At 40.7% G+C, this 283,399-nt stretch overlaps 3 protein-coding genes across 14 annotated transcripts; 1 reads left to right on the forward strand and 2 right to left on the reverse strand.

Moving 5' to 3' along the window:
* Window positions 1–4,672: 4,672 nt before the first annotated feature.
* Window positions 4,673–33,852, reverse strand: TNFRSF11A (TNF receptor superfamily member 11a). Its single transcript, XM_032992017.2, has 10 exons — window positions 33,118–33,852; window positions 20,447–20,528; window positions 19,866–19,991; window positions 19,181–19,324; window positions 17,972–18,065; window positions 17,512–17,606; window positions 16,547–16,654; window positions 14,610–14,662; window positions 12,104–12,947; window positions 4,673–7,893 (listed from the first exon to the last, which is right to left on the reverse strand). Exons 1-10 carry the CDS (start codon window positions 33,175–33,177, stop codon window positions 7,514–7,516), a joined length of 1,986 nt encoding a protein of 661 aa, XP_032847908.2. The 5' UTR covers window positions 33,178–33,852; the 3' UTR covers window positions 4,673–7,513.
* A 7,372-nt stretch (window positions 33,853–41,224) lies between these two features.
* On the reverse strand, window positions 41,225–122,136 carry RELCH (RAB11 binding and LisH domain, coiled-coil and HEAT repeat containing). 8 transcript variants are annotated; one of them, XM_042806759.1, is made up of 30 exons: window positions 121,437–122,136; window positions 106,365–106,454; window positions 98,086–98,157; window positions 97,922–97,977; window positions 97,697–97,810; window positions 95,609–95,812; window positions 95,426–95,517; window positions 94,146–94,454; window positions 90,060–90,135; window positions 89,542–89,637; window positions 89,380–89,403; window positions 80,577–80,689; window positions 75,785–75,875; window positions 72,490–72,561; window positions 71,566–71,706; window positions 70,720–70,884; window positions 69,666–69,813; window positions 66,118–66,274; window positions 65,429–65,552; window positions 64,212–64,260; window positions 63,704–63,783; window positions 62,733–62,839; window positions 62,012–62,111; window positions 57,339–57,421; window positions 57,085–57,148; window positions 55,450–55,588; window positions 54,361–54,477; window positions 53,257–53,345; window positions 48,500–48,570; window positions 41,225–43,028 (listed from the first exon to the last, which is right to left on the reverse strand). In XM_042806759.1, exons 1-30 carry the CDS (start codon window positions 121,945–121,947, stop codon window positions 42,908–42,910), a joined length of 3,675 nt encoding a protein of 1,224 aa, XP_042662693.1. In that variant the 5' UTR covers window positions 121,948–122,136; the 3' UTR covers window positions 41,225–42,907. The 8 variants fall into 8 exon arrangements, with proteins under 8 accessions (XP_042662693.1, XP_032847853.2, XP_042662696.1 ...); XM_032991962.2 differs by lacking the exon at window positions 57,339–57,421 and adding an exon at window positions 58,084–58,166; XM_042806762.1 differs by lacking the exons at window positions 57,339–57,421; window positions 98,086–98,157 and adding an exon at window positions 58,084–58,166.
* A 194-nt stretch (window positions 122,137–122,330) lies between these two features.
* PIGN (phosphatidylinositol glycan anchor biosynthesis class N) lies at window positions 122,331–232,196 on the forward strand. 5 transcript variants are annotated; one of them, XM_032992010.2, is made up of 30 exons: window positions 122,375–122,390; window positions 131,863–132,127; window positions 137,006–137,265; window positions 141,450–141,571; window positions 142,710–142,808; window positions 151,152–151,258; window positions 157,301–157,425; window positions 158,669–158,799; window positions 162,490–162,606; window positions 169,391–169,431; window positions 171,256–171,315; window positions 172,416–172,508; window positions 174,341–174,396; window positions 188,635–188,713; window positions 190,894–191,076; window positions 194,359–194,495; window positions 195,536–195,635; window positions 195,763–195,855; window positions 197,249–197,340; window positions 201,758–201,869; window positions 206,521–206,629; window positions 210,265–210,367; window positions 212,767–212,869; window positions 215,012–215,098; window positions 217,817–217,872; window positions 218,328–218,403; window positions 219,724–219,797; window positions 222,613–222,655; window positions 224,359–224,411; window positions 231,806–232,196. In XM_032992010.2, the coding sequence occupies exons 2-30, from the start codon at window positions 132,101–132,103 to the stop codon at window positions 231,927–231,929; spliced, it is 2,862 nt and encodes a 953-aa protein (XP_032847901.2). In that variant the 5' UTR covers window positions 122,375–122,390; window positions 131,863–132,100; the 3' UTR covers window positions 231,930–232,196. The 5 variants fall into 5 exon arrangements, with proteins under 5 accessions (XP_032847902.2, XP_032847901.2, XP_032847904.2 ...); XM_032992011.2 differs by lacking the exon at window positions 131,863–132,127 and having other exon boundaries at window positions 122,331–122,390; XM_032992014.2 differs by lacking the exons at window positions 122,375–122,390; window positions 131,863–132,127 and adding an exon at window positions 122,480–122,686.
* The last annotated feature ends 51,203 nt before the right edge of the window (window positions 232,197–283,399 follow it).

Here is a 283,399-nt window from a genome sequence, read left to right on the forward strand (position 1 = left end):
TATGTTATTTGTTGCAGCTGTTTATCCTCGTCGGCTAAGGATTTCTAAGCAGCTTCCGGGATTTAGACACATTTTTTGGTTTATGTCCATATTCTTTACATTTCCGTGAAGAATCTCATTTATAGAGCTCTGTTAAGCTCCCTGATAGCGACCTCCTGGGCTTTTGGCACAAAATTTCCACATTTCACTTCAAGATTGATCAACGGGTGAAGCAGATTAAAAAGACGTATTTGGAGAGCGGAGGAATAATGTGCTCTCCGCCTACTGGGGCCTGAAGAGGAACAGGCGGGAGAGAGCGGCGGCAGCAGGGGCTGCGCGCAGCCGTGAGGCGGGCTCGCCCCGCTCTGCCGGGGGGCGCCGCCGCCATTTCCCCCCTCACGTCGCTGGGGAGGGCGGGCGCGGTCACGCGGTGCCTCTCGCGCGGCGCCGCTGCCCCTCAGGCGCGTCCCCGCGCGCCCCCTGCGGCGGCGGCGGCGGCGGCGGCGGCGGCGGCGGGGCGGGGGGGGATATGTGAGCGGTTGGGCCCGGCTGCCTGGGCGGCGCCGCGCCTCGCCCCGCTCCCCGTCGGGGCAGCCACCCCGCCTGCCGAGGCGCTGCTCCGCGGCACGGGAGCGCCGCGCCGGGCCGGCTCCGGAGGAAGGACTTGCCCCCCGCTCCGCCCCCCCCCCCCCCCACCGCCCCCGGGTGGGTACCGGCCGCCGCGCAGTCCCGCCGCGGGGGCGCCCCCTAGCGGGGCGGGAGGCGGGCGGGGCGCTGCGGGGGTGGGAAGGCGGCGGGAGCGGGGGGGGGCGCTGCGTGGTCGTCACGCGGCAGCCGCGCGTGGGACCCTCGCGGCTGCGCAACGGAGGCTGTGTGTTGTGTTGACGTCAGAGCCGATGGGGTTTTCCCGTGGTTTTGGATTTTTTTTTTTTTTTTTTTTTTTTTTTTTGTGGCCAGAGCTAGCGAGCCGTGGCAGGCTGGACCCGGCGCCTCCGGTGTCAGCGGGGGCTCCGGGTTGAGGTCGTTTGCAAATGGCGGGTTCCCGGGCGGACAGAGTGAGGTCGTAAAGCCTGGGGCACGGTGAGCCGATGGCGAGGTGCTGCCTGGCCTGCCTGCGCGCCTCGGGGGTCACCGCTGGCACCTTCGTACGCTGCCAGGCCAGCTGAAGCAACAGGTATCACCACAGCGCTTAAGGAGGGATTGCTTGGTTCGGCCCAACCAAGTACTGGGCACAGGCTGATCCCCCCTGTGTGAACCTGTACGTGGCTGCTAAAGGTGTTACATCCATCTACCCAGTGGCAAAAAGCAATCTGCTTATTTCTGTACAGCGCTGTCAGGTTAAAAGCATTTTGTTTGATCTTGCGCACGGTCAGAAGTCCACAAGCAATCGTACAGGATAGGGCCACATACTCGTTATGACCACTGCTCAGGAGAGCTAGCATCCACAGAGGCATGTTTCATGGGTGCTGGCTGCAGGGAATACATACCACACTGGGACTTCTAAGTTTCCTTTTCGATCACATTGCTCAAACATGAGAATTAGTCACCCACCATACTGAAAACCATGACCTTTGTATTTACACAAAAAAAGGAATGACAAGCTCAGGAGAAGGAAAGAAAACTAGAGAGAACAAAAAATAAAGAACCCCAAACCCAGGAATGTCTTTGCTTTTTGAAACTGTCAGCTGCTGTTATTCAGATGGGAGCTAACAAAGTTGTTGCTGTGATTGGGTTTGTTTAGTGTATCTATCTGCATGAACTCCAAGGGACTCATCTCAGCAGCACTGCAGGCCCTGCAGCAGGCATATTCTGGTCACAATAAAGGAGGGCAAAGCTTTGTGTGTCTGCCCATCCAGTAAAGGAACCATCTGCACATTTATTTTAGAAATACACACCATCTTATCTTTAGAGCAATCCTGCCCTTCGACCATTTCCAGCAAAAAAATTGTGCTGTAAGGGAACAAAATGGTGGCATGGAAGAGTACTTATCTCAAAGTAACTGCTCAGCAGAACATGGAGATCCAAAAGCAAACAAGTCTTCAAAAAAAATGGCTAACAGGACAGAATTCTCGAGTCTGATTTTCCTCATGTTCGGTCTCTTCCTAAAGAAGAACAAAAATACCTAACTGTTTTCTAGTATTTTTCATCAACAAAGCACCAGCTGCAAAATTTACTATAGAGCAGATAAAAGTATATAGTGTGGTAGACCTGAATGGGACCTGACAAAGAACATGACTTTGAAGAGAACAGACTTAACGTGCATCAACATTTAAACATAGCAGGCTGGCCTGACTGACAAAACCTAAACATTGAAGTGGATTTATTTTTATGCGCCTCTCTTTATCGTACTGATATCATCCTTTCAGACAAAGGGGACAAACCTCTTGCAATGATTATTTGTGTAAGTGAAGATGATGAACTGGACAGGCTTCTAACATACCTGCGAAGTGTTGCCCATCCAGCAGACAAGTTGGATCCACGGGGTAAGGATGTAAAGAACAGAGGTTGCAGGAGACATTTATGAGCAGCCTGCTGACACGGTCATTAGAGCCACTTGCATCCATCCCGTTCTCTGATGTATTCAAAGGGTGTTCTCAGTAGGAAATTTGGCCGTGTACCAGCAGGCAGCTACATTTTTAAGTGGACACCCCTGTTAAAGAAACATTTTCTGTGTTACAGCGTGAGCTGTACCATCTGTTGTCTAGCTCATTTATCGCCGGCTAAGCTTGCAGAGAAACATGATGAGGAACTGAAATGATGCAAAAAGCCAATGTCCTTGGGGAAACGGTTTTGTATTTTTTCCCACAGGGAGCAAGAACTTCTGCGTTTTAGAAGTGCCTACAACACTAAATGAGAGAGACATAAATGTTAGAACTGATCAAAACCAAGGAGAAGAAAGAAAGAAAGAAAGTTGATCCACAGAGGCTAAGTAATTGAGATCTGTAACAGCAGGCCTGCATGCTGAAAAACATCTAAATCCTTGTTTAATGCGCTTCAAATAATTGAGACTTCATTTAAATAGCCTGTCATTAAAATCCAGTGAAGATCAATAGGAGCAGCCTATTAGGGCAGCGGTTTCTGTGTTTGAAATGGTTGGTTCTTATGTGCTGCCTTCTGATTTGTCTCTTTCATGGCTGCCTGCTCCTAATTTCACTTCATTTTGTATACACTGATTTTTTGTTTTTGAGAGACACACAGAGGGCTGATTCACTCTTTGTTCTGGAAATTACGATAGCAGCAGGGAGGAGGAAGAGAGGAGAAAGATGTTTCCCAACACTTCTGGGGTCTGAAATGGGACTTGTTCCCATCAGCACCTGGGCTCGCATGCCCCTTGCTTCGGCAGCAACTCTAACTCCCACACTATTACCGGTTTGATTTTTCTGGAGATGCCACAGCAACTCAGGCAAGGTGAATGTGAATCGTTGGCGTTTAGCATGGTGGGGAGCAGGGGGTGGGAATCCTCACATGCTGCCAGGCAGAGGGCTCTGGTGCCCGCCTCTCCAAGCAGGAGTGCTGTAGAGCAGCGCTGTGGGCAGGCTGCCCTCGGATGTGCCTTTCAGGTCAGTATCAAAGTATTTCTGATGGACTGAAAAGGGTAGCAGACATTTGGAAGGAGGTTTGAAAAACTAGCTTATAAGGTTTGGAGTGGTTCAGAACTTCTTGCAAGAAACCTCAGGCAGCTTGGTCAGATACGCTTCAATTTTCCAGTGACTATTATTGTCTATTAATAATGTATATTACATACTCTGGAAATAACTTTTCCACATGAAGAAATTGCAGCCATTTGACTGCATCCAAGATCACATGCTGGCAGAAGTGAATTCTCAAATCATTGTAGATGGTTTTTAAGGGTGGTGGCGGGGGGGGGTACTGCTGCCTAATTTGAGTGGAGGTATATCTCATAAAAATATAGCTCCGTTAAATACCTGATTAGCGCAAAGACATTCTTCAGCAAGGTTCTGTTTTATAATAGACACAGGGGTGTAATTGCTCAGATACCAACAATATGATGAAAGGAAGGGAACCTGAATGGACAAGTAGAAATTACAACATCTTTGTGATGCTACTCCCAGGTATGCTGTAAGCCTTGCAGAGTGATTTCCAATCTCTGTGTGAACATGTAGCAAAGTACACGGCTTAACAGCCGTTATTGTTTATATTAATCTTTAATGCCATATTGGTTTCTGTGGGCATAAGAAGGGCTGCTCCAGGGCCCCTGAGCAAAAAATTGCTCCTTGTTTTCCCATCGTTATATGCAGAATTACTGCTGCCTTTCCATGCCTGAAGTGGCCGAGTTTCAAGAGCACCTAGTATATTCGTCATGGATAATTCATGTTATGACTCCTCAAACTGAAAGACTAGTAAAAATGCATGCTGTGCAGGAAGAGACTTCAAGAATGAATTGGAATCAGTGCCCAGTCCTCAGCAGTAAAGCATTACCACACCATATCTACGAGAGCTCCTGTTCAGTTCCACGTGTGCGTGGATGCGCTGGTGCATTATTGCAGCACATACCGGGGAAGGAAAGCACTTTTTGTTAAAACAATTCTACATACAAAAAATGTTACAAAAGCCTAACCAGGAATGCTTTTATATTCACATTTGATTATTTTTTTCGGTCAAAATAAGCATAGGCATATAATAATGTATTTGATTTTCTCCATTAATTCAAAGAAAATCTTCACTTCTGAAGTAGATTTTTAAGATTTTTATTATCATTAATTATGTGTATAACAATAGCAGCCAGAAGCCTCCAAATTAGTGCCCAATGCATAGGGCCCCATTGTACAAACTGATGTTAAAAAAACAGCTCCAGCTTCAAACTGACGACAAATGAAATCGTGAGGATAAAGAAGTCCCTTTGGGGTCCATGTCTAAGCAGCCAGGCAGAGACCCAGGGAACACACAGCATGCTAATGAGTGTGATATAGTTTCTTCACTTTTGGGTAGACTCTGGAGGAGGCAAAAAGAATCAGATCTGTTGGAGCACTGTTTCCCATGAGGGCGTGGCCACAGCAATGAGATCACTATGACTCATTTCTTCATGCTTGCTGAGGATCCTAGTTTCAATCCTTGCTCAGTAGGATCCTGAAATTCAGCAAGTGAAAAAACGTGTCCTCACTGAGGACACGTAGTAAACTTCCCATTGTCTTCTCTGAAATTGGGATTTTGAGCCTGCTCTGTGGTGACGGGTACAAACCATGGGAAGAAAGAAGCTGCAGAAGGAGGAGGAGGAGACAGACCTGCAGACAAGTAGTTTACCCAGACCGAGCACAACAATTCAGTCCATCATGCCCTGCAAGCGAGGCCAACTGAATGCTTTCCAGTGGGGCTGATGTCCTGGATGAGTGCTTTCCAGGAAAATATGACTGAAAAAATGGAGTGGGAAAATATCTGCACTACCTTGCATGAAGGTGATGGTGGCTCTGCTTCCTTGTCCCTATTGCACCAATGCCTAGGGAATACAGAATTAGTCCAGAAGAAGCTAGAAAGAGGTTATAAAGGATCCAGCAGGAAAGACAAAAGAATACCACAGATAAGAGAGCCCCAGTTACGCACCTTCAGAGAGGCAGAGGTAGCTTGGGCCATCACTGAACAGGACAACCTACCTGCCTGGCCGAGTCTAGTTCTCCAAAGGCCATGCAGAGGTGAAAGGGAGACTGGTTGTTCATGCGCCCTTTTTGCCAGCCACACAAGAGTGAGTCTTGCACATCTGTACTGAACTTTACATCCCAGATATATAAATAATGAAGAATTATTCTCCTGGGAGGTGAAGGCCACTAAGCCCATCCTTTTGGTCTATGGATGAGAACCTCATCATGACACAGGGGTCACCTTGTCAGCTTTATAGGTGCTCTTCACCCACTGAGCAGTACTACTGGAAACAGAACAGCTATGCAGTGAACCCCTCAGCTTTAAAACCTTGCTGGGAAGGTGCCCTCCCTACCAGAGGTCATTTCTGTTAAGGCAGATGAGATCCCACTAGATAAGAGATCTCTTTGCTGTCTGGTAGGAAACACGGTGCTGACTCTCCTGAGGACTCAGACTGAAGATAGGCTCCTGCAGCGCTCACCTGTGCAGGACAATGTCAGAAAATTACCCCTTGTCAGGCAATCATTAAAAACATTATCTTTTCCTCTTGGGATTTCCTCGAGACTCTGTTCCCTTCACCTTTCTCTCCACAGTGACTGCTGGAGGAGGCTGGAGGACACAGGACCTGAACCGAAGCCAACTGAGTAGCTGAAACTCCCTTCTAACTAAAGCTACCATTACCGTTTAAATCCAACCCCTTGGTCCCGTTGCTTATCAGCTCTCAGTGTGACAGCAGCTACACTCTGATTTCAGCTCAGACAGGGTGAGGTCTGGAAATAGCTTCATGCTGCCTAAGTAAAGCTCTGCTTACTAATGAAAATATCAGAGGGAATGACAAAATTGTTTGGGCAGGTGAAGGAAAGTATGTTTGACCCTGACTAAATTCTCCATCTTTGGGTAATCCCTCCCTTTCCTGACACTCAGGAAATGTCCACAGATGGTTATTGTAGACCCTTCCTCCACCTGCTAGCAGCTCTGTGTCTTAAAACTTCAGTGACATTATTCATGCAGCAGTGTGCTGGGCACACATCACTCTCATCTTCAGGAGTTTGAATTCCTCTGGCGAGGTGCAATAAGACAGATATGAATCAGGGTCCAAAACTATAAACGTTATTTGCTCAGGATTAGTCGGATATGCTTGTAAGGCATACCAGCGCTACTTTGCCTGTTGTTGTGCACTTGGGGCAGCGTTATACCTATTCATACCCACAAGTTAATGAGACCAGGATCTTGGCTCTGGTGCTGGTTTGAGACTGGAGCCTCTGCTCCCTTGGGGAAAGATGGGAAGGGCTGATGCCACCTGCCCGATCCCCATGGGAAGGTGAAGGTCAGCAGCGGCGGCAGGCTCAGCAGCAGCTGTGGCCGCCACTTCCACCACCAGAGGCATCGAGGAGGCCCAAACGCCAGCAAAATGGGTGCAGCTTAGCTGACAAAAGAAAACCCCAAGGTGGAGCTCAGGGGCCCCTTTCAGCGCGGTCCCCCGCCATGTCATCCCCTCTCCGGGGGTGCCTCACGCACCCAGCCAGCGGCGCTGCTCCCCACCTCGCAAAGTCCCCAGCCCGAAGGATCTCCTCGACTCTCCTTCACTGCTTGCCGGGGAGAGGTGCCAGGGAGCTGGGGGCAGGCAGGGAGCCCGCTGCCCTGTGAGGGAGAGGAGGGAGCCCTGTCGCTGCTTCTGCAATGGAGGCCGCACGCCTGGCTTCACGCGCGCCCCTCTCCCCACCGGTAACCTCCTCAGCCAGAGCACCACCACCACCACCACCACCACCACCGGCACGTGTGCCATAAGGGTCCTTTCCAGCTGTAAAATTCCCCAGGAGGCACCGGGGGCAGCAACCGTCTCTGAATCTGTGGCGACACCCCGGATTTCGGCAGCCCCGCGGCAGCCCCGCGCCCCTTGGCCCGCCAGCACTCCGGCCCGCAGCAAGGACACCAGCTCGCCTCAGTTCAACACCTTCTCCGAGAAGTGTCCCAGCTTCCCCTCCTCCTGCACGGGCTGCAAGGCCTGGCCGCGGCAGGACGGGCCCCGCTCCTGGGCCAGGGGCCCGGGGGGCCGCCGCAGCCCCCCGCTCCCCGCCGCCGGGCAGGCGCCCTGCAGCTCGGCACACTTCTCCTTGTAGTGCTGGGCATTGCCGGCAAAAGTCTCACAGCGGCTGAGGTTTTCCTCCTGCACGGGGCTGCCCACGTTCTCCTCGCTCGGCCCCGAGGCCGTGGGCCCCTCCTGGGAGTTTTGACTAAGGTAGACAACAATGATGTCGCCCTTGAAATTCATTACTTGTCCACTTGAGATAAAGGTGGAGTTACTGTTTCCAGTCACATTTCCTGGGGAAGGAGGAGGGAAGAAAAGAAGACACAGGTGATTAATACTTTCCCCTCACGAGACGGATGCTTAGCGCAGTGAACTTAATCTGCTGTGGTGGCTTTACTCTTGTTCCATTATTTTTTCCCCGTGACATGAGGATGATATTATAATCAATGCCTTCCACTGGACCTTTTCACTATTTCCATTTTTGCCTCAGGACGAAGCCTGTCATCCACAGGGAGCCTGTCTGGAAGGCGTGGAAACATTTTTCTCTCTTGGTTGCGCACTGGGAAGGAAGAGAGAGCACGACAATCCCGTGCTCCCCATGCTACCCAATGCACAGGCTGCGTCCAAACTGCTTCTGCCTGCAGTTTGTGGGAAAACAGCCATTATTTCTAATTATGACTTTTTTTTTTTTTTTAGATTCCCAGGCATCACATCGGGGTTTTTTTTTTCCCCTTTGGTAAACAATCAGTTCTACTGCGTGGACTAGGTAGTGGGCTTAGTGAATAAATACTGAAAGATTTAATGTCAGACCATACAGTCATATGGTGTCCAAATGACACCGAAGCCCATACAATTATCTTACATTGTCCTGATCCTCCATGTAGGTACACTCCGGTACTCACCTAGTGCCCCATGGATTTACCTCGATATACACTGACCCCAGTAAAGAGACAGAGTCCATACTACAACAACCTAATGGAGTTATAGTTTCAGTCGATCTGCCTGCGGTTAGAGCTTTTCCAGTATAAATTCAATATTTCTGCTCTTCAAGGACTGGGTTGCTGAGTCATTGACAGCAGGGCCAGGCTCTGGGAATTAATAAACTTCCCTCAGAGCAGAAAGAAAATAACTGAGAGCAAACTTTCAAGAACAAACTAACAAACTTGCTAAAGTTTGAAAACTAAACAAACTGAACCAACCAAGTAAAAAAAAAAGCAAAACTTCCTAGCAACCAAGTTAAAAAAAAAAAAATCTTCCTAGCCTGTGAACACTTCTCCTATGAAATGTTTTTGCTGCTGTCCTTCACTTAATCATTATTTGTGGACTGATCTGACCCTTTTAGACATTTTGTGCTTTTCCTCATTACGTTCCTCAACACATGAGACATTCCCATTTTCACTGCAGTTAGGCTTGGCCCAGCCCAGAGAAATGCTGTTTTTCTAGTGGCCATGGGTGACGTTTTCACATCAGGAATGGACTCTAAGCATCCAGCTCTGCTGAGTTAGGACCTTTGCTTGCTTATAACTGAGTCTGGGTAGCACTCGAGAATCTCCCTAATGCCCCCCTCAAACAATCCTTTTTATTTTAGCTAAACCACTGCATTTCAAGCTCTTTGCTTTCTTTCCAAGTGTTGTTGACTAACAAGGTGTCAGTGAGAGCTTTTTCTGTGGCAGTTTTTTCCCTGCCAGTTGCTTCCTCTGAGTTTGATTTTGTTCAGCTGTTTGCCATCAACAAAACTGTTTGGCATAATAGGAGTACAAAAATAACTGTTTGCTTTTATGCAGATTGCCTGTCACTCACAAAAGGTACTGTGGAAAAGTTTACCAGTGCTCAGTACGAGATCAAGAATTTAGAAATATATGTGACAGTGTGGAGGGGAACAAAAATTTAAAAAGGCAGATGAACACATTTATAATATTTAGTTGAATGTGGCTGGCAAATCTTTACTGCTTAGACACTGGACTGCACTAAGCAATATGCTTCCAACCTGGAAGGTATAAGGGACACTTTCAGAGGATAAGTGAAGGTATGTTCTCTGCAGTGTTTCAGCCTTTTGATCTCTTCAGACTACCTGATGGTATTAGTTACAACAACAGATTAATTTTTGTGGTAATTATTCACTAAGAACTGGAACAACGCACACAATTAATTTTCTCTGAGCCATCTAAGGCCTCTAGGTGGTAAGAACTGTTTGTCGCTGCCAAACCGTGCTGGTTTGGGATCTGGAAGTGAAGGGCTCTGCAAAACCATTCCTAATCGCGAATCACGTAAGTCTTCCTGCACTAATGCTTCATGCTATAGCCCTGCACATGACTTGAGGTGGCCATGAACCGACGCTTCATGTTCTGACTGCCTCCAGGCTTGGGCAGTTTGAAAGAGTGCTTGAAGGGTTACCACCATCTCTGGTGGTGACACCTGTAAGTGGCACTCATCCAGAGGTTTACTTTGATCCTCTAGAGTTGTTTCACAGGAGGGACAGAGTGTGCAATTTCTGTTATCATTCTGAGTGTTATGGAACTAAAACCAAAACTTCATGGAATTACCCATGGCTTTTTTCTTCCCATTTTTTCATCTACCCTGTTTCGTACCATTCTGTCTTAGCATGACTGTGTGTAAAGCCTGGTGGCTTCAGCTGCTCTGAGAAGCTGTACAGAAAGTTATTTTGCATGCACATTTATTCCACCTGGGTGTTTCGCAAGGCCCAGAAAAATGACCGAGGCTATTGCAGCTCCACGTGCAGCCCCAGCGTGGCCGGGGTGCTTCAGTGTGGAACCTATGGCTAAACCCTGTCCCACTCATCGTGCAACCAGATGCTGCCATTGGTGCATGGCCATTCTGTGGGCAGAAAAAAACCTCTGCCAGCAAGCCACATTACCTACAGATTAACTAACCCACACTCTTACACTGCCCACAGCTCTGTCAGTACCTTCTGGCAGTCGTGCTTAAAAAATGGCAAATTAGGAACACAGTTTCTATGCTCAGGTTTCACCAGATGGCACTACAGTATGTACACACCCGAAGGCACAGACAGAATTAAAATCCTGTATAAAGAATTATGCTGCAGATCTAAGATGGCACTTTCTAGCACATCACTTACATCCAAGCTCTCCTGTTAGCCCTACTGTTCCTTAATATTTTCTCTTCCTCTTCGTGTCAGATTTAGAAAGAAAAGCAGTACTCCTGCAGTGCCAAATATGACTTGACTTTCAGTTGTACTTTAGAGTCACCTTCCAACAAAAAACAAAAAAAGATAAACTGTGTTCTCTTTACTACTGCTGAATTTTGTACAGACCAGACAGTGAAACTATGTCAGGATTTCAGGAAACGGAAGCAGCAGAAAAACTGTCTGCTCCTAGAAAGATGAATGCTACACACTTTTGGATTCCCACATTGTGCGCATATTGAGAGAGGGAGGGCCTTCAGAAGTGTAGCTTTTGAGCTTTGGCAGACTGACAAGAATGTCTCTGTAAGAAACTTTAAGGCACGACATGGTTTTAAAGGAGGGCAACTGCTTATGACTGCTGTGTATATTACAGTAATACTTAGATGTCGCAGTCAAAACTAAGGTGTCATTATGCTTGGCAGTGCATTGACATAAATAAAAGTAGAGTATCGGACTTTAAGAGATTATAATCCACAGTGACTAATAACACATGACAGGCAGATTGCAGACTTTTATGCTGAAAAAAAGTCTGAGGGCAGAAGGTTGCATCCAGAAAAGGCTCATAACTTCCCTTCTGCTAGTTTTGCCTCAGTGATCTTTTTTTCCCTTCTTTCATTTGACAATGTTGATGTATTTACTCAAATAGTATATTGGTGGTCAATTAGTAAATTGGCAACACTGTTTCAGAGTTGTTTAGAGGACAGAGCACTTGTGTCTGGAGAAACTATGTCTGTATGAAATTATTTTTAGGTGAATGCTTATATCCTAGCAAATTAAAACAAAGAGAAAAAGCTAAAAGCAGAAAATTGAACATAATCTCTCAGACCCAGTTGTGGGCATCAGGTTACAGCTCCAGGTGGAGTTTCACTGCCCGCCATGTAAATGGAACTGGACTTAAACCTAATGGCAAATACATGCGTGCAGACTGTTGAATGAAAATTTGTCTGTCTGAGCATTATGCATCCTTTCTTGACTCGCCCTCTAGGTCCCTATACTTTCCTCCTTCTAAGTTTTCTCCAATACACACACCTGCTGTCACCAAAATACTTCACTAACAGAATTGCTCAGCCTCTGCAGTGACTGATGGGTTCTGCATTGCTGGTTAGATCAGGGCAGGACAGTGATCCCTCGCAGCGATCATACTATTTGCAGAATTCACTATAAACCAAATGGCCTTACTATTTCAGTTTTGTTTTTCACATTAGCTTCAGGGCAATTAAGTGAAAAGGCATCAATTTGATCTTCTGGCCTTGTCCTAAATCACAGCCTCTGAATAATACTGAGCTAGGACAGAGAATAATCCTATGCAACTGTGTTTGAGTCAAGCCTAATGGGCTTACCAGATGCTGGAGGGAGATCTGAAGTGCTGCTGTTGTTTGTCCCTGAAGTGCTTCTGTTTGTGTTCTGGTAGTTCATGTTGGTACTATCTGAAGATGCATCTTCCATACCATGGTCACTTGTTAGAGTGCTCTGACCAGCAGAGAGGAAATTCAAGCCACAGGTGCACGGTGCATAGGATCCAGTTTCTGGGGAGGTGGAGGCACTGTCAGCCGCAGCACAAGGTTTGCTCCACTTTCTGGGAGATTCCCTGTACAGAATTCCACACCTCACACAGATCTTCTCTGAGTCATAGTTTGTTGTAAAACCATCTGTGTCTTTGTTGTCTGTTTCCTTCAGGCAACTGTGGGCATGTTGGCAAGATTTCTGAAGAAGTTTGTCCGTGGCAATGTGTGCCCCATCTATGTCAGAGAAAGGGCGAGTGCCTTGAGAGGCTGATATGTCCTCTGTGCTCCCAATCCCTGAAAAGTACTGATTTAAGCTGTCATTCTCCCCTGCCTCCATTGGTTCTGAAAATGATGAGATGGTTTTACTGGCAGTCCGACTCAGTAAAGATAAATAATCAACGGTATTGAGGTCCTTATCCGTGTATTCATCTTCCGTGGGAACTGGTGGGAAATGGTCATCATCAGTCTCAGTTACCACAGAGAAATTTTGGAGGCTCCCTCCCGCCTTGCACGGCGCCGTGGTGGGGCTCCCATTCCTGCAGGGAGCTTGGCCGCTGGTGCAGCATGAGTTTCCAGGGGCAGGAGGGCCAGTGGGGCCCAGGAGACACATTCCTTCAGAGGTCTGGAGGACAGCAGCATTCGTGTTGTTCATGGTAACAAATGCATCTCTGGGGGGCTCCTGAAAGAAATTCAGAATAAAGAAGTGTTTAATAAAGAGATCGGCAGAAGGTTATTTTCTAGACAAAAAAGGAACGGGCAGATCTCAGTTCTTCCTCGGCGTGGAGCTGCTGAGGTTGAGCAGCACCACTGTATTTGAGTCTTGAAGTGTAATTCTGTTCTGCTGTGAAACTGTGACCGGTGATGCTGGGCTCAGCAGTTGTTCCGAAAAAAATCTGGTGACTTGGGGAGAAATAATGTTTAATTTAAGGATTAAAAAATCCCAAAACAACAATCCAGCAGAGTTGCTGGGTTCTGCTGTTCCTTATGGACCATCAGTAAGACCTACCTAACTACTTATAAGGGTTTGGGAACCCCCACTGTCTCTGAAAGGCTGTTGACCTGGGAAGGCCTTACTGGGAGCAGAATCCTCATTATCAGTAATGATTGTAGAAAGAAACTGTGTTGATTCAGAAGGCCCAAGACAAGATAAAAAAATCCCAAGAAACCACATGGGCAAGGTTGCTTTAACTTGGAAAATGTTAGGACAACAAATGCAAAGGCCCATGACATTGTGTTGCTAGTACCTGTGAAAGTAAAGCTGTATTTTTGGTTGCAGTTCCAAAAAAAAAAAAAAAGGGTTGGGAAATACTTCCAGGGATCCCTTCAGTTCATGCAAGTTGCGCTGTGAAGATGGGTATTTGGGAACCTCTACCTCTCATTTCTAGTGTTTGTTCAGATCTTCCAGGATAGAAGAGAGAGTGTAAACGCTGCCAGCCACTAATTGCTGTTGATTCACTCCTCTGTCCCAGAGGATCTCAGCAGCTGCCAACGCAGGAGGTTGCATGAACTCTTACACGACAAAAGAGGAACTGCCTGCTCACAGAGGTGGGTTTGCTTGGTACGGGGTTTTTTGTAGCAATGGCATTTGAGTCTTTCAATAGCTAAGCTAGACAGAGCTCCTAGATAGTGTGGTGGGGAAAGCAAGCACCTGGGGCACCTCAGTCCACATCTGTGGTGTGAAGCAGGCAGTGCACACGAACTTGAACCTGTACCCCTACCTGAGCGTTTCAAGCATGGGATCTGGTGTTCTTCCAGAGAAAAACCTCTTGTAAGGTCTTTTTTTTTTTTTTTTTTCACATCTGAATGGACAAGAAGGATTTCTTCGAGCACTAGAATTAAGATGTCTCACAGCCAGTTTCTTTAGCTGATGGCACTGGGCTCAATGCCTTGCATGTCTGGCATTCTTGGCATTGCCCCAAATCCAGGTTTCTCCCCTGCAAGCACTCTGGTATGTAAAAAGGTGCAAAGTCAACTGAAGCTTTTCCTGTTCTTAGGATTTAGAAAGCCTCTCTCCTAGGCAGAGTCTCAGGTGCTCAGTAACCAATGGGCTCATGTTTAACTTCCTTCTCATAAATACTTAATCATCCCAGAGACTTTTACCACTGTTAAAACTGGCTGAAACCAGAGAGCAGGTTCAGAAGCTATTTGAGAATGGTGATTTCATACGCCTCATATTTACAGAAAACCAGACTGAAAAAGCCAAAGCTGCGAGCATTTTTTGAGGAACTCCAAACTTGTTTTCTAGCCAAACATTAACGTGGAGTCTGCTTCAGGAGGAGTGTCAGGAATGCCATGAGTAAAGCGTAAAACAAAGAGAAAATGCTAGTGTCCTTGACTTTACCTTTGTTCCTTTTATTTGGCTGCACACTTCGTTAGCCCAGTTCTGTAGGTCTGCTGTAGGGAAAACAAAAAGAGTAGCTGTAACATATGGCAGGCACTGAAGTTAGCCACAGACCTAAACACCCACAGTCATTCACAATCCGCAATATCATATTAAATAAAAACCAGCGAGACTGTTTTTACTGACTGTTGAAGTGTCCCAGTGTCGGTCTAGCTGAGGATTCATTGTAACTGGAACAGGAATGTATTTCTGTGGAACAAATGTTTCCAAGCTCCTAAAATAGACCACAGTTAAACTGTGTTCCACATCAAATGGGGTTTCTTTCCTGGTCATATGTCACACCAAGCTATGACTGGCTCAATACCGACCCGCTTGCAGCCGTACAGTCTATTTCAAGAGCTGTCACATGGATGGCCCAAAGGCCATTCTCAGCCAGGAGTGAAGAACCTGGAGAGAGGAGGGTAAGCCATGGGATAGCAGGCTCAAATATAGCGTATTCCACTTAATCATGGTATACTTAATGGGGAAATTCACTGATTTGGAGTATCTCCCAAGGAAGGGCATTAAGTCTGACAATGCTCTATGGTAAAGCCTGCCACTTTATAGAGTTAGCAATTCTTGTTTCCTGTTTATGCTGTCCGGAGATTTTGTAGGGCTCAGTTCTCATGTACATTTGAAGCTTATGCTGGTTTTGTATGTCTGAAGATAGATCAGCAGGGTAGCCACTGCCAGTTCCCAGCAATGATTTTGCACATTTACCATCAGTCCCCCCCCAAGCAGGCAGAGCTTCTTCCTGAGCCTGCAAGTCCCTGGGGCTCTGGTTAGCAGGATTTGCCACGCAAAGGCAATGAAGGACTGTCGCTGCAGAGCAGCAGGGCAATAGAAACGTCAAATAAAAGAACATAATTTGTTCTAACCTGCTTTGTTCTTAACCCTAACCTGCTTTGCATTGTAAGTATTTGGTTTGCAAGGAGAGTCACAATTTCCTCCAGCCCATCCCAGGAATTCCAGATTTAGCACAACCCATGTTTAGTGTGGCAGAGGCAGCCTATTTCTAAAACACACGTTGAAATACACTTTACAGGAGAGGGTTGCTGTCTTCCCTTCCACTGCTCCTAAAACATTTCATAAATTGCTAGGGCTTGGGAAAGGAGATGATGGAAAAACTACACCATGAAAAGCTTTCCATGCTTAGGGAGAGAAAATAAAAAATGAAAATAACAATATGGGTATGTCCTTAACTAAGGTGATCCAGGGCTTAATACAGAGTTGAGTAACTGCTGAAGATATTTCTGTTGTATTAATAATATATTCAGTACACCACTCATCCAGTATGCCTTAGCTAGAATTTTTCTGGTTTTCTACTTTTAATGTTTATTCTATTCCTTTCTAGTATTTCTTCCATACCTCATCAAAACTTTGGCACTCAGCTAAAAACATTGCCTCCATCATGTTTTCAGATACACACCAGGCCTTTGTCTTGAGATCCATATTTTAACCTGTCCAGATGTAGGTTTCAGGGGAGGGGGAAAGTGGGAGGAAGGAGACAGGAGGTGGCGAAAGCCCCCCATGTCTGTCCCTGCTTCCCTTCGGCCCGGGGGTCTGCTGCACCACCTGGTGCGGGGCAGCCGTGCTGCGGTGAAAGCCCCCAGCACCAGCCCCCCTGCATCCACCCTGAGGGCGGTCACCCCGTGTCCAGGGCTGCAGGATACCACGGGGTGTGCACTCTGCCTAAGTGTAATATGCTGCCTGCCTAGAGGAAAGGAATTTGAAGCCCGGCTTTGAGCTAAAGCATGTCCATAGGGACAAATACAGGGGTAGCACAGAACTTCCAAAATAACTCCTGAGTTTCTTGACCTGGTGGTTACCCAGGAAATCAGAGTGCACAGAGCGTCATGCAGTTGTCACATTCACGAATATCATTAGCTATCACATACCTGTCAGCTTTTTGCCCTTATTCTTGTAGTAGATGATGAAGATGACAATGCCAATTAATGCCACAAAAAACAAGATGACAATCAACACATATAAGATCCTGTTTGTTCCTGCAAGATGTAAGAAAGATAGTGCCATCAACACGCGGCTTGCACTCAGCAGTACTTGCTCATTTTACCTGCTTTTCCACAGAAGAGGGTTTCTTTTCCTTTCTATTTGCTTTTCAGTTTCCGTAACAAGGCCAACAGCTCTAACACTCATCTAGTTCTGCAACAAGCAGCCTTACTGAAGGTACCTGGTACTGAGCAATCTCCATAAAACCAGAGTCTTGTTCAGAGAGGTGTGATCCAGTCATGCTCCTCTGGAAGTCCCCTTACAGGCTGCCAGCAGCCCACGGGCTGTGCTTGCTCTTCCTCAGGGGACAGAGGACATACATCTCATGGAGACTATAGAATTCAGATGGTAAAATTTGTCCTTTATCTCAGGTTATGAAGGATCAGTGCACGCCAGGCAAGCAGCCTCCCTGGTATCCACACTGGAGAAGGACATGGGCAGTGAGCAGGAAGGGAGAGCTACGTTCAGCGGTGACTGTATCCACTGCTGTAAAATGAGCATGGAAAGAAGCTGCTAGCCTTTACACAGATAACGTGTGTATGGAAATCAGCAGGCGGAAAAAAATGAAAGAGCTGTAAATGTGATGGAGGACATGGGTATAACAGCAATGCTGCTTGCCATGCAGTTTCAGTGGGAGGTGTAAAGCTCTGCTGAGCAGTGGACATGGGCCCTCAAGCCTCCAGACTTAAAGTAATCTTTAATGGTGGGATTTTCCAAGAATGCTGTCTTGGTCTACAGCTGTTGTCCCTAGAGTCACCCACAACGGGAATGGAGTTAAGCCAGCCAAGAACCTTAGTAACACATCCCTCCTCCTCCCTGCTACTTTCTAACAGATAACCTAACAGACACAAACCGTCTTCCGATGGCTCAGGCAGCTTCCGTTCCACACAAACTGCATCTGACTTGTCAGTCCCAGGCACAATTTCTGCCATTCCTAGAGCTGTACAGCTAAAAAAAAAACAAAGAGGCTAAGTTCTCAAAGAGGAAGCTTGTCATGGCTCCTACACTTGTGCAGAGTAGTACTTTCTGTTGTAACGTATAACATTTCTTCTGCATTTTTCCACCCTTAAGAACCTCAGATACCTTTATTTTCAACTGTGTCAGCTCAGCAGTTCTGTTGCTACTGCTCTCTCTTGCTCCCCCCCAAGGAGAACTCAAGGTTCAGGGTGAGAATGCCTTTATGGCTGCACAGCCAACAGAGATGCTCTGTGTGCTCTGCAGACAGCCTGAAACACCCCACTGGAAAATGCTTTTGTCCGAGCGTCTCCCTGCCTCTGGCTGTTGTGATCCTTTTACAAGACACAGGGACTTACTTGGTCCAGGATTTACACTCTTCGGTGGATGAAGCAACCTTTGAGAAGTAGCCTCTGGCACATGGTATACACATTGTGTCCTTGTCTTGTTCCACTGTGTGTAGTAAAGGAAGAAAAACTTCATAGCTGAGTTTCCGTGGGTTCCTTTCAGGTGAGGAAAAGGTGACTATGCTCCCCACCCCCCTGGTCCACCCTGTCCCCCCAGGCCCCTTGGAAAGGTTCTCTGAAGAGAGAAGGATCTTAGATTATATTAGAGCAGCAATGACAGTCACAGGTAAGCAAAAAAAAGTATGATAGTCTCACCTGAGCACCTCTTCACATGATCAAAATGAGAAATGAGAAGGAGTCATTTGAAGTTATTGTAAAATAACACACAGCTATTATATCCTTCCCCTTCCATTAACTTCCTCGGGTCAATGGTATGCCACAGACAGCAATGCTAACTGGTGGTGTCACTTCTATGAAGCCACAGTAAACAAAATGCTGTGTCAGGATTTGCTAGACTGGAGAAGAAACTTCACCACTGCGCTCCAGGGCCATGCAGCATTTCATCTGCCATTACTCTCTTATATGCCGCTTTTTTGGGGTTCCTCATGCTTGGCACATCTGTTCCCAGTGTTCGCTACAACTCTGAACTTGACTGTCTCTATTTTCTACCCACAAAGCAACTGTATTTTGTTTTTGATCAGACTTAAGACTACGCTAAACATCTGTAATAAATCACTGCATTGCAAGTCATCTAAAACAAAATACTTGCGCTACCTGAAAGATGTTAATCACTTTTAACTTGCTTATAACATTATAAAATGGCAAAGCAAAGTAGTTGGACAAAAACCTATTTCAAACCCAGCATCAGGAGCAATCCCCACTGGACTGCTTCTCCGAATACTGGAGCAATGCATGATCCAGTGACTCACAGTCAGACACCTCAGCAAACATCAGAAATGCACTGAGCACCTTGCCATGTCCATGTGCTATCTTGCAAAAATCACTTGATCCAAGATACTATTTGAACCACAGAGGTAGACGCCTTCAAAATGCAAATAGTCTAGGAGGGTTATACGCAGCAGTAATGATAACCCCGATACACACCTTCTGTTAACAGTCATCTGAGAGTCCTCTGTAACGTCACAACCCACGCCACGCTGGCCTCATCCTGTAGGCCTCAGCTGGACATTTCAGTTCATACATTCCCTTCCTGTATCTTACCAGGATGCTCGACTCCGAATCCTGGAGCACATATGGTATTTCGCTGACAGCAGTCGCAGTCTTCATTCCAGTGGTAGCCCATCGTACAAGCACACTGCCGCTGGAACGTGCTGTTCCCTGGGTTCACTTCTCTCAAAGCTTTCCCTAAAAGAGAAAGCAGATGGGAGTAAAAATCTCTCTGATAATAAGCCTCGAGTTTATGAACCTCCTGATCTACCTATCTGCTTTGCATTGCCTATTTGTTTTGCCAGATGCAAAACCATTCAATGTTAGAGGAAATGTGATATTTCAAGAAGCATGGGAGATGCTTGATCAGCACAGGGCTCCTCATTGATTGCATGCCTAAGCAGTACTTTTTTTTGTAGAGCTTTTGCAAGGGTAGAGACAAATATCTTAGGAGAAGTGCATGCACAGTATGCTGGGCAAAAGGACAACTTTAAGAGCCAACTCCCAGGGTTGAATGGCCCCAGTGAAGATAATCATTATCAGCAGCATGGAGGCTACGGACGTGGTGCTCAGCACAGCACAGAATCTGCTCTCTGGGGACCTCCCTCTCCACCAGACTCTTCTGTAAGCCCAACCACCAGCATCAGGTACCTGAACAAAGCGACTTCCCTAGATCCGCTTTCTCATCTTTGTGCTTCACTAATTTGGATTAAAAGGTTCTTCAGTATGAACAGCTCACCTTGATCGCATATTTTATGTAGTAAGCATTTATCTTCTTCATTCCAGACATCCATATACTCGTTTGGGCCACATGGCTGACACATGCTATCAGAAGTACCAGTGCATCTAGCAGACATATACTTTCCTATGAATGAGAGAAGGACAAGTAGATTGTAAGCTACACGCCAGCTGCCTAAGGAGCTTCGGGAAAATCACAGGTTGGGCTAACACTGCTGTGGATGATCCTTTCTGCCTGCCACCTTTTCAGTTCCTCCGTTTGGCCCTCGTTCAGCGTGGCACTGAAACATCCATGAAGCCCGTGGCCCGGGAGCCGCCTATCTACACGCATGAGAATCAGGCTGCTTTCTGTCTCCCGCGGACGGCCAAGTGCTATCCCAGCGAAACAGCTGCCAAGGCTTTTGCTGAGGTCAGCAGGACCACTCCTGCACTCGAAGGCGCTCGCAGGCCTGAAGGCACCCACGTGCGAGGGTGCGTGCCAAGAGAGCAGCAGTCCCCAGAGCGGGCTGCCTCCCTGACCCACACAGCTGTTTCTAAGGAGCTTTCCAGTTAGGAAGCCAGTGCCGCCCAGTGCTCACGTACCTGGCTCACACTTTGTGCAGCACCGTCCAGAGTATTCATAGTGTTGTTCGCTTTCACACGGCAGAGTGATCTGTAGTGACAACTGGAGCAGAGAAGGAGAGAGAGAGGATGTGAGAACCGACAGACCTGGAAAGCAGAGAGGAGGAAACTTTCCTTCTACGTAGCGTTTCAGATAGCTAAGCGGTAAAAATTACCCAACATTTATGACTTCAAAGGAGCTTTGTAGACATGCAAAGAATATGTACTTGATGCTGTATGCACAGGGACTTGTAATACAGCCAGGTGATAAATAACAGAATCTTGTAATTTGTCATGAACTTTTGGCCTGCTATACCACCTGTTCTTACAGTACTCCATTATTTGAAATCTATGACTTTAAAACAATTGTAAAGAAAAAAATTGGCATAGAGATACTTCTGTAGTCTCTTCCATGGATATGACCTCAGACCAACACCTGGGCAATTGACAGCTTTAATGTATAGCATTAAGCAAACAACTAGGGTGAATGATTTATACGCCTGAAAAAGAAGAAGTTCCCAGCTTCCCACTGGGATACACAATACTTCTGACTAGCCCCAGAAAATACCGGACTTGAATTTTGCAGCTTTTTATGACTCCCACTGTGTCCTGCAGAGACGACCTCATGGAACTGAGGCGGCCATCCAGAGAGATGATGCAATTAAGCCAACAGCTTTTTGCTTCTCAAAAACCAAACCAAAAACCAACGGAAAGCGTGCCCCCAAACCACCTGACACATATACGCGGGAGGGCACTTGCAGAGCAGGCGGCAGTGTTGCCCCTGGCTCTTAGAGGCCTCCGCGTCCCCTTGCTGCTCTTGGCGGTCCTACCCGCAGCCCAGCACACGCGGCTCCCTCGGCCAGGCCTCGGGGCTCGGCTTGTGCTGGGGATCCCGGCCAGCCAAGCACCCTGCCCAGCCCCTCGCTGGCCCTGCTCTGGCTGCCCGCGACTCTCCCGGCAGCCACTCTCCAGGCAACTCAACGCCTCACAAACAGTTGTTGATCTTGCAGTAGATACGGTGATTCAAAATCTAGCCCCTAGTAAGGAATCCTTCGTTACTGAATACAGTTGTTAAAAATCTCATTTACTTGGAGAAAGCTACTCTAAAGCTTCTGCTGCTGGTTAAAGGGAGCTTTTGCCATCTAATAGCATATGACAGCCCCGTGCCTACTGATCCTGGTTTCCATTCCTCTGCTTAGCGTTCGGCCCTTGTTTCCTCCAAGTCTTTACTTCTCCTCTTTCCTCCTTTTCTAGTTTCAGCAGTCGCAATCTCTTTAAATAGAAAATATTTTTCCTTGAGCGCCTTGTCCTCTTCTAATGCTGGGAGGGGTCATGCAACTTAAAGATGACCAAAAAGGTTGAAATTTTTCTTTAAAATGCTGCCTTTTGGCCTGGAGTTTGAGCCATGGGTTGGTGCATGACTTGTGTTTATCAAAACTGCACTAGCTGTGTCTGGAACAGAATAACTACCTCAAGTCAGAGGTCTTGAGTTTCTGTACTTTTGCAGGTTATAAACGATTTCTGGCCATTTTTTTATCATTACAACAATCCCAGGTCAAACTAAGAGCCCAGTCTTGCAAGAAATCTTGTGTTGTCTCATATGTTTCCTTGTGTCTTTCTTTACATTCATTAGCAGTACCTTTCTTGTGATTATATGTTTTTTTGGAACAAACATTGCATTTCATGTTTGAGCAGCACCTCCCAGGATAACGATCAGTGCTGGCGAGGTGAGAGGCCATCTAGGAAACAGAAAGCTGGGCCAGCCTGGCAGCTGAACAGTGACACCACTCAGTGTCCCAGGGGAAAGGCTGAAAACACTCCCGTAATTGAAGGAGCTAATTTTCTGTAATGCACTTCAGGCAGCGTCTGCTAAATCACTAAGCTGGCCAGCACGGGGTTGAGGCGATGTTGCAGGACTGAGCAAGCAGAGAGAAGGTCTTGAGCGACTGATTCCCTATTCCCAGCCTTCTGAAAAGGCAACAAAAGTAACGAGGAGACCAACAACAGGTCCAGTCACTTGCTTCTTGTCACAGAACATCCTCTTCTTCCTTGTTTGCCCCAGTTTGATAGTTCCTCTTTAGAAGAAAAGACTAAAAAATTACTGAAGTGTCAAACAAGGGCAAAGTCATCCTTTTTAAGGAAGGATATGCAAATCTGCTGAAGGGCATTCAGTAAAGGGTTTGGAATAATTTCTGAGAATCACAGCTCAGCCTGAGAAGCAGCAATTCCCTGGCACCGAGGCTACAGGCCATTTGCTCGGCCACCTTTTGGGAACTGTTTCATACCTCCCTGCTTTACTGTAGAAAGGGGGCTATTGGTGCCATGTAACTCACAGCTGCAGCTGCATACATCTATGCTCCGTACATAGTCTCTTCTGTGACTGTGTCCTCCCCCCACCTTTTCACAGAAGCCAATGCATTCACAGAGCTGCGCTACTCCCTCCTTTGATTTATGCTCGGCAATGTAAAGACAAGGTTCTTGGTGCCCATGTGCTCACATGAGCCCAGCCTCCTCGTGAAGGTGAGGGATTTTGGCCTGGTATGGGCTGACTGGACCCGCCAAGCATGAAAGGTGTGGGGACAAGAAGTGAAACACAAGCAACTTGGGGTTTTGTTAGGGTGGGAGCCAAACTCGGGCTCCTTTACTAACACAGCCCTGTTGAAGTCAGGTTATCCCTTGTTTAACCCTCTGCCAGGGGATCGCATGTGCCACGCTGTCAAACTGGACATCAGCTTCACCTCAGGGGCTGGGAAGTACTCGTGCTGCTGGCAGCACGATGACCGGAGCATCGCCACCACCAGCGCATTCCCGCCACCGTGTCCTTCAGAGACGGGGAAGTGCAATTCATTTTGCAGATGAGGAACTCGCACCCCGAGGCCGGCTGGTTTTATGGAGGTGACAGGAAACCAAACCAAGTCTTAAGTTTGCCCTGTAACCCCTGGAACATCCTTCCTCTCATCGGGTGCTGGCCTGTGGGTCAGAGCGACTTGGACATCGCAGAGCTCTTATCCAGAGAGAGAAGGGGTCTCAATGAATGAGAAGGTATCTGCATCCTCTGAAGTGATTAAATAAGACAAAGCCCACTCCTTTGACGGTCTCACTATTGATGAAGCTGCCCATTGAATACCACCACCATGTGCAAATGAGTGCTTCAAAGAGCTCTAGGTATCCTGTGTACATTTAATTTGTCACTTCTAAAGTGTGCAAAGCACATGAATTTGCACCAGTTCCTAAAAAAATAAAGTCAACTTTCCCGCCTGATTAACATTACCTTAGAACAAGTATATCTGACAGGAGAAGAGCCCAGGGGAAAAAAGACAAACCTCCTCTGGGCTTGGTGGATCCAGTTCGGTAGAGCATGCCAACACCTGCACATAAGTAGCACCAGTGACTTCTTTGGAAAAACAGGTATGCTCATGTCAAGGTTTGCAGGAGAACTGTGTTCTCGTGTTGAGCTGCAGGCAGCCTTTTCAGATGCTTTTTGTTTTGTTTTGTTTTTTTTTCCTATTTGTTGAAAAGGACGCTAAGCAAGAGTGTGCTTGTACAGTCGGAGAGCTTCGATGACTCAGAGCTACAAGGCACCACTGTGTTACTCAGACCTTGAAAAAACACACACACAGGTGCTTCTGAAGGGGGAACCAGCAGCATTCAGATTCCTGTCCTCAGGCTTAAGGAAATATTTATTCTTGGTACCATTGAGCAATCGGATGGCAGCAGAAGCTGTGTGTCATGGATGCTAAAATTACTTTCTTGCTCAGATGAATATTCAGACAGACATTTCAGAGAAGATAGAGTTGCATGGGCCTCTTTCCTTTAAAAGAAAAAAATCTGGAAGAACAAGCTCGGGGGTTTCCACAGTCTTTTTCCCATGTCACTTCTGAACAAGAACCTGAGGCCTCAGTGAGGTTTGCTCATTACATCTCGATCTTTGCAAGACTAAGATTATCACTAAAGGGACACGTTAAGGGGCAACTATCTTGAGATGACACCTTCCTGCCTAGTGTTATTGTTTCTGGACAGTATTCAAGTCATCTGTCATCATTTCACTGAGAAAAGCACCTCTTTTTCTCCATGTACTATTATAGAACCAAAGTACCTATGATACATACAGCTGTGTTCTGTCCTGCCTTGCACACCACTTGTTCTTTATGCTTTGGAACCTGAGTTTATTCAGATCACTTGCTTTTGGGGACCTTAGACTTGCATGCTGTAGAACTATAATATTTCTGTGGATTTTGGGCTTTATTTGCCTTCATCAAGAGGGCTGAGCTGTTACCAACATTTCCTGATCTGAAGTAACCCCTGCAAGCACATCACCCAGGTATCCAGCTAGGATGACCTCTGCAGTCATCTGCTGGTTTTTCTCCTTCAAAAAGGAGCCGCTTCCTCTCCTCTCACAGGTACCGACTGTGCAGCCATAGCCTTCCAGCTCCCTATCTGATTTGGGTCAGCAGTATTGCTAAACAAAATCCAGATTTCTTCAGCTTGTTGCCCCTTTCAGAGATTTACCTAAAAAATTATCTAAGAATAAAAATGGAATATGGCTCTTGATGGGTGCTGCTCTGTGGCTGGTGCTCACAGGCACTCTATTGAGGCGTGTAATAGTACTGTGCACAATGAACAACTCTGGAAATTTTTACAATTGTGCATTTATACGGTGAAAGAAGAGTCTTATGTTAAAAACTTAATCATAATCACATGGATGCTGAATGCAACAGTTGTCTCATAGACAGTCTCCACTGTTGATAAAAATTAAATCAAAGCAGCACACAAGTCACATATTTCCAATTCCAGTTATTCGCTTGCAGGTCTATAATTCACGATGAAAATCTTAGATTGTGAATGAAATGCTTTTGGTGATGTCAACTTTCCAGTGACCAGTGAACCACATCACAGAACTACCACCACGTGGTAAAATACAGCCGGGAAACGGCTAAAAACTAAATATTATTTCACTCTTAAAAATAGGTCCTTGAAACCCTGCTAGAGCCTGAATACCTAAAGAAGCCAGAAAGAACACGAGGGACAAAACTGATAATAAGGAGATAATCAGGATAATAATCAGGAGATAATAACTGATAATCAGGAGAACACTGCAGCTTGCAGCCAGGAAGCGGGCAAACAGCGGTAAAAGCCCCCTCCTGACTATTCCCCTCGCTCCTCTGTTTTAGCGCGCAGCAAAAGGCAAATACCTAAGCAGCCGGCGCTGCTCCACCGACGGGAAGGACCATCCATCAATCTCAAACCCACCAGAGTTATTTCTAGCTGGCAGGCTACGTGAAGGAGAAGTGCCGCACTGACCGCTCCTGCAGCGGGGCAGTGGGGGTAAGGCAGAGAGGAACCTCAGGTATATCAGATGGGAGATGGCGGAGGTGATAGGTGGCAGGGCTGAAACGGCTTCCGACCCAACCTGTGGATCAGCCAGCTTTCTCCTGCGGACTGAAGACTCGCCATGGCGTGCCCAGCGTTCGTCATTCAGAGACGGAGTCATCTTCATGCAACAGCCAGGAGGGTGCACCTAACATTCCCATCGACTGGGCGGTCGGTAGCCTCTGCGCGTTGCGGGCACTTTGGTGCAAAGCCTCACGTTTGAACCTACATGCCCTCGCTGACACAGCAATTCAAAGCCTAATAGCTACTAGGTAAAATGTATTTTAAAGGTGAATCAGAGAGTAAAAACCCAAAAGCTAACCAAACCAAAATATTTAACAAAAAGGTCTGACAGTAAGACAACAGTCTATAGCAAGCAGAAATAAAAACTGCAAGATAATGACGTTACTGAAGCTAATACCCAGACATGCTTGTGAAAAGGCCTGCAAAGGCAAATCTCTTCTAGATTAAACAGGTGCAACAGCAGCACTCAATCAGGAAGCTTAGCCACCTCACTGCTCCAGGTACACTCTCAGTGACTCAACATGAGTCACTCTACACCCATTCATGCTTAAACTACTAATAATAAGGGCACTAAAGACACAATCATTTATGGGGACCACACTCCTCTTGCATTTTAGATCAGCAGATTATTTTTCTATGCTTTATCAACTGAAGTTGAGTCTTAATGAAGAAATGACTATGAGAGATTTGTTGGGCTGGGCTATTTCTGCATGTCAGATTAAGATTTCATGGGGACTTTCTGGGCTTAAAAATCTGTATGTTTATGTACCCTTTCCTTTTATCAGGCCCCGAGAGTGGAACATAATGCATGTTACACTCTTATGGTGTGAGGTGAAATCCTGCAATCCTAACTGAGCTGCCAGGGAGAACGAAAAAGCTTGTAGAGAAGAGGGAAAGCCTGCTTTCACCACCTGATGCTTTGCTTTGGCTTCCTTCTTCTAGGTTTTAACACCGTACATGGAACAAATGTTGAACATTCTGCAGGCAAAATATGAAGGGCAGTGGCAGGACTGTAGCCCTTACTGTGGATGATAGCTGTACAGAGGGGATGCGTGTAACACCCACAGACCGTTCAGCCTCGGTGTGAGTTATAGTCAGAACTGCATGATCAGATGTGCACCTTCTCCATCATAAGGGAATTTCTGCCGTTATCAAAGGGCTCAGGACTGGGGTGAGAATTGGTTCATTTACTCTTTAGGTGTCGCCCCAAGGAACCAGCTCTGCTGGGGACCATGGGCCAGTCAGGTCGGTGGAAATATTCCTCCCTGATTTGAACAGGCTTTGGCTCACTTCTGTAAGCAGCCTGCTTTACTACATGTGGTACTGCAGGGGAGAATTTTTCTTCCTTCTGAGAGCAGAGTCAAGGAATCATCTCATCCTTGCTACAGAACAATGAAAAGTTACTGAAGAACATGATGCTCATAAGGCAAAACTATTCGCTGCAGCAAAATAACATGCTCAAAATAGATTCCCTTGCATGCTATGTAAGCAATTTTTAGGACTTCATATGAACCTAGTAGCACATTTTTCCCTATATGTATTCCAGATTAATGGGTTGCCTAACAAAACTTCACAGTATTTTTTTTTCCATAAAACATTTTTTTTCTTTTCCCTCCACTTTGACCACTGACTAAATATATTCTGCACCCATCTGCAGTCACAAGTGTTGTTCTTTGTCATTCTTGAACAGATCCTATATACTTTTTTTTTCTTTTGGAGTAGCCACAAAGTGGTGAGGGTGAATGACCTCATTTTTTTTTTTTTTCCCCCTCCTTGGCTAATTGGCTCTTGCAGGGTGGATTAAACCAGCCAGCTTGGCTCTTTTACTGAACACAGCCTTTCCTGGTCTCTTTTATCTAGATTTTAAGAGGGGAGCAGCCAGCGGGTTCTGCAGAGCCGAGAGGCAGCTCTGGGTCTCAGCTCTCTGCCTGCCCACTGCGCTGCCATCCTCTGCCGCAGCCCCTGCTCCGGCCTCTCCTTTGGGGACATCGGGGGGACGATGCAGGGAGCCACCACGGACACATCTGGCCAAGCAGTGCAGGGAATGCCACCCCACTGCGGGGATGCTGGTGGGGTCGTGGGCAGAAAAGGATCCAGAGAATAAGGGTGAGGGTTGGATGCTGCAGCCTGCGTGATGGTAGGAGGCTGGGGGGACGTATCCGCTCCCTTCCTAGGCCCATGCGAGCAGACCTCCCCGTGACTTCGGTGGGAAATGGAGGGGGGCTCTATCCCGCAGTGATTAACGACTCTTTGGCTTTGTTTGCAGCCATGACATCCTAAGCGCTGCTCAAACACCACAGAAAGCCAAGCCCTTGGCCCAGAGAACTCACGCCCTGAGAAGACAAACAAAAAAGGTAACCATGGGAAGCACTGTGAGGAGCAGCTGAGGTGGTGGCACGGGAATAAAAACCAGGATGCCCCGGAGCCTAAGTCAGCGCCGCTCCTCTGGTGCGGTGCTGAGCCCTCCGCGAGGCACCACATCACAAATATGCCCGGACGCTGTGGTGACACACGAACAAAGAAAAATCAGGAAACTTGCATTTCCCCAGAGCTGAAGCGTGTCACCAAACACTGCTGCCGCGGAGCAGGCTGCCCCGGGCGCCAGCGCAGCCTGCAGAGCAGGATTCCCTCCTGCAGCCCACCCTGCGACTTTCAGCCCTCGTTGCTCGGGGAGGGCTGACAACAGTCTCTCTTCTACTACATGAACTTTGGACCATTTTCAAAGAAGAGCAAGTCATAAAAAGGGGCAAGTTCTTGCAGGCAGGCTATTGTGCTGTACGGACCAAGGCCTTCCCAAGTCCATAGTGCAACGTGGTTAAACAGCACTTAATTTTCATATTGCACGTATGACACACAAATATTTGCCTTTACGCTTTCCATCGGTCACCACGAACCATTCTCGGAGCAGCTGCTTCTCTGTGCAGGCGACGCCAACCAATGCATCCCTGAAGCAGAGGGTGAGCAGCTGCAGCAGAAGCCAGGGCAAGTTGAGTTTCCATGGAAAGGAAGGGGGCAGCCTGTGCAAGAAGTACGGCTGCAGCTGAGGACACGATGAACCAGCCACCTCCATTTCCCTCTTCTCCCCGCTGGTTGCCTCCAATTAGCTGAACCAGCATCTGAAGCAACCACCTCCTCCAAGCATCCAGCAGCCTTCGCGCTGCAGAGCAGTCCCTTGCAGCACGGGGCACGGGATGGAAGGAGGTCTGGATTCTGTGGTTACAGCGTGTGGTGGGAGGAACCCTCCTGGCTCTGGTCACCACAAACACCTCCTGGAGACCCGGCCATACGGAGAGGAAGTTGGCAGGGAGGAGCAGGAGGAGGGCAGCCTTGCAACAGGGGTTACCTTTTTGTTGCATCTACGCCTCTACCTAGTACAGCAGGGTCGTCCGCCACTTGAACTCCAAGGGACAGATGGATAAACACAGCAAAGTGACTCAAATATGATTCCTCTAAATAGTGTTAAGGTATAAATGCCACAGGGCACCACTTTGAGGGTTTCGTGATTTCCTACTCTGTAGTCATGCACGCATCCCTTTTACCATCTGCACTGGTTCTTGCAGAGCAGTTAAATTACATTCCACTTTTCTGAGCTTGAGGTTGCTCGGGATGACAGTAACAGGCAACAGAAACAGATCCTTTGGGCCACAGTTAATCTCTCTGCTTGACCTGAGTGTTTTTTTTTTTTTTTTTTTCTTCCGGCACAGCATGAAGAAAGCCCTGGGCCATAAATGACGTTGGTCACTACCCTCGAGATGGCTGATAATCTTTGAATTCTACTGACTCGTGAAATGTGGTGAAGGTTTGTTTTGGTCCCATTTGTGGGAAAGAAGAAATTAGATCAGGAAGATGATGCTTAACATGAAAAGAGAAGCGGCAGAGGTTTCTCAAATTGTGGATTGGTTCAGTTTTATATGCGTTATATTCCTTTTATATGAGGTGCTGTAAGATTTTTCACATGTTCTGGGGAAAACTGCAAAGCCGTGAAAAACGTTTCCAGTTTCCCTTGCAGAAACCATTCCTGCAAGGCATTTTGACAAGTGAAATAATTGAATTACAGTAACTTTGAAACCCATTGCTGTTGATGACAGAATAAACCTAGGAGTTTAAATCAGATATTGCAGAAGTTTTGCTTCACTGAGAGATTCCTTTGGCCCTGATGAGAGCAGGAATACTGGACCAGGAGAGCCCATGACGTAACACAGCATGGACGTTTTTATGCTCTTTTTTAACCCCTCTCATCATAAGGACTGTGCATTTTAGAAAGTTAAAAGATAATTTTTATTTTGGCCAAAATTTTTCTACGTTACAAAGAATTCCAGATGCTTGCAGCGAGCAAACTTTCCCTATAAAGTAAATATTACGGATTAGTGTAAGAACCCATCCCACTGCCACACAAGGGAAAAAGAGTCCTTGGCATGAAACCAGGTAACTGGTTTATTGCATATTTGCAAATGCACATTCTCACAGGCTTTAACTCCTATCTGGTAGAAACATTTATGCTCGTCATCGGTGTTAAGCAAGGAAAGGGATGTGACTATTCTGTATAAAGAAGCTGAGCAGATCATGCCTCAGAGGTAAATGCTGTGTCCTTTGACAGGCGCCCAAGACGAATCACTTGGAAAGATCATCTTGTGGCTGAAGCACAAGACAAGGAGGGCTGAGCTCGGCTCCCAGCAGTTCTGCTCTACAGTCGGTGTGTGACCTAGAGCAAGTCACGAATTCTCTGTTCCCGTTTCCTCTTTGGTGAAAATGATGACGATGATCATGTCTATTCTCAGCAGAATTATGAGTACTCATTAACTTACATTTCCAAGTGCTTCTCACTCTTCGCAGGAAACACATTGCAAATATCACTGCCCTACCACTACCCCACCATATTATCAACTCTAAACTAACGCAAGTGCACCAGACTAACTTCAGCCCTACCACAGTTATTCTCACACTTTGTTCCATCAGAAAACAGCACTCTTCTAAGAAACTGCTGTTCAAATTTGTCAAGAGAATGAGAACCTGAAAGGCTGCTGGGGAGCAGCATCTCTCCAGCCTTGCCTTGCTTTCACATTCTTGGCTTGCAGGTCCTGCTCACTGTTACAGACAGGATATTAGATTAATGGTCTCTTTGTCAAAGTATGGCTCATCCTATGTAAACTTACACAACTTTACTGGAGCCCTCTACTATTTTGTACTGCTACTTATCCAAAGCATTGGCTATGGGAAGTTGCGCCCTGTGCAACCACTTACAGACTCAGAATTAAGCATGTGTTGAATGCAGTGGAAAGACTTTACACATCAGCCCCAAATAACTACAAGTTCCCTGTTTTGCATCCTCTGAAAGGCTATGCACTGAGAGGTGAGAAATAATGAGGAGCTCCTCCTGACTCCTGCATCCTACCCGAAACATGCTGGGAGCTATAGCACGGAAATCTGAATTTCCAAGATTTGGTCAAGAGTTGAGCAGGTTCCAGGCAATGAGGAAACTCCAAATGGAACAACTGCCCCAAACCCAAAAGGCTCCAAAAGGGAGCAAATACGTAATGGTTAGTGACCCGAAGCAAAAGTACAAAGAACACTGAACTCTGCTTGTCATTTGGCATTGACCAGAGTCCTGAACACTGGGGCGGAAAAAAAAAAAAAAAGACAGATGGAGAGGATATTGAGGAACGGGACAAACCACCTGAAAGCTATGGTGTAAATATCACTTTTCAAATACGCAGGCTCATTCATATACATATGGAAGACACCTGGAAAGCAGCAATTTAAGAGAAGCCTAAAGAGTGAGGGTGGACAGAATGAAACATACATTTCAGAGGAGAAAAAAGGCCTGTGTGGTTTTAGGCATCATATTTAGGACCAGAGATCCAGAGGAAAGGCTCTGAAGGACTGTGCGGTCAGACATTAAATTGTAAGCTGTAGACAGCAGAGGGTTTTTTGTTTTGGTTTGGGTTTTTTTATCTTTTCTTTTTTTTTTTTTCTTGAAGCTGCACCTTGCTCTCAGGGAACCTCGCCATGGCCCAGTTATTGCAGTACGTTGAGGGAAGCACTTAAAATGACACAACTAATCAAGAATAATGAGACACAGAGAAATACTAGAAGTTCAAATGAAGGAAATAGAAATGTTATCGAGGCTGCCAAACATTGGTTAATGGAGGAAATAAAATGCCTGTAGCATGGGATTTGCAAACAGCCTGCCAGTCGAGAAGGGACTAAATAACCTGGAGGGTGAGGAATAATTTTTACGCTGTATAATTAGATAAAAGCAAAGCGAGATTCCGCAAATTTAAACTTCTGGAGGAAACCTGATGTATGCCATTCACAAGGCTCGGCAGGAGCAAGCTGTAGATGGTCCTTCTGAAAACAAGGGAAGACCAGCAACGATCCCAAAGGTGAAACACACTGACCATTAGCCACCCGGCACTGCACGAAGCTGCCAAAAGAGCACGCTCTGTTTGCAAACAACCGCAGAGCCAAACGCCGCTCAGATCTTTCCCCTTGAGAGGAAAGGGCTGCCCCTCTGGGGCAGCTGACCCGAGATTAGGATTTGGTTCCTGGCTCTGTCGTGAGCGGCACGTGAACCTTCAAGCGAGTCACGTAGCCGGTCTGGGCCTCAGTCTTCCACCTGTAGGCCTGGTGTCCCAACATCGCCCCACCTCCTGGCGCTGCTCAGGGGTGCCCTGCGTTTGGGACGGTGGGGTGGGCAGAGCACGAGGGGGACTGCGCCCCGCCGGGGGAGGCTGAAAAGCTGTACCTGGGCTGTGAAGACCCTACATGCTCGTCCCACGTCTGAGGGACAAGTGTGCTCATGCTCCCTTGAACAAATCTGTTCAGTAGGGTGGAGTCTGCCTTATTTTTACTCTACATGCAAATTATATGCCTCAACAACCTCACTGCAAATATTTTCTGGTTTCTCACACCCTGCTCTGGGCAGGAGCAGGCTGTTTTCCCTGCAGATCCTCTGGCTTCCTTTGGAGCTTTAGGTTTGGGCTATTTTGATTTTAAAGAAGTGAGAGAAGCTTGTGAGACAGGGCAAATTGCAGGGAAAAAACAAAACAAAAACCAAACAACAGAGGGAAAAAAAAAAAAAAAGGCAGTCGAAGCTGCTCTGCTAAACCCCACTCTGCCAGTGCCAGCGGTGCAAGATGCCACAGGCTCCGACTTCGCTGCCTCCTCCGAGCGACAGGCGAAGAAACAAACCTCCCCGGGGTGAGATGCGACACCCGCCTTCCCCCTTCTCCGGCTCAGCCCTGGCAGCGCAGCCTTACCTGTTTGCCAGCGGCAGTGAGGCACAGGAGAAGGAGCCAGCAGCCTGACGGGACGGGCATGTCTGGGTGTCCGTCTCTGCCTCCTCCTGTGGCTCCTTTTCCTGCCACCGAAGAGAAACTAGATCTTTCCAGCCAAGCCCCCGTGCCCCGGCAGCAGAGCGAGGCACATTTGAGCTAGCTACTTCTCTTTCTTCCTTTCCTTCCTCTCAGCTACACGAGGGGAGAAGAGAGAAGAAGAAGAAGAGAGAAAAAAAAAAAAAAAAAAAAAATGACGCCTGGCTGTAGTTCCCACAGCATTTCCTCAGACTTGACATGCAGGTTTTTTTCTTTCCCTTCTTCTTGTCCCTCCCTTTCCTTTCTCCACCCCCTTTTACAAGAAGTTTAGTCACCATGCCCACGGCCCTCCTCCTGCAGATGGGGACTGCTTTCCCGGTCCTTCTCGGCAGGGCCATCCATCCACCTGCCTCCCACCCTCTGCACCCTCCCTTCCCACCCCAGCACCATCCCTCACCGTGCATCTGCCCCGTAATTGCCGCCTTCTCCTCACCACCCCTGGATACCGCCGTACGCTCTCAGGGGACATCTTGGGCCTGGGCCAGGCTCCCACCTCACGCTCTGCTCCGTCCCTCCTGCCGGCACCTGCCCCCGGCACCGGGGAAAGCTTCCCATCCCGTCCCATCCCTTATCCCATCTCTGCTCCCCACGCAACAGCCCTGCGGGTGCCAGCCTCACCATTTTGGCACAGCTTGAGGCCCCCCCCCCCCCCCCCCCCCCAAGTACTCTTCTTTGGCCGACGGCTGGAGCTGGCGGGTGGGATTGCTGCCAGGGGAGACAAAAGTAGATGTGCTTCGGGAGCTCTCCTAAAACACCCCACGTCGTGCACGGGGTCAGTCCCTGGGACCTGACTCGGGCCAGTGCAAAGCGGCCTCCTGACCCCCCCCCCCTCCCCCCCAAAACCAGGCTCACTTGCCAACACTCCTGACCCAGCAGCAACCGCCTTGCAAAAGATCGGCGGCATGCTGATCACACCCGGCACAGCCACGATGCCCCCGGGGTCTCACAAAGGGAGCGGGAGTCCTCTGCGGGGGGGGGCAGGACAGGGCAGTGCCGATTTATGGGGGGCTGGGGCTCTGGCAGAGCCGACTGTGTCATTACAGCACCTTCCCTGCCTCCCTGCGCTCACACGCTGCTGTGAAATAAGCTGGGAGCATGCTTCTGACTTGAGCAAATAAGGAAGTTGTTCTTTCACTTGTGTATTTAGATTTAACCCTTGACGAGGGTGGAAAAAGAAAAAAAAAATTATAAGTTGTTCTATGTTTGCAAACAAATAAACTCAGTAAGATGAAGGGGATATATATACACACACACACATATATATGTGTATATATATGTGTATGTATATGTATATATGTGTGTATATATATATATATGTATGTGTGTATATATACATATATACATGAAAAAATCCTTTACCTGTGCTGCTGTGGACTGATTTCTCCTCAGAGGAACGACCCTCAGAGCCAGGGAGCACTCAGGACGGGAATGGCTGCCAGGTTTCTCCCCTGTAGCTAACACGGAGGGCCTGCCCGTGTGGCAAAATGAAGCCGTGACCTTCGCTTCACTTCCACGTAGTTTCCAGAGGCCATAAAGCCAGATCGCTCTTATCTTGCTAAAGTTCCTATCAAGGCTTAACGCCCTCGATATCCCCTGCGAGTGCCGGGCCCTGCCCGATCCGTGCTCAGCAGGTCTCAGCGCCCGCACCCCCCGCCCGGCCTCCAGCGCGACGCGGCTGTTTGGGCGCTGGTGGCCCCCACGTGGGTTTGGTGTTGGGCTACGGGGCGAAATGGCACCAGCGGCCGGTCCTCCTGCCCGTTTGCCTCAAGAAGGGCTGGGGCAAAGGACACGCTGGTGGGTTTTAGGAAGCCACAGGGCTTGCGATTGCAGCGTCGGAGCCCGGCTGAGCTGCCAGAGGCGTCGGGGTCTCCCAGCAATGGGCCTGGACAGGCTACGGCTCCAGTACCGAACAGACACCGCGTTGGGGGTGAGGGGTGGGAGGGACGGCCATGGCACCCAGCTTGCCCGGTCGGCAAGAGGCGCAAGGCCGACTGCACCGGGGGCTTTGCCAGGCGAGGGCAGCGCACGTGCCGGGCTGCGGGCAGCGGCGCGGCTCCCCGCCGCTCCTGGGGCAGCCGGGTGAGACGGCGGAGCAGCGCCCAGCCCAGCGCCTTCTGCCAGAGACACGCCCGCCCACCGCCGAAAACACGCAGCCCTGCGCCGGCCGGGATGTTTTAAAACGTTTGTGTTGAAAAAGAAACATTTCCTTGTACCTTAAACAGAACGGTCTGTTAAGTCTCTTCCCCTTTTCACATTTAGTGCGATACCAAGGCTATAGGCTGTGTTTATTTACCAGCTGCTCATCCTAACCGCAGATTTACAGGAGCAAACTCACACTGTCATCAGCAGTTCGACATGTTACCAGCTCGCTCCGGAGGTGCTGAGTAGAGGCTTTGAAGGCATTGAGTAAAGCTAAGCCCCCTTCAGCTCAGAGGAACTCCAGACAGTTCAGTATTGCACATCAGCTCGATTACTTTTGCATTCTCACCCCTGATCCTGCCTGCAGTATTTCTTTTGCTCAGGCTGAAATTTCTCTCATTTTCTACCACTATGTGAAAAAAGCCTCTTTGTGAAAGCTCAGGCATCTTCCTCTGAGTTAAATTTTATGTTTCTGAGCCAAAACCCGCAGAAGCCACTGCTGGGTGCTTTATAGTCTTAATTATGTATTGCAGTAGATCGTTAGAAACTGAAATGTGAATGCTCGAAAATATGAACTAGGGAATGTATTAAGAGAAAGTGCTGTCAATGCTCTTACATTTATTGCAAACATCAGTCAATGTAACACAACTAAAAACTAAAAATTTACACTAAAACTGGAATGTCACCTTTTTCTTTTATAGGAAAGTTTTTGTTTTTTTTTTTTTTTTTTATTATAGAACACTAGGTTTTCCTCTACCTTCGCAAAACACCTATTTTGAATAAAACCAAAATGCTTGAAATCTGAAAGTTTTAAACTTACGGTGGCGTTCAGGTGCTTCCTGTTTCTGCTCACCTCTGTGGCATGCAAGCCTAAACTGGACTGGCCTTCAGGATGCTCTTTCTAGAGAGGAGAGATGGAAAACCATGTGCAGCCTTAGAGGTGAGATAAAATCAAAATTCTCCCCTGGATAATATCAGGATCCCTTCCCTGGTGAAGCCTGCCATCGAAAACAAACTGTGAGCACGGCTGACCGCTTCGCAGGTCTGTGGTCAGTACAGATCTCTTCTTGCCTCCTTCCTAGGAGAGAAAAGTGGAAATTACATACTAAATAGTATTTTTAAACTAGTACAGCATTCCATGTAATGCTGCCAGTTGTGTAACTATCTGAAAATGAAACCACTTCAGCATCAGCGTAAAAGCGTCTCTTTTCCAGGAGCTAGGATAAACAGCAACTAACTCCCAGGCAATCCCTGGATTCGACTCCCATCTTTCCAAAACTTTCAACCCCAAAAGCAAAACCAAGAAACGGTTTGGTGGATACAGCAGACAACTGGGCATCTGAACAGCTCCTCATTCTTTCACTTCACCCGTGCCACTGCACTCCCCTGCCCTTCTCCCGCACAAGGACCCCAACTCCCCGTGATGCCCCATTTCCTCGGGAAGGAGAACTGGGAGGCTGCGTGTTAAACCTGGGTCTCTGAAACAATGCGAAGGAAACGTGAGCAGAGAAGCAAAACTGAAAGGTACAGGGATGCTTTTTCACACCACTCAGAAAGCCTGTGAAGGTGCTTCCATTCCCCTGCCTCTCACATCATGCCAAGGGATGCGGGATGAGATGGAAGGTTTGGCTGGATCGAGATCAACGTTTTTCTTCCACTAGATATCGTAAAGGTTGGTTGGGGTTTCGGACTCTGAACTAAACACAGGCTTTGTAAATACAAGCGCCTGTGTCTCAGCAGGTGAGCGAGAAACGCAGTGCATGTGCAAAGTTAAGAGTTCTAGCAAAGATCCCTCTAAAATTGGGGGGTGCCTTGGGGGGCAGGTGGGTTGCAGTGCAGCTTATGGACTATCAGCAACCCCCCCACAGAGTCTGTCATGGGGCCAGGGAGGAAGGCTGCATCCACCTGCCTCATCACCCACCACGAGGAGAGGGCCCTGCTAGATCATCCAATATGTGGAGCTTTCTACCCTGAGCTAAAGGAAAAAAAGGTACAAAAATATCTGCACACTTCCAGTATAGGGGTCTCTAACTTCAGTTAAGGTCTCTAGCTATTAAAATTAATCAGTTAAAAAAAAAAGAATTATTGTTTACTTAAAAAAAAAAACAGACCACCACAAAACTATGCCATCAACTTTAAACTGTTTTCTTCCTGTGAAATGCAAGTTTCCATAGCAGACTTGCCCAATCCCCTTGAGATTTTCAAACACACAAATATTTTTCATGACAGAGCAATTATAATGAAGCTCCTTAGTCACACTGGTGTGGTTTACACAGCACACCTTTTGCAAGCCCACAAAAATGTACTGATAATGAATGCCTGTCAAAAACCTGAAGTTTGCAACATTCAAAACAAAAACCTCACAACTAGCCACCACTAATGTGTCAAATATTTGAAGTATGTGCAAGCACACACTGAACTGATAGGTTATCAGTGACCACTGTGGCAATAACAATGCCTACATACTTCTGGAAAGAAATACAAAGTCATGGTGAAATTTTAACTTTGAATATTTGCTCATGCTTGTAAGACAGACCAACCTGATGACCTCCAAGACTTAGGTCATATATTCATCCTTAGGACAAGAGCAATACTGGCACAAACTGGGGAGCTTACTCTATCCTGCCTGGAGACGAGTCTTTAAGGCTGGCAAACACCCACCAAGCCCTCAGCAAGAGGGCTGAGACCGTAAGTCCTTTGAAACACCACGCGACACCTCACCAGCAGGTCCAGAGTCACCCTGTCATTTTATCTAACAGCACATGCAACCATCTAGAACTTTGAAAACTCACCTGAATATTGTGATGACTCAGATCAATAGAGTGCATTCATCCCTCAGCAAAGGATCAAATCCAAGTGACACCTTATGGCTTATTAAACACTAGAGCTGCTTCTTCCCCATTCCCACTTCCCGATCCCCTTGTAGCGTATTTAAAGGGAAGGCAGCACACAGGATCCTACAAGGCACATGCTACAGCTGCTGTAACTTTAGGAGGACTCCATCATACTGCCTGCATCTCAGCTGCAACTGAAGCTGAAGAAGTTTCTCAGGGTTTGGGGAACGGGAAAAATCTCCATTAAAACGCAGAGCAAAGAGCAGAAGCACAAGACCACAGTCAAAACAATTCTGGGACACTGTGAGTAGCACGTAAAATACCAGTGCTGGGAAAGGAACCAGAGAGAGCACTGTCATGGTGTTGGCCTTTTACGCCAATTTGAGAGTCACCCTTTCAAGTCAGTGACTTGTACAGCAGAACTGCTCATGCTTCAAGTTTCTAGGAACTAGAAATCTTCAGTCTAAGGAAGCCTTTCGCTACATTAGATGTATGACGTAAGTTCAAGTTCAGCATGCAGTGCAGATGCCTCCAAAGAAGCAGGCTGTTTACCACTGACTTGCCTGTCTGTTATAAACTATACAAAAGCAGAATCATCTTTTCTTAAAGCTTAACTACAAGCACAAAACCTGACCAACCTTAAACCTCAAGGCAGAGCATTTCTGAAACAGCTTCTCTGGAAAATGATTACTCATTCATGGTTAGTCATTGAGATTAGTTAATGCATGATATATTAGCATACAGTACTAAAACCCAGGACTTGATTAGCACTCCTCACACCTTTGGTGACCAATTTAATGGTCTAAACCAAATTATCTACATGTCAGAATGTGTTTGCCAGAAATGTTAGCCAAAGGCACTCAGTAAACCACCAAACCAGTTTCCTTGAAGTCTAGTTGCCTGGCACCATACTGCAACCCTGTACTTCATCAACACTTACATCTGCTGCAAGAAATTCTGTGATTCTACCTCAGATCAATGCCATGCCAATTAGCTTGTTATATCAGCACATTAATGACTTTCTACCCCATGAAGCTTTGCTGGTACTTCGCAGTCTATCTAAATACCAACATCAGTAAGTTTCACATGGGAAATGATTGAAAATATTTTGAATGCACCATGCTCACCTTTAGAAACTGCACCAAAATGTAGAGTCACTTACTCCTGGAACAGAAAAATGCCATTAACACTGTTACAACACAGAAAACAGAAATATTCCACGCTTCTACTTTTTCTGCACCATTTCAAATCACCTTATCATCCATATGTAGCAATGAATTCCCACAATATATTACAAAAACTACTCCTTGTTCTTCACAACAGACCTTTTCAATGGATAATTTTTATCTTTCAACCTTAACATTTTAATTTGCAAACATCAGCTTCCTCATTTTCTTAATCACTACTTCATTCAAAAACTTTTAGTTCTCCTAACCAGACTATACTTTTATGCACAGCAATAGCAGCATTTTTCCTCTGCTTGGTGCAAAAGGGGGGTGTAAGAGACTGACAGAAGAAGAATGTGAAATTTTTCTTAAAGGGCTCCCTTTACTCACCTTAATTAGAAGAAAGGAAAATCATAATTTGCCTCATTTATAGTTTTAGAAAACAATTTCTTTCAGAACAGAATATATACATAGTATCAGTCAGCCCTATGTTTAGTCTACAGAAAACATACTTAGATCATGAACACTCATTCAGGCAGCCAGGTATCTTCAGCCCACTGATCATCTTTGCTTAAGAGCACAAGAATCCATCCTTTAAAGAAAGATACTAAGATTCTGAAATTACACGAGCAGCAGCATGAGACCTTCAACATATCCCCTATTTAAAGCAAACAAGTTATAGAAGTTCAGGCAGAGCTAACAAAGCCAATGTTTTGGGTTTGTTTGGTTGTTTTTATTATAACAGAACTCTTGATTCTGTTATGATTGTTCTGTTGTTGTGATTTTTTTTTTTTTAAAAATCACAAGCAACTGAAAATAACCCTTAGGGGATTAATTGCTTTCCATGCTGGATATCCAACTGTCTTCTTTTAATGAAGTATTTTCTCCCAAAAGGTTTACTTATCTTATTTTGTATAATAACAGGAGGAAAAAAGTTAACATATTCTGGTAATTACTTTCTTTAGATTTCTCTCTTCTCTTTGCCACTCCTGAATGATACAGTGCCATAGCTAGGAAGAAAAAGACAAAGCAGCCACACAGAACAACTTCCTGCCATCTTCTTGAAAATGTGTCAACGTTTGGTAAACTAATAAACATTTTAAAAAATCTCCTGCAACCAACATATACTAACAGAGACCTGAAATTTACGAAACAAACCCCTGAAGACAACCTGCATGCAGCTTGATGCCTACACAGGTGGTTTTTTTTCACTTCAGTAGTTACCATGACAGGGGAGCTGGTTATTCCTGGCATTCTCATTCAAATTCCTCCTTGGATCAATTGGTATGAAGTAAAATACTGACTAGGAAAAACTAAACTTTGTGAGGGGCTAGAGAGGCTCGACCTAGCTGGGCAAAGATACTACATTTATACTAACAAACAAGAGTCTCATCCCACAACCATCCAAAGTGAAATTGCTGTCGCAGTTTCTTGGCTTGTGCCAGTTAGCAGGTTTCCAAACACGGGCTGAAGTTCCGAGTGGGCTAGAAGCCACTCTCAGAGGCAGCTGCCCTGCTCTGGCAAGTAGCAGTTTAACCATAAAGAAATCGTTTTGGCCTTGTGACTACAGAGCTATCTCTGGCACTGCAACTACTGAGGAACAAAGAAAAGAAAAAAAAAAAATTTGACACAGGAGAGGAAAAGAACCTGCATGAAAATGGCAATAAAGCCACAAAACTAGAAGCCAGAGTGGAAGAGGCACACTGAGATGGGAAATTTAGCAAGTTCAGTGTACCATCTGCTATGCAAAAAACCATGAAGGCTAAGGACTTTCTATGCATTAGATCCCTCTCCCGGAACTGCTGTTTTGATGCAATAATCTTTTTCAGAGAAGACTAGAAGTAACACGACAAGGCAGGTATACAAAACTGTTTATTGACAACAGAACAATAGAGAGGAACGTCACCACTTCCCATTCCTCAGGAATGTCTCCATTTCACAGTCAGTCTGCTAAAAGTATACTTTCATGGCAACAAGCAACAGGAAGGCATGGAGCTGTCTGTAATCTCAAGAAAAAACGTTTCATCAGTGCAGTGTAAAGGGACCGACAACGTGCAAGTGTGCAGCAGGCCCTGTCACAACACAAACATGGCAGGCAACAGCATATGCACAGACACAGACACGAAGCAGTTAGAAGTCTCAAATTATCTCCATTATTTCTGTCTAGGGGCAATACCCGAAGTGCTACTCCATCCATATTCTGTTTCAGAAGTGAATACTTTCTTCCCTTACTCCTCTTGCTTCCCCTGTCCTCAAAGATGTTAATACTTCCAACTGAATTGGTACCGTGTCAGAGAATGCCTGAGCATTTTTATTTTGCCACCTCATACCAGTTCATGCATGCACTTGAGTTTACTTTCAGAAGCTTACATTGACATAAAGAAGGGGGGAAAAAAAGTGCTGCATAAGAATAAAAGGACTTAGTAGCTAATGCTTTCTTGCTAACAGAAATATTTGGTAGTTGTTGAAGGTACTCCTTGTAATGTCATTTTTATAAAGTATGTATGCAGTCTGCCTAACATTGTAAAGAAACCGCATGTCAAACTCTCTTAACATAATTTCAAATACTTTGAATCTCAGCTCAGATTTAATTTCAATCTAAACAACAGAATATCTTAATTTTAGCTTTCACAGTACACAACTGCACACTGAGTGCAAGATGAAAGCACTCTTTCTCCTGCATAAGTTTCCTCCGCCTGCAGAACTGTACTGGGACCCCTCTCCAGTAGCTAATGCACCTATTAACATTTATTAATTTATCATGTTTTTCCTTTACTTAGTGGATGTGCCTCTGGATGTGTAGACTGGTTGTTAAAGTGCTTTAAAACAAAACAAAAACCCCAACAAAAGAAAACATCCCTCAAAAAACCACAACAGATGTGGGAATTTTATCTGAAGGACTTTGTACAGCATTTACAATGTCAGCATAAAGCATCTGAGACATGAGCATTCCCTGCAGACTGATGCAGTGCAAGCAGTCTCAAACAACAGATACTGCAATTCCTCTAGATTCAAAGATGCACAATACTTACAAAAACAACCCTAGAAGCACAGACAAATGCTGGTGGCTCTTCCTCTTCTTTTTAGAAACATAATAAAAAAATCTGCATTACTCTTTCATAATTTAAATACGTAAGTCATCTCCACTTTTATTACTTCATGACAATGACTTCAAATTTACATTATTTTAAGTACCGTCATAATAGCTCCATGTATAATACAGATATTTGCTGATATCCTGTCAGAAAATAAAAAAAACCTTCCACTATATAAAAAAAAAAAATATGCTGGAAAGACAAGAACACAGAACAGGGACTTGGTACAGACTATGATTTCAGTTTTATATCAACCACAGTTAACCCAAAATTAACAGATACACAGCGAAATTCAAAAGCAGTGCAAATATCTTTGGAGGTTAGAATAAAATTATACTGCAAGAACATAAGACAGAAGAAATTAAAAGGCAAGTACTTCAAGTACAGGAACCAGTCTCTGTGAGGTCCATCTTAGTGTTAGCTGGGAGTTCCTTTTCCCATCTTACTTCTTCCTCTGAAACACATTAGCCAACATTGCACCTGATGTAGTCAGCTGGCCCATTTTGTTCAAAAATTTGGTCTTTGTATCTTCACTCACAAGGCTCGCTGCAATTGACATGGAGCTAGGAAAGTAAAAAATTAGTGACATAAGACTATAAAGAAAAAAGAACACTGCGCTGTTATTTAATAAACAACTGCATTGTCTTTGCACTTTCAAGGTTTCAACATCACAAAAGAGCAGCCCATCAAGAAGAACTGAAAACCCGTCACCACCAAGCCCAAATATACACTGTTAAATTGATTATCATGTCCTCACAGTCCTAGTGAAAACTGTAAAATATTTTTGTGCACACTGTCTTTTACTACCTCTGGAAGTCACCACACTAGCATTTGTTAGCTATTTGGCAACTGCTGTAGTGACAAACACCTCTGAAAGATCAGCTTTACCTTCTCACCAGAAATGTCAATCTTAAGTTTATTTAGTATAAGAACAACAGTACTAGTTCAGACCAAGGATCTATCCACCCCAAGTATCCCGCCTCTGCCAGTGACCATTAGCAGACATGTAGGGAAGAGTAACAGCAAGGTAAGTACAAAACAGTGACCTCTCTCCTTGATTTCCAACTCTCTTAATTTCCAACTATTCCCACCCGAGCAGAGTTTAGAATTGGTAGTCTGTCAACCTACTAACTCTCAACAGATCTTGATTTCACATTCCTCTTCAGCCTTCCCTTGATCCTCCTGTAAATTTCTTGCAAACCCCACCCTGGGGCACTGAGTCCTACCAGGCTCACCCCTCACTGGGTGCAGAGCTTCCTCCCTCCTCGTTGTGAATGTGACTCCAGCTACCCTCGCCTCAGTGTTCCTACTTCCTATGTACTAGAAAAGGCAATGGAGAGTCCACTGTTTTCCCCATGAGCTGGACTAGAAGAAGCAACCCAAATAATGTCTATGATGTCTGTCTGAATTCTTAGTAAAGTTTAAAATTTTGAAAATTGTTATATCTCTTTTTAGACAACATCTGATTAAAACTGATGTTATTTTAAAAATAATCATCTTTTTATTCTATTCAGCAGCCAGTGATGAAGACATATAGCTGTTTTGAAATGATTTATAAACTTTTAAAGTGAAATATTTCTTTCGGGCACAATCACATAGCCAGACTTCTTTGGCTTGATTAAACATCTACAGCCGACTAAGGAATCGGATATTTCCAGCTGATAAAACTTAGCAGGTCAGTTACTGTAAGATGGATTTCTTGTGCAATTTTGCTTGATTTCGTGATAAAGCAAGAACATATAAATTATGTGAATAACAGTTTGTACTCGCAATCAGCTGGCTAATGACAAGAAGTTACTCCAGCCTATGATGTATCCTAGAGTTGTGTGTAACTAGGGAAATGATTTGGGAAATACAGTACATTTGAAACATTAGCAACATTAGTAAAATAAAATTGCTTACTTCAGAAAAGAAAGCCTAGGAACTGGTGACAAACATGTAGTTTTAAGCAAACTGTGATGTTGTTATTCTAATGATCCTGCATAGGCTTGAGGAAACCCAGGAAATGTTCAACTGACTTTCAAAACATTTTTGGGGGAATAGCAGCCATATGGTATTAAAAACAAAAAAAAAAAAGAACTGAAGTGTCTAGGAGTTCATGTTTTCTAATATTATGTTACTGTAAATAGAAAGATAATCCACAACACTCAAAATACTTGAAAGTTTAAATGCCTCAAAAGTACTCCTATTACTATTCATATTGAACACTTAAACATAATAGTAAAAGCAGTATGAAATCAAATAATTTGAGTCTTATGTCTTGAAAAAATAGTCAGAGAACCCAACAAGGCAATAACATCTTGTTTCAAACAAGCAGTCCTATAGAAAAGTCCTTGCATTTACTCATTATTGAAAAAAAAACAAAACAGAAACCAACCCACAAACAAAAATAATGTGCAGACATCAAATTTTTCATCAGTGTCCAGATGATTTTCATGCTACACAGAGTTCTGCCTGTTTTATGGGGGAAGCTTTAGGCCAAAACAAGCATTCATGCTGGACATGTTATAAAAATCAGTTAGTAACATACCGAAAATTGAAATATCTTGTTAATTGCTAAAGAAAACATTTAGCAACAGTGGCTATCCAATATTTAAAGACAAAGTTGACTCTTTTTAAAAAAACTATTTCTATGACACCATATTATTTGACCAAACTTTTCTAACAGTAAGGGGCAAAGACAAGGTAACCAACAGTTATGACTGCTTTTGCACCCAGTTTATTTTTTGTGCATGTAGTCTCATGTTGATAACAAAACCCAGTAATTTATCTCCTAGTTGCATTTAAATTCTTTGTCAAATATATATTTAACACTGAAATTAGGAACTGAAATTGGCAAGGGTTTAGTAAGAAAAAGGAGATATTAATGTATATGAAAAAGGTCACTTTTTAAGTGGTAAAATATTTTGTGTTACTCTTGTTCAGTAAAAGATTGCAACCATAGCCTGAGTTTGTATAAGAAAGGGGAAGGCTAATAAAAGAATGAAGCAATACATTGCAAAGATTTATCTTTTTCAAATCTCAGTTTTCAGCAGCTGCATTCTAAAAGAAAACACACTGGACATCTTATCATGTTTGGATTTACTTGTTTCTGCAATGGCTCAATAGGACTAACTGTGATTTCAAAATGTTTTCATACGAGAGATTTTAAATAATACAGACCTCTTACATTTAGGTTAACACGTCTGCACTGACAGAAGCTAAAGCAAGGTAAGTCTAAACCTTACATGAAATAAAAGCTGATCACTCATACTAGCCACACAGAGAACAGCTTTGATGAGCTAAATGAGTTAAAACATTTGAGAGGCAAAAGCACACATTTCAAAAAAAAATTAAAACTAAAAATCCTGTCCAACTGAAGAGCACCACTTGAGAATTAGGAGGAGCTCAGCCAAGGAATTTTGTTTCAAAATCTTGGGTTTCACAGTTCAGTGAATACAGGTAAGATAATAAAAAAAACATTCAAGTTAACGTTAATGGTGTTCTTTAGAGAGACCAGTTTGATATTACGCACACTTGCTGTATTCTGGAAGAGGAAAAAAAAAATATTTTGGAATAGGTTTGCCTGAGAAGGAACCTATTTCATATTTTCTAATGATCTCCCCTAAAATGCTGTCAAGAAGTTGCTCAAGAGGTGATAAATTAATTTAATTCAAAAGAAGTTTATTGGACACACAAGTCTTATCTTATACATTTAGGTACATACACTGTTTTTAATTTATATAGTTGAAGCCTGAAGTGGTGGCTTTTTGTTGCACAAAGAATTAAAATGAAAATGAAATAAGAATATTGGTTAGTCTGTAAATTAAAAAAATGAGTCCCTAAAACCCAGGCAGAGAAAATATTTGCAGGGTAATAGATGCCCATGTACACAACTGATTCTAATGAATCAACTTGTTTGTCAAAATATTAAGTCATTGCTTATGGGGAGGGATGTCCTTGCACAGGTTGGTTGGTGAGAGTCTACAGCAATTACTTAGCATCAGGTGTGCAAACAGTCTGGCTGTTAACTTTGCCATATCACGAGTACTTATTGGGTATCTACATTTACTCGCAAAAAGTAGGATGGGTCTAATGGGGCAACTAGCAAGTTTCTGTCTTGCCAAGAATCATTACTGGTAGGTTGTTTTCTGAGGAAATAGCTGGATAATTGCCAACCTTTAATATAGCTGAAGGCAAGCTAAGCATTCACCATTCTTTAAAAATAAAAAGGAAATACACAGCTGCTGAAGAACCTAAATGACACGGGAAGGGGATGGGCATTCAGAGTATGGCTGCTGGGGGACACACAGGTCTGCAGGAGGGTAGAAAGAATAATGACAAAAGTACAAAGCTTGAGGAAGTAACATAGTGAAGCCCAGGGAAAAATCAGCGGTATGAGTGAATGCATTTTTTGGTTCTTGACTGACTGGCTATTTATGTTGCAAGCAAGGAATATGCCTATGGAGTGATTAAGTCAAATAAACCTGTTCTTATTCTGTAAGTAACTAATATGTCAAAGAAATAGCTGTTTCAACATGAAAATAGCCACTTAACTGGAACACACTTAGTCATTACAGTCCCTACTTCATAATATTGCCACATGAACAGGGAAGAGGAAGAAAGGTGACTGACAGTGTATTCCTCAGATCTTAAGTTTTGTATTTCTTCTCCCATAGAGAAGAAATACAAAGGACTTCTGTATGACTAGACAGAACCAATTACCTTGTTAAAACAAGTACACTACAGATTGTGACTTGTTGTAGAGCCTGGACATTCTTAGTCTTAAAATTATTTCACTTCCAAAGTCTAAAGTTCATTTCTAGTACACCTTTAAGAGTTGACCTGATGCTAATGTCTCAGATACAGTTCTTACTACACTCCATTCATTATCAACTATACCAATAAACAGGCTACTTCCCACTAGTAAAGCCTGAGATATTTTATTTGGTGCATGTGATACTGACTCTTTCTCCATACCATGTCTCTTCTGTTCAATTCTTGTACACCTTTCCTATTTCAATTATTCTCAAACTACTGGTTGCTTCCAGAATTTTGCCTGAGCTCTTTCAAAAAGTAAATTCTATCAATTTGTTACAGATATGGAAGCATGACATAAGTTTAAATGAGTTTTCCTGATTCCTATGGCAAGGTTTCAGGACTGAGGACAGATGCTCTTTTTCAGATACCTACTGTTTCTTCTTAAACTCTTCCTGAAAACACAGCTAAGGATTTAATCCATGAGAAGTTATCTGCTGGTATGCTATTCCAGGCAACAAGCAAGTGAAAGAACACATATGCCTAATCATAATGATGCTTAAATTCCCAAATCTGTGAGTCTGTTAGCTTCTTTTGTTACCAGGAGAGAGACACACACATAGGACAACCACCTCTACCACATAAGGCGAACTGATGCATATACACCGTGTGTCTGATGCCTCACTGGAGAGCTGGGTTTACTGTGCATTTCCAGAATGGGTGTTTTACTGAAGTGCAACATAGGTGGCATTTTCCCAAAGCCAGCATATTTACCAAACCATGTATTCACACAGGTAGGCTGGTCTATACACTAGAGAAACTGTTCTTGTGTGTGCTAGTCACATGCAAGCAAAGCAAGCAGCCTGAAGCAGGTCACTACCTTGACCAGAACAATTCCTTCAGCCTGCAAGCCACCCCCATGACAAAAAGTTGCAAGGTGCATGCCTTATGCGTTGCTCTAAGCACTTAGGCCAAGCACTCCCTGCCCTCTCAGATTCAGAACAGAAATTCAATTACTGCTTTAAAAAAATTCAATTACTGCTTTAAAAATTAAGAACAATGTAACATGCAAAAACAAGAACATCATTGCAGTGATACAAGTAAAAATGTGTTGTCCTGTGTTCTACAATGGAGACCGAAACAACCACAAACTGAATTAAAGTTCCTAAAATCTGCTTTCAAATACAGAATATGTCAGTGCGGGATTTCTAGTCACAAGCCTCGGACACCATTATGGAATACATTCTGCAGAACATTACTCTGGAGGCACAGAAAAAAAGAGAAGTGGAAGTCTTACCCCTGCGGTTCTTGGACGGTCTTATTTTCCACTTTCTGTTCACACTCTTTTATCATGGAGCTTAAAATAACCTGAGACACATAAGGAAGAGATAGACATGACATTTTTTCTTTTATGTTAACACTTTGTACGAAATCTGCTCTACAAATGACAGCAGAAGAACTGTTCAAAATGTTTTTCTGTTGTTTTTCATGTGCATTTAAATTCCAGCTATCTGATAGTGCCTTGCGACTAGAAAGAATAAAACAATTTAAAATACTTTAAAAAAATGTTTTTGAATTAGTTACAGAAGTTCAAGACTCCCTCCTGCTTCCCCCAACTTCATAAAAAAGAGCTAAAGCAAACTCACTTCTGTGACACACTTCCTTATCTTTTTTCAAACAGTATTTTTATTTATTAGAAATTAACTTTGACATACATTCATCTTCCCTCTGTTTTCCTTTACAGAGTTTTCAAGTACCTTTTAAAATGTATATCCTTAGCAAGATTACTGATGAAAGAAAAAGCAAGGAAAGAAGAGAAAAAAGTGTGATGGCATCCTGAGATATCTTAATGGGCAGAAAGTGCTAAAGCAGACTTCGTATCATTTCACTGGTGTCTTCCAGGATTTCTATGAATCAAGGCTTTTTGTCTTTACTTTAGAAATTGCAGTGTTAAAGGTTTCTGCAGAATATTTGAGACTAAAAAAACCCCCACACCATCATTTTACATTTCTCCAGCATACCAAAAATAAAGTTTCCCAATAACAGGCTTTGAAATACATCACACAATTCATTGGATAGGTATATAACTCCCTGCCCACAACAGTATTTTTTTTACACATTAAGACAAAAGCATTTGAAACACTTAAGCAAAACAGCAGATGCAAAGTGTATATAAACATATATATACACACATGTACCCACTGCATAAATGGAAACTTTCTCTGCTCACAGCTCAAGAGAAAGTAAACTTAAAATCTCAAAGCTACAAGCAATTAAAATTAGTAGTGTCTTAGCAAAACCTGAATATATACAAAAAAGGAAAAAAAAAAGTTTCCATCTCCAAAATATAGATCAGTTACTAATGGTTACTACCAAGCGATAACTATTTTTAATTGTATTTCTATATATAAAAAAAGCTGATTTCTGTCAAATCTCTATCAGACAGCTGCAGCACAAATTATGCTTTGAAACCATTTATTACACTGATAAGATCTGGCCCAGTCTGCAGATCTGTGCCACTGTTCACTCTATTTCTCCAAAAGTATTACTTCAACATCTGAAACAGTTTGGGTAGCAGGTGTTACCCTTGGAATGTATCAGAAAGCAGCATTCAAACCTGCATGCGAGTATAACAGGACTCAACCCTTACTGCTAAATTTGCTGTTCTTCATTTGCATAAAATATGATACAGGTACTTAAACTCAAGAGTACAGAGGTACAAGAGGAATGCGTTCGGAATTTGAGTGAAAAAGCAAGCTTTTCTTTCAGTATCAAAAGAAAACTGAAATTCATAAGCACAGCAGCTATAGTTTTTGTTACTTAGCATTTCTATCTGTGCACTGGAGTACTTCTACTATTTCGTACATCTACCTGCATTTAAATGTTCCAAATATCAACAATATGGAGTCTTTATCAAGGCAGAGAATAATTCAGCAAGAACACAGAATCCTTTGAATACTGGGATGGAGCCCCCATCCATTGCACAGCTCCTTCCAGGAAGCCTGAATAATTCTTGGATGAAGTGGAGCAATTCTTCCCTCTTCCCCAAATTAATTTGTCTTAATGTTGAGGGTAAAACAGAGGGAAGGTATAAATATAGTACCATATGGCAATTTTACTTGATGATATTGAACATACTGCTCACACTTATTTGGGTTCTCTTTATTTGGTCATAGGACTGCCTAAGAAATCATTTAGACCTCCTTTAAGAGAGATATTTTAGAGATGTAACTCTAAGTATAGAGATATTTAAGAGGCATAACATGTACTTAAATATTATAAACAATACTGCAGATGGACTAAATATTTTTATCAAGTACTTGTATCTCACTATCATGCAACTCAAAACCCAATTATTCTGAAAAGAAACAGAAGGCAAGTGGATAAGGAGGAAGAAAGGACTTTTCATGGAATTAGAGATGCTGGCAAAGTATCTGAAATGTCTGCACAAGGTGAAGTGTTTATTTTAAAGACGAGAGGGACTGGCTTAAATGGCCAACTTGCACTTTTGTTTATATGAATGAAAGGAAAGCAAGTATGAGGGATAAGCACTGCCTGACAGGATCATAAGCCAATTCCACAAATGTTACATTTCCAAGATAAGCATAAACTCTGTACTGATGTTAGAGCCACAAGAGCTAAGGCTCTGTGAATGAGAATATGGGTTTTTGTAGCTGGTATGCCATTTGAATCGCGAATAACACCACAGTGACCAAAATAATGAGAGAAAGATTAATTCTGTTAACGCAAATGTCTAACTACTTGAAACAGTAAATCACATTTACTTCAGAAAACTTAAGACAGAAGGCTTGAATGACAAAGACTAGAACTAACTGGGCCTCAGAGGTCTCTATCATGATGGCTACAAACATCCTGTTGTAGCAAGGAGCTGATTAAGCACCAGATTTCCATTCCCACAGCAAAAGCTGCAGTGAGTTTTCTAACCCACTGGAGCAGGAGTAAATATTTTTAAATTTTTGTTTCTCTCTGTCTAAAAAAAAATAAAGCATTTGGCATCATGCCTGAAGCTAATTAATCACAGTGATGCAGAATGTGGTAAAGGAAGACTGAGAGCTATCTTTACTTATTTATTTATAATCCTATTTAAGCCCTCAGTTCTCTCTGGCTACAAGACTCAAACTCAATCAAATAAGAAATAAGCTCTTTTGAACTGACTGTGGCCTTAAACCTTAGAAGTTGCACTACCTATTATACAAAAATGAAGCATAAGTATCAATTATCCCATTAGTGAATAGGAAATTAAACCCAACTTTTGCCTACTACAGCTTTTAGATTTATTCTTAGACTTCCCTCAAAACAACACATCTACCAGCAATCTTGAATACAGAGTATCACTGCCAGATCTCCTCCAGTGTTGCCTGTGGTAAGGAAGCGCAATTCTGTTGCCTCTGACTGATGCTCGGGGTCACTACTGTCCCTTCTGACTCAGCCCGCTGAAGTCAGATTCTTTCCTTTTAGGTCTGAAAGGTCCTCACATTAATTCACCTCCAGTTCCACATACTGTAAATTATATACAACAATACAATAACATACAGAAAATAAAAGAATGAGAGTATAGGCTATTAGACTGAAAATACAGCTGGAAGAAGAGACTTTGTTACAAAGTATAAGAACTTAGAACTCCTAGAGAAAACAGTAGGAAAAGTAGTTACTTTTCTCAAGTACAAAGTAATACATGAAAGTGCAGTATTAACTTTCAAAAACCAGAAATATATTCATTTGTACATTTTGATTAAATCTTTTTCTCCATCACTTGGAATGTTCATACTGTCAAGATTTTCCCAACATGTAACTAGTTTTCAGCTACTGACAATATCTATGTTTCAATATCTGTTAGTGTTCATCTTCAACTATTTACAAAACAGTGCATTGACATATGGCTAAGTTTTTCTGGTTTCTCAAGTCAGCTTCTCTTGCTAGCTCTTCTCTTCTGCTACTTTCTGTAAGTTCCTTCTACCAGAGATGATCTCGTTAGCTCCCATGTTGTCCTGTCTGCTTACTATAATCTGTTTTTTAGAACTCACAGAATGGTTGAGGTCAGCAGAGACCTCTCGAGTCTGGTCCAACTCCTTGCTCAAGCAGGGCCACGTGGAGCCAGCTGCCCAGGACCTTGTCCAGTTGGCTTTTGAATATCTTGAAGGATGGAGACTCTACAACCTCTCTGGGCAACCTGTGCCAGTGCTCAGTCACCCTCGCAGTAAAAAAGTGTTTCCTGATGCTCAGAGGGATCCCTGTGTTTCAGTTTGTGCCCGTTGTCTCCTGTCCTGTCACTGGGCACCACTGGGAAGAGTCTGGCTCCATGCCCTCTGCAGCCTCCCTTCCAGTATTTGTATACACTGGTAAGATCCCCCAAAGCCTGCTCCTCTTCAGGCTGAACAGTCCCAGCTCTCTCAGCTTCTCCTGTAAGAGATGCTCCAGTCCCTTCATGGCCCTTTGCTGGACTCTCTCCAGTAAACCCATGATTCTGTAACGGGGAGCCCAGAACTGGACACAGTACTCCAGATATGAAGTGCAGAACTATACTTTCTTCATCCTTGGCTATCATTTCTCTCCTGCACTCCACCAATTTTCACCTGCATTTAAAGCCATGTTGGACAGGGCTCTGAACAACCTGATCTAGTGGAAGGTGTCCCTGTGCATGGCAAGGGGATTGGAATTAGATGATCTTTAAGGTCCCTTCCAATCTAAGCTGTTCTATGATTCTATGACATTGTCACCGATTTTAGTGTATGCTTGTTTTGATGAAAAAACAGATGGTAAAAACATTTCCTTTTTTCTTCATTCTACAAAGATCTGTGTATCTACATGCATTTCTGAGTCTATTTCTCTGCAGAGTTCCTTGGCTTAGAAGCGTATTTTAAAAGATTTTACTGTTTTTTAAATCATGTGACCTATTCCTTAATAACAATCCCCTCAATGCTATGGTTTGATACCACTTAGGAGTAGTTCTCCTTAACTTTTGGTTTTAAATACCATTACACTTCAACTTTTGCTGCCACCAGCATCTCCTACTCAGTAAATATCGCTGCTCACCTCATGCTCTGGTGAAAGATGTTCCATGTCCGTTCGTAAACACTTAAGTCCTGGTAAAAAGTGATTGACCATTAAATCTTCTGAAATAACTAAAAAATAGGTTAAGGTATTATAAGGATTGTCTTCTGAAATGATACAATTTTGTTTCCTGTCTTCTGATAATGCTATTCTACTGAGTAGGGACTAGCAAAACCCAAGAAAATGGAACAGCATTTGGCAAAAAAAAGAAAACATATCTTAAACATACTTCATATATTTCATACATCCATACCATTCTTTTCATAATTTTTCTTAATTTACTGGATAAGATCAAGGGCTCTGTTTTTGTAGCTTTTTTTTTTTTTTGTTAAGTATCTATCAGTTCCACTGTATTTATTGGGTCTATCTGAGACGAAGTTTATTTTCCCCACAGCAGCCCTCACAGTGCTGTGCTTTCTGTTGGTAACTAGAAAGCTGTTGGTAACGCACCCGTGCTTTGGCTGCTGCTGAGCAGTGCTGGCACAGCATCCAGGCTGTCCCTCCAACATTCCTGCCTCACCTAGTAGGCTGGGGGTGGGCAAGATCTTGGGAGGGGACATAGCCAGGACAGCTGACCCAGACTGACCAAAGGGATATTCCATACCATATGATGCCTGCCCAGCAATAAAAGCTAAGAGAGAGGAGGAAGGGAAGGGGGGTGTCATCCATTATTATCACGTTTGGCTTCTGGAGCAACCACCACTCATGTACTGAAGCCCTGCTTTCCAGGAGGTGGCTGGACATTGCCTGCTGGTGGGAAGTAGAGAATAAATCTTTTGCTTTCCTTCGCTTCCACGCACAGTCTTTGCTTTATTAAACTGCCTTTATCTTGACCCACGAGTTTTTTGCCATATTATTTTCCTCTCCCTGTTCTACTGAAGAGGAGAGCGGCAGAGCGGCTTGGTGGGCACCTGTCGTCCAGCCAAGGTCAACCCACCACATCCACCTTCTGTGAAAACCTTCTTTATACTGAGCAGATCATTTTTTACATCACACATTCAAAGACAAACTTAGTTATTTCTCAAGTATTAATCTTCTCCCCCCATCAGAGAATTAACAGCTGAACTTCCCCTAAAAAAAGGATACAACAACAGGAAAGAGCACTGTAGGCTTCAAACAGGTGGGTAGCAATATCCAGTCTCTTCGAATCCACAGACTGCTGGTTGTTGACCAAGGCTAACTTGTGCAAGTGTGGAATAACAACTGCAAAATTAAATACTGGAATAAGTATTTGAAACTGCTTTCCATAGACTTGCTTAGCATTAAACAGTTGCTAAGTGGCAATCGCAGGCATCTGGAGCATCAACACATCGGTGTGGAATAAGAAGTGCAAGTAATGGCCTTCAATGGGACTGCCCACGTGGATTTAACAGAGCAACTCAAATTTGAAATAGAACTGTGGTAACATCACCTAAAATAAAAAGGTACCTCAGAGTACCTTTGAAATAGTAACTGCTTACAGAAAATAATTTTGTAATGTTGTTAACTCTCCTGCTGCTAAAGCTGTCTAAGATATGCTTGTATTTTATAAATACAGCTGATAAGCTAATGACAAGAGATATGCATGTCATGAGAAATCTTCACTGACTATAGATGAAGCCTATCTAATGGTTTAGCCTGCTAAACTAGATGCCTGCAGCTGGGAGGCATGATAGCTTCTCATGTCTTAATTACAAGCATCTTTAAGACAGTCTAACAATTGACTTTGCTCTTCTATGTGGTTTACACTTCAGGTCCACAAAAGAAAGCTGATTTGTTAATCTGGGATGCATTTACATTTAAAATGTGTGGAATACTTGAAATTTATATGCCAGCAGGGGATGAAGCAATGGGGAGGGATGGTAAGGAGTGGGATGTGGGAAAGGAAGGTGTTTTATATGTCTTTTTTAAAAAAATTACTTGACAACTCAAATTTGCTCTGCAGCAAAGTGACCCGTTCCCTCTGGCTCTGAAAATATTCATCACCATGTGCTGGTATTCTACATACACACCAATGTTAGGTAAAGTGAAAATTATATTAGCAAAGTCTTAAATACTGGGACATATCAAACTCTGAAAACATGAGTTTTCATCAAATTTTTTGTAAAGACAAAAACCACCCAACAATATAACGAGCAGACTATTAGCTTTGGGACAGAAATAGGAAGACTGCATTTTCCCACCGATGTAACTTACATTCATCTCTAAATCTGGGCTCAGCATTAGGTCCAACTCTTCCAAATGTTTTTATGATTTCTGTATGTAGAGAATGTTGGTCTTGATATTGAGGGTCCTCCAGGAAAGATGCCAGCTGCATTTTTACTCTTTCCAGAAGCTTAAATATTTCCAGAGAAATAAAAAGTACATGAACGAAGATGCTAGAAACTGTTATGGTCGGTTCAGGGCATGTCTACAGTCTCCCATATTTCAGATGATAAACCTTGTACCTTCTCTTAATTGACAATTTTTGTCTGACAGGATGTTCCAAACCCTTTGATGCACCTATACATTTTAAAGACGGTTAATGGTGTTTTAATCTGATCTTTAACTATAGATGGGTGCTTCCATATAACCAGTCTTCCTTCCTGAGGTTTCCTCAGTTTTGTTAACGTCATTTTTGACCTGCTGTTAAAATTTCCCTCTTACTATTAATATCTTTGGAGTTCTCCTGTTTAATTAGATCTGAATTCATGTTACTTTTTGGGGGAATATACCTCAATTAGTATGATGAAACATTTTCTGCAGGAGACAGAGATGCAAATGTAAACATCATAAAAGTAAACATCAATGGAATTAAAAAGATTTATTCAACTAAAGGCTAGAAAACCTGAAGATACAAATATATCTAAGATGACATAAATATTCAATTGCATTCAAAGTTGTAAAAATAACATTTTCTGATACATTTTGGAAGGCAATATCACCTCTGTACTCTAAGGCAATGGATACAGTAATTTTTGTGTGGTAACAAAACAGTATTCTTCTCAAACTGATTATAGGCATGCATTCCAAGCTACAAAATTGTAACTTATCCATCTTCCAAGTACTTGTGAGTCATCACTGACTTCTTACTCACATTTCCTCAAACACATTCTTTTAGAATATGTTGAAATTACAGGAAGAATGCAAGCTCTGCAAAAAGTTGTGAGGACTTAAAGAAATCTGATTGCACAGTTATCGTATAAAACAAAACACAGTATTTCTACTGTTCACAGCGGAATCCTGAGTGTCATCTTCAGAATTCTGATCTACTATCAAAGTTTCATCATTCAAATATCAAGGAGGAATTGCATATCTGTGTTATCCTCAATTTCCTATTATTTCAGTTATGTCACTATGTTGTCTTTTAATGCCATCTTGGACACTGTGGGCTAAACCAGCAGATATGACAGGAACTAGAAGAGACTTGTGCCCTTCTGAAGAATCTGGAAGCCAAGCAGGATATCCTAAAGCATCTAAAATGGTACAATATACTTATGTGGAGGTAACTGAATCTCACCATGGCTTTTTAGTTAGTATTTTAAAGTAAAGCTATTTTATTTGGAAATAATGGACCTGGATTTCTCAACTGTATCAGAGAATGTTTTAAAAAACATTTTGACCATGGGATTTTCTATCTTCTAGCACAGGCTTCCCCCTCTACATATCTGTTTTTCTTTGTTTTACAAAACCAGAAAGCATTTTGGATGAGGATATAACAAAGGAAGAAATTCCTAAGATGACTTCCCCCCCCCCTCCACATTCATTAATAAATTACTGCATTTCTGGACTTATTACAAACGACCCACTTCTTATGCTATAAAAAGAACAGCCTGGCAACAGGTGTCTTACCTCTCTCTGAGTAACAGTCTCCATGATGGTCCCAAAAGCAGGAATTGTTGCAATCCTTACTGAACTGCAACAGAAAAACAGTCTTTAAGATATGTTAAAAATTAAGAATAAAATCAATTAAAAATAAAGCCAAATTTTAAAATTAGTACTTTAAGTTACATTAGTTTCTAGCAATGACAAAACAGAACAAAAAAAAAAAGCAGACCAGGAAAACGACAGACAGCATTAACTCAAGGTCTCAGTCTGAAACTCACAATTCAGGATCACTGGACAAGGTAACAAGGGCCGGAGCAACCCGCTTGTCAACTAAGGCTTCACTCATGCCTCGAAGAGTCAGCTGTAAACCAGTCAACATGCAATAAAAAACGGTTTGGTAAACTTAAAGAACTGGGTTAGCTGTGACTGAGGATGGGCAGGCAGACTCTTGGGGTTTTTCTTGGTTATGTCACCCACACAAGACACTAAAACGATTAAGTCAGTATTCATGCTATAGCACTTATTAGTAACAACCTGTTAGTGAGATTAGCAAAGCATCCCTCCTCAGCTTGAAAGAAATATCGCATCATGTCCAGGAAATGAAGTACTATGGTTGTCTACCAGAAATTAGATACAGCCAAAACTATTTTGCATTTTAGTAATGCAGATGATACTTAATTTTGCAGTAGCAAAGCTGATAGCAATACAGAACACATTAATATCCAGCTTTCTGCTAAAACTGATGTAAGCAAATTTCAAAACTGAGAACATGATTAAATATAAAAACCCATAAAAATTAAATTACATTTAAGTTTTCTGTTTAACATTCATTCAGCAATTTTATCCAGTTTAGTTCTAGGTGTTGCAGTAAACCTTCTTATTTACAAATAAGAGATTTAAAAGTTACATTTGTTTGTAAGTAATTCAATTTTTGTCCAGCTAGAATAAGAAACAGAACTGATGGTTATTTCTTCCTAAGTATTATGAGGGATGCTAGGTATATAAGACAGTCAGGAAACTTACATTTCAGGGTCACTGGAGAGAGTAATGAGAGCAGGAACAACTCTCTGAGCTACCAGAGTTTCATGTACCCCCTTCACCAACAGCTGAATGGTCGGAGCAGGGGGGTATCACAGGTGATGCACGGAAAGAGCGAGCACAGTATCATGGGAAGAAGAACGGCACAACCAAGAGAGAGAAAGAAAAAAAACACAAAAAGCAAACCAAAATTAGAAGCTAAGCAAATACTGCTACACTAGTGCTTCATATATGCAACGGCATGAAGAAAGCTGAAGTGGTCTGGCAATCAGCACAAACCTAAGAAATTCAACAATATGATGATGTTTTCTCTATTTTCAGCTATTTTAAGATGAACTCTCAACAGTTTAGCAAGTAATTACATATTACTATTATAATACTAATATGTTTAATAACTATACATATAATGATGTATAATCAAATATTAAAAACGATGCCAATTTGAGTTGGACAGTTTAATTTAAATGCTGTTCCTAACTCAGTGGGATAGTATTTGTTATAGTATGTGGTTGACACATGCAAACCAGCTGTCTTCAGCTAGGACAAATGCGTGTAGTTTTTCTGCACTGAGTGATACCTTTCGGCCCTTTTACAACATGACAAACAGCACTTTCCCAGATGCCACTAAGCCTTCCTCGGAGTCATTCAGGACTATTTTAGATCTAACTGCCATCCAAGCAGCATGTACGCGAAACTTCCCAAGTTTCCCTTGCTGGTCTGGGCAGGTAGAAAATGGAGAATCCTTGGATTATCCATGAAATGTATTTCACCAAGTCTTTTTGCAAACTAAGGAAGGGATTTATTTGTTCCAATACATTCCAAATGTTAGAAACTGAGATCACAGTGAAATTTATTACCCATAAATATGTGGAAATTGTTTGAATTTAGATGTTCCCAGGCCATATTTACATCCCCTAACCAGAGAAGGTTTTACATTCTGCTATTTGTTTGAGCACTCCTGCTTTACCAACTCTGAATTAAAATCAAAGTAAATTGTGAAAGAATGGAAGGAACCTGACTTTCCAGAAGCCTTCTATACAAATCAGTAATTTTTATTAAGCAATATTTGTGTATGCATGTATGTGCCTGCATGAACTGAACATACTGTGGCCTTACCGATAGTAACGAGACGGAAGAACAGGGAGAGAATTGTTAAGCTGTGCAAGAATGTATGCCTTATTGCTGCAAAGCACCCAGAGGGGGAAAGCTGCAACTTCCTACACATTATTCAGAAAGTATTAGGAATGTTAGTTTAACTACTACATTTTAATATTAATACATTTCACCATTATTTATAGTGTCAACAATTTAAAGTGCTGATGTGTTAAGCTAATGGGCTACTCTTCAAACAGCTGTTAAGGACATAGCTCACTGTTTGACTATGGTGATCTTACTCTCATATACAGGTTTATCAATTTGCTCACTGATTAAAATAGAGAATGCTTACTGTTTTCAATTTTGAACAAATAGGGACTTGAGTTTTCTTTACTCATCTTAATTTTGAGAAAAGTCTAGAGGTAATATAGTGCTTTGAAAAATAAATGCTTGGGATTTGTATAATTAACAAACAATTTAGAATGTTCTCAGCTTCATGACTATGTGGGCTATCACAATTCTTATTATGGCAAAGCATGGTAAACAGCATCGAACTGTCCTACAGAAAATAAAACATGCTTTATAATCCAAGTGTCATTCTGCAAATAAGTGTTCCTATCCTTGAACCTAAACAGGCCAACAAAGCTTATAGCTCAACTATGCGCTCCAAATTCAAACCAGTAGCAATCAAATCTGCTTGCATTAGCACCCAAACGGGAAGCTACTGAGTGAAAACATTAACACAGAAGCAATAGGAACAGCTGGATGGGCAAAGCCACGTAGCGGTATGTAAGGCGAGACAGACAACGCCAATTTTTAACCTGTTTTGATTTCTCTAGTTCAATATGTGATCATTACTTACGCATATTACACCTTAAAAATGGCAGCACAAAGCTTCCTGCTCCCAAAGGAAAGAGGGGGGTAAAATGGCTCCAAATCACTTCTGTGTCCTTCCAAAGCTTAACAGACTGTAAAGGTTTGGTAATGCAGCCTGGCAGGGCCAAATCACAGCAGTCTGTGCTGCTGTACAGACCACTGTGCTGCTCAGAATCTTTATAGTTCTCATGTAGCTGTCCTGCAGGTAACAAACTCTTTATGCTATTATCTAATTGCTGGGCTTTGCCGTTCAGCAGCCTCTGAGATGTCAGAAATTCCTTGATTGAAGGAATCTTCTAAAAGTAAAACCAACTATTACCACCTCTTCACAGAGGTGACTTCCCAAATTTACATATTACCATGTTTTAATATGTATGCTGTGGCTATCAAGGAAGTGGCAATATGATACTATTTTCAGGTGAGAAAAGTGTCTGCAACAAAGTTGCCTATGCTTTAGTAAAAATTGAAGTATCCTAGGAGACAAGCAGTCAAATAGCATGCAGGACTGCCCAAAAATAATAAACATGCAGTTGAATTTGAAAAGAAACTGCAACCAAGACAACAGTTCATTGTAACTGAGGTCTTTCACATGCTTGGATAATACTTATTAAAAAAACAAACCAAAAAAAAAAAACCAAACAAAAAAACAAACCAACCAAACAAACAAAAAAAAAAAACAACTTGGCTTACATTTTATATTTGTAATAATAATGGTTCTGTTAGATTAAAAAACCCCCCATAAGTCAAAAATATTTTAAGGGCGACCAAAAATTGTCATATCCTTTCTAAAAAAAGAGGAGTAAAAAATCAACAACAAAAACCAAACAAAAAAACCCCCACCCATGGTTGCATGTTTTCAACTGAAGTCTCAGGATATGTCTTAAAGTGGTTGTTTAGTGCTCTATCTGCAATGACTTGCGAAGTTGCAGGAAAGAGCACTAATGATTATGTTAAGTGCTCTTTTTTCAGAGGCAGACTTGAGATTTGTTTTTGCAGATAGATACAAGATGGCAGGTTCAGTGAGGTCCACTGCAAAGCTATTCAAATGAGCCAAATGTGGAAGAAACAAAACAAAAAAAGAAATTGACTGTGATAGTGTGATTAGAAATATGTCTTTCTAGCATGCAAAAAAAAAAAAGAAAAAAAAGAAAAAATGTAATTCTTTGTTCAGCAAGTGCAGTATGTCCTGGAGTTTTTGTATATGCCTTTTTAAACTAATGCTTGATGAAACAAAAAGCATGATGTGGAAATAAAAGCGAACTTATTAGTTAAATGTAACAGTGTATCCTGAACAAATTTATAGATGTTAAGGGAAAGATGAAGCTGTCACTGTGTGTCAGGTAAAGTAATTGCAGATTATTTTAATTTTTACAAAAAAAATACATAATGGGTAAATGTATGGTTTTACCATTATCTTTGTCACCAGTGAAAACTAGTTTGAAATACAGTGCAAGTGCACAAAAATTGTTGAAAACCAGTGACTTGTGAATTAGGCTACTGATGATTTGTTGAATAGTAAAAGCAAATGTTAGAAGTCAGAGAGATGTTCGTTTATGTTTATCTACAGACCTAAGCAAACACATCTGGTAATTTATTTAATTCTGGTTTGAACACAGTTTAGCAATGAAATGCATTGTCATAAACCACAAATGTTTTTCAGCATGCAATAATCAGAATGTAACAATCACATCAGCAGCAGAACACAGAACACATACACAGTTACTACAGAAACATCTTGCAAGTGGCTAATGACAAATTGCTTAAAGATGTGTTGTTGAACAGAGAACAGATACAACTGCACAACTTCCTGCTCCATCACACAGTACACAACTTAAATACGCCATTTATAATTTTTAGGAATGCAGCAACATTATCAGAATCACCGTTTATGAAAATACACTCCAGTTTTAAAAAAGTGTAAAAATGTTTGGGTAACACTTACCTCAAACATTCTGGCAGCTGTACATCGAACAAGAGCAGAAGTATGGACAACTCCATACCATAAAACAGTTAACAGCAGCTCATGATAAGCTGGGTTTGCACTAAAAGAAAACAGTTGAGCAATCAAAAAAAAAAAAAACAAAAAAAAAAAAACCCAGCCGAAAAAAAAAAACCACCCCAAAACCTCCCAAGCCCTCAATATGTTCTTTGCCTCCAAAATGTACTCTCAGGAATCCACTGCTCAACAAATCTAAAACTCCCACATTTATCCTTTCTGAAGGATACACAATGTTTATCTCATTCTGAAGGACATGCAACAACTTGCTATCTAGAAAATAGGTTGCATTTTAAATTTAATGTAAAAAAACCCCAAACCTTTAAGGATATAATTTTCAATAAATTATGACACTGAACTGAATACAAATACACATCTAGAAGACATCATAATAGTATGGAAAATACAAAATTAATTTTCATTTTATCCTCAACTAATGATTTTCACAGTTTTTTATCTGGTTTTTAGTGTTTCTTTCTTACACTTTAGAATTTTTTTACCATTAAATTTTTAATCTAGAGATTAAAAGCTTAAATTTTGTGAAGGACCAGGGAAAAAAAGCATCACCTGAAGCATCACAGTTATTAAAATTACAGTCAGATTAGCAGCTTTTAATAAAAACTTCTAATGTATTTAGACCTAGTCAACTCCAAGGTATATTCTTTACCCCAGTTCCACAAAGGAAGCTTTCAGGCTATCAAGAGGAGCATGGGATAGTGAAAGCATGGTCATTACATCTTCTAAGAATCCAACTAACAGCTTGCGGTCTTCTTCCTGAAAGAAAAGCTTGCAATGTTGAATGTAGTAGAAATATCACTCCGGTTGTGATGACCTACAGCTATGAAGATACAAACTGTGAATGAGAACAAAATAGATTTGGCCTTTTGCAATATTCTTATGAACTTCAAAAATGTGGTTTAAGAACAAGAACCTTCCACAGCAAACACAAGAAGAGCTGTATTTCATCAAGAAAGCACATACTTGTGCATAAATTACCCAAACAGTTGTACTGATGAAACTTTTATGAAGAGTACTTAAGCACCTCCATGGCTCCTGACAGTTTGTGATTGCGCAGAGTCCACTAAACATTCGTGAGATGCTGAAGTATTTATTTTTTCCTGTAAGCTACGTATATGCCAGTCCATAACTGCTGGTTACGGGAGGATTAGGTATTAGTTACGGAGTGTTTATTTTAGTTCTAGGTAACACTAAAATTTTAAGACTCTAACTGTGCCCAAAATGGCAATTAACCTGCTTATCTGTTTCAGTAAATTCTGCAAAATTATATTTGGAGGGGTCACAATTAAATGTCCAAGAACCTGTTTATGGAATAACATTAATATTTTTGATAAAGGCACATGGCAGCTGTCAATGTCTGAGAGGCAGCAGTGGTAAAGATGCCAGATGTCATTTTAAAATTTACTGAATTCAGGTTTTAACACTGATGACTATCATCTAAATGCAGTAGAAAACCCAACTAGAAAACTTTGCTCTAAATGTGATAACAGCTGCACACTTAATTACCTATCTTCAAAGCACAAGAGCACTGTAAATTTTCAAATAAAACAGTAAGGGGTTTTGGGTACAGAAAATTTAATGTATTATTATACATTTAACAAAACAGAAAACCGAACCTACCTGAATATAACATGTAAGGACCCCTGTTGCATAGATGGGAACTGTGGCTTTTGTTAGCACTCCATTACCTGCTGTGGAATCTAATGAAACACAGTGAAGAATTTAGGTTTTCTATATACTCATACTGTATATATGTGCACATGTAGTAGATATACTATATATTTTATATATATGTGAGGTGTATCTATATGTCTGTGTTATAAGTATTACATATATTCACTTTTTCTATACACATGAAGAATCTACATACATATATATGCGTATAGACACACACGTGCTAAAATTATGCTCAAGTGGTATTTGGATTAGAGATTCTGTTTGTACTTTATACACACACAATGTACAACTTCAGTGTTCCATTCAGATTAGGATTAGATTTTCAACATTTCAGAAAGATGACAAATTTGAGAATTGCAGTCTGAAAATGTTACTTGAACAAGAGATTGAAAGTTTTCTTCCAGTTGTGGTTAAGATCCATTTTTATTCATTTGAGTAAAAAGCTACTTACCTATGTTTTCCTCAGACAATCTTAAGATTTCCTGGAACTGTGGTTTTACCTATACAAAGGATCATGAATCCCACATAAGAAAACCTATTACCAGTGTCAATTAACTTAGGAAAAAATTAAGAATTTAAAAAAACCAACCAACCAACCAAAAAACCCCAAAAAGCAACCAACCAAAAAAAAAAAACAAAACAAAACCAAAAAACACAACAACAACAAAACAACAGAAAAAGGACATTTTAACACACAGAAAGGAAAAAAAAAAAAAACTTTAAAAAGCATAGCCAGCTGTTACAAAAATTGAAAGTATGACATAAGAGAGTAAAAATTTCTACTGACTACCCAACACTGAGGTAGCGGTATTTAGCACTCCTGATACCAAAAGTTGAAGTCTCTTGGCAACATGCTTAGCTGGGCTTTAGGCTTTATGGTTTTACCAAGCTATATGTTAAACAAATAAAAAAAAAGCTTTTTATTTTATATCTTTACTGTTCATGAAGTGCTCCCTTCCAAAATACAGCTGTGATAATTAGTATCAGAACAACTTCATAGAAGCAAGGGTTCTAAAGATAATTTACAGAAGGGGCTTTCAAAGACCAGAGACTGCTTTTAATGTCTCTGGAGGCAGCACATGATGCTAGCCCTGTTTTGCAATTTTTTCTTTAGGTAATTCTCTCATGTTTTACAATTTTCCTTTAAAATATTTTTGAATTATACTCAGAAATTATTTTATTGAGAAAAATTATATATTTCATTGGTAGAAATATTTAGATACCATCTACAGAAAGTATTTTGAGCAGGGAAAGCATTAATTTTAGATTTCCAATCATGTACAGGCTGAAGTCTTCTGTACGCCACAAACAGCGAACAGTATGCTCTTCTGAAGAAAGAAAATTATTAAATTACCAGCATTAGGATTATCTCTCCCAATCTTTATGCCATTCATAAAGCAAATATGAAGAATACAGTTTAAAAAAAAAAAAAAAAACAAAACCAGAAAACAACAAACTTCCTTGTTGGGGATGATGAGAAGGCCATTACGAAAGGATGCAAATAGAGGTTTAAAGAGAGCAGATTTAAATGTACTTATGGAAAGGATCAGCGTGGCATGCAAGTATTAATGGTCACAAAAAGTGCAGGTATTCAGCCACACCGTAAACAGGGAGAATGTATATTATCACGCTATTCTTTCTGTAGAATTATTTAAGGTAGTATCTTACTTTAGTGTTTGTAAAGATTTTCCCAAAGGTCCTACAGAGTCTCCAGAAAAATCTAGAGAACTCATGGACACAGGCAGTTGATGCTACATTGATCTTGCCAACTATTTCTATAAGCTGTGGTAGCCTAAAAAATAAGGAAACAAAAGGATATTAAACACCACTCTAATCTTTTGTTTCTCTCCTGTCATACTTCTGTAGATTTACTGTTTATAACAAGAAATACACACACACACAGCGCACTACTGGTTCTAATAAAACTATCTACATGTTCTGTGTTGTTCCTGACCCTTGAAGAAGGCAACGGTTTAAGTGCCAGAAGTCTGACGTATATTTTCAAACATCTGTTACTGCAGAACAGTGTATTTCATGAGATATTCAGAATACAACAATCTTCACTTCAACAGAGAATTGACCATACTAGTGCAAAGGCGAAAGAAACAATTTTTTTGGAGCAAGTAGTTGCATACACATTCTTATAGATAGTTCATGTTTTTGGAATAAAATCAAAGTCAATTCATCATTAAAATTAAAATGCTTAAAAGATTCATTCTGTTCTTCTTTAATAATTCTTAAACACAATCATACCTAAAATTCCTAAGTTTAATGATAATGTCAGCATAATCATGCTTACATGCTATTACATTTGATACATTTTAAAATTAGGAATCATAATACACAAATTTACTCACAGCTGATTGACTACCCATAGCAAAGTCTCCCAGCCTGTGGTACCCTCATGTTCTAGCTGATAATCGTACAGTTGCAACAACACTGCTAATTGTTCGCGGCTTCCAATGATGATGGCCACATCCTGAAGAGGTGATGCGGGTCGAGGAAATCTAGTGACTGTAACAGCAGAGAACAAGTGATCACAAACCAGAGAAGATGAAAATATCTTGGAGGTGAGGTCAGTAAGATAGCTAAGAAAGTCTGAATCTCTTGGGTGCCTCCTATGTAAGGTTATCAAATTGTTTTTTAAAAATCAGTGAACTGAATCAATCTCTGAAGAGATTACATAACCTTCACTTAAAAAGAGAAAACACTGATACAGAGAGATTATGGAATTATTTTCACCAGCATGCCATCACCAAGGGCAAATCTTGCCTGACCAACCTAGTGACCTTCTACGATGGAGCGACTACAACAGTGAATAAGGCAAGAGCTATGGATGCCATCTAACTGGACTTCTGTAAGGCCTTTGACATGGTCCTTCACAACATCCTTCTCTCTAAATTGGAATGATATGGATTTGATGGATGGACCTTTTGTTGGATGAGGAATTGGCTGGATGGTCACATCCAGCGAGTAGTAGTCCATGGCTCAATGTCCAGATGGAGTCACTCAGGGGTCTCGTTTCCCTCAGGGATTTAATGTCTTCATCAGTGACAGTCAGTGGGATTGAGCGCATCCTCAGCAAAAAACTAAACTGAGCGGTGCGGTTGACACACCCAAGGAATGGGATGCCATTCAGAGGGACCTAGACAAACTCAAGAAGTGGGCCCATGTGAACTTGATGAGGTTCAACAAGGTCAAGTGCAAGGTCCTGCAACTAGGTCAGGGCAATCACCAGTATCAATACAGGCTGGGGGGATGAAGAGATTGAAAGCAGCCCAGTGGAGGAGGACTTGGAGGTAAAACTGGTGGATGGGAAAACTAGATATGAACAAGCAAATGCGCATTCACAGCCCAGAAAGCTTATTATATCCTGGGCTGCATAGAAAAAAGCATGGCCAGCAGGTTGAGGGAGGTGATTCTGCCCCTCTGCTACACACTGATGTACACCTGAAGTACAGCATCCTGCTCTGGAATCCCCTGTACAAGACACAGACCTGTTGGATCAAGACCAGGAGGGCCACAAAGATGATCAGAGGGATGGAAAACCTCTCCTGTTGAGGAAAGGCTGAGAGAGTTGGGGTTGTTCAGCCTGGAGAAGGCTCTGGGGAGACCTTATAGTAGCATTTCAATACGTAAAGGGGGCCTACAGGAAAGGTGGGGACAAACTTTTTAGCAGGGCCTGTTGCAGTAAGACAAGAGCTAATGGTTTTAAACCAAAAGAGTGTAGATTCAGACTACATAAGGAAGAAATTTTTTACAATGAGGGTGGTGAAACACTGGAACAGGTTGCCCAGAGAGATGGTAGGTGACCCAACCCTGGAAACATTCAAGGTCAGGTTGAATGGTGCTCTGAGCAACTTGATTCAGTGGAAGATGTCCCTGCTTATTGCAGGTGGGTTGGACTAGATGGCCTTTCAAAGGTCCCTTCCAACCCTAACTATTCTATGATTCTATGATCCCAAAGAACACACCACAGATTTACAGAGGAGTGACTTCCAGGCAAGGTTTCCCAACTTCTATCATTACACTTTAATCACCTAACTGCTTCAATACTTATATATGAAGTAGCTTTTGACACTCTGCACTCCATTTCCCATCTCCTTGATTATCTGAATTATCAGAGGAGAGCAATTTTCAGGTAAAAAGCAAGACCTCAAAAAAATTATAGACCATTGAAATATCTGGGGATTGAAAGCCTGCTACACCAACACTGTTTTTATTATTCTCAATTCATGTCAAGCATACTTGAAATGATTCAGCAATGAAAGTTAAGCAACAAGAACATCATCTTTCCTACTGCAAAATTCAAGAAAACAGGTTTGTGGTTCCTGCAATGCTACTGGATTAGTGAAAAATACATGAGATTTTTTCTATCCAATTTTGTGGAGGAAGAAATTGTCAGACTAGGCTGAAGCCTGACATTTTTGAATTCCTTATTTAAATAGTAGCTACTACAGGAAAAAGTGCTCATCTTCAAATGACTCAAGTCAGACAAATGAGTTTTACCATGGCATGTTTAACTTCTTCACATTAATATCGTAGAACAACATACCACTAGCTACTTTCCACATTCTCCTTTCAAGCTGTTACCCATTCTTTGCTTCTTCACACACAGCACTATTATCAGCATGTGTCAGGTATTACCAATATCTGTAAAAAGTATTTGTAACAGGAGAAAACATTCTACAGACTAGGATTGATGATTTAAGTGTAACTTCAGTATTAGGCCGTTCAGTCTCCTAAAGTATTACATAGATACATAACAGATGGTGAAGCTCTTGCACTAGCCTGCATTTTTCCCACTTCATAAAATTTTTTATTTGTAAGTATTAACTGAAACTGAGCCCACCTTCTTGAGCTATTATTGGCTGTTAGTGGAAGTCAATTCTTCAGAAACCTTTAGGAAGTCCAATTAAGGATTACTTTGCTTTCTCAAAAGTTTCTTTTAAGTAGGAAGAAATAATGAGAGATCAAATAAAAACTTTTTTTGTGATAATCAGGTCTGTTAAGTGTAGAAATGGGAGGAAAAAGGAAGCATTACTTAAGGATTTGCTGAGGGAGACCAATATGAAAAAACATTTAAGAGGCAAATCAGAAAGCAAAACTATTTTTTTTACAATTTATGTTGTGTATTAGGACAACAAAGTAGCTCATTGCAAGTCTCTCATTGGATTACATAAAGCTACGTTACTGTGCACAAACAAGCCATTTTGCCTGTTACACTGCTGAGTAAACACAGAAAAAAAATCCAAAAGGATACCATTTAGTTCTTCTTTACTGGCAATCATTTCATAAATTTTCACAACTTACATATTTCTTCTGCATCAGTAAGCTGACATTTGTAATTAGTAAAGTATCTGATAAGGGTTTATGTCAGACTGGTTTCTTTCATAGGAATGCAGTAGGAAGAGAGGGAGGAAAGGAAGTAGAAAGATGTTTTCCCAAAAAGGGAAAAACAGAACAAAGAGAAAAGTAATGACAAATCAAAACAAATCTTCCTATGCTGGAATCTGCCTTAAAAAAAAAAAATTCTCTCTGTCAACTCAGCAACATTAAAGAAAGGAAATGCACAACATGACAGAGTTTCCCTGAATTAGTTTCTCTGTACTTGCTATATATGAAAATACAACATAAAGAATAGGTGTATTAGAACAAAAAGGCTTGGGGACGTAAGTTTAAATCTTTATTGTACAGACAGTGTGCTATAAAAATGTGAAGTTTACACATAGATTCTGCAACTTATGTCTATGTAGTAACCTTAAATACACACAAATCCCAAGTAAATGTGGACTACGGACTATTTTCTGAAATTCTTCCTTTGCAGTTAATAGTGATTTGAGATTTGTCACCAAATTATACTTAAGTTTATAAAAATTCCACATATCAGAAATTAATAATTTACCTTCTATTTGGGGTACTTCTCCCTGAAGTTTAGCCTTGCTCGTGAAAGGTGCATTCTGTAGCACCAGTGCAAACAGTGAAGGAATTAATGACTGCAGAGCAGACAGATACATGTGGAGCTTATGTTCATCCAAGCCATGTTCTCCTTCCTGAAACAAATAGGACATTTACTTAAAGTTTTTGGTTTGGATGATCTGTTGCTTAGGCATGCATTCTCTGGCAAGAGATCAACACATCTGTGATGAGCGTCTACATACAGACACTAATTATACAGTAATTTATCCTAACCACAAGCTTACTTTGTGTCAGCATTCAAATCCTCTTGTCACCCTTAAGTCACTCACTTGCACTCAAAGATTCAAGCAATATAGACTTTGACATTTAGTGGTTCATATCAATGAACATACAAATATTCTGAAATAAACATTTTCAGCATATTTTGGAAATGGGATTCCTTGGTCTTAAAGACCAGTGCATCTAGAAACTGAATAAAGTAGGTGTCTGTATTCTGAAAATAAGCACCTTGGTTAAGTGTGTTAGATCATTATGAGATGTGGAAAGATCTGGAAAATAGGTTATCTACCAAATCAAGTGGGCAAAGTGGGTCGTAACTGCAAACCACTTAACCATTCAATTCTAACTTTTTTGTTTGTTTAACAGACAATGCACTCTATTAAAAACCACATTGTGTGACACTTTAAAACAACTGAAATATATGGCAAATGTACTCAGAATAACACGCAGCACCTGGTCACAGCCTCAAGCAAGTGTTTTCTGAACTGCACTTTGATTATTGGGCAATAAAGTAAAACAATATTAAAGAAGCATCTGTTTTTTTCTTTGTGGGTTTTCAAGCGTTTTGGTGGTGGTGTTTTTTCCTTTCTTCCAAGGGACAAGTAAAAGTTATGGAGTTATAACAAAAATCTCCAGAAAATTTTTTCTCCCATAAAACATTAAGTAACAATTATTTACATTTTTGTATTTTTTTTAAAAGTCTGCATAAGTAATAAAGATACAAAGAAAACTCTCCAAAGTAGAAACAGTTGAACACATACCCTGAGCAATTTTTCAATTTTATTAAGCAGTGTAGGTATAAGATGGAATTGTAAGTTTCCTAGTTCTGTTGTCCAGGCAGCGTAAGCAGGTAAAAATACCTGATGCGTTGCACTAACTACACGTTCTGAAGGGTCTCCTAAAGCCGAAAGCAGCAGTTCAAAGCCCTGGCAAAACAAAGAATATAATTACTTTTTCTACAATTCACATAGTTTTCTACACAAAACATGCAGCCTAGGAAAACATCATGATCTATTTTTAAAATTTTTACAGTAATAAAAATAAAAGAATGTAGTACATGGAGGCCTTTCAGCAGGTATTTCCAGCCCACCTACAAAGGTGAACAGGAGGCATTCCACTGACCCCGCTAGTATTTCTCTGCAGTCAAGTCATCAGAATTAACACAAACACATTTTACCACTCTGCATTCAAAAACTCAAAGACAGGCTTAGAAGTTCCTCATTTTCATTTATCTGAAACACTATTCGGCAGTATTAAGTTGAACTACAAGTACGCTTTGTTGTAGTAGATGAATCTTTGTTAGCAAGTGAAGATATCAAATTGGCTAAAAGCAGCAGGTAGCCAATGAAGTGATATGTTCTTGAAGGCAAATTATGAATTAGAGAAGCTTCTATACAAGGCCTACACCAGAGATTCTAATGATACTTGTACATATATGTATCTTTTTCAGTCTTGATGATACAATAAAATCAACATCCACATAAACCAGCAAAATTTTTAAAAGTATCTGAAAAGATTTATTAAAAGTACATGAAAATATGCATCCCCCATTCATGAAATAAATATAAAAGACATTTCATACATACAAAACCCAAACAAAACAATACCTGTTGATATTTGTCTGGATCATCAATATATCCCATAATGATGCCAAGGCTTTTGATCACAGCTTCTCGTACCAGATCTGCCTTATCTTCTGTTAGCATTTGCTGCAGCATGGAAAGTACTAACGAACTACGAATTTCTTTCTATTTGTAAACAAGAAACATACTTGTTAAATCCAATTAAACAAGAAACATGGGTATGTAGCAATTTTTGTAAATAACTTGCACTTCTATTAGTGCTTACAAACAAAATACTTTCCTCCAACCATGGATCCCATGGAATATTTTGCATTCAGTTTCCACAACAGAAGATGAATGAATATAAAATGTCAGTAGCCTCATTAGAGTGTTTTGTCCTACTAAGCAGGGAACTCAGGTCCTTCAATTCATATGGAAGCATGTAACAAAAGTAACTAAAAGCAAAAAAGCTACTATAGGCCTAAGCTTTAAAGGGAATCTTTAATCACTCCATTGCTAAATTGGAGAAGTGGGGTTTTAATTTGGGTTATTTTCACCTTTCTCTGAAGCTTGTAATTCTAGTTTGCCACTGACTTAATTTTGCTGCTTCTTTTGACTGGCAGCACTCTTCATGTAACATTCCAGTGTCTGAAGAACTCTATTATTGGGTGCCAATTATTTTTTCAGATATTATTTCCTTAATTGGTCCTAATGAACTTTACTTCATCTTTACTGAAACAAAAGACATTTTATAGCTAGATTGAGCTGTATTCCTTTATAATAAGCTATCTCATCCTTAATGTCCTTTATTGAATCTCACATGTATGATATGAAGTAGAAGACAACGTGACTGTCTATGCATAACATACACCCTCAGGAATATTTAAAATGATAAAGGTTATTTACATTATGCAACAGATTTTTACCTTCCATTCACTAGCAAAGTATTTAGTCAGTATTAATACTTACTGGAAGGTAAGGTGCTAGAGCTCCACAGGATTCTGCTACCAGTAGCCGTCTCTCTGGGTATTTGTGGTTGATCTGGTAAAGAGAAATAGAATGGCTATTTGCTTTGCAGTAATCAGTACTCAAAATGTGGTCAGAATGAGCTGCAACAGAGGAATATGTCTGCACCTCTTAGATAAACATTGACTGTGCCTGTAGAAGTTGCACATGGGTACTAAACACCCTCAAATCCTTGCACTGAGGCATAAGGACAAGGAAGATACAGCCTTTACTAGTTGTTCAATAAAACACAGTTTGTAGTAAGAGAAGAATCTGAGCAGTATGCAATGTACGTGAAATAAAAAAAAAAAAAAAAAAAGGTGGAAAGCAGTGTATGGGCTGCTGGACTCCCAAGAATATGAGTAACTTCTGAGCTGGCATGTCATGAAATATTTTCTCTTGTGTAGCCTTTCAGGAGTAAGTTCTTCTAAGAACTACGCAAGTGCCCTCTAGTGCTCTGAGACAACTAGTGTAGCACAGCTGCCCAGAACTTGCTGAGAAACTGGGGTCAAAAAAAAGGCATGTGTACTAAGTTAAGAAGTATTTGCATGCTATTGAAGTTCTGCTCTCAAGTCCAGCATAAGTATGTCATGGCTCTAAAGAGTGACTAAAAACAGCTCCTATGCCCAAGAACCTCTTTACCCTGTGCTGCCTACCTCCCCTGTCCACTCAAACGCCATTAGAAAATTGTGCCTTATAAATTTGAGATTGACAATTCTGAACCCAGTTTGCATCCTAATGGAGTCAGCTTTAATGGTCAGTGTAATGATTATACAACAAAACACATGATATGTTTCAATACACTTGGTGAACTTAAAATTTAGGGTAAAATGATGAGAGGGAAAAGTGAATAGTTTGATCCTGTCAGATAAAACAGGATACACATGTGGTGCTACTGTTTCTCTCTCTCTTGCTACGCAGTGTATAGCCCTGGTAAGACAAGGATCTGGCCATAGGAAAAGAGCAAGGTACTCACTGCCTTCTTTGTCTCAGTCTTTACTGGGAAGGCTTGCATTCAGCAAACCCACGCCCCTAGAGCTCATGGGAAAATCTACCTTTGGTAGAGAATTACCAGGTTAGCTAACAATTAAACAAAATGGATAGACACTAGTCTGTGGGCCCTGATGGGGATGCACCCATCAGTGCTGTGAGAGTTGGCTGCTGTCATTGCAAGACCACTCTTGACAATCAAAGAAATGTTGTGGCAATGGGGGAAGTTCCTGAGGACTGGAAGAAAGCAAATGTCACTACTATATTCAGAGGTCAGTCTGCCTCATAACATCATGAGCCTCAGGACTTAACTGAAGTCTCAAGCATGGGAGAACATTCTTTGAGTGCATCTATCACTACTGTGCATTCATTCATCAGTAGGGCACCTGCAACACTGCTTGGAAGTATGAAGATTTCATAGATGAGAAACACTATGTGCATGCAGCAGGCTGCTTTAATACCTATAGTATCTTTGACCTATGTGCCATCTTTCCGAATGCAAATTCCATGCGGGTAATGGTGACACACTTTGCCTTCTGGAGGAATGCCTACTTGAGGGGAACAGCAAAGACTAGTTTCAACTGGTTTAGGTGGACTGGCAATGCAATATAAATATCACCCCTGATATCACAGAGACATCCTGACACACTGGAGGAAAAAAAGACTCAAGTTTGTACAAGGTTTGTATTCATGTAAGATTATTAGCCCTTGGAAACTTAAACGTAACTGTAAACTGTTTATTACCATTTCTTTTCCTAGTTCTGAGGGAACTTTTAGCATTCACAGAGCCTCATTCTAAACACAACTGAGGCAGCTTCCAAATTCTACCTGAAAAGAACAGGTAGAAAATATCACAAAGACTATCTTGATAACTCTGTGCTCCTGAACATGTGAATGAAAATGCTGAATCTTCTGAAGGCCCAGTCCTTTGCATTTGTAAATAGATTTTGGTTGAAGATCAACTGCATGAACACTCTCATGATTGAAGCATCTACTGAGAAAAGGTAGAAAACTATGTGTATTTTTGAGTTCATTCTATAAACTCAATCTTGTGACAATGAGATTCAGCTGGTATTTTGATGGAGAAAATAATGACCTGGTTTCAGTACTGCAAACAGTCTGGCAAACTGCAGTAAATAAATGCATGATGACATATGGCTTGGCAGCCTGACATGCAGTACTGTTACAGTTGGACTTGTTTCTCTTTTGCATCAGCAATTACCAAGAAACTGCTATGATGAAGATGAGCTCCTACTGAGGTGAGAAGGACTAAGAAAACAAAGCATGGCTTATTTTGTGTTCAACTACTATTGCCGTGAGTCCTTCATTTAATCAATAGATATACATCAGTCACACATATAAGCACAAATAATATGTACTTCTACTGTCAGAAAGCATTGAGATTATTAAAGCTCAGACTTTATTGTGAAACACAGATGGATGCAACATGCAATAAACAGTAGACAATTATCAGACCAGAAAGACTGTGCCCCATCAAAGCAAGCATTATCACTCTGTAATGGCTTAGTTATTTTTTAGCTGTTTTTTTAGGCAATGATGAACTCCATCATTATTATGGTAGGAAAATAACATGCATTTTCACCTGAATTCATGTGTTCTGTTTCTATGCCTCAGATGAAACAGTAAGAGCATTTCAGTTTGGTTGTTCAGTTATTTCTGTTAACTTACAATGTCTGTGGAAAAGGTCACTGTGATTCTAGAAATCACACATAAACTTCAGCCTGATCCTACAGGTGTGAAATCACACCCATCTACAGGAGACTTATGTCTGACTATGGTCTTCAATTTTCTTTTTAAGAATTTCAACTATCTGAAGTATGGACACTGCTTCAGGGACTTCATACAACATAAAAATCATCAAATTAAATCTTTGAATGAAAACAGATTTTCAACAGTCTGGAAATTATAATACGAATTATAAAGACACTTACGTGGCAATAGGTTAGGCAACACTGATGATGAACATGTCCATATCTACATTTCAATACAACAGACATATGCAGATATATGCAGGTAACTGCAATCTCCAGTTAGTCTTTGACAAATTTTTTGCTTCTGAGTTCTTTTTAGTGTTATATAAGTATATGTAATGAGGATAAAGACTATCCAAATATCCTTCTGAAAAATACTTTGAACTGCCATTCATTGAAAACCAGAATTAGAACCACCTCCCCCTCAGAGAAATAAAACTCAACATTCATGAATTTTCAACTAATTCTCCAAGGTAAAGCACAAAATAATCAGTTACCTGTTCCCAACACTGTGGTAAAAGCTCAGCTTCTACACGTGTTGGTCCAACGTGTCGGGCAAATGCTACACACCCAGTCAGTATCATCTGTCTGAAAACATAAATTCAAAGCTTTAGTCTGTTCATAAAGTTCTATAATACATAGAATATATTCTTCACGTTAGGAAATACAGATGCTGTCAGGCAACAAGTAGCTGTCTACAGTTAAAATTTCACACCACACGCGCTGACTTAAAAGCTAAGTCTTAAACTGAAAGCCAGTATTATCCCTGCTCATTGCAGGGCGGGTTGGACTAGATGACTTCTAATGGTCCCCTGCAACCCAAGCTATTCTATGATTCTATCTTGTTTTCAATTTAATATGCCTTTTCCAGAAACTTGCAGATCCCAAATTCCATGAAGCAGAGCCTAAGAATCCCTGATTTGGGAATCTCTGATTTACTAATGTCTGAGATGAAGAATATGTGATTAAGTATCTCATTTAATTCTTATTACTGAATACTATGATTCATCATACAGTAAATTACATCATGCACTAAGTTACTTAATACTATCATGCTATGAAGTATTTTAGTCAAGTACACATACTACTTTTATTTAGAAGCATTCTTATGATTTAATGAATTTTGAACAAACAAGTAAGTTAATTCTTTTATGACATGGTTTTGCAACATTCTAACATGCAAGTTACTACTATCTCTCTCAAAACACTGGACTGCAGTCAGAAATCTTCTAAAACCTATTATAATAGGAAAGCAATTAATCAGCAGTATCTATGATCACCTTGAGTAATTTATATTTATATTCTTGCATTTTCTAACCTTCCTCAAAGTTTGTAAGAAACCACTGCTGATCCATCAATGTCATAGGCACAGAGATATATTTTAACATTTTGTTAAAATTGTACTTACCTGTCAGTTGTGATATTTTAACTTTTATTTAATGAGTGTTTATCTTGCTAAGATTTTTTACTTCTAACTATTTCTCCTGTTAATAGGATTGGAATGATGCCTACTTTGAATGCAATTTACCAGTTCTATTTAATTTTAGTGTCTACATCAACACTTAAATAACCAGTTTCAAACAATAACGTGTGGACTAAGACACTCATTTTTATCACATCCACAGTAAGATTAGGACACCACTGAGAATTAGTTCATTATTACTTTGTAGAAAGTAAGCCAGAATTAATTAAACATGACACTGAAATGGTAACAAAACTCCTAAATAATTTACTGCAGCTAATAGTATGCCCTTAAGGTTGAAAGGCAGAGAATCTGCTGGTTATTTCTTAACCAGTTACACAAGATACTGGAGAAAAATAAAACCAAAAGAAACTAAACAAAAATACCAACAAAACAAAACACACACAAAAAAAAACAACCCAGAAAAAAGACTCATTCAATTTCAGAATCTTTTCAAGGAGGAATAACCTATTAAAACTACTTTTTTCCCCAGCATTCTTTAGGCCAACAATCAGAGCAAGCTCTTTGGGATTGTGTGGTTTTGGTTTTTTTTTTTTCTTCTATATCACATACAGAGAACTTGACTTTTGATCAAGGTAAAAATACTGGGGGAAAACAAAAATGCAATGATTAGATAAGGCTCACGAAATCAACAGAGGATATGTGATAGAAATATGGAGACAAAAGTGGTGATTCTGAGTTCTACAGCAAACAACAGAGTTACGTGAATGCCTGTCTTTGCTTCTACACACTGCACCTAACTACAGAATTGGGCAACAGAACATACTTTTATAAGATATTAAAAAAGCAAATAGCAGAATACAGTAATCACTCGGAATGGTCTGTACTTGAAATGGGGAAAGCCAAAACCTTTTCTTTTCTTTTTTTTTTTTTTAATCAAACCTTCTCAAAAATGTTCCATGAAATCTCAAAATTAACTCAGATTTCCTTCTGCCTTTACTATAAATTATAGAACTTTAAGATATTGCAAAAAATACTAAAAAATAACATTTTAAATATTTTACTGTAACCATCTTAAAAGTGTATGACAACAGTATTTCAGGGGCAGGAAAGGCTGTAAGGATCTCAACAACAGGTCACTGAAACAAAAAATATTAACACTAAGCTGTTGCAAAAATTTCAGTCTAGGCTGGATATGGGAAAAACTTCTTTCTACTTATTGTCATAATCTCTTTTGTTAACAAGATGCTGGGAATGCTTTCCTCAAAATGCTCTCTCCAGCTTATGCACTTATGATCAGTTAGGCAAAAACATAAAGGCAAATCAGTATGATTCAGCAGAGCACTAGTTTGCTTCATCAGTATAGAAACCAAAGTGAAATCAGGAATCACACTAGAGGAACAAGGCAAGAGTTAGAGTTGAACAGACATAATTTAACACTTCTATACTCTTTTTAGAGGTTTTAGAAAGCGACTGCATGCACTGGTAAGCAATTCAATCTTATAGTTCAAGGTTATATTAAAAACTTTCTTACTAGAGCTTTCCTTAATATGTCAGTAAATTATGTGTGTTCTGTAAGAGGTGGTATTATATGATCAATGAAAAGCCATACTAGATACACTAAGCTTCATGTATTTTAGCTTCTTATCATTAAGAATGCTGCTTCTGGGTACACTACTTGGAAATCTTCAAGAGTTCACATTCTGAATTATGTTTTAACCTTGTCCTAGAAGACCCCAACATTATTCTGAATTCTTCATTGCTCCCTGGCTTCTAAAACCAACATAATTGTCCAGAAAGATGTTTAAGTAAAACTAACACATATTTATTCCTTTGCAGAAGAGAATTTCATAGGCATTTTTAAAAGTTGGATAGTACATTCATAAGCAAAGCCTTAAGGATATAAGTGGCCTTGTTAAATATAACGCTAATATAGAAGACTATGGTAATATGCTGTATCTTCATGCACCAAAAAACCTCCCACATGGGCAAAAAATATAATACAGGCTTTCTGCATACTTGTTAACATACTTTACAGGGTCAAATACTTCAAGTAAAATATTTACTTTAATGTGTTCATTATTAGAAATGCAATGTCACATCTCAGTCTCTTACATTTCACAAATTAAAAAAGTCACCTGGTTATCAACTGCTACTTTAATGTACAATGTAGGCCTGTACAGTATAGCAGAAGATAAGCAAATAACATCTGAGATAATTAATACCATTGTCCTGGTGACTAAACCTGAATGTCTTTGCTTACTTCATATCACACAAGGTTGCTAAAATAAACTTATTTGGATAAAAAACAAGCATGCATAAAACACTTCTATCCAAATATGTAAGTATAAAAACATAACTGAAATTCTGAATAGGTATTTTCTATCTAATTTGTGTTCAGAATCTCTTTTATTTGACCAAAGTTTACTTATTCTTCATTCAGGTGTCATAGCACCTGTTAAAGTTTGATTTTTATGAGTATTATGCATACACATTATGTTCTGGGAGTTACAGAAGAATATTATTCCCAAATTTCTGATGAACACGAGTTATTTCTAGATATAAATCTCTAACTCACAACAAAGAATGAACAACTTAAAGGAAAAAGAACCTTAGATTTTCCTCTTTCTTAGATGCTGGAAAAGACACACTTAACTGAAGCTAACCAGGCAGATAGAAAAACTTGATAGGCCACCAATCCTGTGACAAAATAACTATGAGAGGCTACAAGCAAAATGTAAATTCCATCCCCCCTGAACCACAACAAAACTTTAGCTTCTCAGTCTGCACCAAACATACAAAATATTTCAGATGATGGTAGACATTTCAGAAGCAGACTTCTAATGAATGTGACGTAGAACAAGGACTGTATCTTTCTGCAATTTCAATCTGCATAGTGCAACTGTGCTACACGTTGCTTTTATTTGTTGATGCATATTTTGTCTCCAAACCCACCTCTTCCAATTGTACCTCATATCTAAGTTTTACCATGGGAACAATTTAGAAAGACACTGGAACACTTTCATTTCAGAGAATCTTCAAAATAAATGCTTTCCAGTTATTTCATAAAGCCCATTTTGTCTGAAGACATAATAGAGCAATGGTAGATACAGATGCTTTAGGAAACATTTCTAAAAATATATAATGGAATATATACAGATCAAATATGAAAAATCTTTCCACAGTTAGAGAAGGAAATATACCAGCTAGGGTACTGTCTTTCAACCTTAAGGGTATCCTTACCAAGATGTGTACTAAGTCACATTTCCAGAGTACTAAGGAAGAACTAAATTTATAAAACAAAATAAAAAGTATACTTTGCTTCAAGTCTTAACCAAAATAAAGCAAAGCTCTTAACATTTGTCAGAACTAAATCATTGCTTCAGTCTTCTGAAATTTTTATTGCTATCATAGCACTGAACCATAAGTAGGTAGAATACTATTTTCTCATGCTATTTTCCTAAACTAAACATGATGGTTAACATAGAAACATATAGATCACTAAGATATGCTACGACAGAGGTTTAAAAATGCTGTTTTAATTTCTGTATCAACCATTGCTAAAAATTATGATCTTAAAGCCCTTTTAACAAAGCATTTCAGTTCATCTTTAAACAAAAAAGGAACTGAAATGTTACACTGCAGCTTACCAAGCATATTCTTACATTTCAGTACGAGAAATTACAGGTCATGGAAATGGGAAGTCTTGAAGTCCACATGGATATGTCAACATTATATCAGCAAAACATCAGCTTAAGTGAAACTTTGTTAAAATCATCAAATAATATCCAGTTTCTGTTAGTTCTACTTCTTTGACAAAGAAAAAAAGTTCCTTCTTGTCCCGCAACACACAAACGCAAACACACCTTTGCTCATCATCTGGTCGTTTGATCAAATTGAACAGTATGTGTAGAAGCTGATCTCTCTCTTTGGGTTCAGGATGGAGGCAGGCTGTACACAGTATGAGTGGGATCAATTCCTAAAAAGTTGTGGGTAGGGGAAAACCAAACAAAGTAAAAACGCTTTGGACATATATTTATTAATGTCAAAATAAACTAAGATGATAAATCTAGCCACATAAGAAAAACAGTTAGAGAAGATGTTTTAGAGTCTTGATCTCTTATTAAGTGACCTGAAAAAAGTGAAGGTCTACAAAAGTTAGAAATATTTTCCTGCTAGGAAAGGCCAGGGGAGAACCAGCACATAAAATAAAAAGGTCATCCAAGATTAAAATTAACATATGCAGGTCACCTGTAACCATAATTAGAGGACAATCATGGTTTAAACTGCCATCTCTACCTACTGAACTGAAGCAAGCTCCACAGACACCCATGGAACAAAGCTCCTATGGAAAAAACTATTTTGGATGCCATGGAGTTAAAGATTAAAATTTCCAATTAAACATGCACACAGTTTTGCGCATGATTTCAAATAAGCACTGAGAAACATATATTGGTAAAGGTGACTGCAGACAGATATTCTCTATTTTGTGTTGACTGAATTATATGATTGTTTTAAAGGTTTGTTGGGTTTTTTTAAATAAGGAGGCAATACCTGAAACTGAATTTTCTTTTAATTCCCCTAAGGAACAAACTATCACGAAAATACTGTGTAAAACATTAACTGAAAGAAAATATAAGGCTGTTCACAGTACCAAAGACTTGCTCCTTCCTAATTATGCCTTCAAAGCTCATGGTATTCATTCCCAGAAGAAATAAATGTTTCTAAAACATGGACTGGAAGTCCCTTTCCTTGACCTTATTGGCGTGAGCATTTACTCCAACTGAATTTTGAAGTTACACAATTTCTAGGTGATTTAATATCTTAGGGACAGAAACATCACACTGAGGGGTCTGGGGAAAAGAACAAGACAAACATACATGTCTGCAGAGAAAACACAGGCAAGTAATCTGGAGACTTTCTCTCCCACCTGCCACATACTTTTGAGCCATTTTCAGCAGACAAGCTTTTTGTGAATTACTAAGATGTGACAAACAAGCAGATGACAGTGGGAAGCACCTCTGAAGTTACTAGGAAAGATTATTGAAAGAACCTGGAAAAAAGCTATAGTTATTTGTAATAACTTTGCAGGGAGGTGCCAATTTCTTCTTGCAGACATTCAAAGTGACCTACTCATAATGTTCTTGAGAGTAAGCCTATTAAACAAGGTGGACGTGTGGAAACAACATTAAAGACACCCTCACTGCTCAACTTGTATTTCCCTAAACAGCAAGTGCTATGCTTATTTTAAACGTCTGTTTTAGAGTATTGCCTAAGCTAGTCAACTCCTAATAAGCTTTTGTTTTTATTTTACAAGAATTCTACTCAGCATGCTATTTTTCACCCCTGAAAATGTCCAAGACACAGCCTCAAATGTATTTTAACATTCTGGAAGAGACGTTGGCAATATTCAACCCAATTACAGATTAGGGAATTTATGATGAGACAGAAGAATGAATGTGGAAATATCATACCCACCGCTTAAAAAAAAAATTTCATAGCACAGAAGAAGAAATGAAAAATAAATTTGATCAATTTGGACATTTCTGTTTCTCAATATTTTGAAGTGAGCTAGTTTTTTGGTTTGTTTTTAAAGTGTAGCACAACACAAAATAATGTGAATTGAAAAGCTCTAGTAAAGAAAATTTACAATACATCACACGGAGAGCTAAGTATCTTTCTGCAACTGAAAGCTCCTTTCCCTCCAGAATTTGCATGTTAGATTTTTCTTTTTATATACTTAGCGTTCAGGAGCTTAACCTATTTAACTTTTTTTTACTTCACAGAAGCATTTTATCTACTGCAAACACTGTTTTAACTCAGAAAGATTGGAAAAAATATTATAAGAATAAAAAACCCTGCCACTCTAAATACCACTACTTATACTTTAAGCCAAGATCTTTTAAAGAAGAAATCAGATTGCAATTTGTAGATAAAAACTTCATTTCTAATTTCACCATAAAGAATATAGCTCATTGAAAAACCTTTAAATAAAAAATCCCCCTGTGTTACTTAGATGTCACTTTCTGAAGTCTGCTCTATGTTCACATTATTCAGCTGCTCTTGCAATTAGTAAGTACTCCTTATAAAGAATTTCTTTAAAAAATAATATGCCTCATGAAATGGGACATGTATATTTTTTATGATCTGGGGTTTTTATTTCGTCTGTTGAAACCATCACACTAACTTCACTTTCCTAGTATGTTTGAGTACCTAATCGAAAATCTTAACTGCTCACTCGAACTACTCCTAGATATCAAAAGAGTGCCATGAGCTTTTTTTTTTTTTTAAAGCTTCTTTTCAAATTTAAGGAAGTTAAAGTTGTCTTTTTCCAGCTGAGTCTGTACGAAAGGAACACACCTTCAAATATGCACCTAGATAATACTACCTTGTGTGTGAAAGGCTAATGAGTAACCTAACACCATTGACATGGGGCAGATACAAGGCTGGTTCTTTACCTTGCAGAAAGCTGGTTATTATAGCTGACGGAATTAGCTGTATTTTCTTGTCCATTGGTCACATTCTTTCATGCATACTATGGGAGAAGAGAGTGTTCTCTGCATCGCTGCATCAGTGCTTCTACAGTTCCTTCTATTAAGGGGAGTGGAGAAACAGTGAGAAGTCTTGAACAGTGTTTTATGTGCTCCCTATAGACTTAATGGACAGGAAGGTAAAACTAGAGGTGAAAGGGACTTTCTTTGGGACAAGAAGAATAAAACTGCTTGCATAGACGGACAAAACAGGTCAAGTCTCCCAAAGACTTAAAAAGGGACAGATTTTTCTCAGGTTAATCAAGATGATTAAGAACAAAAAGCAACCTACAGGCAGGTTCAAGCTAATTCCTTCCTGTTTGTTGCTAAGGGCCATGCCTTAGATGCAGACTTGTTTAATAAATCTCAGAGTTTTCATTCTCAAAACCAGCAGAAGTGTTGTAGGAAGTGGTAATTTTCCAATCAGACACAATAATATTAGCATTTAGCTGTTTTAATTCAAGAGAAAAGTTCATAACATTGTTATTGAGACTGTATATTTAATAATCAAGGAGAGGACTTCCAGTGCTATTTGAAACACTTTGCCTTCCTTGGGAAGGAATACCATTTGTGCTGACAGTCATAAAGCAAAACCACAATTTTTTTAAAAACCAACAAACCTTCTATATCATTTGGAATCCTTCCTAAATGTCCTGTTCATCCCCAAGTCCCTGTTTTTCATTTTGCCTCTGACTTAGGAAAACTGATTAGTCCATGTTGGTGCTAGTCAACAATACCAGGAGTGACTTTCAGAACTAAGACACTGTTTCCCCATTAGATGCCATTACAACATTATCAGCACTTGCAACTTGATGAAATAAAACATCATGTGTCAGAGGTCTCACGTCCACTACCAAGAAGGCAAGTTCGTATCTGAAGCAGCTTATATCTGTGAGCTACCCAGATGCAGAAGAGAGAAAAAAGTTATTTTGTTTTTACTGTGAGATAAGCTAAATAGAGGTGAAGGACAGACAAGGTGCTCAAGCTGACCCAACGCACTGACAGAACTTAAACAGCCTGTCTTCCCTCTGTTCTACTTCTGCATATCTGTCCATGTTGGTCTCTCCAAAGAAAAACTCACTTTTTTTTCACCATAGTACCCTTGGACAACCTCTCCCTAACTTATAACAATATGTTCTGTTATCTTTGAACAGGACTCATTATTTGACTTGATTCAAGTTCTCAATAAAGGCAACATTTACATGGGCATATGGAGCAGCTCTTCATTACACTCAAAAGAAGGTGGCTTTTTAATGGCAACTGGTATCGGCTATATGCAAAACAGTTCCTCCTACATATTGAAAGTATTGTAACAAAATATTAAAGTTTGTGGGTTTTTAAATGAACCCTGTTGCAAGCATTTGTCTATTTTGCTGACAATTTTCTTATAATGTAGTGGGGAATTTTCTGTGTTGCTGCCTTCATTCTATTTTTTTTTTTTTTGTTTAACATTCTGACAGAAGTCTTCATCTCAGTTTTTCCTCACTAACTAGTGTCTTGTGGGAGTGTTCATAAGCAAATAATTATTTCAAAGAATAAACTTTGTGTTAAGTGTCAAGACTGGTTACTTCAATAGCTTAGGATAGTAATCTTTTTTATTATTTCAAATATTAATGTAATAATATGGCAGACAGATGACAACATAATATATAAGCCAGGATGACATTACAATTTATTTTGTAAATGCATCCCTTTCAATCTTTTCTAATAGTCAATGCTTATATTGTGAACCAGTGCTATGTTAAAATTCTTCTGTAACTTAGCCTCTGATAAGCAGTAAATAAAATAATCTCATCTGCAGCAACTGAAATAGCTGCAGGTACTAACTACTGACACTGAGTCTCTTCAAATACTTTCATGTGCAAGTTCATCCTTTTAGTTTTAAAATTAAAAAGATATTTAATCATAGGATTAATACGTGACTCGGACCTTTGTGCTACTCATTAATATTAAAGTTACAACTCTACTCACGTTTCATGATATTAAACTATTATTCCAGGATTCAAATTAAGCCTCTTGTAGATCCCAAAGGGATGCTTTTACATATCAATCAGATACAGGTGTGAAAAAAGCCTTCATACTTGTTTCTTTATATTTACTGTTTATTTGGAAGCATGTATATAAGACTATTGTGATAAAACTAGGCAATTCAATTAATAAATATTTAATTCAACCACTCACATCCATGAATTATGTTATGTTTAAAGGCATGGTGTTGGAAGGCATCAGCTTTCAGACTACAGATGGAAAGAATACTCTCTGAGATCGAGCTATTTCTAAGAATACTACACAAGCCCCTCATATTCAGAGAAGGGTAAAGGACTTAAATAATGGTTATGTCTCTCATGTGTGTTGGAGGCAACCCCACCTCCAAACAAAAAAGCCCCCCAAACCGACACCAACACCCCACATAAGCCAGAAGAGAACCAGCAAACAGGCTGTGATCAACATCATCCCTGTTTTTCAGAAACACAGTTATAGAAGCCTACTGCAATTTAAGTCTTACAAAGTAACAAAGTATTTTAATTGTTCCATTTAAATTTTCCTTTTCTGCCCTCTTCTGTGAAATAGAAAGTCATTTAGAAGATACTGAGGGCTGACAATTTTCATGCCCAAGAACTCAAACTTATATATCATTATCCATATCCAACCAGAACAACGTCTGCTTGACACAGCCTCTGGAAACAGCCACTTAAACATACTGTCAAGCTCTGACACAGCCTTCTCTGACATTTTTTAACAAAGCCAATATTTTATGGCTTTTAAAGAACAAGACTGAGATCTAAGTCTGCAATAAGATATTCAACTCTCCTGTGTTTTAAGGGACAGCTACCTTCAAAGCAGCCAGAGAATGAAAGCGCCTCAGCAAAGTCTATGTGTAGTTACTACACACTAACGTGAACAACTTTGCTAGAAGAAAGTAATGCTGTAGATTTAGAGCTGAGAATGGCACCCATTCAGTTTGCAGATTCAGCATTATCTTTGTTTCAAATTTACAAAGAAATAAAACTAGTCTTAACATACTGAACACTATATAAATAACAATTTTTCAGTATAAAAATTTAGTGGTACACTTTCAGTAAACCACTGTTAACATGATTTTGCTAAGTTTGTATAACACAAATGAAAGTTATAGAAACTAACCAACCCTGGGATAATAGGTGACATGAAAAATATAAATAATTAAGGAAAAGTGATTCTTGATTAAGAACAGGAGTAATAAGATCCTCCTGTTAAGCCAGAAAGTTTACTCTGGCCCAAACTCTGCTAAAGGACTACATACTGCAGAGCTGAAATTGTACATACAAACAAGGTTACTCCTGTTACCTGACAAAATGATACTGATTTTTACATCTTATAAAAGGTGAGAAATCAGTACTGCACTGAGAAGTCATCACAAAAACTTTAAAATATTGTTTTTATCTAATTATAGTTTATATACTATAACTATAAACTATAGTTTATAGTTATAGTATAGTTATAAACTATATAACTATAGTTTAGCCAAAGGAATATTTTTATGATATACCTCTTGACAAATTGGTGATTTTTTTTTTAATTTTATATGTGTTTTATTTTTAAGTGGTAAAAAACACAATTGAAAAAGCAGATTCCAATGCACATGAAATTTTATTAACTCAAGCTGCTCATCTGCAAGAAGCATTATCACAGACTGCGTACCCAGCAAAAGAGTTGGTGATTTTTTTTTTGGAATAAAAGGTTTTCAGCATTTTGTTACTGTTTATCCCAATTACTGTGTGGCTTGCAGTAACTTCTTGGTGAGTGCGTTAACATACAAATCTAAACATTGACATACACATTTTCAAGCAGCTAGGATAACCTAGACACTTGGGATAAAAACAAAATTAAATTTATATGTTCATTCATGGAATTTTAATGACTACAAATTACTTTCAGGCAATTATCCTATATTATGCATTATTGATTTTACCCAGTTGAACCGCTCTTTTACAAACAACTAAAATGATATCCTTAGCCACCCTACTCAATACTGTATTTTTCCTTCTTTCTTATCTTCATTCAGATCCTACAGACATTGAAGAACAATTAAAGCTGTACAAATACACAAAAATAACATAAATAATTTCAGAAATGCATCAGATGTTCTGACACTAACTGGTCACTCAGGTGTCAACTGTAATATTTACTGGACCACCACCTACTACCGTGTCAGATAGGCTGCTACTGACCTGAAGAGGGCTAAAAGCATGGGTGGAATGGCTTCTGAACCTCTGGTAAAGGACAATACCTACTGAGATGTTGTCAACCTCCACAAACCCAGTTTCTCCAGAGTGAAAATGTATAGCACAGCATTTTCAGCTTAAGATTTTGCAACTAATTTCAGTATGATGGATGCTTAAAGAACAGAGATAGGTACTTTAGGGAGTCATCACAAAATGATGTGTGATTCTCACGTCTAACACACTGACATTGCAAGACCTTAAACACTACCTCTGTATCTTTCCAGAGTAGACTGGTAATCATTTTGCTTTAATAACCTGCACTTGTTACATGTCTTCCTCAAATTAGTGATCTTTTGGTATAATTTTATACCACTTCTCTGTAAAATTGTGCTGAGACTCATGGTAAAGTTGTTTTTGGACAAAATCCAAAGCTGTACCTTGTTGAAGAGAGCCTAGTTCTTAGGTTAGCTTTTTATAATACTGATATTAATAAATATACTAACAGATGGTCTACCCAAGTTTTCCTTCAAGTTCCACGACTACATCTGAAAGAACATTACAATAGTTATAGCAATGGGTGGTAACTGAGACAAGCTATTTTTAAAGCAAATTTCAATTCTCAGAATGTTAAGAATCCCATGCAATCCAGTTATACAATTCTCACTTGTGGCTTTCTCAATCAAATTGAAACAGATGATGACTTAAGGCAAAAATACACGTAATCAAATGTAACTTCAACTCTAAACCAAAATAAGTAGGAAAAAGTCTAAAAGGTCACAAAAATATTAAATGCATTACAAAGATTATGCTATAAGCTGTGAAAAGAAGCCAAGATACCACATCCTGCCAAGCAGAGGGAAGGAAAGGAATAAAGAAGAAATCAGAAATTAAGCACTGATCCAGGAACATTCACAGAATTATTCTGAAAGACTATTAACAGAACCATTTCCAGAGCACCCAGTTAACATCCCCATCCCTTCAGAAAAATACCCCACCCTTTTATATAGTTTGAGGCTTTCAGAATGTTACACCTTAAACTCACCATGTCAACTGCTGATAATTATTCATATGTTATAAAATTTTAGATTATAGGATCAGTACAAATTTCTTCAGGGTTTTTTAAAGCCTTAAAATGAATTTATGCAAAACGCACTACTAAATCTACCATACTGTAGGTCCCCTCAACAAGGACTAAAACCTACTCAGTAAGCTATGCTATTTCCAACCCTGTATTTCGGTGTCAACTGAATTTTTGTCTGATATATTTTCTTAGTGTTTTCTTTTTGTTGTTGTTTTTTTTTTGTTTGCTTGTTTGGTTTTGTTTGGGTTTGGTTTTTTTTTTTTTTTTTTTTGGTTTTTTTTTGTTTTTTTTTTTTTACACATTTGGTAATGTGCAATATTTACAACAAAGCAATACAAAACCCGTCATTTTTTTTCCATCTTCAATCAGTGTCTTCTGCCTTTTCTACACTAGATAGTATGAATGATTGTGCAAAACACCATCTTCATTTACATTCAAAATAAACATGATATTCTCATAATTTTATTTAGCTTCATTTAAATTTAAGGAAAACATATAAGCAAGATTGCTAATTTTCTTATGAAGGAGTGCTTTTGATGAATCTTATCTTGGCTGATACACGGACCTTCTAGAACAAGAAGGTAAAATAATTTTTTGTTGAATTACATAATGCTGCAAAAGAACCTGAACATTAATCTTATTTAAACAGATCAATAAAATAAACCATATTTAATGTTTGAACTTATATCCTCTCCTCTGCATAACACACATTAACCATGGTCTTCTCTAACAAAAACATTTGTGCTACCACAAACAGATGGACCTACAGTAACAGTTAGTCTTGCTGAATGCTAATGGGTGCCTTAAGCAAAGGAAAAAGTATTAGGATACCATGCAGGTTTACTGAACTCACCTGAGAGAGGTGTAAGACCATTTTCTAGGAGCAGAGATGCATGCACAAAAGTAAGAACATGATTGCAAGTAACAGACTTTCATGAAATTTGACACAATATCTTCAAAATGAACAAGAAAACATCCTGGTAAAAATAAAAAGTATGGTTTCAGGGTTCCTCACCTCTCGCTTTGCAAGCAGCACATTAGGAACAATATGAGGCAGGCAGCGTCCCAACATTAACATGACACTTTTTTCACTGTCTGCAATCCGAGATACCTAGAAAAGCAAATTGTTTGTTTTGGTTTGGGCTTTTTTTTTCTTTTTTTAAACGAAGCACAGGAACAGAAAAATATCCTTTCAAAGGAATAATAAGAATTGCAGCAGGCTGACAACTTACCAGAAAATATTTAAATTTACTCACACACATTAAGCCCTAAGTTTTTTGATCTGGAAGTAACTTCAAAAGCATGAACCCACTTGTATTGACTCAAAACTTCCCAGTAATTACATACCTATCACTAGGTTTCATATTTAAGCTAAAATCTGAAAGCATATACTATTTCTTAAGTTTCATGCACATAAATTTATCTTTCAGTATATGTTAACAAGTCTTGTTTCAAAGCAGTTATTGCTTGTTTAACTATTGCTGCCATGCGGAATAGAGGATCGTCTAAGTTTATGTCAAATAGGAAATATACCTCTGATCCCAAACGGCTGTCTGCTGACATCCGACAGAAAGACAGTAGTGCTTGATGGAAAGCTGGTGACAATTTCCTGAAATATCGTCAAAAAGGGAGGGGGGGAAAAAGCACAGATCAGAAAGGTGACTGAATAAGTCTTTTCACTTTGGTTTAACCAGCTAGGTAAAATGACATTTAGAAAGTGTATTTTAAGTGAAGCATACTGCAGAAGTTTTTGTTTAAAATTATCTTTGATTTTCTGGGTGTGTAGTTTCTAGCAAGAAAAAAAGTGGGTGTCCTAATTAAGAAGTTACTTTTAGTTCTGAGAAACGTAACATCTTTCAAACTGCTGCACAGGCAAAAATAGGACTAAAGCATGAAGAAAAGGAAGTTTTAGCAATACAAGAGGAAGCATACAATTATGCAAACTGGGTGGGGGGTGTGGAAGTCAAGAAACAGTATTTTTGCTTAATGCTCTGAATCTGCACATTGCATAAATACATCAGTCACTTACAAGCTTCAGGATTAAATAGAGATTGCTCAAGTGCCACTTTGGGATCCAAATGCTGGATTCAAATGCATAGCAAGAGCCTCAAAACTAACCTTAAATTGCTCCCTAATCCCTAGTGTGGATGTGTATCTATAGAAGCACAGCCTCATGGCCATGCACAGCACCAGTCAACACAGCCAAGCCACTCAAAGCCTTAAGCATGCACATAAAACCCTGATAAGAGCCTCAAAACAACCTTGCCTGAGGAGGGTAATTTGGCAGGAATAGACTCAGAAAACAATTACTAGACTGACCATTACATAAAATAGGCTAGTAGCAGCAGCAGCCATGTATTTTCTCCCAGTAATGACAACTCCCTCTGCCTTATCTGACACCTCTATTTAGATGCTATTCTAACAGTCTCATCCACTACACTTAAAGAGGAAAAACACTCGTCTTCCAAAACATGCATAGAAAGTATCTTACCCTATTATCATCATCTGCTGTTTAAATCTTCTAATGACACTATATGACTTCAAGGAAGGATGCAACTCCTATTCCTTACATAGAAAGTGGTATCACCTTTCAACTCTTAAAAATGCCATTTTGTGCACCTGAGCACACAAATCCCTACACACATGCAATTATGTGTATCAACAGTGTTGTAAAAGACCTCTGCTTAACAACATGTTAATTCTTATTCTGTAAAAGTATCCATGAAAGACAGATTTACAGACTTTACTCAAGGCTTTAAGGTTTATTTACAGTGGGAGAACAGGAGCAAGCATTGCAAAGCAGCAGCTTAATATTAAGAGAGTGGTAAGGCCTTGACCAGCCCTTTGCCCAGGCTGTCCCTCACCTCAGCGTTTATCCTACAGAACATCAGATCCTTCCCCACTTGAAATCTTACTTAAAATCCTACATAAGGGCAAATTTCTATCCCCATTTTGCAGAGACTGAAAACTAAGTATGACAATATGTCACTGAATTTCTCTGTGGGTTAATTAATGGTAAGCTCTAGGCAGCATGGATCCCATTACAATTGCTGGATATATTTATCATCAAGAAAGGTTCTCCTTGATGAAGCCTAATAAAATCCTTGATGGCTATGCTGGACAGAAATGATGGCAGACCTGCACACAAGTCAGTAGGAAGTCTTTTAAAGGGTCAACAGATGCCAGTAGTGAAGATGTTCAAATATAAGAAAGTATGATGAATAAAAAACCAAAAGAAGAACTATTCTATTCCACGTGATGCTGGGACAAAGGAGTAAACTTACTGTAAAAGTCAGGAGTGACTACTATATACAGAAAACACATTGTATTTGGTGCAAACTATCAAATACCTAAAATGAGTTGAATACATGTGGTGCAGTCTATTTAAACTGCTGCTAGGGCTCTCTACTGCAATCTGTTAGACAAGGCATTTTTCCAGTGATGGCCATATCCTCATTTGCGGGCATGCATGCACAGCTGCTCTGACTGCAGTCACACAAAGCAGGCTCACTTGCTCTTCTATCTTTCCATCTGGGCAAGGTCTATGCCAAGAATCCACACTCTAGCCACATTAGTAACCATCTTGCCTTTCAGGCTAGTAGTTTTTCATATCTCTTAATACATTCTGAATAAGTTGTAGTAATTGTCTTCTAAAAATAACCACGCCTGGACTGAAATAACTAAATATCTACCACTTCTATTGTGCTGCTTCTCCCACAAATCTCAAAATACTCAAATAATATAATGCTTATTGAAAAAATGTACTGTATATAGTGATATGGATCTATAAAACATTATCAAATATGGTTTGACTCTTCACTGACAGTTAAACCCAAAAATATTACACATGCAATACTTGTTGCTGCAGCGAACTGCATTTGAGGGGACTTCTGAAGTGAACTCAGTGGGGATTTCAAAGCTTTATTCAACCACTTTTCAAATGAATCTGCACACAGTTATATTTAAGAAAGCTGTGAGCAGCAAAACAAATTCTGTTTTTCTAGAGACTAATGTCATAAATCCCACTGGAGATACTCATAGTTTCTTCCTCATTCAGTGACCTCATCCTATTTTGATACCCATCCTCACTATCTCCAAACTCCGAATCTAATATTCATGTACTTAATTCCTCCCCGCACTCCCAATTACTCTGAGCAAAAAGAAGCTTGAAACAAGCCACAGATGAAAGTAGGCAGACAAGTTTATAGCAATCAGTGTACAACAGCTGTAAGTTTTTATCATTACATAGTCAAAGTATTCAGCTATGATAGGAAATAAATAAATAATAAAAAAAAAAATCATCTGGAAAACCTAAACGGATCCACTGCGAATTTTTCAGAAAAATCTAAGCCGAGTTTTATTCTCCTGTTAAGCACTAGTATATTCAACTAGAAGAAAAGAAATTTGAAATAAGACTCTAAGGTACTGTGGTCATAAATCAGAAATCTTTCCTCCTGTTCAATTCCAAAGTTAAGATATCACTGCAAAAGCATCCCTGCCTCCAGGACCCAGTACAAGAAGTTCAGGAAATCCAGAAAAAACAGGATACTTGGGGTTTGCAAGAAAAGTTCATTACTAGCAGGGGTAGCAGCTCTTTTTTTTTTTTTTTTTTCCCTTCTTCTTACCTGCTGCAGCTTGTATTGATTTTCCTTCTGCACAGAATACCACGCAGGGATTTCTAATTGGTATTTTCAGTTGGAAAATAATTCTAGAAACATATTACTGTATCAACACCAGCCAAAGGATTCTAAGGGATCTGACAAAATGCAAAGCAGAATAGCTACCTGCTCCCCTCGGAACAGCAATGGTAAGACCATAAGGTGAGCTACTTGGACATCTTTGTCCACAATGGTAATTTCAGAAGTTGTACATACCCTCATTAAGTTTGTGGTCCATGTTACTCCCGATGGCTACACAGTGGTTTATCTATTACTTAGTGAACATGTTACTTCCTCTCTTCAGTATAATGTTTAAAAAGATTGTATAGATTGGAGAGGCTTTCTCAAGAACACTCATACACACAAATTCAGTCTCCATGTAATAACACAACATGAACGCCCCATTTTAATTGAAAGAATCAGTTACCCAATGAAGACTTGCCCCAAATTCAAAACTCAAAAAGCAGAACGTAATCAAATACCCTTTCTGATTATTAAAAAAAAAATCATACAGCTCTCAGTATCTAAAAGAATGATACACATTTACAAAGGAAAAGTAAAACATTTCCCCAATGACTCTTCAAACAGAACAGAAAATATTTCATTATGAAATTAAAATTTTAAAGAGAATGGAAATATCCTGTCCTCCCATTCACCATTTTGATTTTAGCCTTTTTTTTGTTGCAAGGAACAGGACTGGTTTTAGAAACAAGTAGGAGGTGAAAAGAATCCCTTAGGTTTAATACTAAAAATGTAGGTTTGTCAAATGTACTCCTTCCTAAAAAGACTAGGAACAATACGAAAATATTAGCACTGTACCCTAAAGGTATGTTAAGTCTTTTATTTGCATTCAAAATATGAATTATCTATGAATTCTGCAGAATTCTACTGCTGCAAAAATATCTACCCACTTCACAAAAACCTTTAATTAAAGCATTCCAGTTTAAACCATATCACTAACCTATTAGGTTTATCGAAGTGGACTGCAGCTTTAGTTGATGGAGCACAAGAGGACAGTTTCTGTGTTTCTTTACAGGGCATATTATTTAGCATATCATCCTTAGAAGTCCTTGAATCCACTTCAGCTGATGAAGAAAGGCTTGTTTCCTCAGTGTTTCCGTGTTTACTGTCATTCTCAGAGCTCTTGATATCCAAGGACCGTCCATTGTCCTCTGAGACTGAGAGAGGCACTTGTTTTAAAGAAGGATGGGGAGCTACACCATAAACCGTTGACACAGCAAAATTTTCATTCTTGAGAAAATCTATTTCACTAAAAAAAGAAAAGCAAATAATGAAATATTTTCGTAGCTTTCATGGTAATGTTGTTGGACTGAAACACAGAAATAAGTACAACATACTGAAGAGCTCCCTCTTCAACTCCAGTATGTTAAAAAATTCCGTTAGTATGACACAAGCTGTTCAAATGAGCACTGGTTTAGAGTTACATAGTCAATATTTAGTAGTAATAAAAATGTTGCACTCATTTCATTGATTCACAAACTTGTGAGAGAATAACACTATTGTTATCTGCTTCTGGCTGAAATCTGAGCATTGAGACACAAGTTGTCATGCGACAGAACTCTATCTGGAATGCAAAACTTGAGATACTACAGTGGTGAATTATTATAGATTATCACACCTGGTTTTGAAATGGTAACTGTGCAAGTCAATAAAGACATTTAAAAATTATGCACTTGCACATATGTTGTATTGGTGCATCTCTTAAGAGGAATGATACCTTCCTTATAGCTTATAGAGTCACATTTTGACTAAACTTTTAAAGTCTCTTTTTTTGTTGCTGTTAAAGCTACTGGCATTTCTACTAGTCCTGCTCTGTAAAAATAAAAGCCGTGTTGAAATAAGTTATTAAAACAAACATCTAACAGTGTTTGCGATCTGTACACACTACAGTACTAAGGAGTGAAATACAGCTGACTGAACAGAAAACCTACACACAAAACACATCAGAACTGATTCTGTTTACAAATAAAGAAGTTGCATAGAAAGAACAATACTGATTACAAAATTAAATGATGTAGGCAATAAAAGGGAAATGGTCAGTTTGAAATCTCTTCCTTTTTCTAAATCAAATACCACTTATTAAAAAGGAAAGACTGCCCTGCTCTGAAGAACTCCTAGCAATTTTATGTCTAAACTGCATATTTTCATATGTATGCTAGAAAAACATTGAAAAGTTATTTCAACATTTATCAGCAGTTGAGCTGATTGAGAAGTACGTACCTCTCAAGTCTTTGTATTTGTTCCATCAAAGACCATTTTTCACTGTTTAACACACTAATTTGATCTTCTAACTTTTGCACTACTAAACATTGCTAAACACAAGAGAGAAACAGAAGAGTTTAGTACAATAAAGTTCAGTAGTACTGCAAACAGCTGAAGCATTTTCTCTGTACAGACTCTTACTTCTATTGACTGTGGTGTTGTTTCAAATACAGGGATGCTCCCAAGTATAGGAGTAGCAGCATCTAACTCATCATCTTCAACACCAACTGATACATCCACCACATCTCTCGTGGTAACATGATGGTTTCCAAAGTCACGATAGAGTTGTAACAGGTCAGGAGGTTTTGGAATGTTCAATCCTACATCATCCCAAAGTTCAAAATCCTTCAAAGAAATGAGAGAAACTAAAGCATACAAAATACTTCCTTTTATTTTTGTTTCCCTTCCTCATTTGACTGAAGGTTATATAACAGCAAAATAATCGTGTTAAGATTACATTGTAGTAAAGGAGATGAAAGCTTAAATGAGGTAGCAAGAAACACAAGTAGAAAAAAGATCCATTTCATGACCCAAAGTAGCTTCATCCTAAGGGCAGCTCTAGGTAATGTTCTCAAGACAGGACCTTCCAAAACCACATAGATCACAATTTACTTTTTTTCTAGGACATGAATACTTCAGAATCAAATATAACATTGATCAAATTCTAGCAGAAGTCAGTGCAGTTGACAGAAAGCTTTCTACTTACAGGGGCATAATTTTGTTCCCATCTCATTCACAAATACAGGTGCAATTTTCCAGAAGCAGACAGTCAAAAAGCTCTGTAGATGACTGACAGCTGGGGTGCAGATTCTCCGTGAAATTTGGACATAACTGTACTAATGGTGCAGAGGTGTAAACAATATTGGGGCCTTCTGTCTCTAACCAGTACTCTACATCCTTCCTTTATTCACTGACATGTTATCATCCTATTACAAGATTATTTCATGTCTGTATATATAAATAAGCATTTGCACTGTTATACATAAGTTGTGATGGTCTCTATAATGGACATAAGTTTCTATTTATTTTTCTATTTTTAACTATTCTACTGTTCACAATTTTCACTATATTTTTCCATAGTCTGGTTGCATACACCTATTTGAAGAAGATTATTTTCTGAAAGAATGATGTGAATAATATAGAAAAAAAATGTGCATTCTATGTGTTAACTGTAGTATGTTTACATTTACTTTTCTGAATTAAGAACTTGCCTGCATTGTTTTTTTTGCCCTTGTAAAATAAAACATTTTCAGTTGAGAACACATATAAAGTAAGGATAAATTATTCATCTTTTCTCTTTGTGAGGCTTTATCCTCACAAGTATTTACATGGAACCCAGAACTGTTAAATTAAAATCTTAAGTGGATGATCCAGAAATTTTATTAACAACCCTTTTTCTTTACAGATTAGGATATGAACTGTAGGATCAATATAGGAGGACTAGTTACAGATGCAAGTGGTTGAAATTCAGTATTTAACAGTGAATTCAATATTTAACTGTTCTGGCAATATTCCAGTTTTGTGCTGAATATATATTGGGTGTTGATGTTACTGGGTGTTTTGTTTACCCAGCAACAGTCAGAATGTAATCAGAACCTTCCAAAAATTTGAAGAAATTTTCCCCATGAAATGCAAGCCAATAGAGACATAAAACCAATCATCTTGAGAAAAATGCATCAAAGCACAGCTGTGTTTGGAAATATATAAGACAACACCTTATTATCGAGACCTTCTCCAAGACTGTATTCAATCCCACAGTATGATTAAGTATACTCATACATATATAGTTATATGCCCAGGAGGTAAGAAAGAATGAGCATACTGTATTTCTTGCAAAAATCAACTGTGTATGATTTAAGGAAAAGATTACAGTCAAAATTTTACTACATCCAGATCCTTGAGTTTAACTGAAACGGTGTCCAACAGAACCCAGGAAAGTGTAAAAGTACCTATAGCTCATGGTATTTTCTTCTTTTGCTTCCTCTCAAGGATGCAAGCACTCCATCTCCTTCCTACAAGTTTTAGGAAAATACCCCTCAAACTGCTGTGTTTTCAAACCATGCTTTATATATGAAAATGCTAACTGGCATGTTTAACTCTTAGCATATTCACATGTATGAAGTGAACTACATGCACAGGAAAACTCATTTAAGTTCAGCTGAGTTTATTACAAGATCAAAGTATGGAAAGCAGGCATGTAAAAAAAATAAACCCACAAGAATACTTTACCTGATCATGATTTTCATCTGAAAATGTTATTGATGTAAGCTTGTAACTATTCTTCAATAAAAATTCATTAACTAGGAAGTTTAGAGCTCTTTTCTCAAGAGGTCTGATTGGCTCCTGGAAAAAAAAGAAAACAATACACTACATCTTTGGTTCATCTTCCTGGCAACTACGGAAGCATATCCATCTTAAAGTCCATGCAAAGCTCAGTTATCACCAGCCACCTACCTGAATTTCAGGACTTGATTTATAATTTTTTCGTTCCTGCAAAGGAACTTCATTTTCTGGGGAGGAAAAAGAAGTAACTAAATTTTACTCTTTCACATAGGATGAGCTCAGCTACTTCTACATTGTTCAAAGTAGAGACTTAAGAAAAGGTTTATGTACACCACCTGCAGCCTGAGTCAGGTTGGCTCGGAGGGCCTGTATGGTCTCCTTGGCTTTCCGTAGTTCAAACTCCAGGACTGGACAGGGATTTGGATTAAACACACACAGGCATCCAACCAAGGCAAGGGAAACAAAAATAAAATATAAAAAGCAAGGATGGGTGTGAAAAAAAATACAGTTTGTATTAAACAGAAAGCATGCAATCTTTATGGAACTTATGAACACATGCAGCAGAGTTGGTCTGAAAGCAAACTGGTGAACATTTTCCATAGTTTCATTGGCCTTAAGTTACCTAAATCAAAATTTCAAGCTGTCTGACAAGGACTCGCTGTAGGGTTTTGGGGTTTTTTTTTCTTTTGTTTGTTTGTTTGTTTGGGTTTTTTTGTGGTTTGTTTGGGTTTTTTTGGTTTTTTTTTGCTTGCTTTTAACTTTGCATATTACTGGGAAACACTTGTTACTTGTTACCCATTCTTACAATCAGCTGAAACTGTCAGATGTTTTAACTTCTTGGGGCAAGGGGAGTATATGGGCAATCAGAGTACACATCTAAACAAAGCAAATACATGCTGGTAGCAGAGGAAGCTGTCTCCATGTAGCAAAGCTTAAACCATGAAGTGAATGTACTGTCCTATTGAGACTACAAATCTTTTTTGAAAATAAAAATATACACTGAATTTTTAATAGTTTAAATGGCAGAAATTGAAATGTACTTTATTTCTACTACTAAGAATAATCTCATTTAAAATATCTAGCTAAAAATAGTGGAGTTTCAGGAATAACCTGGAGTCGACCAAGATTGTGAATTTAGTTGAATAGATCTGAGATGCACAAGTCGTGGTGGCAGGGGGGGAAGGCAAAATATGTGGCTCTCCTGTAATACAGAGAACCCTGAAACAAAGATTTATTTGCTCCATTATTCTTAAAATTTTCTAGTGATTCTAGACTATACAACTCTTTCAATGATCTAGAGTCAGTGTTACAAACTCAAAAATACGTATTTCTAGCTGCTGTTGTCACCTGCTTCACCTCCCCACCCTCCTGGTCACTGTTAGGAGTTTCTCATGTTCCTCCAAAAAGGGCCAGCAGTGCTTTGTTTGCACTGGAATTTCATGTTTTGATGTTGAGGTCATATGCATACCATGGCTTCAGATTTCAAAACCGTGTACCTCTGCAAAACATAGTAAATGTTCTTTTTATAGCCATTTACAGTTAGAGCATCTAAGGGAACCTATTTAAGGAATTACCAGATAATTACATGCATTTCATTAATTCTCAGGTTAATCTAACCACACTTAAATATACAGTTACCAGGAAGTATTCTCGTACTTAACGAGAAGAGATGAGCACAAAACAGCTATCATACTGAAGTATTTAAACTATTCTAAATGGATTATCTAACATTTACTTAATTCCCATGCAAAACTAAAAATGTTGTAGCTGTTTTTAATAAGAAAATATTAACGAGATTTTTAATCATTGCCTGTAAACAATTTAACATGAACTTTGAAATATTTACAGAGGACAATGCATGGCAGAAACACTGCATCGGCTCTTGCTTGTAAGTAATGCGACTGAAGACTGCAAATAAAATGGTTTCCTCTCTCAAACATCTGTTAATAAGAATCTTTTGATAATTAGCATGCATGGAAAAAAAGATTCACTCAGTTTGCATTTATCCATAAAAACTGGAGTAACTACAGTACACCACATTTGCTACATGAAAGTAACTTGTTTGATGCACAGAATTTTACTGCAGCAATACAAAAGCGCAACTGAGGATACGATGAGTAAAATATGTAAAATCTCTCTAGTATTCAGCAATGCTGATCTGCAAATACTTCTGTGCAACAAAGTCAGAAAATGCTCTTGTAGTAAAGTATCTAATAATTTTCGCAATTCCTTGCATTTGGGTTACTAATTCACAGTTACAATTCTAAGTTGTACGCTACTAATTTGTTAGTTTTTGAAAATTGTAAAGAAATCAAATTAAGTAATTCTTCTGACAGAAATTACTATGTGTTAACATTTTATTCTTGTAAAATATTTTCAAAGACCAGAACAGTTGCAGATCAGGAGTGCCCTGCACTAGAATGATATAAATAATAATAAAAAAAAAGTTAGAAAAACAACACAAACTAGGAAAAACTCAGGAATCCCATTAAGGAAAATAGGAGTAAGACATGTCTGAAGGCATAGAAAGCCAAAAAACTCATGTCAGACAAACCCATGTCAGACGGCAAGAATTAATTTTTAGTGAACAGTCATGATGCTGAAAATTCTTTGAAGCCATTAGGACTTTACCCATTCAACCTTAAAAGGAGATTACTCTGCTGCATGTTTCTCTGTATACAGTGGAAAATTCTGGACATAGTATATTCAAGAAGTTGTCACCTTGCAGTATGTCACAACAGCCACATACTTCTACAACACAGCATTGTTACAGTTGTACCTCATCTCTTGGTCTCACTAATGCCACCACTGTAATTGTCATCATACAAACCTTGATGCATCTAAATAATAAATTTAGCTTTTAGTTGAAGTTTGTTTGCAGTTTTTTTTAATATAAGCATAAATATTTGTAAATAGCTAAAACATATTTTAATTCACATTTTAAATTATGATTAAAAGCTCTTTATTTTAGAAGCTATACAGAAATGCAATCTTCTACCAAAATACATAATTATTTTTAACTCAGTATGTGTACTAATGAAATTAACACTGGAAAACCCCATTTGTTGATGATATGACATTCTCTTAAATAAAAAAAAGCAATGACTAACCCCTTTCTATGTAACCATTGTCAAGTATCAACTTTTAAAATAAATGACCTGATCTCTCTCCACCGCTCCTCCTCTTGTAAAGATTATGTACCTTAGAGAAATAAAGCTTTCAAAAGCATTGATAAAGCCAACTACAGTTTAACTTCATGCTTGACTGAACTGAAAACATGTATAACATTACAGTATTTGGAGAAAGGATCTGACACTCCTTAAGAACGATGCATAAAAGATATTTGCTGCAGACAGCTTAGGAAAGCAACGAACCAAATTGATACTAACTCTTCATCAGGAAAGCAAAGAACAGAAATTTAGAGCTTGGAGGTTGGTTAATCTTCCTACAAGGAAAGGGCATTTCTGAACAATCTGTTTTGCCTTAGAGGAGGAAACCGTTATGAATTTATGTAGTTCTCTTGCTTTTTCTTTTTATAAAAGAACACAAATAACTACAGCTACCATTGTGAAAATTAAAAAAAAAAAATTAAACTTACTTAAAAGAGCTGAATCTTTCAAGCAAACAACTAAGCATTAGACCAAGATTTTCAGATTAGCAATTTTTAAATGTTTCCATTTTCACCTTAAAAGAGAAGTGCCTATCAGGAGTGGGTAGCTTGCCTGCTCAGCTTCAAAATTTAAAAACGAAGCTTTCTCAAGGATCTTACGCTATTCACTCATGTCTCTTAATAACTTCATAAATTACTGAACCACACATTGAGAAGGTAGGTATAAAGAACAATCTGTGATCTGGGATATTGAATAAGTTGAGATCTACATAAATAGCAGCCTCGTGGGGCCAAGGCCAAAATGTGGAAGAAATACACAGTACTTCTAAAAATTTTCAGTACTTGTTTATGTATAAGCAGTAATTTTTTCCAATTATACTAGAATTTAATATACTACATATTAATTATCTTGTCAGACTTTTGAGTATTTCAGTATGAAGTATTTCAGACAACAGTAGAAAGGTAGTTTTCTGTTTTGAGGCCACTAAATGGCATTCTGGCATTTTCTTTTAAACTTAGTTTTTCTCTGAAGTATCAAGGGCCCCTGTGCTTACCTAGCTTTCCTCAAATTTGGGCATACTGTTACAAGTTTTATTATTGTTGGTTTCTTAACTGTCATTTCAAGTTCTTCCTCCTTGTAAAGTAAATGTAGAACTCTAGATGTCCTAAATGATGCCCTCTAAAACATGTATGACATCTTATTACATTTGACAGATTTGTGCACACATTTTGAGTCAATCAGAAGAAATCTAAATTCTCTGACTGCAGTTAGCAGTGAAGCCACTATCACAATATACTTCAGGACCTGAGGCTTCCTAATTCCTACTTCCCTGATACAAGTCTTAAGAAGAAAAGAAGTGACCACGTTTACAGTCAGTGTAAAACACTTCAGGACCTGAACCAAAATGTTGTACGACAGCATGAGATGTGCCTGTCAAGCTACAAAAATTATGATCAGGAGTTCATGAGTAAGCTAACAGAGAACCTGTTACCATTTTAATAGTGGGAAGCCAACATTTGATTCAGCCTCATTAATGCTTTTAAGTTAATGAGACAGGACCAGCTACAAAGAAGCCATGAACTACAGAAGACTTCTCTTCAGGATCAACCCTTGGAGACTTTCAACCTGGAAGGAAATTAATTGTTTAACAGGGCTTAAGATAGGAAATGGAAAGACAAAACCAGGCCCACTTCCAGGATGAACAAATTGAACACACAATGGTAGCAAGTGATTGTGGTATCACACATGCTTTTTGTGTTTTGGGGTTTCATGGTTTTTTTTTTTTGTTTGTTTGGTTTTTTTTTTTCCCCTTAAGATTCTCCTTTAATTTTGATAGCACACAAGTAACTGTACTTGTTAAAAAACAAACAAAAAGGCTCTATAAAAAGCAGAAACTACAAATTTAAGTCTAGATAAATGAAATATACAAAAATAATCTAATGGTTTTTGAACCTCTTTCTTCCCTTCAAATCCTGACAGAGACACTATTTATTCTGCTGATCAGAGATACATAGACTAGTCAGAAATCAATGCTAACGCGTGGAGATCTGAGGACACAAATGAGAATTCATTTTATTATAATTGAAAACAGTAGTTGTCAAAGGCAGGTTAGCAATACTAATTATTTTGAATTATGCAAAGTAGGGGTTTTAGATCGCAAACTTATTTGTGCACACAGTCAATTTAACTTGTAGCAGAAGATTCAGTTCCTTAGATTGAATGTCAGATGACCTATTTACATCAAATGCTGTGGGTATTTGACTTCACTTTAGGCATACTCTTACTCCACAGGAATGGAACAGGTTTTCCATTCTCTGTTATTTTTGTGAAAATGAGTATTTGGAGGAGGTTTACTAAGCCTAATAAATCCTTCAGTCTTGACTTTATCTTAGCAACAATTGTTTCAGCACTTAATACATGAATCTAGTTTCAAGACTTATTAGCCTTAGAGAACAGGTTGTTTCCATCTAGTAAATTGCAAGCTCTGAGGATGCATATATTTTTTGAAACTCTTTGTGAATTACAAATCTATTACCCACTGTGTTATGCTGCTCTCTATATTTATGTTAAGATCAGGCAGGTAAGGAAGAAACTTACGGGTAGTTTCGTCATGCTCATCCACATCCTGACTGGCTTTTGTGATCTGCATCTTTTCAGTCAAACTGACAATTATACTATAGAAGAGACTCATTTAGCTTTCTTCAGTCTGACTTCCCAAGAGACAAGTTCACACCAACTATTCAAAAACGTTTGCTTCTCGGCCAAATTTTGATTCTAATGCCAGATGGAATGAACCAGGCTAACAGATTTGAAATACTGAAATCCATTTCAAACAACAGTCTTTGTAGTTTTTTCAGGAATTTCTGGATTGGTAAAATAAAAAAATGTGGCAGCTAAGTCTAACACCATCCATAACAACAAAAACAGAAATACAATGGCTTTGGATGGTATACATGCACATTTTTTCATTTGGTGCTTTCTAACATGGCTGTGGTATAGAAGTATTCATAACTGGGTGTGTTACAACTTCACTTTTAAAGTTCTTCTGATTCAGGACTAGTTTCTTTTAGTGACTGATGTGTATTTATTTCCCATCCTTCATTTGACATTTGACTAGGGAATTGATATGGAAATCATGAGTTCTGTGCAAACAGTAAAAAGCAAAGGTAACTGCACAAGAAACGCATTTACAAAAAGAAACTATTCAAACCTCACTTGGAGAGCTATCAAAAGAAAAATATGAACTATCAGATCATGGCCTCAAGCTTTCAAAACAGATTACAATTTTATCTCCTAAGCATCAAAGCTCTTCACTGAGAAGAAAGAATATGAGAAGAAATAAGAAGGGTGGACTTTCAGTTACGTTTCAAAGTGCATTTGCAGCTAAGAACTGCTTCAAAAGCAGAAGTTATAAGCCAGAGTTTGTTCAAAGAAGGAACTGGATATGAAAAAATTTTGAAACCTTTACTGACATAATTTTTTAATGTGCAAATTAAATATTTACCAGTTTCCTGATGTTTATTGCTCAGGTAGATGGTTTTAAAAAGAATTGAGACAAAAGATTTTAAGCATTTATTACTGAAACAGAATTTTAAGTAGAAATAGGATATTTTTGAAAACTTTGAGTCTTTACAAACATCCAGAAATAATATCTGGTCTTGCTTTGTTCAAGTTGATATGTCACTTCTCAACAACTCTTCAAAAAACCTCTCTAAAGAAACACAGAAATGTAATGTAAATATCTTGTCATATAATTTGCTTGTCTGTTACATATGACAGTGGTCAATTAATATACTGCAATCTAAAAAAAAAAAAAAAAAATCTCTATTTTAGGATGTACTTAGTTAAACTTAATATTTAATTTTAGGATGTATTAATTTTATACCGGAAGTCACTATAATGTTCTGCCAGAAAATTAACAGTTCTACTGGATGCCATTTCTGACTGATCTTGACTTTCTATAAGCATCTCTAATCCAATTCAGTTACAAAGGACAGCTCCAAGCAAAGATCAAACTAGCTCTCTCAGTAATACTATTGCCAAGAAATACTGACTAGATACAGGAAAATCCTACCAAGATGATGAAAAAACCAAAATAATTGGAATTTCCTTGTATTCCAGGGCACAATTCAGAAATACTTGGGTTCCTCAAACACATTTTGTTTAGAAGATTAACTGTGTATTTACAACTATTGCTCCTTGAAACAGACAACATATACTGAAGACGACAGTATTTAGATAGTAATAGGAATCTGGAAGTTTCCATATAAATTGTAGAACAGTAAGTGCCCATAGTTCCAGACCAGAGCACCAAAATACCTGAATTTGCTTCACATTCAATGAATTTAATCCAGTCCTTTACCTCAGAAACACTGTCTGGGTAAGAAAAATTACATTTTACCAACACTTCTGTTTCTTCTCCCCGGGTCGATACTGTTTGCCATTTCTCACTGACAGATAGAGGAAATTTCAGAATCAAGATCCTGTACAGAACTACGTTTCACGAGCCTTTTCTTTGCTTAAGAACATGACAGTGTTTCTGCTAGGGTGAAGCATGGTGGTTTTTGAACAGAGACAGTGTGGACTAGAGACATAACAGTCTGCATAATTTCAGGTTTCATAAAGCTGAACCATGTGAACAAAGGTCACAGTGTGGACAACCTTCATGTGCTCATGATATTAAACAATATTAACTAACAAGAAGTAAACAGCTCTGCAGCAGTTCCTGGAGAACTTTTCTATGTTTGTCTGTAGAGGCTGTGAATATCTATCTGAACTTAGAAAAAAGCCTGGATTAGAGAAACATGGTTCACATGCAAAACAGATTATTATACTAATTTCCACTGTAAGAGAAAAGCAGCCTCTGTGTTTGGCAAGATAATCATAAATCCTGAAATGCCACAGGCTCCTAAGTTCAGAACAAGGGCAAGAGGCAAGAAAACCCTGTCACTTTTTTGAAATAATCTTATACAATCAAGAAATCAAATGTGAGAGAAGAAAAGTATTACAAGTAAAATTTGTAGTAAAGAAGATTTACGGAACTGAGAAAATCCCAAATTTACTCTGGGTTTGGTAATGCTTGTTTGATCTATGTGTAAGCTATACTTAAAAGATGACTTGCTACAGATCTTTCCATCAGAAAGCTATTACCCATGTAGTAGTCTGTGACTACTACATAGAATATTTTAGCATATGTTTTAGCTAAACAGTAGTAGTCAGTAGGCAATATCAAGATACTGTTCTATTGTCAAAAATGGGGAACAATTTTCAAGTATACTGCTTGCTTCTACCTTGGTGATATCTGGAATCATACAGAAGTACACCTGCCTGAATATTTATAGTACAAGTGTCTAAAACATCATTATATCATTAAGTGGTGAGTTACACCACCACAATAATGTCCCGTCATCTTCAGGAATGTTAATTTAAATATACTTGTGCTAGAAACAAGTCAAACAATCAAGTTATTATTCTATGATTCCTAAACCATACAAAAAACTTACCTGCTACTCTTTCATCCGTTTCCCTATTGCCATCATCAGAGTATCTTGCAAAATCTAAGGAATCGAGAGTACTGATGCTTCCAGCACGATCTTAAGGGGAAGAAAAAAAGAAAAAAAAAAGAAAAGTCAGAAAAAATCTTAAAGAGTTGACTGGTTTTGGTAGAGAAAGTCAAAACATCTTCTAATTTCAGAATCTATAAATTAAAGGCTAAGTGTTCTGCAAGACTGAACTTTTACTGCATATGCTAAAAGTCTGTCTCTAAGTAAAGAGTATGTCAGTAAATTTGAAAACAAAACAAAACAAAACAAACATTGTTACAGCAAGTTAATGAACAGACACTGCAAGAAATTCACCCTTGCTCCCTGCAAAAGGTGTAATTTCTACCCTGTCCACAGCAGAGGAGGAACAGTTCAGTGTAGCACTTCCCTTCTTCCACAAGGGCCTGGGACCTCTGCTTGGACATGCAGGTGACCACGGACAAGAAACCAAATACAAACAGTTCTGCAACAAGTTTCAAGCAGGTCTGTTTGCATTTTACAGAAACCTGTAACTGCCCCAAATGTTTTACTTCCTTTTCCCTTTTTTAGTATTTTAAAGCATGTTAATGTGACTAAATACATTTCTACATATCTCTTAATCTAACCACTAACTTCAGGACATACCCACTTAATACAATATATACTAAGGAATGCCTTACCTAGTAAAATTAAAGCAAAGTAAGTACAGTTCATGCTACTGCAGATATATTATTCACATTCTAGAATTAAACATAATAAAAAAAAAAACCATTCAAGAAATTCAATAAGCAGCATCATGTTTTGATCTGACCTTGACATTTTTCATTTTAGGGAAAAAAAAAAAATCAATTTTAGTAATTTCGAGTCTGTTGAAGCACACATTCACCTTTTTAATAGGCAAATGTGCAAAGAAATTACTCTGTGACAGAACTCAAAATAAATAGAACATGTTCCTAACACAATTGAATGTGGAGAAATTATATTAAGGAACTTGGTATCTTCGCCTCCTTTTGAAATTAATTTCTATGTGGCACTTCAGAAATAATTTTGTTAGAGCTCTTGTCACATTAACAAAGAACAAATTCCACAGAGCTGTCAAAAAAAAACCCAAAACCTTTGTAACTGTCAGTGGAAATAGAAGCAATTTCATCACTTGTCAGTCAAATTCTGTCCTGACTAACATCATAAAAAGTATGTAGATCCCCCCCAGTTCTGCATTATGTCAAAAAAAAAATAACCCCGAACCTGATCTATTAATGAGTTTCTTTTTTGCATGTTTGAGCCTAAGTTGTCCCTTAACGTCTTGCAACACCCTATCTACATACAGGCCAGCATTAGACTGAAGTAAGAACACCTGGACTGAGACTGATTAAAGCATCTACACTTACCTGAAAAGCAATAGAGAACACTAAATTTGCCAAGTCTAGCTGAGTTACACAGTACCAAAACTAAAGTGCTCGGCAACCCTAACTGGGTTTTATGGACATAAAGTATATGATAGTACACATTTACATTTATTCACATTTTTTTTTCCCCCCATGACTATGCTTTGTCATCCAGGCAATGAAAGACTGTTGCTTCTCAATGAGTCACTATTCAGTATTTAGTTTTAAAACTCACTGTTCAGTTGCAGATTTTAGTCTTATCTATTGCATTTTTTCTAGACATGAATCTGATTTAATAATTCTCTCTAGGCTGTTCTATAGCACTTAACAGCATAGTTATTTTTACATAGTTATTTTACTCTTTCTACTGTGTATTTGCAAAACAGACTATTGTGAAAAAAATAAACCAGATTTTATATATGGGGAGTCACAGTTAGAGTGGTTAAATTCTAAAGTAAACATTAATTTTGCATGGACAGCATGAAAGCCTTCAGAGTTGACTTTTCAAAACACCTAACACTTAGTTCAGTAAATATTGCTCCAATGTATTTCACTGGGAGCTGCAAGATCATTTTTTGAAATCAAATTCTAGACTCAGGTTAAAGAGAAAGACAACATTCAAATAGAGATCATAATGAAACACTGATACTTAAGGAAAGTGACCTACTCATATATAGCATCACTATGGCAAAAGCAGAAATACAACTCTGTTTCCTCCTGCAGTCTTGACATGCTCACAGATCAATTTGCTAATTGTCTTATGAAGTAGGTAACATCACAGAAATAATGCTCAAATTTTCAGGTAGTCAACCACATCATAATTACTTAAGTGTCCAAAGCTGTAAGCAACAAAACATTTTTCATATAACTTGTGGCACACTTTCGAGGCAAAGGCTCTCCCCCTACAACTGATAAAACAAATCCAGCCATAGAAGACAAATGTATTTGCTAAAGCAGCCAGAAACTTCTTGAAGGAAACAGCTGCCCAGAAATCAACGTTTGTATTAGGATATACACAATAGAAACCATTTAAGATCATACCAGGAGCTATAAATCCAACAATTCACAACTTCCAACTAGTGAGTCTCAACCGGTTTTACAACCTTAACGGTCCTAAATAAAACCAAGGGGTTTTATGATTTTAATGCCCAGAAACTGCCTTAAGCACCACATCTGCATGGCACAGCAGAAATTTGCAGAGTTGAAACTTGTACATTCACCATTTAGATTTCTCCTTATCATTACAGTGTTCGTGATAACAGCAAACTTCTGACACACTCTTTACATAAAGCTTGGTATTATAAAGAGACATAAATATTTGGATTCAGATTGCTTAAAGTGAATTAAGATGTGCTGTGGAACACCAGCTTCATAGACAGTTTCCTGATACCATTATTTCCCTTCCCCAGTAATGCTGATCCTCCTTTCCATTACAAAAGTTCCTGCTCCAGTTATCACCATCCCCCAAGCATGTTGTCATTACTAAAACCAAGCCAATTTGGGTGCTAGAAGTCATTATGTCAGTAGCGTTCAATTTGAAGATAAGGTTTAAAATGAAAACTGTCTTCATGGATTGTATTGGTGGGACCTGAATCCACACAGAGAACTGTGTACAGCTATCCAAACAAATGCTGAAGGGAATGAAACAGTAACAGACAACTGCCTACAAATGGTATCACAAGCAGCTGAACAGTATCTGCTCAGTTGAGTATCCCACTAGATGATACATGTTGCAGAACTCCATCAAGGGGGGAAATTATAGTTTCCATCACACAACTCAAACTAAATGGTTAGCTTGAATAATGTAACAAGACTTGTACCACTACCTCACTACTGCCTTTAAATATGTGGTGTTGGCTGCTGCAGGTGGTTCCCGCTGTTAAGGGAAGGGGCGCCCAGTGCTGAAGCACTTCAGCTGAGACTTCTCCTGCCCAAACTGGCTCCACAGGCACCGGTGAATCATCAGTGCCCAGGTTACACCCTGCCAAGTCCCAGCTGTGGGGAAATCCCAGCCCCTGTTGCCCTGCCACAGCTCCCACTGCAGACGGCCTTCCAAGGAGGGGGAAGGGGAAGGGGAAGGGGAAGGGGAAGGGGAAGGGGAAGGGGAAGGGGAAGGGGAAGGGGAAGGGGAAGGGGAAGGGGAAGGGGAAGGGGAAGGGGAAGGGGAAGGGGAAGGGGAAGGGGAAGGGGAAGGGGAAGGGGAAGGGGAAGGGGAAGGGGAAGGGGAAGGGGAAGGGGAAGGGGAAGGGGAAGGGGAAGGGGAAGGGGAAGGGGAAGGGGAAGGGGAAGGGGAAGGGGAAGGGGAAGGGGAAGGGGAAGGGGAAGGGGAAGGCAGGGCTGCTCCCTCTGCCTCCAGTGCTGGTGTGGCTACTTGCCCCTGCCACCCACCTGGAAAGACAGGCTGCCACCGCAGCCAGGCTGGGTGAGGTGCAAATGGCAGCTCCACCCCCTTGCACACACAGTGTAAAGCCCTCGGCTACACCCCAGTCTCTGCCCCAAGGAGCATACAAAGACCAAGAATTCCATCTTTTTCCTTGAAATTCAAGGACAAGCAATAACGATACTATGCTTGTACAAGAAAAGTTCATTTCACTTCTACGAGTGTTCACTTGTACTGAAAAGTATCTGTAAATCTGAAACAAGGCTGTTGCCACATTTTAAACTGGTGAGCGAAACAGCTGGCTAGCCACATTTTAAACTGGTCAGAGAAATAATTGGCTACTAGAAATTTGGGGTTGATAAGCTTCCATGTGGAACAAGATGCAGTGCAAAGTGAATCTTTCCCAATCAAGATCCGAGCAGCTTTCCATTGGGTATTCCGCATACTAGGACAGAACCTTCCCCAGTGTAATCCAGACTTTACATGAACTACATGGTTATATGTAGGAAGAAACAGCTATAGGCACACAGCTCACACATACCATAGGAAGATACAACCTTTTGTGGAAATAGTGAAAGTCCAAAGTCCCCTAGGCTGGATAATAACTTACGCCTATCATGCTGTTACAGAACCATCATCTAGACTCTTAAGGAATCCATCCTCACACATCACTGTCTGGAGAAGAAAAAAGCCACTGCTTTGTATTAAAGTAATAAAACAAAAGCTACTTTTTGAAGACATTATACCTGATCATTTAATATAGTTTTACTTGTCATTTACTGTAGCCTTACAGAACAGGAACACGCAACATACCATAGGCTTGGAAAAAACTGTTATGGAACATTCTTCATGCTACTGGAAACAACAAAAGATTTATATAGAGAATTCTGAATATTTATCTAAGCAGAGATCCAGAAGCTTTGCTTGCAGAAGAACTGACTTTTTTTTTTGGGGGGGGGGGGAAGTGATAATTTTTTCTTCTTTACTTTAGAGAAAGTTTATATGTTTTAACAGTGGTGTTAGAAGCATCACACAAACAACTTGATCCTCCAGAAGCAATTTGATTTGATAATAATACACCTTCTTCACTATATTAAATAATTACTACATAGGATTTCACTAGGCAGAAACCTTAACAAGGCCTCTCAGTTCAGTCTCAAGTACAACTCTACTTAAACCATTTCAGGTTAATGCTTTTTAGCTTCTTCTGAATAAAACAGACACTGAAGGTTACATAAGCTGAATGACTGTCACCATCAAAAATTATTTCTTAGCATCGTCACCTTGATGGCTAATTCTAGAAAAGAAAAAAAAAAAACAAAAACAAACCAAAACCAAACAATAGGACCCAGGATGCAATTCTCTGCAGCAGTAGAAATAAGTTGCACTTCATTCTTGAACTGATCATTGCAAATTTTTGTAGAATAATTAAAATAGGAAATTGCTAAGGTTGAATTTTCTTATAAATTACAAAACCCATGATAATTTAACCACCAGACATGCTACAACTTATTATATGGCAGTAAATTAGACTTCAAATGTTATGAACTACCATACAATGAAAGTAGTTGAGGATCATGAATGTCAGAAAACCATGTAATTACGGCTGTGAGAAAACTCAAGCAAAATTTTCTAATTCTGAAGTACTCTTTCCAAACTAAAAAGTAAGAAGCTATGAAAGACCCCTACTGCAATATTTTTTCAACCTACAACCCATGGACTAAGACAAGCTTTAATATAATGCAAGACATAGTTCCATGTAACTTTAGAAAATGTACATAAGTCTTTCCTGATGAGTTGTGTGATTGTTATGATTTAAGTTCTCCCTCCTTCCAACATATACATACAACTCTGCTTCTGTAAAGGAATCTCTGATGGAAAATTTTCCAACCAGAAGAAGATTATGTCATAAGGGGAACAAAGCTGAAACTTTATAGGGTCTGCAAATCAAAGGTTGAAAAAACCCTTCATATACATCTAGAAAGGACAGAACTACAACATATGTTATAGGGTACAGTTTATCTTTACGTTTAGGACATCCAACCTGATTTTCAAGTTCAAAGAGATACAGGCAAACCAGCAAGTACTCTGATAGCAGCTCCTGATTGAGAAATTTCCTCAGGAACTACTCACATCTCTCTTTTTGATCTGTGCTACAGGTACAGTAAAAGAGCTGTTGAAGTTCAGTCCTAAGGAAATGCAAGTGCATACATATACATTTTAGATCTGTTTCTGTTGGCAGCAAAGAAGCCAGCAAATTAGGTACGTTGCCTATGTTAAATATTCAAGACCTAGAGTAAACTAGCCCTTACAGCCAATTTAACAGATGGCCTGCTCTCTCCTAGAGATACTGGTCTGAAAAAAATATATGCTTGAATAACTTGAATTTTCAGCTGCTCTGCACAATACCATAGGCACAAAACAGCAGAAGCCAAGTAAACTGGGGACAGACACTATCAGACAGAAAGAATACATTTTCTCTTGTATGTACTTGAACATGCTTAAGCCCTGTATTAGTACTGAACTGCACATATGTGTATGTGAATAAATGAACTTGGAAGTAGGATAGCATTCACAGAAGATGTGGAATAATGTAAAAATATGAAGAGCTTTCTGTCCTTTCTACATTAAATCAAAGAATCAGACATCGTTAACACTTTAACAAGTGATCATCAATTTACAGTTTGTATTTGTGACTGCATGATGGAGCTACTGAAATAGATATGTTGTACAATACATATGAATAAATAATTAATTAACACCCCATAAATGATACTGTAAATTTCTTTAAGCCTTACCAAATTTTGCAACTCTGGAGCAATAATACTTTGACAAATCTTAAATGGCTGCTACATTTAAAGCTTCTGACATATTTCAACTTGTTCCAAACTTACCAATGCTGGATCAGACAGCAAAGCAAACTTGATCCATGACAGAAGATATCTGACCTAGCATAAAACCGTTCATGGTAGAAACAGACTTATGCATCAATTTTTTAAACCAATTTCAACTTGCAGAGTAAATTTTACCGGATCAACGCATTCCACATTGCTATGATAACTCTGAGATGGAACTAAGAGCTTTTAAGTAATTCATTGCATCAAGCACTAAATTGTAAGCACCTAACCTATCAACCTTGTTTTGCAATTGCAAGTCTCCTTTTGCTCTTTCCCAGATGATCTTATTCAATGAGACCTGCTGAATTTTCAAAGTTGGTATGTTCTGAAAAGAAGCCCTCAGAAGCAATGCACTTACAAACTACCTAGAACAGGCATTCAAGATGATCAGATAACACTAGCCCATGATGGGCAATGCAAACTAGACTGAAAACAAATGATCAATACATTTACCTACTTCACATTACTAACAAGCTATGAAAATTCAAAGAATATGTGAGGGTAAAAACACCAAAGCTATTTGGAGAAAACTAACCTATGCTTGCTGGCCAAGAACAGCAGAAAAAAAAAGAAAAAAAAAAAATCAAAACACAGTCACAAAATGTGTAAAGCAAATACTTTGCAGATGTATTGCAGTAAAAAGATATAACCCTTACTCCTATGAGAGGCACACAGCAGAAGCTCGTGAGAAAGATTAAATTAAAAGTAGAAAATAGATAGATCTGGCACCCTAGCACAGAAACGACAAAATGACACACACTCCCTGAATTGGGTTAAGAAACAGATGCACCTGAGCTGATCTCACAGAGAGCCATACAATAGCATCCTGCTTTTGTGGGGCACTTACTGCATAGACAGTCTCAGGCAGCATCCAAATTAGTTGAGTCTGAAAGAATTGAGCCAGCCCTGCACAAAGTCATTTGAATGTTGCTGCAGTGGACACTGAGGTCCAGAGGCATATGACCTTGGGGTCATATCAAACCCAACCTGGCTCCCTCCATATGTGCTACAGTGCGCTTGAGCTACCAGAGCTTTCCAAAAGTAAAAAGCTAAGGGAGAAGCACGGCACAGAGGTACTTCTTCCAGCTCAAGACCCCAGCTGACTTCAGCAGAAATCAGAAAGCATCAACAGCATCAAATTAACTCCATATGCTCAATGTTGCAGCACTGCGTTTCTCAAAGTGTGTCAACTAACTTGCATTACAAGGACTTTTCCATTCTCCACAGTAACCCAGCTTTCTGTTACACTCTCTGCCTTCAAGCAAAATTATGTCTAGTCCTTAAATGGTTGTCTCTGCTGAGGGACTACTTAAGATTTATAGTTAAAATCCCATCTTCATCCTCAAGCATTGTAGTCTCCCAATTTTCTTCATATTTCGATTCTAATATGTTCCCCTTTCCCTGATTTCTACATTTATCTCAGGACAGTAGTAAACTTTCCAGTTCAGTTTTAACTAATCTGCATCCACATGGATTCTAGAAAGAATTAAATGTGTATTTAAAAACAAAAAATTAAAACCTAGCAACTAGAGTGTGAAGCCTCTCCTATGAGGAGAGACAGAGAGAGCTGGAGCTGTTCAGCTTGGAGAAGAGCAGGCTCAGGGAGCATCTCATGAACGTGCGCAAATACCTAAAGGGAGGGTGCAAAAGGGATGGAGCCAGGCTCTTCTCAGTGGTGTCCAGCAACGGGACTAGAATCAACAGGCACAAACTGAAACACAGGGAGATCCCTCTGAGCATCAGGAAACACTTCTACTGTGGGGCTGACTGAGCACTGGCACAGGTTGCCCAGAGGATTGGTAAAGACTCCCTCCTCGGAGGTATTTAAAAGCTGTCTGATCATGGTCCTGGGCAACTGGCTCTAGGTGGTCCTGCCTGAGCAGGGGGTTGGACCAGATGACCTCCAGAGGTCCCTTCTCACCACAACCATGCTGCAATTCTGTGATTATTTTTGCCACGATTTCCCTACTCCATTAGTTTTGTCAAATGACAAAACAGCTGATAACTCTCTCCCCCCTCCAACATCAAACCAAGATGAAAAAGTACTTGTGATATAAACAAGAAACTCTTATTCTGCGAGTTTTTATGTAAGAGTACTTCCTTCAATTCAACAGCAAAGTAATCAGTTGCATCACCATCATGCAGTGTTATATTGCAGGAAGGGAAGATGTAAATTGCCTTTCCCCTATGATGTACCAGGGGAGAGTTCAGTATTTCTGAAAGGCTTTTTCAGCTTGGTCTGTCTTAAATAAATTCAACATACTTTGTGCCATGACTCAGGAACGTGCATCATAAAAAAAAAAATACGACCTTTACTGAATCACTCAAAGTTTCAGCCTATGCTAGAGGAGAATTCAACTCAGTTTCTTGAGCCTGCATCTTTACAATACACTAGAAAACCAAATACAAATAATACATCGAAGATTGGTAGTTATAACTCTGAACACACAACCGTATATGGTTCTAGGACTTACTTTTATATACTGACAGGAAAGAGACTTCTGATGCTATATTTCAAATAGTTTCATATATATAAACTACCTAACTCAGAATTTGTAACAAATCTTACTTTAATTTGAAAGTATGAGAACTTCTTAAAAAATATTTTTTCCATATTTTCATTAATTCTGAATTTATAGAAGTCCAGTATTAACAAATTTTAAATTAACAGAGATGATCAGCTTCCAACATCACTAATAATCAATATCTACTTTATCATGATTTGCTTGCAAATACTAGACCAATCTTTTTATATCAGGTAATGAATCTTGTATAAAATTTCTACAAGTGCTTTCTCAACTGAACAGAATTTGAGTCACATTTTCCATCAAGAAAAAGTTTTCTCAGAGGAAGAAAAGCTACAGGAAACTTGGTATAACTTATACGGAATTGAAACTACCTACAGGGACCTTAAAGAAGCCTCCAGTGGTTGGTTCTGAAATGCAAAGCTCTAGCTAATCTTATTGCCGCTTCCCTTCTGCTCTTACCCCTTCCCAAAAAATCTCTCCCCAACAGCAAAACTGTCAGAAGGAAATGTGTGCTGCTTCAGCACAAAGCCTGCTCGCTTTGCTGAATCTCTCAACCAAGGCATGGTTAAACTCACACATAACTGAACTAGCTACAGTGCCTATATATAGAGGTTCACTTCTGCCTTGCCCAACAAATAAAAGTAACTCTGGCTCAGTAACAGAAGAACGTAGTCAGGGCTAAAGCAGCTAAATTCCCCACTGCATGTATGTCAACATACTAAGAGAACAAGAACACACAAATAAGTTACTACGAGGTAAAATATAATGTGGACATATGATATGCCTGCTACTCAGTGATAACTCAGTATTTGTTTGCCTAGTACTACTCGCTGCTAGTCTGTCCTCCTTTGCCTATCAATGTCATCCTTATCTCATGCTACCTTATCTTGTTATTTCTTTGTGTAGTTATACCCCTATGAGGGCTAACCTGTCTTTGGAACTCTATCATTACATCCCGAATCACCCCAACACAGGTTCTGGCCAAAGGTTAAACTATCCACTCACCCATCAGAAACAGCTTCTAGCAGACCTGGTTTCACTCATTTGACAACTCCAACAGTTGTCTTAAACAGAAGTCTTAAACTAAGAAGCTCTTAAGCTATGAAACGTATCTCACAGAAAACTTTTCAGAAATACCAGTGTCAGTAAAATGGAGGGGAATTTAAAGCAGTCACAACTGGGGAAAGTCCATGCGGTTTCTCTATCAGTAAAGCTAGCACCAGAGCACTAAGAAACCTCTCAGGTTTCATCCAGACATTACTGTTTTCTGTCAGGTCTGCAGGGAACTTGTCTCCCCTTTCCTTCAGCGTTACATACAAACCTCTTACTCCTTCAACTGTTTTCTGTACTTTTAAAGAGACAATATTCACTCTCTCCCATCTGCCGATACCAGCAGCTTTGATTACCTATTTATCTGCACTTTTCCTTCCTGTCCTTACAAGGAGGAGCACATTTGTCAAACCAGGTAGTACAACCACTGTCTCACCTGCAAGTCATCATGCCACCTCATGGCATTTGGAGAAGGTAGCCAACAAGACTAGATATTTTTTCTTACTTTCATAAAGTAACAAACAAGACTTGAGCTGACAACAACAAAATACCTAACAAAGAACTAGTCATTAGAAGTTATCTGACTTCTTCCCAATCTCCTATCTTATTTAGACTGCCATTTAAGCTGAGATATAATGAAGTAGTTTGAGGTAGCCCTGTTCTGACATATATTCATACAAAACAAAAATCTGGTGAAACGCTGATCATGACATGGGCCTGCACATAGTCACAACGTCTGTAACTCAGAATTGAGAGCTGTTACCAAGACAGCCCTTTCTCACAAAAGCATAATCAATATGCTCTTCCCACATAGCTTCTTCCAGTAGGACTCATCTGAATTTCAAAGGCTACAAGCAAAACCAGAGAGATACTTCACAATGTCAGAAACAAACAAAAAAACCCAATCCCAAATTGTAAACAAAGCCAGGAGCTTCTTATGAAGAATCCCCAATACTTTATATTTTTGTACTCATAGATTAGCTGTCCCCAGAAATTTATAAACAACTTTATTGTGGAAATAACTAAAACCAAATCATCTCCTGAAAAATGTTAAGTGTAGCATAAATGTTCAAACCCCTTCTTTATGATTTCCATTAAAGCTATTTCAAATTTTGAGAATGCTGATCTTTTGTAGCCGTAAACAAAAAATAAATTGCAGATTTTAAGACTGAAGTTAGTTCTAACAGTGTAAGCTGCATCCCTTCAGGAAAGGGCATTTGCCAAGCATAGCAATCAAAGGGCATCATGTCAATCAATTCAAAAATAAAAAAGGTTTCTCTACCCTCTATGCTCAAGCTTGAATTATGGTCAAATGTATATGTGGGAAAACATCTGAGGTTCAGGAACAGGGATGAGACATTGGAATCACAGTTTTATTTCTCAATTTCAGTTGTCTAAATTTGTACTGTACTTTCTTATGCAAAGGTAATAGGGAAGGGGACATTTAATTTTAATATGTAGGTGCTAACCAAAGCATTGTAAAAGATCTAGAATACTGTATAAAGGAGGGACTTCCAAACCATACCATTCACATGAGTAGCATTAGAAAAGCAGTAAAGAAACGGTCTAGCAGATGTGAAGCAACTGCTATTGTAACCAATGGAAGAAGCTGTTGTAGAAGATCTAGCAGAGATACAGGACATGAGGGATAACTGTACACAACTACTGTGTATCTAAAGGAACAGTGTTGACTCCTTTACAAAGTGAATTTGATTCAAACTAGAAGAGTAAGTTTGCTAAACACAATATACAATTCTGTATTTTTCATTACAGTTTATCTCTGTTTGCAGCTGTGACTACTGCTGCTGGCAAATGGGTGCTTTTTTAAAAAAACTAAGAAATCCCAGTCATCTGACTATCATCTGCTTTTATAACTAAGTGCTCTGAAGCATAGTTCAAAGACAAAAGCACTTCTAAGTCACTAGCTGACCACATGATGCTAGTTGTTTAAATCCTAAGATACTTCACCAAGAAGTCTATAAAGAGAAAGATAAGAAAAAACAAAAAAAAAAAAAATCCAACATGCACTCATAGTTTAGCTTTGCCTAAAATGACTCTGAGAAATGCCAATAAACACTTGCACTGAAATTCTCCCATTTTGTATAGGAACGCAGAGTACGAAAGCTTTCCATTGCTCTGTGGAAATCCTCAGGCAGCATTCCAAACATATTTCACATTCAAAAAGAATTGCCAGTCCTGCTTTTTCTGCATCCACTCAAATTATCAAAAATGTCAGTGTAAACCAATAGAAATTCATCGAGCTTGGGGGCAGGGAGAAGCAGGTGCAAAGCTAGTGCTGAGAAGAAATTCTGGATTTAGATATCAACAGAAATAAGGAAACTTTTTTTTTTTTTTGATCTGACCACATTAAGAATTTTTTTTTCAGTGAAGCATAAAATTCAATTGACCTTGAAATGACAATCATGCCAAATTCCTCTGCTTTCCACATCAGTACTTTCTATGAAGAGAACTATTGATTTATTCTTTTGGCATGTTAAAGAAAAAGAAGGTACCTCTGCCAGTCTCCATGGGTGAATCCACAAATGAGGATACAACAAACTAGAACTCTCAACAAAACTGAACTTTTTTACTAACTTAGGAAACTATTTAGACTTATTGTTGGACCTGACCTGTGGCTTAGCCCTCTACCTAAATCCAATAATACCAGATGTTTAAGTGAGAAGAACTCTTATAAAGACCATATAATTTTCAGCCCATCAGTCTTCTGAAACCTATTTTTTAACATTTGTACATTGGCATAAATTCAGAGGCATGAGACTATCAGCTCCTGTTGACCACAATGAGGCTGAACAGCACTGTCACAATTGCTAGCTCAGTGCTAGACTCCAGACTGCAAGAAAATCCGATGGCAGTAAATTAAAAAAAAAAAAAAAATTCTACTTGAGCTATACAAAACCACATTTTTTTTCAATTTGTTCTGTATCTGTCACTTTTCAATGTCACTCAATGTGAACTGTCTTTTCAGTCACTGCTGAGATACAGAAATCCTTTGAAAAGCATATGCTACAGGTTTCAAGACACTTACACTTAACCTCTAACACAAGGTCTAGTGTGATATTTATTTTTAGCACACCTCAATATGATTAAACTGCTCCAAAGTAAGTTTCAGCCCCTCTCCCTCTCCTCTTGTCTCCTTCCCCCACCCTTTTTAAAATAGTGATGTCCCATCACCATCTATCAATCAGCAGGCCAACACAATAATCATTAATATGTTCTCGCATAAGTGTATATTGGTCTAGGATTGCAAGAGGTCATTTTTTTGCATGCATAACACCACAGGTACAGAGGCAGGTGTTTTTATAATTCTACTGGGGTATGTCCATTAACAATAACTGGAAACAACATATCATATTAACAAAGAAAAAAGAATGTTTAATCAATCAGATGAATTGACTAGAATCCCCAAGGAAGCTGCTTTTAATGAAAGGAATTTGTATCAGTTTGAAGTCTGGAAGCATGAAGTTTTCCAACATTCACCAATCTTATCATAAAGACCACCACACTGAAGCTCTCAGCTGGACAAAGCCAAGTATGAAACTCTACGTATTCATAAACAATGTAACCCAAATATAAACAATGCAGCATGAATTTAAAAAAAAATTAAAAAACAAAACACAAAACAAAAAAAAAAAAAAAAAAAAACAAACACAAAACACCCATACCATTTTTAAAAGATATTGAAAAGCAATAACAAGTTGAAAGTTTAGATGTCTCCTATTATAGCAGACAGTATTAGTTATTTCCAAATTTTAAGTCTAACTGCATGCCTTTGCAACATTAGCAACTTTTTAAAAAATAACCAAAAATATTGGACTATTTACAAAATTACTTTAGGTGTCTTAGAATACACATAAATAAACATTTCAACTGTCTGCTAACCACAAGTTCTTTCATTTCAATACCTTCCCATGAGTTCATTAAGTCCTCAAAAGCCAGGTGGCTGGGCAGCTTCTGTCAAAGGCACTTCCACAAGCTACCTACCTTACCTCCTTTTCAGAACTCTCCACTTCTTGACAGTAACATTGAAAAGACACACAAGTAATTTTATTCTAAGCCATCTGTTCTACTATTAAAACTCAAAAGCTTTTAAGGTCAGCTACGTGATGATTTTCCAAATATCCGCACCACTTTTTCTCCCATAAGCTATACTAACCTAGTATATTTACTGCTCCCCAACTCCAAATCCCAAAATGGTTAGCCAAAGACTGCAGGCGGTTGGTAAACACACCAGCCTTAATTATAGGAAACATTGTATTAGTTGTGCATGACCTGTGAAACTCAGACCTATCCTTGGATGACTTAGCCATTCCAATGCATCAGCAGAAATAACATGCTGGCTCCTGACATCCTTTTTTTGACAATTTTTAGACTTTGAATGAAACAGCCACAGCTTAACACCCAACTCTCTCTCTTAACAGAATAAAACTTATCTCTTGACAGTAGGCACTAAAGAAGGCACAATAAACCCTGAGAAAGCTAAAAATTGAGGCTGAAATTTCCATCCCTCCCCTTCTGCATTTGGCCCATCCGTGACCTTCACGGGAAGACTGAGGCTCGACAAGGTACGTGAGCAGGGACCAAGCTATCACCTATCCTGCCGCCCCACCTTCTCAGCCCCCGGCTGCCCCGCTCCTGCAGCCTCCCCCGGTCCCACACGCGGGTTACACAGAAGGAGACACGGGGCAAAGCACCTCTGCCCCGCCGCCCAGCTTCCCGCAGCGACAGGCACCGGCAAGGGCCGCACCGCGAGGCACCCCCAGCGGCGGCTGCCCCCGCTCCCCCGGGTCACTTACTGAGCTGCCCGGAGCCGGGCTCCCTGCCGCCGGTTCCCCCGAGCACGCTGCCGCCCGGGCCGCCCAGAGCCCCGCCGGCGGGCGGTGTGCCGCTCTGCCGCTCGAAGTTCCCGGGGTTGGAGAAGAAATCGCGGAGCCGGGGCAGCTCCCGGCCGCTCTCCAGCAGCTCCGTGTGCAGCTCCAGCGCCGTCAGCAGGAACTGGTCCCGCAGAAGCTGCGCCGCTATCGCGTCCATCGGCACCCGCGGCGGCTCCCCCGCGCCGGGGCCCGCTCCGGCCCCGCCGCCCGCCCCCGCCCCGCCGCCGGCATCGCCCGGCGCCGCCGCCCGCAAACCCGGCAGCTCCTCGGGGCTCCCCGCGGCCGCCGCCTCCTGCTGCTGCTGCTGATACGCCGGCCCGCCCGGTTCGTTACTGCTGCTGCTGCCGCCGCCGGGTCTGGGCTCCTCGGGCTCGTCCTCCTCGGAGTCGCTGAGGAAGGGGTTCACGCTGCTGCCCCCGCCCGCCGCCGCCATCTTGCAGCCCCGCACAGCGCGACCACTGCCACGGCGCTCCCTCGGCAAAGCCCGCACGGAGCCGCCACCGCCGCGGCGGCCGCTTCTGGCGGAGCCGGGGCCGGGGCCGCTGCCAGACCCTCCCTCGCTGCTGCGGGCGCTGCCGACAACACCGGTACCGGTACCGATCCCCCCCCCCCCTCCCCGCCACCGCCGTTACCACCGCCCCCTCAGCCACCTCCCACCGGCCCCGCTGCCGCTTCCGGATCCCACTTCTCGCGAGAGCTGCCCCGGCCAACCACGGACAGCGCCTCGGCACCCACACCCTGCCCCTCCCGGCCGCGGGCCCCGCCCCCTTCGCGCGCGGGCCGGGCGGCAGCTCGGGGCGGGGCTTGCGCCGGGCCGGGGGGCGGGAATGGCCCGGCGGAAGCGGAAGTTGCTGGGACTGGCGGCACGGGAGAAGAGTGAGTCCTGGCGCGTGCGCACTGGCCACGCGCCTCGAGGGGGGAAAGGGGGGGATGGGGGCGGCCGGTGGCCGGTGCTTTTAGGGGGTCGGTTCACCGGGTATGGGCCCCGCGTCTCCCGGGCCCCGCGGACCGTTGGGCGCTGTGGGGGCCCCGCGGCGGGCGCCTCTGGGCTGGTGGGGTGCGACCCCGGCCCCGCGCCCTCAGGTAGCCGCCAGCCGGCCCCAGGCCCCGGTTGTGTTGCCCTGGGCCACTGTGGGGTCCCCGCACCCCCCGTGGGCCTGAGCCGGCGTCAGGTGTGCCTGGTGGGCTTTAAATTCGGAGTGGGGTGGGGTGGGGTGGCGCAAGTGAGGGTGGTAGTCAGCTGGGCATCTGGAAGCATGACGCTATCGCTCCTAAAAAGATGATGCAAGGATGGTTCTGTGTGCGTTACCTGGCAAGAAACTCGAAGCTGGTGTAACAGCAGGTAGTGTTTGCCACGGAAGGAGGTTTAGGCTCGCTAGGAATCCCAGAGAACAGGTTCAGCGTTGGCTCTGTTCAGTTAGTTTGAAAATAATGTTCTATTCCCACTAATAGCTCTGTTTGTGTAAAGCTAAGTCACTAGGAGTTACTTGCTTTCCTGAAAGCAAAATTGAGGCTGAAATCTCAGTAATGAAATAAGAATGTTTTGCAGCGATGCTGCCATCTAGAAATTATTTGGTACTGTGACTGCAAGCTATTCCATTTGTATCATGATACTATGCTGTAAAGGACTGATACTTTCTTTTTGCTTTTAATTTGCATAAATTTTTGTAAATAATGTAATTAATTTTGCGTTCTGTCCTATAATAAACTTTGAATGTTTTTACTAACTTACTGTTTTATGTTGTCCATATGCAAAAAGAGAGAGAAGTAGGGGAGTGTGAACTGGTTGTAGCATAAAGTAAAATGGTGGTATATTGAAAATGCTTCAAAATTCGACTCGGACCACAATAAAAAAAAATACTTCACTGTTGGTGTTTTGGTGGAATTAGGAACCCTTAAAGAAATCTTGTGCTTTTTACTTTCTGGAGAGGTAAAGCATGTTAAGCATAAACTTGATAATAGTTGATACACTAGTGTTATGCTGCTTCCCTTAAAATGGAGGGGAAAAACTTACTGCTGGCCTGTGGCAGCCTCTAGCGGCAGTCGGCAGAGTTTGCAGGTGGTGTGAACTTGCTCAAAGGACGTTCAAACGCTCAATTCTGCCTTTAAGAGACTCATTTCTGCCAGTGTCTGTGTGCTGTTGGAGTCAGGACTAACTTTTCTCACTCTTCCTCACCTAAAATAATGTAAAAGTATTCTTCTGTTTCAGTACTTCGAAAGAGGTTTGGATTTATGAAACTAACAGAAGTATTTCCAGATGTCAGTTGCTCAAAAATAATTTATGGATGGCTAGGACAAAGTTAACACAGCTGAAATGTGTATTCCAGAGCAGAAGGGTATAAGGAGAAAAATCTGCTTTTAACAATACTCTTAAACCCACTTTCTTATGGTATAGCAGAGGGGTATTGTTTTGAGAGACCTGAGAAGAAAACCAGACAAGGCAAGTGTAGCACCTTGGGAGGATGTTGGTAGTTTGTGCTTAAAGACCTCTGTCATTTCTCTGAAACCGCGTCTTCCAGTTTTAGGGGCATGTTTTTCAATGAGAATAGCTTGTATCAGAACTTAGTAGTTACTTGTGTGTTAAGTACGGATGTAGCTTTACCCAGAGAAACTGAGTTTAGAAACTGTTTTACTTCAAATTGCAATTTAACAAAATAGTACAGTGATGTGAAGGGGCTCTTGAAAAATTTTCCGTCTCACCAAAAATGTGATAGTGTCCCATGAAGTCAGATGAAGACCTGAATTAATCAAAGAAAACCCCAAGAATCCCTTTGAATCAAAGTTTGGCTGTGTTTTTCTACTTCTAAAATGGTTGCTTTGAAGCATTACTCTGAACAGTGGGTATTTGGAAGCCTACCATCAAAAATACATGAGCAAACACAGAGCCTAACGAGTATTGTAGAAAGCTTGTTCAAGCTTGATGTGTGTATTATATTTTTGTGCGAAAGTGCTGTACAGTTGAGTGAGGAGACATAATTTGGGAATAAAAGATACAGCCTTTTTTGACACCACAAACGCTAGAGTATTGAATTGTTAGGCTTCATTCTCCCTAGTCTGGAAGGTGGAGTGTGTTGTCTGGAAATGTAGGCTGCACAGAAAGCTGTTGCAGAGGGTGGGAGACCAGTTTGAGATCGCATGCCTCACCATGGTGAAAGACAGTGCAGTTGGGGAAGGGAAGCGGCACACTGAAGTGAAGTATGAAAATGATCATTGTAAAGTCATTCTTGACCTCTGAGGTCTAAAGGTACTAGTCTCAAATGAAAAGCTGCTTTGCTTGAATTTGTTAAGGTACCTTTTATTGAAGCTTTCTGGATGTCAAGACTTGGCCTGTTTTTTGAGCTTTGGTGTTGAAAAGGTCTTATTTATTGCTATCACTGCAGAAGCATTGGCCAACTTGCAGAGATGTTGCTGTACTGACTCCATGCTCCTGCTCTGTGCTTTTGAGGGTTGCCTAATTCACCTGATTCCTCTTTGTTTTAGTATTTGCACAGTTTTACAAAAAAGAACACCCTTATTTTCCTTATACAGCCTGCTGTTCTTCAGTCACGTTCAAATATAAGGGGGAAATATGATAAGAGATTTGAGACAGCCTGTGGAGGAGGTCATGCAGGCAACTGCTACTCCCATATCAGCTATTTTTGTAGCAAAGCCTGATAAAATTTATTTCCCTTGCTGATCTTAAGTATTCTGGAAAAACATGCTTTTCATTACAAGAAAATTCATACAGATGGTAGAGTACGGGTAAATACCTGCTACACAGAAGTGAATAATAGACTTTTTCTGTCATCTCAAAACTAGATGTTTGTGTCCTCCCTGGGAGCGGATACTAAGATAAGTAGACATTGCCTTTGTGTTCTTGACATGTAACTGTATTTGATGTTTCTCTCAAAATAGTAACGGTCTACTCTTTGTAGTCTTCTATCTACCCATACTGTATCGCTCCCCTCTTCTTGCCAGCAGAGAGATCAGGAAACTACAAGTGAGTCTCCATTTGCAGGGGAAGACCTAATATGAAAACTGAAGTGATGTTGCCTATCTGTTCCCCAGGTTTCTGGCTCTGTCTAACAGTTTTCACCTTGCTCTCGGAGTTCTTTTTCTGCAGTGAAACTATTGCTTTTTTTTTTTTTTTTTTCCCAAAAAAAATTGGAGTGGTGGGGATCTCTAACTTTAAATCAACAGTGCCCCATATTGCAAAGAGGCAGAATACTAGTTACCAGAATAATTTTCTGGATCTGTTAATTATTAGAGTCAGTCAGCAGCTGAAATATAAAGGTGTCATATAGAAAAGTGGTATGGCTTTGTCTTAAAAACAAAGGGTGTTTACAAGTTGATATAAATGATAACAAATGGTAATTACTTTGTTAGTAGGGATAGCTGTAGGAGCAAAAAGAACTTTGTTCAAAAGTGAATGGAGTATTTCAGGCTGCAATAACTGATAATTTGAGTGGGGTTTGCCTTATATACACTTAGGAATATGCTTACTATGTGAACACCTTACTGCTGTGGCTGCTATTGGAATGGTTAAAGAGGTGACTCCTTTTCATAAAAACTTCTTACTAGACCTGAAAGTGTCCTTGGACAAATACTGTGTGTACTTACTTTACTACTTGAGAAGTTGAATGAGCTCTTGAAGGTGATACAATGCATCCTTTTGTTTGTTTTCTGCGCATTACAACTTGACAATTTGAGCAACCTGATCTAGTGGAAGGTGTCCCTGCTCATGACAGGGGGGCTGGTAGTAGATGATCTTTAAGGTCCCTTCCAACCATTCTGTGATTCTATGAATTGAAAATTTTTTGAATAGTTTGTTTCATTTGGTGAATCAAGGAATTGGAGATTATTTCCCCCCCACACCCCCTTGTGCTCATTTCTTTATGACGAAGCAGTGCTTCCTGGGAAAGCCCACCCTGAAAACATGCTGTCAGGGACTTGGTTTATCATGGTGCCGAGCACCGGCTGGCACCCACGAACACGATGGGCTTCGTGGGGCCCGGGAGCGCTGCAGGACCCTGGAGAGCGCCCGCCTGCCGCGGGTGGGGGCTGCGTGTCTGTGTCCCGGGAGGGCACTGGCCATTGCCACCCTCTGCTCACAGGACTGTTCATCAGTCAGTTGTATAATGCATCTCCGATTCGGATTGCTTTCCTTATGTATGTTCACCTCGGGTTTTCAATGAGTTTTCGTTTTTCAGTGGAAAACTTAACGTACCTCTATCTGCGTCAACTTTGCTCTGAACTGAAGTTTGGTAGGTAAAGCTATATAAAATATGAATTATGCTACCCAGCTGAATAGTATTCAGTTGAATATATTATATTGAGCCGTATTCAGTTGAATATATATATTGAATATATATTATATTAATCTGGCTAACATAATTAAATAGTACTTTCGAACACAAAAGCTCCAAAATACTTTTTTCTTAAGTTTTTGAAAGGGTGGGAACCTACAAGTTTATTATTTGACTTCTGTGTTCCTTTTATTCGAAGTATTACTATATGCTTAGAAGGTTCTCTTGTAGACCTTTCTTCCCTTCAGACTGAAGCTATTGGCAAATAGCCATTCAGACGCTCATGTTCAAGATTAAATAAATACAGCTTGTTACTATTTGACATAATTCTTGTTTATTTGTAATGATTGATGATGATAAGAATATGTGACTTAATAAAAGATAAAGAACTGTCAGCTTTTTTAAACCTTCCTTATTCATACTATCTTCCGTGGAACATACTTTAAGCGCTGTTTGTTTGTTTGTTTGCTTGTTTGTTTTTGTCAAAGGGTGTTTTCTTCTCTGTGTGTTTGCAAGCTGGTTCTTCAAGGCTTAATGCAGCTGAAAGTTATTCTTTTTCCATCCTTTTCCCTATGTGCTCTATATTAATACTTGTTGTATGAGTTTAAAAAGTTTGATCCTTGTCCCTTTTATTGCTAAAGGGAATAACTGTGCTGCTTGTACTGGTGCATGTGCTTTATTGCATATCTTCATTGCAGATCTCTTTAAAAATATCTCAGGGGGCCTTCAGCTTTGGTTTGTCAGGGAGGGCTCCACTGAGACAGCAAGACTGCTGTGGCAATCTGTCTTTCATGCACTTGTGTTCTCTGAAGTGCCACTTGTCCCTTGACCCTTGCAGCTGTGGAAGTTGGTGGGCTGGGTTCTGTTAGACACTCAGGCTGATGTTCTTTCCCCAAAAGTATTCCACGAAACTTGTAATTTGAAAACAGTCATAGGCCCCTCAATGCTTGTTGCCCAGTTATTTGCAGCAAAACCCCTCTCAGGGTTCATTGTTGGGTTTTGCCTTTTTTGAGTTCTGAATTTCCAGCTGTCTGCATACTGAGCAGATGTAATGCTGAATTTCTACTCTGTTTTTTCTCCACCTGGCTAACAAGTGTTACCAAAGGGTGATGCTCTTGTTTTCTCTTCCATGCCTCAAAGCAGTCATTGTTTCTTGAAGTACCTTTGTTCTCTTTGTCAATGCTGGCCTGTTGTCAGCATTGATCCCAAGTGTGTTTTTGTGCTTGGGAGACTTGCAGATAGATTTCCCATGTTTACAGAATAATTCAGAGCAACTTGCATAGACTGACATTGGGGTAACTGATTTGCAGTATGTTCAAGTATTAGGGCACTTGATGTTTTATTGGTGCCTTGCAGGCCATAGTCAAAGTTCTTCTTTAAAAGTTTTGGCAAAAAGAGACTTTTCTAGGCAGGCAGAGTAATTTTGATTATCAGGTGATGTTAAAAAGAAGATTAAGTATTCTTTGAGCTCTTTGCCTCAGGTTTGGATGTGCTTTACTGAACCACATTTAAAATTTAAAACAGATGTCATTTGTTATTATAATCACTAAAATGCTCAGTTAAGATGTTGAACATAAAATAATTTTAAACAGATGGTTTGAGTTACAAAAGCCGCTTCAGTGCAAGAGCAAGTGGAAATACTGTAGTTGCAGTTTCATTGTCTGGCAGAGCGTGTTATACCTCAATAGAGAAAGAAAATGAAATTTTGGAAGGGAGGAAAAGGGACTTAATCATTATCTCGCTTCTATTCATACTATGATTATATGATGAAGTTGAGATGAGGATTTGGTGTTTTCTATGTTGAAGTAGTGTGTAAAGGTATGAGAGTTATTCTGATACTAGCTGGTAAGTCTCTTGTATTAATTAATTTGTGCAGTCGATAGGTGTATGTGCTGTGACAGCAGGAATGACTTGACTGCATTTCTTGACTAGTATAACTTTTTAAAAATTATCATTAGTAAAAGAATAGGGTAGGGTCAGCAAGTACTATCTTAGATGGTGTATAACTGCCATACCATGCAAAATACTGTCAGTTAGACCACACAGCTTCCACTTTGCTCCCCTGCCCTAATCAAAAGGATAATTTTTTATGGATGGACAAATTGTACAGTCACCACTTTGACAGTTTAAATTACAAAATACACAACACTGTTTAGTTGAAAAATGTATGTCAGCCAGAAATATAGCAGACATTTCTGTCTATTTCTTTTTTTTCTGTAAAAGATACTTACCGAGGCCATTGATGCTTATTGAAAATGCATTTTCAATGGATTTTCTTCATCTTAACCAACAGACTTGACAGTATTAGTGAAGCATGGGCCCTCTAAAAGAAATGACTAATGTATCTTGAGCTCACTGTCTTGACACTTTATTATGCTTAAAAAAATATTCTTGCCAGTGGGGCATATTCTATGTAGTATTTTGTGTATGTTTTATTGCATATGTGAAGAAAGAAAAATATAAACATGAAATGTTACATTTCTCACAAAGAACTATGTTGTATTGCAGTACAAGTAGAGTTTTCTTTGCCTTATAAATAATGCTGAGAGATTATATCTTCAGAGGAATACAGCTCAGATGTAGAATACTTTGGGAAAATGAGGGCTGCGCGTAATGATGTCAGCCTTCCTGTTAAGTGCTGAGGGACCTGATCCAGCTTGGGGCTGTGGATGTGGCTTCTGTGGCATGAGTCAGAAAAAGGAAGAAGTGTTGTCAGCGAGTTACGGATCAACTCAGAGAGGGAAAAGCTCATGTGAAATAAGCTGCCCCCTTCTTTCTCTCATGGTTGGATTTAGGTGGGTCATTGCAGCTGTCTTGCTCCCCTGCCACTGCCACAGTCTGGGTGTTTTAGTCCTCACACTGACGTGACTTAGTGAGGAACTCGTAGCTAATAGGACTTTTTGGTATTGTTTTGATAGGTGCGAGTACAAAGGAAGGGAGGGTTTCTTTATCCCATCTGCCACCAACTGGGAGCTGAACTTTCTCTCAGGATTCGGTAAAACAAACAAACAAACAAACCCAACAAGCCAACCAAAAAACCCTCTGTAATCTGTGTGAATCACTTTATTCTGGTAAAATAATTCGTTGTAGTCAGGAGGTCCTTGCTGCTTTTCTTTCTTTAATCTCCTAGACTTTAAGAAAGGTGCCCACTGGTTCTGCCTTGTTGTCTCAGATCGATTACTCCCCTGCCTCTGCTCACCCTCCTCATGTACAACATCCAATAAAGTGAGAAGCTCTGAAGCTTGCTGAAGCCCCCCAAGTAGCCAGGGCAGTGCTAATCTTCTGCTTGCTCTGTTCATGTGGATGTGTCATATTTAACAAGCAGTGAGTAACTTAGTGGATCTTTAGTACATTTATGTTAAGGATCTGAAGAGGGTCCTTATTTAAGAATCCACACCAGCTTTGTGTTGTTGGCTCCAAATTATTTGAATAAAAAATACCTTATTGGGATAGTTTAAATTCTGACCTACTGGAGGTTGGACTTTATCATTATTGGCTCTGTATTTAGTTTAGGAGGTGGTGACAGAAGGAGAGAAAAATATAGAGATAAAAGATTAAATCTGGCTCTGATACATAGTTTACTAGCTGGGCTGAGTCTGTCGAAGAGGTGAACTGGCTGTCTGACCTGTATTATAACAAGTGATATGTTTGGGTGGACAGTAAGAAATGGCATGTGGCAAACAGGTTGCAACGTGCTCTTCTTATCTACAAGACTAGAGACTTCTTTCTCTCCTCTTGGATGTGATAGGCAGTGGCTTAACAGAATTAAGTAGAATAATGCAGTCAGGGTTTGGGCAAAGCTTGCATTTTGCTTTGTGAAAATAAGGACTATGGGAGGTAGCACACTAAGTCACTTGCTAAGGGACTGCCTGAGAAAGTATCAGAGAATGCAAAAATGCTGAGATATCCTTGGCTTAAGCTTTCTTGACAGAAAGATGTAAGATATGTTTTCAAGTGACAGTTTGTTAATCCACTTTTTGGATGGCCAGACACCTGAGGGCAGATACACTTTTGCACTAGTAATAAATACTCAGATCTAGCTCCTTGTCCTCCAAAGTGAAAAGGGATGGGTCTGTTAAATACATTTCTATTTTTCTTCTCTTGACAGGCTGTGGCTTTTGCTTTTTCTTACAAACTAGTGCTTAATCCACTTTTTTCTTTTTATCTTTGTTATTTCCTCCTTTTAGCGTGCCTTGTGAGGTTTCTGCCTTGTACCACCAGGTACCAGACTCTACAGAGAAATATGCTTATTATGACCTCTGTAATGAAGCAGGGAGGAGAAAACTAGAGGTCTTTTTTTCCTTTGTGTGGAACTCCCATAGAAGCTGGATTTCATTTCCATGTATCATGTGAGATATGGAGAAAAAGTATATAGATAAGCGTGTTTCCTGCTAGGGTGGATGCATACACGGTGCTAGCTGTGCTTTCTCTGTGCCTAGAAGGCATGAGAGTAGACACTATATGTTTGAGGGGTGTCTGAGCACACAAATTTTACTGGCTTAGCTGCTCGCTCCTCTTCCCAGCTGGAAAAGCATGCCAGAAGGCTGCTGGGCACAGAGGGGTTTGATACTGATGCCTCCATGTGCAGCTCCTCCTGATGCCAACAGGCCTGTCAGAACACCTACGAGATTCTGTTCAGCTTCCTGTTCCCACACTGGACCTGCAGGTTGAGACTGGCTTTGGAACCACTCTGTCAAATGGTGATGTAAAAACACAAAGCGGGAAGAAAAGAGGAGTGGAAGAGATCTCTGTATGGCAGAGGACTCGGATGAGTCAAGATCTATGCATTTTCAAGTTTAGAGGTGCTGTCAACTAGTTCCAGCTGTTCCTGCACTGGCTGTGTTGACTGCTAAGTGACATCCATTCTTGGACTTGCAGTCCGAGACCTTGCACTGCATCTTAGAGAACACAGATCAACCGATGATTCCACTCGTGGAAACGGGAGGGGAGGAAACAAAGTGTAATGCTAGAGCATATCATAGGCTGAAAAAAAAAAAATGTCCCAGGAGATCTGCACTGAGTTTTTTTCCACAAATCTCATTTTTCTTTATCTCCTTTTTCAGACTCATGAAGATCATTTCCAGAACTTACAAGAAAAAGGATATTTTCAAGATAAATATTTAGCTTTCCATCTCCATCTTGATGGCCCCTCATGCAAGAGTGCAGTGGAGGAGAGGTGACCACAAGTATCCAATCTATATGTGAAGTTAGAGATACTCATCTTTTTCTTCTGTTTGCCACAAACACTTGTAGCTGCAAATATACAACACAAAGACTGCTTAGCATCAATCCTCCTTTTGTATGGAGGTCCATTCACAAATTCCAGAGGTCAGTCTGTCTTTTACCTTCACTTTCTTCCTTGATGGTTTACCTTTCATGGTTCAGTGATCCACAGTCAATCTACTTTTAATAGTATGGCTGCTCCAAGAAGAGGTGTTTTTTCTCTACTGCCTTATCCATTGAACTAATGACTCCTCATATCAAGCAGCTAGAAATGCATAGACAAATTTATATTGTTCAACAGCAGAATAAAAGGTGGTATCCAGTCCTTGATTTAAGAAGCTTAAATACCTGCAAATGTGAATTCAAGTGACTTTGGCATTCCCTATTAGGGAAGAGGGTTGTCCTCTGATTTGTAGGACATACATTCTAACACTTGAAATTCAAAAGTTTACAATTTAATGTTGATGTTGATAGTGAAATGCTGGTGGTTTGGCCTTGTCAGCTCTGTTGGCCTTAGATTGTAACTGGAGTGACTACTTTATCTCTCTTTCTAGGAGAGAAAGCACCCTCATTTTTCTTACTAGTGTAGGTGCAAACTAAAGATGACTTCTGAATGGTGCCTCTGATGCTTTTTTTGATTTCTTTGACTTCATGTCTTGCTGTTTGTTTTTTTTTTTAGTCAAAAGCCCTGTGTAAAATAAATAAATAAATAAAAACATACCATTTGGCAGTAATTTAGCAAAGAAATGAACCAGTATCAGCCAAGACTTGATTCTGTACAGCAATGGATCACTTAGACAATCTCTTTCTCAAAATGCAAACTGTTTTCTATATGGGAAGAGGCCATTTCATTTTACCATTCAATTCTTTTCCACCCATGTCTGTCTTAGATAGTGGTACTTGTAAGTTCAGAGGGGCCTATAGTGAAGGCATTTTTTTGACAGGGAATACTTCATTACTATCTGTATCTGTTTCCAGATGTACTTGTCAGGTGTCTAATAAGTAATTTTGTAATTTGGTGAATATGAGTGACTGAATGTGTTATTTTGGTTACCATTTTACCTGCAGTAGGGTAGCTCAGAAACTGGTTCGTATGTGTGGTGGTTGTAGTGTCTGTCACAGGCAGCATGCCTGGGGGATCCCTGTGGCTGTCTTCAGTCTCTAGGAAAAGCTTTCTGGAAATTAACTTTCCCATTTTCAGTCATGTTTCCATACCTTCTAGGCAAATTTATGTTTCCGCTTTGTGGGTGAAAATAGAAACTTCACTGCATTCAAGGACCCAAGCCTTGCCCTTCCCCTGAGCATCATCTCCCTTTGAGAGGACTAATGTGCACAGTCGGGTTGTTCTTTTCTGATGCAGTCTCACTGCTCCGCTTTGTCAGATGTCTCCTGCCTTCCCCATTCTGCTGTCAGAGAAGAGGATCTCTAATGTCATCCGTGTGCCTGCTTGCTTTTCTTTTGCCCTTCTCAGTAGTCAAATATGTATCAGTATTGCAGGCTGAGAAGAAATTGAAGTCTGCTTCAAGTGGCATACCATGTTAAGAGGAGCTGACACTAAGATGGGAATGGACCTGTGGAAAGTTGGGTCCAAAAAAGCCTGGTCTTGGGTGTTTGTCCTACTGAGGTAGAATGGGTGCTTTGGTTTGGAAGTCCGTCCCAGAGGAACCCAGACAGTGATAAGGAACTTCCTCTTCCATTGAAAACCAGTTACTGGAAATGTTTTGTTCTCCCATGATGCTTTGGATGTTTGAAGAGGATGTGTTTCACAAATCAGATGTCTTAAATGAAGTTAGGCACTTTGGGCTGCCAGTGACTAAGTTTAGTTGTAACTTGGTTGAAATGGAAAGGTGTAGAAGATCACTGGTGCCTCTCTAGAATTGCTGCTGACTGTATTTAAAACTTGTTATTTGAGTTGGAGCCTCCTCTAACCACAGGCGATTGGTCGTTTGCAACACCTTGCCCAAGGGCTTACTATTTTGAAAGCAAGACTTCGGTCAGGAAAGGGCCCCAGGTGCTGTTCAGCTGAGTATTCACCTCAGCATTCAGCTGAGATGCAGTTAGGAGATTTCCGAACACTTTATACCTGTGGGAAAGTGTTTGTAAGCCTGAGGATAGGATGCTGTTCACAATGTTATGTCACAGTGATGATGCACAAAGTCATACATTAAAGGGGCAATGTAAGCTAAGCAGGAGGCAGAAGGGGTGGCTAGGAAGGATGTGGTAGGAGCAGGTGCTCTGGGAGCTGCCTGTTTTGAAATCATCTGATGGTGATGAGCAGTGGGAAATGTTATACCCAGATAAATAGTCTAATATAATGTAGTTGAACTGTGGTTGCAAATAAAGTATCTTTCTTTTTTCTGTAGATCACTAGTCTAAGACAGCGTTAAATTTGAATTGTGTTGATTGCACTCTTTTTGCTGCAAGCAAGGGCTTGGGCCTGGGGAGGGTTAAAAAGAAAAGAAATAGCTAGTGCTTAAAACAGATTAGGCTTCTAATACTTTAATTAGAAGAATTTAGAATATGTTAAGCTATAGAATTGTAGCACTGGGAGTGTACAACAGTAAGTATCTGATTGAAGTAGTGCTTTGTATAGTGGGGTGTTTAGTCTCATCAGTTTAAGGCATGAATAGTTTGGATTCTCTTATCAGACACAACTACATCAAAAGAAAAAGCCCTGTGGAAAATAAAACTGATTGAATAAAATGAGGTCAGGCATTCAACTTAATGGTATTTTGGTAGCTGTTTCATATATTAAAATTCATGCAGGAGCCAGAGTACTTGAAAATAAAAAATAAACAAACTGATATTTACAAATATTCCAAGTCTCTATTGGAATCTAACTTGTAGACATAAAAGCAAGTAAGTAGTTGATTAATGAAAAGTTTTTGTTTGATCAATTAAGCGTGACTATGTGTCTTTTCAAAATGTTGTATTTAATTATCTCGATCTTGTTACATGGTTTTCTCTCCATATCTCTAAAATGAGAAATTACTATATTAATGCTTCTGGTTAGAATTGGAGTTATTGTATCTGTGTTTCAGTAGGGAAAATGGGTGGAATTGGAAATTATGTTTGAGTTGCATACAGATCTGAATTTTTTTTTTATTAGTAAATAATAATATATATTAACTTTCAAATCTTTTTTTACTGTGTGTGGGTTTTTTCTCTGATTTTCCTGGCCCTTCAGAATTTTTATTTTACAAAGCATCTCTCAGAATTTTGATCAGAGTTAAGGCTAAGTGGTAGTGAAATCTTTTTTCTTTATTTGATAAGAGTAAGTCTTACAGTGTAGTGGCTGTTTGTCTGTCCAGCTACTGGAATTCTGTAAGTAACAAAATAAACTTATGTATTTTAATTTAGAAGCACTAACTAAATTCTGAAACAAAGAGTTTATTTTAGAGAGAGGTGTGTGTATTTGAATAGGTAATTGAATATCTGAACCTTCCAGGCTGTTAGGAACATCTGTTTCTAAATTGCTGAGTGGAGGTGTTGTTAAGGTTGATAATTAGCTAATATTTAGATAAGGTAGCAACTTGGACAGCACAGACAGTACTTTGTCAGACCTAAGCCTCATTCAGGCTCAGATCCCACACTTACTTGAGTCAATATATGTATTTGAGTGGCCTTCAGTGGACATCATATGAGCCCCTCTGTACATGTGGCAGATATGTACGTTTCCAGTATACCTGTTATTAAACATATTTGTATCCCTAACCTGACTTCAGAGGAAGACAGGGCAGAAAAAACATTCAGAAAGTGAGTATCATTACCCATGAAGCATAATCCTTCAGCTGTTGTGCTTGTGCCATTTGTTTCAGAAGAGGAACAGTTTTCTGCACTCAGCAGAGCATCTTTGCTCCTTTAAAAGAAGTTTTCTGTTCCTAGGCAGAATATAATGAGCCCAGAATTTAGGGTAAGCTTGGAAAAAGCAACTTTGGATGGATGTTTGTTATAGGATGGCTTTCCCTAGCTGTCCTCAGCTTGCATTTGCCTGAATAAACCTCAACACTGTCATGCAGTCAGCCGGTAGAGGGTAGTATGATCATGGAGACATCGCATTGCCCGAGTCTTCTGTCACTGATGTAGGTGACAAAAAACTGCTGAATGTCAGGCAAACTGGCTTGATTCAGTGGTCTTTTGAAGCCATCTGATACCCCACTAAATACCAGAAATTAGTTGCTGATGATACCTGTGAACTAAGATTATTAGAAAATAGATATTTGTGGAATAGAATTATTAAGATCAATTTAAGATGTTTTAACCATTTAACAATTGTGCTGCAGAACAAATACTGATCTTTTGAGGAATAGTTAGAATAACTGTAGGATGAGGAACTCATAAATAAGCTTACTGGAGACAGTTTGGCCTTGTAGTGGCAGGTGCAAAGAAACATAAAGAAGCTGCAGATTAACAACAAAACCAGACCAGGCCAGCCTTGAAGGACAAGATGTACGTGACCACAGGACTGAGTCTGCGCAGAAGTAAGGGGCAACTGTTGGACACAGTGAAGAAGACTACGAGCCTTCATCTGAAGACCCCCGATGACGACCTGAAGACTCCAGCAGACATGCAGGAGAGATATTAACATATGCTAAATGAATTCCCAGAAAAGTTATGAATATGATAAAAAGGCAATGAATATATGTGATTAAGGTAGTATAAATGCTTGTTGATTTCATTCTAACACACACACGTTAGGAGGAGCTCTCCCCTGTGTGTCCGGCACTGTCATAAAGAACGCCTGCTTTCTAAAACTCCAAAACTGAGTCTTAGAGTGAATTAATTATCACTTTCCGGTAACATTTTGAAGCCATCTGATACCCCACTAAATACCAGAGATTAGTTGCTGAGACATAATGACTGTCTGAAAGTCTGAATTAGCTGTGCAGTGACTTTTGACCAAAACTTCTGAGAAAAAGCTTGTTGAGAACAGAAATTGATAAGTCTTATCTGCCTAACTTTATTTTTCTCACTCCCTCTCAGTGTTTGACTTTGCCTTGCCAGCCTGCTGTTGCCATGGGTATACCAGTCTTCATACTCGCTGGTCTCCTTGTGCATTGTGTGTTCTTGGTCTCCATTTTTGACATCTACTTCAGCTCGCCCCTGGTTCACGGTATGACTCCTCAGCAGACTCCACTGCCACCTCCGGCAAAACGTCTTGTACTCTTTGTTGCTGATGGTCTGCGGGCAGATTCACTGTATGAATTGAACAGCAACAATACACCCCAGGCACCTTACCTGCGGTAAGTAAATCTGAAAACACTGCTGATCCAGAATACTTCACTTCTGGAGGCAGCTCTCTAATGTTGAAAAGAGAACAAGAGGAATGATGACAACTGTGGCGGCTTGGGTACTGCCTTCCCTCCGCCTTTCAAGTAATAAACTTCGCAGAGTTACCCTCTGCGGAAATGCATGAATTTGAGTTGGTGTCCCTTGTTGTCAGTAAAGCTGCTAAACCATGAACAGAGTAAATTGAGTCAATATTGTCCTCTGAAAACTACAGCTAGCCAGTGACTGAGAGGAGTGTGAACTTTCAGTTCACATTAGGATGGTATCAGTTCTGAAACCAAACAGAGTCGTTAATTTAACGAGCTTCCTGGATGTTCAGTTTAGGAGTAGTAGTTCATTAATGTGCTTGTCTTCTAATTCTAAACTACTGATGAAGGTTTTTAAGGAGTGATTAAAAAAGATGGCTTGAATGGATCTAACAGCAGGCTGCCACTTCCTATTTGTTCCACCTTTCCTGCATGCATGACCCTGCTGCTTCCCTTGTGGTCTTTAGTGTGTGTCTGTTTGCTTAATGGAATGATTTGGTTTAAGATTGTGAAAAACTAACCCTGCCAAAAGCGAGTGTTAAAAGTCTTATCCTTCAGTGCTTAAAACTTTGTTTTCACCAACCTTCCCTGTTTACTTATAGGAAGATAATTATTTAATCATAAGACAAATAATTTCTTAGACTTAAAAAAAATAGACACTATTAAATAAGACTACTTTTGTGTAAGAGCACTGGTCTGGCTTGAATGTCAGAGCAAACCGAAAGAATCATCTGAAGCTGTTAGGGTGTTGCAGTCTGCTACAGAGATCTGAAGAGCCCTTGCTACAGCATTTGCCAGCTTGTATGGGTTTACTTGTACCTGCTTCTCCTGTTGTTAGTGTTTCTGTAAGGTGCTGTCTGCCACTGGCAAATGTCACTGAGTTTTCCATGTTGTCTTTTAGCAGTGGACTTCACACTTCTGCCAGAGCAGCTTCTTCTCTTAGCAGTACAACTGTTGGTCTTTTGCACCATCAGTGAGGCGTGAATGCCATAATGGCCCCTTCACTAAAAGCAGTGGTGGGTAGTGGCTAGGAAAGAGTTACAGTGGGTATTTTTGCCACTAAGTGGTTTGGGTTTTTCAGTTTCAGCCATTCAGCATTATCATGCCAACCTAGAAATAAAAAGTTAAAACCAAGTATTAGCTTGTTCAGTGTTGGGAAGTTGGCACTTCTGCTGTCTCTGCTTTACCTTGTTTGTGGAGTTACAGACTTTCTATTTAAAATTCTGTGGAAACAAAACATTGTCACTTGTGCTGAAAAGTACATGGGTGAATGGAGAGGAAGAACTGCTTTGTAACAGGTGAAGGTGCTGGCAGGTCACAGAGTGAAATAAAATGCCAGTAGAGGTTAGAAGTGCTATCTGTATTTCTCTCATTGTCTCTCATTCTGCAAATAAATGTGTGTGTGAGCACGTGTATGTGAGAGATGACGAAAAGAGAAAATGTGGCATATTATGCTTGCTGAAGGATGGAGGACTGGGCAGTCCAGGGCATATCTTTATTACATATACTGCTACAATTTCAAAGCAAGAGGCTTCAGTGTTTTGTTACCAAACCTTTGAGGTACACAATTTCTGTAAATTAACCTTGTAAACAGGTTTACGAGATTAGATGTTGGTTCCTAGAAGTGTTTCCTTTCTTACTCTGGCAAGTTATTGCTGTCCAATCTTTCCTTTTTCAATAATATTAACCCAAGGTATATACAATATAATATAAAATTCACTTTTTTGCATATTCATTCCTATGTCCCAAGTGTTCAGTCCCTTGTTCACTTTGTAGTAGTAGGCAACATAGCAGCCAGATTACTTGTCTAATCCAGATGGAGCACTTGGAGAACTATTGTGTTGTTAACGCGGAAGGATTATCTTTAAATGAGCAAGAACTATTCTTGTAGCAGTATGCTATAAATAGAAACAAAGTTCTACTAGGTACATAAAATTGGTAATAAATATCTGTTAGGCTTGGAGCAGATTGCTGGCTGATATATGTCAAGTGCCTAGTCTTCTCTCTTAGAAGTATTCTTGAAAAATCTTTTTCAGCGGTGTTGTGGTAGCTGTGAGGGATGGTAGGTGGTCTGAATTGCTGTGATGGTGATTTAAGGGAAGGTGTTTTCTTTCTTGCCTGTCATGTTTCAGCCCTATTACTACATCATATTCATATGCATCATTGTTATGGGTAGCTAATGTTTTTACTGTCAAGGATATTAATTTTTTTGAAATGGTTCTTCTGAGTTAAAGGTTTTGAAATAATTTAAAATAGCTAAATAAATTTTGAATAGGTAAATGACAATATCTGGCTATATTTTTTCTGCCTGTTACGTGTTATTGTTGACTTCAGATCCTGTGATACAGCCCCACAAAAGCGAAGGTAAAGGATTCCTTTCCAACTCAATAGAAATCAAATTCTAATTAAAACAATTTCCTACCTGTTGTGACAATGAAGTGTGAGGAGGGCCAGAAGTGTTTCATTTTTGTCTTAAATCTTCTAATGCTAGTGTAATACATTTTGATCAGTCTTCAGTGAGAATAAATTAGAAACCTCTCTAACAAATATTTCAATGCTTTTTTTTGGTGCAACTTGTCTTAAAACCTAGCTGAGAGCTAGGAATTACATGTCAGAGTGCTATATCACCTTTTACATTTTTCACTGTAGTTTTTAGGCTATTTCAAGTAGTCCTATGAGCTTTCAAGTAGGTCTGAGAATGTGAGGTCTAAGAGAAGTTAAAAAAAAAAAAAAAACAAAACAAAAACAAAAAAACCCAAACAAAAAACCCAAACCAAAAAAAAAAAAAACCAAACCAAACAAACAAACAAAACAAAAACAAAACAAAAACAAAACAACGAACCAAAAACAACCCAAAACCAACCAAACAAACAAAAAACCCCGCAAAAACAACAAGCAGCAAACTGAATCCTGGAAGCTTAGAGTGGAACCTTAAATTTTACATTGTGGTTTGATTCTTATTTCATTAATGAGAAAAATATTTAGAGCTGAGTGTGCTGATCTTGTAATTAACAGTTGTATAAAAACTATGTTAAAAATAAAGTTACAAATCATGAACTTAGAATCTACTTGGGCTAAACCACATCCAATATACAGTACAGCAAATTTCGTAGCTTATATCATGAACAACACATATACAATTTACCGGTAGATTTGACTCTTAAAAACTGCTTTGAATTTGTTCAGAAGATTCTGCTGCTTTTTTCCCAGACATTACTATAAGGTATGTTCTGGTGTGTTTTGTTTTCTTTTTCTTTTTCCCCTTGCTCTGACAGCAGGCAGTGAATCTTTCTCTTCTTCCAGAAGATGGAGACAAGAAAACAGCATATGGTAATGCTTGCAGCTTGCTCTCCAACAGGCTACAGCTGTTCGTATCTTCAGCAGACAAGAGTAGTTTATGAGGCTGTTTCTTACACTTGGACTTGGTCCTATATTTTTTTTTGCTTTTTATCTGTTATAACTATTGTATGTGCATTATTACTAGACAATTAATGTATTTCAGTATATGTGGTGAGAATGTGTTCTCCTTCACTTTGGTGTAACTTCAAAAGATACAAGGTTTACTCAAATTTTCTCCATGTTGCTGAAATGATTTGCACCTTCGATCAACGTCATTTTTAAATTCTCCTGATGCTGGGTTCCAAAATTCAGCACAAAGGCAGACATTGTCACAAGAACTAACTATAATTGAGCATATTTAATGAGTAAGAGAAGATAAAACTAGACACTTTCAAGCTAAATGGAATGAACAAAGGAAAGTAACACCAGGCAGAAACAATGTGTTAAGGGGAAAAAAAAAATAAGCTATAGCAGAAAGCAGGAATAAATAGTATGTTAATTTGAAGTGTATTAAAACACCAGCTAAACTCATCTGTTTGCAGTGCTGATGGGCTACAACAGTAATGTTCACTGTAGGGTGTTATAATATAGAACTACTTGCAGGTTAATGTTCTGCTTGTTTTGCTGCACGGGAGGTGATAGTGAAAATCTGGTTTAGTCTGGGTTTTTTTTGCATTTCCTGCCTCACATCTACCTGTCACTTGTTTTATCTGCAAGTCATTGTACTTTCAAGAAGTCATAAGCATTAAGTGCCTTGTATCTTGTTTTTTTAGGGGTATTCTAGAGAATAATGGCAGCTGGGGAATCTCTCACACCCGGGTCCCAACAGAATCCAGGCCAGGACACGTTGCGCTTATAGCTGGATTTTATGAAGACGTCAGTGCAGTTGCTAAAGGTATGCTGGTCCTACAGCTTTGAACACTGTCCTCCAAAACAGGGTGGTTCAGTGATGTGCTGGGCTTCTAGATGATTATTGATAACTACCTGCATACTGGTTTGTATGCCAAGATTATATGGAAAAGAATAAGCTTGGATGGATTTCCCATTCTTAATATTGACAACTACAAAAATAGCTTACATAAGTTAATATTTTGTAACATGGTAAAATTTACCACCCTGAGTCTAAAAGTAGAAGTATCTTATAGAGTGACCTCTTCATGTGACAGTTTTTAATTATCATTTGGGATGTAACGGGAGATGGCTAAGTAGATGACGCAAACAAGAAATGAACTGCAGTGTCTTAACCAAAGCATTGCTAGGTTGAGTTGGAGAATCAGTAGCAAACTAAAGCAAAAACCCCAACTATGTGTTTTGTCCAGAGCTAGTTGTTACTGCATGCTTGGTGGTTAATAATGTGGAATAAGCCTTTGCATTACTGACTTGGTCTTCCATGTGGTCCTCTGCCTTCCCCCAGGCTTCCAGGCCTGAATGCTTATAATGTTGTGTGTTGCTTTTGGATAGGGGAGGTAGGAGGAATTACTTGGTCTTGTCCATGTGCCTAATCAAAAGGTTCTTTCTTCTGACACCTGCTACAAATGCAGGATTGGCAGGAATTGCCATTAAAAGCATCGCTATATTTCTGTCAGCTGCTTTGTCATGGAAACAGATCTTGAAGATTTTATTGTGATGAGGTGGAACTTGACTGCTGGAAATATATAAGTGTGTAATTTATTGACTAAAATGGCAAAAGCTGAGTTCAGACAACAGGAGTTTTAGAATTCAGGAGAATATTAACTGTTTAGAAGGTAAACCAGCTGTGTGTTTTGTCTGTTTGAATCCCTGTGTAATGAGATTGGGCTAGGTTTTCAGCTCACTTCTTGATGAATGGGGGACTAATTGCAAATAGTGATTGAAATGCAATCACTATTTCTTAATTGAAATTAAGACTCACAAAGTGGAGTTCATTGTGAAATAATATAAGGGAAACTTTAAAAAAAAATGAACCAAACAATGTTTTGCATGGACTGTCAATCTTAGCAGTCAATGAGATTTTCTGGTAACACCATTTAAATCCAGGTATGTTTGTTTAACAGGATGGAAGGAGAATCCAGTGGAATTTGACTCTGTTTTTAATGAAAGTAAATATACTTGGAGCTGGGGAAGCCCTGATATTTTGCCCATGTTTGCAAAAGGTAAGGTTTAAATTTTATGAATCTGTAACACATAGTTATCAGGTAGTAAAATAGAGACAATTTTTGAATTAGAGAAGGTGGTGAATGCAGTATTTCCAGTTTGTATATTTGTATATACCTGATTTCTGGTTTGCGAATTCAAGACTGCATGGAGAAGAAGAAGCCAGCTTTTAAAGATGATATCCCTATTTACTACTCATCCATTTAAATAGGCCTTACCTAATTCTATAAGCATACTAAAGGAAACACATACTTTGTTAAAAGGACCTAATATTTTATTTGGTTGAGATTCAATAAAGCTCTTGTTTGCAAGCCTGCAGCTGAGGTTTTTCTTCCTCTGCATGCAGATCCCAGTGAGTTGGGTGATAGAACTGCAGCCATGCTTTTTGAGTGTCTGAGCTTGAGAAGTAGCTTATTGTGGGTTATCCTGCTTCTGCTTCAGAACAATCATGTGTAGAGGGAAGAACTATATGAAAGTAGGGACTGCCTGGTACTATTCCTGAAACTGAGGTCTTTTTCCTATGGTGTGCAGTGTTTTGTCAGCCCAGTGCAGTTGGTCTTTGAGCATGCAGAAATTGCTGAGCAACACTTCAAACATTTAAAGAGTCTCCAACTTGAATTTCATTTTGTTCTTGGAAGAAGGAGGGCATGTATGCCCTTTCCCATAATCTCAGAATAAACCAGACTGGAGTGAAAAGGGGACAAACTAGGGGCATATGCTGCTGTTCTAAGTATAGACATTGACAAATCAGAAAAATATGATAGGCAGGATAGGAGTGGAATCTAATATTGGTTTAGAAAAAGTGTACATAATTTTTCTCATTACAATTCTTGAACTTCTTCTGAACTCCAGTCTCTTCCCCATTTTTCTCTTGCTGTTACACACACATACACACACACTTCTTTTCTGTTCTTTGCTTGATCCTTATAAATTAATTGTAAGCTGTAAAAGTATCTCCTGATAAATTCCCATGACCTCAGATTACAGCTTGTATTTGGAAATATTATGATGGTGGCTGGGGAGAGGGGAAAGGTAGTACACTGCCCTTGTGTAGATTATTTACATTTTTGGAGATATGTTCCTGGGAAAATATTTGGCGAATTCAAGAATTTCCCAGAGCCCTGTCCTTCTACTAGTTTTGTTTGAGTAAGAAGATAAGCAGAGGACTTGGAAGCAGCTTTGATGTTAACTGGAGGGATGTGTGAGGGTAATACCGTACTGTTGCTGTATCTTTCAATATGGCTTGTTGAGTGGCATTAACAATGGAGCTTTCTTTTGCAGGGGGAGGGAAATCCTTCCAAATTGAGAAGGTTTAGTGTAGCACTATATCTGAGAAGTAGATGCTGTATGGGAAAATGAATAATAGTTTTTTGTGATAGAAAGGTAGAACAATTTATTTTAGTAGAAAAAGGTATTTCACCTTCTTCCAAAGAGGAGAGGTTTTATAATACAGAAAGGATTTTATAATACAGTGCTTCCAAAGAGGAGAAGTTTTATAATATAGAAGGGAATGGAATGAAGTGTTTGTTCTTTAACTTTACTTTTACAAAAAAAGCCAAAAAGGAGATACGGGAGCACAGCTTAATTTCTCTCCTCCATGTTGCAAATTGGTGAAGTCACAAGCCTCTTCTTGTGTGTATTTTATTGTGCCAAAATGTACAGAATTTCATTAACTTTTTCACCGCTTTCATTGGATGATGGATAAAGACTATGTAACACTGAGAGACTACTTGTAGCTCCCTAAAAACAGGACTGAGAGAAACAAGGACGGGAAACATGACTTGATAAAGGTAAGTGTGCTGGGTTTCTGTGGCATGTTTTTTTGGTAGCAGCTGAGAGGGCTATAATGGTGGCCCCTGTGAGAGGCTTCTCAAAAGCTCCCCCAGCTCCAAGTCAGACCCACCTTTGGCCGGGGCTGAGCCCATCAGCGATGGTGGCTGTGCCTGTGTGATACCCTATTTATGAAGAGGAAGCTGAGAGATGGTTGGGACTTGTGAGGAAAAGTTGCATGAAGGAGGAACACCCAGGTCAGTGGAAGGAAGGAGGGGAGGTGTGCCGGAGCAGAGACCCCTGTGTCCCGTGGGGAGACAGCAGGGCCGCCCACCCTGCCGCCACACATGGACGTCTGTGGTGGAGCAGGGGCTGACCTGAAGCCTGAGGAGAAAGCCACGCCAGGACAGGCGTCTGCACTTAAAGGTAGGCCGGGATCCTGAGGGGAGAAGCGGCTCCCACTGTTGTGGTTCGGCGCTGGGAGGACTGCAACACGCGGGGGTGACCCACGGCGGAGCAGCACAGGAACGGCTGCAGCCCGTGGGGAGGACTCACACCGGAGAAGGTTCGTGGGGGACTGTCTGCAGTGAGAGGGGAGCCCCGTGGAGCAGGGGAGGGATGTGCGGCGTTCACCCCACCTCCCGAGAAGGAGCAGTGAGCTTGTTGCAGTTGCCTTAATAAAATAGCTTGATTTCTAGAATTTTATTTTTATTTTAGTTTAGAATATGATTTTGATTTTAAAATGGAGTGATAGCATCTGTGAGAATATAAAGCACACTAAGGCCCTTAGGAATAGGTAGCTAGTATGATGCGTACCTTGAACACTATAAGAATCGCTATGGACTCTCAATTAAAACAATGGCTACTGGTCATGGATCTTGAGTCAAAACAATAGGTACCAGAAGAGACTGGATTTGGTTTGGAAGATCAGCCAAAGATGAAATGAGCATGCACAAGGGTGGAGTTCAATCAGCCGACACAGTGATGAAGACTATTGACAACCACCAGAAGACCCCCATCCAACATAACATGCGTTAGAGACATTTGCATATGATAATGATTTCCAGGAAATAACATGAATATGCTAATCATCACCCTCCCCTCATTCTATTCAAATCAATCAGTAAAGATGACCAATGATTTCTGTAGAATAGGAATATAGGTAAGGTGAGGTAACTGAAAGCCAATCGTTATTAAGGTCAAATTAAACTTTATGAATTTTGTTGATCTTATGTAACCATGACTGCTGAAAAAGTGTATAAAAAGTGTGCTTTGTACCTGTCAGGGAACATGTTTTTTTTGGTGGAGCTATCCCCTGTGTTCCCCAGCGCTGGAATAAAGAAGTTCCTGCTTATCTGCTGTGTGTAGATAAGTTCTATTTGGATTGTGACCACTAACAAGCTGACTGTAGCCCCCATCCCCTGCGCCACTGGTGGAGGAGGTAGAGAGATGGGCAGCAGAGCTGAGCCTGGGAAGAAGGAAGAGGTGGGGGGAGGTGGTTTTGGATGTTGTGGTGCTGCTTCTTATTGTCCCCACCTTGTTTGTTAAGTGTTGTCTTGTCAGCATTTGAATTAAAGTGATGTTCTCTTTTTCTTCCCCTAACAACTCTTCTGACTGTAACCATAATGGGTGAGCTACTCCTCCCTGTCCTTATGGATTCCTTGAGCCATTCCTGCCCTATATTCTCCCTCCCCCATCTCTGAGATGAGGGAGTGAGCAAGGGGCTACACGGTGCTCAGTTGCCCTCTGAGCCTAAACCATGACAATAGGTGATGGGGAGAGAGCAGAGGCCCTCCAAGCCAAGGAGTGTCTCAAACACTCGAAAGTAACAAAACTGTAGTCACAGAGTGGATAATGTGGAGGCTGAAGCTGGTAAGGCTGCCCGAATAACACAAGATGCAGCTGGAGGAGGGAACCCTGTGAAGACAGTATGGCCCTGCTCTGGTGCATCTTGTAGTTTCAAGGGCCATCTGTGTGGTGAATGACCTTTGTTTCATTATCCATGGAATGCATATTAAAGTTAACACACCTGAATATGCTAATGAAGATTAACAAGATCATGCTAATTACATCATCCCAGGAAGCACTTTACTCCTCCCCATGCATGTGGTACATAGATGTGTATGTTGACCTAGGGGAGGGACCCAAGGAAAGCGTGTATAAATTGAGGTGGGGTGATGAGTGAAAAAAAGGGCAAGCAAAGAAGTCTAAGTGAAGGAGACAGATGCATCCCTGATGAACTCAGACAGGACCAACAAAGGAACCTGGACTGGTGATCTCTATTTCTACTTTTATCTCTTTATTTTCTTTTTTCCGTTTTCCTCATTATCATTAGGTAACGCAAGGCATACTATATTGCTTGCCATAATTCGTCCTATACTTAGCCAATGATCATGTATCCAGATAGTACATTGTGAGAAGTTAGTAAATGTCTGTGCATGGACTTTGAGACTTGTCTCACTGTTGCCCACTCCATTGGGGATTTATGAATCTAAGTCACTTGTCTCCCTTGTCTGAGTGGGTCATGATAAAGAACCAGCTGTTTTTTGGGAGGGAGAGAAAACACTTTTGTTTCCTATCATTGTCTGTGTTCTTCAGGTCTTTTTCCTGTCATAAAATAAATATTTCAATTAAATGGTTGAGGATTCTATAGAGAAAATAAATAAAGTGCTCACAGGTCTCTTTCAATATCAAAATAGATATGCATGAAATGTAAATGTGGTGGAGTCTCAATGACTGTATGATTAGTGTTTTAGCCCAAGGAAATGTCAGAAGTATTTCTGGAATTGGTGTGCAATTTACTTACATCCTAAGCAGGATTAAAAGGTGTTAGTTTCTAATACTTACTCAAGCTACAGAAATTCAGTGTGCTAATTGTAACTTTATTTTCTATTACATTTTTCAATTATGACCTTGAAATTATCTGAAAATAATGTACTTTGAAATTGCCTATTTTATTTCCAGAATGCTCCTTAAAATTTTGAGGTTTTCTAGGCTTGCCTGAATTTGAAGTTTGACTTGAACAGACCATTCCTATGCTGTTTTGTCATGGGTCTAGGTTGGAGTATAATCCAGGGTATTAAATGTCACACTGAAAAAGGAGCTGAGGCTGTTGCTTCTCTTAAGGGAAGTAGATATTAGTCCTTTGCACTGAGATTGCCATTTGTTCCCCGGGTTCCCATATTCTCTCTTGGAAACTGGCAGCAAGGCTAGGGTGACTGGTTAGCTTAAGTATGAAGGGTATCGTCAAGACCATAGGGACAACCAGGACAACCCTTTGTCAGGGCTATTCTGGACAGAGAGACCTCTTGGTCTCTTTCAGTTACTTGTTCCTACAGTGCACCAAGAACGCAGAATTTTTCATGTTCCTCACCTGGCTGTGTTTCATGACAGCTCTCTGCCCACACTGTCGGCTGCTCAATGTCTGACTGTCCTTGTGCCTTCGTTCTTTTTTCCCCTCTTTTTTTCCTGCAAAATTTGCTAGCAAAAGTCTCCTGCTGGTCTGGCATCTGACCCAGGAAAGGCTTATCAGACACAGGACCTGCCCCACTAGTGGAGCAACAGCTTTGCTTTCCACAGAATGTAAAACCTATTGTAAGAGGGTGATAACTTGATCCCTGATCCTAATAGTTGAATATTGATGTTGAGGGTGAGATAATGTGCCATACAAGTCTGCAATAGGAATAGGTGGTACCTGGTGTGAGACTTTCTGGCACTTCCAGTTATTTCCCTCAGTATAATGGCAGCACCAAACCCGGTAGAGCTCTGTGCTCACTTCTAAAGGATGTCTTCGTTCCTGGCTTCCTTCTACTTCTCTATCTCATTTTTTCTTCCTCATCCCCAGACTTAAAGAAAGTATTGAGCTTACTGTTGCCTGCCACCTCTCAAACAACAGAAATAAAATAATATTTTGTAACATTCTGCATACTAAGGCTTTTTATTAAAAAAAAAAAAATCAGTTATTTTTTAAGCTGTGCAGTCACTCCAAAACTTTCCAAGTATGGCTTAATTTTGCCACTCTTTCTCTTTATAGCAATGCAGAGTTGGGTGAGGTGGGTTTTTTTTGTTTGGTCTGGTAGAAATTATAAAAAGATAAATAGTAGATGTGTTCTTTCCCCTGTCTGCAAACTGCATGCTTTTATTTGGCTTCTTTGGTGTGACACCTCTCAAAGACAGGTCTTCTCAGGTTTGCTGTGACGTGGTGGAAAAACAGTATAGCACTCTGCGCTCTTAGACCATCAGTCATCCATCCTGACAGGGATGGCCAGGGCTTATTTTTTCTTTTGAACTAATTTATCCACTAATTGGAACTTCTGAATTCCCTTTTAATGCCTGGGATTATTTTCTTCCTTTTTTTTTCAGACTGAGAACTGCAATGAGTGTTCTGGGTTATAAGTAGTTGTAATGTCTCATGGAGGGCAGAGGGGAGCTGCAACAGAAAATCTGTGCCACCTTTCATCTTCCTGGCCTGAAATACCTGCATCCTTTGTGTGGGTTTGGACATAATCTTGGTTAAATAGCTCCCTTATACTGGTATGTTAGTTCATTCACAAGCCTGGAAGCTTACAAAACTGCATGATATAATTTTGACATCCAGTATATTGGTTATATTCTCTCTGGCCATCAACTGACTGAAGAACATTTTCGCCTCTGGGAGTTCATGGTAGAAATAGCATCCTCAAGCAGTAACATCTGAGCCATTGACTAAATTATTTCATTAGACCCCACCCAACTTCAGATCATTCCAGGACTTCAGAAGTTTACTTTCTTCTAGGTATTCATCTTTTTTCCCACTCTTTCTCTGCTTTGCTCTCTTGACAGTGAGTGCAGAAGGAAATTGTCCAGTTGCTGTGTTTTCACATCCGTGGCCCTCATGTTGTACTTTATGCCTGAACATAATCCAGTAGTTCTCCATTTTATAGTTTGAATCCAAGTTTTAAAGATGCAGGCTTTGAATATTGTCTTTCTGAAGTTGTCAGCTTGGTTTTTACTACTGCATTGGCTCTTAGAATTGATGTACAGTAACTAAGTTACATCCCTTGTTTGGACATTCTTATATACGATGTTTCCTGCGTAAAAGGCCTTGCTGATGTGGCATTGTCTTGTATCATTCATTTTAATGACCAAAAGCTAACGACATTTTCTTAAACATACCACCCCCTACCCCAAACATGTTCAAAAGAGTCTTCTTGCATAGCTTTCTCTTAGAAGTTTCTCAGTGAAATCCCTTGTTTCAAAACTAATTTCTTTTTAATTTGCTTGAATTGGGATTTGTTCTACTCCTGCTTTTCCATACTTGATTCCCTCACCTGAGCATAATAGATAACATTGTTCCTCATTCCTGTGAGGTGCACATAAGCTAATGAGTTAAAATGGTATGCAGGTGTTGTGGTTTGAGCCCAGAGGGCACCTGAGCACAAGGCAGCTTACTCCCACCCCCCCCCTCCTTGCCCCTATCAGGAATGGGAAGGAGAATATGAAGCAGAAATGGCTCAAAGAATCCATCTATGGACAGGGAGTGGCAGCTCAGCCATTATGGTCACAGGCAAAAGACAGACTTGTTAGGGGAAGAAAAAGAGAACATTATTTTAATTCAAATGCCAACAAAGACAACACTTAACAGACAAGGTGGGACAGTAAGAAGGGCCACCACATCCAAAAACCACCTCCCCCCACCCTTCCTTTCTTCCCAGGCTGAGCTCTGCTCCCCATCTCTCCCCCTCCTCCCCCAGCAGCACAGGGGCAGGGGATGGGGGTCACAGCCAGCTCCTGCTCCTTCCTTCTCGGGAGGTGGGGTGAACGCCGCACATCCCTCCCCTGCTCCACGGGGCTCCCCTCTCACTGCAGACAGTCCCCCACGAACCTTCGCCGGTGTGAGTCCTCCCCACGGGCCGCAGCCGTTCCTGTGCTGCTCCGCCGTGGGTCCCCCCCGCGTGTTGCAGTCCTCCCAGCGCCGAACCACAACAGTGGGAGCCGCTTCTCCCCTCAGGATCCCGGCCTACCTTTAAGTGCAGACGCCTGTCCTGGCGTGGCTTTCTCCTCAGGCTTCAGGTCAGCCCCTGCTCCACCACAGACGTCCATGTGTGGCGGCAGGGTGGGCGGCCCTGCTGTCTCCCCACGGGACACAGGGGTCTCTGCTCCGGCACACCTCCCCTCCTTCCTTCCACTGACCTGCGTGTTCCTCCTTCATGCAACTTCTCCTCACAAGTCCCAACACCCTCTCGGGTTCCCCTTAAATATGTTATCGTGGAGGCACAGCCACCATCGCTGATTAGCCAGAGGTGGGTCTGACTTGGAGCTGGGGGAGCTTTTAAGAAGCTTCTCACAGGGGCCACCACTATAGCCTTCTCTGCTGCTACCAAAAACACATGGCAAAGAAACCCAGCACACTAGGCTTCAAAAAAACAAATTGTGGGAAAGTTTAAAATAAGGAGAAATCTTCTTTGATTTCTCTTAGGATGCCATTCTTGATGGATTTCTACTCCTATCCATTAACATTCATATAATTTTGACTGTGATTAAAGGAAGAAAACTTTATTTTGTCTCCTATTCCATCCATATTGTTTTTTCAGGTGCTACTGGAGATCATGTTTATACATTTTGTTACACAGCAGAAAGCGAAGACTTTGGAGCACAAGATGCAGCGGAGCTTGATATGTGGGTTTTTGATCATGTTAAGGTGAGCAGAGAATCTTTTTATGCTACTTGTGTGTAAAAAGCACAGCTGGATGTTACCTTTATCATAGAATTAGGAAGTAAGAAACTTTTGAAAGACCAATCAGATGGGGTCATAAGTTAAAAATTGCTTGAGTTGATTATCATGGTCAGTGTAATGGAAGCTTAGAGGAAGTATTTGTCTTTCAATGCTAATAAAAAAAACAACCACTAATAAAAGTATCCTTTAAAAACATTTTTGGTTTTTCTTTGTCTTTAATTTGCATATAATCTAAACCCCACTGTATAGTACTACAGTCCCTTTAAAATCTTGAATGTGGTTACTTAAGGATTTTATAACAAGTATTATGGCATGGCAGAAATGGTGAGACTTCATTATGAGAAAGAAATGGGCAGTATTATTGACTTAATTTTTGTCAGGCTTGTACTCACTGTAATTATATAGTATGGCTTGTTCTGATGCATGTAGCTGGCTCCTGGTTATCTACTGTGGTTCATGCTGCCAGAGAGTCATGGTTAGTTTGAGGGCAGGGTAAGAGGGAGCAAAGGCAGCTTAGGCCCTGAAGCAGTGTAACTTGTTCATGTGGTGCTCTGCTCAGCTGACTTGGGTCAGTGCTGGTTCATGACTGGTGTTTTCAGTGATGCTGTCTCTGTAAATATTAATAGTCCAAGGCATATAGTTTCTGATTATTCATTAATTTCTATATTCGTGTTATTCCATCCTATCTCACTTGTCTTGGGTTAAGAAATGTTTATAGTGGGTATTGGTGCATAAATACCTATATCAGTGGAACAATTAGGTGAGTTACTTTCTGGATCTCCTAACGTTAATGGAGTTTAAGACTTAATAAAACTTTTTCCACAAGATCTTTGAGCTGTATGCATTAACATTAGCTAGCAGCATAAATCAAATCAAACAAAAAATAAAGCCAAATAAATCAATAAACCAAATCAGCATCTATATTAGGAAGCCAAGGGTGAGTCTGCTTTAAGAAGTGGCATAGAGTGGAGAAGTTCATTATAGTTTGCTAATTTTCAAAGGAAGTAATTTTCTGAGCTTGCAGGTGAAAAGATGTTTTTTCTAAAAGCTGTCCTCTGCCTGAATGTGCACTTGTGCCAAGTTGCCTGTTGTAATGCCTATGCATAATACAAATCAAATTAGGCTGTCATTTACACTTGAATAACTGTTGTCTTAAAGTTGTACCCTGCTGTCATTTGGAGCTGCACAGGTATGTGAGGGTGGTACTACCTTTTTTTTGCTTCAAAACACTTAATGGCATTTTTTCTTTCAAACTATAATGATATGTTTAATATATATGTCATTACTTTTTCCTTAGAACCAGCACCATTATTTTAAAGACTTATTTTGCCCATCTAAATTTCCTACTATAAATGGATAGGACTTGATTTACTGGTGTAAAACACTTATTCCATTAATCATCTCTTCAGTTACACATCAGGGATTGCTTCAGAAGCATGAAACTTGAGGCTGACTGAAACTGAGGTCACTGCCATTACAACTTGAACAACTCTCAGCTATGCTGGTGAGATTATATATAAGTAACAATGACAATTTGCTGAAATCCAAATTCTGCTTTGCCTACATTTTTTTTTTTCTCCTTTGAGGTTTATCTCAAATATTTAACAACATATCATTTAACTCTGTGTTGGGCAAAGTGGTCCCTGGATTTCTGCCTCTTTAGGAAGTAAAAGACACTAACATGTACTCCCTTTCTACTGTGTAGTGAGCAGGTCCCAAGCATCACAAGGGCCACATGTGGCCACCTCTGCCCCAAAAGAGATGGGCATAAAACAGAGAATGGCTGGCTAATGTTATGATTGCTAGTGCTGGCACCCTGAAATTGCTTGATCTCTTAAAAAGTGCTAATAATAACTCAGTTGGTCAGGAGATGTGAAACTCTGACTAGTTTTTATTTGTATATGCCAGAAGCAGATTGCTTAAAATCAGGAGTGGAGGAAAGAAATGTATGATAGTTCCTGTCATGTCTGCTTGTGGTACAAGGTGACCCTAGCCTTTACATGGGACAAACAAAAATGAGCATAGACTAGACTGGGTGGGGGTTTTATCTGCAGCTGGGTTAAGACTCATTAATTTTAATGTGTGGCAATAGCTTGGGGGAGTGGCTTCAAGATCCAGATGGGTATGGAGTTGATTGTAGGTATGTTCTGGTTTTTGGGTGGGTTGGGTTTTTTTGGTTGTTTTGTTGTTTTGTTTTTTTTTTTTTCCTTTTAGAAGCCTTCAAAAATAATTAAGGGACTGAGTGTAATTTAGTGTGATGTAGCCCAATGATTCTCAATTAAATAACCTTTACCTAGGTCACAGTTCGAGTCTGTGCTAAAGAAAAATGAAGGAGCAAAATAGTGGGAGTCTAGGTTAATTAACAGGAAAAAAAACAATTGTCTTTTTAATTAATTTCTGTCTTTTTAAGTATTTTGTGAAAAACAGTTATATAAGATTGAACTCTTTTTTTTTTTTTTTTTTTTTTTTCTTAGGGTAAAATGATTAAAATTCCAGGACCTCAAACGGTCTTGGAGATGAGTCCCAGTAATGGTCTAACCATAATTTATTATGACCACAGGGTAGAATATGCTCAAGATATTCAGTTGATGTCTTCTGACTTAAATGGACATGCAGGTGGAGATGGCAAGCGTTTCTCTTCTTTTTTTTTTCTCACCCCCACCCCTCCCCTTTTCTTATTTTGAACACAACACTTCATTCTTCTTTTGACCCTATTTTGCTGGAAGAAGGCCAGACCAATCTTTCAGATTATCCCTTCTGTTTAGGGTGGGAGCTGGAGTCCAGCACTGAATGATGTTAAACTTTGAATCTCTGCAGACAGTGCCATGACCTGATGTTGATTTCTGCTAGTGGATTTCAATACAGATAGCTCTGCTCTAAATACTACAATTGTTGAATGATTTATTTTAAATATGTGTAGGAGTCTTGTGCAGGAATATGCTCAGCTAATATAAACCTGGCATATTTATCCTACCCTTGTACATTTATTTTACATATAAAAAACTGGCATAACTGTTTAAACTCTCCCATCAGCACAAATCAGTATGCACAGCATTAATCAACCATTTTAACTAAGTTGTCCTGGATTTATGTATGAAGGAGCTTTGTGAAAGGAAAGAAGTTTTTGATCTCCTTCTCCCTGTACATCCATGCAGTCAGCAATAGTTTATCAGCTCTGCTAAACGATCATGCTTCCATGGAGGGGTCTGTTTGGGGAAACAAATTGTTGGTCCCCAACAATTTATGTTAAACATTTATAGAGTCCATATTTTGTTCAGACATCAGTAAATCATGTATTTGCCAGGCCTTCCAGGTAGTTTTTTCTTCTTTGCTTTTTCCCATACAAGGAGGGAGATGATACTAAAAGATTTCACACAGTTGTAACCAAACTTCTCTTGTGATACTAATTAAAATATTATGTTATAATTAACTTTACAGTTTACCGTGAATGTTTTAATGTGAAACTTATTGCTGATCTTACTAAATTGCGTATGAGTTGTAGCCAGGGCATTATTTATTGCTAGTTGCCAGGAAATCGTCAAAAAGTTGCCAGAATCATAAAAAAAGAAGTTTGGAAGAAAGCTGTAGTGATCATCAAGTCCAACTCCCTGCGTGAAGGAGGTCCAGTTAGAGCAGGCTGCTCAGGCCTTGCCCAGTCAAGTTTTGAGCGTAATCAAGGCCAGAAATTCAACAACCTCTTGAGCACCTGTTCCAATATCTGGCTACAGTTATGGTTTAAAAAATAATTCTAAAAATTCTCTCTATCTTACTGGGATTTCCCCCATTTCAAACTGTGAGTTTCCCCTTTTCCCATCACCAAGGCCCTCTGAGCAGCCTGTCTCAATCTTCCCTTCACCCGCCTGGTAGAGGTTGTAGACAGCATTGAGATCTGTCCTTAGGTGCCTTTTCTTGAGACTGGAGAAACTGGGTTCTCTAAACCTCTTTGTTGTTTACTCCTATCCCTGAGACTTCTTGGTGGCATTTGGCCTAAATATAGAAGGGAAGTAATGTTACTGAATAGAGCAAATAAAAGGGAAACAAAAAAAATTGAGGCAGTAGTTTTAACACATAATGGTGGCTTGGAGACCAGTGTTGAGTAGGTCACAAGTTTTGTGACTACTGAGTACGAAAAAGAAGAGGCCTTTAGCAGGCTATGAGGAGATACAAGCATAGTGCTGGACAAAACAGTTCGGTAACCTCCAGAACAAGGTTAATTGGTACTTGTCCCTGCTGTTTGCTTACCGGCTCACCACCGTTATCAGGCTAAGGTAACTCCTTGTGAGGAACTGCCTATGTTTTTTTTTCAGTAAACCAGTTTTTAAAATGTTCTGTGGGATAGAGTTTGCTATTTGCTCTGGGAGAGGATGCCACATCTTAGGTTACACTCATCTTCCTTTTGTCGTCCCATTTTTAATTGGGCTGAGGTTGGGCAGTCTCTTCTGGTTGCTGCTGCTTTGGGTTACAAGGTGGCTGAGGGAGTGGGCTGGTTTTGGTATGGCATGTGAACTTGTCTGGTGGGAGAGAAGCCCAGGCCTTGCCTTCCTCACAATGGTTTCTTTCACTTAATCAGTCTGTGATAGAAAAATATCTGCCTTCAAATATTGATCTGCATTTTAGAATTTAATTTTGGGAGTTTCCTGTTTGTCTGTTTTGATATGTTGTTTCCTTTTATTTAATTAAAAATAAGAAAACAGAATTATACCTCATTCTGCAAATTACTGGTGTGCTCTGGAAGGCTTTTGCAGTCTGTGGTCAAATATATGCAGGTAGATGGACCCCTGTGGGAAATTGAAATCTCCATAAAAATAATTTTATTGCTATTGAATGTGACCAGATTTTGTCCTTGTATCTTTATTTAAAATATTTCTGGAGTTTGGTCATGATTTTGCTTGGACAAGAGTTGAAGTTGAGAGTGTGCAAATATCAGTCCATGTGACTTCTGTATATTGAGGGAGAAAAAAATATGGAATTGTGTACTGCCATGGTTTCCTGACACAGCTTACTGTGATGCCCTTGCTGCCAGTTTGGTCTTCCTCTGGGTACAGTGACTTGTGTTTACACGAGGTGTGATCTTTAGTTCTTAAGAGCTCCACCACTGTCACAGGTGTGTGGTGGACTGCTCTGTCCTTTGGTGTCAGAAATGTTTCACTGGCTCTGCCAGCATTTCTCCTGGAGTCTTGTGTAAAATTCGAAGACACTTTTGTTTATATCAGTGTAGTGAAAGGTTCTCTGGATGCTCTCTGAACTAAAATGCTACCCAACTTTGTTTCCTTGGGCAGTGCTGTTACTATGCTGGAATAGCTGTCTACCTGCATTTTGCATTGCTGTAATATGACTGAACAACACTGAATAGCCATGTCAAGACTCATTCAACCTGAGGGGAAAAGCCCCCAGCATCTGCCTCAGGAATGCTGAAGTAGGACATGTGCAAAGCAAATGTATGTTCTGTAGTTCCTGTATTTGCAAGGCATGTCTTGTTTTGTTCTGCTTTACTTCAGTTTCTGCAAACAAGTTGTAGCTTGGTATCTCCAGTCCTGCAGAATCTGATTTCAAAGCAAGAGGCCTTTGCTTCCACTTGAAATTGATAAATCAACAGAAATATAAAACCATAAGTAGCGCTCAGGAATGGTTCATCATTGTGATTATACAGGGGTCAAAGAAGGGATGATAGGCAGTTATCTGGTATTTCTGCTTAAAGAAACTCAAAAAGCCCAAATAAAATAGGAAAATAAAACAAACAACACCGCCCCCTCCAAAACAAAATAAACAACAAAAAAGATGCCTCAACTTGAGGAGTGTTGATTTAGATAAGCTGAAACTTTGGACTGACTATATTCATAGTAGTTATCCTTCAAGTAGTAAATTGGGAAGTAATTAATTTTTCTTTTTCATAACTTTAATAGCTACTTGTATTTTGACATGAAAACAGCTGCATTTTAGTTTTAATAGGCTATCATCTTTTTCCATTGTACTCAAATAAATATCTTAATGGCTTATTCCATACAGAGCTTCTTTAATTCTTCCAGAAGTAATCAGACATTGTTCTCTGCACTGAATGAAGAGAAAGTGGTTCTGTTTCTGCATTTGCTAGGCATAGACACAAATGGACACGCTCATCGGCCAAACTCAAGGTAATTGAGAAATTCAGCATATCTTACTTACTAGTTTTAAATTCATACTGTAACGTTTTGAACAGTGCTATTTATCAAGCCTGAAACAAGACTTGTAGTCTTGAGGGTTTCTACAATAGGTCATATATGTTACTGTGATATTCTGAATTTTGTTTGGGGTTTTTTGTGTGTTTGTTTGGTTTGGTTTTGGTTTTTGTTGTTTTTAAGGTGTCCTCTGTAGAAGTGACAGATTGCTATATACAGTACCTGGTTATGCTCCTGTACTGAAGTCTGATTTTTAGCAGATCATTTTAGTTATAGTCAACACATAATTTAGAGGATAGGTAGGAAATTGCAGTTTTAAATATAAAATGGAAACAGTTTTTGGATTCCCCATGGCTGAAATGGTATGGTTGAATTTATAGGCAACAGTACTCAGGAATAATGGCTACAAATTCCAGCATTGTGTTTTAGCTTTTCTTAGGACACTTGAACAAAGAGAATAGTTAAGATTAACAGTACTCAGCACCAATTAATCTTGAAGTGCATTATATGAGAAGTTTCTTTTCATTTCCTCATATGCTTTGAATGTAGGATATTATGTCTGTCTTTCAATACTTGCATACTTTCAAACCCCTTGTTTTGATTTCCTACATCATTCCAAAGTTCACACTTGCTGTATGTGTCGTGTTCTTTCTGTTACATTTTTTTGAAGATAGAGTTTTAAAACTGACTTTAGCAACAGCAACAAATAGAAAATTAGTTGGGTGAAAGTTGATCATGGTCACTTTCTAAAAATATACAGATTTTTGGTTTTGCCTCTCTTCTATATAACTCTGGGTTCTGTGCTGATCTGCGAATCATCTCAAAGCAGTCCCAGCATGGTGAGATCTTTCTTGGCTATTTAGTTACTTGCTTAAAATAATTTTTGAAACTTACAATATAAAGCATTTGAGTTTTCCAGAATTCCTTTTTTCTGGCACTCTCCTTAACTTGCCTGATAGCTGTAGGTGATTAAATTATAGTCTTCAATCAAGTACTGGTCAGATTTGAAATATAAATAAACATCCATTTGTGACAGTATCTCACATAAAACTCGGGAGGAGAGATTTGAGATCTAGGATGCGTTTTGTTAGCTTGAGGTTCTGTAGGGGATAGAGCTGTCTGTAGTCAAAGGACTGGGCCTTAAGACCATGGATAACTTGCTTTATACCAAGTGTGAGAGCCACCTTGACTCTAACAACATTTTTTCTTATTTTTCTAGGGAATACAAGGAGAATATTAAGAAAGTTGATGAGGGTGTAAAAGAAATTGCTTCGATGATTGACAATTTCTATGGAAATGATGGGAAAACTGCATTTATTTTAACTTCTGATCATGGAATGACAGATTGGGGTGAGTCTCTTTAAACACTGAGTTAGCTATCTGTAGTGCAGTTAGAGCTCTGTCCCATTAGAAGCTTTGGAGACCCCGCTTTGATTTGACATCCGAAGTGTTTCTTGTATATGAAAGCCATGCAAATTAGGAAATGGTTAATTGGCTGCAGGGTCTCTCATCAGCCCTGTGACAGCTGAGTTGCATATCTGGACAGAAAAAAAGAAAATAGTGAAGCTAACTCCTTAGTGGCTGATAGTAGGGATAAAAAGACCTAAATACCACTTCTGTCAGAGCCTTTCTGCAGAAAGCTAGCTGAAGGAGGAGGAGATTGCTGTTGACAACCAAATAACACAAAGCTGGTCTTGTTCCAGCCCGTGTGGGACATATAGTTTTCACTTAGGGCCGCTGAAGCACTTGGGAAAGGTGGCAAATCTGTCCAGGAGCTGGTGAAAAACTTTGGAGGTGGGATCTTTTTCCTTATTTTGACCTTTTAGTCACAGCAGAAGGGATGGAACTGCTGTGTGGTCTTTCTAGAGGAGGCTGCTGCTGGAGGCTAGGTGGAGCAGCTGAACGTATAGAAAGGAGAGTGAGGCAGGTGGCTGGCCAGGCTGGCACCCACAGAGGGCACTTGTGAAGGGCACGCCCAGAGTGGTCAAATGGCTTGAGGCAATTTTGGCATAACTAGATTAAGGGCAGATGAGAAGAATTTACAGTGGTGAACTCATTTAGACAAATCTGATTTTTTTTCTTCTTTTTTCATATTTTCAAGAATTTTAAAAATACTCTTGTCCTTTTGTGCAGCCACTGAAAATGATAAATCTCTCTTCCAATGTTGTGTGTGTTTGTAACTCTTAACTGTGATACTTTTGAACCAGGGATGATTCAGGCACGGTCTTTGCAAAATTCACCATTTTATTCTGTGTGTGAAATCATAAACTTTTTAAATGGAAGGGAAGCAGACTTTCTTTCATCAGAGATGACAAAAATATTCGTAATTTATTCAAAATTGGCCCAATTACCATCTGTTAATTTGCAAAATAGTCTGGTTTTGAATATTATTTACTGTTGAGCTGAGTGCCACTTGCAATAAAATATTCTGGCATGTATTTTTTTTGTCTGTTTCAAGAAATCATTTGATAATTTTTTATAAGGTAGGTGTGTATATTTTTTTAATAAATATATATATATATGATACAGGGACCTTGGGACTTCCAGACACCTACTCAAAGCAGGATTAGCTTTGGGATCAGATAAGGTTGCTTGGTCTTTAATCCAGCAGAGCCTTTAAAACATCGAAGGGCGGAGCTTGCACAACCCCTTTGGGCAGCCTGTTCCACTGCCTGCCTGCCCTCATGGAGGGGAAAGGGGTTTTTTTTTGTCTGCAATCTGAACCTCCTTTGTTTCAATTTATGCCTGCTCTCTTTCATCCTACCACCATGCACTGCGGTGAGACCCTAGCTCCATCCCCTCTCCAACCCCCTCACTGGGGCACAGGCAGGATGCTCTGTTACCTCCTCCCCCAAAGCCATTTCTTCTCCAGGCTGAACAAGTCCCACTCCCTCAGTGTCTCCTCACAGGACAAGTGTTCCTCTGACCAATTGTCTTTACTGGAGGGATCAAAAACTGGATCCAGTGTCTAGAGGTTGTCTCACAGGTACTAAGTAGAGGAGAATAATCCCTTCCCTTGACCGTGCTGCTGTTAACATAGCCTGGGGTGCTGTTGGCCTTCTTTGCTGCCAGAGTGAGCTGCTGGGCTGTTTTCATTACATACTAGATCCTTTGAAAGGAGAATAAAAGGTGATAGGAGTAATTCTTCAGGCTTTAAGAAGCACTGGTCTGCCATAGTTTTCTGTCATCTCTTTCTGTCTTGAAGAAAAATCTTGATCTTCTGCCAGAAGTATTAATAACTTTAAAGTTCTCAGTGAGTCCAAGAGCAGACCCAGAGATGATGCTCAGGCCCATACCTAGAGATCTGAAGGCTAGTTCAGTAGCTTTTTATTTGAGTTTGTAGTATCAGCAACTGCTGCAGTCTATCAGTGGTTATTTGCAGGGTGGGATATGCACCAGTTTTAAAGCAAATTAAAAATTAAAACGGCAACAGGGGACCTATTATGGAAGAGAACACGTTCTGAACTTGACACAATCAAAGAAACTGTGGTTGTTGGCAAAGACCACTTGCTTTCTCAGTCTGACTCCATGATTTTGCTTTACACTGATCTCAGATGGAGCCACTGACCTCCAACATGGGTGGTCCCACACCCACCCTCACCTTGTCCACTTGTTCCTCCTGCCATCCTGTACCACACAGTACTGCAAGTACTACTGTGTGGTATGCTGGACCAGAGAACAGAAAACTAAAGAACAGCACTCATTCCCTCCCTTTGCCATGACAAGGTGGTTTTGAAGGGTGCTGAAGGGTAGAGCAGGGACCTAACCCAGCTGAAAATCAGATTATTTTTTCCTCCTGTTATAATTCAGATCAGGCTGAAATGTGGTCAACAGAAAGAAATAACTGATGCCTGAAAGATGGTGGAGGTGCTCCCTCCGTCTGCTCTTTTCCCAAGCTCTGCAAAGAAGAGCACTTGGTGCTGGTTTTGATCCCAGTAAGCACCTTTCAAGGGATTTCTGAACACTGGAAATCTTATTCCTAGACCTGTGTGTTCTTAAGCTTAGGGCTGTTTAAAGAAAGCAAAGCTTGCTCTTCAGCTCTGCTGTACTGATTGTTGTACTGCCTCAATGCTATCCCCAATTTCATACCCAATTTTGGTTTGTTTGTTTTGGGGTTTTTTTGTTTGTTTTTCTTTAAAGAAAGCACTGTCCTTATAACAATGTGTTACTCTCTATCCTTCATGATTCTTAAAATACACACACACACACACACAGAGGGAAGGGTGCATGTCTATGGAAGTACAAGGAAAATGTATAATCTTGTGCAGTGACCAGCACAGTTTGTGTAACGATGTCATTCCCTTTGAGACCAGGTTAGCTCACTGCTGTGGTACCTCACCCACTGTGTTCAATAACCAAAGTTTCTTTCAAGCTTGTGTGGCTTCTGATTCAGTGTAGCTGCTGTTGAGACATCATAGTTTTAAAACTTCTTCCTTTTGGTGTTGGTATGTTAATCTGGAGGGCATTAATTTCCCCAGGAAGGAAGTCATGTTTTATCAGTTTTTAAGGAGTGTGCTACCAGGCTTTAAAACCTTAAAAATGAACTTGTATCACTGGGGAAAGGATGACAGTTGCAAAGCATTTTGTCTCCTGGTTTTGAAATGGATTTCTAATCTTTATTTTAGGACCATATGATTTTTTGGGGAAGTGCTCAGTTTTATTCAAAATTACCATCCCTGGTTTCCATGAGATGTTCAGGATAGGCACATGGCACATGTTTTGAGCAAGTAACTCCTTTACAACTTGAGACTTTCAAATACTTTGGTTTTAGCTTCTATATGTTAACAGTTTGGGTTTTATATTGTACAAAGTTATATCTTTATGGGCTTGACTGAGGTGGCACCAATTTCCCAACTTGCAACTTGAATTTAGCCTTTATTGTTAACAGCATAAAAATAAGCTATGAAGCTGGAACAGGTTGTCTGTAACAGGATTTTAGTTTGTATCCTGTAACAAGAACTTATACATATATAGGTTTTTGGTTTGGTTTTACACCATGTGTCTAAAAATTTACACTTCTTTTTGTTTGGTGTATCTTAGGATCCCATGGAGCTGGTCATCCCTCAGAAACTTTAACACCACTGATTGTTTGGGGTGCAGGGGTGAATTATCCACAGAAAGTCACATCTCAGTTCTTTGAAGACAATTTTTTGAAAGGTAGGTAAACCAAAAACCTTAAGTGCAAGATTTTAGTGGAAAGGGAGGTGTTTAACCATTACACCTGTTCGTCTTTACTGACTTCTGTCCCATTACAGTGAATATGACTTTCTTTATGTGGTATGGAAAGAAAAGGTGACAGGGCATGCCTATGGAGGATATGATAAAATTAGGTAGATAATATCCAAATCTGTTCTCTTTTCTAATGATGGAATTGAAGACTTTCTCTCTTCGGGTACGGGAGGCTATTCACACTCCTAAAACCTAGTTTCAGAAGAGACCTAATTCTTGGGAAGACTCCCAGACGTTAAAAGCTATTTGTATAGAAATATGATGGGTTGACATGTCCTGAGACTCTTTTCTAGCTTCACAGTACAACCTTGGGGACTTTCCAGGGGCTGTCTTCTGTTGCTTGCTGTAGTGGAAACATGGTCTTTCTCAATGAAAAACTGTGGCTCTACTGTTATTTTTCCCCTTTGTAATTCTTTTAAGAAAAATAAACTTTTTTAAAATAATGCATTTTTAGTATTTCAAATATATAATGTAATAAATACTGGCCTACTGAAATATCAATGGATTTCTAGAACCATGTGTGATCGAACAGAGCAAGCTCTTCCTGTGATCAGTGAGGTAGTGACTTTCTATTTTATTGGATTGTTTGTCAGGCTACATTAGAGAGGAGAAAACAGACAAAAATTACTTTAGCCCTGAGGTTTTAACCCAGCCCTGCTCCTGAGAAGGTTTTTGGTAACAGATTAAGCAAACAGGACTTCTCAGGTACAGACCATGCTAACATTTTACACTTTGTGATTAACTGCTGCTATAAAACTATGGCATCTCTGATAAAATTGAAAATGATTTGTAGAATAAAAAATAGAAAACAGAGTAAAACCAACTGATTTTGATGTTTGTGATTGCTGATCTGCTAGACTTCTAAGGACACTTGATGTCTCTAAGGGTTGATCTGTAATAGCTGATTCTTACAGCTGTCAGTTTCCATGATTCTCACCAGCATTAGTACAAACCTCAGCGTTTGACTTGAAGTAATGATAAAAACGGTGTGAGAGCATTTCAGAAAATATGAGTATTGAGCTGACTTCCAGATACACAACAGGGAAAGCTTTTTGGCTGTCATCTGCTAGGAAATGTGTATTTTCTTAAAGAAGGGAATGTGTCTGTACCCTGCTGTCCTTGCTTCATATTTGCCTTCTGATGGTTTAGAAAAAACTCAAACCAACAACCAGACAAACCGAACACCTCAAAGAAAACATCAGAAACTCTTCCCTTCGTTCTGGACTTGCTCTGCAGTTTTCCAGCTATTGAGCACATTTAGACACTTATCTTTACAGTTTTTTTAATTGCCAAGAGATTTGAGTCTCTCTGAGTATCTCAGGAGTTTGCATCTCTATTTGAGTAATAAGTATCTTCTTAAAAAGTCACCATTCCATGGTAGTGCATTATAGCTTTTAATAGGCTATGTAGCTTAGAAGTAAATAAAAAATTGTTGTTGAAATGGAACTTGGTGCTTTCACAGGTCAATATGGTTCAGCTACTCCGTTAAGTTACAATCCCAGATATTTTCACAAAGCTAGCATATGAAAGAAAAGATGCTTAAAAGAGGTCTCTTGAAAAGTTCTTTGAATTTCTTGCTTTATATATATGCAGCTGAGACTGTGTGCAGGAGAGGTGAGTGTTTTCAAAACTGCTGTGTCGCTGATGTATGTGGGTGTCCGACATGTATGCAATTGCATGCACCGGTGTTCAAGTTCTTGCATCTATTGACAATCCTTCCTAATTTCTCAGAGTTAAGAGTTCATGGTTACAGCAGAATATTTCCAATGCTGACAAACTTCTTAAACTCTCTTCATTGCAAGTAGGCTGTAGGCAGCTCAGTGAATTTTCTCTCTTCTCATCATTGCCATCGAGGGTTAATACCCGCAAAGGCAGCGCCAACAGACAGGTCTTTCTCTCTCCAGTTTGTAATGGAGAGATTAATGTGCTTGGATGACAGGAAGGGCACAGTGTCTAGTCTGGGATGACAGCCTTACTCCTCATCAGTCCCTCCACCTGTGCTCTGCCTTCCTGCAGGCCTAGCCATGCAATCATCTTCAAAAGATTTGTGATGTCAGCCCTGCATCCTGTGGGCAACGTGTAATATTACCCATTTGGCTTTTGACTTGACCCTTCTTCAGAAAGAAAGAGAATACAGAGCTGCTTTCCAGCTTCTCAGTGAGGAACCTGCCAGATGGCCTTGGGTCGCAAGTCCAGAGAAGGCATAGCCTTCTGCAGCAGAAGGATGTGGGGTGGCTGTTTTCGTCTATATTCATCTTTGTTTTGGAGGGGACTCAGCCTCTTTTCTGTGGCTGAGGGAGCCCAGTGTACCCTGTCACTGGTTTTGCTTCTGTAAGGTTTTATGTGTGTCATGGTTTGAGCCTGGTCAGCAGCCTAACACCACGCAGCCACTAACTCCTCCTTCTCTTCCAGCAATGAGTAGGGACAGATGAGCCAGGCTTGGGATTCAAGATAGGACCGGGAGGGGCAGATCACCCATTATGATCATGAGCAAAAGGCAGACTCATTAGGGGAAGAAAAAAAGAACATACTTCTATTATAGACACTAGCAACAACACATAACAGAGTAGGACAGTGAGAAGCATTGCCACATCTTGAGAACACCTTCCCCCCACCCCTCCCTTCTTCCCGGGCTCAGTTCTGCTCCCGATATCTCTACCTCCTCCCCGCAGCGGTGCAGGGGCAGGGAATGGGGGTGCAGTCAGTGCTGCCGCTTCGTCCATCTTTGGTGGGGGGAGCTTCTGGCTATAGCCCCCTCCACTGCTACCAAAAAAACCCACCGCTCACTCAAACCCAGGACAACGTGAGATTTTGATTTGTGTAGCCTCAGCTTCTTCATGAACGGGCACTTCCCTGCTGTTTCCCCAGGACTGTTTTCATCTGACTGCCCAGCAGACTGCAGAAAAAGCAGGGCAGGATATAGGAAAAAAATCCTATTAAGCAGGTGGAAAACTGCTGAGCACTGTACAGGAACCCCAGACAGTGAGCTGGAATTGTAAATCAGTGTGGGCAGCAGGTATACCCAAGGCATCTCACTCCCAGGAGTATGGCCTGGACTGGCCAGTCTGCAGGTGTGTCCCGGTCCTTGGGAGCTCCTGGGTGCAGTGTCTTATGACTCCTGGTCCAAGGCAGGTGTCTTCAAGTCTGCCTTTGGGGAAAATCTGAGTAGGGGAAGCAGAGATGCAAAAGCTTCTGACAAAGCTAGTGTCTTGATTTTGGCTGGAATAAAGTTAATTTTCTTCCTAGTAGCTGGTATAGTGCTGTGTTTTGGATTTAGGATGAGAATAATGTTGATCATAGAATGGTTTGGGTTGGAAGGGACCTTAAATATCATCTAGTTCCAACCCCCCTGCCATGGGCAGGGACACCTTCCACCAGCCCAGGTTGCTCAAAGCCCCGTCCAACCTGGCCTTGAACCCTTACAGGGAGGGGGCAGCCACAGCTGCTCTGGGCAACCTGGGCCACTGCCTCACCACCCGCACAGGAAAGAATTTCTTCCTTCTATCTAATCTAAATCTACTCTCAGTTTAAAACCATTACCCCTCATCCTATCACTACATGTCTTGATAAAAAGTTTCTCCCCACTTTCCTGTAGGCCCCCTTTAAGTACTGCAAGGCCACTCTAAGGCCTCTCTGGAGCCTTCCCTTCTCCAGGCTGAACAACCCCAACTCTCTCAGCCTGTCCTCATAGTGGAGGTTTTGTGGCCCTCCTCTGGACTCAAACAGTCCATGTTCTTACGTTGGGAGCCCCAGAGCTGAACACAGCACTCCAGGTGGGGTCTCACAAGAGCAGAGCAGAGGGGGAGAATCCCCTCCCTCGACCTACTGGCCACACTTCTCTTGATGCAGCCCAGGACACAGTTGGATTTTGGGGCTGTGAGTGCACATTTGTTGTGGCACATGGCCTTGCTGAACTTCACGAGGTTTGCGTGGGCCCACCTCTCAAGGCTGTCAAGGTCCCTCTGGACAGCATCCATTCCCTCCAGTGTGTCAACCATACCATACAGCTTGGTGTCATCAGCAGACTTGCTGAGGGTGCACTCGATCCCACTGTCCATGTCACCAACAAAGGTGTTAAACATTACTGGTCCCAATACTGACCCCTGAGGAATACCCCTGGTCAGTGTTCTCCACTTGGACGTGGAGCCGTTGACTGCAACACAACTCTTTAAATGCAACCATCCAGCCAATTTCTTATCCACCGAATGTTCCGTCTGTCAAATCCGTATGTCTCTGATTTAGAGACAAGGGTGTCATGTGGGACAGTATCAAAATGCTTTGCACAAGTCCAGGTAGATGATGTCAGTTGCTCTTCCCTTATCCACCAGTGCTATAACCCTGTTGTAGAAGGTCACCAAAGTTGTCAAGCATGATTTGCCCTTAGTAAAGCCATGTAACCTGTCACCAATCACTTCCTTATTTTCTATGTGATAACGCACTGATGTTGTAGTTATTGCAAAGCAGTGATCATACTAAGTCAAGGACTTTTCAGCTTCTCACACTGCCCTGCCAGCGGAGGCTGGGGGTGCACAGAAGCTGGGAAGGGACACAGCCAGGACAGCTGACCCAAACTGGCCAAAGGGGTGTGCTGTACCATACGATGTCATGCCCAGTATATAAACTGGGGGGACACTGCAGCTTGGGGATTGGCTGGGCATCATTCAGCAGATGGTGAGCAATTGTATTGTGCATCATTTGTTCTGTATATTCTCTTATTATTTTCTCTTCTGTTTCTGTCCTATTAAACTCACAAGTTTTACATTTTTTGTTTTTTTTCCTGATTCCTCAGTCCCACTGTGGGGAGACGAAAGTGAGCAGGTGGCTCTGTGGTGCTTAATTGCTGGCTAGGGTTAAACAGCAGCACAGAGCTACAGTTTCTTCCTGCCTTAAGCACGTTGTGTGTGCATAGACAGTTTTCCAACATTTTTCATTGAAAAAATGTTATTTAAAGGAAAACAAACAATGCATTTATATAATAGAAATATGTGTGAGTCTGTATCTCTAGAAATATAAACCCATTTCCTTTTCTGGGAAGCAAAACAAAGCAAACTTGTTCATTTTGGTGTGAGTCTAACACAATTCATGATTAATGCTGATAATACTTTCCTGTGTTGCCATGGGAACTTGCTGTAACTGTATGTCTCTGCTGTTAAGGTACATGACTGCTCTTCAGGGTGCTCTTGGGAATAACACTGGACTTGCAGTCAGACCCCTGAAGCTAGCAGTAGTAGGAGGCAATTGCTGAAGATAAGTTTGGTACATGCAATACTGCAAATGTGGATGTTTCCCATCTCGGATCATTTTGATGTGAGACAGGTTTGGGTCTGACACAGTCAGGGTGAAGAAAAAAAGCCGGAGAAAGGCTCGTATGGTTTAGGATTTGAATGTCTGTTTGGAGAAGATAAATGAGGTTGAGCCAGACCTTCGAGTGATGGTTTACCAGTATTTTTCATGAAGCCTGTTTCTGGTGCATTTAAACTTCCACTTCATATAAAGCCAAAGGATATTTTTGGGCAACGTGGCTACACTGTCAGTGGTCTGAGGTGCTAGTTGGACTCCTGCTTCCGTCTGTGCTGCTTCTCTGGTGTCATTTTGGTGAGCAGCATTAGCAGGATGGTGACTGGCCCGTTTGGCTTTCTAGGTGGCTGTGCCCCTAACATTAGGGGGCTAATATTAGCCTCCTTCATGTTGCTGATACTAAGTTTGGCTCTCAAGCTGAGGGTAGGTGCCCCCAACATCTTCACTGCTGTACTTGAGATCTGCTCTAGGTAGGTCACTGACAGTATTTTTTAAGTACTGTATAAGTAAGTGTGTTTCAGCCCCTATTGGGTTTTATTATGTATCTGTTTTTTTTAACTTGTATTAAAAAAAAAAAAAAAGCTGTCTGTTGTCTGTCATCTTTTTTGGGTGTTTTGGGGTTTCTTTGGTGTTTTTTTTTCCTGTTCATATTACTGCTGTGGGTAGTAGGGCAGCAAATTTAAACATTAGGAAAAGAAGGCATGAAGAAAAAAAAAAGCACAAACCCTGCTAAACTCTGTTTGTAAATAACTTTCCACCCCCAAAGAAGGCAATTTCCTTTTTATTTCCTTAGAGTCTAATGGAGAGCATGAAAATGCAGTTTTGAAACAGCTTTTTGTATGATGCACCACAGCTTTAGGGTCTTGTACATTTGGCTTTGTCTACCTTCGTTGCAGTTGCTCTAATTGCTAAATCGTTGAACTTCTCCCCTGAGATTGCTCTTGGTTGGAATTGCTTATGGCAGACATGAAGTATGTTTGTATGACTCTGTACCAGTATATTTGGGACCTTGGGTTAACCTTTTTAAAAAACTATTGAAGAGATTTAACAGCCTTTCTCCTCAACCTAAGTTTGAATCTTTTAGTTGGCACAGGAGGTAATACATCACTTTCTGTACTGTGCTGAAAAAAATAAAAACCTTGGACTTTCTTCAGCTGGTGTGAGTCAAAATTGCAGGCAGCAATTTATCCTCATGGATAAAAGAAAATGTGAACTGAAACAAATGCATTTTTTTGTTTCTGCCTGTTGAGCTTCATCTGTAACCCCTCTTGAACTAGCATCCTAAAGCCAAATTATAATTTTCTTTAGTAACAACACTTAACAGAAAATGGCAAGAAGTCATTAAGTGTTAATTGAATTATCCCTGTCAAATCTGTGTAGATTATCTGTTCATGTGCTCTGTTATTTCTTGCAGAATGGAAACTGGAGAACCTGAAGAGGCTGGATGTCAATCAGGTATCAAACATACTTAATTTAATAGCTCATAAATTTTCACCTTAAATTATGAGTTTTGTATGATTTAAAATAATTTATGAAATTTGAATGAATGATCACACTGATGTGGCATTTCCCTTGAATGTGTTACTTAAAAGTTAGAGTTGTAAGAACCGCATCCATACTGAGCATAATATGAAAAAGTTTAAATTGCTTGTTAATACGCAGCAGCTAACATACAACTTCTACTCATGAAGATGTATTATCACACTGTTTTTAGTTAAGTGATTATATGCCATTGTAGAAAGAGTGCAGTATAATATGCTAGATACTCCTCAAACTCAGTGCCGGTTACCCCAAAGTAACTTGAATAGCATCTAGCATGTTTTCAGAGTGGGATTTGGTTTTGCGAACCTTTAGAAGAAATTTTAGATGCTTTCTCTCTATTTTCTGCTTTGAAAATGCTCTGGAGCTGAGCTTACACCTCCTCAGTATCTTCTATGAAGGTGCTTAGCGAAACACAGAGATCATGATCTGATGACCATGTTTCCCAAGTTTGTGAGCCTTTGCTGTATGCTTTTTGCTACACTTAAGTTAGCCATGTGTATGTTCAGCTTAGTTTTTCAGAGCTATCTATTTCAATATCTGTGTTTTGTCACTTTTTCCAGAAGTTGCTGTCATTCTTCAGTCAAAACCAATTCTTGCTATACTGTTAAACTGTGGGTTTTTTCAACAGGGTCAGTGATTGTGGCCCACCCACTTAGCAATTTAGACAATTTGTACTGTAATGGAAGAAGAAAAGGTGGATGACTTTAACCCTTGATACTGAATCAGCCAAGGTTTTTAAAATCATGGTGATGGCACATGTACATGTGTGCACCCGAAGCTTATATGCTTCTTCCTTCCTATCGTGCTGTGAAACCCAGTATATGAATAACAGACTCCAAACCTGGTTAAACAAGGGAAATAAACTTCTGCTAGAAGGTTGAAGTTGGGAATGTTCTGAATCAACTGCTTTCTGCAAAGCCTTGGTACAAAATTAGAGATCAATTTTCCTCTCAAGGTTGGCAGCAGTTACAGGACTGTTATTTTGAGACTGCACAGAAGAGTCTCGATTGTCATTTTGTTCTGGGTAACGAGTCCCCAAAGACAGAGCTTTTGTCCTGTAGTACATGTGGGACTGTGCATAAAAATAACAAACTAGACTTCTGATTACTGTTACACTACTGTGGTTTCAGTGTAGTTTCTTCAGATTTATGCTGGACAAAACCAAAGAATTTTGGTGCATAGTTTTATATTAACGAAAACATAATCATGGTGAGAGACCATGTTTATCATCACAAGTAGAAGGTCTAGATCGAAGGGCCTTCTTGAGGGGTGACTGGACACAAATAAAAGTGCAGAATCTCCCTCTGAAGGGGAGAGGGTGAGTAATTGGCATTGTGGAAATAAGGGATAAGGAATGCTGTGAAGATCAGTATACTCAGTGTACTGCTTAAAACTGTAAATATGAAATTAGTTCTTCCTGTGCTATAAATAGTCATAATAGTCTGAGTGCAGTGAAGGACGTACTGAATTCCTGTGAATAAATACTGTGGGGGGTTTATATTTGCTTTTTAAACCAAATGTATTTTTGAGGCTTTATCAGTAGTGGAGCCTCACATTTTAAATCTAATCATGCCGTGATGACTACTGGAAACTTAAGAAGAAATATTATAAAGGAGAGCCGTGTGTTATAACTTCACAGTATTACTTTTACAAATGCAGATACGTTAAAACTGAACTGAATTTATTAGCTCTAGAAACTGGAATTATATTAAAATGGGAATGCTTCTGTTCGCACAGGCTGATATAGCACCACTGATGGCTTCCCTTATTGGTGTGCCATTCCCCCTGAATTCTGTGGTAAGAAGCACAAACGTTTTTTCATATTATAGAACTCTGCTCAACACAGAGGAAGAAGTGTTGGGGGCAAGACTTGAGGCATGTGAAGGGAAAGATTATAGTTTTGGAAAAGTGCTATGGGGTATGAAGATAGCTTGTAGTTTTAGTTTTATGTGTATGTATGCTCATTTTAGAGTATAAACTCAATCCTTTTATATATTGTGTGGTGCTTTCAATTGGAAAGGCAGCTGATCCTTTTATAGTCTGCAACTTTATACTCTTGAGTGACATAAAAGTTGTTTGTTAGTTTTTTAAGGGATGGTAAAAATGCAATATGGTTTGAATAATACTTGATTTAGATCATGAAAGCTGAGCCTGTAAACAAACTGGTTCCTGCAATTTAATGTTTAATTATTTCTTGTTCAAATTAGTGTACTTTTTTCAGATAGTATCTTGTGCCTCTGATTTAGTGAACAGTGAGTACCCTCACTGTGAGATGGTTTTTCTTTGAATTTCTTTCATATATTATTACATAGTCCAGAGGTTGTCTCATAAATATCTAATTGACAAGTAGCATTACATTAGTGTGCATTCACATTCATGCTGCTGGTTTCACATTTAAAACACCTATTTACAGTATGTTTTTTGAAATATTTCTTCTGGAGACTGCCCCAAATTCTGTCCCCCTGTCCTGCACTCATTGCGACTCATGAGAGGAAAGCTGCCCAACATGGGGTGACATGGGAACTGCTCGCTTTCCCATCATGAGTACTGGTTTAGGGTTAGGGTCAGGCCTGGATGAGGCTTTGGATGGAAGACTTTTAGCTATTTCAAAACTGGCTTCTGATTAATGGTTGAGGTTGTATTACTGTGTAGTATATAGTTTAATAACAGCTTCCATTGTTTACCTTTTTTGCATTCCTGTAGGACCTGAGATATTATAAACAGTCCATGTGATGTTAAGAAATTATGTGAGAAGAATATTTTCAAAGTAGTTACAGTAGTTATTTCAGCAGTAATTTGAAGTGTTCTTACTGCTCATTTGGCCTGTGATTCAGTTAGAGAAATTCCTGTTTCTTCATTTAAATTTTTTTATGTATATATGCATTTTTCTTCCCCAGGGAACTCTGCCTCTGGAATATTTGAACAATAGTGCTCATTTCAAAGCAGAGAGCATGTTTACCAATGCTGTTCAGATTCTTGAACAATTTAAGGTAACTAAACATATGGTAAAGAAAAGTATTTATTTGAATAATAGTTGTTGCTATGTATAAAATAATTATACTAGGACATACACTGTATAGAGAGCATGCTGTAGTTCTAAGGACTGAAATTGAATGTGCATACTGGGTGATGCTGATTGTGAGCCATATCTGAAGGATTTTGAAATACTTTAATAAGCACCTTTTTTATAAGGAGGATGAGTAACTTTTTTCTTGATTCTTTTGATGTTTATAAATATTAATGTAAACCTACTTGCAGCATGTAGGTAGAATCTGAGATCTGATACCTGAAAATGGAAATACTGACTTTGCAATAGGAGCTGGGAAACAAGGCTCTAAGTCAGGGTCAGTACACAAACAGATCAAAATCGTAACAGGCACCTGTCCATTAAAGAAATGAAAGCATTAACTAAAAGTTAATTAGGCTACTAATGTCCTATCTGTTTCACTCTGCAAGTGTTCATCTCTGGCTTCTCTGTCTTGGTTTATCTAATATCTGATATTATTGTATTATGAGAACACTTATGTGGTCCAAACGAAAAAGGGTTATGTTTCACTAGATGTTTTTCAAATGTGGAATAAGAAACAGTCCCAAATCCAAAAATCCCAGTTTTGGCAAGAGACATAAATGCTCTGAGGGAAAACCATCTTTTCCACAGACAGGAAACTGAGAGAACTGTTGCCATGTCAGGAAATCTCTGTGACAGTGGTGGAACAAGGCCTAAGAGTACCTTCAAGAGATCGGCACCTTCTGTCCCTTGAAAGCCAGGTTCCCAAATGCAGTTTGTGTGGATACCAGGTTGGCAATGTCAGCAACAGAGTCGCTTCCAAACCTTTGGTGGAAAGCTGGCATGTAGCAGGGGAAGTAGCTGGCTGACTGGCTGTGAAGTTGAAGTGTGCTGGTATAACTTCCACAGTTGGAGGACCTGTGCTCTAAGAATTCAGGATGAGACTCAGGTCTTTTTCAGTTACTTTGGTGTCTCGGATATTATTTTAAAAAAGAAAAAGTTCTGGCCCTTCTTTTCTTTAAGTTTGTTTTTATTCTGTTATCTTCTAGAGCTAAATTATCTGTTGGCTGGCTTGTTTCTAGCATTGTTTTGGAAGGATTGTGTGAGAATTTCCTTTGCATTTCTCTGCTGAAGCAGAAGTGCACTGCCTTAGATATGCCAAGTGGGTTTTTACTTTTGCTGTGATGGGCTGACCTGACCACAGTTTCTAGTCCCTGGAGAGGATGTTGCCTTGGATGGATAGGATGAGACGTGCAGGTTGCTACGTCAGGCTGTCAGGTTTGGGGAGCAGTATGCTCAGAAAGTTCCTGTCTGCACTTTATGCCAACAGTCAGGCTTGAGTCAGGCTGCTGCAGGAGACCTTTAAGATGTTTTGAAGGGCCTTGGGCAAAGTTCCTGTCAAGGCATCAAAACCTTTTTTTATGCACGTGCAAGTTAATCGATCGGCAGTGCTGTCACAGTGTACTAGTTCCTGTCTGGCATAAACAGTACCGGTTTCATTGAGGGGGGCTGTCACTTAAGTCTGGCAGCACTTCTAGCCATATCTTCCCTTTATCCTGCAAACTGTAGAAGTCCTTCTGTGAAAATCACTGGCTGGGGAGTGGTTTATTTCACCTACTTTAGAGAAAGTGTTGGTTTCCAGGAACTCAGAGGAGTTACACATATAGGAGTTCTCTGGACAACATATTGACAGTGTGATTTTATTCCTTTTCCAAAGTCTTAGAAACTCTTCTGTGATTTTTAGTTTCATTGCTGATACAATTTTTAGTCTTGTTGCAACTTGCATATAATGGATTAATGTTTTTTTTTATTCAGGTTAAGATGAGTCATAAAGAGCAAACTACACTGTCATTTGTGTTCACACCATTCAAGTAAGTGTCTGTAAAAACTATATGTATTTTACCTGATTGTTTGTCTTATCACTTTGGTATTTCAGTGAGATGCAAGAACAGAAATTTGGTCTCTTCAGTCTTTTATTTAAATGATAGTGTTTATCTGACTATCACACTAGAACTCTATGCAGTTAACTTCTACTTAAAAATTCTGGTTAGAAGTAATTTTTTAAATTTATTTAATTCTATTCCTTATGCTTCATTTTCTTTAAGGGTTATTTGCCTAAGTTTTTTGACAATATAGCTTATATAGAGACTGCATGGTAATTTTCACTTTTTTTTTTTTTTTTTTTTGCTATGTTCTTTTAGCATTCATTGAGAGATGCAAGTTCCTATAGGGTTAGGAAATACAGTCTGTTGTTGTTTATATGTATAAAAAAAGTAAACTAAGAATTGTTTCTTCTGGGATTTAAATTATAATGAAACAAAATGCCTTGCATCCAGGAAAGAAGCTCAAAATCTTTAGGATTTATGCTGCCTAATGTTAGTGTTCCCAGGGCTATGAAGGGGTCTCTAGTGATTTGTGTATCTGTGAGCTCTGTGTTCTAGTGTACGGAGCAGTTACTGACCCACTCACCCTTCAGTCTTATCCAATTAAAGCTGCTTTTTCCTTTTTCTTTCCCCCCTGAAAGGTTTTTGAAAGCTTTGCTATGGGTGCACGTGATAATGTTCAGTTCAGCTTTCAGTTTGTGGAGTGCTCGAAAACGCTTTGTCACCAAGAGCAGCTGTTTTCCTTTGAGAAATAAAACTGATGTTAATTAACATCTTTAAATCAGATGAGCAGTAAAAAGTACTTGAATCTCTTCCTGTGAAGTATGTTTAATCGCTAAATAAGATTGCTGTCTTTCTGAACAGATATTTACTGTGTTATTTTATACCACTAGCTTCTTCAAAGGGAAAGGTTCAAGACAGTAGCTGAGACATGAGTCAAGTCAGTCTTGGGTACATAATGAATGTTTTAGATCAAATTCTGATTAAGAATGACAAGTGCATTATCAAAGAATTTACATCTGTATGGAACAAAAGTGCCACATTGAAAGGATGGTCAGTCATCTTTGATTCTGTGGGGAACAGTTTTAGTTTGATTTCACAGCCCTTGTTTAAATTTTACCGTTCCTCAAGAAATAAGAGTGATTCTGTAAAATAGGATGTGTTTTTCTTAATGCTAAATTTACCTTTCAAGGAACTAAGTGTTACTGATTGTCTTATGGATTGTGTCTTTCTTTTTTGATATGTTGGATTGTTTTAAGTGGAAATGCCCGAGATATTTATCACGTCGAAAATATGACTAAAACTTGGTATGAACATGTTGTTACTTTGCTATGGCCCACTGCAAAAATAAATTTATTTTATTTTATTTAGGTATTCTTAAAACTTTTCTGAATCAGAATTTGGGCTAATGGTCCTTCCAGGAAAGGTTTTTATATGAGACCAAAAGAATTCCTTGGATATTTGAATTACCTTACAAAAGGTGCCTATGCTTGCATGTTGTCTGGGTAAAGACTTTCTTTGGTTCCTCAAGATGATACTGCTTATTTTCACTCCAGAAAAGCAGAAAAAGACTCGTACCACAGATAGTCACACACTAATGCAAATACTCATCCACAGTGTGCTGGGAGCCAGGGGAGGAGTTTGGCCAGATGCTGGTCTTCACCACCCTCCTTGACCTTCAAAGCTTGTCCCATGTCTGGGAAGCTACCAAGGGGCCTTGCCCAACCTGCTACTAATAGTTGGGATGAAGTCAATGAACACCAACTTATTTTTATGCAGACAACTAACTTCATAGTGTTCCAGCTTGCAGGAACTAAAGGAAAACCTGAGGTAGTTTTAGATGGGTCTACAGATCTATCCCCTCCTTCACATGGAGGTGGCTGACTGCGTGTGAGTGGTGAACACAAGCCTGAGCTTCAGCTACAGGTCATGATATGATGCATCAGGGTAAGGAAACCCCCAGTCCTTCAAACAAATTTGTCTTGAATGAGAGTGAGATACTGAGGGAAAGGCATGTACCCACTTCTGCTGACTTTGCTGTGACACCATTTCTTTGGTGTTAGATGAAAAGGTATAGGAGGGTACAGTTGCTCTACCTTTTTCAGGAGAAGTTAAAAGGCGAAGTTGGGAATAGCTTACTCCTGTATCTGGAGCAAGAGATCTTTTGGTATACTGTGCTATATTTCGGAGTAATTGGGAATGGTATGGAGGTTGTATTTCTGCATGGCTGTACACTGTTTGGACTTGTCAGCCCAGGTTTAATGAAAGGTTTGCCCACTAATTTGTGTTAATCTGTGGTTAGCCTTTGTTGCTGCAGCTAAGCATGGTTCTGTGCTGTGTTCCTGATAGGCACTACTGTCCTTTCTTTAAGACAAGAATAGCTTCTTCTGACACTGTTCAGTGGTTTCAGTAGTTGTACAAGGGAGCTACATCCTTTTTTAATTCTTCTGATGCCTGAAATCTGTAACTTGAAGATCAGAAAGCGTGGTCCAGTGTAATACTTTATTTCTTCCTTGTTTATTGGAGATTAGTGAAGGGTAATTAATGTCTGAAGTGCTTTGGGGCCATCACATTTATGTAGAAACTGAAAATATAAATATTCTGTTTTGGAATATCACAGATTTTTTTATATATATGTTTCACCATCTTGATAACCCAAAAATGAACAAAAATATCTCTGAGAATTGCCTTTCTTAAATTGTTTAGATTAAATTATGTAGTGTAATAAAGTCTGTATAACAGAAACACAGCTGTGAGTTCCAGAAGAAATCTGAATCTAAAATTTCAGATTGAGACATTCTGGTTTCAGAGAAGTTGATACAATTGCTATTGAAGATATATTTATCTGGGAGGGGAGGTAGTATATTAGTATATACACAGATAATGTGTTCTGTAGAAACTACAGCTTCACCTCAGCTTGATTTTTCAGCCAGAAATATCCTGTGGGGAAAATCCTGTTTTTGAGCTTGATTATCAAACGTTTTATTACCAAGTGACTAGAAAACTGTTCATGACCTTCAGATGCAATGACTTAAAACCTAGTATTGAGTCATATGTTGAATATATTGCACCAAAAGCATTAAGCTTGTTCATAGATAGAAATATTTTACAAGCCTATTTTTACTCATTATTTACACAATGTTGGCAACAGAGAAAATGTCCTTAACTGATAAAAGGCTTCTGATTTCCACAGGGAATCTTGTCCCTAGCAGAAGTGTGGCTGGCACAACGGGCAGAGAATGTAGGAGGTCATTAGAAATGTGCCCTTTCCTACTTGGATCTAAATTGCATCTCTCTCTGAAATCCATCTGTCAAGTATATAATGATGAGGGGGACGGAGCTGATGATTGTTATGTGATGGAAACTTCAATAGTGTCTACCTGAGAGGTTTGAGACAGAATGTGGGTAGCTGTATCTATTAATAAGGATGTGTCTGGCTGCCAGTAACGCCGTTTTCATTTTGTCAAAGTGCCTTCATCAAGGAGCAAACCTGTGTAAAAGAGTATCTTGACACTTCCTGTGAAACTGTTAGGAATGCTTTTCAGAAAGAGCTCAGCTGCATGTGTCTGCTGATTCTGCAAGGCAAGGTGCACAGCCCGTGCCCAGGGGAGTGGATATGCAAGAGCAGAAGAGCATCCCCTGCTTGTATGCAAGTTACCTGCAAGGCTGATACTGAATAATTGTTTAGAATACTTAGCAATTCCAGTTGGATACCTGGAGGGATTTACTGTCTGCAATGAGCTTCCTTCCCACTTCTTTCCACTCCCTACCTTTTTTCCTAGCTATGGAAGACTTTTCAAAAATTATTTGCTTACCAGATCAGAGGCTTTTCTTACCATGATTCTGAGACGTAGGCACAATGCTTTGACCTTTATGTGTAAGAAAGGCATGTATTAAGATGCTAGATGCTTTGAAGGAAGAGTGAAGGAGGGCAAATCTAAAGATTGCTGATAGAGGAAAACTGATTTCCAGGGTAGTAAACTATCTTATTAGCTGACCATTTGATGTACCTTAAGGTAACTGCAGAGCTGGCACAGTTCAAAGAGGAGTGTGCCAAGGGGCCAGATGCTACTGTTGGAAAATCATTCCTAAAGCTGGCATCTCTGGGCTGTGAAAGTAATCCTACAAGGAGTAGCAGGAGGACCGTTGTAGTGAAGTGGGTGGATGGAACATCAGTTGCACTAAAATCCTGTTAACCAATTAATGCAATTTGATTATCCCAACAGATACTAGAGATTTAAGGTATTAAATTACACAAAAGCACAGGAGTGCTTTTGGTGTATGCCTGGTGTATACAGTGCTTTCAAGGAAGACTGCGCTTCCAGCTGTTCAGGTTCTGGTGCCTCATGGTAAGATGGCAGGAGCAGTAGTTTAAGAACTGTATATAAAAAAACAAGAGATGAGCAGCTGAATTATAATTCGTGCTTCCTTTCCACTAGCTGTGCTTTTTTATTGAATGTCTTGAGCAGTTTATATCAATAAGGGTTTTTTAACAGGAAACAGCCTAAAATCAAGTATGTATCTTCTCATATGAAAAAATCCTATACCATCTTGATGCTGCACTTTTAAAATAAGTTAATTGTTTGAATACTATATTTTAGTAACTACAAATACTTATTTTTGTGTGTATAATCAAGTTATAACTTGCATAGTTGTGTAGAAAGTCACTGCATTTTTAATGTGCAGTGTACAGCTATTTAATAAAAATATGCCTCTCCCCCACTGTATGAAAGTGTAACTCCCTTTCTTCTACACTCCCATATGAATTGAGATATAACTACCTTGAACATTTGCATGGATTTGATGCAAATAAGTATCAATCCTGTAGACTAAGTCTTTCCACATAATTGTGCGTCATGCTTTTGTCATGGTAATAGAAAATAAAATAGTTCTTTCATAATGTAGAGTGTCTTTGAAGATGTACAGCAACTTCAAAGAAATGCCATCTACAAAAATACCTCTCCTTTCTTTTTCTGATGACTGGAGATACAGTACTACATTGTTCCCTCTGTCTGATGGCCTCTCAAAACTTAAATAATAGGTATTTCCACAAAATCGACATTTGGAGCAGAGTGAAATAAATGATTTCTCCTCCACCATTAAGTGGGGAAGGGTCCCTTAAAATGTCAGTAAACATAGGACATCATTTGAAGAATCCTATTCTTGTTTTGTTTAAATAAATGGCATTCATTTAAATAAATGTTAATATGTGAAATATTTGTGATACATGTGATAATGCATTACAAGACCGAACATTAAGGGTTGAATGCCAGGAGGGAGTGGTAAAGCTATTGCAGGAGGGAGGGATATTTCTAACAGCCGTTACTCTCCCTGTTCATTTGTCTGGATACTTTGTGTTTTCAGAGGAACCTTGATTTAGCAGAGGCACTGATTGATCATGGAAGATATTTCAGCCTCTTTATTCTGTGATGAAGCGTGAGGGACAACAACTTCTGTCAACTTCTAGTGAACCCTGGAAAGGCAGCTAGCTTTTTCCTTTCCCTACTGTGTTACCAGGTGGGAATCTAAGTATCAGCCTGCTTTTGGGGCAGCTGGTCAAGCAGGCCAGTATGGGCACCTTTAGCCGGTTGGTGTTGGGGAGGCAGACTGGCAGGCCACACCCTTCCACCCTTGGCTCTCAGAACCTGTGTGTATACATGTGAACAAAAAATAGAAGTGCAGTACTGTAGAGACAAAAGTACTCAAATGGAAATGATGGCTTCGTATTATTTAAAAAAAAAAACCTGGTTGAATAGTAGATGTATTATGACTTTCAGGAGAAACCAATGCCTGTGCTATAAAATGCATTTTCTTCGGCAAAAATGTCAGCTTCTCTTTCACTGAATGGGCTGTGTCTGAAGCACTCTGTTAAATGTTGCTCGGGGAAGATGCAATCCTTGTAGAAAGTAGGCATCCTGCTGGTCTCGGGCTTCAGCAGTGCTCTCAGGAGCTTTCAGTTTGTACATGAAAAGGTTACTGGCAGCGGCTTCTGTGCAGGAGGACGAGGCATAAAGGCATAATTGGATTTGCTATCAAGTAGGAAGTAGGTAAGGTCTTTAGAAGGAGCTAAGAGGCTAATGTATAAGATAATATAAGATTTGTGTGTATTTCTCTGTTTCCTTGTATAAATCCATTTGGTCTTTTCTTGGAACTTGTGAGGTGTCATGCGGTGAGGGTGAGGGATGGTGTACAGGCAGGTGGTGGGATGGGATGGGCAGAGGATGTTCTGCACCAGGGCATGAGGAAAGAGAGAAAGTGCAGGGCTCTTTCTAGATTTCAATCAGAAAGACCCGACAACAAAAGATGAATATAGATAGCAAGTAAGTTGTACATCCCGTCAGATGCTGGGCACCCTGTGTTTGTGCAGCATCAGATGGAGCCTGTATGGGTTTTCCAGTGGCGCTGCACAGATCCTGTTTGTGGAGAGATTCTCTCTTTTTGGTCATTTAAACTATTGTATGTTTTTCTTGCAAGATGTCAACTCTAGTAATAATTTCTACTGTGAAACAGAATGGAGAATCACATAAGAGCTTCTTGCTGCACTTCCAGATAAAGATGAGGGCAAGCAGGCAGCATATTGCCCGTACGGAGTGGGAACTGCCTGCAGGCTCCTCGGTTGCTACAAACTGGCTGGGTTCGTCCTGCAGCCAAGGAGTTGTGCAGCACAGCCTGGACCCACGCTGGACAGGCTGCAGGCCTGGGCTTATTCAGCCTAACTGTCATGTGGATCACCGACTCCTTGATGTACAGTGGTCTCCTGGTCAGGATCAGTATAGGAGACCCGCCCAAACGTGTTTTGGTGGCCATGGGGCCCCACTACTAGGTACCTGCCCAGACACAGCACATGCTGCCTGCTTCAGATGCAACTAGCTGGAAAATTATAGCTTCGATTTAGGTTTGGCACATAGGATCATGGAACAGAAGAGGGCCAACACTACATATCCACAACACTGCAGATATCTAGATCCAGCTCAATGTATGACATAAATCCATCTCACATTTTGCAGAGGTGAGGGCTGATTTACAGCGTAGGCAGGGTGGTGTTACGTAGAGTCAAAATGTGTCCTTTGCAGTAATGAAACAGAAGAGACTTTAAAATTGGTGCATTTCCTTTCCTTCAAGGATCTTCACCTTCCCTATTGAGCAGTTTCCCTTTCCAAGGCTGCTGCATCGTATCCTGCTGGCTTTTCAGGCAAAACCCCTGCCCCTGCTAGATCCCTGCTTCCAGTTTCTGAGACCACTTCAGAGCGTGGCCTCCTCCCTCCTGGCCTTTGGTCATCTGCAGCTCTTGCCACAGTAGTTTGCATGCAAAATCTGCTTTGTGCAGCCCAGTTAACTTAATTGTTTCTCTGTTCAGTGCATGGGCAGCTGGCAGTTAGCTTGTCTGCTCCTTTTTCTCTCGCCTCTGCTATCTAAAGGATTTACATAAAATATCCTAAGGCACTTTGCTGATGAATATGTGAATATGCTGCATCAGGGACACTGATTTGTGGAAATTAAAAGGCAATTTTAATTCCTAGTATTTGACAGTCCAGGATTAGACCATTAGCAGTCAGACCACTTCCTGTGGTTTCACTGATGTCCCACTGTTTCCTCTTTTGCATGTTTGTAAAGCTGAGTACAAAAGCATACGTGTACTGTTAGGTTTTTGCAATGTGTCAGTAAAGATGCTTTTTGCTATCTTTTGGCCCGTGGAAGTGTGTGTCCCCTCCCTTCATTTCATGACGCCTTTAAGAACAAAAACCTCAGAACTTAAACCAGGACCCTCTTACTGAATTTCTTACTCATTTTCTCTCTTTTGGAGTGCCTCATGCATGCAGCGGTGCTTTTTAATGCTTCTTAAAAGAAAAAAAGTTGCAAAGATAACTGAGTGCAACCCTACAGCTAGACTGGCTGATTTACAATCTAACACAGTAGTCAGAAAATCCAGAAACGCAGAAACCTACTTGAAGTTTAGACACTCCAAGAAAAACTCCTGACAGTGGAGCAGCAGGAGAAAAGAGAGTAGAGAAGTCAGGAGAGGGAATATTGAGAGGCCTGGGGCCTGGGCTTTAAGAAGCTGTAACAAACCCTTTAGTGTAGGTTTATGTGGAGTACCTTTTCTTTAAAACAGCACAGCTTTAGCACACTAAAAACATTGCTGTAATTTTTTTTTATTTCTAAACTACATGTATTCTGCTTCTGAAGTTTTATAGGACTTGCTTGTTTTAGTAGACAACCTGAAAATAGTAAAAAAAAAAAAGATTTATGCCATCTAAACAGATTAAGGATCACTAAGTTACCTGCCAAATTGTTTAATTTTTGAAACTTGATTAAAATGAAAACATTTGCAAAGGACTGTCTCTATATCTCATAGTATGTGCTTTCAGTCTGTCCTTGGCAGATACAGTAAAACCTTTCTTTTGAGTAAGCACAACTAAAGAACTGGAACACATTTTGAAAATGAGAAAAATCAGTTTCTGTCTATTAAAATTCATGTAAATATGTAATTTGTTAAAGGCCATAGAACTGCAACACATCTTTTTCCTGATCATCACCCCTCGTAGCATCATGTACTCTGTACTGCACAGCAAGTTCAACAGAAAGTAAATATCATGGTTCCTGACTTCGATTTTTTAAAATATTTTTTTGGTTAATTTTTCCACATTTTGCTGAGTCAATTCATGACTGCATCACTTGCCATTCACTTTATTCCTGATGATTCTCAGCTGTTGACAGAGAAGTGGGAAGGTTTTAAATTGTGCATTTCATTCTGCTCCTACAAGGCTGTGCACCATACCTTGAAAAGAAACAACAGAATAATACAGTTAGGCTAGTTTGAGATTGCACTGTCATTAATATCAAGTCTCTACACTCGTAGGTTGCTGACTGGGGTGAATTTGATGTGGAGCAGGAATAAGCATGCAATCATGTTTCTGCTGAATTAATAGTGTTCAGTGAAGATCTGTGGCTCTACTTTACCATTACCCACCTGATGCTTTCTGAGGTGCTGTTTCTGTTGTACAGTGGGAATGGTTGAAGGTAGCTCTTGTGGGAGACCGACTTTGTTTTTGAAGCCTGTTGCTACTGTGAAAAAAGCTTTGAAAAAGTTGTGTTTTATTACTTGTATACTTTTGAATAGCAGCCCTGCAAAAACATTAGGCCAGTCTTATATCTGCACTTTCAAGGTGACACTTTGCCAGCATCAGTGATGTGGATCCAAGCAGTAATAGTGGGTCCTAGAAGTACTATTTCAGCTGATGGCAGAATTCCTGGGCCGGAATCCATTTTTCCTCCTTAGTATGGCCCTCTCACAGAGGGATGGGTGGCAACAGAGTTAGAATATAGTCAGCTGCTTCTGTTGCTGGCGGTTTTCTCCCGTGGTGAGAGCAGAGGCACTGGTGCCTGTCCCCCTTAGTGTCCGAGTGGTGGGAGGGCAGGGGTGGGTGGCAGAAGCCTGGGCCACTCTGCGGAATGGTGTGGGTGGAAGAGCTTCGTGATGGGAGGGGCAACGTTAATGTGGGCGATTTCTTTCAGGTGGCAAGTTACTCAGATGCCAGGGATCTTCTTTCTGGAGAAGAGGATAAGAACCTGTGATTGCTCAGCCTTGTTGCTGGAGTTGTCTGGACAGCGGCAGTCTGATGCCTCTTTTACTGCTAACAATTTGAGTTAGAAATTTCCTAGCAAAGCAAGTGAGAAAGGCTACCTTATGTGGTGTTCAGGAGAAGGTAACCCATGCAAAATCCTAGCAGGCTTTAGTCAGATGGCCTTTCTCCTTCTTGGGGCTATCATGAGGTTCAAGGGTTATATACCTTTATCCTTTAGCTTTTTTAGTTTTGCATCAACAGGAGGAGTTGGTCATTTTTTTCCTCATCCCCCAAACAGTCAATATGAAAAGTTTGAAGGCTGAAGTCTGCTGAGTGGCTACTTCTGATTTGCTCCTGGATATGGGTCTTAGAAATGGGATCACTGTCTCCTCTCAACTCTCAAAGGGTTGTAGGATGCACAATATTTTATTTTTTCTTCTGATGGGGTGAGTGAAAGGGCAGTTATAGGAGGGTGTAGATATGCATGAGCTGAAAATAGGCAGATACATGGTGTTTGTGTGTGTGGAGTGAAGCAGCTGAAATAAATTTGTTTTTATCTGACAGTGAGCTAGGCAAAGATCTCAGCCTTTTTATTTGTATGCTGCATCTGCAGGTCTGCGATGCTTCCTTGACTTTCATTATTAAATATGTAGAATTCTAAATGTTAAACTACTACAGTTCCAAAGGGGTTACTTTTCATAGTAGAAGTCTAGCAAATTTACTGTACAATAAAATAACTATAAGTTATTACCCAAATAATCAGGCATAATAAAATTAACAAACTAGCAGTGGTGGATACAGATGTATTTGCAAGATCTCTCCTTCTGCTCAAAGATTTTTATTTCATGGTTTGACTGCAGAATGCCACGTATGCCTCTAGGGATGGTAATTTCTGTCGTGTGATGATAAACAAGACTCATTGGCCAGAGATGTCCCCTTGACATTGCTATGGTGAACGTACTTCATCGCAGTCTTGTTAGTGCTATCAAATAATTTAGCTTATATGAAGCGTGAGTGATATGTTAGAAGGATTCATTTTGTCAGGTATACTCATGACGAGGGTAGCTAACATCTCAGAAGGGATAGTTTACAAGCACTTGTATGATTAGCCCAATTGTTTTATTTCATAATTAATTATGTTTATTCATGGATGAAGCTGCAATTTCTATCTGGAACTAGAAAGTTAATCTCTCATAGCCATCGTGAAAAACAAATTTACTCTTCTAGAACCACCATCATTTTCTTTGAAGAACGTAATCTCAAATCTTTAGAATCCTGCTGATATTGTGAATGCATATGCATTTATAATATATGTGACTACGGAGTTCTTGGTTTTTCTTTTAAGTTAAACCTCAGAGTACTACGCTTTACAGTGCATGTATTTTGCAATACTTTTAAGAAAAGGAGGACAGAGTTGAGTCCACTGACTGAATTGTCTCTCTGTGTGTGTTTGCTAATTAATAGGACAGGTATTATTGTATTATGGGAAGAGACTTTTCAGTTTACTAGTCAAACTATTTATCTTGAATTTGGTAGAACTGGATTTTGGTGATATGTAGCTGGGAAGAGCATATACATACATACCTTAGTTTTCTTTATAGAGTTCAGAATCTTTCTAATAATTATCAGTAATTTCACTTCATTACTATTGATATTAATTGCATGGATGTGTGCATTAAGTGACCTTGAGAATACATTGACATACTAGTAGTGCCTCTGGCATGTTGCATACTAAAACACAGGGAAATGACTGATCAGTTTATTCTTTTCTAACACTATCTGTCTCATGTTCAAAACCTTTTAAATAGTTTAAGTGGTGCTAAGAATAGTTCAAGCTTTAACTTCTCAGATTTAAATTTTCCTTGTGGTTTTGTTGTTTGGTGAGTCTTGTTTTCTATAGGCAACTTTCCTCTGCTGTTCATGGTTCAGCTTTGTCTCTTTACCCTTTCTGCTACATCTAGCAAGGGGCTCCTTTTAAATCTCCCATCTACTTTGTCAGCTTTAGGAAGTGAATCAAGGTCCTCAACAGATGATAAACTACTTCTGGTGAAGCATTGCCCTTTCCTTAACTGAGAGATAATCAGCATATTTGGTAACTCTTCTTTCTAGTCTGGTTTGAGACGCAAAAATTCTCTAATCACTTTTTTGAGTTTTTGCTTGATACAAAGGCAAAAAATACTGTAAGATGCTGATCAACCCTTGCATTCAGGATGAAACTTGCATTTTGAGACAGTTATATATGAACAGTCCTTAATTTTTGGTGGAATTCATAAAATTTATAAAAAAAATCTGTAGACAACTGTAAATTCAGCATCTTGAAACGCATGCATATGGAAGTTAAGGTAAAATGTGTGGTATGATGTTAGCTATTGAACATTAACAATGCACCTGCTAATGGTAACCCCATTTGACAAAATAATTACCTTCTGCATTTGACTTACTGAAGCTTTACTGTTTAAAAACCCCATTTTTTTCTGTTATGCCGTCCATGTACAGAGATCCCAGGTGCTGTCATCTAAGAAGGAATAGGTAAAGACTATTGTTCATTAAAAATAAAATGATTCATTGAGAGTAGAAAGATAATTAAGGGGTTTATAGCTAAATGACTAAAGATATAAAGTGAAAGATAATTTTAGCCTATTAAAAATTTGCATTGACTGTGACAAGGTAAAATCCATAGAAAATAGTATATGTAAAACAATAAAAATGAGACAAGTGAACATTGGAACATCCTGGATGTATTTAAGTCCTAAACAAAGCTGCTTAATATTTATTCCAGATTTTTTAAAATCCTTGCCTAAAAGATGTTACCTTTTTTCCTCCTATTAATCTCCACACATGGTGAAAACTCCTACCTTGGTTTGGTGTTTTGCTCCCTTTCCCCTGCCAAAAAACTTAACAAAACTTGAGGGTTATAGATTTCCTTGAGGCGGTACTTGGGTTTAGTTCGCTCGCTTGAAGAATTGATTCTAACATGAGTCCTGTCAGCCTTGGTGCGTACTTGCTGGCTGCATGCTGGTAGCCCTTGGCCTGTGGAGCTGTAAGGTTGGCTTTCATAGGGACGTGTCATTATGGTGCAGGAACAGCCAACATTCACTCTGATATTTTTCAACTCTTGTTTTCGAAAATCCTCTGTTCTCCCTGCAGTATTAGGTGATCAAACACTTATCATCACCTTGTCATCATCTTTTCCTCCCTTATTCCTTTTCCATGGGACCTCTCTTCCTACCTGTTTATAGATGCCATCCTTCAATTCTTTTCTAGATCAGAGAGTCAAACATTTTTTTTAATACAGTTATTTAATTTACTTTTCTTAAAAGTAAAATACATTGCCACTCCCATTATCCAGTGTTTTAGAAGACTCCTGCACAATACTGCTGTGCTCCAAACTCAAGGAAATAGTATCAAAATATACCAGGATGTTATTAGTAATGAAAATTCAGTTTGTTCAGGCAAAGAATCCTTTCTGTATATTCCAGGGCTCAAAAGATGATATGTATGCATTGTTGATGGTGTTCTGGGTTGTAGGCAGAACTGGTTCCCAAGTGTTTGGGAGCTGCAGGAATGACCATGTCCATACAGCAGCTGCGTAAGATCAAGACCTGCCCCTGTGGTTCAGCCACACAGGTGGTTGCTGCTGATTTAAACAGTAAAAGGGAGACCCCAGGGCTGGTCCTGTTTTGGTACAGCCTGAAACATGAAGTTGGTGTTTGGGAAGGAGCACGTGCAAGGGAGGGAGACATGCAACTGGGCCATCACGTGCTGAGGAGGTGATGCTGTGCCACAGTGGTGCTGTGGAAGGCGTGAAGGAAAACTGCCTGAGGTGTTCACTAGCTGTCAGAAAGTTGTGACCCCTGATAGTTTGCCTCTGGTGCCTAGAGTGACAGTGACTGTGTTGTGGCTTGTAACTTGCCAGGGTAAGCCTGGGATCCTCTGGCCTGCTGCTGTCCTTACCTTGGAAAAAAAATGGTACAGGAAAAATAGCTCCTTCCCCCCTTCGTTTGGTGGGGGTTGGTTGACTGGCTTGTTTTTCCATGTTGCTACTTCATGTAAAGGAAGAATTGTACCAATTATTTAGGCTGATGATCAAATTCATTAAAATCAAAGAGATTTTTATCACTGACTTCAGTGTAGCCAGGTAACTGTGTTATGCCCTGCTCTGGGGACTCAGCATGCTAACAGCTCCCTGTGTAGCCGGAGACAAGCTCTTATTTTTCAGAGAGAAGATTGTTAGGCATCATCTACTGCTAGTGTGGAACCTGAACAATTTGTCCTGTGCTGACAGGCATATGAACTGCTTACAGCTATCTATCACATCAGTTAAATTGCTTAATTCTTGTGTATGCAGTGCTTCTTGTCCAGAGCAATGGTCACTAATAATGCATAAGGGAGATAATTTTCAGCAATATTAGATGGGAACATCTCCATAAAAGAAAAGTGTCTTAATGCAAAGATCTTGGGATAAGTTAGACAGCATCAGTGTTGCCACAAGTAGAGGAATGGATTAGTTCCAATTACCTAATTAGCTCTAATGAAGTTCAGAATATTTTGATATGTTTCATTCCAGAGTAATTTTTTTTATTACAAAGATAATTTTTTCTGCCTCTTCTTCTGCTTGTGAAAAGAAGAAACATTAATATCTCTTTATATTGTTGTACAGACCACTTTCTGAATCTGAACAGATCAACTTTTTGAAGAAAATAAGACTATATATTCATCAGCAGAAGTATGATGAAGCGGTAAGTTTGTTTTGCTATATGCCTTCTAGAAACTTTTTACAGGAACTTTTATTATATCTAAATACTTAGATTTCACTTGAAATGAAACTGGGAAATAAAACTTTTTTCGATCCTTATGATGCACATATCACTTATTAACACAAACAAAATCCCACTATAAGTCTCCAAAATTTTGCATTTTGACATCAGTTCTAATGAATAATACTGACCCACTGTATTTTTTCCTCATAGTTCTTAAATTGTTACTATTCGATAGTGTACTAACACACAGTGTATATTTTTATTTTCCACTGTAGAAGAGGGTAAATTGAGGGAGAAACTGAGTAATACAGTTTGTGTTCCCACTTCTTAAGCTGTTAGTTGCATGAGAAAAAAAAGCATAATGTCTTGCTCCATCATAGATCCTACTTTGTTTTGTTCTTTTCCTGGACCAGCTGCTCTTGTTTTTATTTTCAAATTTCAGTTTGTCAAAGACTGGGAGCTGTATGTGGAATCATTCTGTTCTTCCCAGTACTGGTACTTTCCTAAGCTTTTGCTACCACTTGCTGTGCAACAGGCTACTAAAGAGGTGTAGTTCACCAGTGCTTGTGTTCTGACATTCACAGAAATAATTTGTAGAGCTAAATGATACAAAGAAGCCTTTCATTTTAACAGGTTTAGTTTGGTCACTGGCTTTTGTGTTAAAAAATACATGAAAAGTGGAATATGTAAGGTTACATTTAACCTGCCAGATGGATGAAAGAATAATTTGATGCGTTAGGGTTCAGCTCTTCTTTTTCCCTGATATGTTTCTCAGGGTAATAAGTTACTATTTTATGCACAGGACAGCTAAATCTATTTTATACCTTGTGCCTTTTTATTTACCTCATTGTAAACTGGAAATAACTTAGTTTAAATCAATGGATCTATTTTGGTGTGGGAGCAGGTTTTCTTTTTTTATTCCTATTATTATTGGCTGTCACACATTTACTTATAGGAGACATTTGATACGTTTATGCAGTAGAACCTGCAAGTCTGTGTCGTTGATTTTACATAAATCATACCCCTTGTTCACTTGAGTGCACTGTGTGTTCAAGTTCACTCTTGATCACTAACGCATCGGGCTTGTGCCTGTGCCCTGGTTATTTTGCAATGCAGAAAGAGCAGTACCAGCTTCTGGGTTATAGATGATTCTTTGCCTCATCAACTCTGCAGCTATTTGCATTGCAAATATGCGTTCATAATTGTGCCCTCAGAAATGACATGATTTTGGGTGAGTTTGCCCATTGACAGACTTGTGATCTCTTCAGTAGTTGACATTTTTCTGTTGTTTGTTGCTGTTAAGTCCCAGCTGGATACCTGGACATAGAAAGAAGCATCATATATTCTCAACAGTGAATCCTCTATGATAACAAATTATACAGCTGAGCTTCCCATCTTTGGGTAAATCCCAGGGGTCAGCATACCTCTGTGTAAGGAATGACACTCCTGGTGGGAAAAAACACTGTCTTTTATATTGGTGTCTTCCCGTGGAGGTACTGAATAAGGGAACCTGTGATTAGACTGAGTACAACCCCAAATGATTTACATCCTGAGAACCCCAAGCAGCTGCTTTGTGAATGAAACTGGTGCTCCAGTTCAGTCTCTGAATTCATCTTTGGTGCTTAGGCAAAGCACTGGGGGTATCAGGTACTAGTGAAGTGGATGACATCCAACCCCAGGAAGGGGGTATTTCAGGCCATGGAGAGTGACTATGTTTCAGCTGCATCCATAATCTTCCTTCTACATAAATGTGCCTTCAGAAGCACATGACTGATTTTTTTTGGGGGGGTAGGTGGGGAGGGTGGGGTGTGTGTCACTGATACTGGAATATATATATGGTCAAATGCTCATGGGAAGAACAAGTAGCATGCTTGGTAGTAGTTGGTGTTCAAGGTGTGCTATCTGTGTAGCTTTCACAGTCTGACCACTCTCATGGCCAGGGGGGATGGCAAAGGAGCCAAATGATGGTTGACTTTATGTCCAAAGCAGTGTGTGCTCCAGCAGTTGGTGCTGGCCAGAGCACCGTACCTGAGCACAGAGGACACATGTGCCGAGAGTGGCGGAGCTGCTTGAGCTCCAATTGCTGTCAGTTAGATCAATTTGTGGAATGGAGCTTACACTATTCTAAACTGTTGATTATATGTTTTGTCTGCCTCTAGATATCTCTGTGCAAAACCCTGATTAACCTTGCTTTGGAAGGCTTGTCATATTACCATACTTATGATAGATTATTCCTGGGTCTAAGCATTGCAGTGAGTTTTGTGGGCTGGACGACTTATGTGGTTGTGGTGATTATCAAGACCCATACCAATTTGACCAAGACTGTCCAGGCTAATAGTAAGGTAGGTCGAAAACATGCAATGATCTTTTCCTATCAGTTTTCAGCATTACGTGTGTGCTCAGTCTCCATGTGTGGGACAAATTGCACATCTTCTACTTCTTTTGAGTACATGTGGGCATTGGCAAGCTGTGGAGTTTTCTAGCTACTGTAATCCCGTGTAGTGTTACTGTTTGATCCATTTACTAGGATCAGTATTCCTAAGAAGTGTAAGTCTGAGTATGCAATACTGTGCTTTCTCAGTTTCTTCCTTCATATAGCTATGCATTCTACTAGATGCTAATGCAAGTGTAAGCAAACATAGTGATTTAAAACTATTAGAGGGTCTGTCTTTAACCAGAAATAAATTTTCAGCATTAATTGTAGTAAAGTCAGCACTCTATTGTAATAATATTTGTTTGGAAGAATACAGACTTCAGGCTTCCATTTTAATTTTTGTTCTTTACTGTAAGGCCAAAAAAAATTAGCATGTAAATTATTTTGTTCCTGTCTCTTTGGCAATGTGAAATCAGTTTGCAGAAGCTGTGTAGTCCAATCGTGTCATTTTTAAAATGTATAACCAGGTTTAATAGGAAGGGAAACTGTGGTTTCACAGATCAGCTTTCTCTCTTGGTCTTTGTGATTCGCAAGAGTGCGGCAGAGGACATCAAAGATGAAGGAACTCATCTTCACAGGATTATTATGGTTTGATTTTTCACAAAGTACAAAATCCTAGGAAATTCATTTACTTCCAATCATTCATCAGGAAAAAAAGATACCTTAAAAATATGAACAAGCAAAAAGCTAACATTTCACTAGAAAAGGATTAAAGCCTTGAGGGGGGGGAAAAAAAAATCTCCCAAACTTCAAGAATTTGTTTCAGAATAAAAGGAATTGTTTCATTTACTAATGTAAATGAGAGTGAGCACTCACTTAGCATCTTTACTACCTTCAATATATTACTCTGAAAAAATTCCTATCATGCTATCTTGAGGTTTTTACTACTGGCTGAAATGAGATAGTCTTGGCCTTTAATGAAAATGAACAAACAAAATTGAAATGGAAAATATTCGTAAGTGCTGTACTATATGATTTAGGTTTTCTTTCATCAAATAATGAAGAAGAAGTAGTCCAAGATATATGTTATGTTAGATATGAACAAAATAATTACAATAAAAAGACAGGCATATTAATAACTACATAAAGCAAAACTTCACATTCTTTGTTGACATCAGATTTTCATTTGTTATATTGATTTTTACCTGTTGAAGACAAATATTATGCTAGTGACACTGGTAGAAAAAAAATTAGGTTCTAGTTCTTTGTTTATAGAATTTTTCTTTCCTCGGTTTTAGTAAGAGGCCTTTTACTGTAGAAACCTTCTTTTAGTGTTCCTAAATACTCAGGGAATCACAGTGTGAGGCTAATGCTTCATAGTGAAAGCCATTTGGTTTATAGATAATACTGGAGCTACTTAAAGAGTTTTGCTGAGAAACTGATCTACCGTTGACAAATTGTTTTCTGCAAAGCACAGCCTTGTAAAATCTGAATAGAATCTCTTAATAGTGAAACTGCATATCTTCTATATATCGTCTTTAAAAATTTATGGCTTCTTATGCTGCATATGAAAAAACGTTTTCTTGTGTTGTTTTGCTTAACAAGAAGACTAACGTTTTAATGTATTTTTAAACATCCACAGAAAATTCAAAACTGGTTTTCATTTTCAGTGCATGACCAACTATATTTGACTCTAATATTTATGTCTCTATATGGAATAAGATGTTGACTGTGTCTGCTCATTGAATGATAAATTATATTGTGTGTATATCATATCTATACACATTCATTCTGTCTATATGTCAGCAAATGTAAAATGTAAAACTAATAAAACAATTGCATTAGGTCAGCTTACTCTATGACATTTTTTCTTACTTTAAATGCATATTTTAGCATAAATTTTATTTTAAAAATAATTTAGAACTTGCGTTAGCTGTCAGTTTACGTCAAGGCAGTTGTATGTCAGTTATGGGGGGACCAGAAAAATTGTTAACTCATCTATGTGAACTGCTAATTGAATGTCTTTTCTTCTCAACATATTTGACATAGTTATGTATCTGTCTACATAACTCATTCAAAGAAACTGACATTAGTGTAGAAGAAAACAGTGTCTTCAGTCATTACGTGCACAATGCATTAAAGACTGCTCAGTCACTAAAGCTGCCTTTGCTATGTCATGTTGCAATATATAAAGATAAAATCGTTTATTTAAAACTTGTACATAATCTTCCCTTGCCAGTAATTCTTCTGATATCTGAATGTCCCTAAAGAAGGAAGAGTAGTTCAATAACCAGATAAAAGGCAGATGCAGAGTGGTTGTTTAAATGTTCCTCTTTGCACAAACAAGAGATTGCTGCTACCTGATGATTAAGGACTAGCCTACCTGTCTGAGATTACCTATTTTAAAAATTTCCTTTCTTTCTGATGTTCCTTCTTACAGCTCTCTCAGTCCAAGAACATGTTTCTGTGAGTGCATGGTAGGGAGAATGTTCTAATCTCATATTTATTTATTCATTTTTAAGAAAAAAACAAAGTTGGTGTTGTAGGTTAGTATTAAATATAGTAACAGTTCTAGCTATGCTAGAAACCTTTTAGTGCCATATGACTCTTTCTCTGTTGTATTTTGAAAATGTAGGTTCTTTGAGTAAGGCTGTCTCTCCTGTAGAAGACAAGTCTCCTTCAATAGCTGTTCCTAGATCCTGAAGACTTGGGGTTTTTCCAGTAGGAGTTAATGCTTTGTATTCTCATTTAATTAATTCTCTTACAAATGCCTCAAGCAGGAGGAAGAAACGTGCTAATGAGATTTTCATTAAACGTTTTGACTGCAGTGCTACGAACTTAAACTCAGAAGTTTATGCTCCAAGTCTGGCTTTAGAATCTGAATTTAGAAGAGTTCTTTTTCCAAGACCCTTAGAATCTCTGACTTCCAATGGATTTCAAGTATCCATTGAACATAAATAACATTGCATACAATGGGCTTCCAGATTGTACATATGTGCCTTGCCTGTGCAGATTTTTCTGCAGGACCTTATGTAGAGACGTATTTAGAATTAGATCTTCAAATCCTTCTGTTTTTTTTTCATCTGGCTGAAAAAAGCATCCAGAGTTGTGGACATAGACATGAGGCAGCTTGAGTGACTGTGTTAAAATAACATTGCTTTACTGTGTAGCTAACAAATGGAAAATAGTGTGTAGTTTATAAGATTTTATTGCTGTTTCAGGAAAGTTTGTCCAACCATTTGTTTTTCAGGAATCTACCGTTCTCTTCTACAGTTTTGCCTTTGTTGGAATGATAATAGCTTTTTTCCTGTTGATTCAAACATGTCCTTGGACATACTATGTATACTGTCTCTTGCCAGTACCAGTATGGTATGCAGTTGTAAGAGAGTAAGTAAAGAATACATTTTATGAAGAATGTTTCATAAAAACAGGTCTGTGTCTCCTTTCTGTTGACAATTAAATTTTTCCCATAAGTTTGGGAGAAAAAATTAGATATAATTTTATTAAACTTCCTGAAATGCTTCCTGAGACATTCCAGAGGATTCTGATTTATATTTCACTTGACTTAAAGTTTCCAAACTGACTGTTACAGCTGCCAATTGTAGAAGATATCTTTTCTATTTGCAAAAATTATTTAATATCTTTCCAAGATGAAATGTTTTTAGTACTCTCATAACTGTAGCAAAAGGGTGCTAAAATCTTGGGCAAATACCTGTAGCAGCTGACTTATTTTACAAAATGAGGCAGGTTGTTCTTTTTCTTCATTGATTTTGAAATAGTCTGATCCTGCAAATTGCTGAACTCCAGCTGCTTTTGGAGAACATGTGCTAGTCCTGTTGAGGATTGTGCTCTGATACTGAAAGAAACTTGTCTTGTTTGGGTCTCCTTTTAGTCCAAATCCAAAACTATTTGTTACTTTCTGATTTCTGTTGCTTACCTAGTTTACTGGCAATTCTGTACATACCAACTTGGTATTATTTAGAGAAAATGAGACCAACTGCACTTAGATAATGAGCTGCCTCGTAAAACACCGTAGAAGCTAACTGGGGATTCTTTTTCTCCCTCTAAAGCTTCTGAATGTTTCATCAGTTATGATGGACATTAAGCACAGCATAACCAAAAATGTTCATAAACTCAGAGTCGATTTGGGTAAAGAATAATCTGGAGCTTGTCCCAAATACTGGCAAAGATATGCCAGAAATGGGAGGGAAAAAGCAGGAGGGTTTTACTGTAGATTTTATATCAAGTAAAACCGGGCAGAAGGAGCCTCAGGGCATCACCTCCTCTGTTTCTAAACATCAGGCAGTATGAGCAATACCTGAAATATTTCTTGTGCTCTGACCCCCTCCTTGCTTTTCAAAGCTAAAAAAATATGTTATTTCTGTTTTTTTTAAATAATTATTATCTTATTCCATCATTTTGAACAGACTTCCTGTTATTCAAGACCTTGCCACAAATCTCTTGTCACTTCATATTAGTCAGTCTATAGGATTCTTCTTGGTCTGTACACTTGGAATTGAAATACTAGTAAGTATTTTATCCATATGTATGAACAGGGTATCTCATTGCTAGCATTCTACCTGTTTGAGGAATTGTAAGTTTTATTAGTGTGCTTGTTTTTCAGTCTTCTGTTGGATTTTATTTTTTTTATTAGGTCTTCAGCTTTTTCTACCGTTCTACGCTTACTATTGGTCTCCTTGTCTTTGCTGGCTGGCCAGTGATCACACAACTGTGGGTTCAAGCAAAGGTACTGTATCGCTTTGCCTTAAAAAGAGCATTTTAAATGTTGTAACAGCTGACTGCACCTGAGGATTTCGGGACTGGTCTCTTTGGAATACTGCTTTAGATTCTTATTCAGTTATGCTCTTATTCTGATCTCTGTCATGAGCAGCACGTAGCAAGGCAAGGGAGTTCAGTATGATCTGGATAGATCTGTTATACAAGATAAGTAATAAGACTGCTTAAGAATTTTGGGGGAGCTACGAGTTAGCAGTTTTCTGTTGTTAATGATAACTAAAAAATGCTTAACTTAAAATCATATGAAACACACATCGTTTATCAAATTGTCACAGTGACAGAAGTGTTGATGTGCATGATTGGTGAAAGTCCCACCATTTAAGTAATATAATTATTTATTGAAAAAAAAATTGATGATAATGGAAAATGCTTCTCAATTCACTATTGTCTGCAGTCATGTGGCATGCATTGTTCCTCACAGGCAGCTTTCTGTACTGTTTTTCCTAGGGAAAAACTTCACTTTTGTAGAAATTGGGTGTGAAGTGACACAACTTTTAACATGAGATATTTCTTCCATTAGTTTATTCAAACATCTCTTATCTCACAGGATACCTAAACCAGAGTTCTGGGGTAACATTAACATTTTAATTAAAACCAAAAATATTGGAGTCAAATTGCTGTGTCTTGCTCTGCAAGAATTGTCAAGATGGAGGCTTGTATTTGTTTATTTACAGGTTTTATTGTATTTAAATAATCAAGCCATTTGTCTTAAAGCTGGCTATACTCAGAAGATGTTTTGTAGCACTGAAAATTTATTTTCAGGAACTTGAAGCTAACTTCAGCTTGAAAACTTTAAGTGATATAGCGCTTAATATCTTTGGAGTAAAATACCTGGGATAGGGTTTTTTTTCTTCCTAGCAAAGAATTTAGAGAACTACTTAAAACGATTATGGTGGTTAAATCAAATGACATTCAGATTCAAAGACTGGAAAATGTTACCATATTTCTAGAGAGTAGGTGGTTAGCTGCTCTAAACTTCTGACAACATTAGTTTTATTCCTTTCTTCCATAAGATTACTCATCAGCTTCCTGGCGACTGCAATGTGTGTGAAGGCCATGCTCTGAGAAAGTGCTTTTAAGTATAAGATTAGCTTTAATTCACATTGTCTTTGGTAGGATTTTGACAGCTGTGTAAATGAGATTCTTTCTGTATTAAATTGAAGTACTGTATTACCAATGACCCTGTGGCCTTTTTTCGGTTAATTTTACTCTTGAGAGATGCAGGGTTTTTGCCTGTGGGAAATGCTAGTAGTCGTTAGTAGTTCACTGAAGTATTTTTTTCTGATTAGACAATTGTCTGTCCACATGACCTTCAAAAAATCCCATTGTTTTTCTTCTTTTAGACAACAACATTGATCTGGACTCTTCTGTGTGTGCTCCTGGCAGTATTTCCTTTAATGCCTGTTGTAGGAAGAGAACCAAACATTCCTCTGGTGTAAGAACCTTACGTTGTTCTTTAAACTTTTTATTTCCCTCTTTGATATTCAAAATTTAGGCTGTCTTTTGATATGTGTGAGGAATTGTATTACTGAAAGCTGGATGAGACAGGTATTGAAATTCAGAATTTAAATAACGTGATTATAGAGTCTTCAGTTATTCAATAATGTGAATGTGAATAGATTTTTAATTCTTTAGACACATCCATTTGCTTTTTGCGTTATTCTGTAATTTCTTGCTGAGGGAAACATTTCCCACAATACAAAAATTTGCAAATTTTACATGAAAATAAAGGTCATCATTAAAGGAGGAGCTTCACTGGCCTGCAAACATGGCAAATAGCACTGACGTATGTGAATACAAGCATTTATTCAAAACCAATTTACTTTGACAGCATCTTTCTGAATTCCTCCATCTAACTTTGAATAATCTATCTCTGAATAGCACTCTGTACCTGAGATATTCAGGGAAATAGAATAAATAGGCTAGGCAGAGATCTCTTCTTGCTTGGTGTCTCCCTTGTCTCTTCTTTTTCCACTTCTGCTTCTCTGTTCTGCATTTTCCTTTCTGATGTTACCTGTTTGGTTTTCTACCATTGTTAATTTGCATTTTTTTCTAGTGCATCTTTGTCATCTGACCCTCTCCTCTTGTGAGCTCCTCTTTCATCATACCTGCATTCTCTCACACCTGGATGCAGTCCAGGTGGTTGGCCTGAAGGCGTTAGGCTTGTGGTGTCATTGTAGTCACTGCAGAGGGAGGCTTGAATTGACCTGGACTGCAACCGACTCCTTCTGCTATCTGACAGAAGATATGGTGCCCTATCAGAGCCAGGGTGCCTGATCCTCAGTAAAATATTGGATTTGAGCAGTAATATATGATTCCAGATAGAATTATGAGCCCAGATATTTCCAGAATTATTGACATCCTGCCTCTATATTTTTCACTGTGATTTAAATCTATCTATGGAAAACCTTTCACAGTCTTGATGCTTGGGCATGTTAGAAATATTCAGGACAGATTTGCTTTGGCTGTATTAAAATCTCTCAGCTGTATATACAGATGTATGTATTTCTGCTGGTCCAAACAGAGTTTTTTTAATTCTTTACAACACTTGAGCACAGCTTAGAAATCAAAATGGAATTTAATTACCTTCAGATCTTCCGCCCTGACACTTCTTTATATTCACCTTACCCAGGCTATACATCTTCCTATTTATTCTTCTAGTGAAATATTGTACCTCTGAAACAGTTTACTCCTGTCTGAATCATGTCAAGGGAGTTTTGAACCTGAAAAGGCTTGAAGCAGCAATTAAAAATATACATGTATATGACACTTCAGGATATTGAAGATAAGGAGAAGCTGGGAGAGAAGATACAGGAGGGAGAAATTAGAGTGCCAATGAGAAATAGGTGCATTTATTAAATCTGTTCTTGAGCAGTGGCCCTATATGTCAGGTCAGGGCTTCTTCAGTACATTAATAAAGCTTGTATGGTATGAACAGGGAGCTCCTGACTCAACTCAGTCATAAAAAGGAAGCATACAGGAGGTGAAAGCAGAGTCAGATGACTCAGGAGGAACATAGAGACACTGTCTGAATATGCAGGATAGGTTAGGAAAGCCAGAGCTCCTGGAGTTGAATCTGGTGTGAGATGTAAAGTGCAACGAGACTGTACAGCAGCAGAAGGAAGACTAGGGAAAATGCTGCTGATTCAAATGGGGACCTGGTGATAAAGGACATGGCAAAGTCTGAGGCCTTTCTTTGCCTCCATCTTTACTGGTAGGACTGGCCATCAGGAACCCCCGACTTCAGACTGCTGAGACTGTGGAAAAGTCTGGAGCAAGGAAGACATAACCTTAGTGGAAGAGGATCAGGTTAGGGAATGCATAGACAAATTGGACATGTGTGAGTCTGTGGGCCCTGATGAGATACACCCAAGAGAGCTGAGGGAGCTGGCCAATGTCACTGTGATAATCTTTGAAGAGTAGTGGCAATGGCTGGTGGGAGAGGTTCCTGAGTACTGGGAGGAAGCAGATGTTCTTGCTGCTGTCTTGAGGAGGGTCAAGCAGAGGATCCAAAAGACTACAGGCTGGTCAGCCTCACCTCAATCCCTGAAAAGGTACTTGAGCAACTAGTCCTGGAAGCAAAACAATTCTAAACACGTGAAGGACAAGAAAGTGATTGGGAGTAGTCAGCCTGGATTTTTGAAGGGGAAATTATGTTTGACCAACCTAGTAGCCATGTAAGATGAGAAGACTGGCTAGGAGGAGAGAACAGTGAATGTTGTTTATTTTGATTTCAGCAAGGATTTGATACTGTCTCTCATAACATCTTTGTACACAAACTGATGATGTACGGGCTAGATCAGTAGAGAGTGAGGTGGACTTGGAAAGAGGCTTAACTGTCAAGTTCAAAGGATTGTAATCAGCAGTACAAAGTGCAGCTGGAGTCTAGTCACAAGTGGTATACGGCAGGTATTTGGTACTGGGGCCAGTACTGTTTTAACATCTTCATTACTGACCTAGATGATAGGACAGAATACACCCTCAACAAGTTTGTAGGGAATACAAAACTGGGAGAAGTGGTTGATGCAGCAGATGGATGTGCTGCCCTTCAAGAGCTCCTCAACAGGCTGGAGAAGCAGGCAGATAGGAAGCGTATGAAATTTGGAAAAATGAAGTGCAAATTCCTGCACCTGAGCAGAAATAATTTCCATGCACCAGGACAGGCTGGGACCAACTGGTTTGACCATGAGCCAGCAATGTGCCCCTTGCAGGAAAGGCCAATTGTATCCTTGGCATCATCAGGATGATGATGAGGAAGGTGATTATGTCTGTCTACTCAGCCCTGACAAGAAGCATTTGAAAGTGCTATGTCCAGTTCTGGGCTCTCCAGAAAGAGAGATGTGGACATACTGGACCAAATCCAAAGAATGGCCGTTAAGGTGAGTAAGGGATTAGAACATCTGTCACAGGAGAACGAGCAAGAGCTGAGACTGCTTATCCCAGAGTAGATACTGAGAGAGCTGGAACTGGTCATTCTGGAGAAGAGAAGACTAGGAGGATTTTATCAATGTATATAAATACCTGTTGGGGGGAGAAGAGTAAAGAAGGCAGACAGATTCATCCCAGTGTCCAGTGAAGAGGCAAGAAATGGACAAAAATTCAGATATAGGAAATTCCATTTAAACATAAGAAAAAACCTTTTTCGTGCTGAAGAAGGAGGTCAAGCACTGGAGCAAGTACCACAGAGAGGTTGTGGAGTCACCATCAATAGAAGTATTCAACACCCAGCTAGACATGGCCCTGAGTGACCTGCCGTAGTTGGCATTGCTTTGAGTAGGAGGTTGGACTAGACTGATCTCCAGAAATACCTTCCAGCCTCCACTCTGTGAGTGAGTAGCCTGCAACTGTATTCCTGTATTGATTGGATCATTACTTGAAAATTGCTATTGAGAAATACCTATGTAGCCTCATATCACTGAATATATGAGGTATTTGTACATTTGTGTTATGCCTGAGAAAACACAATGAGTGGAGCAGTCACAAATAGATATTTTTGTCAGTAGTCTCTCGGTGGAGGTGCCAAGGGGCAAGTGGAAGCAAGGACATGCATGGTTTGACTACTTCCATATCAAGGTTGTAACATGATAGAAATACATGCAAAAACTTCTGTTGCCTTTACAGTGGCTCTGCTTGCTTGATGACTGAAGAGGGGGACAATTGGAGGTGATATTAGTATTGGTCTTTTAGTGAATCATGTCTGCTATTTTGGAACAGTGTCATAATTAGCTAATTTACTCAGTAATGCCAAGCAGTACTTTTTTTCCTGTTTGTGATGAATGACAACCTTCCTGTTAGTCTTGCTGTTGCATGTAAACAAAGCCATGTATTTGATAGTAATGGTGGTTTAATTACCCTGTTAGATGACAAACCTGACAAACCTTGAAACCACTAACTTTAGATCACTGATCACTGTTACTATTGTGTTAAAAATATTATTTGGAGGTAATTGAAATTACCTAAAAATAATGCATGACAGATCAGGCATGTGGCCAAAATGCAGATTTTTTTTTTTTTCCAACTGCGACGAAAAGAGTGTAACTGTATTTGTAGATGGCAAGCTTGTATAAAAAAAACCAAACCAAAACAAACCCACAAACACCTTCCCCGCAAAAGAAACCCAAACCAAACAAACCAGCAACAAACTGATCACTACAAAAAAATAAACCAAACCACACATGATTCTGGATTAGATTTTGTTTTTCTAAAGCTGGATGTTGAAGTTTCCTTAATGTATTAAGTCTGGATACTGTAATGAATTACTTCATCTTAGTGAAGAAAACTTCTGTGAAAATTTCCTGAACCTTTTCAAGATATTTCCTGGGGTTTTATTGTTCTTTTGTTTGTTTTTACAGAATAGCAACTGGTTTGCTGACTCTCTTGATCTCTTGTGTCTCATTGGCATCTCTGTGTAAAAGTGAAAATAAGTACAGAAACAGTGAAGATCTGAAAGTACATTTTTATCAGGTCAGTTGTTACTTCTAGGTAATTCTGAATGTTAGAGAGTATTTATATGTAAACTTTTACATACTTTCTAAGAACATGTTCCTATGAAGGCCACAATTTTCAGGAAGAAAATGATTGTTTCTAGGAGTTTTCCCCATGACTATTTCAAGGGGACCATGTGCTCATGGTAAAATGCATTTTTAAATATAATGCTGTGTTCCCAAAAGCTTCTCCTGTGCCTATTTATGTGTATTGATACATAGACATGCGTACACATTTTGATGATCTACTCGGTGAGTTGGAGAGTTTGTCCTGGCTGCAGCCTGTGTATGTAACTTCCAGTGACCTTTGCAGGAATTGCACATGCATACTAAGAACAGGCTGCTTCAGGGGGTTCTTTCCAGTTTCTGGCTGTTGAATAACAATGAGAGACTGATACTGTGCTTGTTTTCTGTTGGTTAAATCTTCTTTGAGATGAAAGATGAGATTTTTTTCCTTTATAGCTTTGTGAAATAGGTAGATCTTTTCTTAGTAGGTGCTAATTAAGTTCTAGAGAGCTCTTAAGATTCTAATAATACCTTGCATGTCTGCTGTCCTCTTTTTTTTTTTTTTTAATTTTTAAAAAAACTTATTACAAGATAATGGTTTTATTTCAGGACCAGCTTTATTGGTTATGACTTATTATGTGCTGGAGTTTCTTACTGAGCTAAGCAATGCATTCGTTTTATCAGTGATTTAAGTATAGAGCTCAAATTGGTTAAAAGGAGGAAGGGAAAGAATAATGAATTCTTAAGGGGCCTTTACCAGAGCATGCACACATCTATAATGTGGCAGTGATTTCTCTTAACTTTTCCAGCTTACATGTGGAAAAGAGGTATCAGTTCCTTTCCTAAGCATTGAGGACGGATATTTCCAGTATATACTCAGCCGTGGATTTGTCACTGGAATGCATAAAACCAACTCACACTTGATGGGGCAGTGAGAGAGCAGCTGGGTGGGCATCTGATGGCCAACCAACATCTACTCACCACACAAGTGCTACAGCACTTCACATGGTATAACTTTATGGAGAAGCTCACAAATGATAATGTTGATGAAACAGCTCTGTAGTCAAAAAGTAATGCCAGACTACGCTTGAGCCAACTTTATAGAATCAGGAAATTCACTCACAGAGTCCTGAGATACTTAATTAGATGAAAATGTTCAGCCTGCTTGATCAGGGAGTAACGTCTTTGTTTTTCTCCCAAGCTCCTCAAATTGCTCCTTAATCAGAAGATATTTTACAATAGTGACATCTAATTACTAGTCTCTAATAGATTTTTATTTCAGAAGTTTACTTGGGAATGGAAAACATGGGATCGACTGTTCACACCCTGGGTAGGGAGAGGATTAGGAGGGGAGATTATTCAGATTTACAGGGGAAAAAGGTTATTATAGAGACATTACACATTTCTAAATAAATAATTTGTTTTGAGGTTGTTGCAATTAGTTGCTTTGAAAAGGAAAAAGTTCATCAGAAGACTAGTATTTCTAGACAATGTAATTCCCTGTTCTCCTTTTTCTTTTGAGTTGGAGTTTTCAGTGGGGACAGGGAAGGAGGTAATCTGCAAAAATGCTTGCTTGGAGCATTTTGAACGCATAAGTTTGGATTTACAACAGCTAGGCAGTTTTAAGCATGAGATGAATCCTCTAATCATACTTACTTTGCAATGACAAGACCGTGATCAGGGCACTGACATTCATATACATAAGCACACAGTCAGATTCCTGCTTTGCAGGATGTTCTTTCTTCCCCTAATGAGTCTGTATTTTGCCGTAATGGGTGAGTCACCCCTCCCTGTCCTTACCTCAGTTTCCTGAGCCTTTTAGTTTATTTTCTCCTTCCCATTCCTGAAGGGGAAAAGGTAAGTAAATAGCATCATGGTGCTCAGTTGCCCTCTGGGCTCAAACCACAACATGTATAAATAAAGAAATCTAAAAATGTAAAAATGCAAGGTTGAGTAACTTAATATGGTTACATTTACATTTCTGTTACAAAAACTTCAAGTATGTTTAGACCTAATTTTGAAATTTTGATACATGTCACTCTTTGCTTGAGGCAGAAGATACTAATTACACCCTCACAGTTTCTGAAAATTGCCAAGAGTTTCTCAGGTTTTCTTTTGATATTTTTAAAGTAGGAATAGCATTTCTGTGCTGAATTTTGTTTGCTATGGCAAGGATAGAATTGTCTTATGGTCATGCTACTTCTGTCTTCTAGTGAGGTGAGCATCAGTCTCTTTTCCCAAGTAACAAGTGATAGGATGAGAGGAGATGGCCTCAAGTTGTACCAGGAAAGGTTTAGGTTGGATATTAGGAAAAATTTCTTCACTGAAAGGGTGGTCAAGCATTGGAATAGACTGCCCAGGGAAGTGTTTGAGTCACCATCCTGGAAGCATTTAAAAGACATGTAGATGTGTTGCTTAGGAACATGGTTTAGTGGTGGAGTTGGTATTGTTAGGTTTGTGATTGAATTTGATGATCTTAAAAGGCCTTTCCAACCTAAATGATTCCATGATCTTTGAGAAGTCATTAAGACTTCAGGAATGGTGAGAACAGGAGTTATTTACAATCCATCAGACTGCTGCAGTGCTTACTGTACAACTTAATTTTTTTTTGCTGGAGAGAACACCAGTTTCTCTTTGCCAGAAGGAGTACAGTTTATGCTGCACTGCTGAAAACACTGCTGTATCCATTGGCTGAAAATGTTGAGCCAAGTTGTTATTCCTAGGAGGTTTGAACTTCGCACGGGTCCAAGGTAGTCAGTTTATCAGTTTTCTTCTCTAAATTAGGAGGAAAAATAAGCAGTAGGAATCCGTGTCCTATTGGTTGAACTAGGGGACAGAAGGAGTGTTTTCAACTAGCCTTGTATAGCATTCAGCTGATGATGCTGGTTCTCCTACATTTTCTCTATGGGTTGTTATCATGTTAGATGCTTAGGAGAGCTCCCAGACAGAGCTGCTGGGTGAAGAGGTGTTGGGGCTGCAGATGTCACCCTTGGCTTCTTCTTTCTAGCTGTGACCCATGGATGGGTGTTTCTCAGAGGCCTGCTCTTAAGCCATTCAAGAATAGTCTCTGAACTTCAAAGGTTGTGAAAGGGGAAAGAAGACAGATTATTAGCTGGACACCTCAGTTTGCATCTCCAAGCTGCTTCTGTGCTGTTCCACAGTCCTGAGGATGTTGGTGAAAGCTGAAAGCAGTTTGAACATTACTTAAAATGCAAATGCAGGAGTCAAAAGCAGATGCTGAGCCCCTTCGCTGGACACAGACATAAATCTAGCAGCAGTAAATTGGGTTTACTAGCGTGCTCAGATCATCACAAGTCTTCCAAGGCACAAGATACATTATGGGAGATGACACAAAGTGAGTACAAAATTACTTCACTAGTGGCTAGGGACTAGCAGAGAGATTTACCAGAGCTCATGACACTAAAAGAAGTTGAAGAGATATATCAAAGGGGAGAGATCTGGCCTGAATACAGCAAAAACATCCCAAATAAACACTAGAGGTCTAAAAGGGCCAATTCCCTGAGCTTTTGGAGTCTTAATGCTTTGACCTAGCTTATTGCTGTCACACAGCAATGCAAGTTACGTGTTCTTGTGGCCTGAAATTAAATAGAAGCAGCAGATACTGACCATCTGTGAAACTGGATGAAAAAAGGACACTGACTGCTAAGTGTATCCTCTGGGAAGGTACCGCTCTAGGTGTCACTGTGTCTGGCAGAGGGATGGCAGCTGTTCATATGGTAAAAAGTGATGGATGTGAACACTATGTAGTTGCTTTGCACTAAAAAAGTCCCAACAGCAATTACATCTTGTAATGCAGTTCAAAAGCACATGTTTGCAAAGTACTGTGCATGCTTGATTTGCCTTTTAGTGGAACTGCAGAGTTGTAAATAAATAGCAGTAATTGAAAACTTGGCTCAAGCGTTTTCTTGGATAATTGTCATCTTTCAAAAATAACTGACTCATGGAGTAATTTTCCTAGAGATTTTTGCACCTACTTGATGACTGAATGGTGTCTCTTGAATTAGTCAAGGAAAAAATCCCTTCTTCAGCTTCACTGCTTCTCTAAGGCAAAAGGCTCTGCTTGAGGTGGTTCAGACAATTTCATTTGAACAGTCTGCTATGACTGCAGCTTCTTTCAATTTCTTAAAATCCACCTCCAATCTGCTCTGCTGCTGTTGTCTCTTAGAGGGGCTGTGCTGCCCATGCAAAGCTCTTTCCTTAGCCGGCTTTCCCTTGCACCTTGTACCTGATCTGGCAGCAAAGCCAGAGGTTCTGCTAGTTCTTTGTGGTTGCTGTTTGAGTACAAGTGCTCCTCAAAAAAACAGGGGCATACATGAGTCGTTTACACAAGTGTTTAAGGAGTTACTCTTGGCAAACAGCATATCATGTCAAATCAGTGATCCAGGACACTTGTTTAGACTATTTTAAAATAGCACGAGTAAATAATAAGAATAAAAAATAACCCCAGAAGAAAGTTCTAAGAAGCAAACTTTTTGTTCTTATTCAGATGAGGTGATTCAGATGAGGTGTTTATGTAACTCTAAAGCACATTTACATATTTAGTATGGGATAGCAGAGATCCATGAATTAATTATGTGTTTCATTTTCTGATTTCTTCATTCTAGATGTTGAGTATTGCACTTTCGACATACGTTGTGAGCAGTACCCATGACAGTCTTAAGAACAAACAGGGATTGCCTATATTGAATCAAATTATTAGCTGGATGACTCTAGGTAAGAACATCTTCCCTTCCAAACTTTTATGCTGATAGTTTGTGGGGTTTGGGGTTGGGTGGGGGGCAGTGACAATTTTTTATTAACATCTTACTTTTGCACAGGTTCCTTTACTTGACTTCTAATAGTTCTTCCATGCGTTCACTATTCTTTCCTAAGTGAGATTTTTTGAGGAATTTGTTAGAAAGTCTTCTAAAATATTATTCCTTTATAGATTTGTAATAAAATGCAAACAACTTTGATTTACAAGTAGCTTTACCTTTTGTTTTGAATAGTCTGAATATCTTGAAGACACCTTTTAGAGATAGAATGGTATAAATTCTTTTTGTGTTTCACTTGGAGCCAGGCGAGGGTGATCTGAGATGTTCTGCAAGCAATCCAGTTAGGTATAGGGAAGTGAGGAAAGGTTGTTGCTGTATTACAATAGAAACATGAAGTTGCAGCTGATAGCAGAGACCCTTGGGATATGGAAGTGCTTTTTAGAGCTACCTTGCAAAATACCAGTGAACTAATGATGCTAATGTATGTTTGATATCTGTTAGAACCTAATTATTAAAGAAGAAAACAATTTACAGGTCTATGGATTTTCCATCACTCTAAAATTTAAATCTTAAAATGATTAAACAGAGCAAATGTAATTATCACTGGACTTATGGAATACAGTGAAGCAATACCTTTCGTATTTTAGCTATAAAGTAATTTCTGTAGCGGTCCATTAGAAAATGTTAAGTGTTGTTTATCCCTGAGCCATCTGGAATGTGCAATTTGTTTTAGAACTAAACCTATCCCAGGTAAAGTTTGATAGCAGCCCTTTGCTAGAAGTTAAGACCAGGAGTTTAAACATAGCTTAACAGAATTATGGCTCTAGTTGTTGTATGTCTTGTACTTGTGACATTGTTTTAACTAAAGCAGATCTTGTCAGTTTTAGCAGCCCTACTTCTGTTTGAGCAAATGGATTCAAGTGTAATATAGCTGATTGTGATCAGTGTGTGTGTGAGCAATGCTCTGTTTGTGATGTAGTTTTCTTCGGAGCATTTTCCTTTCCATCATCCTTTCCTAACTCATTGTAGCCTGCTAAGTTAAGTGGGGATCTCTGTGTAGATGAATTCTTTGCAGTTGTGAAGTTGATGAAATCATTGATGTCCTGCTTGGCTTATTGGAGCAGGAATTGAGGGTAAAGGTTATCTTTCTCATCTGTGTAAGGGTGAGAGGAAAACATTTTCCATCTAAGAGATGATTTGGGCAGTCAGAGAGGTCTAGAATTATGAGGGAAAAGTATATTAGAAATTCTCTTTGCTGTGGGTGATGTTTCTGTGATAAAAATAAAGCTAAAAGAGAAGTAAACTGTACCCCAAAAGTCTACTTGCTGCCATGGTAGTATAGCATACTTCAGCAAGGTCTTCCAGACTGGACGTAATCATTTGAAGTGAATATGATATACAAGGTAGGAGCTTTGTGTACTTGCTGAAGTTGCTCTACATAATTAAACACAGAACTAAACAGGTAAAGAGTTAAGCCATCCAACAACATGTCCTCAATACTCCTGTTGGAGAGAAACGCCTTGTCACTACCATAACCACAACTAGCATCTGCCTTGTCACTAGTGTGTACCACAAATGTGGCACCATAAGAAATAAGATACCAAGGTCTACTGTAGCTTTTCCAGCATTAGTGGCACATCAGGTGGTCAAACTCCTCTTCATCTTTTTGCTTAGTTGTGGAAGAATGGCATTGTTACTTACTGAACTCTCATTTTGCACTTCTATGTGAATTTATATAACCAGAAAAGCACAGTATTTATTCATAGTAATACTGATATAAGTATTATTATCATGTCAGTGTGATAATGAGAGAGGCCTGTATCCAGCTGGCTTTAGCTGTTCCACCATATGGTTTGTGCAGTGTATGTTAACTGCAAACATAGAGGTAAAACCAGGTGACATAAAGTTAATCCAGCTGCTTCCTATGTTCTTCAGAACCATCTTAATGTTAGCAGATATTTCTAAATGAATGTGTATTATGTTTTAAAGTTTTCATCAGTGAAATCTATCATAGTAACTTGCCAAATTTTGAGGAATTTGGTGTCACAACTGCGTGCAGAGGACACATACAGAGATTTGTATAGGTCAGCCAGAAACCTGCAGGTCTTTTTAGGGTTAATATCTGATTTGTCACATCAAAGATGGAAGGGAAAGGCTAATTATTACCCACCAGCCACTCATCTGTTCTCCTCTATGATTGTGCTCAGAGAGTAATACACATCTGATGTGTTGAGTGTTGTTAACAGAGGCTAATTCCCACACTGAATTTCTTTCCAGCTGTTCAGACTTGTGGTGAGGTCCCTGGAGTTCCTCCCTGAGTTGGGTCTTCTTTAAGTATAGAAAACTACAAGTGATGCTGAAAGGCTGGAGTACCCTTGAAATGAAGTCACTTATTCTATAATTGTAGCAGTGGCCAAAGCTGAAAGCCAGGAAATAAAACATACTGACCCATGAAATTTTAGAAACAGCCTCATCTCTCTTTCATTGATATGTTTACTATAAATTCTAATGTATACTATGACAATAAGCACAAGCGAGCACTTTCTATATATTACAGTTTTATTTCTGTTCCTTAATAAAGTGATTATTAATTATGACTTACTGTTGATGCAGTCTTTGAATGATTCAGTAATATGAGGGCACTATACCACAATGAAGCATCACACCAATGTTATTTGCCAGCATGCTTCTTTATAAACATACAAAATAAAAGAAATCAGGTTTAAGGATTAAATCACAGCAGTGCTTTTCTTTCTCCCATTCCTTGCTTCAAGCACTGGCCACTTTTCCTCTGATTTTCTTCTTCTTTACTTACTCTTCCAGTAGCCCAATTTTCCTCACCTCCTGCAAACTTTTGAGCCCTGTCCTCGCCTGCAGAAGTTTCCCAGCTGGAGGAGTCTCTTTAGGGGCAGTAGGGACTCTGCTAACCAGGGCTGACTGGGCGCTGAGCAATGGACTGCACTAAGGAGCGACATGCAACTCTTAAGATCCCACACCTGCATTAGAAAAATGTGTTGCTAGTTGGAGGCAAGAAGCATGAATCATGACAGATAGGTCCCCTGTAGTTCCTTAAATATTCATGGTTTAAAACTTTCAAGTAGAGAAGCGAGTAAGTTGATAGTTTTTGTATCTTTACTAGCAGTATTTTCAGTTGCACCTCAAAATGTGGCAGGTTTCCTAATCTAATCCAGTGGACGAGTGGATCTATAACCACAGTCTGTGAGCTTTTGAAGGTCCTTGGGGCCATGGTAACTGGTTCTCAGAGAAGAATTAAACAGTCAAGTTTGACTGTTTTTTGGAGTAATGCTGCTTCATCATCTTAAGACTTATTAAAATCAGTTAATAAGAAATTATAAAAGCTGTGAGGTAGAAAGCCAGGGAATTAAAATGATGGAGAATTACAGTTACTTTCAATAAATATTAAGCATTTCAAACATTAGATTTTTTTTAGCAAAAGTAACTTCTGAAGATTGAAGGCCATGTATGACCGGTATTGGATTTCTGTACACAAAGTGTCGAGATGTTAAGAATGTTATCTTGTTACCAAGGATGAAATGTTTTGCGTGCAGTGACATGGTTCTCTTTTTATTGCAGTTTCTTCCTCAGTGTTGCCATTACTGAGCGGCACGTTTCTCTTTCAGCGACTGTTCAGCATCTTGCTCTCCCTGATGTCCACCTACCTGCTCCTCAGCACAGGGTACTTCTTTCTTACTCTATTTGGATTAGTTTTACATATGAAAATCAAGGGCTAAATGTGAAACTGCTGAATGTCATGAACATTTCTATTAGAGGTGTAATGTGTGCTTCCAGCTGTAGTCTAACCTTTTATCTCCCTGTTTAGTTTCCTAAATAAAATATCAGGGGAATTTCCATATTCCTCCCTGTATTATAAACACCATGTTGTTGACATTCCTTTCAGCTAGACCAAGCAGTGGCTGGAAGGGTGTGTATTCAAACAATCTTGCACCAAAATAAGAAAGTCTGGGTTAGTTTGTCTTTTGTTGTTTTGGCATGTGCTTTTCTGCTTGTGAACAAAAGGAAGTAACTTCTCTCTCAACTGCTCAGCACTGATGTCTATTTATGACTTAAATGACATGTGATAGGAAACAGGTATCCCTAAAATGAAGGAAAATTTTATTCAGAGAGCTTTTCTTGGGAGTATTATTATTCAAAGGGATGCTAGTCCCCAGAAAGAGTAGGGCTTGCTTCTTTTTGGACAAAAAGCAACTCCTCAGAGCTTGTAAATGAAGAAAGCACTGTGTCAGCAAACCCTTTTTTTCCAGACTCAGTAGCTCTTAAGAGTGTAATTAATGGGGAGTACAGGAACCATTCTTTCCGCCTCCCCTCCCACTTATCCTCTGGATTTAGTTACACTGGAAAATTAAGTGAAATAAAGTGTCTTGTAGCAGACATTTTGCAATAGCTGCCTCTTGTGGATACTCTCATTTTAGATGAAGCATCTAATTTTTTTTTTAATCTCCTTCCTTCCCTTCTTCCCACTTCCCCATTTGATCCTAATCCTATTCCTGTCTACTCACATACCTTTACACTCAACCTTCTTAGCCTATCCGGGGTACTAGATAAAGCATGAATGTTGTTCCCTCTGAGGCTGGTAACCTCCCTCTTTGTATTTTGGCCCTACACCAGACTACTTAAATGCTGACAACTCTGCTGTCTTCTTACAGTGTTCAAATAGATGAACAAATTTTGGAACAATTTTTTTTTTTTTTTAAACCAAAACTCCAAAACAACAAATTGTAGCAAAAATACAGCACTCTATTATACTATATATTAGTAACCTATTGTACTATGTAGTGATAACCCAATGCATTGACCAGGTAGTTACAGCACCTCTCTAAGTGCAGTTAAGTGGAAGTATTGAAGCCAGCTGAAGAACATGGTTGCATACAACTAGTTGTCACTGACTCCATTGAAGACATTCAATTTGTAGACTATTGTGATGATTGTAGGTACTTTTGTTACTGACAACCCAACCGTTGTCTTCATGGTTAACTGCTTGTCATTCTGGTAATTAAAGCATAAATGTCTATCCAAAATTGATTGTTCCAGTTTGAAACTGCTTTGTAGCTATACTAGTGAGGAATCACAACAGAAACAATACCAAGATTAATTGCAATGATTTTCTTAGTTTCAGACAAATAAGCTTGTGTCCAAGGAGGAAAAAAATAAAAAGGAAAAAATTACAATTGTGTCAGTATTAGTGTCACAGTCAGCATCAGTATTATAATTTTATCCTGAAAGAAAAATAAAAAACCTGAGAGGCACCATGAAGTGTGTCTGAGATGTAGAAGGCAAGGAGAAACTAATGCTATCCAGTGACAATCTACACCCCTAAGTTATCTGGGGCTTTTAATCTCTCACATAAGTACACTCATAGTTTGCTATGTTTTAGTGCTGTAGGAGCCAGGAGTACTCTGCTGAGATTGGGGGTGTAGCTAGAACAGCTCAGCAGCCTTGGTTAGACTGTGACTTGATGCTGCTATTGGAATGAATTGGTATATAGTAAAGAAAAGGATCCACTTTAGTGAAATGTAATGTACTTTTTACTATACAGATACCTCTCTCTTTGAAACTAGACTGAGATCACCAGGATATGTTTGTGTGATTAGGTCCTAAAGAGACACAATTTCTAGTTGCTGTCTAGGTTGGACTGTAACCCCTCAATTCCAAATAGCTGTCATTACAAAGTTTTCCATTCTGCAGAAAATGAGTGCCCTATGTGTTTCTTTTTTTCCTGCTTGTTTTTATTTTTATTCCAGTTTTGTAAAAATTTAATCCTGGTACAGAAGGCACTCATCCAATGTTGTGGTAGCCATGAAATGAGAAAATGGGTACAAAACATGACAAAGCTGAAGCAGCCTCTGTTTCTTCTACTTTTACCATTTTATTAATGTATGGCTTTACACTTCAACCAACTTGTAGGTACTCCTCAGAAATGAGGAGAGAAGGGGCAGAATTCCACTACATGTTTGGTATATTGTTTGCGTGAAGAAAAAAGAAAATAAACATGTCAGTATTTGATATTAAATAGTTGTTAATGACTGCATGTACTATGATTATTATGTTATTCTTCAGGTATGAAGCACTGTTTCCTTTGGTGCTGTCTGGTTTGATGTTTGTGTGGATAAGAATGGAGCAAGAAGCACTGCAGCACTATGGTCTTTCACTCAAACCAAAGGTAACCGCTCCAGATAGCTATATCAGATTAATTATCAGCTTTATCTTTCTTTTTTCCTTGAGGATATAATAAATACTTTGAGTGGTTTTTATAGAGCAACACTTTGCATTTCTTTAAGTTTGGGAAGCCAGTACCAGCTGTTTTATGAAATAGGAATGTGACTTTGTAAGAGAGATTTATAATTTATGTTACTGAAGATATTCCACATCAGAGCCATTTCTAGGAATGCAGGAAATCAGTTTGATTTAGCAGTATGTTCTGTAGGCTACAAAGCTCTGTTTGTCAAGGGTAGTGCTAATTCAGCATAAGGTACAATAACTCTCTAAGTATAATACTGTACTTTTTTTATTCTGATGGCAGAGTCATGAGTGAGAGGCTGAAAAGAAATAATTTGATTCCTGAAATAACCCATAGGAAATACCAGAAATCTTAGTATGACTGTGTCCTTCCACTCTTTCTTCAAGGACAGTTTTATTTCTGATTAGACAGACAAGGAGCCAGAGACTTAACTTGGAACTAGCACCTTCTCAGATTTGCCTGGGGAAGAGGAAGTTTTGTAATTAATGCAACTTCTTTCACCTTAAAATCCGGCATATTGTCAGCAATTTTCAAAGCCCGTGCTGCTTGCATTGCTACTTTGGTTTTAGATCCGGTCAGAGGTTTAACAAACTGTGGCTACACCGTTGATGCGGTTAGATCCGGTTGCAGAGTCATCTGGGTGCTCAGAGCGGGGCAGGTGTGCAGCACAGCTCTTCCCCCGCTTCGCCAAAACGTGCCGTCCGTGGTGCAGGTCACGGGGAGCCTGGGAGCAGAGGCATGGGAGTGGCCAGAGTCACTTGTAAGAGAAGCAGTGGTACACATCTTTCCTTCCTTTTGCGGATCGTCATAACTGGGGAGAAGTGCCAGAAGGTGAGATCTGAGCCAAGGCAGTCACCAGGGTGGACCTGACGTGTACCGTGGTTTTGTGGTTCTCCTGCAAGGGAGACAGTTTTAAAACTTGAGAGAGAACAGGCTTTACTAATTCAAGGCTGAATATCAGAAATGAAAACAGGAATCGCTTTTTATTTATGCCACATATAATTATGATATCTTGTGTGAGCGTGTTTTGTAGCATCTTAAGTGATAGAGAAGGAATCTGAATGTATAGGGTGAGGCTGTGATTGCAACCAGAGGTTTCCAGCACAGCAGAGTCATCTGTGGAATGTATTTTCTCTTCCACTCTAGAGCCTTCTCTGCATTTTGCGTCCTGTTACAAGGCATCCCTATCTGATTGTGGTCTGATGCTCTGTTTCTTTTAAAGTAAAATTCTATTAAGGCAATATTAAACAGTGGTGAACACTTTATTAATCAAATGCAAATGAAAAGAACATAGGTAAGCTGTAACTAAATTTTCTGTTGTCGCTGCCTATATGTCATTTGAGTTTTGTTTTCAGGTGAAAGGAACAATAATGCTTACCCCTGCTTCCCATCTTTAGGTTAGAAGAATTGTCTCTAGAATCCCTGTTAATATATGCCGTGAAGTAAATCTTATATTAGAGAATCCAGCTCAGTTCTCTGATGATGTGAGATTATTTTCAATTAAAATGTTGTCAGTGTTGAATGTCTATTACTTGAATTTTTTCTTTTCCCCAGTGAAAAGGAGTTCATTGACCTCTTAAACTCCATGAAGACAATTTCTCTTCAGGTCAAGTGATATCCTGCTGAAAACTGAGTGAAGGAGATGGAGAATATTTTAGTATTCTCACTCACAACATAAGTCAACTGAGGATAATTGCAGTCTTTTATTTCTGTGGGTCTTTATCCACATGCTCATGTGAGCAGTGGAAGTATGTGTGTGTAGGAGGAATATTTATGACGAAAAAAGGTGATGATAAATCTTAGGCATAGAGGTTTGGTTTTAGTGTAGATAACAGGAGAAGCTCCACTGTTCATTTGATCACCTCACTGATACAATCTTTCTGGCAGATTCATTAAATTATAATGAAAATATGGGAAAGGTTTGCAGTCCTCATCATAATACTACTTTAATAACAACTGATAGGGAAGTAAGTTTATTTCTCATTTATTTCAGTAAAAATATGGTGGTTCTATCAAAGTACATCAGTTGATATTTGGTATTGATTTCTTCTGCTGTCTTTTCAGTTTGCTGTTTTCAACTTCGCCTACGCTACTGATATAACTCAGTTTCGACAGCTCCATCTAGACGATGTCCGCAGGTCTTTCTTCTTTGTATCCTTTTGCTGGTTTCTGTATTCCAGAGAAAAGATGGGTTTGTTTCAAAAGGCCCTGCAATCAAAATCTATAGCCTGGTAACCACTGGAAGCAGAAGCTGGTGAAGATGATTCAACTCGTATTGCTCAAAAAACAGTGGTCCTTGTACATTATGTTTTTTGACAAGGTAGTAAAAAATTCAGTACAAACTGCGCTGTTTTGGAATCTGGCTCCTTGGCCACTTTGAAAAGTTTAGTCTCTTATGACCATTACAGTTGAGGTAAACTTTCTTCTAAGGAGTCCTGTTTTCAGTTTGGTGGGTTTTTATTACATTTTGGCTGGAGGAAACTCATTTAACATTCACAAATCAGTTGGAGAAGGTGATATTAAAGTTATTCTCATTTTCTCATTTTTAGAATATGACAGTGTGTTAGGAAGAAAATGTTAGGGGGCAGGCATTGGCCATGGCCAGACAGATGAGACAACAAGAAAAGTTCCTGCAGACTCTTAGTGAAACGTGTTCCCAGAGTCTGGCCCAGAATTATGTATATCACACGTGGTTTCTGCTGTTAGAAATTGTACAGGCTTGGGAGGGAATTGCTGTTTGTTCACTAACATAGCAGTTATTTTGCATTACTGCAACTGAAACTACAGCTGATTGTTTTGGAGAGTTTTTTTATATACGTTAAAGACTTGATAGCATTGTAATTTTTCTCTTCCATCATGGGACTGCAGTTAAGTGCGAGGTGTTTGGCAGCAAGGGTGATGGGTGTGCAAGAGGGAGAGAAATTATGAGCCAGTCTAGAACAGATGGGTTTCTAGTGCAGGTGGGTTATCAGAGCTGAAGCTGAGGAGGGAGTTGTCTCAGTACTGGTTCCTGCAAAATCAGGCTTTATAGTTCATAGAATAACCCAGTCTGAGAGGGTGGATCACAGTTGCGGAATTTATGTTGTTGGAATTCGGGGCAACGCTGTTGGACATTGGGAACCTGCAGCAGAGGAAGTGTGACAGACACCTACCTCGTTAAGAGTGCAGTTCAGTGCTAAGGAAGGAGGTAAAAGAATTTGCTAGGTGTTGAACGTTTGTGTTTGCTTTAGAGAATACCTGAAAAGCAGCTGAGACACCTTACAGCAAATTTATCGATTTCATTTGCTATTTTGCTATTTTAACAAAAAATAAGCTAACTTTTAGTAAAGCGACTGCCGTCAGGTCAGATGCTAAAAATTAGCCAAAACAAAAATCAAACAATACAATTGTATTTTTTGAAGCTCCAGAATAGTACTACTTTAATCTAACACTTGAATGTAGCACTACTTTAATCTCGTCTTAATCTAAACTGCTTGAATGTATTTTGTTCAGCTCCTGAAAAATTGTGCCATTTGCAGGTCTCCTTTTCAGAGACAGTGTATGATACACACCTGCTTAAAAGATGTTGTGGCTTTTTTAATTTAGTTGCTGTTTCATGTTTAGAAATAGTGGAATTAGAAGAGAAACCTTTTCTACTAGAGCTGTCACATTGCAGTTATGACCCTGTGAACTGTGTATTTTAAGATTGTCTCAGGGTTCCTATATAGGGCCCAGAAGTCAGCATGTGCTGAGAGACCTTACAGCCTGATCTTCGAGAAGAAGATTCAGATTGCTTATGCTTAGTATTTTGATTAGACCTATGTGCTACTGGTATTTTTTTTGTTTTATTGCAGAACTGTTGTTCTTATAAATCTTAACTGGCAGAACTGCGCTATGCTGTTAGACTGCTGTGTTACTAAACTTGAAATGATGTGATACTCTTGGGAAGCATAATTTCTTTAGTTATGCTGACCTAATCCTTCTAAAATATTGCATGCAGAATCCCAGCAATTCTGCTGAACAGTTGGTAGCAAATTGTTTATGCAGAGACTTAAATGATCCAGTGCAGGAGCTATAATAGGAGTGGAAGGACCAGAGGGAGCTCTGGCAACAGCAGCCATCGCTACTGACTAATCCTCTGCCTGATGCAAAAAAAGCAGTTAAAAAACATTCTTTGACTGGAGATATGTGAGCTATAATGGGTCCCGATGACTCAGAAGGTAGAAAAATACCTTTTATGGGCTTATATAGCATCAAGTATTGTGCCTAGTTGAAAAGGGTAGGGTTTATTACAAAAACTTCCAGCTGTACAGGTACTGCCAGAGTTGTCCTCTCTCCCTCAAGTAAGGGAAAACTGGGAGTTCCATGTTGCAATGGATAGACTCAGCATAACCTTTGGACAACAAGCCTGTGGGAGGGACGGCATAGGAACCTTTAGTCTTGTTTCATAGCCAACTACCTCTTCCATGGTTGATTCCCCAATAAATCTATCTCTTTTAGTGTGCAGTACACGTGCATCTGTCACTACTTTCTGCAAAAGCATGTGTGTTTGAATGCACATCTGCAATTGTGGTCCAGGGATGTTCCTATCTTGCTGAGTAGGGGCCCAGAAAAAAACAAGCTGCAGCTTTCTGACAGGGGCCTCAAAACAGGCTCTAAAATCTTACCGTGGCAGCCCCTGTCCTTTAAAGTTGACATAGTTGTGTGAAATCTTGGGAGAAGCTTGACAGTAGTTTGGATTTCTTAATGCAATGTAAAGCTGTAATAGTGGGGCAGCTTCTTGTAATTTCCTGATAGGATTCTGAAAGTAAATTGGAATGAAGGGGTGTAAATGCTGGTTTTGGTTTACTGCAGCCATTTTTGTGGTGTCTTTTCCTTAAATACATCTAGGTTTTCTTTATAGTGACAGCCTTTTTTGGCACTGGAAACATAGCTTCTGTTAACAGGTAAATTTTATTAATTGAGACACAGGGTACAGAAATTTCTTCCTGCAATTGGTGTACTAAATATAAATTTGGTTAGCAAAATCGGGGCAGCTGAATTAAAGCAACAGTCAGTGGAATGATGATAATAATTTATTTTATTACTGCTCTCTGTAACATGTTCCCTTGTTGGTTGCAAGGTCGTCTCAATTTCCATTAAAAGTTATTGGCAGCGTGAGCAGAGAGAGCTCAGCTGCTCACCAACAGCTGACACAAGCTGAGAAAAATTGTAGAGAAAGAAAAGTGAGGTAGGCAGTCCCTGCTAATTTAATACTAGAGCAAGAGAAAGTTGGAAACCTTGTTTAAACATGTATATATATATGCACAGTGTGTTACAGGGGTAACTAGATGCTCTGTTTTTTTTAATGGAAAGTGCCATTCCAAAGATATGTTGTAATGTCTTTTTCGTGTTTCTCTAGTTTTGATCCTGCTTCTGTTTATTGTTTCTTGACTGTGTTCAGTCCCTTCGTGATGGGAGGCTTGCTTGTGCTGAAGGTTAGTAATCTTACCTTAGTGAAATTCTCTCAAAGAACTGTTTAATAAATAACATATCACATACAGGGTTGTTAACTTTGCAATTTACAAAAGCATATATATGTATTTGAGCTTCATTAGTCTTCTTAACCATGTGTGTGAAGCTTTCAGCCTTTGTAGTGCTACTAGAGATGGAACGGACCCTTCTGTTTCCCAAGAGAGAAGTTAAAGTGCATGGAAGTGTAATATCAATTCATTAGATAAGTTTTTTGTGTTAAAATGGAAATTTTAAATGTTGCAAAGATTTAAATTATTTTAAAAATTATAGCCTTTCCCTATAGTATAGTATCTACAGAAACATCGAGGATATATATGTTTTATGAGCTCTACCTACATTACATTAAGTGCAGGTTTTGAATGCTCTACTGATTAGGTTGTCATTTTACAATGAATCTTATTTTTTTATATTTTTTAATAGTCTACCAAAGATTGGATTACACTTCTTGTTTGCAGGCCAAGGTGTGGGAGCTCTTTTCTAGTATTTGAGTAAAGGATCTGCCAGAGGGGTAAAGAGGCAAACAGGGGACATGGAATTTATGGGTTTTTGCTAAAATAAGCAGTATTTCCTGCCTCTGCATTTCTGCCACCTCTGTCCCAGCGAAGGCAGACTTAAGTTACAGATATACTGCATGTTACACTACAGGACATAAGTCAATAATGCAAACATTCTGGATGCAATGGAACAGGATTTAGCAACGCATTTACACTACTAACTTAAGGATTACAAATCAACTGTGGAAAGAGCAAAAGGCAACATTCATTTTTCAAACTTGTTTGTTTTGTTCTTAATTTACTGACCTGTTTACATTTGCTTGACTTGGCTTTGGAGGGGCAGTGTGATCCTTGCCTTACTGAATGCATTCTATGTTCAGATTTTTTTGTGGTTGGGATGAGGTTGTTCTATTATGCTTGGAGCTCTTCAGCCTGTCACATGAAATATTGGATCCAAGTATCTCTGTCTTCTAGCCTTGTTGAAGTATTTATCACTAGTGCTAAAATGGATAAATTAAGTGAGGATCATTAATGTGTTTTAATTATAGTTTTCCATATTGCTTCATGGCTTATTTCACTGCAGTTCAACTATGATCATGGAAGGGGGTTTTTATTCATTTACTAAATGTGCTTCCTGCAAAATGAGTTTCTACCCTTTCTTGCCAATATTTTATTTTTCTAACATACGCATTCAGTGATAATTTCAAAAGCAGGAAAATGTTTCTACAACCTGCCAGGTTGTTTTGTAAATATGGCTATAAACCAAAATGTAGCTTGTGTTTTAAACAGGTTGTAATCCCATTTGTTCTGGTATCATGTGCTTTCGAAGCTGTTCAAGTCACAACACAACTGTCTTCTAAGAGGTACAGTAAATGCTATATTTCTGCATTAGTAAGGGGTTCAGATATATTTTGCAAGAATCCAGAATTGTCAAATCTCAATCTAAATTAAAAAAAAAAAAAAAAAAGTAGATCACACTGTTACTTTTATTTGTTTTTATGGTTTGGGTTTTTGTTCAGTGATTTTTGTGAGCTCAGGCATTCTTTTATTAGTGATAAATGAGTATAAATGGAAGTGTTGGCCCTGTCTGAAACAGTCAGATATTTAATATTCTTTGTTGACAATACACAAAGGAGCATTTTTTCCCCCCATAATGTAGAAAAATGAGCAGAATTTAAAATCTGATTTTTGTTTTGTATTGCATCTCTGCTTATAGTATGATATTTTTCGAATAACCCATTTATAATGTAACCAATTTATAGCTTTGTAGCACTGACCTCCCCACAAATAGCATTAAAAAAAAAAAAAAAAAAGGCTGGATGTCCTTCCATTGCAGTTCAGTGCTTCCCGGGTGTGTTCAGTATTATTACATATTTTTTGCAGTAGGACGAGATGACTGCCAGTCCTTTCCCCATCTCTAAAGACTTTTCAGAGAGAATGTGAGACGGTGCCCAGCCTTGCAGAGTGCTGCATCCAGACTTGAAATACCCTCACGCTTTTCACTGTCTCAGGAGTTTTATTTTCTTTAACTGTTAGCCCTCCCTAACCCTTTCAGTGGACCCAGTGCACATGACTGAGTCCTCCGCTCATCGTGTGAGATTACAGATGATGCTGAGATGGAGGAGGTCCCTACCAGCCACATGATTTTGAGTTTGGCACTGTGGGATGTTGTGTGGGGTTGACCAAAATTCTTGCTGTCTGTGACGGGGGACTGCAGGGACTCTGTTCTGCTTATGGCTTCGGTGAGCAGGAGGAAGCTGCCCTCGCTCAGCGTGATGCCCTCTGCCTTTCTGTTTGTTTTCATCCTGCTCATGCCCTGCCTGTTGTCTCCTTTTACAACACCACGCAGTACTAATGAGGGACAGGGCAGCCCAAAATCCAACTTCTTGTTGGAGGGGCAGCACAAGGTTCACCATCCCTTTTACCTTCTCTGCCATAGCTGCATGTGCAGTGTACTGGGGCTGTCCCTGGATCTCCAAGGAGGGGTATTCGTCCTCCTCACTAAGGCTTACAGGAGAGCAGGGCTGCATCGAGGAACTGGGTTGCTTGGAAGACCAGCTAACGATTTCCATTTCTAGGGCTCAAGCAGCATAAGGGTCAGCATTTCCTAATTTGTGAATGCCTGCCTTGGCAGCGCTGGTGATATTGCAAGCTTTTATGGAATGTGCATCTGAGTGTGTGAGAGGGGAAATGATATCAACTTCTTAAACCAGGGGACATGAGTACGTCTGTGCTGCTTTATGAGGCTGTTGTTGTAACTGGCTGCTATTTGTGCCAGCCTTATCTAGCTGTGCTCGGGTAACAGTAGCAGTGATACTGACACAGCGTCAGCCTGGGAACAAGACAGAAACCACAAGATGCACCCAGGATCCCTGGAGAGGTTGTGCTCTGATTGGCAGCACGTCCTGAAGTCTGTGCTGCACTCTTTATTGCTCTTGCTGCCCCTGCTAGATGAATTAAGTCATCACAGGGAACAGTCTTGTCTTAGCAATGTATCAGCATGCCCTGAAATTAGTGTTGTCCTTCTGTTGTGAAAGGCTTCCTGCAGTTTAGAAGGGCAAAAAGTAGGTTTTTTGTGAGTTGGACAAATTGCTTCTGTTTACAGATTAATTTTTTTTTTTTTTTTTTTTTTGCGGTTCGTGGGTAATATTCTGTCAGAATATGTTCTTGGAGCTTGCCTGTGAAAACAGCCCCCTAGTTGAGTGTCTCCTAGGCACTACAAGATTGCAACAACCTAGCTGAGCTGTAAGTGGAGAGAAGCCTTTTGGTGTGTCTAAGCTACAGTTGTTTTGTTGTATCCTTATTTACTGACAAAACATAGCTGACATAGGCAATATCAGAAACTTCCTCATCAGGAGGCATTGGTATGGGTGTCCCCCTAGGACATGCTCATACAATGCTGCAGCAGGACGTTTTCTGCAAAAAAAGCTAAGCTTTGTGGATTTATGATGGTAGTACTGATAAATTAACTGTATTCTAGTTAAAGACTTTTCTGTTAATGGGTCAGCTGTTTGCAACATTGCTTCAGTGTCATTAACTTAGAAACTAGTTTTAACCAGTCATAGCAATTGCTTTCATGTAATTTAGGATTTACATAGTTTAATGAAAAGAAGATTAGGTTAATGGGGGGAAAAACTAGCTCTCCATGCTCCCTTCTGGTTCCTTTTACTGGCCACAGCCTACTTTCCAGAAGTTACCTACTGCCATGGGTTTGGGAGCATGCCACGAAAATGCTGGGTGTTCCCAGAGCAGCTTGTAGGCACCCAGAGATCTGGAAGTGGGGTGAGCACCTTCTTTAGCAGCTTCCTACCCACTAGGGTGGTTGTCAGGATAGGACCGACCGACAGGCTCAGGTATCTGTGGGCCGATGCTGTTTGTAAGATGCTCTTGTTCTCTGGGAAATGACTTGCATTAGGTTTCTTTGTTGCAAAATTGAAATTCTGTTAATTTGAAATGTCTTTTTCAAGCAGGGTGGGATTACAAATACCAGATGCTCTAGCCATATATTTTAACTGTTCTCTAATAAACTGAAATGTATCTGACTGATTGAAAGGCAAGTGCAAGAAATCATATCTTATTTTATTTTCCTTATGGGGGGTTTTAATAAGCTTTGCAACATCTGTGGCCATGAATAAAGGTTGATGGTCTGGTTCTTTTTTTTTTTTTTTTTCTTTGCAGCCTTTTCCTCATTGTTCTTGTGATTTCAGACATTATGGCTTTGGTAAGTTGTTGTTGCACATTCTTTTCAAATTAGACCAAGAAGCAGAGGTCTCTCCTAACTCCATCTGGAGATACCTGAATTTGTTTCAGACTTAAAAGTTTTTGTAACTAGGACAGTGAATTGGATTGAAATCCTAGCATAATTTAGAGATAAAACTCCTCCAATCACTGCTCTTTGAATTTCATGTGATTAATGCTTCTGGAGAAGCAATAGTCTCATAATAAAAAGAGACAAAAATTAAGTAATAAGTTACCATTCTGAATTTTTCATGTGCTTTCCAATCAAATTCTTAGGAAGAATTTAAATAAGAATATCGGTTTTAGCTGTGTGCAGGATTTAGTTAATTTTTCAGGAGTATTGAACCTTTTACTCACTCCACCTTCCCTTGAATAAGAGAGGAAAAGGAGAACTCTGTTACAATTGTCAGAATACAGGAGATCAACCGCATCTGAAAAAAACACTTTGTGCCCTTTGTAATAAGCTGTTAGGAAATGCTATCTTCAGAAAGCTTGCGTCCACAAACCAAGCTATCTAAAACAACTCAAAGCTGAACAATATCCCAATGTAAATTTAACAGATTAAATGTACATTTTCGTTGCCACCTCAGACTGTGTTCAGCACAGCAACCAGGGCCACTGGGTATCACAGGGTAAACAGAAACCTTTTCCAAAGCAGCAGGTAGAGCTGGTGTTCTCACTTCATACATGCTGATTTGGTTTCGTCCCTTTGGAGTAAGCATTCCTGATGTGATTTCCTTGTATAGTGTGATCTGTGGATCTCACCTGATAGCAGAAATAGGGAGCAGAAAACCAAATAATGACTAACTTGTCTGTAGAGTGAGAAATGGGGACGTTATAGTTTTGTGTAGCTTCAGATAAATCTGTGTGACTAATCTGATTTTTGATAGCTTCCACAGGAAAGGATTAAAATACCAGTATACCATACATGGCATTTCACTAATAAAATCTGTCTAGCTAGTCCAAAAGAAGAGTGTAGGCATGTACTGGTGTAGTAGCAAGCCCTAGTATATCTAGGTCTTATATCTCACATTTCTCCTATTTTGGTTTAACTATTTTAAAACAATTAGTAAATATGTACTTGGTGTACAAAATAAAATATTACCAAAGAGCTTTGGTATGTAGGAGCTGTATGTATGTCAAGAAATGGGAAATTTGGCAAAAAAAAAAAAAAAAAGACAACTGTTTTGTGGTCTTGAGTCAGTGTGGCCACCAGCTAGAATTTGGGGGATTCACTAATAGACAAGTGCTGACTTCTCCCCACTTTATTCCCATTTTACAGGTGGGAAACTGCCAGAGTTGCCTGCAGAAATTTGTGGCAGAATTCCATGAAAACAATGTGTAGGCACTAGGCATTATTTGGGATCCCATTATTTCAAACATTAAGGTGGCTTGGCTTTTATTATTGAAAATGTTCTCTGCTGGTAGTCTTCTGTTTCTTGCAAGCCCAGCTTGACAAAATTTAGCCCATCATTAGCTGTTTGTGTTTGATATCAAATTAAATCTATTTCTGGCTCCTAGACTACTCTTTGCTTTGGTCCAAATGAGCATTCCTGGAAAGGTCTTGCCCTCGTTCTACTTGAAGAATTAGAAACTTGGAGTAAACAGCCTGAAAACATGGGGTTTCATTTTGTGTTTTAAATTGTGCAATGTCGATGTACTAATCAAAGTTGTTTTATTTCCTAGCATTTTTTCTTTTTGGTTAAAGATTATGGAAGCTGGCTGGATATTGGAACAAGGTACAGTATTTTTTTGCCTCCATTGCATTTTTAAAAGGCTCATCGGTTAATATTGTTGTTTATCTACTCAGAACTCTTGTAATTTTTTCCAATTACTCTCCTTAATCAAATGCTTCAGTGATGTTCCCTGTACTTAAAATGCATGTGCACGCATGTTTGCACACATGCATACATGTTCATATATCCCAAGCTAAAATTTCTGTCTTAAAATCTGTTCCAGAGCAACGTGGAATAAGTGATGAATCAATCTATCATGGCAAGAAACACAGTTAGTAGGATTTGTTTGATTTCTAAAGAACAGTAATTACACAAAAAATATTTTAATTATTGTTTTGCATTTTAATTAGTTGTAATCACTGTTAAAATAACAATTTATCAAAATTGTTAATTGTCTTGAATCTAGTTAAACCTCCATATGCAATCCCCTGTGAATTGCTGAACCTCGTGCAAATATGCTGGTGGCTACCAAGACTCATGCATTTATCCTCCCCCTAGTTGCGGAAGAGTAAATCTCTAGCCTTTAAACACAGAAATCACAGCTAAAATGAGAGAACTTATTTTGCATTGAGTCATACTAGCCTCCACAGCATACATCACAGGGTAGGTTTTTCAACTGTGTCTTATTTGTGAGGAGTCCAGAAATGACAAAAACAAGGAATACACATTTCAGATTAACCTTCCCTGAGTTGTGGAAATAGATAATACGCTGTAATGAGTTTAGTAGAGAATGTGTTGTTAATAATCCAGCCAATCTGGTCACTTGACACTGGTATTTAAACAGAAGTTGAATAGTGACCCATTGTTAATATTCTCTTTAGTCTATATTTACTCTGTGTTTTGCTGAGCCCCAACGTTCCCTCCAATGCATGCATGTGTGTAAAAACGCGCACATGTATTCTACCTGTCTTCTCTGGAGGCTCAAATTCCTGCTTGTAGCTATCTTTTGAAGGTTCCTAATGGGAGGAGATACAGTTAGAACAAACAGTGGAAACGATGCTTTAACATCAGACTTCCTTGCTATGGTCAGTTTATGGTAAATCATATGGCCTCATCCTTTGATTTGAACTCCTGTGCAGATTAATCAGTATGTTAAAGACCTTAGAAAAGCTCTGTTCTGCTGGGCAAGAAGCTTTCTAATTGAGAGTTAGTGAGCAAAAATATAAATTGTTACAAGTACCCAAAAACTTCCCCTCTGATACAACTTCATCATAGGGTAGAGATTTACAACAGTGATAGAGTGTTGGATACATTTCAGCTGGAAGTTAGCCTTATCTGGGAGAGTTTAGGGGAGCTCATTATGCACGACTGTAATTCTGCCTCTGTGTGTGTGTTTTGAGCACTGAAGAAAGCACTGAAAAAGTCTTTCCAAAAGAGTAATATGTGATTAATTTTTAAAGTGATAATGTATAATGCTCAGGCAGCCTTAAATTTGTCATTACTTCCCTTTTGAGTGCTTGACTTTGCCACCTATGTTATTTTAGTGTAGTCTCTATATATCTTTTATATGTATGTGTGTATATGCACATAAGAGAAAATTACTAGGTTACATAAGAAAAGAGGTGAAGCCATAGGCGCAGAGCTGAAGTGGCCCTTTTACCTAGCATGTGCAATATTTTGGCGCCTGAGCCTTCTCCTCTGAGCAGATTTCTAACGTGTGATCCTTAAGCTTGGCAAAATCAGCAGGCAACAGCAGAAGGTTCTTTTTTTTTGTTTATACTTGAAAGGGAAGATGAGCTTCATGGGGGTTTTGGGCAATTCCCCAAAACAGTGGGAGAGGGGTACTAACATGGCTCTTTCCTGTCCTCTTGCAACTCCAGTGACAGCTCTGTGGCATTCCCATTGCAGCGTTGGCTGTTGTTGTTTTGACAGCAAGGTCTGAAAATATCCCATCTCGGTTGACATTTTAGGTGTTGCCAAAGTTTTCCTGAGAAGGCTGAGTCAATTAAGGAAATGACAGTTCTTTTTTTTCCAACTGTTTGTGTCCCAACAAAACCTGTGTAGCATTTCATGGAACAAAGAATAGGAGCACTCTTAAGGACAGCTGCTGTCGTTTTTTTTCCTTTTTTTTGGTTTTTTTTGGTGGCAGTGATAGGAAGTGGGGGGCGGGGGGGTGTGCATGCTCAATTGTTAGGGTTCATTTTATGTTACTAGTTACCACATCATTGAAATCACAGGTGGAAGAGCAGCAATTTAATTGGCCAGTGAAGATTCATTCCTCTGAAGTCTGCCAGAGTCCAGTGGTGTATGGGTCGTATTTGCAAAGCTTCTGATGTATATTTACATGTTCATTTTTTTTTGTAGTGATAGATTTCTATGGATTTTCTAATTACCACGCTTCAGAACTTTTGTATGTCCTCTCTCTTACTAAGAATGTGCAATTTCAGTAGGAAACCCTCATTAGGCGGTACTTGGGTATTCCAGTACCAGTGCTCAGAAGTTTCATGTGTAAAAGCTGGTTTTAAAACCCTTGCAGTAAAAAGAGCTTCACTGTTTTTTTTAATGATGACGATTTGTTTCCTAATGGATCTCCCTCACTGTTCGGAAGTAGGGTTTGTTTACTGAACTGACATATTCTCTTTTTTTTTTTTTTTAATTGCACCCATAATTTCTGTCTTTTTTTTCTCATTCTACCGTGCCTTAACTACATTGCATATCATTTTACCATGCCTTAATGTGATGTCATTATTCTTCTGGTTGAATTCACCATGCCACTTAAGTATTATCTTTGAATGGAAAGAGATTTCTACTTTTCCCACTCTTCCAGATCATTAATGAAATGCTGAGCAACGACAGATCCAACGTAGTTCTGTATTACCAAATTCAGCAAATTATCAACGCACCATTGATTCCCTCCTCTCAGTAAATTATCAATTACCATAAATATTTATGGCTTCTTAGAAAGTTTTAAAGCCCCTTTGCTTAATGGTCATTCCAAAATCAATGCAAACTTGTTTTTCAGAGAGTACCTTTGAGAGAGTACCTTTCGTTGTTTTAATAACGGGAAAATAATCTTGCAGTGAATGCTGAACTCAGCAGTGGCTTACGCAAGCTTCTGAGGTCTACTAACCTTACCCTGTACCTATATATCTTGGGCATAGGATGCAACTTAGAGTGACCTCAAGAGGAACGCACGGTTACATTTCATAAATATAATATTGCGGTTTTCCTAATATTTTTGATGTATCAGTGTGTAGTACATGGTCATGAGAAGTTTGTTCTGACAGATTCTTTTATTTTTGAAAACAGACAAATGAAATAGCTAGCTTTTCAACTTATTTGTCACTAAAATAATTTGTCTATGGCTTAAAAGGTATATTTATTTATCTCCATAAATCTTTATAGATAGAGAGATATGGCCTTTAAAGCCTACTATATCTATACAGTATGTGCAATTTGTAAATAGCTGTATATTCAGATAGTCAAGATAAACTCTAAAGCTTCTTTATATGACAGTATTATATAGCTTTATACAGACACATAATGTACTACTTCCTCTTTATGACAGTTGCTGGAAGATAAAGAGAAAGATACAGTCTTAACTGTTCTGCAGTTTCAAAGTTCAGGGGACATAGATAAAGCACAGGAGACTTTTTTAGGCTTTACGATAGATAACAGAATCAATTTCAGGTTTCAGTGGTGAGGCTCCTAGGTCTGACTATTAAAACAAAAGTAAATAGGAAGAAGACAGTGTTTACCAACGATTTCTAAAACAGGAGCTAGAAGCCATGTGCTTTGTGATTTGTTTTGTGTGAAAAAACACAAAGAGAGAGGATATGGGATCCTGGCTGGGAATGCAGGAGACTTAAAATTCAGAATCTCAATCTGGGGTCTCAGTGTGGGCTTGGGAACAATCCCCACCGTTTAAAGTAGCATGTCGTGTAGAAGTAATGTCCTTGGACTCTTCTGGAGAGCGCTCTTCCAAGTCCTTGCACAAGTTGTTTCTGCTTTACTTGTTTTATTTCTAGTGTTTTAATTGCTATGGTAACTTACTCTGTCTTCCCAGCTTCTAATCAGGTCTGCCATCTTAGGAATTAGCTTGTCTTGGGAGAAAGCCACATTCTGGAGCAAAATTGATTCCTCCCGCTGCCCCCCCTCATTTTTTACTGATGTACACTGTCACAAACAAAGTCAGGAGATGGTAGTGCCTCATATGTTCTCCTTTTGGTTCCTTGCCACCAAAACAGGTGTCTTCCTCCCTGACAAAAAATTTTCCTAGCACCAGCTCTGCCTGTTGACCTTGATCCATACATAGGTCACTCACCTTTCCATTGAACAATGCTGCCTTACCTTAGGTCATCTGTGACCCCCTACACCACCTCCCTCTTCTCTACCATTACCTGTCCCTGCCCATCTCATCCTTCGTAAGCATTCCCCCACTGTGCTATTCTTTTTTGCCTGTTTAATGTCTATTCTTCTTCCACATGGATGTAACTTGTTGGGAGCCTGGAATCTCACTCCTTTTTTCTACTAGCTCATGTTTGACTTCTGATGAAGCAAGCTTGTTTAGAGAATTACCTGCTTCACTATAACTACAGATCCAGTCAAGGGTGCAGTTCTGGGTTGTATAGGGATCAGGATTTTGCCACCGCTGTTGTGGCATATACCTGTAGGAGTGTTCCTTTCTTTGTTTAATTACAGCATTACCCCAGCCTGAGAACTAATTTAGTGAACAGAGCTACCTGCAGGCACTGCAGTACCAGTTACTGATAGACCTAGAGATGCTGGCTGTTTGTAATTATGTGACAAGTAAACTGAAATTGTTTTTAATTGTGCTCTGTGGCATAATATATATATAGATTTCTTTACTCTGAACATCTGATATTTTAATAAAGGAGCGTAAGTATTCAGCCTTTTGCAGTATGGCAAGGGAGAAGTGCACAGCATTCTTTTCTTTACAAAAGTATGGAGGAACCAGTGCCTTGACTGACAGGTAGCTAATCAGAGTTTGTGGAGACTTTTTTCATTTGAGAAAACCCCTCTCTCTTCCCTCAAAAATCACTGATTAGCACCCACATCTGGAAGAGCTCTTTTGGGGCAGATGGGAACTCAGATGCCTGTGTAAGGACCATCCTGATGGCAGCAAGTTGCTGATCCTCTACTGAGTGTCTCAGGGTGTCTGTAGGAATGAAGGCAGGGTCTTCATTTGGCTTCTGATTTTCAGATTTCTTATTCAAGCTTCCTCTGAACGTTAGAAGGATAGTGGTGTTGCTACTTATGGGAAAAACTATTATTCTGGTTCCAGATGAGAAGGAAAGCTGAGGTGTTACCACTAATGCGTGAGATGTTAAGCCATACAGTGATTCAGCAGAGTGGCTTTTCCCTTAAGAGCCCTGAAAACTTCTGTACCTGTGGTGCTCGCACAGTCCCCAAGGGCACGTTATGCCAGGAAGATAGCTGCAACGAGGGTTTGACTTTCAGTTGGCAACATGTCCTTTCCCATGGAGAACTGAAACCAAACCTGTAACACACCCAGGTGGACTTCCAAGGGCAGCTCTGGAGGGAGTTGTGTTATCTTTGTTATTGTGAATGTGCTGTGAACTACGAGGTCTGAAGTGCGCTGACCAGGTGCAAGTGGGCTTTGTGCCTGACTTCACGCTCTTGCTGTGTCTTCTTACACCTTCCCCACAGCAACGGGGCAGCAGCATGGCTCTCATAGGCATGCTGCTCTGCTCAGCTAAAGCTGGAAGGGGGAGATGCTTGTAGGGAAGGCACATAGGAAAGATGGTTCCTGTCTGATACTTTAAACCTTGAGTTATTCACATCAGTGAATATTTTCAGTTGTGCTGTATACAGGTGGGAGTTTACACAGGTGCAGCCTGCAGGCTGTTGGGGTAGATTATTCTTGTTGAGGTCTGAACCCACTTATGCCAGTGGATTTTTGTAGTTGATTTCTTAAAACTATGTCTTTTGAGCAAGGTATTTGTAAGAAGGTCTAGTCAGACTCAACTGAAACAGAAAAATCTTGTAGCATGAGTCAGTCCCTTTCAGTGTTCTCTGTGCACTTGGGTCAGACCTCAGCTCCTTTGGTTGCTGGTATCCTGGCTGTGGAAGAGCTCTTGCTCATTAGTGAACTTTCTGGATTACTTTATATTCTTTCACACTGGTTAGTGGCCCAGCTTTGATAAGAGCTGGTAGCTTCTCCACAGAGTTAAATTGCAGTAGGCTAGTGCCAGAGTTATCAAAGTCTCGGGGTGGTAAGGATTGATAGTGTCGGCATTATGAGCCTTACTACTCTTCTGTGGCTAAACTCTCAAATGGAATGAGTCCTCTGGCAGAAATTCCAGGTCATTAAACTGGCAAGTGCTTCTTGCAATCATTTTTTGTGACTAAACTCAGATTTCATTGAGTCTGAAGTTACCCCACTCATCCTAAAGAGCCATTTGCCTTGAAATAGTGGGTATGGGTCCATCAGGAGGTATGGGTACCTCTCATGTCAGAACACCAGTATCTTCAGTAGTCCCAGGAAAAGAAAAACAAACAGCTGCACTGGATGCGTGATGGACATGGGTACAGTGGTGTTCCATCTGCAACTCTAGCATGAAATGTCACTGGATTTGGAAAAATTCTGATTTCTTGATGGCTAGTGGTTTATGCTAACAGCAGCTCGATTCAGACATTGAACACAAGATGCTGAATATCCTAGGTCAAATCTCAATCTGACCCTAAATAACTGTAGCAATACTGAACATCAGGCACCACAATTTGAGCAAGTGGAGAACAAGCTCTCTGCTTGTTATCCTTTTAATAGTTAATGACTTAAGAACTTTGTAACCCAGAAGCTGCATCTTCATATTGTGTTTTTTTAGCCACTCTTGAACTAATTTGTTTAATCTCTTTGAAACCATGTGTTACCACAGCAGAGATTTCTGTGATTTTTAGATATGTTGAGTGAAAAAGAAGTTGTTTTTTTTTCTTAAAGCTGCTCATCACTGGAGTAGTGTTTTCTCTAGAAAATCGCACTTCAGCTGACATAAATATCTCAGTTGTCTTTCTCCCAAGGAATGCCTACCTGATGGCAAGTTCTCCCGAGATTCTGCATTGTCAGGTTACAGCAAACAAAAGTTTTGCAATGGGTTCAGTCACATCTTCTGAATTACCCACTTGAATTAAAAATACACTCAGTACCTCTTATTCACTTGGTATACTTTCACTTGTGTTTTCGGTTGTCCTCAACATTTTATTTTGTCACAGACTTTGGTTTTTACACAATAGTGCTGCTATAATAGTTGTCTTCTAGGAGGGAGCAGCATATATAAAGTTACATACTAGGCCAATAATTAGGCCTAGTTAAAAAGAAAAAAAAAATATTTAGAGGGTCATTTATGTTAGGGTTTTTTTTTACTCTGCAAATTTGCATTTTTTTCTCACTTCTTTTATCTGTCTCCTCCTTGCAGCATTAGCCACTATGTGCTGGTGATGTCGTTGACCATATTTATGATGCTGATGAATGGACTGGCCCAGCTGCTAACTACACAGAGACTTGAACTTCCCAGAAGGACTAAGCACCATTACACATGATAAAGAGATAAATGTTCCTGCCTTGTTCTCATCCTCAGGCTTCCTCTAAACCAAACTCCACCTCTGGAATGTAAATATAAGTTAAAGGACTAGAGTGCCAAAATCCCATCCAGGGATCAGAGTGCTCTGCTGATACGGATTAAATGCTGTCCCATGACTGAACTTTGCATTTCAAGATTGCCATTTAGACATCAGTGGGGCTAAAAAAGCCTCACTTTATTCTCCAACTGTACATACTACTTGAAAATAAAAACAGCAACAAAATTATTTTTAAAAGAAATAGACAACCATTTTATGGGGGGTTTTTTGGTTGTTAAAAGTTGTCTGACAGCTGTTTGTCTCACATGCTTACTCTCATTAGGAGTCTGCAAAGTCCTAGCTTCATTTCATGTCTCACATAAGCATCTCGCAGACTAAAGCATAAATGAAATCAGTCTGGGCAGATTGCTGATTCGTATGTAGCTGATGTGGCGTATGCATTTGAATATCTCTGAAATTGGCTATGCTTTTTGCAAGCTGTGTCAGTGTGCATGTGCGAATATGTTGAGGCAGGTTAAGACTGGTGTGCTGTGAGGCTGTTGCTGTAAGACAACAGCTTTTAGCTAACCTGGCTTCAAACTGCTGCTGCTGACCACGCTCTCCTGCTGCCTCCTGTGCTTGGGCAGGCTGAGCAGCATGCCCGCTCAGGTAATTGATTGAAATAAAAAGGAACCTGATTAAAGAACTGTAAAATAGCATTCAAATTCCCTGGTCCAGTTCCTGACAGGGCGGGCAGGAAGGTTAGGGGTGATTGTTTCAGTGGCAGCCCTGAGTTAGATCAGCATAAAGAGGTCATGAAACTGCAGCTGTAGTTGGTGGTTTGCACAGAGTGTTGCCAAGCAGAGACTCTTTTCCTTTGTTTCCTTGTCTCCCTTTCCACTTGTGTTCTGCTCCTGATTACAAGTGTCAGCCTGGGTAATGGCTGCACCGTGAATCAAACACAGGCACAAATCCCCCACTTGTATGCTGATTACAAGCGAGAGCAAAGATCCAGTGTGCTTAGAGGCTCTGCTGTTGTGAGTGCTCCTGGGGACCCAGTAACTGTAAATCCATTGCAAGAGGCTTTGAGATAGCCTTGTACCTTTGCAGCCTTTCCACCAGCAAGCACCAGCTTCCCTGCCACTGGCTCACAGTTGATTAAGCAGTACAAGCTACACTACCCACCTACACCTCAATACTTCATCGTTCCCTGAGGTCATCTGTTGCAAGAATTACATAAAAATTATATCTCCTGCTCAGCAGGGGGCTTGCACAGAGCTAGGTGTCCTGACTTTGAAACAGCTTTTTTCGTCTACCCCATCAGTAAGAGGACCTTTGAAGCAGATCCCTTTGGACAGTGAAGGAAGCGAGTGAAAGAAAAAATGTTCTTCTTTCTGCTCCCTTATACGATGGCATCACTAAAAATTGTGCCATGTAATATCCCTGTGTCGCACTCCCAACTTGCAGCCAGGCCTTCCTGTCTGGGGGCTGACACATATGGTACATGGTGCTGGCAGCCAAGGCTAGACATTCGTCATGAGGGCTGCTCCAATGCTCTTTCCAGCCGTCTGGCATTTGGCCGTGGTCACATGCCTGTTTAACGCTCTGGAAACTAGTCGTCCCTCCGCAGGGCGTTTGGCTGGGAGAAACCAGTCACAAACCTCCATCTGCTTGTCGAGTGCTAGAAAAATAGCGTATCACGGGCCTGCAGTCATCTGTGCAGCTTCAGAGTGCCTCTTGAGAGTGTCTGAGCCCTGGAGAAGGAGTAATTTTTTCTCTAGGTAGTGGTCTGGTGGTCCTGCTGGGGGTGTTGCTAGCACAGCTGGCCTCAGTCATAGAAAATACCTCACACTGGTTACAGACCAGCAGATTTGCATGCTGGGCGGTGAGCATGTGCCCACTACTGGTGGTCGTACCATACAGCCGAGGCAAGGAGCAGCCCTGAGCGGGTGGAAAGTTGCTGCTACAGCAAAAACTGTGTGTAGGCTCGGGGATCTGCCACACTTGTTCTCCTTAGAATGAAGTGAGTCTCTGCTATGGAGAACGATCACCACCTCAGCTCCAGTCGACAAGTATCTACAGTGTACTGTGTCCTTGTAGAGTACTGTGTCATCAGCTTTGTGTGACCTTACTGGTGTCTTGAGACCTCTGTCTGCAGTGCTGTCATTTTAGTGAGCACAGCTATAGGCAGCTCCATGACTGGGGTGATTTCTCTGAACAGCCACAGTTTGTAGAGCAAATTCACTGATGGGAGCAGCTGAACAGCTGATACTGGTGCGGTGTGAAGGAACTGACTGAAAAAGTAGGAATGTGGGACCCACAGGGCTGCCACCCCTTCTGCAAGCATGTCAAAACTGCTTGTTATCTGTGACAAGACCAAGCAGATGTCCTACCTGCTAAGTGAAAACACTGGAGGTACACACTGTCTGGTGTTGCAGGCTCCCCGAGAGAATGCACAGGAGCTCGAGCCTGATGTCTTTTCTTACCACAGGGTGTTGGTAATAAAACAGCATCTCAGCCCACTGCATCTGGTGCTGCTCATCTATGGTAGTAGGAAAAATCCATATACTTGGGTATGTAGGTAAGTGGAAATGGCTGCCAAAGTACAACCTGCATCATGGCTTCCATAGTGTCTCTTTCCACAAAGTAGATTTTGGTTTTTACATTCATTCTTGTAAGAGCAGAAAGAGGACGATGAGCACAGGGGAACATTTGCAACACAGGCATGGTTTTTTCCCCAGTGCTGCTCTGCAGGGATCTGTTCTTGTTTGCCATTTGCTCTGGCTGGGCCATAGTGGTAGCAACCTTAGCTGACCTTTCCCTTTTCCCTGCTGGTGCCTTGCATCTCTGTGCCATTTGTGAATTCAGTTTCTAGCCGGGGCCGCAGGAGTGCTGGAGAGCAGCTCTCATGGAGCGGCAGGATTGGCTGTGCTATTCCCGTGCCTCCCCAGGGGAGGCTCTTGCCCAAGTCTTGGCCCGCACTTTTGGGTTTACTCCAGCACAGGGAAGTGTCAAAAATTCTCCCACTCAGCTACTTTACACAGCCCCATGGGGTGTGTGACAAAGTCAACTCTTCCCTCCCACGGATACGTGTTCCTCTCCTTTCCAGAAACAAATGTCATCAGCAATAAAAAGTCCTCCCCAACCTTAGGAGCTAAAGTAGGGAATAAAATTTTGTATTCAGCCGAGTTTCAAGCTTTCTTTTCTTCTACTTGTGGGTCTTCGAGCATCGTCCCTCTTCATGGGGCCAAGGCAGGACTTGGGCCACAGAAAAGGGAGCTCTGAGCCAGCAGAGCTTTGCAGGCCAGTGCAGGCATCACTCAGCCCCAGGGTTTTCTTCGAAGGGCACAAAGGCAGAATTATCCTGAGCCCTCCTGCCTGACGCCTTTCACCTGCAGCAGAGTTGAAGACTCTCTGACATCTAGAGCAGGTGAGGCTCCAGACAGTGAAAACCTCAGGCAGGGAAGGGCAGGTAGATCGACATTGTTATTTATGCTTGGGGCTGCACTTTTTTTTTTTTTTTTTTCTTACCATACTCGTAGTGTTAAAACCTCTGCAAAGGTTTTATCTTCTTACTTTCAGAGCCACGGACCCCTGAAGAGCTAATTGTAAACCTGGAGTGCCCATCAGGTGGTGTAATGCGAGAGAAGCTGTACTGAGGAGCAGCTGATACAAAGATCTTGTAATCTTCAGTGCTTAGGAATTGTTCTCTGCTATTGTGTTATCAAGGCTGTACACAGCAGCCTTTTGATATCCGTCCAGGGAGTGAGCTGTTTCTTCAGAGATGATGAAGCTTAGATTATATCAAGACCTCTTATGACTCAAGCTAAATGACTTCCCCTTCCACCTCACAGAGTAGAGCAGATTTTACAAGCTCTGGCAATTTCAATTCATGCTGTGGCTGTTAGTTGTAAGGCTGCTACAGCCTTCACATTCTTGAATGAGAACAAAGATATGAATGAACATTCGTGGTCTGACCCAAACCTTGCTCTCTAGCATTGCCCTTGAACTGTGGTGTCTGATTTGGCCAAGCCACAATACAAATAATATTTCGCCTCCTATCACTCGAACTAATCTGCAAGGGTGCGATGCTCATTGCTATTCAAAATTGTCTGCATGAACCCCACAGTCACTCCTCCTGTGTCTTTGCGGTGGTGAGGGTACTTGGATGCCTTTGGCAAAAAGGATGAGAACGTGGCGGGTGCCAGGCTTGCTGCTGCATCCTGATAGATGTGGGGTGCTAAGAGCAGGAGCCAGCTGGAGAGAATATTGTGGGGAGCCACAACTGTGGGGAAGGGAGAAAGTCTCTGTCTTGCACCTGCCCTGGGGTGTGCTCTGCGTCACAGTGGTGGGGCAGCTCCAGGTGCCCCCTTCTCCATCATCGCATGGTTTCATCCAGCCTGAAGGCAAGAAGCTTTGACTTCCTTCTCTTGCGTGTTGCTGTCGGGCAACTGCTTTGCGAGCTGCCGTGGCTGGGGAAGGTTTGGGAACTTACCTTGCACTGCTGACACGTGTGGGACAGCCCCAGATCAGCCCTGGTCATTCGTGAGATGGGGCTTGTGGTGAGCTGGAACTGACCGTCACAGTGGCTTGTGGTCACCAAAACTATTTACAACTCTCTCCTCAACTAGTGTCTCTTGGCCTGGTTACGTTAATAAGGATGTGCCGGGTTGAATCCAGTTCATCGGATTAGAGGCTCTGAATTCAGCTGCTTCCTGCAAGGGCTCGCACCTCGCCCCAGGGCAGGGCTCAGTGTTTCAGCATTTGAGGAGGACTGAAAGGGGAAGGAGAAGGCTGAAAGCATGGCACTCACCCCTTTCCCGTGACCTTTGAAATCAAGCTCGTCGACATTTTATTTATTGACTTATGCTTGGCAGCCAGCTTCATAACTTTCTAACTTTGAAGGTGGATAATATCAAGTGGAAATAGAGGAAAACACACCTTAATTTTTTTCCACATGAGTTGTAAGAGTAAATGCCTTTTTTTTTTTTAATTTTTATTTCCTTTAATGTTACATAAGGTGAAGCTGACATACAGGTTTACCTTTCATTCAGGTCAGTACCACTGAAAACCTGTTAGTGGCTGGATATCATCCAGTGCATTCTCTGAGAGGGGGCAAGAGAAAGCACTGCACCAAGATCCCCAGCCGAATGCGCTTGCAATGGGAAATGACCAGTGATGGAGCCCACTTCTGCTCTGAATTTCTTGTCACCTGCAGCCCCGCTTTGTGGGGTGTCCCCTCCCTTGCATGGAGGTCCTTCCTGACCTGAATTGTCCTGTGATCCAGTGCACAGGCTGCCAAGTCCTGCACGCCCTGTGCTTGGGCCAGTGACTGAGCAAGGGACAGAACAGTGCAAGGTCAGGCCTGGGGAATTTAAATTTAAATCACTGCACATGCAATCACACCGGGGTCCAATGTTTTTGCCTCACGGCAAGATGGGAGGAGACACAGAAGAAAGCCATGTGGCACTAGCACTGCTCTTCATGCCTCTTTTTCCTCCCGGGGGATTTTGCAGTGTTGCTCCAGCAGTACCTGCCCAAGCCCGACCCTGGGTTTCAGCAACCGCAAGCTGATCCAAAGGCATGTGTCCAGTAACAAACGCTGCAAAATTGAACCACTGGCATTTAGGGTTGGTGAAATCTCTGACCAAGACCTAAACTCCTCTAATTAAACTTAGCTGACCACTCTTGCAGAAATAGTAAAGGACAAGGCACTTTCAGTGCAGTTCTCATATCGACTTTCTGTGGAATAACCTTTATATATCTCAATAGATGTGGCCTTTTGTGCTGGACATCATTATTTTGCCTTCTTGTCATGTGAGATGGTGCAAAACAAAAACTGCAGAGTAATTTCAACAAGGGCTGAAATTTGGTGGTGTGGGTCCTGGTGAGCACACAAGCAGAGATGGGCTCTGAAAATGCTGTTATTTTTGTATCAATTTCCATATTAAGTTAAAAGACACTAGAACTTACTGTACAAAGCACTGCTATCCAGAGCTATATTTAGCTGCTCAGATGTTTGTGTCTCCATTTCACTTGATCTTCAGAAACGAGTGGATATTTTCCATCATGGGCTTTGAGTAGGAAGCTTGTTATATCTGACCTACTGTGAAAGGAAAATACCCGTTTCACCACTGTGCATTTTTCCAAACAAGCAGTAACTTTCTGCGTCTCTTCTAACTTACATTAACACATTATATTTTCTTAATAATGCTACTAACTTACTTGCTTTAATGTAACTTGGCAATTGACTGGTATTCATGGCCAAAAGTAAAATGAAACGTGTATGTCATTTTTAAAGAATTATATAGTAAAGGAAAAGCTCCTGGTATTTGGGATGATGGCCAAATCTTCATCCGGGTCCTGAATTGAACATAAACCTTCTGAAATGTTCTCCCAAGCTCCTCCGTTTCCTGGGGCTTTATTTCCCTGCCAATCCCAAGACAGTCATGCAGTGAACCCTGCCTAAGATTTTTTCCCTGAGTGTGGCTTTCAGTGGTTCCCCTTGAGGGTCCCTGGCACCCTCGCTCCTCTGCCCGTGTCCTGGGTGGCCCAGAACCCGACCCCCCAGCCTTGCTCTGCAGCAGAAGCTCAGGAACATTTGCAGAGCCAGCACCCGAGCCCAGGATGGTTTCAGGGGACAAGTTTTGTCCTGTTTGGTAGGTCATGATGGCAACCGGTGTGCCATGGGGGAGCCTGTTTGCTCAGTTTGCTGCTTTTGTTTGTTTGTTGAGGATTTTTTTTTTTTTTAATGATACTAAAAGCTTGGGGTTTGGGTTTTTTTTTTTTTTTTAATTAATGATTGGGAGACCAGCTGTCAACATTAATTCATTTTCACATGACTCAATCTGAGAAGTGTTCAAGCTTCCTCTTACAAAAAGTGGCTGACTGCATTTTTTTTTCAGGCAGTTTTCTTGAGAGAGAATAAATCTTTACAAAAACTGCTCTACAGAGCAAGGGAACAGACTGTCATTTTCCCTTCCCAGTATCCATTTCTTGCAAAAGTACTTGACATTTGGGGAAAAGCAGCCTTTTCATTAGTGGATACATGAAGGCCCCATGGGCAGGAGCGCAGAATAACTAGCTCTGCAATCTATAGAACTGCAACTAATTGTATTTTAAGGCTCTATTTTAGTGAGGCACTATTGCCGCCTATCATTCCAGTACAGTATATTGGAACTGAATGGCAGTAACTATATTTTCTCTCCTCGTAGCAATTTTAATTCTTTGTGAAAAATCACGGGAGCTGTGAGCATTCTGAATACAAAGCAACAGGGCACAGGTAAGTGGAGGTGACATTCCCCTGTGGTTCACAGCAATTAACCTCACTGAGGGAAAGAAAAATTAAAATGGTCACTTGTGTTTGGGAAAATTACCTTGTGATGCATTGCAAATACCCTTCTTGTAGGCAGTTATTTAACTTAATCTGTGCCGCAGTTATGCAAATATGCTTATCATGCATTTGACAGCTTGGTCCCTTTCTCACTCTCTAGTGACAGTGTGTGTGAAATGGATTGCTGTACACACTCCTAAAGGCAAAATGCGTGATACTTGTCAGGTTAGAGCTAAATGGCATAATTTATTTGTTTATTTTGCAAGTCTGTTAATGTGCCTCACTATTAAGAAGAGGAACACCGTAATGATTCTGTTTAATTAATGGAGAAGTAACTTTCTTGCCAGTTCTAAGTGCTGTTTGATCTATCTGAGTTGTCACAGGACTGGAGAACTCCTGTAAAGGGCTGAGAAAGCATTATTTGTGCTTGGTGCGTGGAGCTTTATGAAAGCAATTTACATATTTGCACACTGAAGCATAACTACCAGCACATAAGCAGGGTGATAAATGATTAACTGTAAAAGATTGACAGTTTGGGCAAAAGTCCAGCAGAGCACTTAAGCATGTGCTTAACTTCAAGCTACCTGACTCTGCTGACTGCGGTGGAGCAGTGTCAGGTCCTCTCTGAAGTTCAAGAAGCTGCTCCTGCACTTCAGCTAAATGTGTGCTTAAGTGACCTGGCTAAGAGAGCTTGTAAAAGGGGAAAATTTTCTCGTATAACTCTTAAATCAGGACGGCAGCAGTAAGTAGAACTGTAAACAGATCAGAGCCCGTCATGGATGAGCACCCCCAGCTCCTATTGATGAAGTGGGAGTTGTCAGTTGCCTAGCATTTCTGAGACTTGGGGCAAAACTATTCCAGCAAAAGACTAATCTAGTCTGCTCGTTTCAGAACAATGTTTGTTCTGTGCATTTTGTTCTGGTTTGTTTTGGTTTTAATTTTGGGGAAAATAAACATATTAAATATTTTATTGTTGTTCCATGAAAATCTCATTCTGCTTTGCCCAAATATTGCTTTCACTAAATGGCTTAATTGGAAATGGAATTAGGCCAAAAAAAGCCAAACCCCCAACCTCCCAAGAGTGTTTTTGTTTTCCTGTAACTTGAAACTCTTCTCCAGCATTCATCTTGCACCGGCCTCACACTACCCACCAGGAATCCTGTTAGTAACTTTGCTTCTTCACAAGCCACTTTCATAGTGTATTTGGAAGTTCCTGAAGCTGGAGGTGGAAAAGGCTGCTCTGAACCACAATTGCTAAGCAAAAGTCAAAGGTCCAAACGAGGGTCATTCTGATGAAGTTGATTTTGGACTCCCTGTAACAACGTGTGAATGTTTTCATGTGCCTGAGTGAAATTTAGCAAACCAGAACTACAAGTGAAGTGTGCTGCTTCCTCCTTTTATCCCTACTGAAGAAGAATATTTGGGTTTATATCACTGTCAGAAACATATGCTCCTCCAGTTATCGCTTCTATCTCCAGCAGGTACCTGAAAGCAATGACTATTCTACATTCATCAGGCATTCACTCAAGCACACAATCTTCACAATGATCCCTGTGGGCTTTTACATCACCGTAGAGCAGTACACATTACTGTTGCATGTTCTTTGCTTTTTGGGAGGCTTTTTGACTACATAATTTTAATTTTTCTGTTCTTTATTTTACCTCTGCTGATATCATCTCTCTTAAAGTATGTCTGAAGTACATGGTGGTTGGGTGAAGCTTAATTAAAGTGTGTCAGTGTGTGAAACAAAAAAGGCCCAAACAATAGGCCTCAAACCAAAGTTGACTTCTGAGTGAATCCTCTGACTGGCAACCAGCATCTTATCAGCAGCATGAAGCAACCAGCATTTCGCTGTGACGGGGCTCCCCAGCTGATGCACAGGTCGGGGTGATGGTAAAGTAGGAGGGCAATTGGTGATGGATCTTTCTTAATGACTATAGCTAGCTTTATGTAGTAATGACTAGGTGCATTACCTTGCTTATTCTTTCTGCTGCTTTAAACTAAAGTAAAATAAGCCTATTTCTTTAGCTTGGTGTCTGTGTCCTTTGTGTTAACCCCGTCAATTGGCAAAACAGTGTGATGGTGTCTTTCATTCAGGAGACACTCAGGAAGATTATAATCTCCTTTTTTGGAATAAAAATGAATGGGTTCGGTGCCCGAAACATAGGCTCTGGACAATTAACAAGAAACAGAAAAGAATAGTGAAAAAATTTTCTAGGGCCCCAATTCAGATCTAAGCTGATGTTGAATAAGATGCTGTTACTGGAGTGTGTATTTTCCAGAGGAGCCAGGAAGCAAGCAGACAAAAAAGAACCAGAAAGTCCTGGAGACAGAAAAAAGTTGTAAATACAATCTTTTTACAGGTCTGAGTACAGGCTAGAAAATTATAAAGAAATTATCTCTGATTTGATTCAGACTATTTTCAAGGATTTTGTATTTATTTTTTAATTTTTTTACAAAATCAACAGGATTGCATAAAAATACCTTATTCCCTCAGCAATTTCTCCTTCTAATGGAAGTAATTTGGGAGGCACTGAACAATGATCAAACAACATGACATAAAACTACTATGAAAGTAGCCATATTTCTGTAGTCAGAGGGGAGGAGGGCCTGGAGCTTTCTCCGTATATATTTAAAGCATCAAAATAGATTTTATGCTTCTGTAATGCAAGGACCTTGGTTATAAACCAACAACCACCAAAATCAGCAGGAATTTCCCAAAGCCCGTGGAAGCCAATGGATCGAAAGGTCAATTGTCGATAGACCAATAGTCAAAACGCTCTCTCAAGAGCGTAACTTAAAGGCTGGTTGTTACAAAATTCAAGCGCTTACATTTTTCGTAAGTCTGTTATCATTCCTTTTTTAAAGCTAGGTTTGATACACTGGACCTATATGCAAATCATGGCTTTCTGGTAGGCTCTTACTGGGGATGCATTGCTGCAGGTCTTCCAAGTCACGGTTCTGGTTGAGGTGAAGAGCTGTCTTCTCATATGCAACTCACCCCAATCCCTCCAGCCAAATCCTCCAGCTCCCTTGGTCTCAGATTTGAAATTCCAACTTTCACTCAAAACTCTTTGTGTATTGGTCAGCTCATTTGAGTGTGGGCAGGAGCAACACCTGATTGGGTGTGAAGAGTGAAAAATCGCTAGCAGTCATTTTTGTAATCAATCCTAATTCCTTGAGGAGAAGGTACACTGGGATGGACTTCATCACCAGCAAATTAACTCGAGAGTGGGTGAGGGATGTGGAAGAGGAACTCACAACGCTTCCATTACCGGTATTGAGTGGTTTGGGTTTGCTTCTGTTACTAAAGGAAATTATATATATAGTCTTTTTTGTTGTTGCTCTTTCCCTCTGGACTGAGACAATTCAGAAAACAGTAAATCACATAAATTCATATCTGGAGAGACAAGTTTATTGTTTTATTTTTTAAACCAGTTTTTCTGTGTTTTGTCTTGCCTGTAAAATCCTTCCTGCTTCTCAAATGCAAGATAATGCAGGCAGGCAGTGTTTCTCATATAAGGCAGAAAAGATGTAATGATTACTGTTTAACTGCTGTTTTCCATTCCATATGCTGAAAGTAAAAAAAAGGGGGGGAGAACAGACATGTTAATGACGTCTTATCATTATCATGTTCTCTTCAGCTAACATGGGAGGAGGATGCATAATTACCTGGACAGAGACTAAGTATAGTGACTTCAGTTATTCCTCAAATGGAGCTGTTTTTCAGTGTGTGAGCACAAAAAGCTTTAAGGAATAATGCATAAAAATGTTATTATCTTGGGGAAAAAGCAATGTTCAGCTGGTTTGGCCATTATGTAGGTGAAAGCATGATGGGTACCAAGACTGCTGAGTACATTTGCATGAGATTAGCTAAATCATCTAAGCAGAATGTCCCCCCTGTCTGTTTCACCCTATGCTCAGGTGCTGGGGAACTTGGAAGCAAAAGTAGCAATGAAGATGCAACACTGCATGAGCAATTCCATTATCTTTTTCTGATAAAAAAGGAGGCACAGAAAGGTGGGAAGAGGCTGACTAGTCATGGGAAACGCCAGTGGGGAAATTGGCAGCTGTGGGTTCTGTCACAGTGTGCGACCTCGGGCAACTCGATAAAGTGTCTGGGATCTCTTTTTTGCACTTGATTTCATTTTGAACAAAACCTCATGACACCAAAATTCCCACTTCAATTCACAGCCTTCGTTAGGAGGTACAACCCATGTCACTACCCCTGTGAATTGGGAACTGTGTGAGAGGATGACCCACACTTTACCCCTTCTCTGAAAGGTTAATAGTCTACCAGGACATGAGGGGCAATTTCCTATCACTATTTTTGTACTGTGTGCAGCAGGAATCCGATCTTGGTTGGGGTCTCTGGGAACTACAGTAATGTAAATAATACACCCACACACCCACCCCGACCCTGGCTAAATGCTGTTTCCCAAGTTTTGGTTGCCCGGTGCCAATACGGTCTGATGATACTTGCTGAAGCCGAGGCGGACGCTACCCTTTCCAGGACAGCACTAGTATGTGCTTACCAGGATGGATGGAGTCTTTTTGCGGGCTGGTTTTGTGTTGTTTTGAAGCCTTCGTAGGCAATTTAGAGAATATGTCCCCAGGACATTGTGCTTTAGAAAACAGGCATAGGGACTGGGGCATGTTAGCTCAGCTGCAGTTTTATTGGCAATATGGGACATGAAATAACACAAAGTTTTCATCTGGCCATAGAAATTACTAAACAGAAGTACTTTACAACTTCAGGAGTGTTACATTCTTGTCATGTTTCAGCATTTACAGATACAACAGATGAAGCAAATTAAATTATGCATACACTAAAGGAATGCATTGTTAGCCACAGTCTTTGTTAACTTGCCTGCAAATAAAGAAACACAAATAACTAGAGGGTGTATCTTGAAGATTTGGTAGGCTGGGTTGTTTTTTTTTTTTACCTTATGCTTATACTTGTAATATATATGTGTGTGTGTGTGTATCTGTAGGTGACCCATCAGCCATACCTGCTGCACTTGTTACCTGGTGGGTCTCACAGTGTAGGAGAAGCCACATGGCTGCACATCCCTCATTTGCATTCCAGTTATATACAGCTTTGATAATTTGTTTATGCAACTGAATGTATGCAATCATCAATAATACAGTCCGCAATAAGTCCAAATTAATGTTGCCACAGGAATCTTCCTTCATGTTCGTGCTGGCTTCTGTAGATTTAAATGCTCAACCTTAATGATGCATTAATGTTGTTTTCTTTTTTATTTTTAAATGCTGTGTTTGCAGTATAAAGTGCACAATTTATTTTGTTCTCTTTGCGCAGCAGGAACACTTTTTCCACTGACTCTTTAATAAGAATCCTTCAAGAGTACGAAAGTCATTTATCTTTATTAGTTGTATATTTTGTTTATCACCTCTCTTATATTTATGAATTAAATATTTATTGATTTTTTTCACAAAGAAGAATGCCCCACTGCTCAGTAAGAACAATTACCACCAGCTGTGCGCAGAGAACCATAAGCAAAACAAACTTGCATTACTTCTGTAAGTCATATCAGAAGTGACAGGAATGGAATCTATCTTTTAATGGAGATCCTTGTGGGGTTAGGGTTTTTTTCTAAAGAACTCTGTAAAATGGCTTGTGAAACAAGGGCTTGCATCTGTTTGTTTCCTTTCTCTCATTTTCTTTTTTTGCTTTATGATACATAAGCAAAGGTGAAGGAATTTTTGTTCTTTTCCCCACTTTTTACTTGTAGTCTCACTGATGGACTGATGAGTGTTCATTCTATCTGATATCATGTGAAACCTACTCAGTTATAACTGAAAGTGATTAGCTTACTCTCATTTTTTTTATTAATTAATTTTAAGACTCAGAGGACTGGTGTGGTCAGATACCAGATTTTACTGCACCAAGCATACAGCTCTAACTGTAAGTCACTGAAGAAAGGTCTGTAACCCCAAGCAGAAAACTTTGTGTTTATGCAGCATACATGACAAATCCCCCCCACCTCTGAAAATACTGAGCTTGTTTTCAACCTAGATTACGTACCTTCAAACAGCAGCCATGGAATTTGATGCTGAGTCTGTGTCTATAGCACAGAAACCCCCCATCAAGGGAATCAATCCCAGAAACTAACTCAAAAAATTGTTTCCCCTCCCCAGCAGTATCCTGTATTGTTTGAGGTTATGTCCAGTGAGCAGAAGACCCAACAGAGCCTGGGCAAGGTTGTGCCTGTGCCCCTCACCTGGGTGCCTGGGCAGGGGACAGCCAGACCAGTGGCGTTTGTTGACCCACCGGCCAGTTGTGTCTAGTCTTGGCCACATGCTTTTCCCTGAGATCTCTTATTCTCCCAAACTGCTACGTCTCATCAGCCTTGTAGAAATTCAATTATTTTTGAGACTTATACCTCTGAGACTCCTTCGAATTCAGCTGAAATTGGCTTTGAGAGAGAGGTGGAGAGGGATGGAAGAAGCCTTCTCTCCTGAGGACATGGGTTAATAACTCTGGCCTCTCTCCGTCCATCCTTCCCCTCCCTTACTGCAGCCCTTGGCAGTTGGAGATTAAAGACAATTTGTGCCCAATGGTAGAAATCATCTGGGTAGATCACCCTTTTTTGGGCAAATACTGCTGCTGGGGAGGCAACCCTCTGCACCTCATGATCCAAATGGGCCAAAACTAAGCCTGTCCCACTGTTCACTACTTACTCCTTTGAAGACAGCAGGCTGCCCTGAAGACCCGAGCTTTGATTTTTTTTTTTTTTTTTTTTTTTTTCAGGATTGAGGTAGTTTGGGAAAGAAAGCGAGTTTCTGTCCCCAGATGCTGCCCTGCTGGGCTGGGGCTGTGGCTGGGGCTGGGCCCCTGGCCAGGGAGGTGCCACACACGGGCCCCTCCTGAATGCACCCACACCTGTAATTGCTTTTTTTCTACTTCTTTTTTTCAGCTGGGCTGGCACCACCTGTGAGGTGGGATCACCCTAAGGAAGGACACACAAGAAAACACAGGAAGAGGCCCTTTTGTCCAACATCCTTTGCTGAAGGACAGCTTGGGTTTAACACCAGCAGAGCCAGTGAGCTCAAATAGCATCACGCTGGATGCATGTTTCAGTGGGCTCCCATAAAAAGCACTTTTTGCCCGTGCTTTAGGGTTTACTTTTCTTTTTAAAGAAATAGAAACATAAGGGAGAAAAAGCCTTTCTTCAGCAGCGCTGTTGACACAGTCGCAATTTTCATTATCTGCACTTTTCTTCCGCAGCAGCAATAATGTCACCCCCCTCCTGCTCCTCTGGGCTCTTCTGACACGTCAGTCAAGTGCCCACAGCAAGACTGCCATGAAACGTCTGTTGACAGGAACGGCAGCTCGTGGCCCACAGCTACGCCGGCTGTGACGACCGCCGTGAAGGCAGCGCAGGGGCCAAACGCCAAGGTAGCGCCAGGCACCGGGCCTCCCGCCATGATCTCCAAAGCGCTCTTTAACCCACCCTTCTTGTGGGACTTTTCCCGCTTCACTTTTGATGGACTGATTTGCCCCTGGGGGCTGTGTTCGCTGGTACCTCTTTGCAGTGAAACACCTCTGTAGCCATCAGCTGAAAGGCAGCAAAACTGAAAGAGGTTTTCGGTGTGTCCTGGCAGAGAAGGTTTGGGTTAACGCTTTCTTGCCAGGCACAGGCCATCCAAAGCTATGGTCTAATTAGTCATACTCCTGTATTTAAGCTCTACTGATATTGCCTCTTTATTTTATTGTTTCTTTGGCAGGTAAATCCTTTCTCTGCAGGATCTTTTCCTCTAGTTAAGGGTATGTAGCCCTTCGTGGAGATGACCGTGCTTCTGGGATAAATACCCTCGAGGGCCAGGAAGCGTGCAGCCAGGAGGTCCAACTGGAAGCATTGCTGCCCTTAGATGTTAACAAGCCCGGCTTGTGTGGTAAGGTGAGCAACCCACATTCAAATATGCGAGTTCTGTCTCCCCACGGTCCCCCACTGGCATTTCTAGTGTAAGGGGTTGCAATGGGAAGACCCCGTCCCTTGCCTGCCAGGGTGCTGGGATGCTCTCTGGTGTGCAGAGGGAGGAGGTCAGCTCCATATCGTTTGCTGCTACACTCCCTCCGCCCAGAGCAAAACCAGGGTGTTTTGGGGACAGTTTAGTCCCCGGGGGCCTGTGCCCCCCAGGGAGAGCCCTGGGATCTGCAGCAGGTTTGTCACTGCCTGTTGGAAATGGCCCCACTCCACCGGACAGGGACTGATGTATTCTCTGGTGGTGTCAATCCAGTTGCAGCTTCACTCATGTCAGGTTTGTGATGAAAGATACTCTCCTTTACCACCTCTTCCCCCTCCTCCTCCCCAGGACTGACTCTTTGAAGACGTGGCTGGCTTTCAAAAGCTGGCAGTTAAAAGAGATAACAACGTGCCTGCCCATGAAAGCTAATCATCCTGAATGAGCTCATGAGAAAATCTGATCTAACCTGCCTGTCTGAACAGTATTTATAAACACTGCTACCCAAGGATTAGGCAGCCCAGCTCAGCTGCACTGATGTAGTCAGTAAAAGCAGCTGTTTATATTTCAAACTTTCTGATGTAGCAGGGTTTTATAAAAAAGTCACAAGGTCGCACTTTTTGTTTTTTTGTTCTTTTTTTTTTTTGACAAAGCCTCTAGAGGGACAAGCAGTGCTTCAAAACGCTACTGCCTCCATTATTTAAACATTTCAGGATGTTGATGTCCTGTCCCCAGCCCCCATCTCAAACCTCAGCAAATATCACAATTTATCTTCAGAGCTGCAAAGGAAAGCAGGATGCAGTCTACAGACCCGAGCCTTGCTGGATGTAAATTCCTACAGCTGCACCTATGGTGTGCATGCTGAGCTGATTTTCACCAGCTGATGAGCTTTACCTGAGAGGGCAAGTCACTGCTTTGGGGTAACTCGCATGTGGGCGTGGGGACCACAGCCCCACTCCCAGTGCTCTGCCAAAGCCGCCCTCCAACACGTGTGTGTGATACTCAGTGCCCACTACCAGGGCTCTGCTGCACATAGGAATGGGGTTTTCAATCCTGTCTGGCCAAAACACAGCTTTTGTGCCCCTCTTGGGTTGTGAGTCACTCAAATGGCATGTCCTCGGGCTATGCGTTTCAGGTGGCCCGTTTAGGCAGAGGGGTTGGAGGATGATAGGAAGCAGCTGTGGGATAAGGGGCTGTCTGCTGAGCCCAAGAGCTGGGATTGCTGCAGGCTCTCCTGGTTATTCTCTTCCTGATGGCCCCATATGTTGCTCCCTCCTGCCCTGGGCTCCTTCAGGTATGTGTCCTGGGCTCTTGCTGTATGGGGGGGTTTGGCATGTGGTTTTTATCACCAGGCAGAAAGGCTTTCAAAGCTGCTAGTGTATTTGTGCGGGATACGCTTTGGGTGCAGGGTCCTTTCCCGTATCTTGCTGCACATCAGAGGGGCTCCTGTGCCCAGCTGCTGTTGAAGGAGATTTCTTCATCTCTATCCCAGCAACTAAGCAGAGGTCTGTGCTGCTGCTTTTGTGATACCCCAGGAATACTTTTTTTTTCAGCTGTTGTTTGTTGTAAAAGCACATTAATCCTCTGATTCCACTCTGGTAGGAATGGAAGCCCAGGTTGTTTTACATTACTCGGTAGTCACCATTTTCAATAGATGAGATTGAAGGATAAAGGATGTTTACTTAGGACTGTGGGCATGTGATACTAGAATAAAATTAATTCAAAAAGGAAAAGAATCATTAATACTATATTTAGCTTTAAGTATTTTTTTGGTTATTTCTGCAACCCAGCTAGCTTTTTTGGGGTAGTTCATTAGCTGTTGCCCCTGGGGCTTGCATATTCTGCAACCTTTTCTTCTAAATTTAAAGGTGGCTGCTAGAGAAACTATTCTGGTTGCCGTGTTCCTTTATAGAAAAACTTTCTCTTCTTCCTGTCTAATTGTCTCTTGGTGCCTGTGACTTATCCCTGGGACCTGGCTCTGCAAGGACTATGGCTCCTGTCTTCCCCCACCCCTCTTTCAGGTTACTGAATTTACATTTCTATTGTACAAATAATTACCTCATTCCTGGCTTCAGGCTGCATGCTTTTGCTTAGGAAAACACTGTGGTGTGACGCTATAAATGATATGAGAAATGTTAACAGTACAGACTCCTTTTATGATTTATAATTGATAGCTCGCCACAAACTTTGCATGCGGCCTAAATGCATAAACATGACCAAAGGGTGATCTGAGGATGTGGTTCCCAACATGGTGTGGTGCTTGGCTCCCATTTTATTAGATTTTTTTTGGGACTCCACCCCAACCAGATACAGAAGAGATGCTGGGATTCCCACGGCTGGTGAAGGGCAAATCCCATACACACTGCCATGTCCTTTTTGGCAGCGTGCTGCCGCTTTTGCAGCGATTTTTCTACAGCAGCATCCTTGGCAGATGAAGGACCACAGAAGCGAGGGACCTCCAGGGCCCAGCTGGTGGCTTTGAGGAGAGGCTTCTCCAGCCCTGTGGTGTTCAGAGCTCAGTGGTCCCCTGCCAAGAGGATGGCATTTTGCTCCCATGAAAGAGAGGGCATGGGTTTATAGGCTCTCCCAAGGAGAAAGGAGCTTGCTGTATCTGCCAAGCCTATTTCTTCTTGGGCTTTACATACACATGGATGTGAGTGTGCACACATGGTCTCTACCTCCCTGTCTCTCACACCCCCAGAGGTGTCCCACAGGACTTGCCTAATGGTCCTATGGATAGATGCCTGACCTCCACTGAGGCTGCAGAGGATTAATGCTCCTTTGTTGCTTTGCTTAACCCCTTGCATTAGATGGGAAATGCCTAAAGTACATCTTCCTTATTCCCAGTCCTGCTCCCAGTAAAACCAAGTGACAAAAGTACTGCTTAACTTCAGCAGAACCAGAAAGTCTCAGAAATCCCACTGAAACTGACTGAGATTGGATCAGGGCCCCAAACAGTTGAATAAAAATACCAGTTTGGGCTAATTTAAAGAATATATTTTTAAAAAAATACTTCTAAGGAGTTTGAAGGGTGTGGAGACTATTTTTTTTAAATCTACTTTGAATTAGAAAGAGATAGCAGTGAAAATGGTAAAAAGTGTAAAGAATGTTCCTCTGAGAAATTGTGTTATTGACTTTGTTCTTTATATATATATATTTGTATATATATAAAGAAATTCTAACAAAAAGCCATGCCCTTCCCCCAAAGCCCAACCTTTTCAGAGTTCACTTTATGATCTTTAAAAGGCAGTTTGGAAAAAACACTTTTAACTGATAAGGCTAGCCTAAAGAGGAAATTTTTTGCTGAAAAGTGATTTATATCTGAAAAAGTAGCTCTTCTTTGCCTATTTCCTATATTTAAATTTTTATCAGAGAAAAAACTACTTTTGCAGGAAGCTTTCTGTGCAGAAATGTTGATTGTTGAGACTGACTCTTACACCAAGGGTAACTCCTCACTGAGCCATATTCCAAAAAACAAGCCTCCAAATAATTTTTTTTTACCGAAAAATACTCTTTGTCACTTGCTGAGCATGTCTGGGAAATTTCAGACTAACAGTTCTGTAGCAAAGCTGTGCTGGGTCTAAAATAGGGCTTTACATTGGCAAGTAACTTGTGACCTTCTGTAATTTTTCTACTTCATGTTTATAATGGATGTAAATCCATGGGATTAATCATCAAGATGGGTCTGAAGGCCTCATTTGTCCTATCCCTGTACAAACATGTGTTTGCTCTTCTCAAGTAGGGATGATGTCCACAATTTGCAGCCAAGGCTTGATTCATAGATGATAAAGCAGCTCAGAAATGTGTATGTTAACTTGATGTAACCCTTCTAAAAATAATTCACAGGATTAAAAATCTCTATCAGAAAGACAGCTAACTGCTAAAGCTAATAGTCTCTGCCAGGACTCCAGGCATAGGTTGTCACCTAACAAACAGTTGGGTTTCATGGACCTTTAAGAGCAAATATCTACAGTTACAGTTCATGGGTTAGTAATAATATGATGCTATTTAGCAACATTTTAGAAGCATGGGGGTGGGGAAGGAAGTCAATCCAAATATCTTCTTATTATCTACTTGAAAACAAGAGCACTGAGAGTGAACTCTTTTATCAGCCTTGAGGTTTTAAATTGACTGTGTTAAAAAGCAGCAGAGCAGTAGTTCTTGCAACAGTTACATGCTAATACTTTCCTTTGTGAGGGTAATCCTATTTCAGTGTTTATAATTTATAATTAAGCTAATTTCCATTAGAAATCATACCACCCTCCCTCCCCATAATCTCACAATTCATTTACAGTTATAGAGGCTGAAAATAAACTGTCTTCTCCTTATGACCGAATGGATCTGTGTGTGCTGGAGCATGGAGAGAGGCCCGTCCCGGGCAGGCGTTCTGCAGCAGTGGGCAGCCCCTCTCTCAGTCCCTGCAGATTAAAAGGATTCAAGCGCTGTGGGAAGGCGCAGGGCTCCCTGTGAGATTGGGGTCACGGTATGGGATGGGCTGCAAAGCCCTTCTAAAGCCACTGCTGCCCTGAGGGGTGCAAATGGGATGTTACTTGGGTCTTTGGGTCCCGAATAGGCACCCCAGATGTTTGGGTCAGCTCAGAGGCCCCCAGGGGTTGGAGAGGGGGAGCCACAGCAGGGCTGGGAGTCCCAAGGGGGCGCAGCACAGCGGGCACCCAAGGCTCAGGCTGCTGTGGGAAGGGGAACCGCAGCAAATGAGTCCTGTTTCTGGCTGCTGCCACTCTGCATCAGCACTGGGGAGAGCTCTGATTTGAAGGGTGCAGAGATAAAGTACCAAATCACTTTCCTGCCTGAAAGCCTGGTGTAGAAGATGAAAATGTTCATCCTGAAAGATGTTCAGAGAGGGGAATTTTCTTGTCTCTCTCTTGATCAAAGAGTTTCCTTCCTTGATCCACTTGCTGGATGACAGCATTAATAGTAAATTGTTGGCTCTTTCATCCTCATGGGTCAGTCTTTTAAAATCCAACTCACATGGCTACCTGGTGGGGAAGCATGTTTTAGTATAGCAGCTCCTCCATGTGTTTTCAGAAACATCAGTTCCATGGATATCTACCTATTTGACTTCTAAAATATTTTTAAAATCAAAAAAGCCTGGATGAACCAGCCTAAAATCAGCTCTAAATTCAGAATAAAAATGGAAGTTGGAAAATGCATTCAAAACTTTCATAATTCAACATTTCTTGACTTCTGGCATTAAGAAATGGAAATCACAGTTTTTGGTACTGTGATCTGGGGGGAATATCTTCCACAAAAGCTGGAGGGATGGGTCTGAAAAAAGGTTTTGCTTTTAGTTGTTTACATGTTGGTCATCTTAGCATGAGGTCTGCAGTTGAGGAAGCTATGCAGTTTGTAATCTTCAGGTCTGCAGGGGCTTTTTGCTGGGAAAACATGAATAAAGGGCCAAATTTATTACAACACTTGAATGCTACAAATCATCGCTGTCTTGCAATGCTCCATCTTGATACAAACATGAAACAAAAGGTTTTGGGGCTGGACTTGACTGTTCGGCACTATTCTCTCTCTCCTCTTCTCCCCCTCTTGCCTTCCAGAAACACTGATGCATCTCTAATAGGAAAAATGCAAAGTGTGCAAGTTGTCTTGGCACTGTGGCTCAACATCTTGTCATGTTGCACTATTATGTTGACTCTTCTACACAGGGAGAGGACATGAAAAAAATCCCAGAAGCGCTGTTCTGGTTCAGGCAGCCACAAAAGCAATTCCCCTTTTTTTGTTGGCTGTGGTTTCAGAAAGAAATCTATGAGACAGGCATCTTGGAGCTAATCAGCTGGTTTGACTTAAAGGAAGCTGTATGGAGGAAAGCCAGTGGCATGCTGCAGACCTAACTGTGCTCAGACGTAGCTATTTTGTTTCTCTCACCTGCTTTTTGGATGAGGAAAGAAAAGAGAAGCTGCAGAATTCTGCTTCCAAAACCTGGTTGTACTAGTTGGTCGTAATTATAAAATTGGAGGGGAAGAAGTAGGGAAACTGGATCAAATTGTATTCAAGAATTCTGAGGGATGGATTTAATTATTTCAGTACTTTGTGGTTATGTCCAATTAAGTATGAAGTCCTTCAGCTACATGTGTCTGTCCATGTGTTTTTATTTTAAGACATTTATAGAGCTCCACTATTGTGGTAGCTGTGCCCTTCACAATTCATAGTTCACATCTGAACCAATACGGGTGATGACCCCCTCCCCCCTTTGCACAAAGGGAACCGAGACGAAACTTATACATTTGTTGAACTCAGAGGGATTTACTTCCTCATTTAAATAAGCATATTTGTTTCAGTGTATGCCTTATGATCATGTTTAATCTATTTGTCCAAGTCTTGATTGAAGAACCTCAGTGCAATGATTCTGAAACATTAAACCTTATCCCAGATGATGCAGCCTATGCTCTAGTGCTTATAGCTCCCACCTGCCTCATACCCACATACCTTAGCACACTCCACCGTGCATAAGAAATGGAACCCAGTCCTTTCCAGAAGCAAGGAGTCCTCAATAAAAGGAGATAAAAAGGCTCGTCAAGAAAGGGAAGACATCCATCCCCTCTTGTTTTTCCCACTTGATTACAGAAGGGTTCATAGAAGACGTAAGGCTAAATTCTTTGATCAGAGCAAAAGCTTCCTAACTTTTTCTTGTTGGCTGTGGTTTTTGTTGTGGTGCTTTATGAAAACAAGAGTGCTCTCTCTGTTCTACTTAACAAGAGCAGCAGCAAATCACCAGCCTGTTAAATTTTTGGTTTGCTCACGTGATGCATGCCCACTGCAAATGCTACCTTAGGTCAAAATAGGACTGAATAATAAAAAGCCATGTGGCTGCTAATGGAGAGAAAGAACATGAAAAACAATGCTGTAGCATATTAGAAAACACTTGTTATAGGCTTGATTGGAAAAGTATTGAAGTTAATGGTGATATCTTCTTCAGCAGGTTTGGATCAGGCTTTTACAGAAAAGCATTCGGGCTTATTCTATGGTTGCTTTATATAGGAGATCTGTGGTTTGATTGCAATGGAGGGATGCCTCAAGGGGCTTTACACAAGTCGCTCGGGCATGAGCAGCAGCTTGGTCACACTCTGTTAGAGCAGGGGCCTGGGATGATGCTCTAGGGGGTCATTCCCTACTCTCTGCTCTCAAACCTTGCTTTGGCAGCTCTGTTACTGCAGTGATTAGATTCCCTTAGAAATTTGCATGGTTACAATTGGTCCAAGCCTTGATGTTGACACACTTATTTCACTATTAAAGCTTATACATGAGCAGTCAGCCCTCCTTTATCTGAAAGGTATGCCAGGCAGAAAAGGCCTCTGAAGCTATTCTTGCCTCTGTGCCAGAAACCATTTGGTTTCAGGCACATTAGCACTATCTCACTGGAGGTCTTTGGGATTCCCAGACCTGGTTGATACTCAGAGGCAAATCCTTTCCCCTAGTGTCCCTCAGTAGTTCAGGTGGGAGCTCGATGCTTGCGGCAGGGTTCTGGACCGTGGCTCAGCACCCCACACTGCATCCCTGGAGATCCTCTGTGCCGGGGAGCACGGTGCACAGGCACACCAGCATCTCTGCTGAAGTGACTCTGGGTCCAGCCAGACCCGTCAAGGTGCTGGGCACGGGCTGGCCCTGGGTACCTGGGGGATCTCGCTGAGCCAGCAGTGGGAAGGTGCTGAGGGAACAACTCATCTGTCTGCCAGGTTGGCTGGCTAGCTCAGGCTCCCTGCTACATCAAAGTGGGGCGTCATCTCCTGGATCCAGGCTGCTTTGGAGCCAGTCTTTGCCACGTTACTGTGTTGGGGCAGATGAATCTTCCAAAGCTTGAGCTGAGTTTTCATAGAGCCAAGTTCAACCCACAGCTGCGCTAGTCTGCAACTAAGATAAGCCATTCCTGCACACCTGAAAGTTGCCTCTCTATAATTTATTGCCCACTATGACAATACATGTTTTAATGCTGGTGTTGGTGTGTCCATGTGAGCATGCGCTGCCTTGACACATGGCTGGTTTAGCAGTACTAAAGCTGGGAGGGTCCGGGCCTTCGCTCCCTGTCTTTTACCTGTAATACAGAAAGGTAGGGCAGATGGTCAGGTTATTTGTTTTTTCAGTGAGGAAAAAAATCAGAGGTGAATTCATCACAATATTGTTAGCTGAGGTCACCTTGCCTCTGCTAGCGTCACATCAAGACATGTGTCTTGAGGTAGTATGGTGCTTCTGCAGGGAAGACAGAGGTCCTGTGGGATTTCAGGCCCTTGGACCAGGGAGGCTCGCAATGTCTCTCTGCCCCACTTTCACTTTGTAAAAGGGAAATTTTTCACGTATAAATTCTGGTAGCTGTTCCTCTGAAATATTTAATTCCCTAATGGGTAAAGCTCATCCCTTCAGAGATGGCCATAAAACCCAGATAATGTGACTTTTGGGATGCTGAGGTGATGCTGTGGCTGGCTCACAGTACAAGAGTGGATTACACCCTGATGTTGGCAAAGCGTTTTGAAACTCTCTGAGGAAAGCACCCTAGATTCATAATTCATAGGATTTAAGGCCAGAAGGGACTATTAGATCATCCATAATGCAGGTCATAGCATTTTGCTGAGTAATTTCTGCTTCAGTCCTGTAACTTCTGTTTGAGTTACAGTGTACCTTATAGAGGAACATGTAGTTTTAATTAAATGAATCCAGAAATTAAGATTTTTTTTTTCATTGTTCAGTGGTAGTTTGGTCGAGCAGCTAATTGTTCTCAATGATTTGTGATGAATAAAATAAATTGTATCTTGTTTCTAAGCTAAGTTTTCAGCCATTAGATCTCACTACACTTTTGTCTCCTAGAATAGAGAGTCATCTACTGTCAGAAATATATTTTTAATGTGAAAATTTTAGCTATGAATTACAAAATCCTGAAGTTCAGGAAATTGATAACTTCAGCTGGACCCAATGAAAAGGAGAGAACCTCTGTGTTCCTTAGGTGGATCACACATTTTTTCCTGTACATTTATTATGCCTGCAGAATGGACTTGATATTTGTGGAAATTAACAAAGCAAATCCCTTCTAATACATTAGCAAACACGGCTCAAAGCGGGTTCTTCAGTCGGGCGGAGGAATTGCCTCCTGCCTTGGAAAAAACCTCAGCTGAAATAAAGATTTGTATTAGAGCTATGCAAAGCGTTTCATCAGACCTCAGATGCAGTTGAAATTAGCCTTGGGCCAGAAACTGAGTGAGTTCATGAAGCTCAGCTCATGCTAGCAAAATTCAGCTGTGAGAAATGCTGCTTCTCCTCCTCCCAGGACAACTCGCACCTTCTACCATGCTCCCCAGAGCCACCTGTACCGGGAGGACAAAAGCAAGAGGAAGGAGCTTACATCTCCTTTCATCACTCATTTTTTCTGCAGAGGATTTGGTTGCCCGTCCCCACTTTTCCCTCAGTGTGTGGGGATGTGGGATGGCACGAGAGTGTCTGAGATGTCCACAATGCAGACCGTTGCCCTGTATTGTCCTTGAAGGAGTTGCTGGGTTGTTTGATACTGAGCCTGCCCAGAGGAAAAGTAAATAATCAAGATAACTCCCATCCCTGTATCCCTGATACTGTTTGTTGGGGAAGGGAGGAGTGGAATATTTTTGCTAGAGTTAGGCATCTCCATCAAAAGCTCTCAGCTGGTAAAATGCTGGCAAAGTGCTCCTTACATAGAGGCAGTTTATAGGAGTCCCCTAAACAAAATATATAATGACTGCAAAATCATGTTACTGCATCTCACAACTTCTGGTTTTAGATCATAAAATGGAGCTGCTTGCTGCAGCTATGCTGAAAACGTTAAGTGTGACCTGGCTTTAGTTCGAGAGAGTTGAGGTTGTTGGCATGTCTCGTTTGTCACCACAGTGAGAGGGTAACTGTGAGGAAGAGCCACGTGATTAGCAGGTTTGGCTTTTTAATGCAGACAGGGTTACCCACAAATGCTGTCGTCACTGAGAGTTATGCAAAAGATGCTAGATACCTATGTAACTACTTTGACATTTAGGTTTCCTGCAGTCGATGGTTATGGATATTCTTCTTGAACAGCTTTCTATTTTGGCCACCTACTCTAATTTCCCTTTTATTTTCCAAATTCTTCAGCTATGCTTACACTGGAGAAATGTGCTCTCAGAGGTTGGTTTCTGCAGCATGTAGTACAATAAGAAGCTGGGCAGGAGTGAAGCACCTATGTGTTGCTGGATCAGTACCAGTAGCTGACCGGTTGTGCGACTGTTTCCAACAGTGGGCCAGACACCGTTGTGTCTTCAGTCTGCCACATCCTACTGCTCCTGTCCCATGTGGCCAAGGGGGTGGCGAGAGATTTGTTAAAAATACTCCTTTTACTTAGCACGTGTCAGTCCTAGAGTAGAGAAGTCCTTGGAGGCTCTTTTGGACATGGTTAGAGTTCTCTCAGCTGGAGCTTTGTTAGCAGGCTAATCCCCACCTGCAAGTCTTGACAGCCCAGTTGCTTGGTTTTGTTCTAGCTTAGTTGCTGCTGGCTAGTATATAGCCCTTCTGAAAGAAACCAAACCAAATGGAAGTTGGAGAGAAAAAGTACATACAGGTGATCCTGGAATTCATAGGAGTGGTGCAAGGCACAGGGAAAAGTGAACAGCAAGCTTGGTTGAAAAGCTCACGCCATAGTTTTGTGAAGAGCCACTATAAAGGAGATATGCCTCTTTTCCTTGGCTACTTGTTTCTGTCCTCTTCTTTTTTTTTTTTTTTTTGCACAAAAGATGATGCAGCTGGAGATCAGGGTGCCGATCTGGCTGAAAATAAATACAGCAAACCAAAAATTGTTAGTCTTATTGGGAGGGAGGGTATGGCAGGGAGGTGAACTTGGACTACTACATGTTTGAGAGATGTACTGGTGTGAGAACTACCAGTCTGCTAAGATGCTGGCTGCAAGTTGTGAGCAATCTGTATAGAGCTTATTAAAAAGGTACAAAACTTGGTGCCCAATCTGGTCATGACAAGCAGTTGTTACTTATTCCGTTGCCATGTTTCTTTCCCTAGTGACTGCATGCAGGAAAGCAAGCTGAGGTATTGAGTCCATAAATGTTTTGATAAACCAGACAGATCCCTTGCCAAGCCATTTGATTTTATTTATTTTTATCTCCACTCTTGTTTTACAGCCAATTTCTATTGTATGTCTAATGAAACTGTAGTGCTACTATCTGCTTTGGGAATTGTCTTTCTTGTGCACTGATTGGCATGTTGGCAGATGATCGATGGCTTCAAGCTGCTGTGTAAAAGACCCAGCAGTGGCAATGCTTGCGGGGCTGCAGCAGATGCTTTGATGTTGCTAACACGGGGTACTGGGTTAACGTTAGATTGTAATGCACTCAAACATTAGTGCCATCGATTTCATTGAGATGACTGTCCTGTAGTCATCCCTCAGATCTGAATGCTTCGTAATATTACATTAGGCATTTCCTTTATCCCATTTGTAACAATTTCTTTGCAATGCAGAGGCCTGTGTAGCACTTATGGAAGGGTGTTTTATGTGGATATTTGTTTTCTATAAGTATATAAAGAGATATCCATCTAGATATATAATAAACACCCCATAAAGCAGCTTGACTCTGCATAGAGATTTGCAGCTGTGTTTACGTAGCCTGACACTGCAATATCCATACATCATCTCTTCCTCAAGGAAGTCTTTCTTCTCTTTTATCTCTTCTTGCCTTTTAAAGGCTCCAAGATAGAATTTACTTTGCTTCCACATGACCAAAGCTTACCATCACCCCATTGCATCTGCTTCTTAGCAGATGTTGTGGAAATATGACAGCATCATAAAGTGTCATGCTAACTTGATCCAAGTGCAGTTGGAAGAGGTACACTTGAACTTCAGCACCACGGGTGGGAATGTGACTTGAATTAATGAACACCTAGGTCAGGTTTAGACCTTGTTTTCCTCACACCAGAAGGCTGTGAGTCTCACGGTCTCCTTGGCTGGAACTGTGCTCTTCCCCAAACCTCTCCAAAGATTCTAACAAATTAGTAAAAGTGCTGCTCCTGCTGGTATCCCTTGCTGTCAGGTCATGGGTTCTGCAAAATTCATCAGTGGAAAGCAATTCCTCATCTCTGTGCGTAGCTCGGTGCTGTAGGCACAGAGCTCAGACCTTTCAAAGGAATTCCCACCTTCTGGTTTGATTAGCAAGGCTTTGACTTGCTGGGATTTTCTGAACTCACTCCAGGAGCTTGGCTAGGCAGAGCTGCCTTGTTACTCAGTCCTGCTCTCTTGCATGAGGTCTAAGTAGGGATTAAATTGTTCTTTTGTTAGAAATCATGCAGGGCCAATGGAGCCTGTCACCATACACTTCCCTAGCAAAACCTTAATAATGACATTAAACTACATATGTGTGTGTGCACATACACATCTTCTCACACAGAAACATACAATCCTCTAATACTAAGAAGTTTCCTGTAGGCGGTGGGAAATGCCACAGTTCACGTTTACTGCTCGTTGTTACAATTTGCATTGCAGTGGCAGTGGGTAGAAGCTCCCATCTCCTTGTGCTGGGCGTCTTCTACAAGTAGCAGCTAAAACTGGTCCTCTCCAGAGAGCTGGCACGGAGTTTCCTCCACGTGCCATTTTCCTGGCTGCAGCGAGGCAGAGGAGGCGTGAGGACGGAGGGCAGGAGCCCCGGCAGAGGCTGCTGTGCCGCAGCCCCGGCCGTCCCTTCGGCCAGCTGGTCTCCAGCACAATGCCAGCTGTTTGGAGATCTCCCTGGGTGGCTCCTGGGGAGGGCAACGTGAGCCACAGGTGAGGCTGAAGCTCTGCCTGGTTTAGATAGTGGTCATCGCCATCAGATTGAAGTGGAGCGTGAGAGCAGACTCTGCACTCATCTTCCCAGCCACCACCCCGCAAGCCACAAAACCCTGGGTCACACGCACCCTGGGGCTCCTTGGGCTGAAAGATGACAAAGCAGTTGAGCTTGGTGTGCCTGATTTTGCTACCCTTTGTATTGCACATGCAAACTTGGTACACAGGCCTGAGGCTTTCAAGTGAGTTGGATAGAAAAGCCATGTTTATTTGCTGGTGATTCTCCCGTGCTGAGTTACAATGTATGCTTCCTCTACAGATCACAGAATATTTTACAAGTCACATTAGCCTCATTTTCACATACACATACAGAGGTGCAGCAGTGAAGGGAGGGGGTGTTTCTCCCACCAGTAGGTAAGACTGTTAGGGGCTGTCCAGAGGGAGAGGGCTATTCACTGAGATTTAAGTCCACAGCAGTGTTACACAGATTGAAAGCATAAACTTGCCATTAGCCTAATGTAAATAGCTCTTCTATATGTTTGGTCTACTCATCCAGCGTGTTTTAAGTTGCTCCCATCAAGCTGCTAATACTCAGCAATGTTTGTAGAAAAAGCTCGGAAGAAAAACAGTGCTTCCCTCCACACCCAGGCCCGGGATGTTTCCTTCACATTCTTCAGAACTGCCCATTGATCTCTATGAATTTGATTCTTCACCCAGTTCAGGAAATGCTCTGTCAAAAAGGATTGTCCATCGAAGTGGTTTATATCTTATCAAACAGTTTACAGGGGTCCACTCTCAAATTGTTTTATTCCAGATGCTCATGCTTGATCTCCATATTTCTCAAGTTGATAAACTTGTATTTCATAGTAGTTCTTAGTGTGTCCTGCAGCTGAATGTGAGGATTTCTGGGTCAACCCCAAAACACCATTATGAAAAGGGAGCACATTGCAGAAGCAGCTTCTACCACAGCCACTGTAGGCTGTCTTTGCTGGCAGTGTGGGGTTGCCTTCACGGTGGCAAGGTTCTTGATAGTGATATTTTGCAGTGTGGGCAGGATGCCTCAGTTGTTCAGGGTAATGAATTTATGGCTGCTTTCAAATCTCTGTATGACTGTGTGTCTCAAAGTATGCGTCCTGCTCAGGTTTCATGTTCTTTCTCATCCTTGCTGAGGCATTGTAGGATGGCTGCCCCTGCTTTCCCCAGAAAGAATCCTTCAGAAGACAATCAGGTAATGTGAAAGTCACAAAAAATTTTGCAGAAAAAGTCCACTAAGAATTTCTAGCAAAATCCTTCTGTGCTTCCTCTCTAACTATAAAGCAAATTGCCAGCATAGGATAAATTTTAAAGTTTTTTTTTGTTGTTGTTGTTGTTGTTTTAATGGGTTTCCAGACCTTGTTTTAAGCCAGATGCTGCTGTGACCATTTACACACATGCATGGCAGACAGGATGATGTAGCTGAGTACTTGCATTTGTCTTTGTGCCTCTTTCTGTAACAGTAAGGTGTTTTTTCTGTGCATTGATAGGATGGAGATTCTCTCTTTACCCCTTCTTGGTTTGCTCTTCCTCCCTGTCCTTCTGCCACCTACTCAGCAGACCTGTGTGACTCTTCCTTCCCACTCCAATTCACGCTGCAGTGACCCACTGGCTAATCACCCTGAACTTGCTTGCACTGCTGGGACTTGACTTGCAGATTCCAGCCGTCTTTACTTGAGGACCAGCAGCCTGGCAGCCCTCCAGCCTGCCTCCTGGACCTAGGCCAGCTATTTATTGTGAAACTTTTGCTCCTCTTGGACTTTGCAGCAGTTTTCATCCCCCTGGGTGATTTGCCTAGTATCAGGTAGAGAAATTCAATAAAAAGCCCTGGGAATTTGCTCTGTGCTCAGCAACACGTAGTTACTACTGACTCAAATCCTGTTTCTTCTACAGCAATATACAGGGGACTGTAAAGCCAATACAAGGTACTTTAACCTGTGACTGTAAATATTTTGGTGGGACTGTGTGGCATGAAAAAAGCTGCATATGCTGGGAATTGAGCCAGGGTCCAGATTTGAGGGTCAGTAAGAATTGTTAGAGGACACGTAGAAAAGCAGTATTTTTACTCTATGCTTCACTTTTGGACCAAGCCTGAACTTTTTTCTTTCCTGTGCGTTGCTGAGACTCCTTGCCTTTACTTATATTTGTTAAAGTGAGCCAAGCAAGCTGAATTTTCTCTGTTGTTCACGCTAGCTTCTGCTGCTGCACCCTATTCAAACACTGTCCCCACAAAATGGGGCCATGCCGCATGTTCCTTGTCTACTCTTTGTCAGAGGGGCTCCTCACCAAAAAACCGCCAAGGCAGTGGGAGCCAGTACTTTAGGTGCATGTCAGTTAACCAAGTGCCTGTACACCAGTTTACAGAAACATTTTATTCGCACAGGAGCAAAACATCCATCTCGATGTAGCTCCTCCGACAGAAGCAGCAAGCATGGGTATGAGCTGTTCCTCAGCATGGAAATGGATGCTGCTCATCTCTCACCCTGCACACAAGCCACTGCTTGCTCATATATATTTTAACGTGGAATGTGGGAAATCAGTCTGAGACTGAGGTAAAATGCAAACCTCTGAAGGCAGCAGGCCAGCTAGAGAAACAACTTTCTCTTATGTTCCCCAATGGCCATGTAAAGAGGTGACCCGCAGCCGGGAAGGCAGATGGCCTGACAGCTTCACCACACTAACCTTTTGCCTTTGGAAACGTGCATAAGGTTGGAGGTAAGGATTCGCTCAATTCCCACAGCTCTCTGTATTCGGCCCCTGTGACCACACAGCCCGGCAGTTTTGGGGGAGTGGTGGGGCCTGTGTGATCTGCTTAACGGAGACCAAAGAGGAGCGCTAAGGGCCAAGGCCAGCCGCAGAGCTGACATGTCCCCATCCTGAGCCAGAGGCTTGCTGAGAGCCCACAGGCATGATCCCCAGCTGCAGCTCTGTCCCGCAGACCCCAGGGTCAGGTCCACAGAGAACTCGGGGGGCTGCTGTGGCACAGGGGTGCAGCGCTCTGTTGGTGCGTTGGCTTCTCTCATGAAGCACCAAGCTGGAATTTTTTTAGAGTGTCCTTGGGCACCTCACTCCCACTCAGGTTCACAGTGTGTAAGACGTAGCAAATTTGATGGTACTTTCTAGCGATGTCGTGCTCCCAGTCTCGCCCTGGAAGCTGCTTGCAGGGGAGAGGGCTGACACGCCTCTGCTGTTTCTCTTCCTGAGCTGCAGTTGTGGGGTCTCCTAAGGGGCACCATCACAGAAGGAGGGGAGCTGGGAATCGTTGCATTGCTGTCCCTCTTGATCGTATCTTGCCATGATCTTGAACCTTCTTAAAAGAAAGGTAGCAATTACCCCTTCTATTACCCTTGATAATGTTTTATTAGTAATTGCTGTGATTATCTATAATTGCCTGTGTTAATAGTGTGCTATGATTGGCAAGGTTCAACTTAAGGTTGATTTCTGCTTGGGGGGGGTCAGAAAATGACTGTTTAGTTTGTTGCTGCTGTCTTCATAATAATGCCTTTCAAGTAAGCTAAAGCCATAGTTTAGGACAAAGTAGTTGTGTTTAAGATGTTGGACTAAATCTGGCTTTCCAAATAAAATCTAATGTCTCTCTTAATCCAATTCCAGGCTACAAACAGTTTTCAGAAGTATCTAGGACCCCCAGGAACTATGTGCTGCACTATTCAACCATGCTTTGAAGTGATTTGTGTTCAAGAACATGCCCATCACTAACTGTGAGCTGAATTTAGTAATGCTCAAGTAGCAGAAAACTTGTCTCACCTGCATGGGGAAGGAGTTGGTTCCTTGTTTTGGCATTTTTATAGAACTAGCCCCAGTGCCATCCTAAACTAAGAATCTCTATTTCAGAAAGCCTAGACAGAGAAAGGTAGGACAGCTGTGCAAGAGGACTGGCTTATTTATCACCATGCAGGAGAGAAGAAATCCTGTCCCAAAAGAGGGCTCCATGGATTGGTTTACTGACAGAAAACAGTGCACCCCCTTGGCCCCCAAACAATATGGGAATTGAAAGAATTGCTACTCGGATATTCACCAGAGGTGTTTCTAGATCAAAGCCCTGCTACAGCCTGAGCTTGGGGAGTTTCAGGTTCAAATCTCAATTCTTGCCCTCGCAGTTCTCCACTGGGTTGAACCTGCTTCTTCGAAAATGCTGGAGTGTTGGGTGTGTTAGAAGGAGAGGTTTTTCACAGGAGAGATGAATGTAAAGGCTGTGCAGAAAGGAGTGTGAAAAATCACATGGATGCGAATGCACTTTATTGCACGCCTCTGCAGTCCACATTAGTTCCCTTGTATGGATACCAATTTAGGACTTAAGCCTGCAATAATGTAGCATGTATGATACGTGTGTACATAATGTCCCTTCATAATGTCTGATGGGCACTTTTGCTGTATGCAAACCTACGCACCTTTCAAAGCTCTGCTCCCCAGATTGCCCTCCTGGGTGATCCTCTGTGGTTACTAATCAGAGGTGGGCAACCTGCTTGTTTATGGGATCAAGGGGGACCCAGCAGACTGATGATTACTGGAGAGGGACCTGGGAGCAACTGGTTTAAAGCCACTTTAAACTAGCTTTTGTTTTTCTGCCTGAGCTGAGAATTGGGAACAGTTTTGACCAGTTGTACACAGCCTGGTGCATCCTGACAGTAATACGCTATATCCTGTCCTGCTGGGGACCGGAGGTAGCAAAAAGCCATTCTCTCAGGAAGCAGCCTTGTGCAGCCATGATGCAAACAACACAATACATGTTATTTTCGAGCAGGCACCACTGGCTGAGAAGATTGTTTTTAAAAATCCTTTTTCCTGCATTTATAATAACAACATGACTTATTGTGAATTAAGAAAATGTAAGAGAGTCAAATTCGGCACATATGTATTTGCTGATCTTTTTGCATGTTTGCTTTTAACTCATTTGGGTGTTATTCAATTAAATTTGGTTTCCTTTTGTTTCTACCCACTAGTTTTACTTTCAGGCTCTAGGACAAAAAGGCAAATTTTAAAATATTTTCCTTTATAGTGTTTCTTGGGTTTGAGAAAAGAACCACAGGCATTAGGGGTATTTTGCTGCTGTGCATATTTGTGTTGTATGCATTTGTTGTTTGTATAATATTTGTATTTTCAAACGAATTTGTCCCTCTGGTGTCTCTTTCATCCTATTCAGTCAAACTTGGGTGTTTTTTTGTTGTTTTTTTTTTGTTTTTTTTGTTTTTTTTTTTTTTTCTGGATTATTCTTGCGGTCATACAAGTGTCTGATATTTGAAAAAAATGAGTCCTTTAGCTGTACGCGTATACTATGATTTCACACAGCCATTGGGTAGTTCTGCATTGATGGGCTCAGTCTAAGAGCCTGTAAAGGAGGCTTGTACAATTTTAGGAAGTGCTGAGGATCCTCCCCTTGAAAAGCTGGCCTTTTATTTAAGGATGAGTCAAATCAGATGCTTGGGATCTAACGAATCCCTTGTGCAGAACATCTCAAACCCCCTGGCTCTCCACCTATGACATGTGGTTGTCCCTAACAACAGGCAGATAAAACCTGAGTTTATGGTGTAGAATTCAATTTAGCTTACAGATATGCACATTTTATTTAGATAATTGTAGGAAATGCAATATGCTCACTAAAAAATATGAAGACAGCTTAGATTTACAGGCATGCCTTATGTTCACGTAAAGAAAAATTTGGGGGTATGGTGTTTAATTTCCTGAGAATGACCACGTGAGTTGGGAGCAGAACCTTGGAGTAGCTCATGAAGATGTCAAAAGGGAAAACAAATGCCCTGAGGAACAAATATTCTGTATATATCTTCTTTTTCTTTCTTTTTTCTATTTTTTTTTTTTCAGTGAAGATTTTATTTAAGCCTCTCTTTGGATCCTAGCTTCTTCACTCAACAGCTCCAAAGTGGATTTTAAATTGATACTCTTTTATGAAAATGTCTAGCTTAGTTTTACTCAGAGCAGTTAAGAAAAAAACAACAAAAAAAAAAATCCCCTGACATCCTTTGATGTCTAAAGTGCCAGACTTTTAGTTAATGTTTCTCCTTTAGGGCAACAAAAGGGTGCAAAATTAAACATAGTGGATTAACCAAATCCACTATGGGAAAGCCTGCATCACCAAGGCATTCTGCTAGCACACAGTGGCTCCTGAGAGCACCGTACCCCAGCCTCCCTGCAGGAGAAGAGGCAGCCCCCTGGTTCTCCGTGCTGAGCGTGGCTGAGCGCTGCCTCGCACGGATACCACCCTGGGACCGCTTCTCTCCCCGGGCATCCCTTCCTACTCTTCTTTATGCCACCTCCCCGCTGCTCCCTCCCCTCCTCCGAGGCTCTGCTGCTGTTAGCAAGGCACCGTAGGTGATGACGACGTTACTCGTGACTCTCAAGCTCTCGGATCGCAGGCGAGAGGTGAATTGCCGCTGCCATCCTGATAGCCAGGGTGCTGGGGGGGGGAAGGGGGCACAGCCGAGCGGGCTCCCTTCCCGCAGGACTGACCCTGCTGCACTGGAAAGGCACGTTTATTCTCGATTGATGCAGGTTACCCCTGGAAAGCCATAAGAGTGGGATCAGAGATAGCATTTATCACCACAAAACACGAGATGGCTACTACTACGTACTTTACCTGCCATAAAAAGCTGTTCATCTGCGTTTATCAAGGTTTATAAGCTAATGATGCTGTTGGCTGCTGCTGGCGTTTTGCTCCTTGTCTGCTGTGACTTGTGTAATGGCAGCTGCATGGCCCAAGAGGCACGTGCCAAGGATGGGGCCCCTGAACCCCAGAAGTCATGTGCCTCCACGTGACTCGGGGAAGAGGCCCGAGTCTGGATGTGTTTTAGTACGGTACATACCGTGACTTTGCTTCTAACATGCATTTTGTGCTTTGGGGCTCCTGCAGGAAAGGGCTGTCAGTCAGGCCACCACACCACTTCTGGGGGAGCTGATAAACCCCACGGTGTCCGCTGAGTCTGGAAACATGTTTAGTGCCAGCGTGAGATGGGGACTGCAGGGTTGGGAGAGAGGGGGGGAAACAGTTCTTTACCCCGCTAGTAAATTCAATTGCATGTGTAGCAAGCTTACATTCCTTAGTGGTGTCTCCCTTGATTTCCTGAGGTGTGAGTGAGCCAGGCCAAACAGTAATAATAAAGAACAAACCAGGAGGATGTTCCTTTCTCGCTAAACAGACAGAAGGGACAGTAAGTTGTACCTTTCTCTAGTATGGTCTAGGCTAGACAAAACTGCTATGTATATTTTCCTGATCATCTTACCAAGGCCCTGAGATAATGCTGTCTCTTCTGGCAAGAATAATAATAAACAGTTTTAATGTTTCTGGGCCTTTTATCAATCTCTTCATCAAGCTCTGACTTTTAAAGACACAATAATAGGTTTTTGGCTTTTTTTTAAAGCTTTCACCTACCAATTATTTGGATCCTAAGTTCAGACCATTCCAGAAGGAACCATGCACAGAACATGGGGCCAAATAACAGTGGAAATGCTTTTTCTTCATGCAGAATTTGTGGGTAAAGGCACTACGAGAATGAGCTGAGACCCTGTCATTGGGACAAAGCATTACAAGCCCAGGACTCATAAATACTGTCTTTGGCCCTGGACAAGTCATTTAGCTGTTTTTGGCCCCTCTAAAGAGATAGCATGATAATGCCTCACTTCCTTCACAGGGCTTAGTGTGAGCTCATTACTTAATGTCCATAAAATGCCTTGTAAATGAAAAATTCAATGAACAGCAAAGGCCAAATTCTCTTCTCATTTATACCAGCTCAGCTGCTATTAAAGCGAATTGAGGCTGGGCCAGGGAGCTCAGAGGAAGATTTGGCTGTGAGTGTAAAAGACAGTGATTGATCTGTCTGTGTAGAGCTCCTTGAGGCAGCTCCTCCGGCAAATTCTCTGGCCTCTGCTGGCACAGAAGCTCCATGCTTATTTTATTTTGTTGCTGTTTCTTTTTAAAATTGGCTACCAAGGACCCAGTACTGCTCTCGCTGTAGCCAGCAGGCTTTGGCTTGGGTCGGCTGGGTGATTTGCAGACAGAGGCAACTCCCCAGGTTCTGCGGTGCAGCAGGCATCACCTTGGGGCAGGTGATGCAAAAGTGGCTGGGAGCCATCTGTGTCTAACCCAAACTCCTCGAGTGAACCAGCACCAGCATGTGGAAACAAGCCCCAGAGAAGCCCTGTGAGGCCAGGGCAACCTGGGCTGGCTGCTGTAGTAATCATCTGGTAATGGTCCACTGCATGAATTGAGGTGCAGGTAGGCAAGGTGTGATGGCCAGGGCCATCCCCACTAGGGAGGTAGAAAAATGGGAGACCCTCTGTCAGCAGGGTGAGGAGGCTTGGCTTTTGAGGCTATCCTCTCTCTAGTTTGGGGGAGGGTGGCACTGGGTTAGGCAGGGCAAGCAGAAGGAGCCCCTTGCCCAGGCATCCAGGTCACTCTGCAGGGACCCATCAGCAGCACGCAGCCAGGCCCCACCTCTGCTTCTGGGGTATTTTGACTGTAGTGAAAGGCTGCAAGAGCGAGAGAGAGGAGAAGTTTGCTCGATGCTGAGTTGACATTTGAACTGTGAAATGCTTCTAATGAATTGCATCCTGGGGAGGGGCCTCATTTGACCGGCGTCTGAATGAGGTGGTATCCTATAATGCACTGCATCTGAATGTAGACTACACTGAACCAGCATTACATCTTGTCAGTGTGTATCCAGAGTTTATTGAGGTTGGATGGGTGGAGCCTAGATGTTTTTTGCTGCTAGAGCACCTGTGTTCCTTGACTTCCTTTTACTCCCACTCCAAATGCAGCCTGATGCTTCCTGTAACATCTTCCTTAATTGCAAGCAAGGGCTTGAAACTCACCCATGATCAAAGGCTGCATTTTGACAGTTCAGGTGCAATTAAATGTGAGTATCAAGTAGGGTGCCTGTTCAAGTGTGGGCATAAAACTAGAGCTGCAGCACCTTCTTGCAGATCATGTAGTTGGACATCTAAATGGGTACACCTGGAGACAGAAAATTGTGCTCAAGTCATTGGAGGCTTGGGCAAAGCTCAGCTAACAGTGAATAGCTAGCCACTCCTGTAACAGTGTTTTTCATTGGACATAAGTCTCTTAACTTGCTAAAAGGGAGCCAGGGGCAAGCACTCAACAAAAAATGTCTTTAATCGTGGACCAGATATAGAGGAGCCAGACAGCTGCTGGCTTTAAAGTGGTTTTGAATCAAAAACATTTGCAGTATCCTTGGTATTCACACTCAAAGGCTTCTCTCAGCAAAATCTGCCTGAGCATGGAAAAGCAAGATCACTTTTGCTTTTGAAATCTGTGCTCTGGTAGATTAGAAACAGAAACATTTAATCCACTCTTAAATGGAATTCCTCTACTTTTTTTTTTTTTTTTTTTTTTTGGTAACATCTCCATCAGACAGGATGAATACCAGAAACCTCCTCAAAAATTTCTTAAGGTAGAGGAGAAAAGTAGCTGTTTCTCCAACTCCAGCTCTAATTTCTCCAACTCCTGAAAAAAGCACTCTCAGCTTCTGTTGTTCTTCTGTAAGTGTTCCTTAAACACTCTCAACTACAAGACAGAATTTATGAAAACCTCATGAACCTAGGTCATTATTTCTATGGGGTTTATAGGACATGCTTGAACACTGGAGTGACAGGTAAGGTTCCCTCTGGAAGAAATATGTAGTTTGCTTCCTGGCTGTCGTATCCACTGTTGTCACTCCTTGTCTCCCTTCAGAAAATAATAATTTGTACTCTCTTGTGAAAGTAATTAAAATCTTTCCTCTTTTGCTGCCACCTCTTTTCCTCCTGGATCAATGAGTATTATGGACACTACTGATGTATTGCCTGAGGCTAAAACTCAATAACAGGCTCAAATTAGATTTAAGGAAATGAGTCAATAAGCAGGACAGGAAGGAAACACACCAATTTAAGCCTAGAAAGCCACATACTGTAGTGCACGAGTTCAATACCTTTCTTTTTACTGCGAAACTGGGGACATGACCTTTCAGATGCAATGTCTGTGAGGGGCAATGTTCCTTATCTGTCTCAAGTCAAAACATATTAATTACCAAAAAAATCAAATTGGCATGAGGTAATTGCTCTTGATGAGGTAAGACAAATGTTAAAACACTGCAGAAAGAAAGCCTGGTGAAAACTGTCCTGAAAGGGCGGAGAAGGCAGGCAAAGGGAAGCCGGGGAGAGTGAAGTGCCAATCCCACACAGAGACCACATGGCTGGAGGAACATTGGGGAAGGTGGAAAGGGTTTAGCCCTGCTTTGGAAGTTTCCACCTGAAGTTATAAAAAAGGGGATAGTGTGTGCTGGAAGATTTTAAACACAAATTCTTGCTCAGCCCATTGCCCAAGTGGTGTGGCACTGCCTGTGAATATTGAAACATAAATTGCCTGAGTGGGCTGTCTGAAATGCTACTGCCCGAGTATTGTGAGCGACATGTTTGTCAACATTATTGCAGGGGAAAGTGAGCCAAACTAATGGCCACTGCCAAAAATGTAGAGTAAGAAAAGTATACTTTCCCCTATGTGTCAGAGGCTGACTCTGTGCCAGGCCCTGTCAGGATGTGAAGGGAAACATGTCCAAAGGCAGCAGAGTCCCCCAACAGGCCTTCATTTCCTGCTCTTAGCATTCTACCACATCTATATTTGGCCAAGGGTAAGGGGGATGGTGATAAGGATAGATTCATTCTTTTGTGGAGCAAGGAGGAAGACAGGACTGCTAGAAACATCTGTTAATTTGGGGCCTGGAGGCCACTTCATCTTCCCATTGCCCCAGAACCAGCCACGGGAGCTGAGGGAAACCTCATTGCACTTCACACCCCAGCAGTACCTTCCATGCAGGGGTCGAAGAAAACTTAGAAGACTATAAACATGTTTTCAAATGCACCAGGAGGTAGCTTTTATTCTGTCTTGTTTGCATATTGTGAAATGAGCACTGAAAAGTTGATTTTCGGTTTCCTACTGCTCGGCACCTGCATGAAATGTCAGGGTTTCAGAAGCGCTTTGGAGGAACCAAAGGCAACTGCTCTTTCTCATAACTTTGAATAGCAGCCACTTTGCTAAATTTGTTATCATGCAAATGCTGGTGAAAGTCAGCACTGAAGTTGACTACAGGAGAGTTTTGAATCTGTTCTCTCAGCTCTAGATAATACATCTCATCATCACTGTGGTTTTACCCTCCCTAATGACTACTGCACTAGGAATAAATCAGTGACGTGCAAACTGGCACGTTTTTTTGGCAAGCACAATCGCCCATGAAATTTGTGTAATTTTTCTGCTTCTGCCCAGCCGGCCCACTTAGCAGTGTTCCTCTTTCCCTAGAAAACTGATCCTTAATTGGGAGAGTCATTTACAGTATCAGCAAATGACTCAAAAGAAGCATTATGGACAGAGATGTCTCAGAAGGCCAGTTTCATACCCTGGTCTGTGAATAGGCCTGGTTGCTCAGATTGGTGTTGTGTCTCGTGATGGCTCTGGGCAAGGAAGAAGCAGTGTTTCTCTGACCCATGATCATGTTAAAATCATCCCAGTCATAAGCGAAGAGCTGCAGCCACAGTCACTGAAAAGGAGCTGGTGACAGGGAATTTCACCTGACATATATGGTAACATTTTAGAACCAGTGACCCAAATTCAAGCACACAAACTGCTATGTACTTATTGCATAAACATATATAGGGCACTCTAAATTTTGGACAGCTGCAGTACCGTGCTGTGGTTTTGACAGTGTTAGCTCAGTGAAATTACTAATTGCACTTGAAGTGCTGAAAATAATACAGCCATATGTGTAACTGCTGTGTGTACTTCATAAATGAGATGGTGCCACCATAAACTGTGAAAATAATGCAGCTGTATAAAATTAGTGATGAATGTGCATTGGCCTGCAGTTCTACTAGTGTAAGCCAATGCTGTTCCCTCAAAACCACGGGTGTTTAAACCTGCTTTATAGGGAGACAATTGCTTTGTGTGCCCTTTGTTTATATGCAGAATACAACACTGTTGTTTGTTTGTTTGTTTTCTTCTATCCAAATTCTTCGATTTTGGTGGAAACGAGAGTGTTAACTACCGATGTTTCTGCTATGATGCCCTCCAAGGTAGGTAGGCTTGGCTTCACTTTGGAGAAAATCACCCATTCTGGCCTACTACCCGCTGCTGTGGCTGGGAAGCTCCCAAGGGTAGGGAACGTGAGAAATGGGGCAAAGCAGAATATGGCAGCGGGGAGTGTTTGTCTTTGCTGCATTGCTCCCCACCTCTAAGGCCAGGGAAGGTCCTCACTTTAGCAGGTTGTCACCATCACAGCGCATCTGCTTGCAGCTCCTCAGGGATGCAGTCTGGGCAAACAAAGGACAAGCTGGAACAAGGGAGGGAACAAACACCTAGGCCATTAAAGAGTTGAGATTGGAAAGACAAGGAACAGGATTACAGTCAAATAACACCCAAGTAAGGAGACAAAGGACCAGGAGTGAATCCTAATGACTCACAGAGGAGGGAGAGGATGGGGAGACAAAGACTGATTGCTATCAGCTCCTAGAGGGAACATCCCAGCCAGGTCCCAGGCTATCACATGGCTGCCCGGAGGGAAGAGGCTAGGAGAGATGCTGAAGGCTGGTTAGTGAGTGAAACTTATCCTTGTGATCACAGGCAAACTGGGCCAGACTGCTGGAGCATTACCTGGAGAAGAGAGTGGTGATGACAGCAAATGAAATAGGGGTTTGGTTGGTTTTTGTTTGTTTGTGTTTTGTTTTGTTTTGTTTTTTTTTTGGTGTGTGTTTTGTTTGGTTAGGGTTGGGTTGGTTTTTTTTTTTTTGTTGTTGTTTTGGTGTGGGGGTTTTTTTGTGTGTTTTGGTTTGTTTTTTACATAAAGTAATTTGTGGCTGCTACAGTATTGCAACATTAAATATGAAGGTTTAGAAGCTTTTAAACCCTGGCTGGCGTGACTATGCTTCTGGATGTTTCCTGGAAGAGGCACACATGGGATAAGGGTAGTTAAGCCATCAGCAGATAAACAGAGATTTGTCAGCTTCCACATCCTGAGCAATCACTGCAGGCATGGGTGCATCACTGGGGAGTGACTGACACTCTTTATCGATCTTGATAAGTATACAGAAACCTGTGTGGATAAATAGCAGCCATGGCTCTTATCACCAGGGCCATAAACTGAGACTCTCCCTCTAGTACCACTCAACAAAAAAACCCAACCTACAGCCCAGAAGTGGTTAGAATTGTGTGAGAGAGCTGTAGAAAATAGTGTTGGGTCCATGTGGAGAGCCCTATGCCACAGCACACTCTTCTTACTTGATAAACTACAGGTGGCTGAATTAAATGAATTGGTGCACTACATGCACTGGGCAGAAACAGACCACACCTCATGGACAGCCCGAATAACCTTGCTCTTCAAATATTCACCATTTTTACTTTCATTTTTCATGTTGTGGTAACTCCATTGAACCCCCCATGCCTTAAAACATAGCATCAACAAGAATCAACCCGCTGGTGAGGCTGTGATGGTGCTTCAGCTGCAGACGTGACTACATAGCATCAGTTCCAGAGAGAGGTTTGTCATGCTGCCATCAGCACTTTCTTGTTATATGGGATGTCTGGACAGGTAGGAGAAATATTAGGCTCTGGCAAGCAACGACTTGCAACTGCAGCTGTTTTCACAGCTCAGAAATAATCCAATGTGAGGCAAGGATTGACTACACTGACAGCAGCAGGAGCAAGGGACCAGAGGCGGGCTCCCTCCTCACCTCAGATTTATGGCTTGGTCCTCCTTGTTCATTTGAGCATTTTCCCTGAAGCCACCTGGGAGTCTCCTGGAGCCACTGTCGCACATCAGAGAAGTCTTCCTCATAAAATAAGGGGTAAAGCAAGCCAGCTGGGGATGGATCTGGCTGGAGCAGAGTGCTGTATTTATAACACATCAAAGATGAGGAAGGTGGTTGCGAGAGTTCAGGCCAAATAATATACTTCACAGCAGCAGGGAAGGAATTATGGTGCATAAGGAAAAGAAAAAAAAATTCTAGCATCAAGAACGATGCTGCTTGATCTGACTTTGATAAAGCCACAGTGAATGAGATCAAAACTACCGGGGCTGATGAGTTTCCTGTGGAGAGCAGCCCAATTTGCTTAAGAAAGCTATGATGGGTAGGAAAGGTGAAATCCCAAGCAGGGAAAGGGTTTGGGGAAGCTGGGCACTCTCTTGTGATAATGTTTGGGCATTTTCCTAGAAGATGCTGATCCTGAGTTCAGAGCCTGCAGACCACTGTTTTTTCCCACTCCTGCTATAGTTTATCACATGGAGTAGAAAATCTGTCATCTGACGTTAGCAACATAAAACCCACCTTCAGATCTAAAAACTTCAGAGAATGCAAAACCCTTCTGACTTTAAGATGCAATTGAACTCTGCGACACATAAGTGAATTCTGCTTTGTAAAGCTCTGCTTATGAATATCTTCTTTGTGTTAATTTGCCACATTTTTCTTCAGGCACCAGCATCACGTAATCTGAAAGAGCCAGAATCAACTTTCATCCAAACTCATAGTCCTTTAGCAATGAATTTCCTAGTGTGTGTTTTGACTGCTATAGGTATAACGTACCCAGTAACATTGTTATTCACTGTAAGTTTTGGGCACATGTAATCTAAGCACGGAGGTATGTTGCTGTCACTTCTCCCATAGAGGACCTTTCCCTGCATGCATGTATGTCTCCTTAGCTGGGTTCCTGCCCTTGGGTTGATGTCAAGCAGCTGGGGACAGACTTCCAGAAGATGGTAGTTGCACCTCTGCCACTAGAGCATAAGCAATGGTTTGGAGTCAAAGGCTTTTCTTTGTTTAAAGTTGGGAAGATGATGATGAAAAAAAAAAAAAAAAAAAACCACAAAACATTTGCAGAGAAAAGAATAAGATAAAAGAGGCTTGGAGGTCTGCAAAGGATTGTGAAGCTATGGCAGAATGGTTTTGAAAGAAGACTGAAAGAGAAATTAGTAGAAAATTAAGCAATGGAGGGGAAAGACACATGGACAAGGTTAAAAAAGCAGCATAGGATTTAAAGGAAGAGAGATGGGGAGAAAACAACCCATGAGAAAAAAGAAAAAACGAACAAAGTGATAAAGAATATGGGGAGAATGTGTGAAGACACCACATGAAAGAGAGAATGAGAGGGCAGAGGATATTGCTTTTCAAAGAAAAGATGAGGAAAGAAATAGGAAGAAGAAAAAAATAATAAAAGAAAAATAGAAAACGACAGACAGAGGCTGACAGAGAAACAGAAAATGGTTGGAAGGGAATTAAAATGTTAGAGGCAGAGCATGAAGAAAGCCATGTAATATTAGGACTAGCAAAATGTATTTTATTTATTCATGTTCCTTCTGGATTATTTTTGTCTGGCAGCTGCTGAGGGTCCAATTGCTGTGCACTCCCCTTCCTCCGTGGAGAGCAGCCAAGCATTTCTCTTTGAGGATGATAAATGCACAAAACAGTCTTGAGGCTTCGACTCTAAACAAAGCCCTCTCCAAAGCCCCTTTCTGCCTTGGGCAGCTGCCCCCCAGGCTCCCTGGCAGAAACCTGGCACCTCCGTTACAGCATGCACGTAGGCTCCCATGAGCTCCTTTTGTACATTGGTCCATTATTAATGCTGAAATTGGGATGAAGTATCTGAGAATCAGGCTAAACTTCCTTGCAAAGTGGAGAGCTGTAATTTACTCCCTCCTGCACATCTCTCTTTACAATTGGCATGCAGGGTGCCTGCACACTCCTTGCAGGCAGATGGGACCTCAGCTTTAACAGATATTTAGCAATTTCTTTGTGGGACCATCCAAATCCTATTGTAGTCAATGGAAACTCCTCCACTCATTTTAATGGGAACTGGTGTGGCCTTGCAAGGTTCACACCGATGAGACTCACACCCAGCTGTACCCTTTGGCCTCTTCAGAGAATTTGATTTGCTGAGCAGTTTAATCAGTGGGAAGGTTGGGGAGTTGAGAAAGGCAAGATAAGGCCTTTGATCCTTTTCTTTATTGCCCTGAGTGAGGGGGGGCCTTTTCCAAGCCTAAAAAGGTGTTTAAAGGAAAACCCTTTCTTACAGGTAATTTTTATCAGACAGCGACACAGTAAATTTTTCAGAAGCTTCTTAGTGATTTGCGGCTGTAAGTCCCATCTGACCAGAAATGAGGCTTGGGCAATTTTTTGCCCTTTAGCCATGTCTTCCTGCTCTTCAGGCAGATTTCTAAGGAGGTCTGTGCTCCTTTAAGGGAGATATGGATAAGCAGTTTTAAACAACTCTTCTTAAATCAGAGGCACATGTAAGACCTGACATGTCACAGAACTGACATTAGACACATGGATCAGCCAAGTCTCACAGCCCAGAGGTCTGAACTGGGAACCTCTGTACATATTTTCTGGCAGCAATCCTAAATGTGATATAAGTGGTGGTGTGCTAGAAAGCATGTACACAGTTGACTGGAGCTATAGGAGAGCAAGTATTAATGAGATGGATCTACCAGCTTAATAAGAAGCTTATTCCCTCTTGGGCCATAAGCAGGTTGTCTGGAAAACACACACTAGCTGAGCAAGGCTGGGAAAAGACAATGCTTTAGAGATGTCTCCCACCACCATGGTAGAGTGGATATGGCTCTGCCACGTTAGTGGGGATCCCAGCAGTAGGACCCCTACCAGCACCGCTGCAGCTGCAATGGCTTTCTAGCCGGTGAGATCCAAAATGCTCTCAGCATCATCTTGTTTTCAGCAGGGCAGGAGGTAAGAAGCCCATTAGGACTTACAGCAGCAACTGCAGTCCACTGGACTCTCTACACGCTGACAGGTTTGAATGCCCTTGCTTTGGTGGGTCTGGTCCTGAAGACCTTTGCCTCTGTGAACAATCTTCAAATTAGATACAGGTGAAATCCCCCAAGCTTCTTCCAGGGCTGTGAGGACTGCAGGAATAGGCCTTGAATGAAAAATTGCTGTGCAAGGATAGCCTCAACCAGGGCAGTGCCATCAGGCATCTCTTGCAGGGACAGCATTGTTTTTTTGATGTACTTCCCAGCCGTTAGCAATGTCACCCCCTCTGCTGAGGCACAGACAGGGTGCTCTCATTTTCAGAAGCCCTAGTAAAAAACAAATTTACTTCATATTCATGTACTTAACTAGCCATACAGTCTATCCCAGGAAACGCATGGGATTTCCTAAAGAGCTTTGTTACTTAATTCATTTTAAATGGTGGTGAATCTACAGCGGTAGCGTTAATTATAAATGTAGTAATTTTCAGGAAGTGTCAGGATGCTAGCTCTGAGCACATACACATCCCAGCGTGCTTGTTTTTCCATGCGTGCTTCAGATCTGACACTGAAATTCCAGCCCTCGGTCCTAATCCTGTTAACACTTAACTGTGAGTAAAGTTACTCCGCTGAGCATGCTTCAGTGTAGCTTCTCATGCAGGTAAGGGCTGGCAAGATCAGCCAGTGGTTTGCAAATGTGTAGTATAAACATGACAAGCAAACAAGTGTGCATAAACATAGAGACTTCCACACCTCGCTTTATTTTCTCTGCTAAAGTACACAGCAGGACCTGTCTTGGCGACCGCTGGACTTTCATTGTTGGACACGGACCGGGTGCTCTGCCTGTGGTAACCGTAGGTTTTATAACATTAATCAAGGGGTGTAAAAACCCTGAACCGGCTGGGTTGTTCGGTCCTAATGAACTATGTTTAGAGTGTTTACACAGCGCGATTTCATCTTCTCAAGGCCTGTAATGTGAACTGTGGACTCATACTACCCTAAGGGTAATACATGTGGTACTTGTGCTTGGCTAGAGAAAACAACCTTTCTCCTACTCAGTTTGCTTTAATTAATGTCAGAGTTGAGTTGCACCACTTTTCTTGCATATTCTGATGTTGAAAACTTAACCTTTTGGGCTAGCATTTTCTGTGCCAGATGACTACCTCAGTCTGATTCTAGAAGGATGTTTCTGGCTGTTCAGCTCTTTCTAGGAAATTTTTTTCCCAGAACAGCTTCTTGTAGAAGGTGTAGCACCATTACACTTTGGAAAGGGAAACCATGATCAGGCAGCGATAATGTTATGTGGAAAATCTAGTTTCACGCATGTGTCTTTTGTGGCTCTTGTGAAAAATACCCAGATTCAGCCAAGCTATAAACCCTTGGAAAATCGCAGTTTGCAAGCACCTGGTAGAAGCTGGTAAGTTTGGCTGCTGATCTCTTTGATGTTTCTGTCTAGAGACTGTGCTCTGGTCTATGGCTGCAAGCACTGAGCGTGAGGTTTCTGGCAATGCTCTTCTTGGTGCCTCCTGGCACACCCATGGAGACTTGTGCTCTGTGTCATTCACCTCCTGGTCCCCAAATGGTGAGGAGGAAGGGTCCTGGCCTTTCTCTGTGGAGGTGGCATAAATATGTGGACTACGGCAGGCTAGAGAGAAAGATTGAGGCTGGGGACTTGGGAGTGGAGAAGATATTTGGGCCCTGCTGTAAGAAACCTGGTGTGGGAGTTGGGGTGGAAAACGAAGTCTGGAAACTGCTGGGGTGAAATGTGGGAAACAGCCTGGCCAGGAAAACAAAGAGTGGCAAGTGGCCTTACCAAGGCTGGAGACCAGGGGTGAGGGCACGGGGAGCCTGGAACATGGAACTGGTATGGTGGCACAGGGGGAGGTGACAGCGGTGGGCAGCGGGACGATGGGGTTGTGCTGCCGAGATCCCACACAACTGAAGGGGAGCCCACGATGCTGTGAAAAACAGCATGCATTCATGTAATTGAAGCGTATGATTATGTCAGGAGGGACTTGCACAGTCAGCCTTAATTTGGGTGTATTCTGAATTTGAATACTTGCATTTGCAACCTCAGCTTTATTTTTAATAGAGCTTTTTGTCAGTGACAGGACTATCTGTAGTTATTCTGTAGTGAGCTGCTGCCAAAGGGCCATTGTGATGCTCTAGCATGCAAGTCCTGAACAGTGAAGTAGTTGTTGCGCTTAGTAAATTATGATGAAATATCTTCATGTCATTTATTTGTGTGGTGTTTGTATATGAGGACTGTAATTCTCTTAAACCTCAGCTACTTCACAGGGGGAGAGTGAATAAACATGGATGAATGAGGGGCTGTCTAACTAATGGTCTCCCAATATAGTTAATGCCCAACAACAAATTCAATATTGCTTTGTGTAACAGAAGAGTTGGTTTTTTTCAAGTTTTGATAATTGCAATTCATTGATGTGAGAATATTTTTCACATTGATGTTTACTCCTTCGTTTAAGATACAGTGAAGTATTGAGAAGACACAGGCACCACTGTCCTGATGTACGGTAAAAAACAAAGGATCAAGATTTGATTTGTATCAGGGTAGTTTTCTAAACATTGCCTTGTGAATGGGGTAAGGGGAGATAAAAGTGCAGCTCTGCAGATAATTGCCAGAGCTCATAAACACTTTTCCCCCCCCCCCCTCTTTCATTTCTTGACAACTGCAGCAGCAAAGACAATATCCAGGACTGTGCAGAGAGTAACTGCTGCGGTAGCACCCCTGGTGTGTTTTTCTAGCACTCTGCACGGCCAGTAAATGTTCAAAACCCAGCAGGAGACAGCCCTGAGCATCCTGCTGTTGCTGGGTGTTGGGCAGGAGGATCTCCAGAGGTCCCCCCACCTCAGCCGCGCCGGGCTGCCATGGGCCGGTGGCCGGGGTGCCAGGTTGGCATCTCGGGCACATCCACAGGGGCTGCCCAGAGGCTGGGGGTGAGGCAGTGGGACCCCGGCTGGTGGGACACGGGGTCGGTGGCTCCCTGAGACTCCCTGAGGCTGGGCCACCACTTTGAGGGAGGCAAAGGGATGTATCAGCAGGCTCTCCGTGATTGGGAGCTGCAGGGGGCTACTTGAGCTGCCTATGTCTGGGCACTGAACTTCAACGCAGGAAGCTTTTTCCTCTGTCTTTCTGTGGAGGGAGACTAGCCCAGGCAGAAGGCGACTCAGAATATCCAAGCGGGATTCCTGATCTGAATCACCTCCTGGGACATCTCCTCTTCGGTTATAAAGGCAGCCGGCCAATACTGAAGGAGCAACTTCCCTACCTTTTGCACCTAAAGATGTCAATGCACCTTCATTTTTAAGGTTATTGTTAATAGATGAGAATTTACAAACTACCACAGGAGAAAATTATTGGTCCAGTTTCTGTACTCAACCCAAGGAGAAAAGGTGGGCTGAATGGCATACCCGTGAATACAGAATTTGTTACTCTTCTATGGTAAACACATTGACCATCTTCTCCAGCTTGAAGCCTTTAATGTTATCACAGGGGCGGAGGCTCTTTTCCTAGTTAGAGATATTTTTTTTTTGAGAGAGAGAGACTGGGGGTTCAAAGCAATTTATTAAACTGAGTTACCTCAAATATGCGGCCCTTTTACGTGCCCATTTTCAGGTTAGCAATCTGTAAAAATACTCACTCTGCTGAATATTTTAAAGCATGCAATAAAACTGTTTTATGGAAGAGAACAAGGGAATGTGTACGAGCCTGTCAGATTTTGAAGAGCCAAAATGTTCATCGTAATTTTACCACAGGGTATCAATATGAGGAGTGACAATTACCTGTGATCAGCAGGGCTTGAACCTGTTTCCACCAATAGATGCCTTTTTAATCTCTGTGGGCTGTACTTTTGTCTCACAGTTTTAGTCAACAGCCTTCTGCAAAGCTTTTGTGCAAGGCATGAGATTTGACAGGCCCTGATTCAGTAGCGATTTTAGTGGTTAATGTAATTGTTTCCCATTAATCCCAGAGGTCTGAGACTGTAGATGTCTTAGTTTTTTTTACACTGAAAGATGTAATGTGAGGCGGAGGTACTATGAAGTTTGGTTAGGTACTGCTCTCTCACGCACATGTGCTCACTGACTTCTGGATTGAATGGAAAAGGTGGGGCTCTCCCTGCCTCTTGCTTGGCATGGATCAAAGCAGCTTGTTTCCCCTGCCCTATTAATGATTAAAAAAAAAAAAAAAAGGCAAAACAAAACCAAAAACGGACATTACTGTCCCTGATTTCTCCTCCTTTGACAGCTTGGCTAGCAGTTTCAAAAACTGCTGAAGGAAAACAGGAAGACAGGAAGATACACAGACAGCATGATGATATAAACTTTGTTTCTCTAGGAAACTAGGCTAAAAAAAGTTCCTAGGCCTCTTAGTAACAGCATAAACCTTGGGAATATGATTTAAGTTTCCACTCTGGCCTCACAAACAAAAAGGAATGGATCCCCCATGTCCTGATTATTTTTAAAATGCTCGCAAGCTCCAATTCGGTTTCATGATTATTTGGTGACTTACTCCTGGAGCTGGAAGTTTGACACTGAGGTCTTATAAGTATATTGCTTGTTAGAGGTCCCTTAGGTGATCATAACGGAGAAACCAGGAGTTAGTTACCTCTGTATTCCAGTGCTATCCCAGCACTTATAGGTGTTGCTTCTATCATCCCTGAGAATGATGGGGGGGACACCACCTCCCCAGTACGAGCTGTGCTTGAGTGATCATGTCTAAGAGCAATTTGCTCTAATTGACTGTTGTGCATGATGAGCTTATACAAATTGTTAGAAAAATCCAGATGGAAAAAAAAAAAAGGTCCCCTGATCCAAGAAAAATAGTGAGAGAACAGCAAAGGGCAGCAGAGCACAACTCTGCCTTTGCAGGGCAGAGTGTGGGGCTGTCCTTCCGTCTGTCCTTCCGTGCCCCTGGCGCCTGGATGAGCCCTTTTATGCCATTTTTATCAGGTACGCACTGAAAAGGGCAGTGCCAAAGAACTTGCTGCCTTTTACAAATCTGCATCCTGGTGAAAAGAGTTTTATCGAAGCAAACCGTTTGGCGCAATCTGAAGCTGAAATCTATTTCCCTTCCTTTATTTCAAGCCTACTGCCGGGAACTTTTCAAGATTTATTCCCTAGAGAATTAAAGACTCTTCTTCTCATAACAGGTGCAGCCTGCGAGACGGCGGCGGCAATGCACGAATCCTCCTGGGAGTAATTACGCTTCCTTTTCCCTTTCCCTTGTCTGCTGCATCTCTCTGGTAGCGCTTCTGCCAGGAGCTGTGTGCATACGTTAACTTTAATCCATTCAGCAGAGGGAGTCAGCTGCTAAAATCCAAGTGCTTGCGCTAGCCCCTCCAGGATCAAGACCTTGTATTTGCACACAGGAGCAGAAATACTTGATTCTTTCCTGTCCATTTAACCTGGATGAGGGTGTCTTGGTCTCAGCCGAGCTGTCTAAACTCTGCTGTAATTCTGAACCCACAGCAGCAACAATAGCAATATAATTAACAAAGTCATCGTGCCAATGCTCTTCAGCACTGCCTGCCGGGATCTGTCTCAGCAAGCAGGTTATCTTTTTCTACATCTATGTAGTCCCTGGCTTCTCTGGTGGACATCATTTGCAGCAGTGCTGGCTGGTGCTTAGGTGGAGGGACATTTGTTTGCATTTTGTAATGAATTTTCCCCTCTTGTGTCCATGGAGATCTGGTACCATAGCCCTGCTTGGGGGCAGTAGCTGCCACTTGTTTTCTAAGGAGGAAAGGGGGAACTGGTCTAGGGAATGGTAGGAGGCATGTAAGGAGTTGTGCCTCCCAAACTCGGTGTGTCTCTTCAAAAACAGGATGTTACACGATGTTTACCTGATGTGAATCTGGTGTAAGGATCTCCTTAAATTGTAAAAACTGTCGTGCAGCCCCCCTCCCCATCATCTCAACGGGCTTTTTATGAGCAAAACCTGGAGAATCTTGAGCAGCCAGGTGGAAGGTGTGGGTCACGGCAGGTGCCATGGGTCATGGCCTGTCCCCAAGAGGGGGTGGGGGTGGCAGGAGGCCCCTGTCCCCTTGCCCAGCTAAGGGAAGCCTCGGGGGAAGCAAATGGGGAGTTTGCTCTTCAGATTAGTTAGCTGGGTGTTGAGGGACGGGGAGGGCAGTGAAATCTTTCACATGGTCCTTCTAGTCGATCAGCAGAGAAGCGAAAGTCAGCTGTGTGTGCTAAAATGAAGCCTGTGCTGTAAAATACATTGTGAGAGGTCAGAGATGGTAGTGACTAATGCTTCGGAGGCAGACATGAGGGGGGAACCAGACTCAAACTGGTGGCTAAAATTTGGTCTATTTGACTTCTCCTGTATTATCTCAATTATTTGATTAGGAAAGTTTGAACCAAGAAACACTGTGGGATGTGAGTACCTGCTTCAAACGTTCATTCTGAGAGTGGTAATTGAGTTTTAACTATTTATGTCAGAAACTGGAGTTGTACTGGTGAATGCACTATAGACTCTCCCCAGTGGTAAGCCTGGTTTGCTGGAGACCCTGATCTGCAAACAGCCTTG

Source organism: Tyto alba, unplaced genomic scaffold (assembly GCF_018691265.1).
Source record: "Tyto alba isolate M040663 unplaced genomic scaffold, T.alba_DEE_v4.0 Super-Scaffold_48, whole genome shotgun sequence".
NCBI classification, from domain to species: domain Eukaryota; kingdom Metazoa; phylum Chordata; class Aves; order Strigiformes; family Tytonidae; genus Tyto; species Tyto alba.

Excerpts from the sequence above, each read along its gene's own strand:
- TNFRSF11A (XM_032992017.2), bottom strand. The coding sequence starts at position 33,177 with ATGCCCGTCCCGTCAGGCTGCTGGCTCCTTCTCCTGTGCCTCACTGCC. Across the intron at positions 17,607-17,971 it reads GAGTGTAAATCCTGGACCAA|CTGTACAGCTCTAGGAATGG; the intron begins GTAAGTCCCTGT and ends TTTTTTTTTTAG. Across the intron at positions 16,655-17,511 it reads GCCTGAGCCATCGGAAGACG|GAACAAACAGGATCTTATAT; the intron begins GTTTGTGTCTGT and ends TACATCTTGCAG.
- RELCH (XM_042806759.1), bottom strand. The coding sequence starts at position 121,947 with ATGGCGGCGGCGGGCGGGGGCAGCAGCGTGAACCCCTTCCTCAGCGAC. Across the intron at positions 80,690-89,379 it reads TGGTCTTACACCTCTCTCAG|GAATTGATCCCACTCATACT; the intron begins GTGAGTTCAGTA and ends ACAACTTTTTAG. Across the intron at positions 70,885-71,565 it reads ATCCAGACAAATATCAACAG|GGCTTTGAACTGCTGCTTTC; the intron begins GTATTGTTTTGT and ends TTGTTTTGCCAG.
- PIGN (XM_032992010.2), top strand. The coding sequence starts at position 132,101 with ATGGAGGTCCATTCACAAATTCCAGAG. Across the intron at positions 162,607-169,390 it reads TGAAGACAATTTTTTGAAAG|AATGGAAACTGGAGAACCTG; the intron begins GTAGGTAAACCA and ends TATTTCTTGCAG. Across the intron at positions 171,316-172,415 it reads CATTCCCCCTGAATTCTGTG|GGAACTCTGCCTCTGGAATA; the intron begins GTAAGAAGCACA and ends TTTCTTCCCCAG.